This window comes from Marmota flaviventris, chromosome 19 (genome assembly GCF_047511675.1).
Source record: "Marmota flaviventris isolate mMarFla1 chromosome 19, mMarFla1.hap1, whole genome shotgun sequence".
Taxonomy (NCBI): domain Eukaryota; kingdom Metazoa; phylum Chordata; class Mammalia; order Rodentia; family Sciuridae; genus Marmota; species Marmota flaviventris.
The window spans coordinates 20,681,216-20,909,040 of NC_092516.1; the positions used below are offsets into that span (position 1 = coordinate 20,681,216).

Sequence of the window (227,825 nt, forward strand, 5' to 3'; positions counted from 1 at the left end):
CTGTAGAACGAGCTCATTTATCTATTAAGCTACAATTATAAAAACTAAAAGGGGGAGGTAGGAGTAGGACTCCCCAAAATAACCTTAATCATGCTCTATTCATTTTAAATTTTCTAAATTGTGATTCAGAAGATCGTACTGCAGCTGAGCCACACGTGTCTTCCACAGCAACGGGCCCTTTAGGCCAAGTTTTGTGGAAGGACTTACAGACTGGCCAATGGAAAGGACCAGATCCAGTGATTATGTGGGGTAGAGGTCATGCTCGGGGGCTGGGGATGTGGCTCAAGCGGTAGCACGCTCGCCTGGCATGTGTGCGGCCCGGGTTCCATCCTCAGCACCACGTACAAATAAAGATGTTGTGTCCGCCGAAAACTAAAAAATAAATATAAAAAAAAAAAAGAAGTTGTGCTCGTATTTTCCCAGAAGAAGCTTTTTGTCCTATTTGATATCTGAATGTGCCATCAGGCATGGAGGACTTAGAACCAAGATTCAAATGACTGAAGATCAACCCAAAGATGCCAGACCTGACTTCCCACAACAAGAGGAACTCTTGAAGAGAGGAAGAAAGATGGCCCGGAGAGACCCAATGGTGAAGCTACCCTCATGGAAGGACCTGAAGAATCTGACACTACAGGCTGAACAAATGATTCAACAACAGGAAAAGTTAAATCTCCAACAATGATGCTTGCTGCTATATTAGCTCTATTCCCAGTAAATGGGAATTAGGGAGAAACCTGTTGGACATATTTTCCAGATCCACCTTTAGTACACCCAGAGGTGTGGACTGGAGAACCCATCCTAGTATTTACTGATGACTCATATATGATGGGAGGATTTACAGTCACCCATAATACTCCCATCTATGTGACTGGATTTAATTATTCTGGCTATAGTTCTCTATTACCTTTGTGTTGGTCCCACAATAAACATGCTGGCTATCTAAAAGTGTCCTTTGAGGAAAAGACAGCAGTTGGGGGCATAGACCAGCTAATCGTACTGTTCCTAGAGACTCAAAGCCTTATATCAGATCAGTTATTAAAATGGGACTTTCTCATAATAAACCAGTCATCTCGGCAGAATATCCTTGAATACCTCATAGTCCTAACCATCCTGTGACAGAAATTGGCAACTTTCCTAAGTGGATGGATTGTACTTTTCCAGTATATCATAAGGTACCTAGAAATAGTAGGTAAATTTTGGATTAGTCTCCTAGAGTTGACAAAAGGTAATTACACAAGGGTAATGCCATGACTCATGGAGGATTTGTTAGTAACATCTTGACCTTCAGCCAAAGTGGCATTTAGAAAGATGTTTGGCACTTAATTGCTGCTTCATAATTCTTACATTTTACTGACAAACCTTTACTGAACTTTGTAGGCAAAAACTATAAGGAGGGTTCCTGATATAGCTGTGTTCAATCTCTGTATGTTTTAATTACTAGAAATGTAAAAGTTAAAAGGAAAGATGATAGATATCTTGTAACATGTAATAAGTGTAATTTAACTAACTGTATCACCAGATATAATAGAGGTATGCTAATGCTGGTTTTCAAGTCTTACAACAAATACATGCCCAGCTAGCAAGACCTAAACGTGCTCTTATACTCATAATAGTGGGAGTTGTTGCTTTAGTTTCCTTTATTGTTTCAATGGTCACAACTTTGGTGACCATATCTCAAAATATTCAATATGCAAATTTTCTTAATAATTTGACTCAGAATAATTCCAAGGGGGGGGGGGGGGTGATGAGCAACTTGTGTAGATTGATACAGCAGGAGTGGGAGCCCTTTATTGTAGGACAGGAGGGATATATATACATTACACACAGCTTATCTTAATTAACATAAACTAGATACAGCAGTCAACTAATAAGGAATCTCCACACTTAATGGATCGCTGGCGTTACTTCACAAACCACTCCCTCTGGCAAAATGCTAGGCGCCATCTTGACTTGTTTACAGACCCTAACAAATGACCCATGCCTTCCAGTCCTGAAGCAAGAGGCTCTGACCAATCACTACATTTGTGGTGACTTAGGCGTTGTCCCAGCTCGGATAGCAAAAGAGTGTCTTTAGATGTAGTAGTTCCCCACGAGAGTTGAGTTACACTCACCTGTCCCTTGTAACCCTGCCCCTTCTGGCCTTTTTTGAATAGAACTTTTAAAGAACAAGAGTCCCCCCAGTAAAATCCCACTTCCAAATGTGCTCACTTTCCTCTCACCAGCCTCTCGTGACTTTCTCTTGCTCTCCCTTTTGGGAAGCCTGAGGTCAAGATTGGAAAAGCCATCTCGAAGCTTGTTTAAAGGTAAAGTGTGTCTGCATTTTATTTGGTGTCCCTGCAAATTCAAGTGACCTTAAGTTCAGCTGCCTGTGCAGGTGGGTGTGGCAAGGATGGCCACCATGACAGTTCTGGAGAGGATCAACAAAGGTCAAAAAAAGATCAAAAAATCTACCACCCTAGGCAAAGGAGGAGTTGAGTACAAATCCGTAAAAAGTACAGAAGGTGGTCTCCAGCTCTCCCAGTAAACTGTAATAATATTGGGGACAACCTTACCTCCTTTGTTGTTTTCTGCTTAGAGATGGCCCACTCTCTTCCTTGAGAGTGGTTTTTGCTTAAGCCTCACTTTTACCTCACTTACACTTCATTTTCGCTTCTAATATAGATCTCTTGCATAACTTTTAGTATCTGACTTTAAATCTTCTTTCCATGGAACACAGGAACCAAGGTTTGGCGTTTCAGCTCCCTGATTTCCTGTGAGAGAAGGGTGTCTGTTTGCCTTGCCCCTCAACAAACACCTTGATCCCAAGTCAACTTAACACAAGCTACTACCTGATATGGATCTCATCTGGAGCGCCTTGGCACATGGGCTCAAAAGGACCAGTATATTGGGTCAGTTTTCTACTTGCTGTGTGCAACTGGTCCTGCCTGGCATTTTGAGGCCCTACCCAGAGTGGCTTTGATAAGAAAGCCAGCAGCACGTGGGGCAGTAGCATCCACTAGAGATCCCTGCTGAAGCTGTACCCAGCCACTGTGAGCAGGGAGTAAGCATCAGCATCAGCACTCCAAGGCGGAAGGCTAAGGCAGCCTCATCCAGCCCATTCAAACCGCGGGCAGGGAGAAGAGCACTGGGAAGGCCGAGGCAGAGGACAATTCCTAGGCTCGCTAATCCCATCATGTTTCTTACCAGAGGGGCAAGTTCCATATCCTGGAAAGACAAGGGCGAGCCCTGTAAGAACCCAAACCACGACTGCCCCGCTTAAACATGAAACCCCTAACCATCCTTTGCCTCGGGTTCCACCAACTGCCCACCCCTAACAGCTTCAAGCCTTACCACGAGGTTTCACAGGCTTGGTTCAGCTAGTTCCCCTGGCCCTTGCCACCTCCGGGCCCCATCTCCAGTCTCATCCACCTCCTCAAGGCCTGGCTCTTCCTATAATCCAGCCTCCACCCCACTGGGCCCGCCTCCTCCCTGAAGGAACTGAGACCCAGGCAAGAGGCCCTTTCCTACTAGGGCCCTTTTCGTCTGCTCCGCCAGACCCAGCCTTTCTCGCAACAGCCAGTGTGCTGCTGGACCCGTCGAGCGGGTCAGATGGTGGACCCCACTGAGAGCAGTCCCCATGCAGAGAGTTCAGGCAGTAGACCAAGTAGATGCCCCAAAAATGTCACCGCCTCTCTTCATCCCCCATGGGGCCTGTGGGACATTTGGAGTCAGGGTCAGAACGCTGGGAACGTGATATCTGTGACCAAGGACCCTGGACAGGGGCTGGTTGCTAGGACTACAAAATGCTTGATTCCCAGCAAAAAGCAACCCACAGGCGAAGGCGAGGCATCCTGCAGCCCTCAGCAGGTGCAGGTTGGCACTTCCTCTCCTGGCTTGAGCCAGAGGTCCAAGCCCCGCCCCAGAACACCGGAGGCGTTACACGTGGCCAGAGCCAACCAATTAGCGAGCGCTGGGGCGGGGTCAGTCCTCACGCAGGCTCTGATTGGCTAGCTAATGGCCCGCGCCAAACTCTTGACTGTTGGAGTCACCTTCTCGCCTGAGGGAGGAGGTGCTGCGAGGACTACGCCCCAGTGAGGTCTCGAGTGGCTTCACTAAGGACCCTGGCCAAGTCCCCGGGGGCCTTCTGTCTCTTCTGGGTCGCCTTCGCCCCTGGGCTGCTGCGACAGCTCAGACCGCCTCTGGGAGGAGCTGCAGCGGGACTTGGAGGACGAGTAAGCAGTGAGTGGAGCGGCCTGGGTCCTCCCTAGGAGGGAAGAGGGCTCCTGGGGGCGAGTAGGACCTGCTTCCCATCCTTCTGCACCCAAGGAGGTCGGGAGTATAGTATTTAGCCTTCATTGGGAGGTAAGATCCAGTTGTAGCCGTTTTAGATATAGCCCCTCCCTTACCCTGCACCAGTTTTGACATTAGATACTCCTCCTGTCAGAGCCCCGGGGCAACGCTGTGTTAGGGAAAAATGGAGGCCGACTTCCCACCCAGGTGCTTGCCAACCAGGTTTGGGAGCACATCATTGTAGCAGAAGTAAAGTTTGCCTTTCCAACCCACTTCCAAGGAGGTGTTTGATTTCTTATGGCACCGCCGTATTTCTAATAGTGGAGACTAGGTTCTGGGGAAGCCACCCAGGGTAGTAGACCCCTAGGGGACTACCACTAATTACCCTATCCCCAGATACCTGGGGCTTTTTGTTTGCTGTCGGCTTTTAAAATGGAGAGATGAGAAAATGTTCAGGGTTTCAGAGCCCTTACCCGATGAAAACCCTGTCCCTCTCTCCAAAATTACTCCAAAATACAGGCATGATAGGGAATTCCCCCGCAAGTCCCCCCAGTCATTCACAAGCCTCAGGGCACCTGGGGCCCAAGCAAGGGCTCCTTGCCAGCTTGAATGCTGATGTTTTCTGATCCCCAGGAAAACGCCCAGTGGCTACAAAACCTTGGGCTTGATGTGGCCACTGGTGCGCTTGTGAAGACCATGGGTTTTTCAGTAAGTTGTGAGGAGAACGTGGGGTTAGGGATAGAGCAGGAAAATAAGGCTGACCTGAGGCACAAAACTGGGACAGATGGTACATCTGTGTCAGTATTTAATTACCTAGACTGGACTCACTTCAGGAGTTCAAGTGATCCTTGATGAACCCAGCCTAATTCCATCTTAAGATTGGGAGCCATCTTATCACAAAGTCATGAAAAGTTAATTTCTGTTTTACTATAAATTACTGCGATTTCTAAACTTGCTTGGAATGACTGCCCATGCCTTGAACTCACCCATGCCTGGCTTTCCCTGACCAGATAATAACCCTCTCTGAAACCTTAGCAGCACCTCATAAATTCTGGTGTTGGGATCTAAATTTATTCTCTAACTTGAAATGTTGAACCATTTAATTTTTTTTAATATTTTTTTAGAAGTAGTTGGATACAATACCTTTATTTATTTATTTTTATGTGGTGCTGAGGATCGACCCAGGGCCTCGCATGTGCTAGACGAGCCCTCTACCACTGAGCCACAATCCCAGCCCCTGTTGAACCATCTAGATCATTAATCTACTATCTGCCTTTGTATTATGCTTGTCAAAATCCTGTTATCTGTAAGTTCCCAAGACACCCCCCCCCCTTTTGCAACTTTTTGTGCTATAAAACCATGCTCCTAGAGAGCTGGGGTACTAATTCAAGGATTTCGGGAGAGACAGTCCCGGAGGTTCTGAGGACCAAAAAACAGGCCTAGTGGATAGGACTGCAGACCTGGCACCTCCCGTTTCTCTCTCTCCCTCTGTGGCCCTGGCCTGTAGCCTTCCTCCTCCTTCCAATACCAGCTCAGCCTCTTGCTGTGGTGGAAACCTGGAGGGTTTGGCCAAGCCCACCCTGTGTCTCAAAGCAAGCCACACAGCTGGCTGCCACACAGCTGGCTGCCACCCAGGTGCAGCTTTCCAGAACCTATTAAATGCCATTTCCCTGCCCATTCTGCCAGTCTTGCCAGGATTGGCAGGTTTCTTCAGGCTCTCATTGTTGTCTCACTGCCAGTTTGGTCTTCCTTGTATTGAAGAGCCATGACCTGCTTGTGTGGATTGTGAAATCTAGTGACAAATGAGGAAGGAAAAGGCTGGTGTTCAGGGCCTGCCTAACACTCCCTCCGCTCACAAGCCCCCACCCCTCTAAGGGGCCACTTCAGGCTCAGGGGACTATGTAGACAAACCTGGAGACAAGGTGTGGGTCAAGGCTGTGCATGGGGCTGAGCAGTGGATCCTGGTGGAGGTAGTCAGCTACAGCCACGTCACCAGCAAGTAGGTGGCCACCCCACCCCCGGGCTGTGCTCTCCTCACCACACCCACTTCAGCTGCCACCTTTCCACCAGTGTACAAAATGGGAGAAGAGCATCCCCAGAGAGTGGCAGCAGGGTAGTGCTGGAGGCACCAGGCCCCTGCAGCCACTTTGCCACTCCTGGATCTCCTCCTCCTCCTCCTCTTGCTGGCTACCTGGCCTGCAGTGGACACCTGGCTACCTTCAGAGTTCTCCTCCTGCTCCCCTGCAGGTGTGATGTAGATGGCATTGATGAAGAAGGCAGAGAGTCTAAGAGGCAGTTGGCAACCAGGCTCTTGGCAAAGAAAAAAGTTCTCTCACCCTCCATGAACTGATTGGGTTGATCCCTGGGAGACTCACCCTGAGCCACCACTACATCATCCCACTGCCCCGGCAGAAAGGTAACCCTGAGATGGACTCCAAGGACTTACCCAAAGGAATGGCTAGTGCTGGCCCTGCATCCCCAGACCACCTACTTGTACTGCGCCCTGATCCACACCCCCCTCAGAGGGTACGGCAGCCTCCACTGAGAGGGTGTTCATGACACAGGGACACCAGATAGATCATGGGGTCATCTTCCCAAGTCCTTCCCTTTTCTCCTGTCATGGTCTCAGAGCTTGAACAACCCATATCTGCCCACTGATCTCCTCCTGCCCAGCCTGGGCGCCTTAGCAGTCCCAAGGGGCAGGCTGCTCTGCTCTCCTGTCCATCCTCACTTTGACAGCTAGAGCTGGACACATGTCCCATTGTCTCCTGACTCCCATTCCCCCACCCCCAGCTCTTGTTCACCCTGACACATGTGACCAGGGTCAAATATAACCTAATGCAGCCTAAAGGCTGTTCCCCACTGTAACTCCAGCAGCCACCTGCCTGCTGCCCTCTGAGTTCTTTTATCTTCTTAACACAGGGATCCTGAATGGAATCAGACCCCTTGCCCTTTCTAGCCTGACCCTGTGGGAAATGAGTCTCCCTTCTTCTTCCTGCTCTTTGTTCCCTGTCCTAAGCCTCCTTCATTACTGAGGACCAGCTCTGGAGCAGTATGGATCTCTTGACTCCAGAGTAGAAGACGGGGACAGGAAAGGCTGGGAGCTTGGGGGTTCCTGCTGCTCTAGTGCTCCAGACCAGGAGGATGATGGCCCTCTTCCCTTTCCTTAATGTGGCCCAGAGGTACATGGTGACTTGTAAGGAACCCAAGAAAATGTGAAGCTACCAGGCATGATGGCACATGCTAGTAAGCCCAGCCACTCACAAAGCTAAGGAGGAGGATTGCAAGTTTGGATCCAGCCTTAGCAACTTAGCAAGAACGTGTCTCAATATAAAAGGGCTGAGGGTATAGCTCAGTGGTAGAGCACTCCTGAGTTCAATCCCCAGTACAAAAATAAGTGAAGCTGGCTGGCAGACAGGAGGTCTGCTGTTGCTAGCCTCATAGGTGAAAGCAACAGGATTTTCTGTGATCAAATAAATATTTTTCCCCCTTATCCATGTCTCTGGGCCTTCCTTCTGTAGACCTCCTTTCCCTGCCCAGACAGGGAATGTGGGTGCTGAGGGTGCAAGGGGCAGGGCCCTACTTGGCACCAGTGGGATTTAGTTAGTGTCAGGTGTCCTCCTGCTTCCAACAGAGCCTCTTGTTGGACACATCATATTTTATTCTTGAGGTCATGGGTCAGGCTTGTGCCCATGCTCCCCCTGCAGTGGCTCCCCAAGACACCACTCAGAGCTGCCAGCAGAAGTTGAGCTTGCAGCCTGCCATCTTCTCAGCATAGTGGGCGTCAAAGCGTTCATTCTGGGCCACAGTGAAGATGGATTTCCAGTCCCCTGTCACGCCTGGGGAAAGAAAGAAGGAGGCCTGAGTCACACCCACACAGGTGACCCCAAATGGAGGCTGCTTCCACACTCCCTTCTCCAGACACATACCTTTCCTCATGAAGGCAGAAATACTGTGGTCCATTATCTCAATTGGTATGGTGGTGTAGTTAGTCATGGGATTCTTCTTCATCTCCTTGAAGGATGTGTGCTGGACGATGTGATCCACTGTCTCCTCTGACAGGGAGCTCCCCAGAAACTCCAAGATCTTTCTAATCTCCCTTTTGGGGTTCTGAAGCAAGATACAGGTTCTTCAGAGGGGGCTTGGATTACTTATGGTGCAAACACAAGGGAAGTTCCCTCTCTGGTGTCACAAGGGGGGAGCTGGCCCCTTCCACTTGGAAACCTCCCAGCCCTAACTCTTCACTCTGGGCCTCCTTCCCTGGAGCAAAAAGACTAGCTCTCTGCATTAGGGTCCTGGAGTAAGCCCTGCTTGGTGCCTTAGGAGAGAGGGCAGGGACAGTCTTTTAGAACTGTGGCCCCAGGTGTGGCGCAGCCCTGGACAGGGAGACATGAAAACAACAAACAGCTGATCTGATCCAGGAACTAGGAGAGAGGGCTGAGCTGGGCTGGCTCTGTGGTTCCAGGCCAGGAAGGCAGTGTGAGCAATCCTGGGCTGGGTGGGCCAGCCAAAGGGGAGGGTCCTGGGCCTTGTCAGGTCCCCTGAGGTTCCTGCCCCCTGGGTGGAACTTAGATGGAGTAGTAGCGGGGAGAATCTCACCTCCTTCAGGTCTTCATAGAAGAGGTAGAGCACCGGGTGGGTGCGGCTCAGCTCCCACCACTCCTGCACGTGCTGGTACCACGACCCATAGGACACTGGGGAAGGGGATGCCACCAGTTGGTCTGAGCGTTTTTTTAATATTTTTAGTTGTAGATAGACACAAGACCTTTATTTTATTTATTTTTTATGTGGTGCTAAGAATCAAATCCAGTGCCTCACATGTGCTAGGCAAGTACTCTACCTCTGAGCCACAACTCCAGCCCTGTTATAAGTTTTAGGTGGGCTTCCTAAACTCCAGCCCTCTCCTTCCTCCAGGTTGGGGCCCACCTTGTCCGTCCATGAACTTCTCCAGGAAGCTGTCCCAGGTGCCAGGGTCAGGGTGCACCTTGGCCATTTTGTAGAAGTTGTAATAGGAGACAGCCACGTCCTTTGCATTGCGGGCAACATAGATCACCTGCAGGGACAGACGACACCCACTGCCAGCTACACCACCCCACGCACACACCCCAGGACTGCCTGCCCCCCTTGGTGCCTGTCCCTCTCACAGCACCCATAGGGGGTCCCCTCTCGGCTTGACAAGGGAACATGCTGAGGCCTTGAGGCTGACTTGCTGAAGACCTCAAGGATGGCTACGACAGCTGGGATCTGAAAGCAGCTTTGATGGGAGACTCCTGGCTGGTCCCTGGAGCCGTACTTCATCCTATCTGACCCCTGGGATTCCACCACACACCCAGATGGAGAACAAGGCAGGCAGGGGACCCTCCAGCCCCTATGTGAGCCTCTGAGCACCAGGCTCCCCTGCCCTCAGGTCTGCACTGAAGGGTCTCGCTCTCCTCCTCATCTTGGCCCTGCCACAGTGAGGGCAGGTGGCCTTCCCACTTGTGCAGAGACAAAGCTTTAAGAGGCTTTCCCTGCAGAACAGGACCAAAGTGGAATGGCCTAGTGGCCTCCACTGCCACTCACCTTGACCTTCTGATCCAGCAGACTCTGGGGAATCAGGCCCAGGGGCAAGTGTGTCTTGATGAGCCGAGGGGCGGGTGTATCTTTCAAAGTTTCCAGACCTAAGGTGCGGGCAGGGGAACTTGTGGTGAGCTGGAGTCCAATCTTCCTAATACCACCTGCCCCAGCACTCTGCTACTCACCTGAGGGAACCCCTGGGCCTTTGAACTCAAGGAAAGGCACCCGTACAAAGATGGGGGCCCGATGACACTTCTCTAGGTCACCACTCTGGTAGATCATGTCCACTATCTCGCTTACCCATGTGGTACCTGTAAGAGGGAAGAAAACCCTGTGATCAGGGTGGAGGGCCTGGTCCTGCTGACCAAGGTCAGGGTTGCAGCCCCAGTGGGGGAGCAGGGTGGCCCTCCTCACTTACCAGACTTGGGGTAGGTGCTGATGAGCAGGTCATCGGGCCAGGCCTGGAAGCTCTGAAGTGGCTCCACCATCTCTGCAAAGTACTTGATGAGCGGGACCCCCTTCACACTGACCAGTGGAGGGCGGGAGGTGTCCGAGACCAGCTCCATGCTGCTGAGTCAGGGGCCAGCGCCTGCTCTGCTTCTCTGAATCCCTTCACAAAACAGCATTTGCTGAATGGTTGCTTTGAGATACTGAAGCTTCAGGAGGTCCTATGATTTGCCCAAGCTCACTAAGCTAGTAAGTGGCAGTTGGGACTGGAAATGAGGTTTAACTCCAATACAGTGGTTCATAGGTCATGCTACACCTTCTGCTTACCTGCAGAACTTTCCATGACCCCAGTGCCCAGCCACAACCCAGAACAATGTAAGCAATTCTAGGGCTGAAATCCTGATATTTGAGTTTGGAAGCATTCCAGCATGCATTTCGAAATACTATTGTGGCCTGACCATTCTAACTTCTTACCCGTAGGCTTTTTTCTCTTAGTACATCCTGCCTAAATCTAATGGGCTCCTCTTCATGCTGTTCCCCTTTTTTTGAGCTCCTTGGGCCCTTCATATTCAAAAACACCCCAGGCCAATTGACCTGGGATCCCACTTGCCCACCCAAGCTCCATCTTGCTTCCAGAACCAACCCAGGTAATCGGGTAACAGAACTTGCCTCAGGGCCAGTCTTTTATGAAAATGAGTAAAATTCAATGACTCTGCAGATGAGGGCAGGGAGACTGTCCAGGCTGGAGTTTCCCTCTTGTGGTGGAAAGAACAGGGAGGCAGAGGTTTCTGTCGAGTGATAAAAGAGTTGTCTAATCAAGCACTAAGAACTGGCCAGCACTTGGAAGATGTTGGAGTCAGCACCTGGGCAGGGCAAGGGTGGTCTGGCCCAGTCAACCCCAATCTGGACTTACTTGATCTCTCAGTCTCCTGGACTTGTGGCTTCCTGGACATGCAGTGACTCTGTGTTGGTGCTATGTGGGGATCACAGAGCTTCTCTCTGAGCTGAAGGTTTTCTAGTTTCAAAATGAGGAGCAAACGCTGGGACTGGCTGTCCTCCCAGAATTCAGGGTGAGGTTTCAGGCAGGGGGAAGTCTGTGTTACCCTGTTAGCATGAAGCTGGAACTGGCTGTCCTCCAGAAAGGAAAGGGTGAGGTCTGGGATGAGGGGCCTCTTGCTAAGACCTATCTGAAACTCAAGATGTGGGTTTACCATATAGCAAACAAAGTGAAATGAGGAGAAAGGGCCCCATGGGCTGGATGTTTTTTCAGCTGTAATCTGATCCTAACCTCCTTCCCTTCACAGTTGGGCAACAGTCAGCTTTTTCTAATTGACCAAGTCAAGGGAGGAAAGGGGAGAGAAAAGATGGGGTGCAGGGCCACTCACCTTTCTTCCGGCTCCAGGCCAATCTCAAGACACCACAGGCTCAGACCAGAGCAGCCACAGGCATTCCAGAACTGCAGGCTCTAACAACAGGCAAGTCTAGAATACTGGGTGGGCAGGGCCAAAGGACTGGGGGCGGAGCAGAGTAAGGAGGGCTGTTTTGAGGCAGCATGAGATAGGAAAGACAAGGATGCCAGAGCCTACTAGTCCTGGAGGGAGCCCCTGCTTCATGGCTCCTGTGGGACCTCAGGAACATGGCTCATGGCTGATGGAGCTTGAAGGGGGCTCCAGGGACAGATGGACATGAAGAGATTGGGCTAGAGAGCCACAGAGATCCGTGTAAAAGGAGCTCCCCACCTCCTCCTCAGCCTTTCTCTTCCTGTTTGCATTAAAATCCAGGGCTTACTCACTAAAGATGCATCGCCTAAAGCATAAAGTGATTTCCTAGTAGTAGCACACTACTTAAACCAGGAGCAAGAAGAGACGCTTGCTCAGCGTGATCTTGAAGAACACGGTTTTGAAAGTAACTTCTCTGTTCAAATCCCTGTAATTTCACAAGTCTCCTCAACATAGAATTGAGAAAGCACTGTACCTTTGGGGTCTCTTGGAAGGTTGCCAGAAAAGGAGGAAGAAGTATCAGAGCAGCCAAAGACCAGTGCTTGTACTGAGGCTACCAGATGACCCCCCCACACCCCACAAAAAAAAAAAAAATCAGAGCTGTCTTCTAAAACTATTGTGTAATTTTGTGATTTGGCTTCATTTTGGTTTTTGGAAAGTACCTGTGCTTGGTCTTGTACATTTAAAGTTAATTTAATTTTTTTAACAAGAAAGAGTTTGAGAAAGAACTTTTCATTTCATAAGCCCTGTGACTAATGTTTTATTTTTCATAACTGAGAGATTGCTTCTGTAAGTACACAGCCATGTTGAAAATGTTCACCATGATGTTGAAATAGAATAGGAACTATAAGACTTAAGGAGAACCAGTTGATTTAAAATATATACCAGTTTTCCCTTCTATTGTTAAAAGTAGGCTGACAACAGATCGTTAGGTAAAGAAGAAATCAGATGACTATGGACTTTCCTGAGATAAAAGGATCCTTGAGAAACAAATTACTACATAGAATTTGACAAATGGCTCAAGTGAATGTTTACTCCTAAACACAGGATATTCTAAAGCCTATTGTTTGGAGTATTTATGTTAAGCTTTCTTAAAGATTATTATCTTTTGAAATCCAGCATACTCTTTTTTTTTTAAGCTTTGTTTCAATTTTTTTGCTTTATTTTTACTGTTTTTTTATTTTATTTCTTAACTTGTTCTAATTAGTTATACATGACAGTAGAATGCATTTTGACATATTGAAGCTTCGTCATTTCTATTATGATTTTTCATGGTGAAAATCTGGTATTAGGTAGGCATTCTCTGTAACTGTATAGTACCACTCCAAAGGCAAAGAACCATGACTGAGAAAAGTTAGACTATCAGGAATGTAGACTGAAGCATGTAAATCCCCAAATCATAGAAACTATTTTGATACTGCTTTTCTAATTAAAATTCATGTCTGCCTGGTTTTTGAATGTTAATGCCTGGCTCACTAGTCATTGCCTCAATCAGTTTCCTTCGTGCCTCACCAACAATACTTTCTCTTGCATACACTAGTATGCTACCATATAAGGGGGAAAATATATTAGAGATAGTCTATGTTTTATTTTTTTTATTTATTTATTTTTTAATTCTCGGCAGACTCATCTTTGTTTGTAATGTGGTGCTGAGGCTCGAACATGGGCTGCACGCATGCCAGGCAAGCGCGCTACCGCTTGAGCCACATCCCCAGCCCCAGTCTATGTTTTATATATAGGTTTATGTGTTAGTGGGGATGTTTCTACTGTGCTGTTTATACAAAATAAAGAATTCTATGTTGAGGCAAAAAAAAAATTCAGTCTATCTGGACACTGGAGGTCAGGAGGCTCAAAGTCGTGGATGTGAATGTGTGCTGTATGTTCTCTGTGCCAAGCCAGGCAAAGTCTCCAAGCAGGAGAGACGCTGGACACATGGTTGGGCCAATGGGCTCTCCTCCCATTTCTATTCCCCTCACCCAGACCTCCCCACAGACATCAGAAGTTACCCTTAACTCAAAATATTTTATTGAATTCAAATAAAAATTGTCCAGTATGGTTGGTGGCCACTGGGGGACAGAAAAATCATAGGATCAGGGTTGGGGAGGCTGAGGATCAGGTGTCCAGCATGTCTGTCCAGTGTTCCTATGGAGATAAGAGCTTGGTCAAAGGCAGCCTAGGGGATGGAGGTAGATGAAAAGAGTGGGGGCCAGAATCACCTCTCACCTCTTCTAATTCTGAGCCATCCTCTTCCTCCTCAGTGCCCATCCGGCACAGCCGGATCAGGTCTCCCCAAAGCAGTGAGTTCTCACAGCTGCCAAGGGTGCAGTTGGTAGGAGATGATACAGAGTCAAGCTTCTCAAGCCCCCTGCAGCCCTGGCCCTGGGTCGCCAAGGACTCATCTGCCCCAGCCTGGATTGGAACACTGGGCACCCTCTCCCCAGAGCTAGGCCAGGCTGGGAAAGAGGATAGCACTCACCTAGGACATTGGCCCTCTAGGGGCAGAAGCTGCCCTGGCTCTTCCTGAAGGAATTCCTCTGCCAGGCAGATCACATGGGTCTTTAGGGGACAGCCAGGGTGAGGGCAACACAGGGGACTGTCTTCATCCTGTCAAAGGTAGCAAAGGAAGGAAAGGAAGACTGGAAGTAAGCTATTTATTATTGAGAGATCAGAAGCCAGGCCTCCATCTGTTAACTTGTTAAGTATTGATTGATCACCTACTCTGTGCTAAGTGAGTGAATAAGAGTTGCCCTCCTGGAGTTTAGTGTGAAGAGTGGGGAAGCTGATTAGGAAATAATAAAATATACCATGTGAAACAATAATAAGAATTAAGGGCAAAAGTGGGCCCTACAAGCTGGCCAACACCTGTAATCCAAGTAACTAGGAGGCTGAGGTAGGGGGACCGATCACATGTACTTAGCCTGTCTAGACAACTTTGGAAGACTGTGTCTCCCACAATTAAAAAAAAAAACAGTAAGGGCTGGGGATGTATTGGGTTTAATCCACTATACCATAACAAATAAATAAAAAGGGGGGAAAAAAGGACTTAAGAGCTTTTTTTTTGTTTGTTTTTGGTTTTGGTACCGGGGATTGAACCCAGAGGCGCTTAATACTGAGCCACATCCCTAGCCTTTTTTTTTATCTTTATTTTTATTTATTTACTTTTATGTGATGCTGAGGATCGAACCCAGGGCTTCATGCATGAAAGGTAAGCACTCTACCACTGAGCCACAACCCCAGCCCCCTAGCCCTTTTTATTTTAAGACAGAGTCTTGCTAAATTGCTGAGGCTAGTTTTAACTTGCAATCCTCCTGCCTCAGCCTCCGGAGCTGCTGGGATTACAGGTGTGCACCACTGTGTCCAGCTCAGAAAAAGCTATAATTTTAGATGGAGAGGAAAGGCCTCACTGAGTTGGTGGCACATGGTCAACTCTTAAGGTCTAGAACTGCACCTTCCACTCAAAGGGAAATGACCAGGGCCCTAGATTAGTAGTGAGGGGTCCAGGAACCATGCACATACTTTGCGTGGCAGAGCTGCCAATCAACGCGTCAGTTGCCTGTCTGTTCAACAAACGTATTGACCTCAAATCTTCTGAACCCCAGTCCTGCCCCTACTTGGCGCGGATCTCACCTCAAGGGTGCGGGCGCAGAGAGTGCAACTGGATTGTGCGACCGGGTCCTTTTCACGCTCCCTGTCTACAACAGGCCCAGCGCAGCGCTTCGGAAGCTGGGTCCGGGGAGGCGGCGGGCCGAAGGCCAGCGGCACATGTGGTGGCGGGGGAGGGCAGAGATCCTGGCGGAAGTCCTGGCGCAACCAGCGCAGTGTGAGCGGGAGACGCGCCCAGGGTGGCGCGCGCAGCATGTGCGCAAGCACTCGCAGGTGGAAGGCGAAGGTTGCCTCGCCTCGCAAGCGCGGCCCCACGTGTGACAGGCGACGCGAGGCTTGCGGGTGCTGCCAGGCCCACTCGAACTGCGGGCGGGAAAGACAAGAGCGTTGGGGCGGCCGAGACTGCAGTCGCATAGTGACACTGCGAGCTCACTCATCTGTCCACCACCCAACTGTCTTTCTTACCCGAAGGGCGGCCACCGCAGATGGGAAGCCGTGCACGATAAGCACCATCTCCCTGGGGAGGAAAACAAGCGCGCGGCCTGTGAGCCCCCAACCCACATACACCCCACGTGATGCCGAATCCCTAACCATTGTACGCTTCCAGTCCCCACCAAGGGCCATCCTCACACGAGCTTCAAGCCTAGCGACGAGGCTCCCCTCCCTTCGTGCAGGTACATGCCCTCACACCTGCCAACCTCAGGCCCCTCATCCAGTAGCAAGGACTTAACAGTCCTTGGTCCTCTCTCTCTGTCTAGGATCTGTTCTGTCTCAGAACTTGCTCACCAAGTCCCCGGTCTCTAGACCACTTAGCAGCCAAGCCCTTGACCCGCAGATGCACCGGACTCGGTCTCCCGGCCCCGCCCTTTGGGGTAGCCCCACCCAGTTACTGGGCCTGCCCGCCACCACAGGCCTGCCCCGCCCCTATTATCCTGCCTCTGCCCAGCCGGGTCCTCTTCCTCCCAGAAGCCAGCCCTGAGACCCGCCGCCCTACCAGGGCCCTCTCCCGCTGGTCCTCCAGGCCCCGCCTTTTTTGCGACCGCCGTTATGCTGCAGGACCCGACGAGCGGGGTTGACCGTGAACCCCACGTAGACGCGGCCCCGATGCCGAGGGTTTAGGCAGTAGAGCAGGTAGACACCGAAGAAACGCTCCGGCCTTGCTTCGCTCCCCGTGGGACCCATCGGGACGTTGTAGGTCAGGGGCCGAAGCTGGAGGTGAGTTCTGTAACCGCGAACCACGGGGAGGCTGGGTAGCTAGGACTGCAACATGCTTGTTTCGGCGACAGCGAGGCACCTTTGAGCCCGCCAACAGTATGGGTTCGTGCACCCTCTACGAGCTGGAGCTCGGTGCCAACACCTGGCTACAAAACCCAGACCTCTTTGCAGACTGCTAGAGCCAACCAATGAGCGTGCGCTCGGGGAGGGTCGGTCGTCCCGCAGACTCTGATTGGCTAACAGATGGTAAGCGCGAAAACCCTTGACTGTTGGCATTTCACCCGAGTCTGAGGGCGGAAGTGCTGCGTTTAAGGACTCCCTAGTGAGGGCGGAAGTAGATGTCTTACCGGAAGTGGCTCCACTAAGGGCGGAAGGCACCGAGGCCGGTGCTAGGTGGGTTTCTGTCCCCACCGGGCTGCCGCGATGGAACTCAGCGCAGACTACCTCCGGGAGAAGCTGCAGCGGGACCTGGAGGCGGAGCACGTGGTGAGTTGAGTCGTCTGAACCCTCCCCAAGAGAGAAAAGGAGGCCTGGGACCGGGTTGGGCATGAACCCCATCCTTCTGCCCGGTAGGAGGTGGAGGACACGACTCCTGGCCGTTGCGCGACCAGCTTCCGAGTCCTGGTGGTGTCGGCTAAGTTCGAAGGGAAGCCACTGCTTCATAGACACCGGTAAGTGCAGAAACTGTTCCTTGAGCGCGGCCCCAGTTCCAGGACCACAACCCTAGCCACTCCCCCATTCCCATTTATCTAACCCCTACCCCAGCAACGTGGCCCATGACCCCTGGAGCGTAGAACCTCGGGGACCGCCACCCAGGCGTCAGCCTGCCGTTTCTCAACTCCAGGCTGGTGAATGCGTCCCTAGCAGAAGAGCTCCCGCACATCCATGCCTTTGAGCAGAAAACTTTGACTCCAGACCAGTGGGCTCGTGAACAGCAGAAATGAGGGACCGATGCCTGCGCAGCATTAAATGACAAATCAGGGCCAGCTTCTGTGTCTGTGTGTTGTGTGTGGCAGGGGCACTGAAGCTGAGTGTACTGCTTGGCTTCTCTCAGCCTTGCTTCGATTCAAGTTCCGCTCCCCATGTAGCCTCTGTGTCCAGCTTGTAAAATGAAATTCTGTCCTTAGGTCCCTTCCAGAGTCTTCCTTGCAAACCTTTCTTGTAGACCCCTAAGAATCTGTATTGCCACTCCCCACCCAATCATGCCTGGAATTCTACCTGCTGAGGAGACTGAAGCAGGATAATTACAAGTTCAAGGGCAGCCTGGTCCACTTAGTAAGACCCTATTTCAAAATAAAATAAAAGCTGGGCATATGCTCAGTGCCTACCTAGCATTGTGGAAGGCCCTAGGTTCAATCCCTAGTTCTGCAAATATTAGTAAAAATTCAGAGATGAGAAAGTGTTCAGGATTTGAGAACCCTGATGAGCTGAACAAAATGGTCTCTCTCCCCAGCATCCCCGCAATATCAGAAGCATCCCCCTCAGACCCCCTCAGCCCTTCACAAACCTCAAGGGAAGTGAGGCTAAGCTGAGGCTCTTCACCAGCTGGTGTGCTGATGTTTTGTGGCCCCCTTCTAGAAGAAGTCCCACTAGCTTCATAGCCCTGGACTTTAGTATCCACAGGTACCCTGTGAGAACCATGAATTTTTCAGGAATGTGGGATGTGCTTAGGACATAGGGATAGAGCAGGAAAATAAGGCACAAAACTGGGGAAGGTACATCTGTAAAAGTCTTAACCATGGGTTGGCGGAGACTCAGGAGGGACACCAAGTGAATCATTTGGACCCAAGTCTCTTTAAGAGTGAGAAATGAGATGTTTCACACATCTCACCCACTTTGTTACCTGTGTTTTTGAAGCTAGTTTTTTAGTCCGTCAATTTCCTCTATCCCCTACCTTCCTCTCTTGCTTCCCTCTGGGAGAGAATGGGCTGGTAGAGCTGAGTCATGATGGTTACAGACAACCTTTCTGGATCCAAGGGATCATTTCCTGAAAATTTTTAAGTTCTCCTGAACCAAAACTAGTGAGTCTACTCATGAGAACTCCAGAAGGGCCCATCATCCCCATAGTGCAACAGAAATGCAGAGAAGGAGTGTCACTCCTTTAAGAGGCCCAGCCTCCAGCCATGCTGGGATCTACCATTACATTCGCCCAGCTGTGATGATTGCCCTTCCATGATTCCCCCCTGAGGCCTGGAGAAGTGACTTGTGCAGGGTCACGCGGCTTACATAGACTGAAGACCTGAGTATGCAGACAGGAACATTTGTACATTGGTACCCAGCAGTCTCTACCCTGATAGCTTTCTTCTGTGACATGCTGATGACATGGGGGCTGGGAATGAACTTTTGTTGTTTTTGCAGGATATGAACCAAGTTCTGTTGTGGCCAAGACACCCATTCCAAACAGCCCTGTGTCATCCTGGTTCAGTGGGCATCATCCACTAAATTGAATTGGGCATCAAAACCTATTCCCAAGTCCTCTCTTTATATTTGTGTTTGTTTGCATGCTAGGGATTGAACCCAGGGACACTTTACCACTGAGCTTCATTCCCAGGCCTTCTTATTTTTTGTTTTTGGTAAGTTGCCCAGACTGGCCTTGAACTTGCAGTCTTCCTGCCTCGGCCTCCCAAGTGGCTGGGATTATAGTCATGTACTACTGCACCTGGCCCCAAGCTTTTTTTTTTTTTTTTTGTACCAGGAATTGAACCCAGGGGTGCTTTACCACTAAGCCACATTCCCAGCCATGTATTTATTTTTGAGACAGGGTTTCACTAAGTTGCTTAGAGCCTTACTAAGTTGCCGAGGCTGGTCTCAAACTGGCAATCCTCCTGCTTCTAGCATTCCAATTGCTGGGATTACAGGCATGCACCACCATGCCCAGCCCTAAGCCCCCTCTTGGTAGGGTCCTACAGACCTATTCCTGCCAGGTCCCCCTTTCACAGAAGCCACACCCCAACAGAACCCATAGAAAGGGCCCCAAGAGGTAGTAGTGCTATAAGGAGAATTTCTGAACAAAAATGGAGATTTAGATTGTGAGTCACAATCTGACCTACAGCAAACTGTTTCTAAACTCTTTCCTTACAGAAAGCCTTGCTATTTTTATCCTTTGAGTTTGCAGTTTGAAAGATGACCAGTGCACAGTGCTCACTGGATCATGTCCCCACAAGCAGCAGTGTCAGTACAGTCCTGAGCAACCTGATGTTTGGTTGACTGGGCACAGCAGAATTGAGGTAAACATGGGAATTTCTGATGTCGGGAGCCGCTCTGGAAATACATACCCTTAAGTCCTGAGCAAGAGATACTGAACAATTATTGTGCCCCACAATAACTTGGGCTTTACCTCCGCTCAGATACCCCCAGCAAGGGCCTGCCAGTTCTGAGAAGGAATTGGGAAACAAAGAGGAAGCTCCCAGCCCACATCAACGTGGGTGGGTTCCCCCAACAGCCTGTGCTGTAGGGTATTCAGAGAGGGACTCCCCACAGCCCTGATGGGGACAGTTCCATCAGGGATGCTAAGAGGGAAGCCCAAAGGTAGGTTAGTTTAGCAGGCCCGGCATCCAGGTAAGCAGTCATCAGAGTCTGGAGAAGTACAAGAAAATAAAGCCATTTTATTATTGTTTCTTCTTTGCCATGATAGCCTGAGGCCTGGGTGGGAATGGAGGGCTGTGAGTGGCCTCCCCCAGCTGAAGGCCCTGTGCCCTCTACTTGGCCTGGACTGTCTCCTCCAGCCTGTCCAGGCGCTTCTGCAGCTCCTGCACTGTGGTCTGCAGCTTCTTTATCTCCTCCTCCAGCCGGGACACAGCATCCTGGGGGATCCAGGCTAGATTAGGCTTAGCTCCTTCTGGAGTCCCTCATTAACCTGGCATCTGCTAAACCCCCTTCCAAGAGACCCAGAATTTGGGCCCTTCTGTCTGTCAGCCAGTTCCTGCCCAGAGAGTTGTAGGCCTGTAAACCCAAATCATGTTTTTGTTTTGTTTGTTTTGGTACCAGGGATTGAACACCGGGATGCTTAACCACTGAGCGACACCCCAACCCTTTTTTGTTTTATTTAGAGTCAGGGTATTGCTGAGTTGTGCAGAGCCTCTCTGAATTGCTGAGGCTGGCTTTGAACTTGCAGTCCTCTTGCCGTAGCCTCTGAGCTGCTGAGATTACAGGCGTGTACCACCACACCCGGCTCCAAGTCCTGTTTTTTGAGGCCTCTGGATTACCCACTCCAAGCTGCCCCACCATTGTGACCTTGGAAAGCTCCAGACACCAGCCTGCTTCCCCTGGAGTACTGAGCACCTCCATGCAGCCCCTTCCCCACTTCACCATCTTCCCGTTCTGCCTCCCCGCCCGCCTCTCACCGAGCTGGGAGTGCCACTGGCCTCTGGCGCTGCCCTCCTGCGTGTGCTGTCCAGGCCCCGATTGACCCGCAGCTCCCGACTTTTGGGGGGTACATAGCCGTCCTTGAGGGAAATGAGGAGGGGCCCAGCATCCTGACCCCCCAGCCACTCCTCAGCTGTGAGGGCAGGGTCAGGCCCTGCTGTGGGTGGGTACAGATCCTCCTGGAACAGGTCCGACTGTGGGCAAGGCCAGGGATAGTTATGGGAGTGCTAATGTCACCATACCACCCTACAAGCCCAAGAGGTCAGTGCCCAGTCTGGAGCCCAGGAAGGGACACGGGACCATCACCTTTCTAGGCACTGTCATGGCGATGGGCTCACACTTCCGCTCGTGCAGCTTGTAGAATCTGCGGAAACAGGAAGGTGAGCAGCGCCTGGAGCCTGCAGGTCAGCACTGCCCTGGAGCAAGCCCCGATCAGGGGTGAGGGTCAGTCACCTGGCAATCTCACACTTGTTCACTTCCAGGCCACGTTTGGGCATGTAGCCCATGCCACGCTGGGACTCCTTGGAACTGAACATGGAAAGATAGTGCAGGAATGGGGCCTCAGAGGTGATCTCGAAGTAGCGGATAGAGCTGTCACCCTGCAGGTGGTTCGTGCAAAGGGAGGGTCAGCGCCAACAGATGCCTCCAGTCTAGCTCCTCCAAGCCCTTCCTGCCCATCTCCTAGCCCCCAACCCCTCCTGGCTAAGCCACCTTGCCACAGAGGTAGACAATGTTGGTGTCAGGATCAAAGAAAGGCAGCAGGACTCCACTGCTTGTGTCCAGTTCCTGCAGGGACAGTGGCTCCTCCAGGTGCTTCTGTAGAGACAGGTGGGAGATAAGAACAGGCTGGGCCATGTCAGGTCCTGTGATGGTGATCCTCACTGGGCATGACCAGGTGAGAACCCTCCCAGACCAACTATTGGAAATTCCCATCTCAGTTGGGTAAACTGAGGCCCAGGGCCATCTGGCCAGGCAAGTGGCAGGGCAGGGACTCCAGTCTCGATTCCCAGCCCAGGTGCACTCTACTTCCCATCACGCACTTACTGTGTCCCACAGCGCCACCTGCCGCTCACTCATGCGGCTGAAGCCGGTGGTCAGTATCTTTCCTTCTGATACAAACACAGCGTGCACAGGCCGAGTCCCCTCATGGGGACGGTCCTTCTCCTGCAAGGAGAGGGTGGTGGTAGGTCAGACACCCATCCACACACGCTAGCGAGGAGACCTAGGGGGGGACAGGGGAGTACAGTACCCAAGGGTCTGGTGGATGGAGGTATGGGCTAATGGTCGCAGGGTCAAGGGTCAGGGTTCATGGCAACTCACAGCTACAATAGTGCCTTTGCGTGGCTCAATGATGCGCACACGCTTGTCACGGCAGGAGGTGCAGATGAGGGCACCATCGCGGCTCCAGTCCACGCTGTAGATTGTGTCCGGGTGCACATCTGGGCCCAGCGTCAGCACAGCTGCCCCAGTGCCCACATCCCACACCAGGATCACGTTGTCACAACCTGCATAATCCCGCCACCCCTGTGTCAGAAGCCATGAGCTTCCCACCACCTCTATGTCAGCCACCAGCCCCGCCCCCCCCCATTTTCCCCTTTCTCCCACCCCACGGCACCTGCACTGAGCAGTATATTCTGGGCTGTTGGGTGCCAGGCCACGATGCCCACACGCTTGGTGTGGCCCTCCAGGGTGACAACAGGCTCCCGCAAGGGCAGCGTCAGGCCGCCATCAGGGATCTCCCATACCTGCAGAGAAGCAATGAGTGAGTCTCTGGGACTCCGAATGTTGGCTCCATCCTAGAGTCTTACCCAGCACCTGAGCACCCCCCACCAGCACTCACCATGACAGTGCAGTCCTCAGAACCACTGGCAATGACGTTGTCATTGTGTGGGCACCAGGCAATGTCCAGCACAGGGGCTGTGTGGCCACAGACTGTGGGCACGTTCTTGTCCACACGTCCAGTCTAGAGGGCACAGCAGAGCCTTTGGTGGAGGCACTCTGACCCTCCAAACCCAGTCCAACCTCTTCACACCCCTGCAGAGGAACAGGCTGTGGGATTCCCAGGAGGTGGGCCAGGGCCTGGGGCCTGCTCTCCTTGCCCCAATCCCAGGAGGGCTGGCCGCAAATAGCATAGGGTGTGGGGAGCCATGCTATGTGAGATCCTGGCCATGGCCTGCCTGTCTCTGTCCCTACCCTATGCTGGCTCTGAAGGCCAGCATCCCCACCCCTGCTTCCCTGAGTGAGGTCTCCAGGGGCACATCAGGCTAAAGGTCTAGACCAGTCAGGGGTCAGGTTGGGGTTCTCCAGGGAATTGTGTCCATGGTGGGGCTGTTAGGATGTGTCCTTCCAGATGAAGAGGGACCAAGGAAGTCTGCCATCAGTGGCCCCCCAGGCAGGAGCAGAGGTTTAGAAATGGCCTCTTCCGGGGCCAGCTGCTTCAGTAGGGCTTCCTGTGTGGAGAGTTGAGCAGGGCGCGGGCCCAGCTCTCACCCCGACAACCACTTCCTCTTGTGTTTGCTTCCATCAGCCCTTTTAAGGTAACAACTGAGAACCCATCTCCCCTTCCTGTCTCACCCATCAAAGAACACAGGAGTGTGCTGGGGTGGAGGTCACACACAGCAGGGGGAAGGGGCATGGCTCTGAGAGAGAAGGGAGGCCTCTTCCATCACCAGAGGCTCAGCCGGTTGCTCAGACCCAGACCTAGAGTCCCCAGCCCCAGTACTACTACTCACCAAGTCTCAGGTGCTATCCCAGCCCTCCCTGTGTTTCCAGGAGGACAAAGCCCCAGGCTGAGACTTGGGAGACCTGGCCCTGGGTCTGCAGGTCTCCATGCGCCCTCTCTTCGTGCCCCATGAGCTTCAGGTTCCACACAACCCATGCACACAGGAGCTGGAGGGAGCGGGAGCCATATCTGGCCCGGCTCAGTTTTATAGATGACAACACTGAGGTCCAGGAAGGCTAAGTGACAATCACCTATTCAGTCCCCCCACCCACCCAGTGCCACGGGTGACAGAGGCCTTCCCAGGAAGACATCTGCTGTCCCAAGTTTCCAGTGGCTCACCTTACCCAGGGGCAGCACCAGGAAGGCCCCTCCCCCACTGGCCTCACAGATCAGGGCCACAAACTTGGGGTTGACAGCACAGAAGCCACTGTCCCAGGTGGTCTGTGAGACGCGCACATCCTCGTAGCATTGGTCTGCTTTGGCTGGCTGTCCGAACACGTGGCGGAACTTGCTGGAGCGGACCACCTGCCGGCTCATCCTAGGGGCACAGGGGTTGAGAATTTTTCCCCTTCAGGTGAACTCTGACCTTACAGTGGTCCCTGCCTCCCCCTCAGTCTGGCTTTTAGGATCCTGGCATCACTCCATGGCCGACAGCATGCTGCCCATCACCCCGCTCACGCTTCTCAGCCCATCCTCACTCCTGTCTAAACCACGGCCCACCTGCTGCACCCTCGGGTCACTCAGCCCCATCTCAAACCTGTACCCTCAGCCCAAAGCAGCCTTGTGCGTGGTGCACCCAGTGTGTGCCGTTGGCTGATGGGCTCAGGATGCAGAGTGCTTCCTTTCCCATGGTGCCAACGCTGGGGCACCAGCCCCGGTGCCCGGAGGATGGGTTCTTTCCTACTGTGTCAGAGCCCACTTGTCTCACACCCACACGGGGACCCTCCTAAAGGCAGGGGCAAGGTTGGTCCTCCCCAACCTCCGGACCCAGGGCTGGCACACAGGAGGAAGTGGTGTGTGGGCTTGCCAGGCAGCAGGATGGCGTCCCCAGTAGGTCTCTGGGCACCAGAAGCAGTGATGGCTCGAGTCCCAGCATCTCCTCCTCCCCACACCTCTGCCTCTCGCCTCCGCTCAGAAAGAGCGAAAGAGCAGGTGCCCCTGAGTGCCATCTCCACCCCCGTTGGAACCACACACAGGAAGGGAGAGGCCCACCCTGACTTCTCTGAGGTCCAGCTGGGGTGGTTTGCCAATGCTTCCCTGGGCTCCAGGGTGCCGTCCTGGTGCCCGATCACACCACCTTTCTGCTTGGTGAAGGGGCTTATGCTGCCATGCTGAGGGCACCCTGCCCAGAGCTCCTGTCCACCTCCGCAGTCTCACCATTTGCTCTGCCTTGGGGCCTTGTCCCTTCTTTAGGGGCCACAGCCCCCTTTCCTAAGCTGGGATCCCTCAGGAGACTCCCAGGCCTGCCTACCGGAAAGCAGGTGAGAAGCATGAGCCAAGAGCCCCAGGTTCAAATAAGGGACAGGAATCCCAAGAGAGCAGCCTGGGGAGAGGGCAGCCCCATAGGTTGGGGTACAGGAAGCCATGGCCCCACCCTGCCGCCTCCCCCACCGCAGGTACCAGGCCCAGAAGCCACGGAAAGGGGAACTTGGTCTTTTCTTGTTTTGCTGTCAAGCCCTTCCTGTCTCCAAGCTCGGGGCAGCAGCTCCTCTCACCCCACCCTGGCGCCCACCCCGCCGCCCAGACCCTCGCATTCTGAGCAGGTCGGCGCTGGGCATCCTCTGCCCGCCCCCCGCGCGCTGCGGCCCCTCCCGGCTTGCCCACCTCCATCTTGGCCGCGGTGGCCCTTCACCCTCACCTCAGAGCACTCTGGGACCCTCGGCTGGCCCCTCGCAGTCCTCAAGCCCGGGGGCCTCCCCGAGAGCCGAGGGGTCGGCTCCCTGTCCCCGGCTGAGCCAGGCGCGGCTGACAGTCCGCCCGCCCGACAGCCCGCTGCTCCCACGCTCACGCCGGCCCCACAGGTGGCCCAAGGCAGCGAAGCCGGGTCCCTCCAGCCGGTCACCCCCGCGCCCCAGGGACCCCAGCCTCACCTGCGGCAGAGAGATGAGCTAGACCCCCCCCCAATGGAGGAGGAAGAGGAGGAGGAGGAGGAGGAGGAAGGCGCAGCCGGAGCCCGAGACTGGCCGGCTGAGGATGCTCTGTCAAGACAATGAATGAGAAGCGGCCGTCGCCCGCCTCCTCCGCTGGCAGCGCCCCTTTGGGGCGGAGCTCGGGAGAGGCTGGCCCTGCCCTCCGCGGAGGCGGCCGCCGGCGCGGGACCCGCAGCAGCGCTGGCCTCTTTGCGCGAGCAGCTCGCTGTGCGCTGCCAGCTCCGAACAGATGCCCTGGGCCTCGACTCTGCGCTTCTTTGAACGTCAAATGCAAAAATACTCCGCTCCTCCTTCCCTCCTGCAGCCGCCCCCAGCCTCCTCGCCATCCTTCCCCGGCTCGTGAAAGCTCCCAAGGCCCGCGCTCTCGCCAGCCAGTCTGCGTCGCCATCCTCTCCCCCGCACGGATGGGACCCAAGGAGCCGGGGCCGGACGAGGGACAGCCCTGCGCGGACCAGACTCAAGGGGAGCTGGGCTCTGGTCGCGACTCCTAATGGACTAATGGGTAGCCTGGGGAGTCGCTCGGCCTTTCTGGGTTTCAGATCTTCACCCGGGGCACCCTGCCCTCCTGCTGCACAAGGCTGGGGCGAGGGACAAATGAAATAGCTGGGCGCCATGGAGCGCCTGCTTTGAGCCAGGGGCCACGGGGGCGAATGAGTCGGGCTCCCTCGGTAAAGAGCTCTCCACCAGGTGGAAGAGAAAAGCCCGCGATGGCCCTAAGGGCGCCAAGCAGAGGTAGGCGCCCAGCGTCACACTCAAGAGGAGAGAACCCATGCCCTTCCTTGGATCTGAGGGACATACTGAAGCAACGACACGGAAGGCAAGAAAGGCCTAGAATCAGGCTGTTGTACCAGTGTGGCTCCTGGCTGTCACTCCTTTTGAGTGACCTTGGGCAGGATACTAACCTCTCTCAGCCTGTTTCCTGTCTGTAGCTGAGCCACACGTGCCTCACAAGGTTATGGGGATGATTTCCCTAAATAACCAAAGGAGAGTCTGAAGCACCTCCCTGCCGAGTGCTAAAAAAAAATAGCAAGTGCTAAGTAAATGTTAGCGCTTCTCATTGTCACGTAGAGAACTGGGGCTGGACTGAGAGGATGAGGAAGAGCCAGTAGGCGTGGCCAGAAGACCATCTGGTAGGCCCAACAGCAACCAGAGTTGAGGCCAAGGCCCCCGCGGTAGGAAGGAGTTCAAGGAACAGCAAGAAATCCTACCTCGCCATTGATTGGCTGTGTGATTTGGGGCAAGAGGCTTAACCTCTCAAACTCAGTTTCCTCAGTTATGAGATTCAGATGAGACAATGTACGTGGAAGAGTTCTGCAGTTATTCAATTGTAAAAACCTAAGGGTTGAACCAAGAACCTGCCACTGAACAAAGAGTGAGACAGAGCCTGTGATGTACAATCTGCAGCTGAAGTGACAAGGATAACAGCTCGTGTTTATTGAGCGACTACTGTGTGCTGGGTACTGTTCTAAACATTATACTTTGCTCACTTTTTTTTACCCCTTTCTCTGTGTGTGTGTGTGTTCATGTGTGTGTTACTGGGATCTGAACCCAGGGGCATTTTACCATTGGGTTACATCCCCAGTCCTTTTTATTTTTTTATTTTTTAGGTAGGGTCTTGATAAGTTGCCCAGGCTGGCCTTGAATTTGTCATCCTCCTGCCTCAGTCTCCCAAATCACTGGGATTAGAGGCCAGGGCCACTGCACCTGGCTATACCATGCTCATTTAATCCCTACAATAGCCCCTGAGTGGCAGATGCTATCTTCATTTTACAGATGTCTTCAGCCCTGCAGGGTCTTGTGCCCACACAGAGCACGAGCACATGCTGAAGGACCCCAAAGACCTGCCCTAGAGGTGGTGAGTCTGACGGGCCTGAAGAGAGAAAGCTGGGACAGATTCAGGCTGCTTTCAAATGCCAGTTGGTCCTCAGCATGGGAAGGGGGCGGCCAGCACGGGGCTGCTGCAGAGGACAGACGCAAGGCCAGTGGGAGGAAGTTCTGGGAAGCAGATGTCCACAGAACACAAGATCGACGGTAGGCGGCGAGGACCATGCCACGCAGCTCGCCGTGTGTTTGGGTAGAGGCCAGTGCCTCCCTACGAGGGCACTGAACTGGCATTTGCCTGTCTGGATGCTGCCAACCTAGCATCTCACCATCGCTCCATTCCTGGTGGCAGCTCCTGGATTTTCCTTGGGGGAATCAACCTTCCTCAGTGACTGTCCATGAGATTCAGGAAGGGGTCTCGGGGGAACCCATGGTCCCTGCTTCCCCAGCCACAGCAAGCCTTTTGCTCTGTCTCAGGGCTGGATGCTTGATTCCAGCCTGTGCAGTCCAAAACAGAGGCATCTTGGAGCTGCTGGGAAAAAGCAGCTCTCTTTCCATGTGGGTTAGTAAGCTGTAAGGATGTAATCACAGCACTAGTAGCAACCATCTTGTCACCACATAAGAAAAGCTGGCCAGGGAAAGCCCACGCAGAGAACTGCAGAAGCAAGACATGAGGACATATTCTAGACATCATTTGACTCTCTGGATCCAGCTGTGCCCGAACCCCTTAAATTTGCTGTTATATAAACCAATAACTTCCATATAAGCCAAGAAGTTTCAGTTAACTTTATGGCACTTGCAGGTGGCAGTTCTGACCTGTCTACCTGCTCTGTAGGCAGACAGGAGCAGAGGCCCTTCCAAGGAACCAGATACACTGTAAAGATGGACAGACCAAAATGAAGAGCAAAGTTCAAACTCCTTAGCAAGGTTCCCAGTGCATTCTCTGTTCTGTCTGGCCCTAAAGAGACTGAGGAGCAGGGTGGGGTCAGAGGACCTTGGGGGACCCTAGCTTCCATCTCACTTTATACAGTCTGAGGATGAGTTGATATAATGTATAGTGAATGCCAGGCGCTGTGCAGGTGAGCACCACGTGAGCATTGGCACCCTGCCCCTCTACCCTGGCCTTCCTAACGGAGACAGTGATGGCCATATGCCCCCAAGTGCCGTGGTCTCCTCCAACTTCCTGGGAATTTTCTGCTCATCTGCAGAGCTCTCTGTGTACACATGAAAGGTCTGGTATTTTCCATACTTTCCTCATCTATCCATCCACCCAGTTGTGTCCCAGGCAGTGTGCTGGGTGTAGGGGACTCAGAGGCTAATGAGACACACCCCTGACATTAGAGAGATAAATGCAGATGACCTGTGCCAGGCCAACAGTGCCCTGCAACTTAATTCCAGGTCTTTAATTGAGCTTCCTGCTGGGTGGCTCAGAGTAGAAGTCTAAGAGGTGCTAATAGTCATCTCACCTTCAGCTGAAGCAAGCTGAGAACAGAACCAATCTAGAGGCCATTAGGGCCAAGAAAGGAAGAGAAGAAACTAGAGCCCTGAGGACACTGTCTGAGACCCTGGATCCACCTATACCTGAAGCAAGTCTTTGTTATGTGAAGTAACAAATTTCCTTTCTTGCTCGATTTTGCTCTTTTTTTTTTTTTTAACTAAATTTTAGTTAGATTTTTTTTCCTTAAAAAAAAAACTTCTGGGAGAAATAAGGTTTTATCTTACCTATTTTTAAAAATTTGAGTCATTTATACTTTTAATCTTCCATTATAGAAAATTCCAAATATATAAAATCAAAAGAATTATATAATAAACTCTCTTGTACCCCTCATTCAGCTTCAACAATTCTCAGCATAGGATAAATATTGATTTCTTTATTTCTTCTTTCACATTATTTTCTTTGAACATATTAAGCCAAATCCCAAACATTATGCCACTTCAGTATTTATTAGTAACAGATACGAACTTTAAAAACTCAGCTCTTTCAACAAAACATTTAATTTATAGAGTAATTTGGGATGACCATTGAGACATCTGCCCATGAACACAGTCCATTATCTATACGTGTAGGTCTTCTCTTTTGTCTTGAATATAATTTTATCTGTAGTCACATATTACTAGTTTCCCCTCAGAGGCATATTACAGTTTTATGACTATAAGAATGAATTCTTTTTATTCTAGTTGTAATTTTATTTCCTTTTAAAATCAACTTTATTCACAAACATCAAAATACACCTTAATTTTCATACAATAAAACATTCATTTTAAGTGCATGATTCAATTAGTTTTGACAGCTGTACATATCCATGCAATCACCACCACATTCAAAATACAAAATGTTTCCATCACCCTCAAAATCCCTCCACAGTCAGTCCCCAGCCTCCGCCATTGCTGAGGCAATCCGTGCCGTGTTTTTCATCACTTATAGGTTCATTTTGCTTGCTCCAGAATGTTCCATATAATTGAAATCAATAAGTATGGATCTGGGTTGGTTGGTTGGTTTTTGTTGTTGTTGTTGTTTTCACTCAGCATGTTTTGAAATTCGCCCATGTTGTATGTCAGACAAGGAATTTTATTTTACCCAACCACAATACCATAATGTAATATATAATTACACCCAAAATATTTAGCAATAATTTCTTACCTTCATAATACCCTGGTTATGTTCAAACTTCCATGATTGCCAGGAAAAGAAAGATTCCATCAATCAAATTTTTTTTTTTTTTTTTTTTTTTTTTTTTTGTACAGGAGATTGAACCCAGGGAGGCTTAACCACCAAGCCACATCCCCATCCATTTTATATTTTATTTAGGGTCTCAATGAGTTGCTTAAGGCCTTGCTGCTGAGGCTGACTTTGAACTTGCCATTCTCCTGCCTCAGCCTCACAAGCCAGTGGGATTATAGGCATGTGCCAATGCACCTGGCACCATCAATCAATCTTACCATCACCAAAAGTAGGACTAGACATTCTGTATCTCCTGCTATGATGCAGTACATATGCAGCACCACCTTCTCCCTGTTCTTGCCAGAATAATTGTGATCACTGTCATCTTGAATGTAGTCATCCAAACTTAATTATTAGTTTATAGGAAATAAAAGGGATAGAAGAACAGGTTAAATAACACCATCAGGGAGCAATTACTTAAATCTTGAATGCAGAGAATTTTATAGGAATGAATGACCATCAAAATAGACCACACTAGCTGGGTATGGTGGTGCACACCTATAATCCCAGCAGTTTGGGAGGCTGAGTCAGGAGGATCGCAAGTTCAGAGCCAGCCTCAGCAATGGCGAGGTCCTAAGCAACTCAGTGAGACCCTGTCTCTAAATAAAATACAAAATAGGGATGAGGACATGGCTCCAGTGGTCGAGTGCTCCTGAGTCCAATCCCTGATACCCCCCCCCCCAAAATGGACCATACTAAAAGGGCTGGGATGTAGCTTAGTGGCAGAGTGCTTGTCTAAAATCCATGGTCCTACATTCCTGCATTGTCAAAAATTAAAATAAAATTAAGTTAAAAAATTAAATACAGTAAATGGCACTAAAATGAGATGAAAGAAAAATATATGCAGTCTTAAGAACTGTGCTCACCAACTGTAACATGTAGACTCTCTTTGGATCCTCATCCAAACCAGCTAAGTGTAAAAGAAAACTTTTAAATTAGGTTCTTACAATGAAGCATCCTGACAGGTCCAGGCCACACTACTTCAAGGTGCCACACCAAGTGCCTTCAGGAACAACCCCTCATTGGGTTGTTCACAGAGCCCTGCGAGATATTTGTTTATCCCCATTTTATGGATAAAGTAATCAATGCAGAGAGGAGATAAATGACCTGCCCAAGGTCACATGAAGTAGGATTCACATCCAAGCCTGCCTGACTGAGACCTGTAAGTCTGGCTGCAGCATCCTGGGACCTCTTACAACCCGGGTGTTCACAAAAAGGGGGAGGAGCCAAGTCAGGAGGGCAATCGGGAATGAAGTGGAGGAGACCATCAGAGGTGGTGGTGGTGGGATGGATGGATGGATGGCATGCCATAAACAAGTGATCCTCCTGCCTTAGCCTCCCAAGTTGTTGGGATTACAGGAGTGTGCCACCACACCTGGCTTTAAACTGGGTCTTTTTTTTTTTTTTTTTTTGGTACCAGGGATTGAACTCAGGGGTACTTAATCACTGAGCCACATCCCCAGCCCTTTTTATATTTTATTTTGAGACAGGATTTCACTGAGTTGCTTAGTACCTCGCTAAATTGCTGAGGCTGAGTTTGAACTCAAGATCTCCCAAGCAGCTGAGATTACAGGCATGCACCACTGTACCCAGCTTAAACTTGAGAGTTTGCCAAGCAGAGAAGGAAGGGGAAGAGAAAAGCCTTTCAGATAAAGGCAGAAACAGTTATGGCACTTTAGGGAAAAGTGAGACCTGCCCCACAGTTGGCGCCTCAGGGACTTGGGATGATGGGGAGGGACACCAAGCCAGAAAGGTCAGCAGGACCCAGATCACGAGGGACCTCAACCAGGGCCTTCTCAAGAAGTTTGCTGATGTAGGCAATAAAACCCACACCAGTCTACAAGTGAAGCAACGGTCTCCTGTATGAGTGGTTACTCTGGTGGCCTGGCACTGCTACCAAACCAGGCCTGTTTTGCCTGCCATGCATGATGCCAATGGCAAAAATAATGAGGTCTGAGCTTTCTTGGTGGTGCTGGGGACTGAACCCAGGGCTTGTGCTCACCGGGCTTACTCTCGGCCTGAGCTCCAGCCCCAGAAATGATGAGTTTTGCACCACAGAAGGAGTTAATTAACAAGGTGACCTTGCGTGGAGACAGCAGAGCAAGTCTCAAATCTGCCTCCACAGTAATAGATTCTGGAGACATCTGCAGCATGGGCGATCGCAGGCTAAGAGCAGATGAAGTGGGCTAAGCCTGGGGGGCCTAATCAGGTTTTCCAGCTCCGGGGCCCCCAGGCCTCCTCATATCTATGGTCTTCCTTGACCTGCAGGTTCAGCGTTGACTGTCACATCCGGCAGCCCGTTGTGGCCCTCAGCAGGAGGCACGGAAGGATGTCAAAGTCTCCAGGCTGGAGCCCAAGTCAACCTCAATGGCCGCTTCCACCAGCCCTCTGCTGCAGATGCCTTCCTCGCTGTCACCAGATGATCGCGGCTCCTATTTTATGGAGAAGTGAAATGAGAACTGTGCCAGCCGCTCTGTCCTCACCAGCTCTCATCTCCGGCTTCTCTAACTGCCATGGGCCATCACCCCAGAGGCAGAGGCTGACTCGGGCCCAGGCTGACTCCTGCGCCCTCCTGGACAGTCCTTCCCGTTTCCTCTTGACCTGTTCCATGGCTTAGCCCCTCTCCTGCACCGCCAACTTCCCTGTCCAAGGACCCTCTGTTCAGTGTTTAAAAACACACTAGGTCTCCCACGGGGCAGGGACCTGCCAACCTCGGACCACTTCCTCTTCACTCCTGCAGTTCACGCTCAAGTTTCTTGAAAGAGCTGTTGACACCCAGTCTGACTTCCCCCTCCACTGCTTTTTCACCTACTTGTCTGCTGCCACAGAGACTTGCCATCGCCAAGGCCACCAACCATCTCCTGATCACACATCAAACACATTTTGGCGGCCACCTGAAGCTGCTGACCGCTCCCTCCCTCTGAACACCTGTCTTTGGAATCTAACAGGGACCTGCTCTCCCCCGTCCTCTTCCTCTCTCCAGCTTTCTCTCTTGATCCCCTTCAGGGCATCTCTTCTCTTGCTGGACAGGTCAAGGGTCAAGTCGCCCCTTCCCCAGGCACCCCCACCAGCCACCCTGTCTCATCCACATCTGCTGAACAACTCCCCGCCTGCCTCTGGGGCCCAGATCTGCCCCTGTGCTTCTGGCTTCTGACCCACACGCCCCATTGCTGGCTCCCAAGGTGGACACTCTCCCAGCCCTATTCTGGGGTTTGAGGAGTGCCCCACCCGCAATTGTCACAGCCTAACTATTTCTATCACTTCTGTCACATTCTGTTGGTTAAACACTTGCAGGACTGTCCTCGAGTCCATGGGGAGGGGACCGTTGTTGTGGACAGTTGCAAAAATATGAAGCTGTCTCTGACCCACCACGGAGGACAGGCAGGTGATGTGGTTGTCTGATACAGAGTGACCTTCGTCGCCATGCAGGAATGTCAAACCTGATTTCCCAAGATAAATTAAAGCTATGGATTTTCATGTGAAAGCTCCAGATCTTTTAATGTTGGCAGCTAATTCTAAAACTTCTAAAAATGTCGTGTGAGCAAAACTAAAAATGTCTTTGGTTTGGATATGGATTTTTCTGGCCAATTTTTTTTTTTTTTTTTTTTCTGGACGGGTTTTCCTATGTTGCCCAGCCTGGCTTTGAACTCTTGGGCTCAAGTGACCCTCCTGCCTCTGCCTCCGGGTAGCTGGTCCCCAGGCATGCCACCACACTGGCTCCATTTTTGTTGTTGTTGTTGTTGTTGTTTTGGTTTTGGTTTACTTATTCTTTGCCCCTGGCATGGGCCCGAGATCCCTTCCTCCTCGTTTACCACCCATCCTTTAAGACGCAGATCAGGATGTCCCTCTCGGTGAAGTCTTCCCTGACACCCGCTACACATACTACCACTCCTCAAATGGCTCCTTACAGTCTGGATATGGCTTGTCTTCCAAAGGTTCATGCACTGGAAGCTGGATCCCCAGCATGGTCATATGGAAAGATGGCAGTACCTTTCAAAGGTGAGGCCCAGTGGGAGGTCATCGGAGGTGCTGCCCTACAAAGAGATTAAGTTAGTTCTAGTGACAGGATCACTATAAAAGAACAAGCCTGGTCATTCCCCAGTCACCCCCGCTTCCTGCCCCACCAGGTGGCTGCTGCCTCCCTCCCACAAATACTCCCACCATGATGCCATCTGCCATCAGATAAAGCAGTCAGAGAGGCCCTTGCAAGGGCCATGCTTTTTTGACTTCCCTCCTCCAAATTGTGAATTTAAATAGATCTTTTGTCTTCACAAATTACCCAGCCTCTGGGATTTTGTTATAGTAAAGGAAAACTACCATTGTCACTTACAAATCAGATATAATTGTCTATGTGTCCAGATCTCCTATCAGACTGTTTTATTTTCCCACCACAAGACCCAATATATGGTTGGCATTCAATAAAAATCAATCCTCTCCTTTCCAACATTGTTAAGAAACAGGTAACTTGTGCACACTCTGCCTTCACCATTTTGTTTCATGGCTATTCCATCCTCTGTCCCCATGGCCATTAACTTCCTGGCAGTTGAAAACACACTATCACCTCCTCCTGCCCATTGTCATTAATTTAGAGAAGGATTTATGGCCCATTATAAACTGAGGAAAGTTTTCCCAAGACCACCAGGAGCTGGAACTACTGGGAAAGAGATTTCTTTCTGCTCTGGTTGACAAAATGGCAGAAGGAGGGGCCCCCCTGAAAATGAAACTAACGCAGCCAAGGTCTTGGTAAGACAAATTCCTCATGACATTATTTGAACACCTTTGTTCAGGTTTTGCTGAAGCCCTCTAGGCCAGGACTTTTCTTTTTTATCAGTCAATAAATGTATTTTTATGCCTATCATTGGCTATCCTAGTAATTGAAGAGGAGAGGGTGACTTCGTAATTGTCACATTGTTATAGAACCCAAAGAAGTGGGCTTCTCTACAAGCACAGATTTCACAAGCAACTGTAGCTATCTCAGAAATGCCAACTGTGGTCAGAATTCTAAGCCATATTCTCTCACTTTACAAACTTGGATACATTCCCATCAATCTCGCAACAAACATTCCAATCAATCTGGCAACAAACATTCCCATCAATCTCGCAACAAATTAAACTTTCCCTTGCAACTTCTTTTTAGTTATATTGTTTCCAATAGAATTGCCTGATTTTAAGAGCTGGGAGATAATATTGTTTCCCATTTTGCAACTCTATTAGCACTATAGAGGGGTTTGATGTTGTCACATCATTATCCACAATTTTTTGGGGGGGGTACCTGAGATTGAACTCAGGGGTGCTTAACCACCAACCCACATCGCCAGCCCTTTTTATATTTTATTTACAGACAGGGTCTCCCTAAGTTATTTAGGCCCTCAGTAAGTTGCTGAGACTGGCCTGAAACTTGTGATTCTCCTGCCTCAGCCTCCCAAGCAGCTGAGATTACAGGCATGCACAACCATGCCTGGCTTGCCAACACATTTTATCATCTAACTTTCAAATTAGATTAAGTTATACAGCCACCCTAGTGGATTTAAAATGGTTTCTCATTCTGTTACCTATTCACATTTCCCTAATGACTAAAGATGTTGAGTATCTTTTCAGGCATTTATTAGCCATTTGTGTATTTTAGAAGAAATGTCCATACGGATTCTTTGCCCATTTTTTATTGAATTATGTCTTGTATTATTGGGATGTCAGTGTTACTTATATGTTTTGGATACAAATTTAATATCAGATATATTACTTGCAAATATTCTCTCTTGTTCTATAGGTTGTATTTTACTTTCTCAATGGTGTCCTTGAAAACACAAAATTCAAAAATTTGATCAAGTCCAATTTATTTTTTCTTTTATTGCTTGTGCTTTTTGGTGAGATATTGAAGAAAATATTACCAAATTCAAGGACATAAAGACTTACCTGTAAATTGTCTTCTAAGATTTTTATATTTCAGTTTTTATATTTGACTTTTAAAAATCTATTTTGAGTAAATTTTTGGATATGGTGTGAGGTAGGGATTTCAAATTCATTGTTTTATATTGTGTATACTGTGTGTGTGTGTGTATATATATATATATATATATATATATATATATCTCCTAGCATCACTTGTTCAAAGTTATTCTTCAATTCTTTTTTTTTTTTTTTTTTTTTAGTTATAGATGGACATAATATCTTTATTCTAATTTATTTATTTATTTTTATGTGGTGCTGAGGATCAAACCCAGGGCCTCACACTTGCTAGGCGAGAGATCTACCGCTGAGCCAAAACCCTAGCCCCTCAATTCTTCCTTTCTTTCCTTTTCCTTCTTCTTTTTGCTCCTCCCTGGTAGAGATTGAACCCAGGGCCTTCCACATACTGGGCAAGTGCTCTACCACTAAGCTACTTACCCAGACCTTTTTATTTTCTGTTGAGACAGTCTCACTAAATTGCCCGAGCTGGCCTTGAACTTACAATCATCCTGCCTTGGCCCCCTACACCCAGCTCAAAGACTATTGTTTCCCTCATTGAATTGCCTTGCACCCTTGTCCAGAATTAATTTATCATAGATACATAAGTTTATTTCTGAACTCCAGATTCTACTCCATTAATCTGAGTCTGTCCTTAAGCCAGTCCCACACTGTAGCTTTGTAGTAAGTTTTTAAGTGTGAGTCCCTCAATTTTGTTCTTTTTTTTGAAGACTCATTTAGCTGTTCTAGGTCCCCTGAGTTTTCATATGAATTTAAGACCCAATTGTCAATTTCTACAAAGAAGCCACTGATTCTGATAGGAATTATGTTTTATTCATTTATTTATTTGTAACAAGGATTGAACCCAGGAGTACTTAACCACATCCACAGTCCTTTTGTAGCTTTCATTTTGAGACAGGTTTTTCACTAAGTTGATTAGGGCCTCACTAAGTTGCTGAGGCTGACTTTGAACTTGTGATCCCCCTGCCTCAGTCTCCCAAGCCACTGGGATTATAGGCATGTGCCACTGCACCCAGCAGAATTATATTTATAGATCTATTTAATAATATTAAATCTTCCATTTCTTTAGATTGTTGATGTATTTCAACAATTATTTGACATTTTCAGAGTGTACATTTTGTATTTATTTTGTTAAATTTATTCTTAAGTATCTTATTTTGGGAAGTGCTATTGTAAATGGAGTTATTTTCTTTTTTTTCTTTCTTTTTTTTTTTAAGAGAGAGAGAGAGAGAATTTCAATTTCAATATTTATTTTTCAGTTTTCGGCGGACACAACATCTTTGTTTGTATGTGGTGCTGAGGATCGAACCCGGGCCGCATGCATGCCAGGCAAGCTTGCTACCGATTGAGCCACATCCCCAGCTCCTGGAGTTATTTTCTTAATTTCCATTTAGGTTGCTCATTGCAAGTATGTGGAAATACAATTGATTTTTCCATACTGACCTGCATATTGTATGCTGCAACTTTTTCTGTTCTCATTAATTAATTCCATTTTTATTGTAGTAAAATATACAGCATAATTTCCCCCTTTTAGCTGGGTGAGTGGCACACACCTGTAATCCTAGCTACTTGGGAGGCTAAGGCAGAAGGATCACAAGTTTGAAGCCAGCCTCAGCAATTTAGCAAGACACTGCCTCAAAATTAAAAATCAACAAGTAAATAAAAGGGCCAGGGATATGGCCCATTGGTAAAACACCCCAGAATTCAATCCCCAGTAACCCAGGGGCAGAAAACTATCTACCTTTTAACATGTTTTTAAATGTACAGTACAGTATTAACTATAAGCACAATGTTATTCGGTTGATCTCTAGATCTCTAGAACTGTTTCATCTTGCACAACTGAAACTCTGTACCTTCTGAACATCAACTCCTCATTTGTCCCTCCCCCCATCTCCTGGAAACCACAAATATATTTTCTATCTCTGAGTCTGACTAGTTTAGTAAGTGAAATCATGCAGCATTTGTCCTCCTGGGTCTTGTAGCATGTTTTCAAGGTTCATCCACATTGTGGTATATGACAGGATTTCCTTCCTTTATGGCTTAATAGTCCATCATAAGTATATGCCACATTTTCTTTATCCATCTGTCATTGGACAGATGTTTAGTCTGTTTCCACCTTTTGCCTATTTTGAACAATTTTGAAATAAACATGAGAATGCAAATATCTCTTTGAGATTCTGATTTCAGTCATTCTGGACAAATCCCTAAAGTGGGTTTGCTAGATCACATAGTAGTTTGATTTTTCAAGGAACCATAATACTGTTTTCCATAGCAACTGCGCCATTTTAAACTTATAACCATGCATGAGGTTTCCAATTTGTCCACATTCTTACCAACACAATTGTTAATTTCTGGTTTTGTTTTGTTTTTATAATGACCATCCTGGTAGGTATGAGTTGATAACTTCACTGTGGTAAAGTATCTTTGCTTTTCTGTAATGATTAGTGCTAGAGTTCTGACTTTTCAGAGGAATTCTTAGGATTTTCTATATACAAGATCATGTCATCTGCAAATAGATATAGTTTTGCTTCTTCCTTTTCATTCTAGATTTGATTTATTTCATTTTCCTATTTAGTTAACCTTGACTCTTCAGTACAATGTAGAACACAGTGGACACTGTCATCTTCTTCCTGATCTTTCAGAAACTCACTATTAACTCTGATATTAGCTGTGGGCTCTTCATAGATGCCCTGTTTCAGGTAGGGGAAACTCCTATTTCTACTTTGTTGCATGCTTTTTATTATGAAAGGATATTGGACTTTGTCAAAGGCTTTTTCTGCATCTACTGAGGCAATGATGTGTTTTCCTTTGTTCTAATATGCTGCATTTAAAAATATATATATATTTATTTTTTAGTTTTAGGTGGACATATTATCTTTATTTTATTTTTATATGGTGCTGAGGATCGAACCCAGTGCCTTACGCATGCCAGGCAAGCACACTACCACTTGAGCCACATCCTGAGCCCTAATACGCTGTATTAAATTAATTTGTTATCGAATGTTAAATCAACCTTGCTTCTATAATTTAGGTATGAAATATCCCCCAAAGGCCCAGGTGATGATGAATCAGTCCCCGCCTATGGTACTGCAGGGAGGTGGGGGAACCTTTAGTGGGTGGGGTCTAATGGACGGAAGTTAGGTCATTGGGGGTGTGGCTTGAAGGGGATGTGGAGCTCTAGTCCCTTTCTGTCTCTCTGCTTCCTGGCCTCCATGAGGTGAACAATCCTTCTCCACCATGTGCTCCCACCATGACGTACTGTGCAGGCACAGGCCCAAAGCAATAGGGTCAAGCAACCATGGACTGAAACCAATGAGCCAAAATAAACTTTTCTGCCTTTTTGATTTTGTCCTAGTGATGGAAAGCTAACACTGTGCTTTCCTGTGATAAATCTTGATTGTGGTGTATTGCCCTTTATGTGTTGCTAGTTCCTGTTTACTAGAATTTGAGGATTTTTGCCTCTACATTCTTAAGAGATATTGATTTATACTTTTCTTATCATATCTTTGTCTGGTTTTGGTATCAGAATAATACTGGTCTCATAGAGATGGCAAAAGTTGCTTCCTCTTTTACTTTTTGGAAGAGTTTATGAAGAAAAGGTAATGATTCTGTAAATATTTGGTCAAATTCCCCAGTGAAGCCATCTGGGATGGACCTTTTCTTTTAGGGAATTTTTTTCCTTTCTAGTTCAATCTCTCTGTTCATTGTAGTTCATTCAGATTTTCATTTTTTTCTGGAAATTTAATAGTTTTTCTAGGGCTCTGTACATTTCATCTAGGTTATCTCATTTATTGGCAATTATTCACTGCATTCCTAATTCTTTTAATTTTTCTAAGGCTGGAAGTAATGTCCCCAAGATGTCTAATAGATCAACTTTAGTTAAGGAAAAGCTAAAATAAATCACTTGAGCCTAAAATAACTTTTTGTGGGAGTCAGGTACTATGTTTTAAATCTCTTTCATTTTTGCTGAAGTGATAAACTATCCATCCATCAAAAATAGAACCTATAGGGGAGCTGGGGTATAGCTCAGTTGTAGAGTACTTGCTTTGCAAGCACAAGGCCCTGGGTTCAATCCCCATCATCACTCACGCGCGCGCACACACACACACACAAAAAAAAAAAAAAAAGAAAGAAACTATAGAGTAGGGGATGTATCTCAGCAATATATAAAAACTAATCTATTTAAGCCAAAATTCATATGTCAATGTAGCGTGTCCAAAAAAAATGAATCCTTAGAGACAAAAATTAGATTACTGTTTGTCCAAGACTAGAAGATTGGAGGGAGGAATGAGGAGTGGCTATTAATGAGTATAGGATTTCTCTTTTTCTTTCTTACTTTCTTTTTTTGTTTGTTTGTTTGTTTTTTGGCATGGTACTGGGGATTGAACCCAGGGGTTCTCTACCACTGAGCTACATCCCCAGATATTTTTATTATTATTATTTTGTATTTTGAGATAAGTTGCCAAGGCTAGCCTCAAACTTGTGATCCTCCTGTCTCAGCCTCCCAAGCAGCTGGGATTACAGGTGTACACCACTGTGCCCAGCTGAGTACAGGGTTTCTTCTTGGGGTGATGGAAATATTCTGGAAATAGATAATGGTGAACAGTGCATAATTTTGTGAACATACTAAAAACCCAAATCACTGAATTTTATACTTTAAAAGGTAAATTTAATGTTATTATATATTATATTGCAATACAGCCATTATTTTAAAGTAGATTATATGTAGCTTTGCTCTATTCCTGAGTTTAGATTCTGCTGCATGTTTCTCCACTTCCATGAAAAAGTGCTGTCTTGTTCACAGCTTTTGATTACCCTTCAAAAATATGAGCTTGTTTGTTTGTCATGAACTATGAAGTACATTTTAATAATTATGAGAAATTGTTTGCCATGACTAGTGTAGGAGTTTAATGATACCCATTAATTTTACTTGTCAATCACTTCAGTAGAACCTTATTTACAATGAAGTTTATGAGACTTCCTATTCAAATTTTCTTTTAATCCTTCAAACTGTAGAAAACCAGTACAGCTCTTCTTTTTTTTTTTTAAGTTTCCTTTTTTTAATAACATTTTTAAAAAGTTGTTTTGTACTTGTAGATGGACAGAATGCCTTTATTTTACTTGTTTTTTTTGTATGTGGTGCTGAGGATGAAACCCGGTGCCTCACACGTGCTAGGCAAACGTTCTGCCACTGAGCTACAGCCCCAGCCCCCGTACAGCCTTTCAGGTTTGAGATCCCAACACAATCTTCTCTCTTCCTTCTTCAGAAGTTAAAAAACAAACTTAAGGGCCAGGGTTGTGGCTCAGTGGTAGAGCACTTACCTAGCACACATGGGACACTGGGTTCAATCCTCGGCACCACATACAAATAAACAAATAAAATAAAGGTATTGTGTCCATCTACAACTAATATATATATATATATATAAAGAAAAGGGCTGGGGAAGTGGCTCAGTAGTTGAGTGCCCTTGAATTCAATCCCCAGTACCCCCAAAAAAGTTTTTTAAAAAAACCTAAATATAAAAAAACAAAAACAGTACTTCTGGCAGTTTCTAGACCTAAATATAACTTGGAACTTTGTTAATGTTTCACAGCCACTACATTACAATATTTTGTATTGGCCTTGCCAACATTCCTAGACCTGGTTTCCTCTTGAAGTTTCTATTCCAAAGACAGAACTGAGAAAACAATATGTTGACAAGTCTGACCCCAACCCTCCAAAGTCAGGACACGGACGTGGAGTGAACATCAGGGAAGGTAGCCCTCAGGGGCAAAGCGGGATGGAGAGAAGGATAATGAGAGGCCTTGGCATTGGCCTGGGTCTAAATGGTCTTTCCTAAAACATCCAGATGGTATTGCTTCTTGGCACTTGAAATATCTCTTTCAGTGTTACACAATTGTGTTTATTGCACAATAATAAAGAATGGCTTCTTAAAATGTTTTCCTCATTAAGAATTTTTGTTTTGCTGGGCACGGTGGCACACACTTGTAATCCCAGTGGCTCAGGAGGCTGAGGCAGGAGGATCACAAGTTCAAAGTCAGCCTCAGCATTTAGCGAGGCCCTGGTGGGGATGTAGCTTGGTGGTAGAGTATCCCTGGGTTTAATCCACAGTACTGGGGGGAAAAAAAGTACAAGCCCATTGTATATTAAGTACTGAAAGACATTTTTTTAAAAGCTAATGATTTCACCATCAACCCTCCATTCCACTCCTCTGATGAAACCAACATAAATAACCTGGTGTGTGTTCTTGCATTCCCTGGGTACAGATTGAATCTTTATGTCCCCTCCACAAAATAATTTGTTGAAACTCTAACCCTCAATATGATGCTATCAGGAGATGGGACCTTTAGCAGGTAATTGAGTCCCAGGAAGAAGGCCCTCATCAGAATCCAACAATGCTGGTGCTCTGATCTCAGAAAAATAAATGCCTCTTGCTTAAGCCACCTCGTCTGCAGTATTTTGTTATAGCAGCCCACACAGACTAGACACCTTGTAAGGAGTATCCTAAATGTGGGTATTTCCCAGAGAGTTAAAGTGAGCCCTGGACAATATTAATATTAAAAAGAATCTCAGACTTTAAAAAGAATAAATAGGAATAGAAAATTGACTATAAATAGGCATGGGAAATCTTTTGGGGGCTGATGGGAAAATTCTAGAACCAGATTAGGGTAATGGTTGCACAACTTCATAAATTTAGTAAAAATCACTGAATTGTACATTGTATAGTCTGCAGACTACTCCAGCAGCCAGAATGTCCCCACCTAACTCCTGGAACCTGTGCATATGCCACCTCACATATAAAATGACTTTAGAGATGTAGTTAAAGTTACAGAGATCATCCTGGATTAGTCAGATGAGCTCAATCTAATCACACGAGCCTTTAAAAGCAGAAGACTTCCTGTAACTGAAAGCTACAGAGAAGGGGAAGTCAAAGAGGGTCCACATGTGTTCTGGCTTTGAGACCCAGAGGCCATGCACAAACCCAGAAAGAAAGCTCTGGAAGCCAACGATAGCTTCCCACTCGGAGTAGCAAGGGACCTGGGACATTAGTCCTACAACCACCAGGAACTAGATTCTGCCACTGACCAGAAGCAAATTCCTTCCAGAGCCTCCCCTTTAGAATCCAGCCCATCAGTGTCCTAACTTCAGCCTCCTGAACCTGCCTGGAACAGAGAATCCAGTTGAGCCAGTTGGGCTTTTGAACAGCAGACTGTGAGATAATAAATTTGTGTTAAGTTTCTACATCTGTAGTAACTGATTAGAGCAGCAACAGAAAACCAACACTCTACCTAAAGTATACAACTACCTCAGAACTCAATTTTCAAGCTGGGCCTGGTGGCACGTGTCTGTAATCCTAGCAGCTCAGGAGGCTGGGGCAGGAGGATCTCAAGTTCCAGGCCAACCTCAGCAATGTAGTGAGGCCCTAAGCAACTTAGCAACTGTCCTAAAGGCCCTAAGCAACTGTCTAAAAATAAAATATGAAAAGGGCTGGGGATGTGGCTCAGTAGTTAAGTGCCCCTGGGTTCAATCCCTCCAAAAAGAACTCACTTTTCAATCCTTCTAATTAATGACTTTTTATTGCCTGAAACTCTTTAATATGGCACTTCTGACCCTCCATGCCCTAATCCCCAGTTCCTTTACTACCTGCTGCCCGCCTCCTCCGGCCCTCTCTCTGTTAAGTCTTTCTGATTCTTTTGGCTACACTCAGGCACCGCCTACCCCAGGAAGACTCTCCTGGTAAGTACTCCTATGTGTTCCCTAGCACCCTCTGGAGAGTTCCCTGTTCTAATACAGGATTATTATAATAATTATAGAGAGTACAATCACACAAAGTATTAAAGTCATCCATTTAGGTGTGTGTGTTCTCCTCTTATCTGTAAACTCTTTGAGGACAGGACCAATTCTTATTCATCTTTGCCTCCCCAGTTCCCTATAGGCAGTCAATGTTCAATAAAAATTACTTACATGTCCCATTTGGAAAAAATGATTGGTAGCTAATAAAGAAGCTCATTCATCTACAAATAGGTTAGATCCCAAAGGGCTGCTCATACGTTCCTTCATTTGCATGGCTTGCAGCTCCTGTTTTATTTCTTTGAGTTCGGGCTCTCTGCTGATCCATAGGCTCTAAGATGAGCGCCTCTGATCCTTATGGAACTCTACCATTGACATCTATGGCAGAAAGAGCCTCCTTCCTTGACAGTCTCAGTATCAGTGGGAACTCGTTCACAGCCACCCACGCCCACACTTGCCACCTGGTCACTCACTCTGATGTTTTTGAGGTTGGAAGGGACTAAACGCATGAAACTCCCATCTTGGGACTAAACTTGCAGCACAGCACGTTCACCAAGCTTGGCTGTAACTTTTCCTATGTAATATCAAGCTAATGGGCCACGGCAACATTTGTCAATCCCTTTTCCTTTCCTCTTGGTTAAGATCAATGACACATCCTGACAGATTGCACAATTAGCTCTTTATTCTTCAGGATGGCTTTCTTTTGGGGGAAAAATTCATCTGATACATGCATGATGATTCACCATTTTCTTATAACTTACAATTATACATTTCTACTATAACACTGTTTTGGGTTTTTTTTTTTTTTTTTTTTTTTTTTTTTTTTTTTTTGGTAAGGTCCTTTCTTACTGAGCCACATCCTCAGCCCTTTTTATTTTTTATTTTGACACAGGGTCTCACAAAATTGCTGAAGCTGGCCTTGAACTTATGGTCCTCCTGCCTCAGCCTCCTAAGTTGCTGGGATTACAGGTATGAACCACCACTACTATACACTTTGTATCCTGTACTTCTAACATTAATGAGGCAATGGTAGGATTAACTGTGTGTGTAAAATGCCTAAAAACCAAGCACAAGCACAGGAAACACAGCAATGAGAAGAAATAATGATGATGCTGAAGAATGCTAGTATGTTCACACACGGCCCCTAATTTCACCCACTGGTGTCACGAAGAATTAGTACATCCCTTTTTTTTTTCTTTTAAAATATTTTTAGTTATAGATGAACACAATACCTTTATTTTATTTATTTATTTGTTTTTTACACGGTGCTGAGGATCATACCCAGTGCCCCCCTGCTAGGCATGTGCTCTACCACTGAGCCACAACCCCAGCCCTGCACATCCTTTTTCTTGAATACCACTTTATTTTTCCTGTAAAGGTTTATGAGTTTAACAAGTACAGAAAATACAGTACTTTAACTTGAACTTAAAATGGTTATGATACGATATCTATTTATTTTTGGTACTGGGGATTGAACACAAGGGTGCTCTACCACTGAGCTACATCACAAAGTTTTTTTGTTTTGTTTTGTTTTGGTACCAGGGATTGAACCCAGGGGTGCTCAACCACTGAGCCACATCCCTAGCCCTTTTTATTTTGAGACAGGCTCTCGATACATTGCTTAGGGCCTAAATCGCTGAGGCTGGCATAGAACTTGCAATCCTCCTGCCTCAGCCTCCTGAGTTTCTGGCATTATAGGCATGAGCCACCAAGCCTGACAGGGTTTTTTTATTTTTTATTTTGAGATGGCCTCACTATGTTGCTAAGGCTCTCCCTGTGATCCTCCTATCTCAGCCTCCCAAATTGCTGGGATTATAGGCATGTGCCACTGTGCCTGGTTTAGCAGGCCTATTTATAGGCAAATGTTCAAAATATTCACCATTCATCAGCTTCCATAGATTGTTGAAGAGTGATGAAACCTGAACTGACAAATTCAAGTTCTCTGTACTTTGTTTTCTTGATCCCTTTCAATAAATGAGTACCCTCATACACTCTCTATTTTAGTTCTCTTATGTCATTTCCAGGCTAGTAAATGAGTCTCACATTCCTGCCGCCAGCCTCACTAAGCCAGCATCAGGCTCAGTCTTGATACCCTACTTTCCCCCCCTCCCCCTGTAGCTGGTGTGATCATATGACATCACTAACACCCTCTGGGGATCTTATCAAGAAACAGCACAAATTATCACATTTCGTCTATATTTGTGAATGTCTTCATCAGCATTCCAATGTGTAAATGTTTGGCTGCAACACTCTGAAACTGAGTAACATCATAAAATGTTCTCATTCTTTCTAGCAGAAAATCTGATCTTCTGTTCTATCCATCAGGAGTTTTTATTGCTGTTTGTTTTGTTTTGCAGGGGGGGTGGGGGGGTGGCGGTTGCTTGTTTCATTAAACATTTCCTCAGGGTTTCTTAATGTTCTGCCCTCCATAGTCTTCTCCCTCCACTCTTGTTCTTCACCCCTTCATTTCTGGCAAGTTCAGTGTGTCCCACTTTTGAAATTTCTCTTGTCTCCCTTTTACCTATCCAAACCAGCCTATGTCAATATTTTCATGGAGCTATTCCTTCTTTCTCTGAAGTTCTAAACAGCTTATTAGGAAGCAAACAATTTAGGCATAAACAAATTTGATGTCTCCATGTTTTACTTCAAATAAAGCTTATTTAAAAGAAAAACTGGATTTGGATAGTGGTGCACATCTATAATCCCAGCATCTTGGGAGGCCAAGGCAGGAGGATAGCGAGTTGGAGGCTTAGTAATTTAATGAGGTACTGACTCAAAAGAAAAAATAAAAAGGCCTGGAGATGTAGCTCAGTGATGAAGCATCCTTGTGTTAAATCTTCAGTACAAAAACAAAAAAGAAACTGGACTGCATTAGATTAAAGATGTCAGGTTAATCATATATAGTTCCTGCCCAAATCATAATAAAATGTCAGTGAGAAGATATTTCTAAGGCCACAACCCCACAATAACCACAGAAAGGCAGATAAGACAATAGGAACATTTTTTTTTTAAAGTCAGGTAGTAGATGAACATGTGGTAACTTATTTACTAGAACTAATAAAGCAGAACCTTGAGCTGGCATTGGAAAAACTGAGACATCGACAGATTTTACTTACAGAAGTCCCCCCTCCTCACACACACACACAAAAAAAAAAAAAAAACCACAATTGACATCTTCAAGCAAAAGATTAGAAGAAACTTCTCTAGGGAATGTGACCAACCCAAGAGGAAATACCCAAAAGCACCAACATCAGGAGCTCCCTGAGAGGCCTCCATCTGGGACACCCTACAGCCCGGGCCACAGTGGATCCACCTTCACAGGTGGAGATTTTTCAATCAGCTTCCAGTACCTCATGCTTAACTGTGAATGGACACACAAGAGTCACCAGAGCCAGGCACAGAGGCGCACACCTGTAATCCCAGTGGCTCAGGAGGCTGAGGCAGGAGGACCACAAGTTCAAAGCCAGTCTCAGAAAAAGCAAGGCTCTAAGCAACTCAGTGAGACCCTGTCTCTAAATAAAATACAAAAGAAGGCTGGGGGGATGTGGCTCAGTGGCTGAGCCCCCCTTAGTTCAATCCCTGGTACCAAAAGAAATAAAATTAATAAGAGTCACCAGACATTAGAGGAAAGCACCCAATGTCAAATTTATATGTACAGTTTAACAAAATCTCAGCTTCACCCCCATCCCTCTATTTGAGAGGTGGGGCTTAGTGAAAGGTCACTGGTAGCATTGCCACCAGAAGGGATTACTGCAGTTCTCTTGGGACATTGGGATCCTATTAAAGTGGATCTTGTTATGAATATAGCAAGATTGGCTGGTCCCTGGTCTCTGGCTCTCCATCTTGCCACGTGATCTCTCCTCTCACACAAGCTTCTGCCATTGTGATGTCACCCACCATGAGGTCCTCACCAGAGGCTGAATAGATAGTGCTGCTGGACCTTGGCCTTTTGGCCACTAAAACTCAAAAAAACAAAAAACAAAAAAAAAAAAAAAACTTTTCTTTGTAATATATCTACCATCAGAAAATGGATTAATATTTCAGCATGATGGGCCCATGCCTGTAGTCTTAGCACCGTGGGAGGCTAAGGCAGGAGGATCTCAAGTTTGAAGTCAGCCTTGGCAACTTAGCAAGGCCCTGTCTCAAAAATTTTTAAAAAATAAATTAATTAAAAGGATAGAGAATGAGGGGCTGGGGTTGTGGCTCAGCGATGGAGCACTTGCCTCACACATGCGAGACCCTGGATTCGATCCTCAGCACCACATAAAAATAAATAAGTGAAATAAAGGTATTGTGTCCAAATACAACTAAAAAATAAATATTTTTTTTTAAAAAAAAGGATGAAGAATGAATATAGCTCAGGAGTAGAGCCCCTAATGAATATAGCTCAGGAGTAGAGCCCCTGGGTTCAACCCTCAGTACTGACTCACCTAATCTTTTCATGGTTGTGACCAAAATATCTGACACAACAACTTAAAGGAGGAACAATTTATGTTGGCTCATGGTTTTAGAGATTTCAGTCCATGGCTGGCCACCTCCATTTCTCCCAGCCTGAGGTGAGGCAAAACGTCATGCTGGGCATGGAGTGGCAGAAGAAAGCTACCCAGCTCATGGCAACTGGGATTCAGAAAGAGAGAGAGAGGAGGGGGTCAGGGTGAAGGCACAGTCCTCAGGGCACACCCCAGTGACCTGCTTCCTCCAATCACGCCCACCTGCTTACGGTTCCCACCTCCTCTCATGAGTTCATCCAAATCATTAATCCATCCAAAGGATGAAGCCACTGATGAGGTTTCCTCCCTCATAACCCAATCATTCTCTAAAAGTCCCACCTCTGAACATTGCTACTTGGGCACCAAGTCTTCAACACACAAGATTCTGGGGAACACTGCAGATCCCAACGGTAACAAGGAGAATCTTAAGAACACAACCATGCAGCATGCCTGGAAAAGAACCATTCTAGAAGGAAGCAGGCCAGAAGGCTACAGAGAAGTGTCTTTAAAAAAAATAAAACCATGCCAGGCACGGTGGTGCCAATCTGTAATTCCAGCGGCTACGGAAGCTGAGGCAGGAGGATCATGAGTTCAAGTCCAGCCTCGGCAAAAAGCAAGACTCTAAGCAACTCAGTGAGACCCTGTCTCTAAATAAAATACAAAAAAGGGCTGAGGATGTGGCTCAGTGGTCAAGTGCCCCTGAGTTCAATCTGGCACCAAAAAATAAAAATAAAACCAGGGCTGGGGTTATAGCTCAGAGGTAGAGCACTTGCCTAGCATGTGTAGGGCACTAGGTTTGATTCTCAGAACATAAAATAAAGGTCCATGAACAACTAAAAAATATATTTTAAAAAGAAAATAAAAGCAGCTAGGTGCAATGGTACATGTCTATAACCCAGAAACTTGGGAGGCTGAGGCATGAGGATCACAAGTTCAAGGCCAGCCTCAGCAACTTAGTAAGGCCCTAAGCAACTTAGCAAGACCGTGACTCAAAATAAAAAATGAAAAACGGCAGGGGATGTGGCTCTGTGGTTAAGCACCCCTGGGTTCAATCCCCAATAATTAAAAAAAAAAAAAAAGCTTCAGCTTTCAAAATGACAATAGATACACACATGAAGCCTTGGATTCCAGCCCCAGCACTGCAACTCCCCTGACACACACACACACACACAGAGTAGAGAATGCTTGAAACCAAAAAAATGAAGAAGTAACAGTATGAGCATGCTATTTAGAGATACAAGGGTAAGTACAAAAGAATCAGCTCAAGAGGTTGAATGTAGTGGCCTCTGGGGAACAGGAAATGGTGATAGGGGAGCCCATTTTTCATAATAAACCTCAGAGATTTCCTAACATGTGCATTTGTAAGTGTGAAAAAAACACAAATAAAACCCCAACTAAGATGAGAAATTTTCCCACTTTGATATGTGAAGTATTTTAAGATGTGTATTTTTATATAAAAAGATATTTTGATGGATGAAAAGGAAAAATTTTTTTCCTACCACTGGCTTGGTAGCCTTCCAGGGATCATACTTCACCTTTATAAACAATCATTTGTAAAGCCAGGGAAATTTTATTTTATTTTATTTTTGGTACAAGGGATTGAGCCCAGGGACACTTAACTGCTGAGCCATATCCCCAGCCCTTTTTATTTTTATTGAGACAGGGTTTTACTGAGTTGCTTAGGGCCTTACTAAGTTGCTGAGGCTGGCCTCAAACTTTTTTTTTTTTTTTTTTTGGTGGGGGGGGGGGGGGTAACCAGGGATTGAACTCAGGGGCACTCAACCACTGAGCCATACCCCCAGCCCTATTTTGTATTTTATTTAAAGACAGGGTCACATTGAGTTGCTTAGCAACTCACTATTGCTGAGGCTGGCTTTGAACTCGTGATCCTCCTGTCTCAGCCTCCCAAGCTGCTGGGATTACAGGTGTATGCCACCATACCTGGCTCAGGCAATTTTAAAATAGAGTCTTTTTTTTTTTTTTTTTTCTGAGAATTGAACCTGGAGGGCTCTTTACCACTTAGCTACATCCCTAGCCCTTTTATTTTGAAACAGAGTGTCACTAAGTTGCTGAGGCTGTCTTGAATTTGTAATTCTCCTGCTTCAGCCTCCCAAATTGCTGAGATTACAGGTGTGCATCATGGTGCCTAGTATATATAATTTTTAAAAATATATTTCTTTGCTGTAGATGGACACAATACCTTTATTTATTTATGTGGTGCTGAGAATCGAACCCAGGGCCTCACACATGCTAGGCAAGTGCTCTACCACTTAGCCACAATCTCAGCCCAATTTTTTAATGGCTTAAAGAAATAATCATAGAGCTGGGTTTTCAGCTCAATGGTAGAGCACTTGCCTAGCACATGTGAAACACTGGGTTCAATCCTCAGTCCCACATAAATAAATAAAGGCATTGTATCCATCTACAACTAAAAAATATATATTTTTTAAAAAAGAAAAAATCATGGGCTGCGATTGTGGCTCAGCGGTATAGTGCTCACCTAGCATGGGCGGACCTGGGTTCGATTCTCAGCACCACATAAAAATAAAGGCATTGTGTTGTATCCATGTACACCTAAAAAAATGAATATTAAAAAAGAAAGAAAGAAAAAATCATTTTGTTGAGCTTAATAAACTGTAGGATGACTGGACAATTCTGGGCCATAAATTTTTTGACAGTTTTCCCATCAAGAGATGGGGTCTGTGATGCACACTTGAAATCCCAGCAGCTCAGGAGGCTAAAGCAGGAGGTTCAAATGTTTAAAGCCAGCCTCAGCAACTTAGCGAAGCCCTAAGCAACTCAGTGAGACCCTGTTTGTAAATAAAATACAAAAAAGCAGGTCTGGGAGTGTGGTTCAGTGGGTAAGCATCCCTGGATTCATTCTCCAGTACCAAAAAAAAAGGGGGGGAGGTTAGGGATGGGGTCTGTTATTCCCTGCCCTTGACTCTGGGCTTCCATAAATGGAGTGTGGTACAAACGATGCTAAGTGACTTCCAAGGCTGGATCACAAAACACCTAGGAGCTTCCCCTGCTCACTAGACCACCTGTCCTGGAGTCTGGAACTCCCATATAAGCAGCCAACTACATGGCCACAACTGTACAGGTCACAACTGGTTGACAGAGTCCCTCTGATCTGGGACCATCTTTCAGCCAACCCCAGTGCAGGTCACAGGCATGTGAGCAAAGAAGCCAGACTGGAACTGGAGCCCCCAGACCCAGCTGTCACTCACCCTTGTCTGTCCAATTGGCCCAGCTGAGGCCCAGACACCTTAGAGTAGAGTGTACCTTTTCTTGCTACGCCCTTTAGTGCTGGGGATTGAACCCTTGGCCTTGTGCATTCAAGTCAAGCACTCTACCAACTGAGCTATATCCCCAGCCCTTTCTAAATCCCACCCACAGAATCAGTAGGCATTTAAAACAAGTTATTGTTGTTTCATACCATTTAATTTTGGGATAATATTTTTATATATTAACAGATAACTAAAAAAAAGAGCTAAAGGAAAAAGCAGTTTGTAATTGTAGATTAGTGTACTCAGAGCAAACAAGAGAATGTCTATGCTACTACCATGTAAATTAATCATAGGACGATAAGTTGATAATGCACAAATTAACCACTGGATGATAAATTAATGAACACCCATCTCATTGCATGTGCTGAATATTTATGTGCTCTAATATTGAACTAAAATATATCATTTTAGTTATCATTTCAAGAATATCTAATGAAGGGGGAGAAAACCACTTGTTTCCTTATTCCTGTTGAATCCTGATGAAGAAGCTGCGGGAAGAGCATCCGAAGGCCCTGAGGGGCCTGCACAGGAAGTGCTGTGATTAAAAAAAAAAAAAAAAAAAAAAAAACCGTACCAAGAGCCACCTAAGCCAGGAACAAATGCAAAAGACTAGTATAAACCTATAAAAATAGTGTGCGGATGGCTGTAACTTGGAATGAGCTGAGATTACGAAACATGTTATCAACAAGAAGGGAGAAGGGCTTTGATAGCTATATTTGGAGCAAGAAGAAGGAAGAAATTGGCTCATTGCTTAGTGTAGATGGTGTAATATTAACAGATGACCAAGAGAAAGCAGAACCTCTCAGCTTGCATCTGGTTTGTCTTGTCTTTTCTTTGTTTCTTTCTTTCTTCTCCTCCTCCTCCACCTCCTCCTTCTCTTTCTTTTTCTTTCTCTCTCTCTCTCCCCCCCCCCCACTTCTGGGGATCAAATTCAGGTCATCACACATACTAGGCAAGCACTCTACCACTAAGCTATGTCCCCAGTCTATTTATTTATTTATCTGTTTGTTTGTTTATTTATTTATTTTGAAGCATGGACTAAGATGCTGAGGCTGGCCTCAAACTTGTGATCTTCCTGCTTCAACCTACTGATATTACAGGCACACCCCACCCCACCTGGGTTTCTCTTTTCTACAAAATGAATGAAGCCCAAGATTGAAATGCTTCAATGTTGGAGTTAAGAGGCGACCAAAACTCCCAAAGAGGTAAAGAATAAAAGGACATCGACTCAACTGAAATGTTCTAGACCCCCGATGTGGACTTAGTTCATCCTCAAGAGCAAACTGTACTCATAGTTTTGGAACCATGGTAGACAACCTTTGAAAGATTTTAGAAAGTTGGAGAAGTACTGGGGATAGGCAAATACTGTTCTTGCTTTCAATAAATTCTTTAAAAAAAGGAGTTTATAAAAGGATTTACCAATGACATTGGCATTAGTCTTCCTAACAAAATTCTAAGTCCCATATTCTTCATATAATCTGTGAGCAACCCTGGGAACCACGCATGCTAAATAAACCTCACTTCCTGTTTTCACAGCATCACAGTAGGATTACCACAACTGTTCGGATGACCTTTAGGTCTTGACTTGCTTTCTGCCTTGACATGAAGGAAGAGACAAAGCCTTTCAGGAAAACTTTGCAGATGATATAAGAAACATGAGCACTGGAATAGTAATTTGGAGGGTTATGATAGTTTGAGCATTTATATTGATTGAAAGTTGATTTTCATAGCATACACAAAAATCTCAGAGTAAGGACCTATGAACATTCACTCCTTTCTAAAAGTAAAGAAAAAAAGCACAAAAAATGGTCAGACCCAACTTTTTTAAAACCCTGGAAGTAAATCAAAGGCTTGTAGCAACCTGAGGAATACTTATTCAAGAAAAGCAGCTGCATCTTGGTAAAAACAGGGAACTTTGTGGCATTTAAAATTATCCCAGACCCATCCCCATTCTTCAGTTCTGTCGCAACCCTGAAAAAAAATACCAGCCCACATTCTCAGTGTGACCTGGCAGCCACTAGAGGGAACAGGAAAGAGTTGGAGCTCTTTCAAAGTCTTATTCCAAAAAAATTGTCATTATTGCAGCTGTACTGAGGTCCCCTGGGAGGCCTCACTTGTAAGACTGTCCAGTTGACCTCACTTGGAGCATGTAGAGTGCAAAAAGCCCTCTCCTCAATGGGGATTTGTCAAAAACATTTACAGGCACCTGTTTTAATTTTGCAGCCACCTGAATTGGTGGTTAGGACAAAAAACAGACGAACCAAAAGGCTTCAAAGGAAAAGGTGGGGGAGGTAAGTTCTGAGATGACACTGTGGGGAGCTCTGGAGATTCACTTCTCAGCAAAACAAGTGAAGCTGCTGAAAACGAACTTTTAAAAAATAAACAAAATTTCTGGAATTGTCTTAATGGCATGTAACAAATGAAGGTACATTTATTTTTAGAAAAAATACTAAAAATCAGTTTTCAGGGAGATTCTGGGATCTGAAACAAGATCAACTCTCTCCTGAACTCCCTCTCCCACAGCTCAGCTTGGAGGAAGCTCCACCCTAAGTGGTGGGACCAAGAAACAGCTGTCAATCGAGGCTTACCACATCTCACCAGGAGCCCCAGGTTGCTTCACTTCCTCTAACCCCAAACTAAAGAAGCTATATTTCTGGAGAATATGGCAGAAAGGTAAAGATGCCTTTCCTTCACCCAGGCACCTGACCTATAGGTTGGAGGTTCTATTTCAAGTGTGAGTCAGGCGTGCAGGCCCTGATCACCTTCATCCAGTTTGCTGGTGGAGCAGAGATGCCTTGCTGGGAGAGGCAAGCCAGGAGAAGCTCTATTCCAGGAGGTGCTCAGAGTGGTGACTCAGAGATTTTTCCCAAGGCCAGGATGTGGTGCACGCCTGTAATCCCAGCAATTTGGGAGGCCAAGTCAGGAGGATCACGAATTCAAGGATAGCCTCAGCTATTTAGTGAGACCCGGATGTGGTTCAGTGCTTCTAGGTTCAATCCCCAGTACCGAGGAGGAGGGGGAGGAAGGAGAAGAAGGAGGGAACAGAGAAGAAGGGGGAGGAGGGTGTTGGGGAAGAGGAGATGGAGACCCAAGGCAAGCCCCAAAGGAACTGACTTTATTTGAAACATTGTGGGAAAGTTCACTGAGAAAACCAATGGTTCCTCTTATTTAAGAGCAATAAGACTAAACTATAGGCCACCTAACTCCCCAGAGAGAACCATGGCAGAGACAGCTAAGAAGAGCCATCTGGGGTCAGAACAAACCTCAAAACCTCCCCTGGCCCAAATTTAATTGGACCAAACCACAAAGAAATACATGCCCCGAGGCATTGTCAAAAACAATACAGCAATCAGCCAATAATTAGTGGAGCCCAACAGGCGCTTTGCCAAGTGAAGCAAAAGCTTAATCCAGAAATTAGAGAAAGAGACAGTCCAAGGAGCAGCCAAAGACCTCATGTGGAGGGAAGCAGACTTACCTAAAATAGCCTACTCATAAAACAAAAGCAGACAACAAAACAACCTCAAGATAGGGAGACAAAATGATACCTAAGATGCACTGTTTCCAACAAAAATTAGGAGACACGCAAAGAAACAGGAACATGTGATCCAAGCACAGGAGGAAAGAAAGCAGACAACAGAAACTGTAAGAAGGTCCAGATGTCAGACTTAACAGAGACCTGAGCATGGCCATGATGCATATGTTAAGGGAACTAAAGGAAGCCCTTTTAAACAAATAAAAGAAGGCATGATGATGGTGTTTCATCAAAGAGATAATATCAATAAAGAGATAGGAAAATATATACATAGAAAGAGAAATTCTGGAGTTGAAAATATATTATCATGTTGGGCATAGTGGCACACACCTGTAATCACAGAGGCTGGGGAGGCTGAGGCAAGAGGATCACAAGTTCAAGGCCAGGTTCAGCAATTTAGCAAGACCCAGTCTCAAAATAAAAAATAAAAAGGGCTGGGGATGTGGCTCAGTGGTTAAGAATCCCTGGTATCAAAAAAAAAAAAAAAAAAAAGAAAGAAAGAAAATACATTATCTTGGGCTAGGGGTGCAGCATGGTGACGGAGAACATGCCTAGTAAGCATGAGGTTCTGGATTTAATCCTTAGCACAGGAAGGAAGAAAGCAGGGAGGGAAAGTGGAGTGGGGGGGAGGAAGGAGAAAAGAAAGAAAAAAGGAAAAGCATATTATATAAGAAGAAAATTTTAATATAGCAACTGAACTGGTGATTTGAATTAGCAAAAGAAAAATCAGGAAATTTGAAGGTGGATGGAGAGAGATTAGGCAATCCAGAGAAGAGAAGGAGATCTGGGATGCAGCTCGATGGTAGAGTGCTTACCTAGTGTGTGTGAGGCTCTTGGTTCAATTCCCAGAATTGAAAAATAAAATAAAGAACAGAAGAAAAATGGAATGAAGGAAATGAGAAATGTGGAACATATGTACCAACGTGTATATAGTAGGCATTCCAGAAGAGGGCACAGAAAAAATAATGGTTAAAAATGTCCCACGTTTGTTGAAAAAAATATTATTCTCTACATCTAAAAAATTCAGTGAGACTGGATGCTGTTGAATCCACCTGTAATCCCAGAAACTCAGCAAGCTGAGGCAGGAAGATCGTAAATTCAAGGCCAGCCTCAGTAATTTAACAAGGCCCTCAGCAACCTGACCAGACCCTGTCTCAAAATAAAATACAAAGGACTAGGAATGTGGCTCAGAGGTAGAGCATCATTGGGTTCAACATCCTGTACAAAAAAAAATCAAACAAACAAAAAGATTATGACCACCATGAATAACGAGAATCAGCCCTTTTTTTAATTTTTCATTTTGAGACAGGATCTTCTAATTTGCTTAGAGCCTTACTAATTTGCCGAGGCTGGCCTCAAACTTGTTCTCTTTCTGTCTCAGCCTCACGGGTTGCTGGGATTACAGGTGTGAACCACCACACCCAACCATGGTGGTCATATTCTACAAACACTGAATTAGCAAATATTGAACATTGCTCCTGGGGAAATACAGGGTTAAATTCATGTCAGCCTATGGTCTACAACACTTTTGTCAATGGATCATTTGTTTTATGTGTGTTTCTACTGAAAGAAACCTTCTTTAATGTATATTACTGATTCATTATTACAGAACTCATGGTTAACAATATCAAACCTACTCCTGAATGAATCTTATGAACTCATAGGTGTTTTGCCTGTTTGCTTGTTTTTGCAGTACTGGAGGCTGAACCTGGCTGGGGCCTCGGCATGCTAGGCAAAGGCTCCACCACTGAGCTATAACCCCAGCCCCCAAACCCGGGTATTTTCTCCATAAGCACACCACAGCCTTCCTGAGCCAAGGAACACTACACAGCACATCAGCACTATACTTGCAGGTTATATTAAACAATGAAAGCACCAACAAAAAGGGACAAAACTGTGACATTAGACCATGAAAAAGACACTTGTTTATAGTATGAGAGCTGAAACAAAACGGCAGACCATGATCTGTTCAACCTCAACTGTGACTATGTACCTGGTGACCTAAATATTTTACTGACCTGCACATGTCCATGAATGACCATGAAAGCACCATGAGCCAGGTGCAGTGTTGCACAGCTGTAATCCCAGCAACTCCAGAGCCTGAAGCAGGAGGATTGCAAGTTCAAAACCAGCCTGGGCAACTTAGCAAGACCCAGTCTCAAAATAAAAGTAAAAGGGCTGGTGATGTAGCTCTGTTGGTAGAGCACTCCTGGGCTCAAATCCCAGTATCAAAAAGACAGAAAGAAAGAAAGAGGGGGGCGGGGAGTAACAAAGAGGAAAAGAAGGGAAGAAAGCAACATGAGTATTGATTCTGAAGTTACAGATAAATTTTAGCAGGTAAGTGAATTCACAAATATATAAATCTTTGAAGAGATTAAGATCAACTTTAGAGAAGGAATAAGATAGTCAACCAAGAAATCTTTTTTTTTTTTCTTTTTCTACATCCCCAGCCCTTTTTATTTTTTATTTTGAGACAGGTCTAATTGCTGAGTGAAGCTGGCCTCAAACTTTTAATCCTCTTACCTCAGCCTCCAAAGTAATCTTACATCCAGCAAAACTATCTTTCACAAGAAGACATACATTCTCAAAGAGCTGTGGACATAGCTCACTGGTAGAATGCTTGCCTAGCAATGCATGAGTCCCTGAGTTTCATCCCTAGCAGAGGATGAAAGAGAAAGACAGACAGACATTCCCAGATAAACAAAAACTGAGAGAGCTCACTGCCAGCAGACCAGACTTATAAGAAATACTAGAATTAGTTCTTCAAGGTGAGAGCAAGAAAACCTAGATGGAAATATGAATCCACTTGAAAAACAAAGAGCATCAATAAAGGTGATTATGTTGTACAAAAGACAATATAAATGTATATTTTTCTTTTCTTCCCTTAAATGATTTTAAAGCAACCATATGCAACTATAGATATATATAAAAAATTTTATATACATATGTTTATATTATATATATTACATTTATAATAGATATATATACTTCTATTGCTGAGTCTATAATATATATGAATATAATGCATTTGACAATGGCACAGGTGGGTGGGACCAAAGTATATGAAGTAAACAAATGATACAGATGGCAATAACTTGAACTACAGAAACAAATTATGAAAACCAGAAATTATGAGACAAATAAGAAAAACTATGCATAGACAATCACTCCCCCTTTTTTTCCCTCAGTTTACAGACAGAAACTTAGCAGCTAGGCATGGTGAACCACGCCTGTAATCCCAATGGTTCAGAAAACTGAGGCAAGAGGTTCACAAGTTCACAAGTTCAAGGCCAACTCCAGCAAGTTAGCAAGACCTAATGTGTCAGGGCAGTTAACCAGAGGAAATGTCCACCAGACACTTGTTTACAGTATGAGAGTCATTCCTATTCACTAGGCTCAATGGACAGTGGCCCACACACAGCCCATGGATAGCTCACGACAGATGGCAATGACTTGAATCACAAATGATGAGTCAAATAAGAAAAACTATGCATACTCAATCACTCCCCTTTTTTATCCCTCAGTTTACAGACAGAAACTTATCAGTCCAACATGGTGATCCACGCCTGTAATCCCAGTGATTCAGGAAGCTGAGGCAGGAGGATCACAAGTTCAAGGCCAGCCCCAGCAAATTAGCAAGACACTGCCTCAAAATAAAAACAAGAAAGGGCTGAGAATGTAGCTCGGGAGTAAAATACCCCTGGGTTCAATCTCTACTACCACCAAAAAAAATAAAATAAAACAAAACTAAAGCAACAATTATAACAATGTAATATATTCTGGGGCTTGTAACGTAACAATATATGTAACAACAGCACAGAGTTGGGGAAGAGAGAAGGAGGGATATTCTACATCTCAATGGAATTAAGTTAGTATAAATTGGAAGTAGATTCTGAAATAGACAGATAATCCTAAAACACCTGTTAAAGAAATAACTAAAATATATTTTAAAAAATAATTAAGGGGCTGGGGCTGGGGCTCAGTGGTAGAGCGCTTGCCTAGCATGGGTTCAATCCTTAGCACCACATACAAAACTAAGCAAATACAATATAGGCATGCTGTCCATATACAACTACAAAATTTTTTTAAACAACAATTTAAAAAAAAATTTAAAAATGATAATTAAAAGAATTTAAAGGTTACACAAGAAAATATTCATTTAATGCAAAATAAAGCAGTAAAGGAGGAATAGAGAAACAAAAAAGACATGAGACATATAAAAATAAAACAAAAAACAGCACTTATTAATCCAACCATATCAATAATATCACATGTAAATGGATTAAGCAATCAAAAAGCAAATATTGTCAGACTGGATAATCTACAGGGGACACACCTCAGTCTCAAAGATATAAATAGGTTGAAAATAACAGGAGGAAAAGTAAATATCATGCAACCCTAAGAAACTTGTGGTAGCACTACTAATATCAGCCGGGCATGGTGGCTCATGCCTGTAATCCCAGTGGCTCAGGAGGCTGAGGCAGGAGGATCTTGAGTTCAAAGCCAGCCACAGCAACAGTGAGACCCTGTTTCTAAATAAAATCAAAACAGAGCTCGGGATGTGGCTCAGTAGTTGAGTCCCTGAGTTCAATCCCCGGTACCCACCCCCCAAAAAAATTACATAGATATAGATATAGATAGATAGATAGATAGATAGATAGATAGATAGATATAGATAGATAAAATACTAATATCAGACAGAACAGACTTTTCAAATAAAAATATTACTACAGCCAAAGAAGGATGTTTTACAGTGATAGAAATGTCACTCTATCAGGGAGGGGAAAATGTAATTATGGGCTGGGGCTGGGACTCAGTGGCAAAGCACTTGCCTGGCAGGTGTGAGGCACTGGATTCGATCCTCAGCACCACATAAAAATAAATAAATAAAATAAAGGTATTGTGTCCATCTATAACTAAAAAATATTTTTTAAAAAATATAATTTCATGTACCTAACTATAGAACACCAAAATATGTGAAGCACAATCTGACAGAATTGTGTGGGGGGTTGAAAATTCAATAATAGTTAGAGATTTCAATAGCCCACTTTTATTACTAGACAGAAGGACAAGGCAGTAAAAGAACAGGGAAACAGAAGACTTGGACAATAATGTCTACAAATTGGACTTAAGAGGCATCCAGAGATTGTTCTACCCAACAATAGCAGATACATGTACTTTCAAATTCTCAGGGAACATTCTCCAGGACAGACCATATGCTAAGCCATAGTAAGCCTCAGTAAATTCAAAACCATATAAAGTATGTTTTTTAATCACAAGAAATAAAATTTGAAATTAATAATAAAAAGAAATGTGGGGAATTCACGAGCATGTGGAAATTAAACAACACTATTAAATAACCAATGAGTCAAAAGGAAATCACAAACAGTGTGGCTGTGCACTGCTGTAATCCCAGCAGCTTGGGAGGCTGAAGCAGGAGGATCGCAAATTCAAGGCCAACCTCAGCAACTTAGTGAGACACTATCCCAAAATAAAAAATTTTTTTAAAAAAAGAATAGGCTGGGAGTGTGGCTCAGTGGTAGAGTACCTCTGGGTTTCATTCCCAGTACCAGGAAAGAGAGAGAGAGAGAGAGAGAGAGAGAGAGAGAGAGAGAGAGAGAGAGACAGAGAGAGAGACAGAGAAAGAAACAAGGAAGGGACTGGATAGACATCTCTCCAAAAAAGATATTCAGATGGCCAATAAGCATACCCCTTCACATCTACTAGAAAGAATATAACAAAAAAGTCAGATAATAATAAGAGTTGGTAGAGACTTAGGAAAATTGAAACTCCCATATCCTGCTGGTAGTGGTGTAAAACAGTGCAGCTGGTATAGAAAACAGTTTGACAGCTCCTTAAAAAATTAAACATAGAGTTAGCATACGATCCAGCAATTTCACTTGTAGATATACATCCAAGAGAACTCTAGATATATTTGCACAAAAATGCTTATACAAACGTTCATAACAGGATCTGGGGTTGTGGCTGAGTGGTAGAGGCTTGCCTGGCATGTGTGAGGCACTGGGTTCAATTATCTGCATCACATATAAATAAATAAATTAAACAAAGGTTCATCAACAACTTTAAAAAAAAACAAAAAAACACACAATGTTCATAGCAGAGCCAGGTGCAATGGTGCACACCATAATTCCAGCAATTTGGAAAGCTGAGGTGGAAAGGTTGCAAGTCCCAGGCCAGCCTCAGCAATTAGTGAGGCCCTAAGCAATTTAGTGAGATCCTGTCTCAAAAAAAAAAAAAAAAAATAGAAAGGGCTAGAAACGTAGCTCAGTGGTAGAATGCTCCTGGGTTTAATATGGTTTGCCCATGCAACAGGATATTGTTCCAATGTAAAAAGAAACAAAGTACTGATAAATGCCACAACTGGGATTAGCTCCGAAAACATCATGTTAAGTGAAATAAGCCAGATTCAAAAGAATAGACAGAGGCAAATTAGTAGTGGTCAGAAGCTGAAGGGCAGGGGTGTGGGCAGTGACCACTGACGGGTATGCAAGTTAATTTAGGGAATGATAAAAATGTTCTGGAATTAGACAGTGGTGCTAATTGCACAGTCTTGTGAATGGCATATAAACTACTAATCTAGGGGCTGGGGATGTGGCTCAAGCGGTAGCGCGCCCGCCTGGCATGCATGCAGTCCAGGTTGGATCCTCAGCACCACATACAAACAAAGATGTTGTGCCCACCGATAACTAAAAAATAAATTTTAAAATTCTCTCTCTCTCTAAAAAAAAAAAAAAAAAACTACTGATCTATACATTTTAAATAGTGAATTTGGAAACTGGGGGTGTAGCTAAGTGGTAGAACATGTGCTTAGCATGCATGAGACCCTGAGTTCTATCCCCAGCACCAAATAAACAAGGGGTAAATTTTATGGTATGCAATTTATTTATTATTATTATTTATTTATTCTAATTTGTTATACATGATGGAAGAATACAATTCATTTCATTCATAAATAGAGCACAATTTTTCAAGTCACTGATTGTACACAAAGTATGTTCACACCATTTGTGTCTTCATACATGTACTTAAGGTAATGATGTTTAACTCATTCATGGTATGCAATTTATACCTCAATAAAAAAGTTGATTTCAAGAAATGAAGTATTAAGCCAGGCACAATGGCACGTGCCTATAATCCCAGCGACTCAGGAGGCCAAGACAGGAGGATCAAGAATTTAAAGCCAGGGGCTGGGGATGTGGCTCAAGCGGTAGCATGCTCGCCCGGCATGCGTGCGGCCCGGGTTCGATCCTCAGCACCACATACAAACAAAGATGTTGTGTCCGCCGAAAACTGAAAAATAAATATTGAAATTCTCTCTCTCTCTCTCTCTCTCTCTAAAAAAAAAAAAAAAAAAAAAAAGAAGAATTTAAAGCCAGGCTCAGCAACGGTGAGGCACTAAACAATTCAATAAGACCCTGTCTCTAAATAAAATACAAAATAGGGCTGGGGATGTGGCCCAGGGGTCGAGTGTCCCTGAGTTCAATCCCTGGTACCAAAAAAAGAAAGAAAGAAAGAAATGAAGTATTAAGGTATGTGACATAGACGAATCTCAAAAATGTTATATTAATTGTAAAAATCAATCACAAACATTACATACCATATAAAATCTGGAAAAGCAAAATAGAGCTGAATATGGGCTGAAGTCTCCTACTTACAGCCTCTGTTTTTTTATTTAGTTATAGATGGATATCTTTTTTTATTTATTTATGTGGTGCTGAGGATTGAATTCAGTGCCTTATACATGCAAGGCAAGTGCTCAACCACTGAGCCACAACCTCAGCCCTACAGCCTCTGTTTTATAGTCAGACAGATGTGGGTTTGAGTCCAAGACCTGAGGCTTATCAATTATATGGACTTTAGACAAAGGGAGATGAAGGGAAGGGATGGGAAATGGGAATAGCATACAGTAGAATGAATCAGACATAACTTTCCTGTGTTCATATATAAATACACAACCAGTGAAACTCCACATCATGTACAACCACAAAAATAGGAAGCTATACTCCATGTATGTAAATACATCAAAATATATTCTACTGTCATATATATCTAAAAAGAACTAATAAAAAAAACTTTTTAAAAAAATATGTGGACTAGAGTGCAAGTCACTCAAATTTCCCACTTTAATTCCTTGTTAAAAGAGGATATCTATTTCATATTTAATTTCAAATTAAAAATTTCAAGTAAAGCCAGGTGTGGTGGCACATTTCTTTAATTCCAGCAGCCCAGGAGTCTGAGGCAAGAGGATCACAAGTTTAAAACCAGTCCCAGCAACTTAGGGAGGCCCTAAGAAACTTCTTAGTGAGATCCTGTCTCAAAATTTTTAAAAAACCCTCATCTTCCAAGTACTGGCTTTTGAGTGGCGAGTGGCCCAGTAACATGAGCTTATTCAGAAAGGGATTCCCATATAAAGGGTATGAAGACCATGCCATAAATATTCAATCCACTCATGGAACAAATATATATCAGGTGCAAAATACTACTTGATATTGAAGAGGTTTTAAAAGAAAAGACACCTGCATTATGGCCATCAAGAAATTGTACAATCTAGCCAGCTGCAGTGGGGCACACCAATAATCCCGGCGACTCAGGAAGCGGAGGCAGGAAGATTGCAAGTGTGAGGCCTGGAAAACTTAGCGAGACCTTATCTCAAAATTTAAAAAATAAAATAAAAAGGGCTAGGGGTACAGCTCAGTGGTAAAGGACCCCAGGTTTAATCCCCAGTATCACACCACCCAAAAAAATACATTCTAATAGGGAGGGCAGAATGAATACATAAGTAAATATAGTACAAATCTGCCGCTTATCCCACAGCATGAAACAGATGCAGAAATTGGGAGGATATCAGGAAATGCTTCAGGAGGAAGTGGCATTTGAGCTAATCCTACCAATGCAAAGGATTCCATTACTTGGATGCTCCTGCATAAGGAATCCAAAGTCTAACAGAAACAGAATGATCAAAGGAGCAGAAACAGGAATGGGGATGATGATATGAAAGCTCTTCAGTGACTCTGTTGGGCTACAGGAAAAGTTTCATCTAGGAAATGAGCCTGAAAAGATCTGGATCCAAGTCATTGGGCCTTGAATGATAATAAAAGAATTTGGACTTCATTTCATAGTCAACTGGAGGAATTAAAAGTTTCTAAACAGAAAAATGTTGTAACAGACACTACTATGTTATCTGACCAAGACTTTATGGGAACAATGTCCCAATTTTCCATGGGTCTGTAGAGGAAACCACCAAGCCCACACTGATCATCTGTCAAGGATTTGCCCAGGCTCCAAACAACTAGTAGCTAGGCAGAAATAAATCTGGGACTTTAGTTATAAGAAGACAGAGAGACAGAAGGAAAGAGTCAAAGAAAGAAGAGTTTTCCCCTGCTGAGTTCCTGAAAAATAATCATGCATGGATCTGAAAGGTGCTGGCAGCCATCTTGCCAGAGAGAGAGGAGGGGCTGCCTGAAAAGGAATCAATTCAGAAAAGGAAGCTAAGAGAGACACCAAAGTCCTAAAGACATTGTTTGAATCCTTGAGGCCAACAGTGCCTTCATATTTACCTCTGACCTTTTCAGTAAATGAGCTGACAAATTTCCTTTCTTGCTTATGTCAATTTGAACTGGATCTCTGACCACTTGTTACTGAAAGATTCCTGCCTAATACAAACCTAATCAGGGCTGTGGTTTAGGCTTGTCTGAGGAGACTAAAGGAGAGGAGTTGACTAATACTAATAGTACAAAGCTGGGCATGGTGGTGTGAACCCGTAGTTCAAAATACTCTGGAGGTTGAGGCAGGAGGAATTCAAGACCAGCCAAGCAACATAGCACGACCCCATCTCTAAAAAAAAAAAAAAAAAAAAACAATGATAAGGGGAAATGAAGTAGAAAAATTACAAGGAAACAGACAAAACCAAACTGAGGCATATTCTACAAAATAACTAGCTTGTAATCTTCAAAAGTGTCAAGTTCATAAACAATAAAAAAATTAAAAAGATGAAGCCTATAACCCCAGTGACTCAGGAGGCTGAGGCAGAAGGATCAAAGTTCAAGATCAGCCTCAGTAACCCAGTAAGACCCTGTCTTGAAGTAAAAATTAAAAAGGGCTGTGGCGGTGGTGTATACCTGTAATCCCAGAAGCTCGGACAGCTGAGGCAGGAGGATAGCAAGTTCAGAGTCAGCCTCAGCAATTTAGCAGGTCCTAAGCAACTTAGACCCTGTCTCTAAATAAAAAATAAAAATGGTTGGGGATGTAGCTCAGTGGGAAAGTGCCCCTGAGTTCAACCCCTAGTACCAAAAAAAAAAAAAAAAAAAAAAAAAAACCTGTTACATTTTTCTTGTAACACTTCTTCACATATGAGAGAATATAAGAAGACTGGGCTTGTATCTCAGTGGTAAAGCATGTGCAAGGACCTGGCTTTGAACCTCAGCACTGAAAAACAAAAAGTTATTCTTTCCTCCCCAAACTGTATTTTTCCTGCCTGAACTCTTTAGGTTAATATCACTATTATTCTCTTAGCATCATTCATTCTCTTCTTCAACCTGCCAGACCTCCAAATCATAAAAAGATAAGTAGTTTAAGATTTAGTCTAAGCCGGGAGCTAGGGAGGCCGAAGCAGGAGGTTTGCAAGTCCAAAGCCAACCTCAGCAAAAATTGAGGCACTAAGCAACTTAATGAGGCCCTGTCTCTAAATAAAATACAAAATAAGGCTGGGGATGTGGCTCAGTGGTTGAGTGCACCTGAGTTCAATTCCTAGTACTACCCCCTCAAAAAAAAAAGGAAAGATTTAGTCTAAGTTTATCCAAATGACAAAGGAGAAGGGAGAAGGCCAAACAGGACCTGTTACAAAAACTTTTAACAATGCAGTGAGCTTGAGATAACCAACCACCTGGTGAAAAATTGATTCCCAAGCCCTTTCCATCTCTAGTTCATTAAGTGGCTGCTATTTCCCACTAAATGCTGGTAGCATCTGCTTTCTATGGCCACTGTGAGGATTATAGGAGGTAATGTACATAAAGTCACCTGGCACAGAATTGGTTGAATATGAAATAGAAATCCCAATCCCCTAAGGAAATACCAACCTCAGCCACTAGAGGGGAATCTCGGTCACACTCCTTTAAAGAGGCCCTGGCAGCATGAGGTGGCAGGCTGCCTGCTCCCCGACATACCAGCCTTTCCCATGCCGGTAAACTCACTCCCACTCAGGAAGCCTAGCTCCAAGCTGAACTCCATGGTGCTTTCTCTGAGTCACTATATTCTCCCGCGGTTGCAAAATGATCTGGCAAAAATCCCTCAAGGGCTTTTACTGCTTACTGAGTAACATCTAAACTCTGCCAAAACCCAAGGCCTTCCTCAATCTGGCCCCAGCCTACCTCTCCAGCCTGATACTCCCCTAGATCTTTTTTTGTGCAGCTACTCTGGACAAGTTACACTCTTGACTTTGTATCTCAGCATGTGCTGTTTCTTGTCTTTGATGCTCTTCCTCTATTCCAACCTCCTGCAACCTAATTTATCTTTCAGTGGTTCAAAGGCCACCTCCCCCAACCAGACACAATGATGCATGCCTGTAATCCCAATGATTTGGGAGGCTGAGGCAGGAGGATCGAAAGTTCAAGGCCACCCTCAGCAATTTAAGGAGACCCTGTCTCAAAATAAAAAATAAAAAGGGCTGGGGATGGAGCTCAGTGGTAGAGCATTCCTGGGTTCAATCCCTAGTATCACACACACACACAAAGCCACCTACCCATTACCCTCCTCACTTCTCCAGAAAGAACAATCTTGCCTATCCCTGAACTCACATATTATGTATTTACTATGTTCATTCATCTAACATTAACTTGATTTATGTATGTGCATCTTAAATAGATTAGAAGCTCCATGAGTACTGAATCTGGTAGGTAATTTGTCCAGGGCCACACAGCAAATAAGTGGCAAAAATGAGATTTTAATCCAGGCAATCTGTCTCCAGTAAGTTCTTCCTTTCAGCAATAAATCCACACTATAGTAGTCTTCATCAGCCATAGTGCCTAGCTCAGTGCTTGTTTATAGGGCCATTTAATGGTTTATGAAGTAGCCGGGTGCAGTGGCCAAGGCCTGTCATCCCAGCCGCTTGCTCGGGAGGTTGAGACAAGAGGATCAGGAGTTCAAAGCTAACCTCAGCAACTTAAAGAGGCCCTAAGTAACTCAGTGAGACCCTGTCTCAAAATAAAATATAAAAAAGGGCTGAAGATGTGGCTCAGTGGTTGAGTGCCCCGGGGTTCAATACCCAGTACAAAAAAATAAGTTTATCAAGTGAATAACTAAAAACATCACTGATCTAATTAGTACTTTTTAAACCTTTAGTGAGTTATAAGCTATTGGGAATCAGCAACTCAGTCTCATTAATCTGAGTTAGAGTGCCTAGCCATGGATCTAATTATGAGCAATTTCAGAATCATAATTACTGTTCCATTTTGTCTCTTGATCTGTAATGCGTACAAGGACCTACTCCCAGCTTCCCAGGGAGAAAAAACAATGTGATTACTTACTAAAACAAGGATTTGTGTTAGTGAGGCTTCCAGCTCTCGTCTTCATTGGGAAATGATGGGGATGGATTCGGTGGTCCCCGAGGTCCCCTTCTTCAGTTTGAACAATCTGATCCTGAGACAGTATGGATTAGAAAGGGCCTGTATCTCTGTGTCAGAAAACATCATTTTGAGTCTCAGCTCTGTCACTATTACAGGGCCTTACTCCAGTAAGTCAACCTAAATCTCAGATTTCCAGTCTATAAATCAATTCATTCATTCAAAAGAAGATTTTGAACATCAGAGTCCCAGGCACCGCAGATACAGTACCAAGACCATGAAAAAGACTAGGCCTCTGCTCTTGCAGCCACAACAATCAGATGAGACCTGTATTGTGGGGTTGTCTAAGTTACAGGAAAAAAAAAAAAAATGATGATCTTAATAGGACCCCAGTTTTGTCAGATCCAACACAAACTCTGAATTTTTTTTTTTTTTTTTTTTTTTTTTAAAGACTGAGAGCATGTTTTAATTAAATGCAGCCAACATCGCAGCTTTCGCATTTCTCAGGTGAGGTGGGCTGGAATTCTAGCCTCCAGGCAAAAAGACAGAGGACCTGTGTGGCAGAGTGGTTGGCAAGATTAGGCTCCATATCCCACTTCTGCAGGCCTCTTGTCCGAAATACTCTAGGCTGGGAGTCCGGACCCCTGGGTTCACCAGCTCTCAGTAGAGCTGAGTGACTTCAAGTCATCAGCCACCCCCCAGGCTTGCATTGGCTCATCTACAAGAGGTCAGAAGCAGGTCTTCCAGGGCCACTGTGAAACAGGGATGAACCAGCCCTTCTATAATCACTAGAGCAGAGCTGGCTCAGGGAGGTAAACTACAAAGACCGTGTGGAACCGCTGGGCGGCTGCCCCTGGGGCTGCAGCCCTCGCTCCATAGGCCAGGCTCCGTCTGGTTCTGTCCTGGCTCCAGACACATTCGCTGGGTGGCTCTGGCATAATCGACTGCCTCGCCATCTAGGGGAGGACGCGGATCGGCTCCCGGGCCCGCCTGGCCGAGCCGCCCTCCGGTCCGAATGGAGCACAGCGAGCGGGCGGGGGACGCGGACCCGGGCACCACGGCGTGAAAGCCGGGCGCGCGCGGGGCGGGTCGCGTGACGGCCGCGAGCCTGCGCGGGGGCGGGGGCGGGGGCGGGGCCTGGCGCGCGCGGCCCCGCGGGTGACAGGGCGGGCGGGAAGGGGCGGGGCCTCGGGCGGGGCCGCCGGGGAGGGAGGGGAGGAGTGGAGATGGCGGCGGCGGCGGCGGCTCAGGGGGGCGGGGGCGGGGAGCCCCGGGGAGCCGCTGGGGTCGGCCCGGGGGTCCCGGGGGAAGTCGAGATCGTGAAGGGGCAGCCGTTCGACGTGGGCCCGCGCTACACGCAGCTGCAGTACATCGGCGAGGGCGCGTACGGCATGGTCAGGTGAGGGGGCGTTCCGGGGGAGGGGGCCATATGGGGAGGGGGCTTCAAAGGAGGGGAAAAGCACGTCCCTGTGTTTTCTGGGACAGGGAGGCTCCGGGCGTCCCGAAGAGACAGGGGACTCTGGGGGCTCGGGAGTGTCCCAGGGAGGGGGCCCTGGAGTGCTTGTGGGGGGGCGTCGCCTACATCCCCCCCTGTAGGGGCTTGGAGGCTTTGAACCAGCCCTTCTATAATGAAGTGAGGGGCATCTAAGTGACGTGGGGGTGTTGTGAGCACCTTGGGGACCTTAGGGACACGGGATGAGGCTAAGAGTGTAAGTATTGGCGAAGGGAGAGTGAAGGACCGTTTTTTTGTGGGGGGAGATGCCTTGGGTTCTTGTAGTGAGGCTGGGCCAGGGAGTGTGGGAGAGAAAAGCAGGGCTCAGGGTGGGGCATGGCTTTGCACCCCACTCCATCCTGTCCTACCAGGGGCCTGATGTAGGATGAGGGTGTCAGCAGTGCCTTCCTGCATCTTTTGGTTGGGGTCTGTGACTTCTCCCTGCCAGGCTGTGTGCTCTAGGCCTTTTGTTCCTATGAGAACAGCTCTGCTGTCCAGCTACCCCACCCTGAAACCCACCCCTTCTTATCCTTTCTTTCTGCCCTCCACCAACTGCCTCCTCCTCGCAGTTTTTGCCTCATCTATCTCCTCCACTCATCTCCCACCCCGGACTACCTATCTAGAGTTCAGGGAGCCCAACTTGGGAAGGGCAGAGAAAGGGTCAGGGCAACTAGAATGGAAGCGGGTAGAGGAGAGGGGAAGTCAGTGAGTGGTCAGTCTCTTCCTCTGTTTGTGAAGTCACTGAAAGGCCTCCTGGCTGGTCCCCAGCTTTCTCCCTGGAGATCCCAGGCTTTCACAGCAGGAAGGAACCAGCATTGTTTATGATTTGGCCAGAGCCCTCTCCTGCTCCCTCGCCTCCCTGCCAAGGCTTGGGTGGGGCCACCAGGCCTGGATTCCCCCTTTGTAAGTCCAGCAACATCTCCCTGACCCCTTTTCAGCTCAGCTTATGACCATGTGCGCAAGACTCGAGTGGCCATCAAGAAGATCAGCCCCTTCGAGCATCAGACCTACTGCCAGCGCACACTACGAGAGATCCAGATCTTGCTGCGCTTCCGCCATGAGAATGTCATAGGCATCCGAGACATTCTTCGGGCACCTACACTGGAAGCCATGAGAGATGTGTATCCTTCACCTTGGCCAGCCTGGCCAGGCACAGCCTCAAAGCTGGGCTGGGGAACATTGGCTTTCTTTCTTTTTCCATCTTCCCTACCACCCTCCAAAACAAACCCAGCAAAAGAAACTTTTCAGCAGAGGAGAGGCCATAGAGCAGAAGAGGACCAGGAGGGCTCAGGTCGCTCCTGGCCTGCTGTAGCCTGGCAGGGTGGCCTTGGACAAGTCCTTCTCTGCCCGCTGCCCCAGTGGGGTGGAGGGTGGCTGGGCAAGATGGTCTCTATGGGAGCTTTGTCTTCTGACATCTGTAATTCTGTGATATGACCCAGCCTCTGCCCACAGTCAGTTCTTGCTTAACAGACTGATGATTCTTTCCAGTCTGGGTCCCCAGACTGGAAGGAAGGCAGTAGGAAAGAAAACTGCCTTTTCTGCTGGCCTACTCTGTGACAGGTACTGTGTATGGCAAGTGTTTTGACAACTTTTATTCTATCTCCCAGCTGCCTTAGGAGATGGACCTTATCAGTTCCATTTCAAAGATGAGGAAACTGAGGCCCAAAAAGCCTAGAATCAGGTGTTTCTGTTACTGCCTTCTCCCCCCCCCCCCCCAGATGGGAACTGGTCCTTCTTTCCCTGAGACTTCCCGCTCAGAGCCCCACCCTAGTCACCTGTGGACTTGCACCTTGCCCTGGGAGCTACAGCCCAGCCTTTGTTACCCTCCCTCAATATTGCCCAGCTAGTCTACTTCCTGCCTGGCTTGGTTGTTAGCAACTTGTAACACCCATCACCTCTTTCCCCACCCACCCCTGCTAGTCCCAGGCCTCTACCCGAAAATAAGGATTTGTTTCACAGCCTCTGCAGCCCTCTACTGTGTAGACAGAAAATCTCCACATCCCAGCTTGCTTTGTGACCTTGAGCAAGTCCCTGCATCTCTCTGGACCTCCCCATCTATAAAACAGCAGGATTGGTCTAGATGTTCTCTCTCAAAGAAAGTTATGACTTATTCTTCCAGAGGCAAGCCAAGTGGCATTTATTTCTTTATTTATGTTTAATCTTTGTTTTATCTTCAAGTATAAAAGGACATTTACTCCTCCATCTTCTGATGTATAGCCAGGCACTCTTATTTGAGTAGGAGCACGCTGTTGGGAGTGTCTTCTCGTTTTTCTGGCACAAACCATTCCCATAAGGCAGGCATTTATTTTTAAGCAAACATTTATTGCATGCCAGATGGTGTTCATACATTATCTCATTTAACCCCCTCAACAGCCATGTGGCTCAGGCTTTTATATTAACAATAAGAGTTGATGTTTGCTGAGCACTTCCAGTGTGCCAAGCTCTGGACTGACTGCTCTAGAGAGGTCATCTCCTCCAGCTACCCTCTAAAGAACAGTTACTTCCTCTACTCACCAGGTGAGGAAACCAAGGCACAGACAGGCAAAGATCATAAAGCCAGCAAGAAGCAGAATGGGGATTTTGGGTATCAGTGGGTTAATTCCTGAGCTGCTGCTCTTTACAGTTCAAGTTCTTCTGCCTGCTGCAGTTTATTAATATCCTCACTTCCCCATTAGGGAAACTGAGGCCACAGAACAGAAATGCCTTGCTCAGGGTCACCAGCTGAGCTGCAACAGAGGCTCTGAGTCTTGCCCAGCTGGTGAGTCCAAGAGGCCAAGGGACCCCTGCAGGATGGGATGTGTGGCCTACTCACCAGAGCTTGCTTTCCTTAACGAGTGCCTCCTGCCACCCCCCACCTGGGGGTCTCTGGAGCCATCCTCAGCTATATTGTGCAGGACCTGATGGAGACAGACCTGTACAAGTTGCTCAAAAGCCAACAGCTGAGCAATGACCATATCTGCTACTTCCTCTACCAGATCCTGCGGGGCCTCAAGTATATCCACTCAGCCAATGTGCTCCACCGGGATCTAAAGCCCTCCAACCTGCTTATCAACACCACCTGCGACCTTAAGGTCAGAGGGTTGAGTGCCTTCCCTCCTCCCCTGGGGCTGCCAGGTGACCAGGAGCTTTGGAGCATGGCAGGCAAGGGGACAGCATAGATGAGGCGTAGCGGGGTGACTGCTTGGGCCGTGGCAGTCTCATACCCAAGCTTAATAGCCTGGGTTTGATTCCAGATCTGCGATTTTGGCCTGGCCAGGATTGCTGATCCTGAACATGACCACACTGGCTTTCTGACGGAGTATGTGGCGACACGCTGGTACCGGGCTCCAGAGATCATGCTTAACTCCAAGGTAGGAGAGCTCCTGACCTGTGAAGGGAAGCCCTGGAGCCATCTCTGACCCAGGCACTGGCCCCTGACCCCTGTGACACAGGACACCTATCCTCTGGGCCTTGGCCTCCGGAAAGAGCAGAGTGGTTCCTCCAGGTCTCTGCACTCTGCCCTCTGCCTGGTATTTGGCCCAGACAACAGAACCTTGCTGAGGGCAGCCCAGGAGCCCACTACTTTCCCCCTCCCCAGGGCTACACCAAGTCCATCGACATCTGGTCTGTGGGCTGCATTCTGGCTGAGATGCTCTCCAATCGGCCCATCTTCCCCGGCAAGCACTACCTGGACCAGCTCAACCACATTCTGGGTGAGGGAGCCCTGGCTAGCTGAGGGGGATTAATTTATCAGACGTGAGATTTCTGGAGGTCGGGGTCAGGGGTGTCACAATGTGTGGAGTCCCTCCAGCATCCAACATTGTTTCAGCAAGGTATCCCCAGTTGACAGATGGGAAAAGCAAGGCTAAACCCAACACCCAAGGAAGTGTGGGAGCCAGGATTTGAACCTAGGGCTGCATGAGTCCCAACCCCTTGCACTTCTCCACCATACTGTTGGCTGGGAGGTGACTCTGAGGAGTTGGGGCAGGCGGGTGGGCTGGGGCTCTTGTCCTGCCTCCCTGGCCTGTTCATTCCCAGGAGAAGGAGGTTTCTCACCAAGACCTCCATCTTACCCACAGGTATCCTGGGGTCCCCTTCTCAAGAGGACTTGAATTGTATTATCAACATGAAGGCCCGAAACTACCTACAGTCTCTGCCCTCCAAGACCAAGGTGGCCTGGGCCAAGCTTTTTCCCAAGTCAGACTCAAAAGGTGAGAGAGACTCAGGTGCTGGAGTTGGGTAAAGCCTAGATCTGGAGAAGAGTGGGTGATCCCTACAGCTGTCTTGAGTTGACAGGCTTCTGGGAACTGGGCAAAGTGATGCTTCTGGGAGCTCCTCCAGCCTTTCCTTTGACCCCTGCCTCCTGTGCTTCCTTAGCTCTTGACCTGCTGGACCGGATGTTAACCTTCAACCCCAACAAACGTATCACAGTGGAAGAAGCACTGGCTCACCCCTACCTGGAACAGTACTATGACCCCACGGATGAGGTGCGCCAGCCACCAGCAGCAGGGCAGGCAGGCAGGCGAGGGAATAGCTATCCCCCAGTGCCCGTGCTAAGCTTTACTGTCTTTGCTACCCCAGCCAGTAGCCGAGGAGCCCTTCACTTTTGACATGGAGCTGGATGATCTACCCAAGGAGAGGCTGAAAGAGCTCATCTTCCAGGAGACAGCCCGCTTCCAGCCAGGGGCCCCAGAGGCCCCATAACCTGGACAGATGTCCTTACCCCCTGGGGCCTGGTGAGTGGCCTCACTGCCCATACACAGCCTCACCTTAACACAAGGGTGCCCGGCATGCCTCAGAAAAGTCACAAATGTGCTTTACACTATGATCCATATGTATGGTGGTGACAGAAGGCCTAGGAGGCCCGCCTGGGCCCAGACTCATGGCCCACCAGTCCTTCATGACCCAGCCCTATTCTCCAACCCTATATGTTTCCCACTTGTTAACACCCAACCCAGAAACCACTTCAGACCCCCATAAGTCACTTGGCTCTGAGGAGCCAAGCCAGCCTTTGACTCTCCCTGTGTGGGCAAAGAAGCAAGTGGTGCCATGATTGCTTTGGGAGGAGCCCCACAGCACCTGGCTAGCCCAGATGCCAGGCTTCCTCACACCTGTTTCTCAGGTCAGCAGTTCACACACCTGAGGGGAACCTGCTGGGACTACCCCCACCCACACTGCACTCCTTCCCTCCTCCAGCCTCTTCCTTGGCCAGCTATGGCTGATGGAAGGAAGGCAGACACACCGGGGCCCAGGCCTCATCTCTTGCAATTAACAAAAACTGTGAGATGTCGTGCAAGACACCTTACCTCTCTATGCCTCAGTTCTCAGAGGCCTTCTGATTATGAGAACCAGCCCCACAGAACCCTAACCACTGTACTGAGAGGTTAATGAGCACCCACTACGCACTTAGCCCTAGCACCCTGTGATGGGTGCTGGTGGTATTCCCACCTGCAGACAGGGAAGCAGACACATTGCACCAGGTGTGAGGGTGAAATGGGAGGTGCCTGGGTCAGGGTGCACTGGGTTCTTTCCCAGCACTAACAGCTCTTTCCTGCCTGCTTCCTCCTCCAGGCCCTGCCTCCTGCCTGCCCCTTCCCCGCTGGACTGTTAGAAAATGGACACTGTGCTCAGCCCAGACCCCTGCAACCCAGGCCAAGGGTGGGCCTGGCTACCTTCTCTCACTCTGCTGGGGTCTCCTGCTTCAGGCAGGCCGAGGTTCCCTCTCACCTCTATCCCTGTTCCCTTTCCCCACCCCACCCCACCCCATCCCACCCAGCCGTGGGCCTAAGGGGCTCAGTGGCCCTAGAGCAAATCTCTCTGCTGCTCTGCCTCCATCTTGCCCAGTCTCTGGAAGTTCTGGAATAGAAAGGCCCTGGCTGCCCCAGGATTTACCGAGGGGCAGGGGCACTAAGTAGGGCAAGCCCTGTCCCAGTCACCTCATTAAAACTCCACCCATTTTCCCTGAAGGAACATTCCTAAGTCTCAAGGGCTAGTATCCCTGAGGAGCCAAGCCCAGGCCTAAACCCCCTCCCCCCTCAAAGCTGCCACATTTAACGCCCTTGCTGCTTCTGTGTGTGGGTGAGTGGAACTGGAGGCGGGGGCACGTGGAGAGTCCCGTGCCCCTGCCCACCTCCCCGTGCCTGTATCTAATATATAAATATAGAGATGTGTTTATGGATCACCCTGGTCTGTCTGTGTGTGCCGCCGCCCTCTCCTAGCCAACACTGCCTGAAGACTGAGAGCTGCAACCCAGCTGCTTCCCAGCTGTGCCTTTACATGGCCCTGGTGACCTTTGGTACCAGTGGCCAGGGTTGAGGATGGGGTGGGTATAAGGAGCTCCAGACTCCTAGAAAGAGTGGGGTCAATTTTCCCCTTAGTCACTGTCCTCTCCCTCTCTAATGGCTTCCTGTCTAACTGGCTGGGGGGTGATTCGGGGGTGACTCAGGGGCACCCTACACACCCCCAGATTCTCTGGAAATGGCAAGGGCCAGTGTGTTGTGTACCCTGGCCACAAGCACCCATGAAAGGGGGGACACTCGTAACAGACCCTGAGGTGTGGGGACATGTTATTCCCCTCCCGGCTAAGGACAGAGGGGTGCCTGGGGCTATAAGGGCCTGGGCTGCCTGGACTCTTACCTCTACCCCAGCCCCAGGGAGCCCTGCAGCCTGGCTGCCTGCCAGCTACACAGCAGCAGGCTCAGCAAGTCCCAGGGGCGTGGTGTCGGCCAGTAGCAGAGCCGGCCTATACCAGCCAGGCAGGCAGCAAGGCTGCAGTCCATTGGGACAGAGCATCGGGAAGGCAGACAGGAGTGTGGCCATGAGCCCTCTGCTGTACTACGCCCTGCCTGCCCTGGGCGGCTACATCACACTGTCCATCTTCTTCTTGCGCCGGCCCCGCCTGCTGCACACACCCCATGCCCCAGCCTTCTGTCCCCGCCTGGTGGCCCACCGAGGAGGTGAGCTGGGAGAAGAGCCTGCAGCTACTGGGGGTAGAGTGAAGCTAGCAAGACAGGTGCCACCACAGTGGGCAGCACAGAGGGGCAGGATGCTGGAGGCAGGGCCAAGACTCTGGTAGGAAGAGAGCTGGGGCAGGGCCGAGCAGGGAAAGGGGAAGGAGAGGCCAGCACAACCTAGGCCGGCGGTGGACGAGACTGAGGCCGAAAGGAGGCCAGCAACTGGGAAGGTGGCTGATAAGGTCGGGCCAGGACCAGGAACCCATCCCAGCCACCCCTCACAGGCTCCGGAGAGCTGCTGGAGAACACCATGGAGGCCATGAGGAAGTAAGTCCACCTCCCGGCCACGTGGCCACGTAAGGTTGTCACAGTTGTGTACTGTGGGACACCCAAGAGTGCTATTCGTGTCCTAATCTGGGTGTCTGGAGCCCCCTAGAGGTGTGCAGGTGTGCACAGGAGCAGATAGATCCCCCTTCTCACTTCTGTCCTGGCCTCCCCAGAGCCCTGAGATTCCTGCCATGAATTCTGCCCACATGTGCCCACACCTAGTGTGGACTGTTCCTGTCCCTGCACCCCACTGATCTTTGCTCCCATAGCGCCATGACCCAGCGAGCAGATCTCCTGGAACTCGATTGCCATCTGACAAGGGATGGTGTGGTGGTAGTGTCACACGACAAGAACCTGTCCCGCCAGTCAGGCCTAAATAAGGATGTGAGCAGCCTGGACTTTGAGGTAGGTCACGCCCCCACGCCCAAAGTTGCCATTTCTCCAGTGTGTGCCCCTGACCACATGTTGCCTGTTCTCCCAGGAGCTGCCCCTCTACAAGGAGGAGCTGGAGGTTTACTTCTCACCAGGTGAGAGCAGGTGCTTGGCAAGCTGGGGCCACCTTCTTGGGTCCTCCTTGAATTCCTGCCCCCATCCCACCAATGCTTTTCTGATCCTGCTTCCCATGTCCTCATTTCTAGGCCACTTTGCCCATGGGTCAGACCGGCACATGGTGAGTCTGGAGGACATGTTCCAGAGGTTTCCACAGGTGCCCATGAGTGTGGAAATCAAGGAGAAGGATGAGGAGCTCATTTACAAGGTAAAAATGCAGTCAATCGGGGTAGGAGCACAGCCCAAGCCCAAGAGAGAGACCTGGCTCTGTCATCCTCCCTCTCCTCCTCCTAGATAGCAGACCTGGTGAGGCGCTTTGACCGCAATGAGATCACCATCTGGGCCTCGGAAAAGAGCTCGATCATGAAGAAGTGCAAGGCTGCCGTGAGTCCCTCTTCTTCCCTGCTCCATGGCTCCTCCTCCCAGAAGCTGGAATCCAACCTACCCAGGAGGCTCTAAGCTGGAGGGGTCTGGGAAGCTCCTTAAAAACTTGAAAAGGGGACTCCTTAACAGGATTTGGAGAGGTGGGGCAGTGGGATTGTGAGCCCTGGACTAGTAGTAGCAATGAAGAGGGTACCTTCAGGCCTCCAGCATTGGCCAAGAGGTGACTAGGGCCTCCTGAATGTCCAGCATAGTTCCCCTGCAGCCCATGCCTCCCGTCTGCTCCCCCAGAAGCAGATAGCTCCCCCTTCTCACTTTTGTCCTGGCCTCCCCAGAACCCTGAGATGCCACTGTCCTTCACAATAAGCCGAGGATTCTGGGTGCTGCTACTCTATTACCTGGGGCTGCTGCCCTTCATCCGGATCCCTGAGAAGTTCCTCTTCTGCTTCCTGCCAACCATCATCAACAGGTACCAGTGGTGGAGCTGGGCCCCAGAAAAACAGGCCCCACTCAAGCCACATTTGCAACCCTGAACCCAGCTCAGAGTCTGCTATGGAGGAAGAGCCCCAAGCTCCTTTGATGGTTCCTTGGATACCATTCATTCATCCAAATTCATCCAAAACATTTATGGACAGCCTTTTCTGGTCCTGTAGCAGTTAAGCTAGTAAATAAGAATCATGGGTAGGTCAGGCCTTCAGTGAACTTATAGTCTGGCTTATTCAACATCTTGGTTTTCAGATTCTCAGAAGGAAAAAGTAAGGAGCTTCCTCAGGCTGGAGTCAGGATTAACAAAGGAGCAACTGGGCATAGTATCCGGAATTGGGTACTTCCCTGGCTCCCAGGCCTGGCCCCTCCCTTTGCTTTTTTTTTTTTTTTTTTTTTTGTACCTGGGATTGAACCCAGGGGTGTTTGGTGTTTCACCACATCCCCAACCCTTTTTGTGTTTTGAGACGGGGTCTTGCTGAGTTGCTTAGGGCTCAGTAAATTGCTGAGGCTGGCTTTGAACTCACAGTCCTCCTGCCTCAGCCTCCCTAGCCACTGGGATTACAGGCCTGCACCTGGCTTTTCCTTTGCTTTCTAACCACTAGGGTGGTTCCCCAGTGCTCTCTGCTACCCTCCAGTACACTCAGCCAACCCCACAATCCCTTGCTACAAAGCTTTGTATGTGTAACTTTTTATATAGGATTTGCAAAATGTTTCCACATCTTTTGGTGTATTTGATGCTTACTTTGCAATGCCCCTAGGAGGTATAGGAGTCATGGCCCCCATAGTATCCATAGAGAATCAGAGGCTCAGAGAGTTTGTCCAGGGTCACACAGCTGTAAGTACAGATCCCAGGTGCATCCTAGGTCTTACTCCATTGCTTGCCTTGGAATGTTGTAAAACCCTCTAAAGTCACCTCTGGAGTGGGATAATTAGCAACAAGTAGCCAACCCATTAAGCACTATCTGGCCTCAAGAAGCTCACCAGATACTGCCAGGAGGACCTCCAAGTGGGTTGTCCAGCTTTAGAATCCAGCTGTACCCCAGCCCTGGCCTCAGCCCCACCACTGATTTGCTTCGTGACCTCCAGCAAATCCCTTTAGTTTGCTAAGGCTCAATTTCCTTGTCTATAAGACAGGTAGAACTGGGCATCATGGCACATGTCTTTGATCCCAGCAACTCAGGAGGCTAAGGCAGGAGGATTGCCAAGTTCAAGACCAACCTTAGCAAATTAGTGAAGCGCTAAGCAACTTAGCAAGACCCTGTCTCAAAATAAAAAATAAAGCTGAGCACAGTGGTACATGCCTGTAATTCCAGAGGCTCGGGAGGCTGAGGCAAGGAAACCATTAGTTCAAAGCCTCAGTGACTTAGTGAGGCCCTAAGCAACTTAGCAAGACTCTGTCTCATAAAAAAAATAAAAGAATTAAAAAAAAATGATTGGGGATATGGCTCAGTGGTTAGGTGCCCCTGGGTTCAATCCCCATATTAAAAAAAAAAAAAAGTGAGATGGGGGGCTTACCCTTGAAGCATGGATTTGGGGATCTCGGAATAGCATCTTGCTGAACAATGGGTGATTATTCCTTTGGGCAACTGCAAAAGTTCTTCTGCAGGGACAGGGCTGTACCCCCATGACAGAGGGAGATCCAATGGACTGACCCCATCCACCTTCTCTTCACAGGACCTACTTCCCATTTTCCTGCTCTGGGCTGAACCAGTTGGCAGCTGTGGTTTTAAAATGGTGAGATGGGCAAGAAGACTAGGTTGAATGTCCCAGTAGCAACCTGCTACAACCCTCTCCTTTGTCCTGTCTCATGGTCACCTTTTCCATGCCCCTATCCCCAGGATCATCATGAGAAAGAGTCTGATCCAACACTTGCAAGAGCGAGGGGTGCAGGTGAGAATGTGAGCACCACTCTGGCACAGGCCTGGCATCGGGGTCCCAATCTCTGCTGCTGATGGTGGAATCACTTGGGCAAGCCATATTATCTTCAGAGTCTGTTTCTTTATCCACAAAATGGGGAGAATGGTATACATAACCCTCCTGGGTATGTAACTGGTACTAGGAGACGCACTGTGAAGATGATGCATGGGAAGATGACCATACTGTCCTGATCCCTGAGGATCAGCTTTAACCAGGTCACTTAATTAGCAAACCTTGTTGAGCATGTTCCAGACTGGGGATGAGAGCTTCCCATCAAGGGCAGGGGAAGGAAACAAGCAGGCCAGACCTGCTTTACATCACCTGTTGAAAAATGGAAGCAGAGGGCTGTGGGCTGTGAGATCTGGAAGAAGAGAGGTGTGAGCAGCCTAGGAAGTATGGGAGGAAGCTGGCTCTCAGGGAGCAGGAAGGCCTGCAGGTGTGAAGGGTGGAGAGGCAGAAGACCAGGCTGGCAGAGACACTGGGAAAGCTCCCAGGCCACAGCCTGGAGGAGGTGACCGAGAGTGGCCCAGGCTCAGGCAGGCCTGCTAGGCTCAGAAAGGAGTGTGGACTCCAGTCACAGGGAAGGGAAGCTTTGGGGGTCTTCAAAGTAGAGAGGGCTGATCCAGTTGAGGTTTTCTGAGTTTTGCCTCCATATGAAGAAGATGTTGTGGGGGGTGGAGTGGAAGCAAAGTATCCTAGGAATCTGATGCTACCCTGGACAGGATTCAGGCTTAGGTGGCAGTAATGGAGACAGGTGGAAGAGGACTTGGCTAGTGACTGGATGTGGGGTGAGTGAGGCCCTGGGATAACAAGGCTCTTTCTGATCAGCCCTCTTATGTCTCTGATCTTCACTACCACTTTGGAAGTTTGGACCATCATCCTCATTTGTCAAATTAAGAAATCAACAGCCAGGCACAGTGGTGCACGCTTGTAATCCCAGCAGCTAAAGAGGCTGAGGCAGGAAGATCACGAGTTCAAAGCCAGCCTCAGCAACAGCAAGGTGCTAAGCAACTCAGTGAGACCCTGTCTCTAAATAAAATACAAAAAATAGGGCCAGGGATGTGGCTCAGTGATCAAGTCCGCCTGAGTTCAATCCCCAGTACAAAAAAAATCAACAGCTGGGCATGGTGGCATGCACCTGTAATCTAAGTTACTTGGGAGTTTGAGGCAGAAGGATTGACAGTTGGTCAACCTGGACAATTTAGGAGACCCTGCTCAAAATAAAAAATTTAAAGAGCCAGTGATGTAGGTCAGTGGCAGAATGCCTCTGGGTTCAATCCCCAGTACCTAAAGAGAAGGAGGAGGAAGAAGAGGAGGAGGAGGGAGGAAAGGGAAGAGGAGGGAGAAAAGGAAGGAGGAGGACTAGAAAAGAAAAGGAGGGGGAGCAAGGAGGAGGGGAGGAGGGGGAGCAAGGAGGAGGGGGAGCAAGGAGGAGGGGGAGGAGGGGGAGCAAGGAGGAGGGGGAAGAGGGGAGGAAGAGGAGGAAGAAAAGGAAGAAGAAATCAAGACATTCAATGACTTCCTTGGAATAAAAATGCTGTCCGCACCTGCCTTTAGACCCACAGAAATGCAGGGAAGGTTCAACAACAAGGGAGGGGGCAGGCTGGAGGCCCTGGTGAACTGCCAAGTATTCAACAACTGGCTCCCTAAGAGGAAAAATTAAAAACCTGATTTGAATATTACTTTCTCTGACTTAAGTAATCTCACAATGGCCAATGTCAGGCTACCAATGCAAAGTCATTAAATGTAAAATTAAGAAGAGAAGTGCAATAGCACACCATTGTATAGTAGTCCCATCTTATAGATTCAGCAGATACAGATGACCTCAAGAACACAGGAAACAGACTGGCTGTATGATCCACAGCTGTAATCCTAGTGACTTGGAAGGATTAGGCAGGAAGATCACAAATTCAAGGCCAGCCTTAGCTACTTAGCGAGATCTTTTCTCAAAAATAAAAAATAAGGCTGGGGATATAGCTTAGTTGGTAGAGTGCTTGCCTCACATGCACAAGGCCCTGGGTTCAATCCCTAGCACCACAAAAATAAATAAATAAATAAAAATTTTTAAAAATAAAGAATAAAGCACTGAGGATATAGTAAGTGATAAAGCAACCCTGGTTTCTAACCCTAGGACCCCCCCCCCCAAAAAAAAAAGAACATAGGAAATAGTAAAATAAGTAGTAAGTATTGAGAATTGATTGCCTTTGTTTTAAATATTTTTTTAATTGTGAACTTATACAGTTTAGCTTTTAATAATGGCTATACTTAAGAACAAGTTTGCAAAATTCTTGAAAGTTAATCAGCTTCAGCACCACTGCTAGGCTGTCTGCAGAGGAGAAGGAAAGCTCCTCCCATAGACTCCAAGATATCAGTAGGGTGTAAGGGGAAGTGTGAAGCATAAGAGGAAGTTCTGTGTAAAGTTATTTGGAAACTAATAAACCCCTCCCTCCACATTCAGGTAGTGTTTTGGTGCCTTAATGAAGAGTCAGATTTTGAAGTGGCCTTCAGTCTGGGGGCTACTGGTGTCATAACAGATTATCCCACAGCCCTGAGGCGCTACCTGGACAACCATGGACCCGTGGCCCCAGCCTCCTAAGTCTGAGTTCCTCTCCTCTGTTTCTCTTCCTGAAAAATAAAGATTTTCTTTTCACTCACATAGTGGTACATGGAGTGAGGGGTGGAGGATGGCTTCTGGAACACTGTCAAAACTGCAGAGGGACAGAGCCTGGGGCCGCAGCCTGGGGCCCTAACCAGCCCAGCCACTGGTTCCACTACATTCCAGATCCAGAGTAATGCCACACCCAGTACCAGCTTGGCCTCCACTCTCAAGAATGTCCCTTACAGGGTCAACTCAGGTGCCCTGGCCCCTGGCCATGGCTAATGGTTCCATTCTCCTTTAAGAGCCCCAAGCATACAGCAAGGCACTTGACTTCCCCCACGTTTTGCCCCTGTGGGCCTCAACAGGCTGCAGAGGGTGAACATGGGTGAGTTCATAGGTCTGTCTGTACCGCCATCATACCAAGTTCCCCTGCCCAGGTCTCCTCCAGTCCTGAAACCTTATTCATTCAATGAAGGGAGACTCCACCTGCACAAATACTGAGTGTGAACAAGTCAAAGCAAGGCAGACACATGACTTAAACAGACATTTTCACTAGAGGCGCCCTAACCCAGCCTGAGGGGTAGGGGGCACCCCAGGAGGCTGCCTGGATGGAGGAGGTGAAGTTCATCAGTAGGACATGGCTTCTTCCAGGGCCTGTGCTCCCAGGAGCCCAACATCAATAGACAACTTTAGCTCTTCCCTTCTAAGAGATAGTTCATCTCTTAGAAGTCTGTTCCTGGTGGTATGGCAAAGACCATGGAGTCGGCCAAAGTGAGTTGTTTTGCCTCTTACCAGCTGATCAGCTCGAGAGAGATGCTAGACCTCTCTGGGCCACAGTCTCTGGTAAAAGGGAGACAATAGGAGAGACTGCCTTAAGTGAGGCGCCGGCCGTGGAGAAACGCAGATATGACTATTATTTCCCGGGACCGGACGTGCTGATACTACCCTTCTCCTAACCCTGCGCAGGGTCAGGACCCTCAGATCCTTGCTTCTTCAAACACCGCTGGATGCCAACGAGGTGACCAGGCCGTGGCCGCCGACGGCCGCAGCCGCATTTCCGGGCCGGCAGCAGCCGGGAGCAGGGGGAAGGGCAGCGCAGGCCTGCGCTGGCCGCCGTATGACGCGCCCCCTCATTTGCATGCGGCACGCCGATTGGCCACGGAGGCCGCAGGGACTGGAGGCCGGCCCCCTCCCCCTCCCGCCGCAGCCGCGGCAGCAGCTGGTCTCGGTGTAAACAAGTCGAGGCGGCTGCGAACCCGGGCCGGGGGGGACGGCGCCCACCAGGAGCGCCCCACTCCCAGGCCAGGCCACCCCGCGGACCGGGGCCCCGCGCGCCCAGGCGAGGTGAGGCCCGCACCGTCAGGGCTGCGCGTCACCCTGCGCCCCCGCCCCGCCAGCGAGGACTGCCCCTTTCCCCCGGCGCCCGCCCCCCACCCCCCGCGCCCCAGGTGAGCCCCGGGGTCTCAGGTAAGGCTCCGCGATGCAGGTAAGATTCCTTCGGTGGAGATGAGGTCTCAGCGCCCCCAGGTGAGAGCCCCTCCGCTATTAGGTAACCCTCCACCTTCAGCAGGGCCTCCTGCCTCCTCCAGGTGAGGGACCTTCTCTCCAGGTGAACTCCCTGGACCCCAGAGTAGCCCCACCCGCAGTCCAAATGAAGTCTTAAGGATCTGCCAGTTCCTAACTCCCTGTGCTCCCCCCTGATCTGGGACTGACAGTCCATCCACTCTAAAGCCCCTTCCTCCAGCTTCAACTGCCAGGTCAACAGGGGTGAAGCTGGAAGCAGGTGGGTGACTCACCTTGAGCTCCTCCTAGCCTCAGTTTCCCTGCTGATGCAACCTGAGGCCTCCTCACTGAGTCAAAACTGAAACGACTCTGGTCCCTGGCGAGGCTGCTGGCTCTGGGGAAAGAAGAGAGCAGCCAAGTGTGACAGAGAGTCCCCATGGCTCTGGGCGTGCCTGCATGTGTGTGGCCTGGGTCCTGACAGCCCACCTATTCCCTCCCTGGCAGGCACTGGGCTCCCTCTGCTCCCCGTGGGCCGCTCCCCGCGTGGGGCCACTGCCCCTGGCCCCCGCCATGGTGCGGATTTCAAAGCCCAAGACGTTTCAGGCCTACTTGGATGATTGTCACCGGAGGTATAGCTGTGCCCACTGCCGCGCTCACCTGGCCAACCACGACGACCTCATCTCCAAGGTAACCAGGCTACAATTGAGGCTGGAATGGGAGGCTAGATGGGCTGTCTGGCAGCTCCCCACCAGTAACCCTGACCCCCTCCTCTCCCCTTCCCACCCTTTAGTCCTTCCAGGGCAGTCAGGGGCGTGCCTACCTCTTCAATTCTGTGTGAGTATCTGGCCCCCTCCTTTCTTTTTCCTGACCTCTGTTGTGACCTATGACCCCTGGTATCATGCTGAGACTCCCAGAGTCCCCTGGGTCAGGCAGGATACCATGATCACCCCTCTCTTGGATTATAAGGACAGATGCAGTGGATACAAGCTGGAGGAGGGCTCTGCCATGGTGGGACACTTCCTGAAACTGCCCCATGTCCCTGCAGGGTGAATGTGGGCTGCGGGCCAGCCGAGGAGCGGGTGCTGCTGACAGGCCTCCATGCTGTCGCTGACATCCACTGCGAGAACTGCAAGACCACTTTGGGCTGGAAATATGTGAGTCAGTTATTTTTGACCCCATGGTAACCTTTGACCTGACCTCACATCACCGGTTTCTCACAAGTAGTCAACTTTTCAGAGTGCATAGGCCCTCAGAGAGAAGCCAAACTGTCTTTTCAGCCCCTGACCATGTTTTCTTCTTTTGCATCCTACAGGCACTTGTAGAATTTTTCTCATAATCCACCCCTTCCTTCAAAGGCATCAGCATCTCTGTTTTAGAGATGAGGAAATAAGCCGAGTTACCATTTATTGAATGCTTATATACTGTGCACTTTTATGTGCCTGGCATATATTTCCCAGAGATGTTAGGTAATTTGCCCAAGACATAAAACTGATCAGAATAGGAATCAGAATCCTATTCGGTTCTTTTTTGTTCTTTCTTCTTAACTCCAAATCCTTGCCCACTGGCTTATATTATCATTCAGAAGATCAAAGAAGTTGCTCAAGACCCCAGAGCAACATGGAACTTGGGTCCACAGGCCTTCTCTTCCATTGCCACATTGCCATTGCTGCTGTCCAGGATCTGATTTCACTACCCTGAGTCTCATTTCCTTATCTGACATTGGAGGATAAAGCCACCACCTGGCACCCAAGATTGTAACAGGGATCAGATTAAACGTAGCAAAGGAAGATGCTCTTGGGAATCTGTAAGGTACTGAATTGGGCAGGCATTGCTTGGAGTTCCTCTGTGAAGTGGGTACCCCAGATAAAACAGACAGTCTGACCTGAGTTCAGCTCTTGTCCCTGCCACACATTTGCTGTGTGTCTCTAGACAAGTGGCTTGGCTTCTCTGGACCTCTGAAAAATAAAGAGGTAGCCTAGGCTAAAGATTAAAAACTCAAGTTTTTGAGGCCAAGCAGATAATGTGGATTTGCAAAAGGAATAACAGAGAGGAAGAGCGGGCTAGGATAAATGGGAGTAAGCGTGTGTGCCTATAGTATATTAAAGTTTGGGGGATTTTGTTTGTTTGTTTGTTTTAAGGCACAGGGATCAAGCCTCTCACATTCTAAAGTTATTTTCATGAAATTCTGTTATCCAAATAAAACCATGTGTAGGCTGAAATGGCCCTCAAGCCACCAGTTTGCTTGAGGACTATGAAATCTTTTAAATATTTCCATGTCTTCTCTGTTGAGACTGTCAGTGCGTAAAAAGTACCCATGATTCAGAGTTCTGTCTACTCCTTATTAGTGAGGAACAGCCCAGCCCTGCTGTTTACCAGCTCTGTGTCTGTGGGCAGGTAGCTTGGCTTCTTTGGGACAGTTTCCTCATATGTAAAATGAGGCCAATCAGATCCATTCCCCAGCCCTGGGTCAACGGTAAAGCTCTTGCTTCCCGCCCCCTTTTTCAGGAGCAAGCCTTTGAGAGCAGCCAGAAGTACAAAGAGGGGAAGTACATCATTGAACTCAACCACATGATCAAAGACAACGGCTGGGACTGACCCCCTCCTGACGCATGTGGCTCCAGCCTGGCCTGGCCGCCAGGGGGCGCCACTGGCTTCCCTCCACCTGAAGGGAGCTCTGGACCTTCAGGGCCCCGCAGAGGAAGAATCCAGCTCCTGTACATATATTTTATTGCATGCACTGTGACCTTGGGGGGAGATCAGAAGGGGGGACGACACCCCCGCATTTCCCTGCGATCTGGCTGGCTTGGATCTCGTTTTTAACCCCTTCCAGTCCCGCCTGCCCCATAGATATGGCCTGTGTGCTGCTCTCTTGGCCCCAGTACACCGTCTGCCCTGTGAACTTCTCCCACCGAGCCCCTCTTACCCCACGCACGTCTGTTCCCCTCGTTCTGTAGCGTTTGTATATAATAAAACAATGAAGTGGCGACAGCCCCAGGCTCACGTGGAATCCGGGAGGGGGAAACTGGAATAAAGACTCCTGCCCCTATAGACCTGTTCCGTTCCGGACCCCCACGGGGTATGGTTTAGGCATGGCCTTCCAAGCTGGTCTCCACTACCTGTGGGATCATTGAGCCCACACTGGCCCTAGGCCTTGACCTCGAGTGATCTACGTCTTCTTGCGCTAGTGCTTGGCCGCCGCCTAGAGGCATGTCTCCTGGGAGGATGCCAAGCTGTCCGCTTCACCGCCCCCCTCGTCCAGCCTACAACTCCCAGAGGCCCCAGCGCAGTCTACTTATCTCCTTCACGCGCGCCTTCGCACAGAGTCTGCTGGGAAGTGTAGTCCCGAGTGTGCCGAGGTTGGACCTTATGGGCAACCCTGCGCTACAAGTCGAGACTGTAGAGCTACGTGCGTCCCTCAACTTTTGAGACTTGGTGAAGGGTAGAGGTTTTTCAGAATGGGAACCAGGAAGGAATGGGTTCAGTCCTCTGCTGCGGACTCGTCGAGGTCTCCAGTGTCCCATGTAATTATTAGCTCAGGCCGCTTCCCTCCAACCCGGCACTTTCCCTCCAGTTACGCTCCTTTCCTCCAAGCCTAGTTCTCCCAAGTAAGGGCGTGGAGATTACTAGCAAGAAAATCTGGGACGCCAGGGTCTGCCTCAGGACTACGGGCTAGGTCCCAGGGTCCAGGCCCCGCCCCCCGTAGCTTGTCCCTAGCCGGGGCTCCCCCCGTGGGAACGGGGACCAGCTGTCCGGAAGCGCCAAACTGCGTCCCTGTCCGAGCCCTGGGGATCAATCAGGCCGAGGAGTTAATTATGTAATGAGGGGGCAGGGGGTCGGGGCTAATGAAGCCGCCCATGGGGGAGGGGAAGGGGAAGGTACAGGTATCCGGCCCCCTCTTGGACCCCTTCGAGGCCCCAGGGGTTTCCACTCCAGCCCACCTCCAGGGCCTCAAAGAGGGGAGGGGCTGTGATCCCAGGTCTGGAAGGGGCTGAGCTGTGAGCTATAAAGGGGGCATCTCTCAGCACTATAGGCAGCGTGACCTGAAGCCAGAGAGACTACAACATGTACCATCCACGAGAGTTGTACCCCTCCTTGGGGACCGGCTACCGTCTGGGGCCCCCCCAACCCGGTGGGGACTCCAGCTTCCCTCCCGCCCTGGCAGAGGGCTACCGCTACCCTGGTGAGCTGTGGGACCTGCTGCTAGTTAGGGGTTTTGGCGGCTGTGACCCTAGGCCGGTTTCTCATTCTCCCCACATCTCCAGATCTGGATACCCCTAAACTGGATTGCTTCCTGTCCGGGATTGAGGCTGGTCCCCGCACCCTAGCTGCAGCCCCACCTCTGCCCCTACTGCCCCCTACCCTGGGTACTGAGCCAGCCCCACCAGCTGCAGAAGCCCTTCATTCCCTCCCTGGGGTCAGCCTGAGCCTGGAGAACCAGGAGCTGTGGAAGGAGTTCAACGCTGTGGGGACAGAGATGATCATCACCAAAGCCGGCAGGTGAGGGCTAGCCGAATCAATTTCTTCTGGGGTCTCTTGGAAAAGATAGATCCTGGACACCAGACTGGGTTTGGGAGTTTCTTCAGGGCTGGAGTTCAGCCCAAGTTCAGAATTTGACTATGGCCTGGGGCATGAGTGAATATGGATGGAATCAGGACTATGGCAAGTGTCAAGGGTCAATTTTGGAGTCTGTGGTTGGGTTTGGGGGCCAATCTATTAAGGGTCACAGATCAGTCTGAACCAAGGTCAGGAAGTCTGACTGGTTTATAGGTTAGTGTGTGGCCTAGATCAGGAGTGGGTCTGTGGCTGGAATTAGGATTTAGACTGTCTGGGATCAAGCTGGTGGCCAGTCTCAGGGAAACCTGGATCAGCTCCATGTTTAATTTGAATAGGAATGAATATGTGACTAGGTCTGGGCTGACCTCTGAGGCTCAAGTGATCAGTGTGTGGCCTGTGCAAGATCTTTATCTGGACAGGAGCTCAGGCCCTAGCATGGTAAATCCTCTCCTCTCTGAAGGTAGGGTCTTATTTTTTCTGAAGCAACTTAACAACTGTAGGGGCTGGTGATAGAGATCAGATAAGGAAACCAAGGTGGGGAGCATGAGACTCCTGGCATTATTTCAGGGAGAAAAGTTAGCCACAACTCCTCCAGCAAGTAGGCTCTGCTTCTAAACTGCTTTGTGATCCTGGTCAGATTACCTATTTGTTTCTCCATCTGTAAAATGGAGTCAGTCTTCCAACTCTGTGATTCTGCCTTTGGGTTCTAATTCCACCTCCCTTGATGTTTCTCTGCCAGAACTGACTACCTGATGTTCCCTTACTGGTGCTAGGCCGGCCTCTGGCCAGTAGGTAGCTCCAGGCCTCTCCCTTCTCTTGCCTTGTGCAGGCGCATGTTTCCTGCTTGCCGAGTGTCAGTCACTGGCCTGGACCCTGAGGCCCGCTACCTGTTTCTTCTGGATGTGGTTCCAGTGGATGGGGCTCGCTACCGCTGGCAGGGCCGGCGCTGGGAGCCCAGCGGCAAGGCAGAGCCCCGCCTGCCTGATCGTGTCTATATTCACCCTGATTCTCCTGCCACTGGTGCCCACTGGATGCGGCAGCCTGTGTCCTTCCATCGTGTCAAGCTCACCAATAGCACATTGGACCCCCATGGCCACGTGAGGCCCAAGCTGGAACTCCAGGATAGGGGTTAGGGGTGGTGCTAGGTAGAGGCTAAGGCTGGGGCCCCCAAACAAGGAATCACTCCCGTTTCTTCCCTTCCAGCTGATCTTGCACTCCATGCACAAGTATCAGCCCCGCATACACCTTGTGCGGGCCGCCCAGCTTTGCAGCCAGCACTGGGGGGGCGTGGCCTCTTTTCGCTTCCCTGAGACCACGTTCATCTCTGTGACAGCCTACCAGAACCCACGGGTGAGTGACTCTGCTTGAGAGGGTAACAGCACCCTGCCCAGGCTGCAGGAGCTTTGACCTGGATTTGTGCCCCCAGATCACACAACTCAAGATTGCAGCCAATCCCTTTGCCAAAGGCTTCCGAGAGAATGGCAGAAACTGCAAGAGGTGAGCATTGTCCATTCGCTGATCCGTTCAACAATATTTATTAATTGCTCACTAATGTGCCCAGTACTGTGTCAGATGTCAGGAATGCAATGGTAAATAAAAACATTTATTCACTCATTGAGTCAACGAATATGCTTATTTAGCACCTGCTGTATGCCAGCCACTGTTCTAGGCATGGGGGACACATAAGTAAACAAAGCAAATCAAAGCCCGTGTCCTCATGATGCTGATAATGCTAATGAGTAAGTAAACAAAATAAATAAAATATAAGTTAGCATTACGTTCTAAAGAGAAATATATCAGGGAAGGGATAGGAAGGCTGGGGTGAGGAGGTGGATAAATGGCCTAGGAAGGCCTCCCCAAGGAAAGAACATTTAAGAAAAGACCTGAAGGAAGTAGAGGAAGCCATGTGGTAAGTGGGAAGAAGCATGCTTGGGAATGGGAGCTGTGTGTGCAAGGGTCCTGAGGCAGGACATACCTACCATGTGAGTGGAGTGGAGTCGGTGAAAAGGCGAGTCAGGGAGGTGATGGGAAGCTAGGTTAGGCTCCGTAGCAAGGACTTGGGCATCTGAGTACAGCCTCCTCCAGGTGGACCCCTACCCTCAAGGAGCTTACCCTCTGTCAGAAGAGATAGACACGACCCACAGGATCATTCTATCAAATGTAAAAGTGTGACTGTGATAAACAGCATGAGGAAGGGTCTGTGGCACTGTGGGAGGACAGGGAGGTCTTTCTTGAGGAAGTTTTGCTTTACCTAAGACAAAAGGGATGAGTTCAGTAGGCGAAGAGGGGGTAGGAGATGGCAGCTGATGGAGATTGGGGCAGAGGGAAATGGGCTGGGGTCAGGCCATGCCTTAGATTTGCAGCTTGGGAGAATTTCCACTGATTCTAAAAACAGTAGGGCACTGAAAGTTCAAGTGGGGAATAAACCCCAGTTCTGCTTTCTAATCCCTTAATTCTCTGGCCTTTAGTTTCTTCATCTGTAAAATGGGTATAATAATGGCACCTGCCTGATAGGGTCCCTGGGAGGGTGAAATGCCTGGCACCTGGTAAGTACTAATAGTGCCATCATCATCATTACTATCATCATCATTATCATCATCATCATCATCACCACTGTTCCCCAGGGAGCGGGATGCCCGTGTGAAGAGGAAACTTCGAGGCCCAGAGCCAGTAGCCACAGAGGCCTATGGGAGTGGAGGTGAGTTGTCCTAATAGTGATGGGGCCAGGCCTATGACACTGATCCTCCCTGGCCCAACCTGCCCCTTCTGTCTCCCCAGATACACCAGGGGGTCCCTGTGACTCCACCCTGGGTGGGGACGTGCATGAGTCAGATCCAGAGCAGTCCTCAGCTCCCCAGGAAGCTGTTCCTGCCCCAGCTCCTCCATGTGGTGGCCCCAGTGCTGAGGCCTATCTCCTGCACCCCGCAGCTTTCCATGGGGCTCCCAATCACCTACCAACCAGGTGAGTGGGACAAGGATACAGGGTTGGAATGCTCCTTCCAGGTGTCCCTTCTCTCCTCTTCTGACAGCTGTCTTTCTACTTCAGGAACCCTACCTTCCCTGAGGCTCCAGACTCTGGGCGCCCAGCCCCCTACTCAGCTGCATTTTTGGAGCTGCAGCCTGGGCCCGGGGGCTCAGGGTACCCAGCAGCTCCACCTGGAGCATCCTTTGCTCCACACTTCCTTCAAGGGGGCCCCTTCCCCTTGCCATACCCAGGCCCTGGGGGATACCTGGATGTGGGTTCCAAACCAATGTACTGAGCAGTCACAGGGCCCCTTTGCCTCATCTTCCATCACAATCTCCAGTTCCCTTCCCCCAGCACTGAAGCCCCCTCATTCCACTGTCCCCATCCCCCACACCAAATGGCTGCCTTGGGCCTGTCCCCCACCCCACTTCACACCTTGATTTCACTCCCACCCCCTCTGGCTTCAAAGCCCAAGCCAGGCTGCTGGGAGTCCAGCTGGGGCCAGCTTCCCCTTCCCGGCTCTCACCTCCGTGTGAATGGAAGGAGGCTCTCTGCCTGGCCAAATGGGGACAGCCCAGCATCTCCACCTCCTGTGGCCCCACTTGCCACCACTGCAAGCCACACCAGTCTGTTCTCAGGACCAGAGTATTTTTGTTAATAAAACTCAAAAAGACATCAGTGCTCAGGAAACATTGGGCTTGTGGTGTTGGCCCTGGGCGGGGCTGGGCCAATGAAGGCTTTGTGGGGTAACCCAGGCAGATCCAGAACTGCCTGTTTCCAGCTCTATGACCTTGTGTTCACGAATCAACCTGCTCTGGGCCACTTTCCTCTTTAGGAAAATGGAGGAAATCTGAATTTCCTAACACTAGCTGTTTTGAGAATTTACCCGGCATGGAGGAGGCCTCTGGGAGTGGTCACTGGAGGCTCTGGGCAAGTGGACTGACCGGAGAGCTGCCTTCCTGGCAGGATTAGGGCCAAGGAGCGAAGGTCCTGATGCCCACCCAGGTCCCAGGCCATCATCTCTGCTCACCCCCAATCAAAACTGACATAAACCCAACAACCATTTTTCTTCTTTTATTAGAATTTTTTTTTCTTTTTTTTCTCAAAACTTTTATCTAAAAACAAACAAAAAAAAGGAAAAAAGAAAAAAAAAATTACTGGAAACTTCATGGTTCAAGTGGGGAGAAAGGAGAGGAGGAGCATGGAGCTAAGGCTCCAAACCTCTCCAGAGAAAGTCCTCACCCTTGAAACGCCCTCTTGGGGGAAGAGCAGAGCTGGGGACAGCCCCTCCTTGCCCAGCCTCCGACTGGGGAGAGGGCAGAGTCACAGTGGTCCAAGGGCCAGAAAAGTTGGAGGGGGCAGGGCAGAAGGGTCACAGGAAGTAGTCAGCCACCGGCTTCTTGGAGGGGATGCCCCGTGTCTCCTGGGGAGCAGCCTCAAAGATGATGAAATCTTTCTGGAGATGCTCATCCAGCTCCAAGATGGCTGCCACATTGCCACAGCTGGAAATAGGGGGCAGCAGAGTTAGGAACGGGTCAGCCTAGGTTCCCCATCACCACCCTGACCTCCCCGTCCCACCAGCTCACCGGTAGCAGTAGTTGGGTGCTGACCACACAGTGAGCACGGTCTCATTGAAGTGCCACTTGTAACCTTCCATCACTAGTTGGTGGGCACGGCAGATCATATCAATGTCATTGGCTGCGTTGAACTGGGCCACCACGTCACTGCCAAACAGGTAGCCGGCTCCACGGGGGCTCACACCCCAGCCTGTTGTGTCTGAGGCAAATAAGGTAGAGATGGGGAGAGGAGGTCCTCAAGGCTTCTCTGGTTGCCCACTGCCCCTTAAAGGTGAATATCCTGTCACCTTTCTCCAATCAACCAGAGTCCCGGGCAGCAAGATTCCCCTGGAATATATATGTTCCAGGGGATTCTGGGGGAGAGGACTGCAAATGTTGGAGCGGATGAGCTGGAGAAAGAATGCTGGGGTCTGGTTCCACCTCCTAATCACAGTGACCATTCAATGGACTGTCCAAACAGGTGTGCATGCAAGTGAGAGGAGGTGCTCGTGAGAGCCACCAGCAGTATCAGCGCGAATAAGCACTGTCGTGGCCCAGGAGGAGTGAAAGGTCACCCTAGACCTGGCAGGGCAGTCTGAATGGCAGTGACAAAGGGGAGGCTGGGCCCTCGGCTGGTACTCAAGAGTCCTGACTGTAACTCTCAGCTCTACTCCACAGCAGCAGGGACTCCCACAACGCGAGGGGTCCTTGGGGAGCTTTCATTCCGAGGTCTGACCTATGAAGAAGCTGCTGTCAGGTCCTGAAGCCCCTTGCCATGCAGGGAGCCAATGATTTTGTCCTAAACAGCCTTCTGACCATGACCCCCTCTATGGGACCTAGCATACCCCCTTGCTCCCCATGGAGGGTCCAGCCAGCCTACAGGTGGAGGACAAAAGGCAGTGTGGACCAGCCCTGCCCTGCTCCTCCCTAGACCCTTCCCGTCTGGCCTGTCCCGTCAAGGTCCTTGCTTTAACCAGTCTCAACTAATGAAGGTACCGCCAGACTGGCCCTGCCCCACCTGCCCACCCCTCACCTTCAGGGTCAGACCAGAGGAGGTCACACATGGGTCCATCATGTGGCACTTCCTGCTTTCGATCAATTGTCCGGATCTGGTCCAGAGTCTGGATGGAGGGGGAGAGGCCCCCATGCACACAGAAGATCTAGAGGGAAGAGCGAGACCAGGAGGGAGGAGGCACAGATCCAGAGTCTCCCCCATCACTCCCGCCCCAAGGAGTCCCGTGGCCAGCCTACCTTGCCATCAATGATGGCTGACAGGCTGAGGTAGTCAAAGATCTCAGTGCAGTAGCGCCACACAGTCACCGAACCATATTTGCGTAGGCACTCATCATAGAAGCCATAGACCTGCGTGATCTGCCGGCTCTCATGGTTGCCCCGGATCAGGGTGATGCGGTCAGGATAGCGAACCTAGGCGTGGCCACCAAACCAGGGCTGGGATCCAAGCTCTGTTTCTCCACATGTCTGACAGCCTCACTCTGTGTTCATAACCTTTGTCCTGGCCTAGACTCATGTCATTTCTTGCATAAATCATACAGTGTCATCTGCCTCACAGGTCCCTAGCTCCTCTTTCAGAGGAAGTAAACAGACCCCTCCCCCCTTCAGTTACAAACCCAATGGCTACTCTTCTACCGGCCAGACCCGGGTCCTCCGTGATGCTCAAGGCTCTCTGGCCCCTCCATCTCTCTCCACCAATGGACACTGTATCCAGCCATCCTCAGTGACTGCCACCTTCTCAACAAAGCCAGCCTCTCTTTTCTCTCCCAGTGCTGCCCCATTAGCCTCATTGTCCAAGGCTGACGCAGGTGGCCCTGAGTCAAGGCAACAGCCCACCAAACAGAATCAGTCCAGAGCCAGCAGCACAGCTCCAAAGTGGAAAAATGGAAGGGAAAAAATGACGGTGGCCAGGATACAGAAAGGCTGGCCTGGGATGGCCCAGGCATGGGCTCTAGAAGCCAGGGGCTCCCACCTTAAGTGCCAGGAGTAGAAGGAAGGTTTCAACACTGTAGAAGCCACGGTCCACAAAGTCCCCCATAAAGAGGTAGTTGGTCTCAGGGACATCGCCACCCACCTGTGGGGAGGAAGAAGGTTCTGCTTGGTCTTTTGGACCACTGCAGCGGCCCATGCTCCTATCCAGCTGAGGCCCTTCTTTCACAAAAGGTCCATCCAACTAGAAGCTTCCTGCTCCCCTTCATGCCACCAAAGGAAGGACTTCCCTGTCAATAAGTGGGGCCTCCAGTCATTCCCAGCTCACAAGCCCCAGTTTCCCCTACACTCACTCTGAATAGCTCCTTGAGGTCATAGAATTGTCCATGGATGTCGCCGCACACCTGAAAAGTATGAAGGTGGGTTGGCACTCACACAGTGGTCAGAAGGATGGCCCCTCTGTTCCCAAAACACCCCATGCTTTCAAGAGACTCATGGCTCTTGAGGCTGCCACAACTCCAGGCTGGACATCTACTATCTGCCCAGAGTCAGCCTGCTGTAGTGTCACCCGCCATCCCACCCTGAGTGCCAACTGCCCCACTGGCAGGGGCCAGAACTGTTTTTTTTTTTTTTTTCCCCAATGCTACTGACTGCTCCTGGAGGACTTGGCCCCTCCCTCCCTCCAAGTACCCAGAATATGACTGCAGATGCAGAGCCACAGAAATGTGACCAGAGTCACTCACCAAACTGGACTCCCCCCTGCCCTAGCCAAGAGCATCCCAAACAAATCAAAATTCCCAAAACATGCATTTCTTAGAGTGGGGCACCCATGAAGAAAGGAGAGGAGACAGACACCGGGCTCCCTGGGACCCCAGGAATGAGGGGTGGACTTATGGTGTTTCAAAAGATCAAGCCAGGGCTTCAGGGACAGAGTATACTCACGGTGACTGGGGAGTCCACCCTCTGCACATTGCTCTCCTCTACCAAGATCTCTCTGGAGACAGGAGAAGACCAGGGTCACCACAGCCAGGACAGCCCAGCCCAATTCCTGACCTTTTTTGGGGGGGAGGGGAGGACATGAGGTGGTCCTTGAACCGCCAGGGGGCAGGAGTGAAGTGTTCAATTTCCCTAGGATCAGCTGACCATGGCCCTCCACTGTTCAACCCCTTCCAAAGCTCCCAGCTGCCAACAGGACAAAGTCCCAGCTCTCATCCCAGTATCCAAGCCCTTCCATGCAGACTGTGACTTCCAGCCTTGACTCCCCTGCTACTCCCTCTCAGGTATCCAGTACTTATTCCTGGGAGACAGAGCCCCTTGTTCCCTTAGAGCTTTCCCTAACTGTCCCATAACTGAAGTCTGATATCAGTCTACCAGTCCCAAGACCCTTCTCCCAGACTGTCCAAAGACAAGGGTAGTATCCCTGGCAGGTCAACCATCAGATGTACCTTCAAAGGGAGGATGCACTGTTCCTACATTTTCAACATTTATTTCAATGTTGTCCATGGATGTCCCCGCACACCTGAGAAGGTGCGGACTTTATTTCTGGAAATGCAGTCTACTTCCACTTGAGTGAGGATGACATAAATCACTTTGGCAGTTATAGGTGCCAAGCTTAAGTAGCACCTATATTTCCAAATTTTGCTCCTGATAAGAGCAGCATTGAACATTGGGGCTCACACCACAGGCCACAACTGTTTATAAGGAGCTATGCACAGATGCCCCCCATCAGTCACCCTCAAAGGCAAGAACAGATGTTTCACAGAGAGGATGTATAAGCTGAAACATGGGAGGCTGCTGGGTGGGTGGCAGAAGCAAAGGTGGGATTTGAACCACAGAAGCCTGGCTCCAGGCCTTTTTTTTTTTTTTTTCGTGGGAAGGGTTAAAGGAGGGGGCTTGACTCTTTTTATGGAGCTATTCTGATGGGGGGTGGCCCCAGGCTGCTCCTCCTCCACCCCACTGTTTCTGCTAGTCTCTTCCCACTAAGGGAGTTCCCCAGGTACAGGGAATGGGAGGATTCACATCTGTCCCTCAGGGGACTCTCTGAGCACAAGGCAGGTATGCCTTAGCTTTCTCGAACAGGAGGTGGTACTGACGGTGGTCCAGGAGGCCAGAAGAGCAACTGGGTTCTCCCACCTGTACTGAATCTTGGGATGAATATCCTTCCATAGCAACTGTTTATAATGACCCTTCCAAGAGACTGGGTGAGGGGGTTCTTTTCATTCTCATCTAATGGATAAACAAAGCAAGGCTTAAAGTGGCAGAGTCGAGGCCACAAAGCTGGAGAGTGGCTGAACTGGAACTCGGGAGCTCAATCTCGTGAGAATTTATGCCAGCCTCTTCAACTAAACCCAAGACACACCTGAAACCCAGCAAGGTCAAATGCAGGAGTCTTCCTCTCTGCAAAACCATAACTCAGGGGCAGCACAGCACTGGTGCACTCAAGGAACAAGAACCAGGTTCTCTGACACCAGCTATCACTTGCAGCACATCACTAGCCCTACAGTGACTCACAACTGTTCCCCATTATTTCCACAACTAACAAACCTTCTGTAAGTTCCTAATAATGTGCTAGGCCCTGTTCCTGGATAGGCAGAATCTCATTCAGGCCTCACAATGACTCAAAAAAACTTATATAGGTAAAGTGACTTGACCAGGGTCACAGTGCTGAGATTCACACCGAAGAGTGCCCAATACAAAAACTTTTCAGTTCAAACTACTGCAGGCCTCTGTGGTTCCATGGGTTTAATTTTTTCTATGTACCTTCTCAGTAAGCTGAAGCGTTTGAAACTACTGGCTTCAGCCAGTCTCTGACGGGTCCCCAGGCCATGGCCAAGTGCTAAAATTGGTCCCCATTCTGACTAAGCCTAAGATAACAGAGGCCACCTCAAACCTCAACCTAGTACCTTCTAGCTACATTTCAGTCTCAATTAAGCAGGGTCCTCCCACCCCTCAGTCCTCCAGAGCTCCCTGCTGCCTATCATACCCCATATCGAAATGTCTCTGCCTGGCTATCAATGACCATGGAGCATAGTCAAGGACCTGGGCTCAAAACTCATTTCCTCTTGAACTTGCTAACTTACTGTGTGACAAAGTGTAAGACTAGATATCTACACTAAGGTTCAATTTGATCTTCTATAATATAGAGTAAATGCTTCCTCCTGTCCTGCATATTCCATAGGGCTGTTGGAATGGAGACTGCACACATAAATTTGCTTATTCTGAAAACTCCAGCATGCTATCCCAGCATTAGCTATAATCATTACCACACTGATCCAAGTCCTGTGGGGAAGATAAAATTTATGGGGAAAAAAAAGAACAATATCAGGTTTAAGTTCCTAAAAATGCCAATCAGAATCGAGGGAAAGAGAACTGAAAACATCCTAGAGCTGGTTTGGTCAGGGAGATTTTCTTGTCTCTTCTTTCTTTTCCTTTTGAGATGGGATCTCACTTTGTTGCCACGCTGGCCTTGAACTCCTGGGCCCAAGCAATCCTCTGCCTCAGTCTCCCGAGTAGCTGGGATTATAGGTGTGCACTCCTACACCCAGCAAGCAGATTTTCTTGAGCTGTCAAAAGAGTAAAGCTCCATACAGGCATTTTAAAAGGGGCCTAGTCTGTTTATCAATCCCACACAGGTCCTGTCTGACTGCTAAGAGTCTGTCTTGAGTGGAGAAGAGCCAACCAAATAATATCAGGGGCACAAATTTAGAACCCAGCTCTGTTACTTCCTCACTAGGTGATATCAGTCAAGTCACTAGACCTATAATTGTGCCTTTCTGTTCTTATGTAAAATGGAGCAAATTAGATTCCAACCTTATAGGTTTGTTGGATGGGAGGATGATGGGGGACCAGGTTACTAGTGGATCTATTGTTCAATAAACAGGTAATTCTCCAGCTCTTCTATAATTCTCCAGCTTGGAAGTCACAAACAGTTCGCTAAAGGAAGCAGGAAAACCGTCTCCTCAATTGCTGCCCACATATCTTTAGTCCTCTGCTCCTCTCATCCTACTTGGAATGCCTTTTCTTACTGGCTCTGCCCCTATCAGATAACCAAAATTATCTTTATCCTTTGTACCCGTCTTCTCTTAGAAGCCTTTACTGATAGTTTCAGCCCATATGATTCTTGCCTTTTCAAATAGCAATAATACCACCTAGTGTTTGTCAAGCCATTTACACTGGACCAAAAATTTACCTCAAGCACCAGTTCACTGAATGTAGCTTCACAACCATCTTACTAAGCATGATCATCTCCACTTTACAAATAAAGAAACTTGCCCTTGTGGATGCACTGATGCATGCATGTAATCCCAGCAGCTTGGGAGGCTGAGGCAGGAGAATCACAAATTCAAAGCCAGCCTCAGCAACTTAGCAAGGTCCTAAGCAACTCAGTGAGATTGTCTCAAAATAAAAAAATAAAAAAGGGGCTGGGGATGTGGCTCAGTGGCTAACTGCACCTTGGTTCAATCTCTGGTACAAAAAAAAAACAAAACAAACTTTTTTTTCCTTGAGGCACCAGATCACCAACATTTGTAAGAGGCAGAGTTCAGATTCAAACCTAGAGTCACCGCATTCCAAAACCTGGACCCTTAATCACTACATCATTCTACTTCCCATAGAACTCTTAAGTGGGTGTCCATCTAGATCATGCTTAATTCTACTCTGGCTTATTTACCTCCTAGATTAAGCATGAGACTGATCCAACTCCACCTTACTGCATATGGCCTGAAAAATGTCAGGACACAAAATAGCTTCAGACTCCATTCCACACTTCCTAGAAACTTTGAACATCAAAGTCTTCACTTGTAAAACGGGGACAAAACCACCTCTTTTAAAGGGTTGTTGTTGGGATTAAGATCATTTCATAAGTCAATGCCTTTAACTTCTGTTCTTGCAAACACTCCTTTTACACCTCTTTGTATTCTTTTCCTGAGCTCAGCCCCTTCAAGAAGCTGCTTCTGTTTGCCCCAATGTTGTTTCCCTGAGTTTTCTAAGTACTTTCTGTAACTCTCCTTTATTCCACTCAAAGCATAAAATCTAATATTTTCAAGTCTTTACCCACATCTACCTTCCCCTGGCAGACTAGGTAGTTCCTGGAGGAAAGCGGACCTATTCTGCTCCTCTCGGAAAAGCTTCCAACATGGGACAAGCCCAAAGTTCTGAGCTGGGTCTGCCCCAGGCCGGAACCCCTGGGTGGCAGCTTGGCTTCACTTTTCTGGGGCTCACCTGGCCTTAGCACACAGGGCCTTGACTTCGCTCTCCTTGATGAGCTCGCAGCGCCGTAGCTGCTCGATCTGCCGGTCCAGGTCGCTGATCTCCGCCATGGCCCACCCCCCCCGGCGCGGGTCAGAGTTGGGGCCACCGCCCCCTCCGCACCGCACAGGGGTCTCCTGGGAAAGAAGACCAGCCCGCGGATGAGAGTGTCCGTGAGGGGCACGGGGGGGGTGACTAAATTCTGGGGCCGGCCCCCCCGCCTCCCCTCACATCAGCCCCGGGATCCCCAGCGTCCCACCGCTCAGGCCGCACCCCCCCCACTAACTCCCGTCGAACCCCGCGGTCCCGCGCTAAGGACGGTGGCCTAGAGGGGCTTCAGACTATTACCGCCGCTGCGACTCCGGCTCGGGCTCTCGGACTCGCTTGCTTCCCTCCTTCCCTCTGCTTTGGGCCGCCGCCACCGCCGCTTCTACTTCCGGCCCCGCCGCGGAAGCAAAGGGAGGCCAGTTCCGGCGCGCGCCGGATGTGGCGTCATACACACGCCTCCCCTCTCCCTTGCCGCGCCCTGATCGCCACCCCTGGAGGCGGAGAATGGGAGAGCTGAAGGAAGTGGGCGGCAGCGGATGTGGACTGGGCACCTGGGCGCTGCGAGGTGTTAGAGACGCAGACCAACCCCCTACCGTTACAGTAAGAAAACCGAGATGAAGCTGGGCTCTCGCTAGGCTGAATCACTTCATATTACAAATTTTTGTTTACCCATTTCATCGTGCCTCCCCTTCTACAATCCTGGGAGCTGTTCGCTATTGCAGCTCCAGTGCTTAGGGGAAGTCTTGGCCCAGTAGACATTTATAAATATTCAGTGAAGGAAGAAATCCCAACCCAAGTCTCTTCCCACTGCCCCAGAGAAATCTTTGTCAGAGAGGAGCTCCAAAGTTTGGGGCAGAAAGGATCGCGCCCTTCCTGCTCTAAGCCTGTGCCTCAGTCAGCGTCACGACATCCCTATTCCAAAATCAACCCCTGACACCATTCTATTGCCTGAACATTTTATTCCTTTTTTAAGAGGAGGAAACTGATTCAGAGAAGTTAAGTCTTAACTTGGTTGTGGTTGCAGAGCTAAAAATTTGGAATTCAGAAAAGCTGTGTTCTCAGTTCTAGGTTTTTTTTTTTTTTTCCTCAACTGCTTCTGGAACTCACATTGTTATAAAGATTAAAAAGACCAGCACTCTCCAAACTGGCATTAAAACTCCTCTGCTTCCCTAGTCTTTTGCTGCAGGAAGAGGTAACTATTGATCTTTAAACAGTCTTTCCAGTCCCCTTGCCTTTATACATCATGCTGTCCTTAGTGTCATCTTCTACTGACCTTGTTTTCACTTGCTTTACTTCAGATTTTGTTTTCCTGAGTTGAATGAGGCCAAGAAGAGAAATGACTCAAAGTTTTGAAGAGTTATAGAGATGGTTTTGGTTTTTTTGGCAGGGGGGGGACGACAGGGAGTACTGAGGATCAGACCCAGGGACATACACGTTAGGCAAGTGCTTTCCCACTGGGTAACACTTCCAGCCCAGGTTTGGTTTGGTTTTGGATAAGCAGACAGAAGGGAGGGACTAAGTTTTTAAATTCCTAGAAGGTGGTAGATATCCAGTCAGTGCTACGTAGATCACTGTCGGAATTTTGTAGGATCAGGGAGATCAGAAAGGTCAAGACTTTTTTCTTGAGGGAAGCTTGGAATGGAAAGGATCTGCGCCAGAAAAGGGTGGGAGTGAGGAGGTTGCAAGAAATATGTGAAGTGGCAGGACTACTCAGTTCCGTAGTTATGGCTAAGATCTGCAGCAGCTAGGAACTGGTCTAGTTTCTGCTACACCCAAGACTGGGTAATAGGACAGGATTCACAGCATGGCCTAGGGCTGAATGTGGGGCCCTCATTATGGCTTCTTGGAATGCAGCAGCTCAGTTCTTAACCTGGAACCTGAGCTCTGTAGTTTATTTTGTGTGTATTTGCACCAAGGCGCGGGTATGTGGGAGATTCCAGGTTTTTCAAGGCATTCTGTGGTCCAGAGAGGCTTAAGAAGCTATTTCTAAACCCATCTCCTATTAAAATGAGGAAATAGAGCTCGATAGCATTGATTAGGAGATGGACATTAGATGTGTCCAACAATGCATCAAGATAAGCATAAATTGGGAATCTCAGGACCCATTTTCATAGTGGTGGCTACTTTAGTCATGGGGTCTTCTGTACCCTTGAGTCCAAGACTGTAGCCTTATAAGATTTAAGTGGTGACACCTGTAGTCCCCAACTCTGAACCTTATCATATACTGCTAGTTAGACAGGATGGAGCCTAGAAGAAAATTTGACAAGCTCTCAGCCTTTCTCAAAGCCCTGAGTAAGTAAAAAACAGAGGAAAGCCCTACCCCAACCCCTTCTACCCTTTTCCTGCTCAGCCACCTCCCCTGGCCCACCCTGCCTTAGATGCCACAAGACACGGACAACAGACTCCCCCTTAAATAGTTGTTTATTGGCAGTGGGCTGGAAGGGGCGATGGAGTTAGCGCACACAAACACCACACACCAAAGTCACGAGGGAGGCAAGAGTGATGGGAAAGAGCCTGGAGCCCCATGTGGCCCCCTCCTGAAGAGTGTGTGTGAGCAGGGGCCTGGAGTGTTGAGGGGGCAGCCTGAGAATGCCTCAGCTTAGTAGGCATGGTTAGAGACGAAGAGGGACTCGCTGGCTGCAGCCCCGGCCTGACCACTTGGGGTGTACTTTCCTTGACAGGCGAGGCTGTTGGCCTAAGAGGGGAGAGGAGCCAGTGTGAGAAGGTCTCTTCTCAGAGTCCCTCCCATCCACCCAGACACACCCTGCCACCATCTGCCCCTGCCTTACCAGGGCTCGCTTGATGTACTCCTCCTGGGCGGTCTTCATGTTCTCCTTCTTCCCACCCCAGGCCTTCAGAGCAGAGGCCTGCAAGGCTCGGCCATAGGAGAAGGTCAGAGCCCATGGCTTCAGCAGGGGACACTTGTTGATGGCATTGAGATTGATAGATGCCTCCTCCTCACTCTGTCCTCCAGACAGAAAGGTGATTCCTGTAGAACAAGGGCCAAAATAGGGGTGGGGCTTTAGCCAGAGACCCAGGAAACAGGAAGAAGCCCTTAGACACTGCCCTGGAAAGCAGACCAGTTGGGCTCCAGGGTTGTAGGCACAGTTCATCTACCTCCGGGAGGCCAAGACAAGGGAGGTAGGCCTCACCAGGGACGGCAGGGGGCACTGTGCGACGCAGTGCTGTGACAGTTGCCATGGCAATCTCTTCATGGGAGTACTTCTGGGTGCAGGCATGGCCTGGGGTGACCATGTTGGGCTTCAGCAAGGTGCCTTCCAGGTAAATGTGGTGGTCACTCAGAGCCTTGTAGACAGCAGCCAGAACCTAGAAGAGGGCAAAGTCAAAGTGGACGGGTAGGGTGTGAGCCCAAGGTTTGGGCTCAGCTGCCCATTCCACCACACCATCCCGGCAGAACAGACAGGCAACCTACCTTCTCAGTTACATACTGACAGCGCTTTAAGTCATGGTCCCCATCAGGAAGGATCTCAGGTTCCACAATGGGCACGATGCCATTCTGTCAGGGGAGGGACAGAGTAGCCACAAGGCCTTATCACCTAGAACCCCACCCATAGGTCCTCACAGCCATTGGCCAGGATCTTATCTTGATGATAGGAATGCATGGCATCAAAGCCCTCAGTGGATTACTGCTGACAGGCATCTCAGATCCACCCAGGCAATCCCTATTCTGCCCCTCTGCCTTACAGCATGTCCTCCCAGGGACCAGCCTCATGTTCAGTGCATAATGGGAACAGCAGCTTTGGGGGAGGTAGGTATCCTGGCAGATGGGGGGCAAGCTAGCCCATACTGGGACCAAATGAGGTGGGAGGTGGCCTTTTGGGGACCTGCAGTCCCACCTGCTGGCAGATGCTGGCATAACGGGCCAGAACATTGGCATTTTCCATGATGGCAAGAGATGAGGGGGTGTGTTCCCCAATCTTCAGCACACAGCGCCACTTGGCAAAGTCAGCTCCATCCTTCTTATACTGGGCACAGCGCTCAGACAGCCCATCCAGCCCTGAAGAGAAAACGAAGGAGTCAGAGCATGGTGGGGGAGGGAGGGATGCATCTCCACTCGCTGGCTGGCAGGGGAAAGATCCAAACAGTTCTCACCTTGGGTGGTGGTCTCGCCGTTGGTTCCCGCCAGGGGCACCACACCCTTGTCTACCTGTTGGGGTGGATGAGGGTAATGATCTCTAGTATCTTTTCCTCCTCCCTCAACCCCAACCTCACTTAATCTCTCACCGACCTCTCCAAGCTTGCCCATATTTTTACTTAGTTATAGTACCCAGACCTGTGAGGTGTGATACATTGGAATATTATTCCACAAGAATATTAACTGGATTGGGTGTCAGGACACCTGGGCTCTACCACTCACTAATGCCGAGCAAATGATTTTACCTCCCTGAACTTCTGGCTTTTCACCTGTAAGTGGGAAAATGCCTTGCTCTTAGAATTATAAGGATTAAGAATGCCAGGGCTGGGGTTGTGGCTCAGCGGTAGAGCACTCGCCTAGCACATGCGAGGCCCTGGGTTCGATTCTCAGCACCACATAAAAATAAACAGTACAACTAAAAAAAAAAAAAAAAAAACATTAAAAAAAAACTCCACCTGCGGCTATAGTATCTGCCTAGCATGCAGGAAACTATGGGTTTGATCCCCAGCACCACACAAACAAGTCTGAGTACACCATAAAGTCTGTAACCAAGGCTCCACCCTAGTCTTTAGACCCCCAACTCAGTATTCATCTCCTGCCCTATTAATCTGGATTCCTTTCCCTCACATTAATTTCCAAACTTAAATCCTGAGGCCCTGCTCCCTCACCTTGATGCCCACGACACCACCCTTGGATTTGATGACTTGGGGGAAGGAACGCCCATCATCCGCCTTCTGGTAGAGTGTCTCATGGAAGAGGATGACACCCCCAATGCAGGGATTCACACGGTCATCAGCAGTCAGCAGCAGCTGGCGGTAGAAGCGCCGATTCTCCTCGGTGTTCTCAGTGCCAATGGACTGCAGCCGCTTGGCAATGCTTCCTGGAAGGGAGCATCACATGGAAGAATAAAGAGATTGACCTGTCACTTCCAACCCTGGGCCTCCTCCCACTCTTGTCTTGGGCCAGCACCGTACCAGTGGACTCATCTGCTGCCAGGATGCCCTTGCCCGGAGCCACAATGCGGCGAGCTATCTCAGACAGCTCCTTCTTCTGCTCTGGGGTCAGTGCTGGGTATTGGTAGGGCATGGTGCTGGTGGTAGCAGGTTCCTGGGTAAAGGGAGACAGATGGTGGTAGAGTAGTTAGCTGGGACTTCTCATGGTCGCCCAGTGAACCAGGCCCCTTTCTTGGAAGTCAGGGGAATCGATCCCTACCCTCCCCTGCCCCACACCCTGGCAGGTCCTGGGGCACTTCCTGTCCCCAACTCTCCCCTACACCCGACTTCCCTATACTAGGCCTGCCTCCTCCTGTACCTTTCCTAACTCTGTCTGTTGCTGGGTTTGCTCCTGAGTTTGTTGCTGGGTGTTTCCCAGCTGAGAGTGGGGTTGCCCACTGGCAACTGGGGGAAAGGAAAAAGCCATAGCCAGGGACAGGCAGGTCATGTTGAAGCCGGACCCTTCTGGCTTGCGCCTTGCCATGGGGTCACCTTGCCTAGAAACAAAACCGAACCGAAGTATTTTAGAATTTAAAGGTCATGAGTAGGGCAGAGGGCCCCAAATCTCATGTGAAAGGTCCCAGAGAAGGTAAAGATCTGTGCATCCAGCCACACCACAACGGGGGGGGGGGGGGGGGGGGGCCGCAGGTCTGAGATTAGAACCCAGATCTCCTGACTGCTATTAGGGTGTTCCTTCCAATCCGCCCAAGATCCCAGGGCTGGCCCAGGCTCCAAGGCTTCAAGGACATCCCAAGGTCAGGCTTCTCCCCCCAGGGTGAGGGGAGGGTGTAAGGAAAAAAGTAGGAGGCAATTGAAAGCCCAGGAAAGGGCAGCCCAGCAAGCCCAGTCGGAGGTGGAGGGAAGGGTAAGGTTCGCCCGTGCTCACTGCTCATACAGGGAAAGAGAATGTTGAGGGGAGGCAAGCGCCCCACCCCTTCCCTGAAAAATGCTCCTATCTGTTTGCACGGCTGCAGCTGTTCCAGGCTCAGAATCAAGATCACAAGGAAAGATAGGGAAAGTGTTAATGGGTCATCAGGCCCAGCTGAGGGGTTTCCCCCCAGTACGAGGGGCTCAGGGTCTCCAAGGGCAGGAATCACCCGCCACCCAGTTGTGCAAATCCTGAGGCAAGTATAAGCTGCGTCCTCCCCTCTTTGCCTTTCGGGATCTCTATCGAGGCAAAGGGACCCTACGACTTTGTACCGGGGGTCCCTGCAAAGATAGGGATTGGGGTAATGGTCCTTCATCTCGTCCTGCTTCCTCCCCCGCCATGACTCAGCGTGGTGCTGCTGCGTTGCGCAGCTGACCGAGGGAGCTAGAGCTGGAGAGGGTTGGGGAGTAGCGGCCTGAGAGCAAGTCTGTGGGGTGGTAGTGGGAAGATTACTGGCCACAGTCCCGGGTGGGGGCTCCGCGAAGGCGCCCGACCCGCCACTGCCCCCAGGATCCTTCTCCATGGTTCCAGACCCTCGCACGTGGCTAGGGGCGCTCACCTGGCACAGAAGGGGGCGGGTTTGTGGGGTGCGGCGGCGGAGGGCGATGGGCTGGCGGGTGGACTGAGATGCGAACGCTGCAGTCGTCACCGGAACCGGGTTCTGCGGCGCGTTCCGAGAGGAACGAAGCCTATTCAGATCCCGAGGGGGTGGCGCAGGGGGCGGGCAGGAGGAGGCGACTCTGATCTTTTAAAGACACCGCTCCGCCCTCCGCTGGGTTTTTTTCCTTTACCGGGGACTGGAGGCGTCCAATTGCAGGCGAGTGACAGTGCGCAAGGCCGCCCAGAAAGGCGAAGCTAGGAGGCGGCTCTTGGGAGGGGACAAGGCAGCGAGAATACGATCCCTCCCCCATCCCCCCAGGACGTGACTCTGGCCACATCCCGCGGGTCGCCAGGGCCCTCCCCTCCCTTGTACTTCCCCCCCATTCAGTCTGGCGCGCTCTGGAGTGCAGTGACTCAGCCGGAATTTTGGCACGGGATGAGATGGGGATGGGGAGGTGGGGGAAAAGCGATAGAAAAATCAAAAGATACGAAGGCTGGCCTCTCCTCCCAGGTACCATCCCCGCGCCAGGGCAGCCCCAGCTTTCGGCCAGCGTGGTTGCATCGCATGTCACATCATAACCAAATCAAGAGGTAGGGCGTCTGCCTGCCTCGCCCGTGGGCTGTCCTGCTCAGTGGCGGAGCCGATCCCTCCCAGTCCCTAACTCAGGCGCAAGAGAGGCGGAGAGAAGGGCAGCGAACGGAAGCACTGGGAACGGAAGAGAGCGGCCTGGGCTTGCAGAGAGCCTGGGCTTGCAGAGAGCCGTAGCGAGGCCTTCCCCTAGGTGTGGGGTCCCGCCCTGGCAAGGGGTTCCCGCGTCAGCTTAGAGTCGGGCTCCGGGCCGGGAAGGCCAGCCTGGCCTGCTCTGGCACATGCGCTTTCCGCCCGCTGCTGGTGCAGACTTGAAAACCAGACTGTGCGGAAACTAACCGGCTAGGACTTGGCCTAAACAAGTGTCCCTGCGAAACGGCTTCCCTGAACCTGAATTCCTTCTCCAATACAAAATCCACCCCAGCGCTGATCCACAGATTTCCGATTTCCGCGCTCCCAGATATTTACTGAGCTTCCCGAATCCATCCCCCATTCCGACCCCTTCGGCCCACCCCCACCCTGCAGAGTTCGGCTAGCTGCCCACCTGCTGCGAGGCTGAAAGGGAGGCGCAGGCAGAGCGTGGTCGGCGGCGAGAGAGCCAGGACACTGGGTTATAAGGCAGCTCCTGCCCTCCCCCCACACACAAATGTCCCCGACCTTCTCGGTAACCCTTGCCCTTTCGCCGCCACGAATCCCCTGCAAAGGACCTATATTTAGGGAAACCTGAAGCCCCTGACATTCAAGCCAGCATGGGGCCCTCCATGGGGGAAGGAGGAGGAAGCCTTGGGTCTGCCCTAGGGGGAGAGGGGTCCCCTCCCACTCACCGGTACTTCAGAGGAAATTTCTTCCTTGGAGACCTAGACTGAAGCTCTTGGTTGTCAAGAGAAAATCAATCTTAGACCCGAGGTCTGTGGGGAGGGAAAGGAGTACAGGCAGTTAGATGGGGTGGCCACCCTGCCTCCTCCCATGCCTCCTTCTCTGATTCCCTCCTCCTGGTGACTCTGGGACTCATGGTGGCTTTTTTTTTTTTTTTTTTTTTTTTAAAGAGGGAGAGCAGATGCAGGCAAATACTCACCTCCTAAAATAACCAAGAGTCCATGAACAGGGTGTGGTTGGGCACCCCTAAATCCTGAAACTCAAGGCCAGCTGAGTCCCACCCATCATGCAGTCTGTGGTGAGCAATGCTCCCCGCATCCTCCAAATCAAATACAATAGTTTACTTGGGGAGGGAAAGAGGGGCAGCCTCTCTCCCTCCCACCCTCCAAAGGAGCTGCAGTCCAGCTGCCCAAGGGCTCTCTGAGCCCTGCCTTGCAGGGAACCCAGCCCTCCAGTTGCCAGAGTGGTGAGCCATTTGTGGTTCCAATGGCCTGGAGAAAAAGTGTCTTGGGGGCCCTGAGGGAGGGGAGCATGTGGGCCCTGGTGGCTGGCTGCTCCCCAAAGGGCAGGGATCCTGGGTCCTCATCGGAGCTTGATCTCAAAGCAGAGACAGTTGAGGCTCTGGCAGTCTGGAAGTTGGCAGGCACAGGCACAGTCGCAGAGCGGGCAGCAGCGGGGGCACTGAGGAGCCCAACCCTAAGGAGAGGAGAGAGTGGTGAGGGAGGACCAGAGCCGCAGTCTGTTTCCCTCCAAGGGGAGAAGGGAACAGAGGGGCTGTGGAAGTCGCAACTGCTAGTGGTATAGAGAGTACCATCCACCCTGTAATCCCAGAGATCAGGAGGCTGAGACAGGAGAATCGTGAGTTCAAAGCCAGCCTCAGCTAAAGGGAGGTGCTAAGCAACTCAGTGAGACTGGTCTTTAAATAAATATAAAATAGGGCTGGGGATGCGGCTCAATGTTCGAGTTCCCTGAATTCAATCCCCAGTGCCAAAAAAAGTACCATCCACCATTCCTGAGAACAAAGCTATTCCCTGTGCTACTGGGAAATCAGCAATGAGGCAGTGTTCTAGCATTTCAGCTCAGGAGCTGGAGCCATTACTTAGGGGTTCTCTCCTTCTTCCCATTGCTTACATAAGGAGGCTGAGCACCAGTGGGTCCTTGGTCTATGCTAGAATTGAGGTGTCCCAGTGAAGATGGTTCTGCTACAACCTCATGGCCTTGTGCAATTGAGAGGCGATAGGAAGAGAAAGCATGTGTGTTTTTCTGTCTATCATGAAAAGAATTGCAGTGGTTATATGGACTTCTTTCTTGGCATGAGACCCAACTGCAGGATGTCATTCATTGTTGAGCCCAACTTTGTGTAGGGCACAGACTACATTCATGAATGATTTTTAAAACTTTGTTTTCTTTGAAAAATGACAATTTCAATTTTTTAAAATTTAAGATTGTATCTTTTAATTATCACAGTCCTGAAGAGTGGGCCTCTTTATAAAAAGGAAATAGAGGCTCAGAGAAGGGAGTGACCTGCCCAAGAAAAACAGTAAAGCTGGGATGGACCAGGGTCAGCTAGTCTTTAGGCCTACGATGCCCCAGTCCCCACTATCTCCCAGGACTAGGCATGTCAACTTCATTCTGGGGTACAAAGGCAGGCCAGTTTTTCTCCTGTCCTCCACTGGGCCAGTGTAGGGAACTTGGCAGGTGTCCAACATGCAGAAAAATGTTGAATGAATGGATGAATCTAAACACTTCATTTTTCCCTCTTTAGGCAAAAATAAGAGGGCTTCTAGGCTCCAGGAAAACAAGGTCTGTTGGTCAGGGAAAAGGAACATCATGTCCTAACAGATAGGGAGATCTGACCCCTCCACTTACTGCTCCTCTGCCTGGGACAAGGATGATCTGCAACTGCCCCAGGCATGGACTGGAGGCAGGCCAAATGGCTGCAGTGGGACACACCCAGGATGGCTGTGTGACAGAAGATTGGCTCCTTGAGGAGTAACAGTCACAGTTGCACTGTTCAATCAGAGACCGGGCCAAGCCAGGAATAGGGGAATGACCTTTTCAACAGCTGAGGTTTCGGGGTGCGGTGTCAGATGACTGGTGAGATCAGTGTCGCTAGGGTTCCAGCAAGGGGAGGGGATTTGCCAATGGCAGGCAGAGGGGTCTGAATTGGGCTGTGCTAATGTCTACAGAGGGAGCGGGCTAGAGGTGTCACGGTGGAAGGGAGAAATGGTTTTTGTGTGTTTATGAGGGTGTGGTTTGGGGGTGTCTCTGGGGAGTCCCAGTTTGGGGATGAAGTTGGCTCTGTGGGTTTTGAGGACCACACCATCATTCTGTACACAGAGCTGGTGGCTGAGAGCAACTACACTGCCCTTACCTCAGAAACAGGGTATTAAAAGTATTTCTTGGCTCTGTGCACCGAAGGGTTTAGATCCAGTCATTAATAACTGGCTAATGGGTTTCTTGACTCTCACAAGCAGCCATGTGGCTTCTGGAAGGAATCTGCTGTTTAAGTACATTAAACAAGGACTCCACAAGACTTTTAACCCTTGCATTTCTAGAACTAGGCTCTTTCACTTTGGAATTTCCCTTGGTCTTCGTGAGGACCAGTCATCATTTTACAGGTTACAGTTCAGGCTCGAAATTCAGAAAGGCCCAGGCTTCAATCTCAGCTTGGCTAATTCATGTTCTGAACCTCAGTTTCTCCATCTCTAAAATCAATACAGCACCTGCTTCACAGGGTCACTTGGAGAGTCAGTGGGAAGCACTGAGCCCATACTTGATAGGAGCATTCTCACCACTGTAGTTCTGGTTCCCCTTAACAGTAATTCTTAACACTGGTGTGGATCAAAATCATGTGAGAGCTCACTAGAAGGTCACAAACTACAGTCCCACTCCACACCTACTGAGTGAGTGGCTTTCCCTTTAACTCCCCCACCTGCTTCTGATCACACACATATCATACCCTCCTTACACTCTACTGTAATTGCCTATTTCTCTCTGTCCATGTAAGACCTGGGAGGGCCAGGACCTTGTCTGTGTTGTTTCTGCTGAGCCCCTGGGGTCCAGCACAAAGCCTCAACAGTGATTTCATAAATATTTTGATGAATTTTTAAATGAAAGGATGAGATCCTCACCATTTGCCAGGGAAAGCAACATGGCAGGCAGGTTTTTCCTGAGAAAGGAAAAGAGCCCTGGGTTTGTGGTCTGGTTGGCCCAGCTGTGTGACCTCAGGCAAGTCACTTAAGCCTCTGTGAGCTTAAATGTCTACAACTGTAATACAGGCAGAGCTCTGTCACCTTTGTGGCTGTCATTGTTACTATAAGGAAACTAGCGAACACAGGGACTGCAGTGTACTTTGAGGAAAGAGCTCAAGGACAGGATGACCCTGCCTGCCCTTGGCTCTTCTAGATCCCTTCCTGCCTAACTCCAGCAGAAGCCAGAGAGGTTCAGGCCCTAAAGTCTCCAGGTCTGGAGCCTTGCCAATCCTACAGCCTTGAATTGGCAGGTGGGGGGACCCAGTCCTTCTTTACAGTACATCTCACCCCACCCTCTCTCCTAAGGAAGACATGCTTCCCTGTCAGTTTACCTCATGCATACAGACAGGCAAGGGGACTGTGTCCCCAGGACAGGGGGCCACAACTCACTTTATAATTGGGCATCTCCTATAAGATAGGAGTTTCTAGATAGAACCCAAGGTCGTCTTTTTTCTTTCCCTTTCCCTCTCATCAGTAATGCTGGGGCCCTACTCCTGGCTATCCCTGGGGAATCAGAAGCAGATTATTTGAAAGAGGAGAGCTCCTTGTCCCACAGTTTATTTTGAAACTCAAAACATCTGCCAGGAATTTGCAGCAAGCCCAGTCAGCCCAAGTTTTGACTTTGCTGGGGCTTGTTCTTTTATCCCCCACTTCCTCCTAGAGAAGGTCACTGCTCCAAGGGCAGAAGCTTTGCTGTCTAATTCTCTGAGCTCAAAATATCACTGTCTAAAAAGGTGGTCTATCACTAAACTTAGTATCTTTAAACCCACAAATGTAAAAATGGCTTGTCTTCGATGAGCCAGGCTTCTCCCCTGAGGATTCTGCCACAGCTAGGACTGTGGAGCAATTTTCTAAGCAAGGCTTCGCTGGGTAACACTGAAAAGCCATTCAACTTCCCCAAGCCAGTTTACCCCCCCACCCCGCAGAAAGGGCATAATAATACTTATCCACCTACATGTTCAGGCATGGAGAGGCGGCCAAGGTATCATGTCAAGTTTAAAGGGCAGGTAGCAGTTTTGGTGACATGGTCTATATGGTGTGACTCCATTTTTGCCAAATAATAGTAAGGTGCAGTAGTAATAGTACTGGATATTAGCATATGAGGGACATACACAAAATGTAGCCACTTTGGATTTGAGAATTGGTTTATAAAGTGATTTATATTTTGTGGTTTTACATGTGTGCTTTGTAAATAATACTTTTTTGTAATATTTTTGTAAACATATATATATATAAGTTTTTTAAAATACCCAACTAGCCAGGTATGGCGGCACATACCTGTAATCCCATTGGCTTGGGAGGCTGAGGCAGGAGGACCACAAATTCAAAGCCATCCTCAGTAACTTAGCAAGGCCCTAAGCAACTCAGTGAGACTCTGTCTCAAAATACAATATAAAAAAGGGTTGGGGACATGGTTCAGTGGTTAAGAGCCCCTTGGTTCAACCCCCCCTACCAAAAACAAATAAATAAATACCCAAATCACATAACTAGTATGTATCAATTAAAAATTAAAATTAAAATACATACCTAGATCTCAGGGTTTCTAGGAAAAATAATAATGCCAATAAAGTGGTGTTCTCTGGAATATAATATTCACTCAATGACTCTCAGGTGCTCTGTGAGCTATTTTTCCTTTTTTGTTGTTTTTTCAGTCCCCATGAGTGCTCTACCACCGAGTTCCCAGACCCTTTTAAAAAACTTTTTTTTGAGACGAGTCTCACTAAGTTCTTGAGGCTGGCCTCAAACTTACAATCCACCTTCCTCAACCTCCTGAGTTGCTGGGATTTCAGGCATGTGCCACTGTGCCTGGCTTAGCTATTTTTCCTTTTAACTACCATTTTCGGAAGTGTTGATTATGTGCTGTGCATGTTGCATAGATCACCTTTGCCTGGCGGTTGCCCTATTTTCCTCAGGACCTGATGTGTTGTTATGTTGTCTTCACATAGCTCAATACCTGAACCGTGCCTCACCTAGAGTTGGTGCTCAGTAACGAATGTGGTTGAACAGAGACAATAAAGGCACAGATCATCCCTAGATCAGAGCTCTGCGGGGCAGGGTGAGAACTCACAGCTTCGCTGGGTTGGGGGCAGCAGGCATCCAGATAGCGGCCTGGGCTGGGCAGAGGGAAGTCACAGGCTTCTGCACAGGTCCAGCAACAGTCTTGTAAGGCACCTTTCTTCCTGCAGGGGGAGCTGCAGTCTGTGCAGCAGCCCTGGGCCTAGGAGATGGGAGGGCTCAGGATCCCGGGAGCAGCAGAGCAGGTAGGTAGGGACGGCTGAAACTCCCTTTAGGGAGGGGGCGAAATAAGGATGGCCTGGGGACAGGGAGGAGGGACTCCGGGTCCCACAAAAAGGATCCATGCAGGGACTATAGGGTGAAGGTGAACTCACAGTAAAAGTCTGCAGATGAGGGGCAGATTGACTGGCATCCGGTTTTCCAGAACCCACCCTTTATTCCCCACGACCCCCTCACCAGCAGGAAGTGCCTAGTCAGCAGCACTAGGCCCAGCAGCAACAAGTAGATGCCCACGGCAATGAAGACGATGGCAGGAATGGGCAGCAGCAGGGGAGGGCTGCTGGCAGAAGCCTGGGTTGGATCCCATGGGCTAGAGGAGGCCTGGACGAGCAGAGGAAGGGGGGTGACAAGGAGGTGGGGGGGGGGGCAGCAGGAACACAGGAGGACACAGGGGTGGCTGGGGGAGGAGCAACCATTAGACCAGGGAGAAAGAGTCAATTGGATGATCCCTTGACTCACCATCTTGTCCCCCAAACCTGCCTTTTCCCTTGTCGTCCCCATTTCACCGCCATCCAATACTTCTAGAATCTCCCAGGACTTAAAAACTCTTCTCTTCAGTTCGCTTCTCCAAACAGACCCCATCTCTGACCCCACTGCCACTACTTCACCCTCTCTCCCAGATGACTTGGTAGACTCTTTATCTTGCCGGGAACACAGGAAATGTGCCCTCCAGCTGTTAGTCCATCCAGGACCCTGATTTTCTCCCAGCTCTTGTCCTAAGCTGGAAGGGTCCATGCTGGGTAAAAAGCTCCTTCCCCAGCCCTAGCTGGAGGCGAGCAAAGTCAAGGGGAGCTGAGGCGCGGAGGGGGCCGCAGCAGGGTAGGGAAGGGGCCTGGACTCACGTCCATGGGGCAGGCTGCGCCAGTCACTCCAGGAGCTGCAGAGAAAAAGAAGGACCTGGGCTCAGAGGCTGAGAGGGGCCGCTGGCCCGGGTGCCCTCTCCTCCTCCCATTTCCCGTGTGGGGAAACTGAGGCCCAGAGACGGCTCCGGTCTGGACCGTGGTGGGTGGTCCGGGGATGCAGGGGCGGCGCCTTCCTCCCAGGCTCCAGCCAGGCCCAGGTCACGCCCCTCCGCGGCCCCACACCCGGGCTCCCTCGGGCCACCCATCCCCATCACCTGCACCTTCGGAGCCGCCGGCAGTTCACAGATTCCGCGCCCGCGCTGGGTCCAATCCGCCGTGGCGCCAGCACCGCCCGGGACCTGGCGCTGCTTCTTGCTGTTGCCATAGGTACCAGAGTGCCGCGCCTACGGCGGCCGCCGAGACTCAAACACCCTCTTCCCGCCTAGCTTTTCCCGCCTGATTTTCGGCCAAGGGTTCTGAACCGCCATCCTCTGGGCTTTCCCGCTGGAACTGAACCGGAATAGCGAACTGTCACCTGCCTAGGTAGGATCTCCTTCAGGCGCTGGCCGTTGGAGGTGCCGCCCTGGATTCTGGGTGCTGCAAAGGAAGGACTGAAACCCTGGGCTACTGCACCAATTTGCTGTGTGACTTCGCCCAAGTTAATGAGACTTGCTGAGTCTATTTCCTCATCTACAAAAGGGGGAGCCACCTGATTCACAGGAATATTGTGCAAATCAAAACTACTTGTTAATTGCGTGGAATTATCAATATTTTACCAACCTGACCTCATTTCTCCATTCTTACACCTATTTTTTTTTTCAGCATTCACATCATTGTCAAAGTTATTTCCTACCACACACATCAGATCTTGTTACTTTTCTGCTTTCAATCTTCCAAAGGCTTCCTACTAGATCCAGGATAAAGCCACCACTGTGGGTCCTGGAGCTCTGACAATGAGGCCAATTTCCTGTCTTCATGTTGCTGGCATTCTACTGCAGGAGGGGAATCAGATAATATGTGTAAAACAAATCAGATTTGATGCCCAGTCCGTTCTTTTAAAGCTCCTCATAAGATCTGTTGAAGGTTCCTGAGTTAGTGCTCAGGGTCTTACAGCTCTGCGGCTTTGCAGATGCCGTTCCCTTTGCCTATCACACCTTTCCCTTCACTTCCTCATGACAAACCTCTTCCTCATCCCTCAAGCTTGTGCTCAGTTGTGCCTCAGTGGGTTCTTGCTGCCAACCTCAGGAGGAGGTGGATGCTTTGGGCTCTGACGTTCCCACAGCCCTAGATAGGTGCTGCTAGTCAAGCATCACTTTGAGGTATTTGATTTCTCTACTTCAGTGTCTGGCTCCCCAGGTAGACTATGGGCTGGGGCCTGGTCTGATTCATCTCTGTAGCTCAAGCACTTGGCCTAGCCTCGGGGATCCCACAGTAATTAATACTCACTGATTCTATGAATGACCCAAATCCAACTCTGTCCATGAAGGAAGAAGTGTTGGTGCTGTCATCTGGGGGCCAGGGCTGCCCTGGCTGGCAAGGCCCTCAAGGATCCCCCTCTCACTCCTGGCCTTTGATTGCACACACACAAGCGCACCTCCCACGGAGACCCCTGACTTCCTACGCAATGCTGCAGCCTGGTGTTTCCCCCCAGCTGCAATGCCACACCATTCCCCCTTTCGCTCTTCACCCTGATGTACACAGCTGCTGTCCCAGGGGGTTTCCTGTGCCATCAGACAGCCACAGAAATTGCCAGGCACTGCATCCCTGGGTTCCAAATCGCCCCTCCTACCTTCAACCACACCAAGGGGTTCCCAACCACTCCCACTGCCACCCTAGATCCCTGGGGGGGGTTGAGCCCAGAAAACAGGACTCTCCCCATGTCACCATTGTTGATTGAAGACAGGGTCTGATTGCCTTCTCGGGGCTGTCTTCTTACTTGATAGAGTCCCCGAGGATCAGGATGAGGCCAGTTCCCACCTTGGCCACAGGAAAGGCCTCTGATGATACATATCCCCACCCTCTCTTCAGCCGGAGCCAACAGACACGTCAGCTTTGGCGAGGGTTCTGGACACAGCCATGGTCTGCAGTGGTCAGACTCACTGCTAATGGTGTTCTGTTCCTACTGTTGGCTCATACATTATGCAGGAAGGTGGACAGTGCACCAGGCCTTGTTGCCAGGCAGGCTAGTGGGAGGGGTGACGTATGCACCCCACTCTGCCAAAATCCCACTTCTACCCACATCAGATGGTAATCTGTGGGAGGCAGCGAGAAACTGACTTCACAACAGCTGGATAAACATCAGTGTCCCTCTCCCTGAAGGTTAAAACTGGGGATGTTGGATAGTATCACAGGTTTTTTGTGCTGCCCTTAGGGAAGGGAGACATGCTCTGGATGATCCTGGGCCAGGTGGGAGACTGGCCACAGAGAAGGCCAGAGATGAAAGAAGCCTGGTCAGACTTGGGCCTGGGCCTGGGAAGAGCACCCGCAGATCTGATTTTGATCTAACCCTTCAGCCCCCTCCTATGGCTAGCAGGCAGCATTGTCTCCTAGAGATTAGGCTCACCAGCCTCCTGATTATAAAAATGAAAGGCCTGTGCTTGGTAATTACCCTGGGGGGCCAAAGAGCTGAGCCAGCATCAATAGAGGCCTCTCTGCAGACCTTATCTTATTTAATCCTCCCTGTAGACCTGGGTGACAGCAGCCATTATTTCCACTTTATAAATGGGAAAGAATGAGGCCCACTTGGGAAAACAGACACTTTAGAATCAAGCAAGATCTGGCTATTGGAAATCTAGTTCTGACATTGTGCCTGTGTGACCTCAGGCAGATCAACTGACCTCACTGAGCCTCACTCTTCCTCACCTGTAAAGTGGGGACTTCCATAAGAAGCTGGCAGAATTTGTGCTGGTTAGAGAAAGGGTTTGTAAAGTACCTAGCATGGAACAAGAGACCATTAAAAAATATCAGAGAGCTCAGTGGTAGAGTACTTGCCTAATATGAGCAAGATCCTGGGTTTGATCCCTAGAACTGCAAAACAACAACAAAACAATTAATGGAGATCACAATGGATACCTAAGAACTATGCTTTATGCATATCTTCTCACTTAATCATCTGGGCAACCCTTTGTAGCAGCTCTGTTATTGTCCCCATTTATAGATAAGAAGCCCAAGGGACTCAAAGAAGGTGAGTCACTTATATAAGGACTCTTGGCTAGTGAGAGGGCAGAACCAGGATCCAGGTCCAGGCAATGGGACTTTGTGTATATACACAACAGGGGCTCAGAAAGGCACTGCAACTTGGCTAAGATCACACAGCCAACATATGGGGACTTGGGCCCTTGCTGTGTGTCTCCTTCTCCTCTGTTGTGCTTTTTTTGGACTGGAATCGTTTGGAATTGTGCCTCACCTGGGACAGGTACAAACAAAAGTACTAAATAATAAATACCCAGGCACCCAGGCCAAGACTCTCCCCAGAGCACGAGTGGGGGGAATTGGGCCTTCTCTTGGTGTCAGGTGGGGAACAGGCCACTCTGACTACTTATTGTTTACTTATTCACAGCCTGTGATGATATCACAGCGTGCGCCCGCAGGGCAGAGGCCCGCTGTGCCCAGGTAAAGAGGGTGAGCACAGCAGCCTGAAGCAACAGGGACCCAGGTAAACCGGTGGCAGGTCTGCCAGGACAGGATGGGGTGAGAGACTGGTGTGGGGAGCCGGTGGGAGAGGGGAGATGGCAGTGCCACCCCACACTTCCCCTTTAGATTCGGTGGTGGCCAAAAGCTTTCTGGCTGCACTCCCAGGCCAGGACTGGCTAGTACCATCTCCCTTTCTTCACAGGGGAGCCCACACACTTCTAGAACACCCGACAAGGTGCAGTGTGCACAGAGTGCATCCCATCTTGGTTTATTTTAGGTGGTACAAGCAGTTCGGCATCCACTTCCCTTTCAACACTTTTAAGATGGCTCCAGGAGAAAGTCTCCTTCTGCTGCCAGGGCCTCTTAACACCTTTCTATCTGTGCTTATCTTTTTCTCTTTCTCTTAACCAAGAGACAGCAGCCTCCAGCTCAGAATGTGCAGTGGGGACATCTTCTGGATAGAAGGTTATGGCCTGTCCAATTTATATATGTATATATGTTACTTGTCTATTTACAAGCATTCTATTTCTTATCGTGATTAAAAACTTTCCTTTTAGTTAGACCCGGTGACAGTGATGCACCCCTGTGATCTCCAGCACCCAGAGAAGCCCTGGGAAGAGAATCGGAAGTTCAAGGCCAGCCAGGACAACTTAGTGAGACCCTGTCTCAAATAAAATAAGAAAAGGTGGGTGTGTATCTTGGTAGTAAAGTACCTGTGGGGGGTTCCACCCCAATAAAAAAAAAAGTATCCTTTTAGAGTACATGGTTAAAAGTGGGAACCCAAGAATTCAGACTACTAGGTTCAAGTCCTGTCTCTGCCACTAACTACTTGTGTGACCTTGGGCAAGTCACATAGCCTCTCTGTGCCTCAATTTGTTCATCTGTACAGGGAAGGTATTTCTAAAGTTATTATGATTAGATAATATATTATTATTATTAGATAATATATGTAAAGGGCTTAGATTGGTGCCTGGCATCTGTCAATGTTGTATAATAATTTGCTATTATTAGGTCAAATAGTACAAAAACCAAAACAAAACCATTAACTGAGGTTCGGGAAACACTTCTTTGAATCCATTCCATCATTTTGCACATCAGGGAACAAAGGTTTGGAGAAGATAAGAAGCTAAGCGAGGATATTGGTAAGTTTTCGATTCCCATTCTCATGATCAGTCATTTCAATAATGAATAAAAATACTTTTGAGTCTCGACTTATGCATTTGAAAAATGGAAACATCTCATTGGAGATTGGGATAGTGTGTGTAAGGGGGACTCAAAATGTTTGTCAGAGTGTTGTTGCTCCTGAATTCTCAACTGGGGTACATTGCCCCTCAGAGGGCACAAACTGGTTCTTGGGTCAGGCACCATGGTGCATGCCTGTAATCCCAGCAACTCAGGAGGCTGAGGTAGGAGGATCCCAAGTTCAAGGCCAGCCTCAGCAACTAGCAAGGCCCTATGTAACTTAGTGAGACCCTGTCTCAAAACAAGAAGGGATGAGGATGTGGCTCAATGATTAAGTGCCCCTGTGTTCAATCCCTAGTACCCCTTAAAATTGGTTCTTGGGGCAAAATATTCTTACTCTTTAACATATGAAGCACAGATATACATAAACAGATGTACAGAACATCTGTGTTGTTAAAATTTCATGATGGGGGCTGGGAATGTGACTCAGTGGTAGAGTGCTCCCCTCACATGTGTGAAGAACTGGGCTCAATCCTCAGTGCCTAAAACAATAATAAATAAATAAATAAATAAAACACAATGGGCAGCAATTAGGAGGAAAAAAATACACACACACACACACACACACACATATTCAAGTCTTCTTAAAAGAGCAGTAATGGGGGAAAAAAAGTTGAGAAACGCTGCTGTCAACCCAAGGCTGACCTACATGGGTTGTGACCCACTAGTGGGCTGTGAAATCATGACCAGCATTTGGGGGAACCACACAAAAGGCTGCACATAAGGACCAGGCAGTACTGAGAGAAAGTTCCCCAGGTGGAGGGAATTTTCCACTCTCAGTGGTAGAGCATATCTTAGCATACTCAAGGCCCTGGATTTGATCCCCAGAACTAATAATAGTAGTAGTAGTAGTAGTAGTAGTAGTAGTGGTAAAGTTTGCTCTCAGTTCAGTTCATAAAATAAAAGGTAATTCTGGGTGGGGGGGGGGGAGTCACTTTAAAAAAGTTGAAAGCCATTACTCTAAACCACTCTTTCTCCCAGATGCAGTAGTACATGCCTGAAATCCAATGGCTCAGGAGGCTGAGGCAGGAGGAACTCGAGTTCAAGGCCAGCCTGAACAACTTAGTGAGGCCCTAAGCAACTTAGTGAGACCCTGTTTCAAATAAAAATAAAAGGGGCTGAGGATGTGCTCAGTGGTTAAGCACCCCTGGGTTCAATTCCCAGTACCTAATAATAATAACAAATGAATAAATAAGATTAAAATCGGGCTGCTGGTAGAGTGCTTGCCTCACATGCACAAGGCCCTGGGTTCAATCCCCAGCACCACACACACACACACACACACACACACACACACACACAGTATCTGGGGCTGAAAGATCAGTGGATCAGTGGTGGTAGATCACTTGCCTAGCATGTGTGAGGCCCTGGGTTTGATTCTCAGCACTGCATATAAATAAATGCATAAAATAAAGGTCCATCAACATCTAAAAAATATTTTTAAAATAAGATTAAAATTTTAAATAAAGAAAAGGGTTGGAGATGAAGCTCAAGGTAGAGCGTCCCTGGGTTCAATCCCCAGTACAGAAAAAATAAATAAGCGAACAGGCAGACCACTGTTTCCCCTCACCCTTTAGTTCCCAGGCATGCCTGCGCAGCCTTGGACTGTCTGGCTTGAAACAAGAAGATACTGACGACAGGAGAAAGAACTGCAGGGGAGCCAGAATCCAGTGAAACGCGGACCTGACCTTTCCCAGCTCATGGCCCCAGAGCTCTCGACCCTCCCTCACGCTGTGTTCCAGGGTAAGCCACACATCCAGGGCAACACCAGTACCCCTCAGCACCAGAGGGGGGCTGGCCCACTTACTCCTGCCTCTGCCTGGGCTTTCCTCCACCTGCCCTCCCCTCCCAACCTGGGAGGCAGCAGTCATAGCTCTGCCATTGACTGTGCCACCTAGGACAAGTCGCCTAGCTCTCCCAGCCTCAGTTTTCTCAGCAGTAAAATGGGAGCATTGTTTGGAAGGTGGTAGGGAAGGCGGAATGAGAGGGTAGAGAGATTTTAGCACACAGCCTTCTGGGTGCTCGCGATGATAGTAACTGAATGCTGTGGGAAGTCATTTATGTACATTATCTCTATTTAATCCTCACAATGAACCTGCACAGAGGAGGGCAGACACCAGAGACAGGTTGGCCTGGTTTCAAATCCCAACTCAGTATTATCTTTCAGTGTGTGTGGGCTGAGTCATAAAAGAGAAAGTATCTCTGGAAATCTTTTTATTTCTTTCTTTTCTCTTTCCTCTTTCTTTTCCTCTCCCCTTCCCTCCCTTCCTTCCTTTCTCTGTTTTTAGACATCATCTCACTGTGTTGGTTAAAACTCCTGAGATCTAACTCCTGCCCAGCCTTCTGACTAGCTGGAACCACAGGTGTGCACCACCCACTGGGCTCTTGTCCTAACTTTTAAAGTCCATCTGGATTCCTTTCTTTGTGAGCTGTGCTGCCTTTTTAAAAAGGAGATTTCACTGGGCACAATGATCACACCTGTAATCTTAGAAACTCCAGAGGCTAAGGTAGGAGGATCACAAATTCAAGGCCAGCCTTAGCAACTTAGCAAAATCCTATTCAAAATAAAAAGGGCTGAGGATGTAGATCAGTGCGAGAGTACCCTGGGTTTAATCCCTAATACCCACCCTCCCACCCCCATGCGCTCGCGCGCACACACACACAAAAGAACTTTTCTCTCAAGAGTAGCTGGGAAATGTAGTTTTTAATATTTATTTTTTAATTTTAGGTAGACACAATATCTTTATTTTCCATTTATGTGGTGCTGAGGATCAAACCCAGTGCCTCATGCATGCTAGGCAAGCACTCTACCGCTAAGCCACAGCTCCAGCCCCGGAAATGCAGTTTTTAAATGGACACATTCAAAAGGAAAAAAGTGAGACTGGACACTGATCACTGGTTAGGCAACCAGAGGCCTCATCTTAAATAACTTTACCTTGCTCTTGGCTTAATCTTTAATCTTCAGAGGCCCAAGGTGGAGGTTGAGTAGTTAAGTAGCAAGAACTGGGGGCTGGGATTGTAGCTCAGTGGCAGAGTGCTCACCTGGCATGTGGGAGGCCCTGGGTTTGAACCTCAGCTCCATATAAAAATAAATAAATAAAACAAAGATATTATGTCCAGTTACAACCAAAAAATAAGTATTAAAAAAGTAGCAAGAACTGTTAACAGACAAAAATTCTAAAAATATGAATTAAGATGTTTAAATTGTATTCAGGACTATCTTTTTCCTCCTTAAAAAAAACAAAAACATAACAAAAAAACCCCAAAAAATTCATAAAATAAGTTCAATCCCCAGCAGCAAAACAAACAAAAACCCTTTAATTCCTTTAGGATAATGAGTTTTTGAGTTTCCTATATCTGCTTAACATTATAGAGACCAACAGATTCAGAAAATATGGTTGAAAGAAATACTGTACCTCATTCCCTTCCTGACTGTAACCTTGGGGTAGGTACCAAGCCTTTCTGTACCACTGTTTTCCCAACTGTAAAGTTGATACAATAATAATCCCTACCCACAAGGTTATTTGGAAAAAATGATTTCATGTTTTTAAGCACTCAGATCAGAGTCTGGCCCACAGTAAATGCAATATAATTAGCTGTCATCATTATGATCTCAATCTCACAGAGGAAGATACCGAGGCCCACAGAGGTTCTGCTCACCATCATTCAGGGAATGAAGAGCCAAAATTTCCTTAGCATTTTTAAATTTTGTATTCACTTACTTGCGATACTGAGGAGTGCTCTGCCACTGAACTACATCCAAGTCCTTTACATATTTTTTTTTTCTTTTGAGACAAGTTCTCCCTAAATTGCCAGGCTGAACTTGCAATTCTCCTGTCTCAGCCTCCCTTGTCGCTGAGGTGCTCCAGGGCTAGTTTCTCTACTGCCCCACACCTTCCCCCACCACTACCACAGAATGGACCCAGAGACTTCAACCACTGAGCCACATCTCGAGGCTGTTTGTTTTTGCTTTCTTTGATTTTGAGACATGGTCTCACTAAATTGCTTAGAGCCTCACTAAATTGCTGAGGCTGTCCTTGAATTTCAGATCCTCCTGCCTCAGCCTCCAGAGCTGCTGGGATTAGAGACATGAGATGCGGCAATAGGCTTCTCTACTATCTTTTAAAGCAATAACAGACCTTTCTTATTCTCCCTCTTCTTCCTATTCCTTTTCTTCCAGCTCCGCCTCTGAAATGTGCTGTCCATCAAGTCATCAACGAACTCTAATTGGCTAATTCTACACAAGGTGCTAGAACGCCCTGCCCACTTCCGCCCCAGCAGAAATAAACGATAGGGCACCTGTGTCAAGAGGTTGGCCAATGGGAGGGTGATGCTCCTGTGGCTCCAACTGCCTCGGCTGAGCAGCCTCGTGCCCTTGCAGTTTGACATCTTCCTTGTAGCCTGAGAAGGTCCCTTCAGAAGCACTCCAGGGATGGAGGATGGCAGGCCCCGACCACCTGCGTCCCTCCTGCGCCTTCCCCACTCCTCTCCTCCTCGGAGCGGGTGGGAGGGGAGGCTTTGCCAGGCAAAAATAATATCTATGTAAATATCCTTGTTTTCAGGGTTTCCTTTTTCTTTTTTTTTCGTTTTTATGGGGTAAAAATCACTTTGGCTTTCTTTTTTTTAAAAATGTTATTTTAAAATTTCAAGTGTTTTGACAATTTGAACACCCCCTCCCTTCCTTTTCCCAAGTTTTGGGTGCTGAGGAGAAACATCAACCTCCCTCTCAGTCCTCCCACCTTGTCGCTGAGAGGTGAGACCCTGTGAGAAGTCTGAGCCCCTCGGAGGAGTCAAGGGTGACATAGGAACGGAGGATGATCAGGGTGGAGTTAAGAAAGGGCAGGCACATCACTGCGGTGGAGGAGAAAGAGAAGCCATTTTAAGGTGTGAGATGGACTAGGAGGTGTAGGTCAGCTTCAGGGATGGCAGGGAAAATGAATGAAATAATACTAGGTTTAAACAAAAGGAAACAAAAAAAACCAAACACCAGGATGTTCAATTACCCCGGATGAAGGATGTTAGAAACGCAATGATTTTCAGTGGCTGCAGCTGAGTGGATCTCACGGACCACTGCAGGGTTAAGGAGTTCTCATAACCATTTCTTTTCCCCTTCTCTACCTCAGACAGGCATGGCCCTGCTCTTTGTACTAGGTTGCGTCTTCTTCCCAGTATTCTTCGCTATCCTCCGTTGGGGCCTGCAGAACTACACCAAACTGCAGATGGAGGCAAGAGAGGCTGTTTTGGTGGCATCCAAGTAAGAAGACCAGGGTGAGAGTATCTTTCCTGGGGGCCAGGGCTGCTGGAGCTGATCTCTTCACTTCAGGACTAGGTAGTGGCGGAAGCAGAAGGAGAATGTGGGATCTGATGCGGCCCGGGGTTAGGAGGCAAAAGACATGGGCCATGGGTTGGGGATATAGTTCAGCTGGTAGAGTACCTGCCTCACATGCACAAGGATCTGGGTTCAATCTGCAGCACCACACACACAAAAAGACACTGCTCACCTATAATCCCAGTGGCTCGGGAGGCTAAGGCAGGAGGATCGCAAATTCAAAACCAGCCTCAGCAAAAAGTGAGGTGCTTAGCAACTCAGTGAGAGCCTGTTTCTAAATAAAAATACAAAATAGGGCTGGGGATGTGGCTCAGTGGTCAAGTGCCCCTGAATTCAATGGTTGGTACCCCAAAACAAAAACAAAAAGAAATTGGCTATGGCTGGTCACTGTGGCGCCCACCTGTAATCCCAGTGGTTTGGGAGGCTGAGACAGGAGGATAGCCAGTTCAAAGCCAGCCTCAGCAACCACAAGGCACTAAGCAAAGTTGCTAAATAAAATACAGAATAGGGCTGGGGATGTGGCTCAGTGGTTGAGTGCCCCTGAGTTCAAGCCAGTTCAAAAAAACACTGGCTATGGAATCTTTGGTAAGTCCTTTAGCCTCTGAGCTTCAAATTCCTCACTTCAAAATGGGTTTAATAATTATGACACTCCCTTTCCTTTCTTCATGGAGATGTTTAGGTGAGAGTCATGTGAATTAGCATCTCTCAAGGAGGGATTGCAAATTCTTGAAAATAACACAAAGATGTCTGAGCTGGAGGACTCCATCCAATGGCCATAGCGGGTGCTCAACTCCAGCAAGACATTTTGGAGGCTGGGTGATGTGATGTACCTATAATCTCAGTGACTTGGGAGGCTGAGGCAGGAGGATCATAAGTTTGATGCCACCCTGGGCAACTTTGAAACCCTGTCTCAAAATTTAAAAAATAAAAGGGCTGGGGATGTAGCTTGGTGGTAAAGTGCTGCTGGGTTCCACTCCATGTACTGCAAAACAAAACACAAACAAATCATTATGTTACCTGTTCTGATTCTTTCTTAAAAGAGGTTGAGATTTTTTTTTTTTTTTTTTTTTTGCTACTGGGGATCAAATGTAGGGTCTCAAATATTTTAGGCAAGTGCTTTATCACTGAGCTATATCCCCAGGCTAGAAGTTGAGCATTCCTTTTTTTTTTTTTCCTTTTTTTGGGGGGAGGGGTGGGTGGACCTCGGATTAAACTCAGGGTCACTCAACCACTGAGCCACATCCCCAGCCCTATTTTGTATTTTATTTAGCAACTGAGTTGCTTAGTGCCTTGCTTTTGCTGAGGCTGGCTTTGAACTCTGGATCCTTTTGTCTCAGCCTCCCAAGCCACTGGGATGACAGCATGCACCACTGTGCCTGGCAAAGTCGAGCTTTTCTGTGAAATTTGGCAATCTTGGAACATAGACAAAAAATTAGAAATTAAATTAAGAAAATCCTGTACTCTGCTGACAACACCATATTGGTGAAACAACATGTTTGTGGCCTTGACATTGTGGCACGTACTGTAATCCCCGCAGCTGTGGAGACTGAGGCCCTAAGCAATTCAGCAAGATCCTGTTGCAAAAAAAAATTAAAAAGCTGGGGATGTAGCTCAATGGCAAAGGGTCCCTAGCTTTAATCCTGAGTGCAAATAGATAAATAAGCCTGTGGGATCTGTTGAGCCCTCGAGCTGCAAATTTATGATCCATTTGACAAAAGGTGAGCTATTTCAAACCATAGTTAGGACAATGAGTATGCAGAAGGCAGAATTCATTAGGGTGTCCAAGTGAATGCCTGGCAGAAAAAAAAAATCACACATGCAAAAAGCACAAACCCTTGTTTTACCTCATCCAAGGTAAAACCACAGTTCCTTGACCAAGTCTGTGGTCCTTAGTTTTGGTGTCCTCCTGAGTTCCTTTTGCAGTTTTGCTCATTTTTGACTCTGGAGTTAAGCAAACATTGGTTCAAAATCCAGCTTCTAACCAATTTTCATAGCTGTTTTATCTTGGCAAGTTTTTGTTTTTTAAACTTCTAAACCTCAGTTTCTTCAATGAACTGAGAATACCACCACCTGGGAAGATTAAATAAGAATCAACATAAGTCGCTATGAAAATTGGTTAGAATATAATAAAGGTCAGGAAATTGGGCCCCTTTTTCTTAAGTGAAGCCCTGAGGTCAGGAACTAAGTCTACAAATTGTCTCTAAAACTGTTTCCAACTCCCGCCTAAGGTGAGACTTGTCCTGGTCTTTCCTAGGCCACTAGAGGGCAGCACAAAGTTGCAAATTCCAGCCTTTGCCTCTTTAGGAGAGGAGTGGGCTTTGGGAGGGGGAAAGGCCAACTGTAGCCCTGATTATTGAGCCATAGCTCAGGGCAAACCTGGAGACCAAAGTATGGTTTGGGTAGCAAGAGCCATGTCCTGAAGACATCCACAGAACCATTGGTTCAGAACAGAAGGCAGGACTCCAGAGGGGCCACGTGAAAGTGAGGAACAGCTCTGAGTTGGCCTAGTTGACTTTGACCAAGTCACTGGACCTTACTTTCCTAGTGATTGAATGAGGGACTCTGTCCAGCCAACCCCTGAGACCCTTTTCCTCTCTGAAACTGGACTGTTCTGTGAAGTAGCAGAGGAAGGGGAACCAGGAGCAAAAGAAAGCGGTGGGCACCTAGGGAGCCAGGGGAGGCCAGGCAGCCTGAGGAATGTGGCCGGAGCCTCCTGGGCTCCAGGCGGGTTTTCTTTTGAGTTCCCACCATTTCTTAACTTTGTGACCCTGGGAGCATCACTCAGTGCCTAGGACCATTTCCTGACCAGTAGAAAGGGGACAAGCACAGCCACCTGGTACTGTTCCAGCAGTAGATAAGGACATGGGGCAGTCGTGCAGCTGAGTTGGGGACACATACAAGGTGCTTCATGCTTCTCAGTTCCTCGCTCTCCTGGGGGTGGAGCAGGGGCTCTGGGTCTGAAGGACTCTGTGTTGAGATGCACCACTTCCTGCAGCTCCCTTCCCCAGGGAACCCTCTCTTTGGCAGGAGTAGACGCCCCTAAGCTGAGATCCCTGGCAGGCCACTGACAGTCACATCTTGGGAGGCATTGGCAGAGGAGGAAATACCAGGCACTTCAAAGTGCTGATGGGAAATGGGGTCAGGCCCATCATGGGGGTTTAGAGCCCCCTCGCAGCTGGCCAGGGAGCCCCAGATCACCTTCTTTCCCTCGAGAAGAGCCATCCCTTCCATGGCCCTTGTCCCCAATAGCCCCCCTGTGCCGCAGCTGCTGTCTCTTTAAGGGCCTCCCCCTTCCTCTTTCCCTGCTCCCCCCATCTCTGTCGCAGCCGCTGCTGTGGCACAGAGCTGCATGGGAGACGCTGCTGCAGGTCCGGTTTCTTGGTGTCTGGTCGGTGCCATCATTTCCCCACCCTTCCCCCGCCCTCCCCAGGCTGGCAGCTTCCCCTCCCCCTCCCCCTCCCCACAGAGGGGGCAGGGGGCTGGGCATGAACTCTCTATAATGCCATGTGCCGCGTCCCTGCCAGGCAGCAAGGACTGTGGCGGCAGCCGAGAGGAGGCGGTGGTGGCGGGAGAGCAGTGCTGACCGCTGACCACTCGCCCCGCCGCTCCTCTGGCTCCGTCCCTCCCCCTCCCTCCTTTCAGGGCTGGCACCTCTCCCCCCAGCCCGCCTCCTCGGGCCCTCCCAGTCTCCCCACGTAACCCCCCCACCTGCCGCGGCTCTCCCTCCCCTCCCCCAGCTGCATCCTCCTCCTCCTGTCCCCTCTCTCTCGGTCCTCACCAAGTCCTCCCCTGTCGCCTCTTCCCATCCCTCACCGCTTTCTCCTGCTCCCTGCTCCCGTCCTTGGGCTCCCTGCTCTGCCTGGCCAGCCCTCTCCCTGTGTCCCCAGTCTGATCCAGAGTCCCATTCTCTCTTCCTCTGGTCCAGCTCCCTTGTCCCATCCCGTCCCCGCCCTGTCCCCTTTGTGCCCCTTCCTCTCCCTCCCTCCCTCCCCCGGCTCCGCATCCCGGCTCCACCTCCAACTCCCCTCAGCCCTGCCTCTCTGCCCCTTGTTGACCCGCTCGAGTCTCCCTGCCCGAGTCCTGAGCCACCATGCTGACCCCAATGGTGGCTGGGGGGGTGGTGTTCCCCGGACTCTTCCTCCTCTCCAAGAACACGCTCCAGCGGCTGCCCCAGCTGCGCTGGGAGGAGGCCGACGCGGTCATTGTCTCAGCCAGGTAAACGGCATCCCCTCCCCAGCTTAGTCCCTTTCTCTTTCTCAGGCTTTATGGGGACAGAAGGGACCCCATCACTTCCCTGCACCCTTGGCCCCTGTGGGGACGGGGAGCCTGGCAGTGGTCAGTGGGCTCTGCTGCCAAGCTCCCTTCCTTTGGGGGTCTTACTCACCTTCCCAGGAGACCTCCCCAAACCAGCCATCTGGTCTACTAGTGTTCAGACTGCTTTTCTTCCCTTCTCCCAGCCACCCTCCCACCTCCCAAACAGGGCCAGCATGTGACTAAAACATTCCTATAAGATGTCAGGGAACAAGGGGAAGAGCACCATGTGTGAATCAGGATGAGTGTTGGGGACGAGGCACAGAGGAGTGAACAGTGGAACTCTCTACAACCCTGGAATTAGGGCCATCACCGGGAGGGGAGCTCCGTGGCAGTCAAGGAGACAGTGGGAAAGTGGCCAGGAGGAATTTGGGTTCACTGCAGGGCCAGGGGCCCGAGTAATGGGTGGCATGGTGACTGGGCAGCGAAGTGGGGCAGGAACAGCACAGGCTCCCCTTGCCCTCCTGGGCGTCCCCTCCTGGGCAGAGGCTTTGCTCTCAGCCACACATTCCCAGCATTGTTTCACCTCAGGGTGACCTCCCTGTGTCCTGAGAGGAAGGCCACTCAGTATTCACAAGCCAAGGGAAGGGGAAGGCCACCAGGAATGGGGCAAACTGAGGGACAGTGGCGGAGCAACTCAGGACTCTGGAGGTGGTGTAGGGTGGGTGAATCTGGGAAAGCCCAGTCTTGGGAGGTGAGCCAGGAATGGCCTGAGAAGTGACCAAACCCAAAGCAAATAACTACTAGTGAAAAGGAGATGTCAAGGCACGCACCTCCCCACCTGCCACTCCTCCCTCTGTCTCCCCAGGTTAGTGTCCTCCGTCCAAGCCATCATGGCCTCCACAGCTGGCTACATCGTCTCCACCTCCTGCAAGCACATCATCGATGACCAGTAAGTGTCACGCACCCACCTCTGCCCAAGTCCCTCCTCTGTTATGTGTGTGATCCCAGAATACCCGAGATCCTCTGGGGAGCCACCAGTGGTCCCCACGCTCTTCACTTGGGCCTGAGCAAGTTTTACTGCCACAGCTGCAACTCAACACCAGGGATAAATTTATCCTGTCTTGTCCTCAAAGGTCAGAACCAGGAGAGCAGAAGTAGGGATCAAAGAGAACCCTCAAAGCGTTCCTGGTCAGCTTCCGGGCCTCTTGTATTGTAGTGGGCTCTGAATGTCACTTCCTCTGTCTCCACCTACACCACCCCTCAGACCCACCTTCCAACAAACTCAACTGCCGTGCTCTCCTCTCAGGCCGGGCTCACCCCTTAACTCCTCCCAGAATTCAGGTGTGTCGCCTCAGCTCCCGAGAGAGGAGAGATGACACAGGAGGCCATGAGGTCAGGCAGTGGGGGAAGGGGAAGGGAGGGCGAACAGGCCAAAATTTGGCACAGGCAGCTGCTGCAGTGCCTGGTGCTTGCCAGAGAGGCCCAGGCTGGAGAGGTGGGGCAGGAGGGAGGAGGAGGAGGAGGAGGAGGAGGAGGAGGAGGAGGAGGAGGAGGAGGAGGAGGAGATGGGCCCTGTCCATGGTGCTGACCAGCCTGTCCTGGCTGACCACAGGCTGCTGCAAGTTGCCTGCGGCGAGGGTGCCCGTGACACCTGCCCCACTGGTTCTGCTCTCCTTCCCTCATGTCCCTGGAGACCCAGGTGATATTGTCTGGATGACCCTGATCTAGAGGTGCCCCTGTTCTCTCTTTGCCTCCTCTTTTCCTGGGGGTGAGTTCTCTCCTCTGTAAGGAAGTGAGTAGAACAGTTAGTTCTTGGCTTAACTCTTTCTTCAGACCCAGCCCAGAGACTTGGCTTCTTCCCGCCTTCTCCATGCTCTTTCCTGCCACAGGGTCCAAGGCAAGCCTGGGCTTCCACGAGTCCCTTTCTCATGCCTTCTTACCCAGAGGTCACCTTTCCATTCTTGCATTTCCTCCCCCTCCTCCAGGTCTGCTCCTGTCCCTCCTTCCCCCTTTAATCCTCAGGTAGGTAGGGAGGATCAGGGTTAATCCAGGGGCAACAGCTGTTCCTACTTCTGAGCACCTAATTGCTGAGAGGGTGGGGATGGGACTTAACACTCCACATGGCATCCCAGGGCCTGGGGCCCCTCTGCCTCTTCCCCCACACTCCAAGGTCCCATCTGTCCCATCCCCATCATGTCTACTGGGCCAGCTCTCTGGACCACTTCCTGCTATAACTTCTCTGAGGCCAGTTTGGTCCTCTCCCACCTTCTCCCTGAACTACTTGCCCTTTGTTTCTGACCAGCTGCCTCTCCCATCTCATGCCCAGAACCACCGCGCCATGGGTCTCAAGTCCTCTTCCCTGACATCATCTTGGTGCCAGTGGGCTGCCTGGCCCCTTCCCACCCAGCCTTCCCAGGGACCACCCCCTGTCCTCAGCTGACCTCTACCCCCGGAGCTCCTCACGTGTGGCTCTGGCTCTTTCTCTATGAAGTGCCTCTAGCTGACTTTGTGTTTGTCCCCTGGCTAGCTGGGCAGGCTCCCCCAGGCCTGCTTTTTGGACCTTCCACTCCCACCTTAGACCTGTCTCAGGACTGCAGAAAGTGCCACTGTGCTGACTCAAGAAGAAAAATGCAATGTTGCATATCCACGTGCTTCTCGGGTTTTGTTTACTCTCAATATATGTAGAACTTTCTCTGTCCGTGGCACCTTTGCTCAGCATTTTCTTCTTAATGCTTGGCAGGACCTGAAAAAGCAAGCAATCAGGCCACCTTCAGGCAGAACAAGCAGCACTGGTAGCACCTCTACCTTGCCTGTGGGCTGAGAGAGAGAGAGAGCTTCCCGTGGTTATTCCTTGGCTTATCCTTTCTGTAACTCGGTTTCCTCATCTGTACAATGGGGATGAAAGCCATGCTTACTTTTTATGGTGGGTTTTTTTGTTTGTTTGTTTGTTTGTATCAAGGAATGAACCCAGGGACGCTTTACCACTGAGCCACATCGCCAGCTCTTTTTTTTTTACTTTGAGACAGGGTCTTGCTAAGTTGCTTAGAGCCTCACAAAGTTGCTGAGGCTGGCCTTGAGCTTGTGATCCTCCTGCCTCAGCCTCCCAAGTTGCTGGGATTACAGGTGTGTGCCACCATGTATGGCTTTTTGTAGGGTTTTTGTGAGGAGTAAATAAGTTTACACAATGTAGAGATTTCGATATTAGTATAGTACTTGGCTGTACTAAATGAGCAATTGGTCTTCAACCATAGGTCTTTACTTCCTGTGTGCTTTGTCCTAATCTGATTCTCTTCATATCTTGCATCTCTGCCCTTTGATCTATAGGTGTTTCCTGGTCTTCTTTTCTTTTTCCCCAAGTATATGAGAGAGAGAGAGAGAGAGAGAGAGAGAGAGAGAGAGAACCCAAGCGCAGCATGGTGGTTTCTGAGGTCTGTCTGTTTGAATCCCAGCCCCAACATTCAGCAGCTGTGTGACTATATGACATTGGGCAAGTTTATTCCCTCCACCCTTCGGTTCCATCATCCATAACTCACTGTGTTCTCACCTGAGACTTCACTTCTATCTCAGGGTTGTGGGCGTCCCTTGAGATCTGCCTCTGGTGGAGCATCGGGTGCTGGTGGCACCAGGAGCCATCCATTCCCTCTCCTGATCCCTCCCCCTCTCTTTGCCCCACAGACACTGGCTCTCCTCCGCCTACACGCAATTTGCAGTGCCCTACTTCATCTACGACATCTACGCCATGTTCCTCTGCCACTGGCACAAGCACCAGGTCAAAGGGCATGGAGAGGACAACGGGAGACGCAGAGCACCGGGCAGCACCTGGGCCGTGGTGCGAGGCTACCTGCACAAGGAGTTCCTCATGGTGCTCCACCACGCTGTCATGGTGCTGGTGTGCTTCCCCGTCTCCGTGGTGAGTGCTCCCAGAGCCAGGTGGCCTGGCGGGGCGCAGGGGGGTGCTTGTCCTTCACATCACACCAGCTGCAGGGGCCTGGGGGCCCTCCCAGCAGGATGGGGTGGAGGGACATTTCCTGGGCACCAGCCCAGCCCGGGTCACAGGAGGCACAAAGGTCTAGAATCAGCCTGGCCCAGCAGGACCGTGCCCAGCTGTGGCACTTTGTGGAGCCTCTGCTGCGTGTCTCTGAGCCTCTGTCTCCTCCCCTGAGGTGTGAGGGGCCATCTTACCTGCAGGACTCTAGGAGGGATGCAGAGAGGCAAGGCGCCCAGCTTTGCTCCTGAAATTCTCCAGTTAAGTGATGGGGGAGAGGAAGGGCTGCCCCTCACCCTCCTGCCTCTCCTCCCAGGTGTGGCGACAGGGGAAGGGAGATTTCTTTCTAGGCTGCATGTTGATGGCAGAAGTCAGCACCCCCTTTGTCTGCCTTGGCAAGATCCTCATCCAGGTGAGAGGGTACCTGAGGGCATAGGAGCCTGATCCCAGGGCCCAGGCAGGGCAGGCACTTTCAGGGACCCTCTGGGGCTCTTTAAAGGCCGCCAGGTGCAGTGTCAGGCGTGGGAGGAGACGCAGGCTGGCTGGAGGGGAGGCAGCGGTGGGGGATTGTTCTGAGGCCTCTGACCTGCGGGAAGATGGACAGGGGGTGCGCAGAGGGGACAGGGCCTTTGCTCCCCGCCCTGTCACCTGTGCTCTGTCTGCAGTACAAGCAGCAGCACACGCTGCTGCACAAGGTGAACGGGGCCCTGATGCTGCTCAGCTTCCTGTGCTGCCGGGTGCTGCTCTTCCCCTACCTGTACTGGGCCTACGGTCGCCACGCCGGGCTGCCCCTGCTGGCTGTGCCCCTGGCCATCCCGGCCCACGTCAACCTGGGCGCCGCGCTGCTGCTCGCCCCCCAGCTCTACTGGTTCTTCCTCATCTGCCGCGGGGCTTGCCGCCTCTTCCGGCCCCGAGGCTCCCCGCCACCTTCTCCCTGTCAGACCCAGGATTGAGGGTGGGGCCTGGGGACCCTCCCCACCTGCACCCCCCTTGGGGACAGGGCTCTGGGGCTAGTGGGTGGGGGTTGGGAGCCAGGGGCCCCTTGCTTTGACAGCCCCAGGACTGACCGATGGACTCAGAGGGGGAGGGGCATCTTCCCTCAGGGGCTAAGAACAGGAGCAGGTGACCACAAGGCAGGGAGAGAGGGGACCTCTCTCAGGAGCCAGGCTGAGCCCCTTCGCACCCCCTGCGCTGGGACAGCCAGGAAAGGGGAAGGGAGCGCACTTCCTACCTGCCGAGGGCTGGGGGGCCTGTGGGGAGATAGGGACTCAAGGGGACCAGGAGTCAAGGACATGGGGGTGGCCTGCTGCCAAGGACATACATCCCAGCCCCTCTGCTGCAAACCCCTCTCTGCTCCCGGGTCACCTGGGAGAGAGGGGACACCCTGACTCACCCCGCGGGCCTCCTGAGGGCTGGCTGCGGCCTCACAGCTCCTCTCCAGGGAGGCCGGCCTGAGGGATTTTATTTATTTTATTTATTCACTCAAATTCAAACTGATTTGCTGGGGTGGGGAGGGAGGTGGCTGCTACCCCCACCCCCAGCCTTCCCAGTGCTGAGCAACCCCGGGGGGGCCGGTGAAGGGCACCCAGCCCCTTCCCATCAGGCTGCACATCTTGCCCTCGGGCCCTGGCATGTCCCTGGTGCTACAGACCTCTCAAGGCTTCCTCCAATCTGGGGTCGGGGGACCCTGGGAGGTGCTTTACAGACCGCTAATAAAGACGATCTGCGTCTGCGTGAACGCCACCTTGACTGTCTTTGCCCAGTTCTTTAGGGCAGGGAAGGAAGGAGGTGGGGACCTGGGGAATGTGGAGCAGAATGACCAAAGAGAGGGCAGCGACCCCACCCCAGCTGGTCACTGAGCAGTCAGGGAGGGAGGAGGCCAGGACCTTTATTTATCAGCAGAGGAGGGTGGATTTGGGCACTCAGGCTGCGTCCAGGGCCCTTGTGGCTCCTTAGGCCCCTTTCTGGAAGCTCCTATGGGGTACAGAGGTCATTGGAAAAGGTGATCCATCATACCGCCTCCCCCAGACCTGGGTCCTCCCACCTCTCCTCTCCCTAGGAAGGTTGAGGGGTAGGGCCAGGGGCATGGGGCAGGCCTCACATGTGGGTGCAGAACTGGAAAAGGAGGAAGAGGAAGGCCACCACCAGGACTCCCACCAGGATGTGATTGAAGAGCCCAGGGCTAGAACCTGCCGGACAAGGAAGGTCAGGGGCAGCTCTCCTTTAGCCCCCGAGGAGGGAGGCCCCTGTCCCAAACTGGGTCATACCTGATTTAACAAAGACCACAGGCCTCTCTCCAATAAACTGGGCCACGGCCAGAATGCTGGCTTGGTCCGAGTCTGGGTAATCAAAGAAGTCAAGTCTGTCTATGAAGAGTGGAGGCTCTGATCCTGGGGCCAACTCTGGGCTGGGCGCTAGGGTCCAGAGCAAAGTCTGTGACAACAGCCAAGCAGACCCCTGCCCCTGACCCCAGAGGCAGAGGCTGACTCTCGACTCAATTTTGTTTCCTCTGGGGTCAGCTGCGCTCCCACGAGGGGCGAACACTGGCTGAGACGGGGCAGATGGGAGAAGAAGGTGGAGTGGGGAGAGAAAGGCCCGGGGCTGGTCTCGAGTTCCTTGGGGGCATTGTCCCTTGTCCCCCAGCCTCTTTTCTCCCCTCCACTCACTGGGAGCTTCCCACCTGTTTCTATGGCCCCCAGTCCAGCCAGCCACACCCACATGGGTACCCACTGCCACCGCCTCATGACCCCTTCTTTTACAGGGTAGGGCTCTATGATGTCACAGCTCAGACCCTTTCTGATGTCATACTCTGGGGTGACAGGAGAGGAGGGAGCAAAGTGCTAGGAGTTGGACCATTCCCCCAAACCCCGAAGCAGAATGGGAGCAGTTGGGGCCCACAGAGCCTTCCGAGTTTAGGACAATGTGATTGATAAGACAGTAAGAGCGGTGGTGACCGCTGGGTGTCGTGGTGCAGGCCTGTAATCCCAGCAGCTTAGGAGGTTGAGGCAGGAGGATCATGAGTTCAAAACCAGCCTCCACAACAGTGAGGCACTAAGCAACTCAGTGAGGCCCTGTCATAGTAGGTCTGGGGATGTGGCTCTGAGGTTGAGTGCCCCTAAGTTCAATTCCTGGTACCAACAACAACAACAACAACAAAGAGTGGTGGTTAGCTCAGTGGCAGAACGTGTGACATGTGCTGTGCCTTGGGTTGGATCCCCAGCACCACAAAAAATAATAAATACACAAATAAAAAAATAATAATGGTGGCTCCAGAACTTATATTTTGTTGGGACTGGGTGGGGCTATCTTTCCAAAACCTAGGGCCATGGATTTATATACAGGCACATTTTTGGGGTGGGAGACAAGGCTACACACACCTCAGTTGTCCCTTGGGTCAACCACAGGTAGTGTTTATTAATATGACAGGTACTTTGCATAAAGCAACTCATCTAACTACTGCAATTTCCTACCAGGTAGGTATCCTTGTCCCACTAATGGAAGACCGAAACAGCACAAAAGGTGAAATGAGGGAAATACACTTCCTAGGAGGTGTATTTCCCTTTCTGGGGTTCCCCCTTGCTTGCATTGTGTCCCCAAGTTCAGAGACACAGGGGTCTTTCCCACCCGCCTCCAAACCTTAGTGCTCAGCAGAGAATGAGTCTGGAATCCACGACCAAGAGAAATAGCAGGATTTGCCCACCAGGTGGCAGCAGTGTCCGGGCCTGCCGACCTCGCCTCTTCTCACCAGGGAAGGCACAGCTGCACCTCCAGCCCCAGCTCCTGCTTTTCCCACAGGTTGCATCTGGTGCAGTAGGAAAAGGGACAGCTGGGGACTGGTGGCTTGGGGGGTCGTCAGAAGAATTCCTCTGGCCCATTCCAAGGCAGGTCTCCTGGACATTCACAGAGCCTCTGAAGACTCCTCTATATCTCTGTTTGCCCTTTGGTGGCTGGTGGGCCCCTCCACAGTCTCTCTTGGTCACTTTCCAACAGCCATAGTCACTCCTGTGCCCTCATCCTGGCTTATAAGAGTTAGCTCTCCTCTGATTGGCAGGTAGGTCGGTCTGTCACAGACATGTTCCAGCCCACCCTGGCTAAGGACATTTGAGGGTCTCCTTGGATTTAATACACAAATGCCTGTCTCTGCCACAGTCTCTGAGAGACCCAGTTCCTTGGCTTGCCCCAAAGCCAGGCGCATGTCCAGCTTGTGTGGGGGCCTCTGTCCCACAGATGGCACTCCTTCCTCCACTGGGTCCCTCTCTATCTTCTCTGCCTTGGGGACCTCAAAGTACCAGCCTGCCTGTTCCCCACATGGCAAGCTGGGAGTCTCACCACAATAGCTTGTATTTCCTAAACAACAAAAAAGCCCAGAGAGGAAAGAACAGGGAAAAGAGGAGAGAAAAATAACCTGAATGAACCTCCTTGGAACTGGTTCCTATGGGCTGCTTTCCCCTACACTTATCTCTTCGAAGTCACAGGGCATAGGAGGGACAGCGGGGATGGTTCCTGTTTCCGCCCCACAGAGTACTGCTGCTCTCTCCACCAGACCTTTGAATGAGCGGATTATCTGTTCATCTATTTATCTAACCATTAAGTAAATGTACTGAAGGCCAGGCATGGTGCCGCATGCCTGTAATCCTAGCAGTCTAGGAGGCTGAGGCAGGAGGATCCCAAGTTCAAAGCCAGCCTCCGCAATTTAGTGAGAACCTGTCTCAAAAAAGGGGGGAGATGGGTGGGACTAGGGCTTAGTGGTTGAGCCCTCCTGGGTTCTGGACTCCATCTCTGACTTCTATAGGAATCACCAGGACAGAGCTGGAGATATAGCTCAGTGGGTAGAGTGCTTGCTTTGTATGCACAAGGCCCTGGGTTCAACCCCAGCACCACAAAAAAAAAAAAAAAAAAAAAATCACCAGGATGTGTTTCTTCCCCTTGGGATCATGGAATGATGGATGCGCATCATTCTAGTAAAGGTCTACACTTGCTGTCTACACTCCTTCACCGTGAATGTATTCTTCAACCTCTTCTGATATGACTTCATCCCCACCCGTCCACTGAAGCCACTTTGGTCAAGTCCACCAGTGACTTCTTAATTTGCCAAACTTAATGGTTACTTCTTGATTCATTCTCTCTCTCTCAGCAGGGTGCCCCCATCCCTGACTCTGAGCACAGGAGCCACCCTCGACAATTTTTGAGATTTCTTCTCTCGCCAGCTCATCTTTGGGTCTTCTCTTTTCTAACTATACTCTCTCCCTAGGTGATCTCATCCAGTCTCATGGCTTTAAATACCATCTATATGCTGGTGACTCACCAATGTATATTTCCAGCCTAGACCTCTCCTGGGAGCTCCAGACTCCCATATCCAACTTCCTGCTTGAAGTCTTCTCTACGTCCAAAAAACATCTCGAACGCAATAGATCCCAAACGAGGCTCTTGATTCTCCTACTCCAAACCTTCTCCTGACCTCATCTTTCCATCTCAACCAATGGCCTCACCATTCCTCTGAGATGATGTGCTTGACAGAAACAGAGATCCTTCCCTCTTACCTAACAAGCCCCAAATTAAGACCTGTGGACTCCACTTCCAACCGAAATCTCAAGTCCACCTACTTTGATCTGCTTCCAAACTTTTTTCCTTGTTCAAGCCAAGGCCATGTCCTATCTGGCTTACTTCAACAGGCTCCGGGGGCGTTGTCCATACTTGTAATCTCCATGATTTTGGGAGACGGAGGCAGGAAGATTGCAAATTTAAGGACAGCCTCTGCAAGTCAGAAAGATCCTGTCTCAAAAATATAAATAATAAAAGGTTGGGGATGTAGCTCAGTGGTAGAGCACCCTGGGTTCAATCCTCAATACTGCAAAAAAAAATTATATATATGTGTGTGTGTGTGTGTGTGTACATGCATATGTATATATCTGAATATGTATACACATATGTAAATATATATTTATATTTCCTTATTTATTTATTTATTTGGGGGCTGGGGATGTGGATCAGTGGCAGAACAATTTCCTAGCATGCCCAATGTCCTGGGATCAATCCCTGGCTCACACACAAATATATACAATTTTAATGTATTCCTTGGAAGAACATATGCACGTGGCATAAAATTTAAAAGATACAAAAGAATATAAGTTGGAAACCAAGTTTTTCCTATTCCTGCCCTTCCCTGCCCCTCAGCAACCTCCTCAGAGGTCACCATAATTACCATTTTCTTGTGCAGTCTTCTGGAAATAATTTATGCACAGAGAAATACAACTAAGCTTTTTTTCCCGCCACTCAGATGGCAGCATTCCACACATGTCACTCTGCACCTTGCTTTTTTTTTTAAGTTAAAACAAGATTGTAGAGATGATTCTGTACATGTACATAAGCAGTCTCCTTTTTCATAGCTACATACTATACTATTTGATTGTATGAAATCATACCATAACTGGGGTATGATTTAACCAGTTCCATCCCTTACACATTGTTGTTTCTAAGCTTTTGAAACATGCTGAAGTTAAGAACCTCAAACTGGGTGCTGTGGCACATGCCTGTAATCCCAATGGCTCGGGAGGCTGAGACAGGAGGATGGCAAGTTCAAAGCCAGCTTCACAGCAAAAGGGAGGTGCTAAGCAACTCAGTGAGACCCTGGTCTCTAAATAAAATGCAAAATAGGGCTGGGGATGTGGTTCAGTGGTCGAGTGCCACGAGTTCAATCCCCAGTATCCCCCCCCAAAAAAGAACCTCAAACGGCCGGGCATAGTGGCACACACCTGTAATCCCAGTGGCTTGGGAGACTGAGGCAGGAGGATCATAAGTTCAAAGCTAGCTTCAGCAACTTAGCAAGGCCCTAAGCAACTCAATGAGACCCTGTCTCAAAATAAAACACAAAAAGGGCTGGAGATGTGGCTCAGTGGTTAAGCACCCCTGGGTTCAATCCCTGATTCCAAAAAAAAAAAAAAACTTCCAATGTTTATTATTTTGCCCATGGGTCAGCTTATCTATAGGATAAAATCTTAGAAGTGGAATGTCAAGGTCAAAGGGTATGTGTAATGTGTGCCCTTGGAATCCACTGCCAGACTGACCTCTGCAGAAGTAGTACTCACTTGTCCACAGCCTTACTCACATTATGTATTAACAGACACTTTGAATTTTGCCCGTTGGTAGGTGAAGGTGGTGTCTCAGTCTAGTTTGACTCTACATTTTTCTTACTTTAAAACATACTGTGATAAAATACGAACCCATAACATCTACATGTAGCACAAGTTACCATTTTAATCTTTTTTTTTTTTTCTTTTCCTACTTTCTCTTGATGTTGGGGATGGAACCCTCTTGAAAGCAAATAAATACTGTTCTACCACAGAGCCACACGCACCATCCTTACTTTTTTTTTTTTTTTTTGGCACAGGGATGAACGCGGGGGCACTCTACCACTGAGCTATATCCCCAGTCCTTTTTACTTTTATTTTTGAGAGAGGGTGTCACTAAATGGTTGAGGCTGGCTTAGAACTTGTGATCCTCCTGCCTCAGCCTCCCTTCCAAGTAGATGGGATTACAGGCACGTATCCAGCTCCCAGCCCTTAACCACTTTTAAGTGTGGAGTTAGGTGGTGTTAAGCATATTCACAATTGTGCAATCAAAATTCTCTGTTTTAAGTCTCAATATTGAGTGAGGCTGACAATTCCAGGACCAGTTTGGGCCACCAGGGACTCAGAGATGAATCAGCCCCTGCTTGCTTCGTAACTCCCTGGCTGATGGGAGACAGAAATGTAAACAGGCTCAGACAAAATTGTCAGCAGAGCAGAGTCTGAGGTATCTGGAAGCTGAGGGGCAGAAGGGAAGGGGGGTGCCACCGTGCTCTAGGAAGGTTCCTAGGGAAGAGTTGACCCAGAATGACCCCTGAAGGAAGGGCAGGTCTCCCAGGTGGAGTGTGACTGAGAGAAGTTCCAGAGGCCTGAGGGGTCAAGGTGGGTTCTGGGAGCTGCAGGTAAGGTTTCCAACCTGTGGTGGGTAGAGTGGGTGATGAGGTCCTTGGAAGCCACTGTGAGGACTTTGTCTTTTGGAGTGGTAAGTTTGGAGCAAATGATCTTGAAGATCAAAAGCTACAGGATCCAGGCTGGTGGCAGGTGTGGGGCAGCGCAGGGTGGGGGTGGGGTGGCAGAGCTTCCCGAGACTGCAGGGCTCTGGGGGCATTCAGGACAGAGTCCAGATCACTGCCCATCTTAGGGGCAGAACTGGAAATGGCAGGGGGTGGGGTGTGAAAGGGTGGTTTTCCAAAGGAGATGCCATCCCTGAGAAGGAAACAGCGGTCCTGGGGGCTGGGTTGGGTCACCAGGAGAAATGCCAGTACAGCCAAATGGAGGAGGCATGGGGGAAGCCACGGTCTCGTCTCCTCCTTCAGACTCTGAGGTTCCCCACCCCAGTTTGGCGACCCGGAGATGCAGGGCCAGGGACGGCAGGCGGACCAGACCCTCTTCCCCTGCCCGCCCCTAGGTCACTGCGGATCTCTAAGCCCCGCCCCTACGGCTACCAGAGGGGAGGACAGACGCCCTCTTTCCTCCCTCGCGAGCTCTCGGCAGGGGAGGGGCGTGAGGATGGGGGGGCGGGGGGAATGAGCCAGCGTTGTCATGGCAACCAGGCTGGTGGTCTGGCCCGGGAGACCCGAAAGGAAGGGGAGAGAGCGAGGGGGGGAGAGAGCGAGGGGGGGAGGGAGGGAGGGAGGCGGCGCTGTGGGCTCGGCAGGCAGCGAGGGGGCGAGGCCGGGGCCCGGGTCTCCCGGGAGGAGTTGGGAAACACCCGGTAATTCTCGCGGTTGATTCCTGGTGGCGCAGGGAGCCCGCGTGTTGGCGAGTGTGTGTGTATGCGAAGTTCCTGGGTGAGTGTGCCCCTCCCGTGCCTTCGTTGGTGCATGTGTGTGAGCTTGCACACGTGGGGGTCCAGGCGTGTGTGCACGGGAATGCCCAGGCGAGATGTGTGTGTGTGCCAGCCTGCGTGCACACGAGTGTGTGCCAGCCCGCGTGCCCGTGCGGGAGCGCGAGCACACGTGTCTGTGTGTGCACTCGCGTGCGCTCCTGAGTGTGCCCGGGCTGCGCGTGGAGGGCGGCGGGTGTAAGCCGGAGAGTCCACCCCCTGCCCAGCCCGCGCCCCTCCGCCCCCGCCGCGCCGGCTGAATCCTCGCCTCCGCCCGCCTCACCCCCTCCTCCCGCACTTTCTCGGCTCCCTCCCGCTCGGCGTGGCGCTCACAGCCCGACTCGCGCTCTTCTTGCTGGCCGCCCGGGAATCGCCGGCCGCCGCCGCCCAGCCTGCGCCCGCCGGCCGCCCAGTGCCTGGCACCTGTTGGAGGCACAGAAACAGGTGCAGGGGGCTGGGCCGGCCGGGGGCGTGAGGGTGAGGGTGAGCGCCTTAGCCTGTGTGCTCCGGGGCTGTGCAGCTTTCCTGCGGCTGAATTTCTGGCTCCCCTTGGGAGGCACGGTCAGGAGGCATCACCTTGGGCTGCGGGAAAGACAGGAGGCAGCGGCAAGGGGGACCAGGCAGACAGACAGATCCCGGGGCAGAATGAAGGCTCAGCAGGAAGTGGAAGCCCAGAGGGGTGGGTGACACCCGGACCAGACTTGAGCCTGGTGCAGGGGATGGCCAGAGCTTAGAGGCAGGGACCTCTGGGGGTTGCTATGGGGTATACAGGGCCCAGGCACAGAGGGGAGCCCAGGATGAGAGGACTGAGCCTGGAAGATGACAAAGGGACAATCTGGAGGTGGGGGGCAAGGTTGAGGGGAGCCAGGACCTGTCTGCTCTGTGTGCCGGGAGTGGCCTGGCAGCTCAACCCCTGTGGAGCCAGGCTCCTGGTCTGGAGGGCCCAGGCCTCCTGCCTGCCCACTCCCTGGCACAGGTTGCCCTCTCCCTTGACACCTAGGAAGGGTGGCCAGAGAGGGCCCCACAGACCAGGAAGCTCAGCCTGGCCCTCAGCCAGCAGGCATAGGTATGAGGAGTCAGCCAGCCAGCCAGCCGCCGCCAGCCCTCACACCCTCCTCCCCCAGCCAGGGGTGCTGCATGAGGGGCCGCAGGGGCGACCGCATGACCATCAATATCCAGGAGCACATGGCCATCAACGTGTGCCCCGGGCCCATCCGGCCTATCCGCCAGATCTCTGACTACTTCCCTCGTCGGGGACCAGGACCTGAAGGCGGGGGCGGGGGCTGCCGGGAGGCCCCAGCTCATCTGGCACCCCTGGCTCTAGCCCCTCCTGCGGCCCTCCTTGGGGCCACCACGCCTGAGGACCGAGCTGAGGTGGACAGCTATGATTCAGACGATACCAGTGAGTCTGGGGACTTGAAGGGCTCCTGGTGTTAATGGGGGGCCTCCAGGCTTGTGGGAGGGGACAGGCCCTGCTGGGTGTGCACTAGCCGAGGGGGGAGGAAGGATGAGGGATGGTGGGGCTGCCACCACAGCTGCAGTCCGGGTGGAGATTACAGCTTGAGCAAGGCTAATATTCAATATTTCTGCTGAGACACTCCACCACCCACACAGCCCCAGTGGCGGCCGAGCCAGGGACCCAGACGCACACATGCACATGCCCACTCAGCCTCTTGCACACACTCACGGGCCCACAGAGATGGAGTCGTGCACATCCACGTTCAGCCATGGGTCCCTCACACACACTTGTCTTGGCATGCCGACTCATGCCACCTTCCCCTCTTCTGCAGCTGCCCTGGGCACACTGGAGTTCGACCTTCTCTATGACCAGGCCTCCTGCACTCTGCACTGTAGCATCCTCAGGGCCAAGGTGGGCACTCCCTGCCTGCCAGGCTCTGACCCTATGGGGTCCCAGCCTTCCTTCCCTTCCCCAGTGTTTTATGCTTGAACCCCACTCCTTCCTGCCTCCTTGGCACCTTCCCTTGAGTGCTGCACACCTTCAGAATCCTGCTTTGCAGAGGGCGGGGGAAGGGGCTGGGAGTCACCATTCTCTTTGCTGTCCTCCCTCCAGGGCCTCAAGCCCATGGATTTCAATGGCCTAGCTGATCCCTATGTTAAGCTGCACCTGCTGCCTGGAGCCTGCAAGGTAACAGTATCCTCTTTCTCCCAATTTGGTCCCATCTGTGGGTCCAACCCAAATTCTCCCAGCCTCTGCCTTTCTCTAGGGGCCTCAGGGACAAGTATCAGAACCCTTTTCTCCACACCCCAGGCCAATAAGCTAAAAACGAAGACTCAGAGGAACACGCTGAATCCTGTGTGGAATGAGGACCTGACCTACAGTGGGATCACAGACGATGATATCACTCACAAGGTGCTCAGGTGAGGGCTCAACCTCCCTGCTGCCAAGGATTCTAGCCTGGCACCTCCTCTGGGACACCTGTTATTGTAACTTTCTTTGGTTGGGTGACCTCTTTTTATCCCATTAAGCCCTTACCTTGCTGATGCTCAAGAACAATCAGTGGCTCTCCAGCCCCTTCAGCAGCAGGCTGAGATATTTTCCTGGCCTTGCCACCCCCAAAGTACCTCCTGCTGTTCCTCCCATAGAGGACTACCTAGCGTCTTCTGGTTGTCAGTTTTATAACTCCTGACTTTGTTGGAAGCTCTCGGCTTCCTCTCTGCCAGCCTAAATCCCACTCATTTGGAGCTCAGTCCAAATTCTGCCTCCTCCAGAAAGCTTTTATGGGACCCCTTGTCAGAAGCTCTGACCAAAGTTGGATCTGTGCTTTGGTCTGCCTGCCCTGTCTTGTGTTTACTTAAAACCTCTGAGGGAATTTTTCGGGGTCAGAGAACTTGTTCTGTCATTGAAAGAGATGGAGATGTGGGATGCAATCCCTCAGGGGTAATGAAAGCAGTGATGCCTTAGTTTTTGTTCTTGGACAAGAGTGAGCCACAGAAGGGTCTGCATCAGGGAAGGGGATATGGTCAGGGCTGTTTTACAAAGATCACTTTGGGGGAGTGAGGGACAGAGGCAGAAACCAGAAAAGCTGGCACCATGTTTGAGATGTGAGAACGGGGCCTGAAAATTACTGAGAACTCACCAGTGAGCAGTTTTTCCATTTCTTTGTCAGTTGACCCTCAGCATAGCTTCCAGATTTGGGTACCCATTATCTCCATTTTACAGATGGAAACTGAGGCTAAGGGAGGTTAAGTGACTTCGCAGGTAGGTAATAAATGGCAGGACTGGGACTTCAACATGCCCACATGCCACAGCTGCTCAGCACATTAGCTGGTCACAGCAGCAGCAGCATGAGTACAGAGTGGGCAGACGGAAATAAAGACCTTCACTTCTTAATTGCTGGGTTGACATGTCTCTGCCAGCTTGATGCCCTGCTCCAGGTGGAAAGGACAGGAGGGCCCAAGGAGGTGAAGGGTCCTTGATTGCCTGTCCCAGACTCCTCAAGGCCCTTCTAGCTCTCACAGCCTGCACCTATGGTCACATCCGCCAACACACACCTGCGGGGTTCAGACAGATCCTGTCTCCTGGATGGGGATGGGGGCAGTCCCTAAGATTTGTGAGGGCTTTCTGCAGATCCTGAAGGGCGAGGGACACTGGAACAGGGCAAGCTTTAGGGCAGAGCTGAGACTGGTCTGAGAACCCTTCTCCCACACTGGAGCAGGGCTCAGGTACGGGGGCCCTGACCCTGAAGTTCCCTGCCAGGATCTCTGTCTGTGATGAAGACAAGCTGAGCCACAATGAGTTTATCGGGGAGATCCGAGTGCCCCTCCGCCGCCTCAAGCCTTCGCAGAAGAAGCATTTTAACATTTGCCTTGAGCGCCAAGTCCCGGTCTGTGTGGGAGCTGTGGGATTCCTGGGGGGGGAGCCCTAGAGGCCAGATTGCCAGAAGCTTCTCTTTGCCCCCTCAGCTGGCTTCACCCTCTTCCATGTCTGCGGCACTAAGGGGCATCTCCTGTTACCTGAAGGAGGTGAGGAGCCTCACAGGGGCCATAGTTGGGTGGGAGGTGGTGGAGGACCTGGATAGACCCCTGTATCTGTCCCCTGCAGCTGGAGCAGGCAGAGCACGGACCTGGGCTGCTAGAGGAGCGCGGGCGCATCCTGCTGAGCCTCAGCTACAGCTCTCGGCGCCGGGGGCTGCTGGTGGGCATCATGCGCTGTGCGCACCTGGCTGCCATGGACGTCAACGGCTACTCTGACCCTTACGTTAAGACGTGAGCCCTCACCTTTGCCGGAGCCTGAACCTGCCCGAGATCCTCTGGGGCATGGCCTGTTCCTATAGCCCACTGTCTCCTCCCCAGGGACCCTGAGCCTTGCCCTAGATTCCTCTGGGTCTTGGCCTATCCCTAATCACATTCCCACCCCCAGGTACCTGAGACCAGATGTGGATAAGAAATCCAAGCATAAAACACGCGTGAAGAAGAAGACTCTAAACCCGGAATTTAATGAGGTAAACATGGACAAGTATCAGAACCCTTTTCTCAGGGACAAGTATCAGAACCCTTTTCTCCACACCCCAGGCCAATAAGCTAAAAACGAAGACTCAGAGGAACACGCTGAATCCTGTGTGGAATGAGGACTGAAATCAGAGTGGACTGGGGACCAGAGCAGGGATTAGAAAGGGCCTCACTGGAGGTGTGGTTCATCTTGTCCCCAGGAATTTTTCTACGAGATGGAACTCTCCATTCTAGCCACCAAGACTCTGGAAGTCACTGTCTGGGACTACGACATTGGCAAATCCAATGACTTCATAGGTGAGGCGAGCCCAGCGAGGTGGTGCCCAGGGTGGACTAATGGGCAGGAAGCCAGGCCCTGACTCTGTCTGCTCTTCAGGTGGTGTGTCCCTGGGGTCAGGCGCCCGAGGAGAGGCACGAAAGCACTGGAGCGACTGTCTACAGCAGCTGGACACAGCTCTGGAGCGTTGGCACACCCTGACCAGCGAGCTGCCCCCTGCGGCTGGGGCTCCTCCCTCCACCTGAGTGGACAGCTGCTGCCCGGCACAGGCCCCTCGGGCCAGGTCCAGTACCCAACCCTCGCACGAGTGTGTTGCACGTTTACACAGGGTGGGATGCCCCCACCCCACGCCACCTTATTTGTGTGAGAGTCTCTGTGACCGTGGGTCTGTCTTGTGAGGGACTGTGGAGATCTGTATTCACATATGCAACTTCCTCTTGCCTGACTCGCTATCACCTGCAAATATGCAAACCACCCCGCCTGCACACCTGCGGGGAGTGCTGTCAGAGCCACACCCCAGGGACCCCTGCTCCTTTCTCCAGCCTCTCCAGGCTGCCCCACCCCTCCCCGCACGGGAGGAGGTTGGATTCGGGGAGGTTTGGAGGAGGAGAATGTTCCCAAAAGAGAAGAGGACACACAAGAGAAGAGCCACTCCTTTAATACACAAAAGTCCTAGCCCTGTACAGCTGCCCTTCTAAAGGGGTGGCCATCACTGGGTCTCTGCCTCCCTGTGAGGTAGCAGATGCTTCTGGCCACTCATTTAAATAGCTGTCCCCTAGATGGGGCTGGGATGTGAGGGCAGGGCCCCTGCCACCTTCCTGGGGGACACTCGTGCATGTTTACGCCTTCTCTGATTGTGTCAGTGGCCGAAGCATGGCAACTGGGCGTCAATAAACATCTCTGAGGAAGCTGGGGCTCATGTGTGCTGGCACAGGGAGGGGGTGCTGGCCAGCGGTTTGGCAGAAGACGCTGGGTGGTCACTCCGGGATGTCAATCACCAGGTCATCGTCCCCGTCCAGGGCATCATCTCCACTGCCTGCATCGCTGAACATCTGCCGCGGGACGGTGCTCAGGATTGTGTGAGGGGGCATCTTAGGAGGGGGCAGGGGGGTCAGGGCAGCTCCAACCCCAGCTCCAGGACCCCGGGCAGGGAAGGTCAGTGGCCCGCCCACAGGGCAGTCAGGGGGTCCCACCGCCATCTGCAGCAGGGGAAAGAAACAGAGGGAAGACTTGTCAGATCTCCAGGAGGCTGCACACCACCCCTTAAGGCAGTTCTGAGGGGTGGGGAAGGGGCAAAGGCTCATTCAAGGGGCAAAGGACACAGCCAGTCAGCCAGTGCTGCAATCAGGGACCTGCCCCACCTTGGCCCCTTCAAATTCCAAAACAGCAAGTGCCTGGGAGTGAGGGGCAGTGATGGAAGGTATGATGATGGGGGAGGGTGGGGTGACTGATAGGAAACTGGGAAGGGAGATTGGGCCCTGCCCTCTCCAGGGAGGCACCCTGGATGCCCTGTAACAGCAATTAAAGCCAGTCAGAGCCAGAGACAGCACGGAGTGCCTACCTCCTCCTGCCTCTGGGCCCCTCAGGTTCCACCTGCCACCAAGGCCTGTTCTCCCCCTCCTCCTGCAGGACTCACTGGTTCAGTGGAGGGTATCACAGGCCACCCCAGCCAGGAGCCTGGGAGGCTTCTTCGCCCCCCCAGAAGTTTCTATTACATCTGGGACAGACCCCTCCGTTGGATCCCCGCAGCCACTGGCCTGGGCCAGGCCTCCTCTCAGCTCACCTGTGCTAGGGGACCAGCCTCCTAACTGGACTCCCTGCCTTCAGCCTCTCCCAGATCCAGCTCCTCCTCCACACTGCAGCCAGAGTGCTCGCTCTAGAACACAAACCTGAGCATGTCACTCCTCCACCTGAGGGCCCTGGCCCTCCTGCCCTCAGGACAGGCAGTGCAGTGTTCCTGACAACAGGCCAGCCCCTCCACCTGGAGCATCCTTCTCTATTAGTCATAAGTCCTGCTTTATCCTGAGGCTGGGAAGTGGCCTCTGTCCTGACCAACCCTCCAGTCCCACCTCGGCAGGTCCTCAAAAAGCCTTCCCAACAACAATTCTCTGAGTATGGGAGGCAGCCCTCATGCTTAGTAGGCACAACCTGAGCACCTACAATGTGCCAGGTGACTTCAGTCAATGATCTCCAATCCTTAGGGCTACCCTGAGTGGGAGGAGGGTTACCTGACAGGGGAGAGAACTGAGGCTTAGAAATGGAAGTTTTAAGGAATAGACCTACCAGGTCCTCACTGGGCAGTGCCTAGTGTGGCCCTGGACTGGATATGGCAGGAAATAGTCACATGTCGACTCCATGGTGGCCTCCCAATTGCTTTAACACATCTGGCCTAATGGCCTGATCTCTGCTTCTCAAGGAGCCTCACCCTGACTTCTGCTCCTGGGGTGACACGGGGGACTAGAGTGAATCAGGCTGCAGGCACAAGAGCCTGCCAGAACAGATGGCAAATTGGAGGCCCAGCTCTGAAAACCAGACTGTGCTAAGCGCCCACAGGTCAGACACACAGACACTAAAAAGAGCAGCTATGTGAGCTATGTGAGCCTCCCTCCTCTGGCTACTACCTCTTGATCCCTACCTGTTCCCCATATCCTCCCCTGGCCTGGACTTCCTCAATGGCCTCCTCGGTGTGACCAAGAACTAATGTGGCTCTGGCCTGCTGGGGCTCAGGCACTATGTTGCAATCTCCACGCTTTACTCATTTAGCCTCACATGATTCCAAGGACACTGAAGAAAGTGAGGGTCACAGAGTTAACGACATGCCCAAGACCACATGGGAGGTGGAAGAGCCCGGATTCCAACCCGGGGCCTTGTGCACACTAGGCAAGTGCTCTACTACCAAGTTAGACCAGGCCCCAGCGTTTTTTTTCTTTTTTTGAGTCAGGGTCTGACTATGTTGCCCAGGCTGGTCTTGCACTCCTGAGCTCAAGTGATCCTCCTGCCTCAGCCTTCTGAGTAGCTAGGATTACAGGCGTATGTCACCCGCCTGGCCAGGGCCCAGCTGAATGTGCCACCTCTGCTCATACTTGCCACCTCCCATCTCTTTCTCACCCACAATCTTCAGAGACTCCGACTCCCTTCACAGTAACGGACCACCTTCTTTTCCGGGTATCCAATCCTTCTTTCTATAATCCCACTCCACCCTGTTGTTTTCCCAATATTGTTCTCTCATTACTCCTCCTACAGGCCACAATTTCCACTTGGTCTCCATCTCCCTTCCTACTAGCCTGGACTATCCAGATCTCACTTACTCTCCACTCAAATGTTCTCTCAAATCTTCTCTCTCCTCTGAGCACTTCCCTGATCTCTCCCCTCCCCCACATGCGGCGACTGACTTGGGCCTCTCTCTCAACCAATATGTTGTGAGAGGAAAGATCCTATGAATCTAGAACTTAGCTCCGGCATTGTTCTGCTTTAGGCCCCAGCTCCTAGCAGACGCCTCCTACTGCCCACACTTATGCCGTTGCCAGAGTCCCCCATCTGCTCCAGACTGCCCTGGTTACTTTCTCCACTCCTGCCTTTCAGGCCAGAAGCAAAAACCTTCAGCAGGGGTATTACCAGCCAGCTGTTGTGTTGGGGATGGGACCCAGGGCCTCGGGCATGCTAGGTAAGTGCTCCACCACTGAGCTGCACCCCAGCCCCAGAACCCACCCTCTTAACCACTAGACACAACATCGTATTTTGCTTCTGACTTCAGAGCCAAGAGCCATCCACCCTGGTCCCAAATCAACTTTGATTCCAATCCGAATGAACAATGTGCCCTCAGTGGGCTCCTCATCACTCCTGAGGCTCCCTCTCAGCCCTCTTCCCTTCCCCATCCACCTCTGTGTTGAAAACTTCCAGTGGCATCCCCGAGAACCCCATGCTCATGTATCCGATGCTGACATTTCCAGGTGGCCTTTTAACACCAAGCTCATCTTCCCTCCAGATTCGGCTCCTCCCACAACTCTCCCCATCTCAGAAAAAGGCCGCTCCACTTCCCCAGTTGCTCAGGCGAGCATCCTGGAGTCTGGCTGGGCCCTCTCTCCCTGTTACAGCTACACTTGGTCTCCCAGGAAACCTGTGGCCCCTGCTCTAAAACGGACACCTGTCTCACTCTGTACTCTCTCCACAGCTACCAGGTTTTCTGTGGGTCACTTCATCACTGTCATCCTGACTTGTCCCCTACCCCTGCACCCAGGCTGGCCTCCACACAGCAGTGTTGGCAAGGTGACCAAAATGTAAATTGGAACAGATGCCACCTTTGCTCAGCCTCCTCCAGTGGCTCCCATTTCAGTCACTGTACCAGCCACAGTCTTTCAGAAACTGGAAGGGCCTTCACAGTTGCCTACATCTTGTCCTTCAATTGCCTACGTCTTTGACCTGCTCTGTGATCACTCTCCTCCACTTCCCTCCCACCAAATCCCTGAACAAGCCAAGCATGCACACTCCTGGGGCTTTTGCCTGGCTGTCCCTGACTGAAACCCTTTCCCTGGGATCCAAGTGGCTTGCTCTCACTTCCTTTAAGTCTCTACTCAAGTATATCCCAGACCACCCACCCTGGAGCTCCCCACCCTTTTCTTGACTGTTTTCTCTCCTGACACCTATTCATCTTGTTTATCTTCTGTCCATCTTGCTAGAATGTGAGTTCCACAAGGGAAGGGGTTCCACCTGCTTTGTTCACTACGGCAATGTAGCACCTAGGATGGTGCTTGGCATGAAGCAGGTGCTCCACCAACACTTGATGATTCCATCTAGTTTGATCACTTACTCTACAGATGCAAAATCTAGAACACTTATAGAATCAGAGAGACCTGCTCAAAGTTGTATAACCATGTTATACTGGGGGAGTACTGATTGAATTCTAGATCCCACAATTTTGCCCCGCTCTGGGGCTGCCTGGTTGTCATACAGCACTCACGACCTGTGCAAATGCACCCTGCCTGGGACCACACTGCAGACCCTGGGCATGCTGCCACTGTGTAAGGGCAGGACTCCAGGCATCCTCACTCCAAACCCCCCAAGGCTGGTTCTGCCCCAGATTTGTCTCAAAAGAAGTCTGAGTCAGGACTTCTCGGATCCACCCCTTAGTGCCTAGTCCTGGGCTGGACTCTCAGCAGTTCCAAATAAAAAATGGATACCCAGCCCATCTTGAGCCTCCCTCAGATAGCTGTCCTGCTGATGGGGCCCCTCCCTAACGTCCCCAAATCAGGGTACCTTGAGTTTCCGGGGCAGGCGGGGTCGTTTCTCCCGCTTGGGCCTCAGGGGGCTGGGCTCGGGCAGCTGCAGGGCCAGGTAGTCAGAAGGGAATGGGGGGTAAGGGGGAGAAGCCAGCTGCTGGTGGGAGTGGGGGATGGAGATGGGAAATGGAATGGGTCAGGGTGAGGGGTGAAGGGAAGAAATGCAAACAGGAGGAAGAATGGAAAAACAAAAGAGATGGTGATGAGTGTGGCTCCCAGGGCTCCTGAGAATAGAAGGGGAAGGGACAGCAGCAGGACTATGTCCTGGGATCTGCTCTCCTCAGTCATTCTGTCCCTTGTTCCTACACCAGAGAGAAAGTGGGCAGCCCCGACACTCCCTCCAGGGATGCTTGCTGGCCATACCCAGACAGATGTCCCCAGAGTTGGGGTGACTGTATGTGGAGGCCTGGCCCCTTTGCCCAAATGATGCCCACCTTATTCCCAGGCATCTTAGTCCACCACTTCCTACCCTTGACCCCAACTCACCGAGCTCAAGTATGGGGAGGGGGCTCCAGAGGCCTGAAGGGGAAACCCTGTTGAAGGAGGCAGGGAGAGACTGGAGGGGGAGGGAGCACCCCCCAGCGGAGGGCTTCTTTTCCTGGAGAAAAGACAGAGGAGGAAGTCAGAGGCAGCTGGGAGGCCCAGGTCCACCCCCCACCCCCATGGCTGCTTCTTACCTTTTGGGGGCTGGTGTGTCAGATAACTTAGGTGTTCCCTCTGTCTCGCTGTTCTCTGAAGATGCGGTGGCATCTGAGTCTGTGTAGGAGAAGAGCTGGTCAGTGGAGGCTGGGGGCTCACAGTCTACTTCAGAGGGCTGTACCCTCAACACTTTAGAAGGAAGCTGACACCCCAGCTGGCACACACATACGTACTATTCTGGGGAGACCCACAGCTTCCCCAGCTTTCACAATCTGTTTCCTACTCTGGCTTCTTCATAACACATTTGCCAAACATGTACTACGTGCCAGGCTCCTTTACACTTACCGCCTCTGGTCTTCATAACCATCACCTCCACTTTCCAGATGTCACTGAGGCTCAGAAAGTAAGGTATAGGACTGGGACTTGAATTAACTGTGATTCCTTGACTATTTTACGTAACTCCCTCCTATATGCCTCCAAGATGCCTTCAGCTCCTGCCTGCTCCACATTCCATATTCTGGGTCCTGTTAATCTAACCCTATCCCAATAAAACTGTCTTTTCTGTGTGTGTAGTCCTGGAGATCTAACCTAGGGCCACACTCATGCTAAGCTCATGTTCTACCACTAAACTATACACTTCAACTCCTAAAACTGTACTCTATCATTCTAACCTCTTTACTCAAAAATATAATTTTTTTGTGTTCAATACTTCTTCCTAGAAGACCCATCATTTACTTCAAAAGTGATGAATATGATATATGCAGTTGCTGATTTCTCTTCTTTTTTCTTTTTTTTTGGTGGTGGTTCTGGGAATTGAATCCCAAGCCTCATGCACATTAGACAAGCACTTTACTACTGAGCTACATCCCCAGCCCCTCAGACAAATCTTTTAAAATAGTGGATTCAAGTCAGGTAGAGTAGCATGGTCCTGTAATCTCAGCTTCTTGGGAGACTGAGGCAGGAGGATCTCAAGTTTAAGGCCAGCACGGGAATTTAGCAAGACCCCCGCTGAAAAACAAAACAAAATTAAAAAGGGCCAGGTATGTAGCTCAGTGATAGAGTATTTGCCTTGCATGTGCAAATCCTGGGTTTGATCACTAATAAATACTCCCCCACCCTTTCACACAAAAGCAAGATTGAATGCCACCTTCTCTCAGAAGTCATCTAGAATCTCAGGCCCAGTTAATTGCTGGCTCTCAGAACCCTCTACTTTCACTTGTCATGGTTTTCCTCACACTCTGTGAGAAGTATCAAGTATGAACATCTCCTTGAATAAACTTTGGGTTCCTTTAGAATAAAAGTAGAGGCTTACATCTCTGGCAAAGCTCCCCAGATTTAACCCCCTCTGATCATGAACATGCTGGGTTCTCTCACCGCCCCATCCTGAAGTTTCAGGAAATTACTGAAAGACTTTAGGGTGGGGAGAAGCACAGAATGAGGAGCTAAAATAAAGCCAAACTTTTTGTCATGACCTACGTACGCTGGTCCCTGCCTACTTCTAACTTTATCTACAATTTTCCTATAGTAGTAAATGAATAACGGGTGTTGTATGGTCCAACAGAATATTATTTTACAGCTTTTTCAAATTCTGGGTTTCAATCCACTAGTGGTCATGAAGTTTGCAACCAGCGTCAAAAGTAGTCTAAAAAACAGGGTTGAACTACATATAGTGATATTAAAAATGTTTTGTTAAATTTGATTGTATAAGTGTATATGTGAAGATTTGATCAAAATGTAAAATATATTAACAGTATTGTAACATTGTTAATTGTTAATACTAAAAACAATATGAAAAACAATGCCCTATACTCTTCATCCCTGTTACTCAGACAAGCCTGGCTGGTTCTTACCTTAGGGCCCCTATATTTGTTATTCTGCCTAGGAAGCTCTAACCCTATACTCAGAAAATTGGCTGCTGCTTCTTTTCTTTTTTTGTTAGTGGGGATTGAATCCAGGGGCACTTTACCACTGAGCTACCACCAGTCCTTTTTCTTTCTTTCTTTTTTTAAAGACAGTGTCTTACTAAGTTGTTTAGGGACTCACTAAGTTGCTAAGTCAACCCTGGAACTTGTGATCCTCCTGCCTCAGTCTCCCAAGTCACTAGTATTACAGGTATGTGCCACAGTGCCTGGCGGGCTTTTAGATTTTTAAGTGATTGAAAAAGCCAAAGAAAAATCATACTTCATGTGGAAACTAAATGAAATTCACTTTTCAGTGTCCATAAAGTTTTATCAAAACACAGCCAAATATGTCAATACTGGCTGAGGCTGCTTTCACACCAGCTGAGTAACTGCTTAAAGAAAGCATATTCCACAAAGTCTAAAACATTTACTATCTGAGCCTTGACCAAAAAAAAAAAAAGTCTACTCTTGTTCTACTTAAATCACCACTTCACCACTGCATTATCCTGTTTTTTATCTAAATCCTTATTGCTAACTAAAATTCTAGTTCATTTCCTCTCGACTAGAATAAAAGTTACAAGAGACCACGTGCTTTGTCCGTCTTTGCTACTGTTATATTTCTTGTGCCAAGCACAGAGCTTGAAACACAGTAGATGCTCCATAAGTACTTGAATGAAAGAATGGTAGAGGTGGAGGCTTAAGAACCATTGGAGGCTGCATCAGTTTCCAATGCCTAAGAAGATGGACCCAGGAAGACTTGCTTAAGTGCCAAAAGCCACGTCTACCTCCAGTTTTTCATGACCTTACTCACCAGAGGAGTCTTCATCCACGTTCTCATATTGCAGAAGTCGGTCTAGGAGAAAACTGAGGGAAGAAGTGGGAAGGAGAGTGTTTATTCCCATCTCAGCAATATTCTCCCGACCCTCCTAGAGGGTCCAAAGGATTCTACTAAGAGCCCATGCATTTGTGGTCCTACTCCAGGATGGGGCCACATGGTGGATCTCTAGGAGTCACACTGCCCTCGTCCCTGCAACTTGCCTCACCTCTTGTCCCGAGAAACCTTCAGTAATTTCCTCTGCGCCTTCCTCAGCTCCTCCTGGAAGCACTCGTGTTCCTGTATCACGAGCAGGGCGGGCGCTGATCAAGAGCGGTCGATAAAGGGGCCGGGAACCCGAAGACAGCTCGCCCCACCCCCTTTACACATGGGTAAACTGAGGTCCTCTCAGCGCCAGGCCTCGCACTCCGCAACCTCCCACACCAGCACTCACGTAGATGAGAAATTTGAGCTTCCGCTTCAGATTACGATATTTCTTTTTGTAGTCCACTTCACCGTCTGCCGGCCCGTTCATGACCCGCCCCAGAGCAGCAACCCAGTGTCGGGCGTCCAGCTACGGCGAGCCGGGTCCTTCGGGTCTCTCGAGCCCCCACTTCCGGAGACTCTGCAAAGCAGTACCTTCTCGGACTACTACTCCCGGCGTGCCCCGCGCGCAGGCAGCGTGTCCGCACGGACCGCCCTCCTGGGGAACACCGGGAAAGGAACGCGGCTTCTAGTGGCTGCGCTGAAGATGGCGTAGCAGCGGCGCGATAACGTCATAAAGATGGCGGACGCTGGAGGGCGCCGTTACTGATTCTAAATGTGCTTAGGGTTTTGGAGCCAGGAAAAGATCTCCCCCAGAGATTCCTATTCTCTTGGGGAGTATGCTTTTTTTCTTCTGACCTTCATAATAACAGGGGTCTAGTCGGTGTCCGCGGCCACGGTGGAAGGGATCGTCGCGAATTGATTACGTTACAACCAAACGCTGTCGGCGCCGAATCGGTTTCTAACAAGAACTTTATAAATGATTAATTCAAACCAAGGGTAGGAGTCGCGAGACCCTTCAATTTCTCAGAGAAAACAAGTTTTGTGTGCCAAAGTTCTCTGCCCCAGCGGTCTGTCACCGAAGTTCAACCGGCACCTGGTCTTACGGTGCCGCGGCACTGCGCGTGCGCGAGCTACTGTCAAACGCGCTGACCAAGGCGGACAGGAAAAAAGGCGGGAGCCGCCAATCCCAAGTGGAGCAAAATGGCGCAAGAAAATGAGATGCAGGAGTTCACGCGGAGTTTCTTCCGAGGCCGACCTGACCTCAGGTGCACTAGGGACAGGAGTTGGGGTTGGAAAGGGCAGGGGTGGAGCGGGGACTGCGCCTTGACACTTGTCTCCATAGCACGCTCACGCACTCCATCGTGCGGCGGAAGTTCTTGGCTCAAGTGGGCCGCAATCATCTGAAACCCGAAGAGAAGCAGGTGCTGAAGAGGCTGGTGGAGGAAGAGCTGCTGAAGATGCAGGTGAGGGCACAGGCATAGGCCACCAGAGGTGGGGTTTATTGCCCGGGTGGGGCGGGACACAACCTTAGTACTTTTTGCTCTCGAGGTGGATGAAGCTGGTTCTAGGGAAGAGAAGCTAGACCTTACCAAAAAGGTGAAGAGGCCTCCCACCCCCTGCAGTGACCCAGACAGCAAAAGGTTCCGCTTCAATTCAGAGTCAGGTTAGTGCCTCTTCCCTCCTATCTGTGCCTTCTGCATCACTGGTTCATTCAAAAGGTATTTATTTGTTGGGCTGGGCTGGGCTGTGGCTCAGTGGTAGAGCTCTTGCCTAGCACGCGTGAGGCACTGGGTTCAATTCTCAGTACCACATATAAATAAATAAATAAAAGTCCATCGACAATTTAAAAAATGTTATTTTTTTAAAAAGGTATTTGTTGTATATTATGTCCCAAGGCATTATATGGGCCCAGGCATCTGGAACCAGAAATTGGGATGGAATGATGGCTGTTTCCTACTGCCCTTCCATCTATCAGAGCAGGGCCGAAGGTAACCAATCCCAAATGGAGGGAAAATGGACAGGAGAAACCTATACCAACCCTCTTTTCTCTCCACATTGCAGAATCCAGCTCTGCAGCCTCCAGTCCTGACTCCTTTGGATCCCCAACAAAGAATGGGACGGCAGCAGCAGAAGTCAGCCCAGCCAAGGAAGAGAAGGGTCCAAGTCAAGCCTTAAAGAAAGTGGTTGAGAGCAGTGATGAGGAACAGCAAGGAGACCTGACTGCAAATATGGGAATAGAGAACAGTGAGGAGGAAGAGGGTTCTGTCAGAACCAGTAAGGTTTGGAAGGAAGGGAGCAGTGAGGAAGATGAGAAAAAATACAAGGGAAGGACTAGGAAGAAACCTGGGATCAAGAACAAACAGGCATCAGGCAAGGCCTCAGCCAGGAAGAAGCAGGCCAGAGAAGAAAGGGAGGACAGTGAGGAAGAACCTGTCCAGAGAATAGCAAAGAAGGCAGGGGGAAATAGAGGGGCTCCAAGCCACCAGGAAAATGAAAAGGAGAGTGAGGAGGAAGAGATTGTGGCCAAGAAAGAGAGCAGGGAGGAGAAGGAGGTGGAGGAGGAGGAATGGAAGCCTGGAGCCAGAGGCAATGGAGGGGAAAGATCAGCTTGGGAGGGGAGAAGCTGTAAGCAGAAAAGCAGGGCAGGGAGGCAAACGAAAGACTGGGAGGACAGCGGGGATGAGAAAGAGGCAGTGGACAGTGAGGATGAGAAAGAGGCAGTGGACAGTGGGGAGGACAGTGGGGAGGATGAGGAGCCTCTAGTGCATTGGAAGAGCAAGGACAGGACCCAGTGTAAGGGTGGTCAGAGTCAGAGCGGAAGCAATGAGGATGGAGAAGACAGAGGGAAGGTGCAATCACCTGCCCAACTGGGCAGTGTCAACGGTGAGGAGAGTGACTTGGAGAGGGAAGTGAGTGACAGCGAGGCAGGAGAGAGCCCCAAGGGGGAAAGGAAAAACCGCTCATCTAAGAAGAGCTCCAAGAAAGGCAGGACACGAAACTCTTCTTCCTCCTCGGATGGAAGTCCAGATCCTAAAGGCAGGAAGGTGAGGGAACAGCTGAGGCAGGAGGCCACCACTAATAAAGAGGGAGACTCTGACTTCAGGGTAGCAGGCTTGGTCTTCAGGTACTCTTTCCTTGATAGGCTACCTCTGGTCGCCGTGGAGAGGACCACCCAGCTGTGATGAGGCTAAAACGCTACATCCGGGCCTGCGGTGCTCATCGAAACTATAAGAAGCTGCTGGGCTCCTGTCACTCACACAAGGAGCGTCTGAGTGTCCTCCGGGCTGAGCTGGAAGCCCTGGGAATGAAGGGTGAGGCAGTGCGTGCCCTGGGAGGTACAAGGGGGTCTGGCTGCTGGGGAGAAAGAGACACAAGCTTTTTTTGTCCCAGGTAACCCTTCCTTAGAGAAGTGTAGGGCCCTGAAGGAACAGCGGGAAGAGGCAGCAGAGGTAGCTTCCCTGGATGTTTCCAACATCATCAGTAGTTCAGGTGAGTCTTCTTCTCCAAGCCACCAGGAAAATGAAAAGGAAAGTGAGGAGGAAGAGTGAGGAGGAGCAGATGGGGTTGGATTTCCACAGACAACTAATCTTCCGTCCCTGACCCTGGCCCTCAGGCCGGCCACGCAGACGTACAGCCTGGAACCCTTCAGGAGAAGCAGTCCCACCAGGGGAGCTATACCGCAGAACACTGGACTCAGAGGAGGAGCGGCCCCGTCAGGCACCCCCAGACTGGTCACATATGCGTGGCATCATCAGCAGTGATGCAGAGAGTAACTAAGCTTCCCTGTCCCCCAGGAGGAACCCTTTCTATGTGTACAAAGTGTGTGTGGCACCTCCTACTCTAAACCTGCACAGACCAGGACCAGAGAAGACTGCAGCCCCCATGGACATAAGTTGTTCAGACACTACTTCTCAGCTTCACATTCTCGGTTTAAAGTGTTTACAGGGGTTTATTTTTAAAAGACTCAATAAAGGAATGTTTGTAATTACCATTAGAACCTGTCCCCCACTTTTACTCCCTATATCTTAAGACCAGAAAGCTGGGGGGCGGGCAGTACTATTAGTAACCAGGGGTCTAGCTCCCTTTCATTTCTCCCAGGTTCCCCAAAGTCATCCCAGCCTCTAGACTCTTTCACCCGAAGTCTGCTACCAGGCCATATCTGAGAAGTGTTTGTCTTAGCCTTCCTCCAACCTGTTGGTGGACCCCTCTGGTGACCCTGCTTTTAGCTAGATCTGGTAATGCCCACTTGGGAGAAAGATGGCCTTAAGAATATAAAGCACAGCTGGGCACAGCAGGGCCCACCTATAATTCCAACAACCCAGGAGGCTGAGGCTGGATTGCAAGTTCTAGGCCAGCCTCCACAACTTGGCAAGATCCTGACTCAAAATAAAAAAAAATGAAAAGGGCTGAGGATATAGCTCAGGTACAAAGTCCCAGGTTTCAACCCCCAGTACCCCCACTCCCCCCAAAAAAGGATGTGAAGCACAAATGGATTTGGGGACAGTTGGTGTTTATGCCTTCCACTTCACAGGCACTTTTTCCAGGAGCTGATTCTGTCAGCCTTAAAGGGGTGGGTACAGGACTTAGACCTGACTGATCAGTGAGGGCCCTGCAGGCATCTGTCAGAAGTCTCCTTGTTGAGGCTGCTAAAAGTAAGATATAAAAGTGTGAGCTGCCAGGGGTATGTGTGAAGTGGGGCTTTCTGAGAATTTTTGCCAAAGGAAAGCAGAGAATGGTGACATCCCTTGAAATCCTGGATCCAGTCATTAAAATCACTGGAATTTTGCTGGGCGTAGTGGTGCACACCTGTAATCCCAGTGACTCAGGAGGCTGAGGTAGGAAGATCACAAGTTCCAGGTCAGTCTCACCAACTTAGTGAGATCCTGTTTCAAAATAAAAAAATTAAAAGGTCTGGAGATGTAGCTTAGTGATGGATGTGCCCCTAGGTTCAATCTTCAGTACCATAATCAATCAATCAAATTAATTAATTAATTAATGGGATTTAGTTACACAGCCCAATAAATTTTCTTTCTGGTGCTGGGGACTGAACCCAGGGCCTTGTGCATGCGAGGCAAGTAATCTACCAACTGAGCTATATCCCCAGCCCATAAATTTTCTTTTAAAATACAAGTTAACTGGTGGACATGATGGTGCATGCCTGTAATCCCAGTGTGAACTCAAGAGGCTGAGACAGGAGAATTGCAAGTTCAATGCCAGCCTCAGCAATTTAGCAAGACCCTTAAGCAATTTATCAAGACCCTGTCTCAAATAAAAAGGGCTGTGGATGTGGCTCAGTGGTTAAGTGCCACTGGGTTCAATTCCTGGTATCAAAATAAATAAATTACAAGTTAACACTATCAGTTGCCTCTGAACAGGCCTTCTCACGCAACTAAGACAGAAAGGGTGAGTCCTGGGATCTGTTAGAATAACCAACAGTTTATTAAAAGCTTGCCCTGGGGCTCTGTGCCAGCCCCACAGCTGAGAGGGGCTCCCATGACTGCCCCCAGGCCCAGGAGCAGCCCTTTTCAAGGTCCTTCCCTTGTTCCCCCGCCCCAGCCCTGACCCCAATTAAAAAAAAAAAAAAAAACAGGACAAGACGGCACAGGACGTCAGACAGCAACGGGGGAATGGAGAGACCCAGGCATCCTGACCCCAAGACCCCATCTTGATCCTTCTTTCCAAGGAAGGCCTTGCCTCCTATTCTCCCCGCTTCGGGTCCCAGACCCACTCTGCCACTTCCCAGGTCTGGGGGCCCTGTCGTCCCCAGTCCATGGCCCCATTGCAAGGGTAGTATAGTTCTCTGAATATAATATATCTAGACCCACCCTTCCCCTCCCCCAGGGGACTAGATGAATATTTGACACGCACATCTCCCTCCTTTCCCAGGCGGTGATGGAGGGAGACCCTGGCACCATGGTGGGGAAGCAGGGTTCCCGGTCAGCCTTGGGGCACTGATACCCAAGCTGGCCTGGGGCCACTGGCCAGCCCCAAGAAGCTCATGAGATGAGGAGGTTTGAGGGGAGCTGGAGCCAACATCATGTCCCCACCACCCTTGGGTGGGCCTCAAGCTTACTGCCTGCCAGGATCAGGCTCTGCCCACCCCTGCCCTTGCCCCACTCCTCTGCTCATTCACTCTGCACTTCAGGAGTAGAAGTGGGAGGAACCGTTGAGGATGTGGGAAGCAACACTGGTGCTGCGACTCAGAGGACCAGGCACTGCCGCAGCAGGGGGGCCCACGTTCTCACTGCCACTGCCCCCTGAGGCTGCCCGCCGCAAGGGCTGGGGGCTATTTCTTAGCAGCAGCAGGGCTCCACCACGGGGTGTTCCACTCTGTGTTGGGGGCCCCAGCCAGTTTGGGGGACCTGGAGGAGCCAGTAGCGACGGCTGACGCCAGGCTGGCGGGGGCATGCCTGGTGGAGGAGGGCCATGGCTCCAGTGTGCCCCTGAGCGAGGAACTGGGCGGGAGGGCCAGGCAGGGGCAGGGGGTGGAGCTGGATAGCCCTGGGCAGCAGCCTCAGCTGGGATGCCCCCCAGAGCCATACTGGAGAAGCCCAGCCTCATGCTCTCAGCATCGAAGGCCTCGATCTCACGGGCCTGCCGCTCGAGCAAACTCCGGATTCGCTCGGAGCGCCCTGTCTGCAGGGCCAGCAGCTCTTCTTCCACCTGGGGCACCCAGAACAGGGGTTAGAGTCCCAGAGTAGGGAGCCTGCCCTCCCTACCGCATCCTGGAGGCCAAGCCCCTTACCCGTTGCTCCAGCAATGCCCGCCTCAGAGCTACTCTCTGCTCCAGTTCCCGCAGCTCCCTCTCATGCTGGCTCTCTGTGCGGATCTTGATCTTACTCTGGTAAGCATTGAGCAGCTCCAGCTCCTGTTGAAGCTGCTGCCGAAGAGCCTGGAACTCTGCCTCTTGGGTCTCATCAAGCCGGAGCTGGAGGATAGGGAGAACGAGTTTTAGGGACCTCCTCTCCCACCCCCAAAATCCTCCCCTGCCCCAGGTAGGCCTGGGCCCTAAGGTTGCAAGAAGCAGCGGTCTCAACATCTATCAAAATGGAAGATGGTCATACCCTGTGCACAGCAATTACACTTGCAGGAATCTATCCCCCAGGTATACTTGCACATGTGCTCGAGATGTTCACGGAAGCGTTGTGATAGCAAAATACTGGAAACAACCTAAATGTCCACCAATAAGGGATGGGTTAAATAAATTATGGTACAGCCATACCATGGAAAATTCTACACTGTAAAAAAAAAAAAAAAAGAGATGTGTACTGACATGGAAAGACGTCCAAGAAATATTAAGTGGACAAAAGAGGTTAGAGAACTGTATGTAAATTGATTCCATTTGGTTAAAGTATGTATATAATTTTCCAAAAATGCATTGGAAAAAATCTAAATACACTTAATCATTAATAAGTTATCTCTGAGAGGTGGGACTGGGTGACAGAATGGGGCACCGATTCTTTGCACTTCATGTGCGTTTTAAGCAGCCCCACTCCAGTGTTGTGTGGGGTCAGTTTTTAGAACAGCAACCTTCCAAAACTGAAGTTTGACTAATTGGCCTGAGGGCCACACTCATGGTAAATTGCTCCTTGTGTACACATTAAATTAATTCAGGCCCAGGAAAAAATCAGAGCCATTTTCCTTGGTGGTTCTTGGTAGAGTAGGCAGGATGGCTTTGTTAAGACCTTAAGAAAATACTAAAAGAAATAAAACCATTGAGAAGAATATGAAATAACATAAACCATTGTTAGTGGAGTTTACAAACAGTAAACTTACAAACCTAAGAGTATCCAGGTTTCCCATGTACACAAAGCCCCAGCTCTGTTACACCTCCTACCTTCCATTGCCCATAACTAAGCTGGAAATAGGCCAGCCTCTACTGTGCTCCCTCCCAGGCCCCCAGGCCTCACCGCCTGTGAGCTGAGCATCTCTGAGATGGACTGGTCATACTGCTCGGCCAAGATCGCCAGCTTTCGGGTCTGTTCTTCCTTGAGCCGCTTAAGGAGGCTCTTGTGCTGAGCTTTGGGCGTAGTCTCCAGCAAGTGTGCCCGCAGAGCCTTGTACTGCCGAGTCTGGATCTTACACGTCTCCTGGAACTGCTTCTTGATCTGCAGCTCCTTAGACTGTGCAGTGGATGGATCAAGGGGAAATGGGGACAGGGAGAGGGGAGAGGAGGAGAAAAAGGAGGAATAACCAGGGGAAAGGGGGAGAAGAGAAGGAGGAGAGGAGACAGAAGCAGAGACAGGGAGAGGGAGAGAAACAGAAAACATGTTAGACAGAGGGGGCGGGGGGAGCTGTATACAGACAGACATGGAGAGATGGGATTGTATTGAGAGAAATCAGGAAGGTCTCAACGGGCAAGAGATGTGGAGAAAACAAGACAGGTTTCAAGAGCTCGTCCAGAGTTGGGTGGAAACCAAGAGGAATGTCAGAGTTCGCAGACAGGGAATCTTTAGAGGACTGAGTGCACAAAAGCAGCTTTGACCATGCAGAGGGAGAAAATGTGACTTTGGGACAGCTTGTGGGCAAATACAAGAATGTGCAAAGGAATGAGACTGAGTAACATAAAACACCCACAGGAGATGGCAACACAACTAAGAACAGACAGGAGGTCCCAGGTCCAGCACCTCAAGAGAGAAGGAAGGAAAGGAGAAGCACTGAGCGGAGAAATTGATAGAAGGGACTGGGACTACTCCGTTTTGAGCCACAGAAGGGAAAGGGGAAAGGGAGATGACCAGAAAGGGCCTGACAAGTTCAACAGGCCAGCAGCTGCCACCTGACCAGATCCACATTCCAGCCCAGCCCCTATGCATTCAGGTCCCATTCCAAGCCCACAACCAATCCCAGTCCCAGAGCCCACACAGCTCTGCCTGGCCCCTCGGCTCACCACCCTCAACTGTGGAGGGTTTCCAGCACCATCCCCCAGCCCTCTAGGCTAATGCCCGATGCAGGAGAGAGATGCAGCTCCCGAACAGAAGGGAACATGTAGGCAGTGGGTTGGGAGAAAAGGCAGGGAACAAGATGACCAAAGGACCTGGACCCTAAGGGCTCTCTGGAAGGGACCCACAAACAGGAGAACTATGGGACCAACAAGTTCCGTGGAAGTTCCTCAGGGGCCCAGAGCCCAGAGCCCAGGGCTGGTGGTGGTCATGGTGCAATGAAGCTATGAGGCAGAGAGGATGAGGCTGAAGAGTGAAAGGGTTTGAGATAACGTAGATGGGGTGAAGAGGTCATGGAGCTGGGGGCCAAGGGTCCAGATTGGGGGCAAACCAGGGAGGCTAGGCGGCAGGACAAAGCAGACAGAGGCAGCCTGGGCCAAAGGTATAGTTCCGCTCAGATATTTTATTTGTGTTTGTCTTTTTTTTTTTTTTCTTCTTCTTCTTTTTTTTTTTTTTGGTGGGGGAAGGGGACAGGTTGGAAGGGAGACAGAAAAACAAAATCAAAGAGGAGAAAAAAAAACAAAAACAAAAAAAACATGACTCTTCCCACCCAGCGCCACCCCTGGCCCCAGGCCTGCGTTAATGAGGGTGAGGATGAGCACACACACAGCGGGAGCACAGCAATAACTTAGGGGGGCAAAACACAAAGTGTGACTTCTGGACTCTGCAGTGGAGGCTGGCTGCCTGTCTAGAGGTCAAAGGGCTGGGCTTAGGGGAAGGAGGGAACATACTGAAGGAGGAGGTGAAGGGAGGGAAGGACTGGGAACTGGAGAAACGTCACTGAGTTGTGGGAGATAAAGTGCTTGATGCTCTAGATTTGGGCTGCAGTTGGTTACCTCCAAGGAGGCAGGGACCGGAACTGGCGGGTCCGGGATCTCCGCCCAGCTAGAGTGCTTGGAGGTGGCTGGCGGGAGGCAGGGGGCCCAAATCTGCGTTGGCTGCGTGGTAGCAGCCGAGGGATCCGACTGGGCCTTTCACCCCGAAGTAGTCCCCAGCTGGCCAGTGTGTGGATGGCCCAGGGAGGCAGGCGGGAAGCTAAACCCTGGCTGGCCCGTGCTAGGCGCCAGTTCCAGCCCTTGCACAGAGCCCAGACCTTTGCCAACAGTGCTAGTGGGTGCTGAGCAGTGCGGGGATTGCCCTTCCGAGGCCCAGGGATAGGCAGACGGCTGCGGAAGCCATCCTTGTTGGTCTTGGGGTAGAGTGCAAATAGGCCCCGGTCCCCCACAGCCCCACAGCCCTGTAGGGCCCGGAAGGCCATGGGCGACAGGCGCAGCAGAACCCGCAACCAAAGACGAGAGATGCCCCGGCGCATCCGGGGGCCCTGCTGCCGCACCCACTTGCCCCCAGCTGCCATAGCTGCAAGAGGTAGAGCCAGGCCTGGCCAAGCTAGGAGCCAGGCAGCCCCAAGGCCCAGAGGCACACCCATAAGGCCTCGGCGCCAGCTCAAGCCCAGAACAGCCCCTAGTGCAGTTCCCTGGGCCAGGAGTAGGAACAGACTGGGGGGCAGGTGCAGGGCTGTACAAAGGAGCAGGTAAGAGGCCCCTAGGCCCACCAGGCCCACCTCAAGGGCCAGCAGAGCTGCTTGCAGGCCACCTCCCCCCTGGGCTGCCAACAGTGGGAGTAGAAGTAGTAGCAGTAAGGGCAGGAGGCCAGAGGAGGACCCCACTGCAAAGGAGAGGCCAGCCAGGAGGCCGTGGGACAGGAGTCCAGGGAGCTGGCTAGCAGGGCCAGGCCTCAGGTGTGGTGGAGGAGGCTCTGGAGGGATGTCTGGGGAAGGACAGCCATCTCCAGGATCCCTAGGGGTTCCAACTGGAGCCCCCTCTTCCTCCTCCTCCTCCTCCTCAGGGACCGGAGTGAGTGCTGGGCCCTGGACCCAGCCTAGCTCAAACTCCTCATCCAGAAGGCTCCCATCCTCCTTCCCCCACAGCCCCCATGCCCCAGCCTCCTCCTGGCCAATAATGCTTCTCTCCTGGGATGTCAGTGAGGGGACTCTAAGCTCCTCTATCTCCTCCTCAGGCAGATCCCAATATTCCTCATTAACTGGACTCCTATGTTTTTGTTGACTAGGACTAAGGGTTCCTGATTCTTCCCCCAAAATCCTCTGCTCCTCTGGCTCCAAGGTGGCCCCTTCCTTTCCCAGAATCCTTCTCTCTGGCATTGCTTCCTCCTCCTCTCCCAGAATCCTTTGGTCCAGGACTGCCTCCTGGCCAGATGAGCAGGGCTGCTCTTGACTAGGGGTGCCTGTGCTGGGTGGTCCCAGAGCCCCAGTAATGGGGAGGCCAGGGGGGCGCTGGCCTGCACGTACTTTGAGGCTCTTGGGTTGCTGGCGAACCTGGGCTGCATGCTTCTGCCGCAATTCTTGCTCACGTCGCTTGTTATACTCCAGTTGGTTGCCCAGTTCTGTCTGATGCTGTAGGCGGGTGAGCTCAGCCCGTGTGCGCTGGACGGCTTGGAGCTGCCGTAGCTCCAGCTCTCGGGTGGCCTCATGCTGCCGCAGCAGCAGTGCACACTCCAAGTCCTTCTGTGTCTGTTTCTTGTTCAAGTCCTGAGGCAGAAGGGAGGCAGGGCCCAGGGCCTGGTCAAGGAACCTTGCTGGTGTTCAGGAAGTAAAAGCCCAGCACTGCCTGGCACAGGGAGCTGGGAGTAGGGTAAAGATGAGGGCTGTCAGCTCTTGTCTGATCTGGGAACACAGACCTAAGGACATTCTAGTAGGATTTGTGGGGATGGAAAGCAAGAGGAGTACTAAAGAGAAGCTAACCCACAGCACCATGAGGGCAGAGGGGGAAGAAGACTCAAGAGTGGCAAATGGAAAAGGAGAGGTTCTGGGAATCGTGACTGGGCTAGAGAGGAAGGGCAGGTGGGGTACCCTACCTCTCGCAACAGGTCCTGGTCCAGGCTGTGACGGGCCAGTAGCATCTTGCGCTTGTACTGTCGACACTGCAGCTCAAAGTATTGGCGCTGTCGCCTTAGCAGCCCTGCTTCCTCCTCTGCCTGGCACTGTTGTAGCTGCTCCTTCTGCCGCAGCAGCCACTCGGCCTTCTCCCGCTTGGGTGTGCTGGGGTTCTCCTGGAGCTCCTGGGTGAGATCAATAGGAGAGCAGGGTCACAGTTGGCCTGCCTGCCCACTTGGCCTGCCATCAGCCTGCCCACTGTAGCAGTCCTAGCCCACCTCCTTTAGCTGTTCCTTCCGAAGCTTGTAGGTGCGCTTCTGTGCCTCCAGCAGGGCAGCTAGCTCCTTCTTCTGCTGTCCAAGGATGTGCTGCTGGAACTTTCGTTCCTCAGCCTGGGCAGCTCGTGCCTCCTTCTCACCAATGGCCTGGTGCCGCCGGGCCAGCTTTTCAGCCTCAGCTCCAAAGCCAGCCCGCTGTGCCTCGAGTTCCCTCTGCAGCCGTGCACTGTGCTCCTCACGTTCACCCCTCAGCCGGGACTCCAGGGCCAACAGCTGCTTCTGGTGCTGCCGCCGCATCCGCTTGTAGCCACTCAGCTGCTCCCGCAGGGCTGAGTCCTGCTCATGCTCCTGGATCTGACGGCTGACCTGGGTGGGAGAGAGAATAAGTGGGGGCCAGCCCCGGCCCCATCACCTTCATGCTCCCAGGAAGATCATGGATTTCAGACTCACTGGATTTGTTCTCATTGAGTACCTTCCTCACACTTAGCTTCTCTCAGCTGTTTCCTCAACCGGATAATGGAGACATTATCAACTCATGGGTTAGTGAGATCATATGATAAAAGGCACAGGGCCTCCCACAAAAACATGAACAATTAAAATTAGTTCAAAAAAATGAATAAGACAGCTAGGTGGAGTATGGAGGCTGGGGCAGGAGGATGGCAAATTAAAGGACAGCCTCAGCAACTTAGTGAGACCCTGTTCTCAAAACTTAAAAATAAAACAACACAGAATAACACAGACCTGGGCTCAAATCCCAGTTCTGCCATTTATCAACCATATGATTTCAAGCAGGTTAACTTCTCAAAGCATTCTTACCTTATCTGCTACATGGGGCAATAACACATCCTTTCAGGGGGCTGTGTAGACAAATTTGATACACAGGGAAAGCATCTCAAATACTTGGGAATATGAAGTATTGGCATCTTAACCTTCAGCAACACAAGGAGCCAACTATGGTCCCAGGAGCTAAGCTGGGATATGGGTCCTGAGATGCTGGAACAGGAATACTGGTCCTGAATGTCTTCTCCAAAGTTTGACCTCTGGTCCCATCCTCAACTGCTCTGTTAGTTGGCCAAGACCTTGAAAGTCACAGACCTCTCTATATGGTCTCATAAAACAACAAGCACTCCAGGAGCTGAATCACCAGCCACAGGGAGAGGATATAAGAACATATCAGATCTACCGACTGGCTGGCCTCTAAGGGGATTATCAGTACTTAAATTAAGCTTCAAGGGAATGTGATCCAAAGGTTTATTAAAGGCATGAATGAAAAGCTAGGTTTTATGAAAACTCTAACATCTTATCCTGTGAACTGTGATAAAGATTGCCATGAATTGACTTTAGGAGAGGACCAAGGTTTTTCTAATAGGATTTGAGACCCACCACAGGTGTGTAGGGAAGCAGCACCTCTGAGCCACAGTGGCTCATTTCCCAAATGGGATCTGACCCTCTCTCTCCAGGACAACAGGAAACATTAAATGCAGGGGTATGGGTGGGCCTGGCAGCCAATCACCGAAGTGAAGCAGATCCACCTTCCCTCTGTGGCAGAAATTCATCAAGCTAGCATAACACCTTTCAGGAGTACCACAGCAGGTTTGATGTGACTGTGAATAAGGGCATGAAGCGTTTGACTGGCTAATAAAGCCTGGGAACACCCCCAGATGTTAATTCAGCCAGGCCACAAAAAATGGAAGTAAGAGTTTGCTAAGCTATGAATACCCAGACTGGGTAATGGGACCAAAACAGTGTGCTGGTAGAAGAGAGCAGAAGAGTCAACGAGAGAAGGCAAGAGACAGTAATAGAGAGTAGAATCTGCATTTAATCATAGGACACAAGGAACAGTCATTGCTGGGCTTAATTTGAAACATCCAGGTGATAGATAAAAGGACAGTGAACCAGATGAGTGAGGATGGCCACACTTACCAGGGAGGCAGTACGGATGGTGGCAAAGTGGTCCCGGTTGCGGCAATAGGCTCGGCGGCGGGCAGAAGAGGTGGTGGAGGTGGGAGCAGGGGCTGCAGGTGGCTGGAGCGGGCCTGGGGTTATCTCTGGCTGGTAGGGGTCATCATACAGGTTATCAGAGCCCTAGAGGAGTGTAAGGTGGAAAGGATAGCTGAGGTTCAGAAGACACTGGGCCCAAAGAGAGTTATCAGAGGGGACTTGTTCAAATTTAGAAAGGAGGAGCAATCAGGCTGAGAGAGGAAGAGCTGGGAAGTCAGCCACTTGTCCCTCAGGCCTGCTACATACCGGCAACCTGTGGATGATGGAGCTGTGGGAGGTGACTGTGTGTTCCCCCTCCTGCATCATGGCCATCTCTCGGGCTTCAGGGCCTTCCTCTTCCTCCTCTTCTTCTTCCTCCTCTTCCTCATCCTCCTCATTGTCTGAGGCATCTGCTAGGCTGTTGACTGAGCTGCTCTGGCTGGAGGCGCTGATGGACATGCTAGGCACTGAGTGGCTACTCTCTAGACTGGTCAGTGTCCCCGCCCGGTGCATGTAGGGCTCTGCTTCCTGTGAACAGGGCGTGGGCTGTTGGGCAGGGAAGGGGAAGGACAAAGGGAGTGTGCATGGAGGTAGCACAAGGAGACAGAGGGTCTGAAGAAAGGTGGGGAAGTGGGACTAAGCCCAGCATGGGGTTTAAGGAAGGTGGCAGGGCAAGCTGGGTCACCTCCTCTTCTTCTGGGGCCTCAGTGCCAGGGCCATTAGGTGCCTCTTGGAACAGTATCTTCTTCATCTTGCGGTACTGCAGGTTGTCCAGTTCCCGCACAGCATCCTTAGTCCTCTGGATTAGGTCCATGATGACTGTAGGTGGCCGCTCCCGGAGCACAAAGCGGTGCTGGGGAAAGAGAACACTGAGGGCTGCTGCTAACTCCCCCATAAGCCATGGTTCTTGGCATTTCCTCTGCCCCGAGGCCCATACCCACTAAGGGATGATGCTGGCCTTGTCTCAACTGCTCCTCCTCCAACAATTTTCTCCACCACCCAGTCTACTCTCCAGTCTCGAGTTCCTCCAGGAATGGCTGATAGGTAAGTCAAGAGATCCGGATTCTAGTCCAGCTCCAATAATGAAAATGCTATGAAACCTTAGACATGTGACAAGGTCTCTTTAGGCCTCATAAAGTTTCTCACAATTATAAAACAAGTAGGTCAAACTAGATAGTCTAAGTCAGTTCCCAAGTAGGGCTACTAAGGTTCCCCTAGATCTGTGAAAGCAAAGAGGCCCCACTAATTTTGCCAATTCAAAACCTAAGGGAAATCATACATTTACCCATGATAAGGCTACACGGGCTTTGGATTTGAATTAGAACAGATCAGTGTGGTAACCCTTGTTATCGCATGCTGACCAGAAGCTCTGGTTGGCAATTATATACATCTTTGATTAATAAAAGATGGAAAAACAAATTATTATTTAATAAATTAAGGTATTAGTTAATAAACTTTATTACTTCATAAATTAAGGAAGACAAAATCTTACAAAACAGAAAGTCTATCAGGTATAGGGGCTGAAGTGGAAACTCATAAAAAAAGTTCTTGATAGAGGAAGAACTGGGAACCACTCATTTCACTGAGGGTTTCTGCGGCTCTACCAAGCTACAGTTCTAGAATACTGTAGGCCAGCAAACACTCACCTTCAGAAGAACCTCTGAGGTTGGTCTGTCTTGAGGGATTTTCTGAAGACAGGAGTCAACAAAATTCCGGAAGTACTCAGACCTAGATGTCAGAGAAAATGGAAGACAGGTAAGGAGGGCATAAGCCAAGCAGCCTAACTCCATGGTTAACCCCTGGGCCCAGGAATCCCAGTCCTCACCAGTGTCCTGACTGGAGCACGGGGGACTCATTCTGTGCAATGTGGTATAAGGCACTCATCGCATTCATGTTAAACAGTGGTGGTTTCCGTTCCGCTAGAAAAAGGTCAAGGGGTAGAAGAAGGTGAGAAATGGCATGTGAGCAAAGGAGAACACAGAGAACATGGGGTCAAATCCCAGTTCTCTTGCTACATGACCTTGAGCAATGCCCATAATCCTATTCAGTCTCAATACCTTCATCTGTAAAATCCAACACTCATCCTCTGTGTTGCACACGGGTGGAGCAGGGATAAAAGAAAATAACCTACACAAAAGCACCAAAAACAGGCAGAAGGGAGCCCATTCACTTATTGGCCCACTAATACTTACTGGATACCAAATAAGAACAAAAAACTTGCTAACTATTATGGTAGAGGAAGATAAGAAAATACAAGATTCAGGTCTTCAAGGAACTTCCTTGCCTTCAAGGAACTTCCAATCTAAAAATTAATTAGAATTTAATTAGAACTGAACAAGTAACACTGAGTTAAAGGTGTTAACTAGAGTAAGGGAGAAAAAGGTGAACGTCTGGAAGGTTGACAGTGTAATGGGCCTTTGAGCTAGTACCTTCCAAGGGAATTCAGGGAATGTCTTTTGGGAAAAGGGATGTTGGGAGGTAGACTTTACATCAGAAATTGTGACCCAGAAAAATGTTTTGTTATTTATGCTTTTGGCCTTAACAGTGATTTTTAAAAATTAATTGCAAATAATACCTCAATAATAATCTAAATTTCTCTTAAAAAATTTGACCTGGTGAAACTGAGTCTACATTCCTACATTTACAATGAGCTGGAGCTAAGCCTTCCTCCTATGGGAATGACAGTTTCTAGTGTGCCATACCTTCTTCCACAATGCTTCTCTGATACTAAGTATGCCACTTATAATTAGACTTGATGTGGTTCCCGCCCCACCAACAGTAGAACTATTTCTCTGGATCCATGTCTCTACCAAAAGGTAGGAATACAATGAATTGATCTAGCTTTGTCTTCTATGTGACCTGTTTCTATGACCCACTGACGCCGGCCACAAATAGTAAATGGACTATGGAAATGGAGGGAAATGGCACATCCAAACATCTGATCTCAGGCACAGGGCTTGATATAAACCAAGGCAAGAAAGTTGGAAATTTCACAACCAGGGGATAGATCCTGTGAAGGAGAGAGCCAGCTTCTAGGAGCAGAGCCCCTTGTCTGGTGTAAGGAAGGACCCCATCAATGATCCCCACTGGCTTCAGTCTTGCAGGCAATGAGGAGCCACTGATGGCTGAGTAGGGAGTGAAATGACTGCACTGAGCTTAGGCAAATCTCTCTGGCACCCATATTCAAGACAGACTAAAAGGGAGAAGAAACCAGTAGTAGAAAAGAGCACTCCAGGAAATTGTTGGTAAGAGCAACTAACAGCAACTCTTGGACAACTGGCAATGAGTTGGAAGTTTTTACCTCATTTAATGGTTGCTTCAGTAGTGTGGGATGCAGGGATGAGAACCCTGACATGGCTTTAATAAGTGCTCATGAACTCACTTGGGCCTAATTCTTGAGTCTTCTTACTCTTCTGCATTACATTGCTTCAGTCGCCCGTGCTTGCTCTTACCTGTACATGCTGCTCTGGAACCTTCTTCCTCTACCCTTCCAGCAGCTATTATTTGTCTTGTGGGTCTGTTTAAACATCTCTATAAGGAGGCCTTCCTCAGCCCCTAAACTAGGTCAAATCCATTGTTTTATGTCTGTACCACTCCTGGAGCTTCACTATTCAGCTTTCATCACACAAAGAGAAAACATGTCTGGCTTTCTCAACTCAAATGTAAGTTCCATGAGGGCAGGAACCTCATTCACTACCATGTCCTCAGAACCTAGCACAGTGCATGCCACACAGCAGACACTCAAAGGAGTGATGACTACTACAAAATATTTAGGTCGAAGAATTGGCAGAATTTGAGAGTTGCTTGAATTAGGAATCCATGGTAGAATCAAAATGTACAGAAGCTTGGAAGGCCTTGGGATCCCATCCTCCTAGGGTGGGGATAATAACACAAAGGAGCCAAGAAGAAAGAGGATAAGGGAGCAGCCAGGAGGACATCCTTACCCAGCTCAATGCAGGTTATCCCCAAGGACCAGACATCTACTTTGCCATCATACTGCCCCTCATCCATTGCCAGGATCACCTCCGGAGCCATCCTGGGAGAATTGTCAGGACAGAAAGGCTTTAAACCACCCCAGCAACACCTACCCCCAACACCCCAGCTTTCTCTACTTACCACCACTCTCACTCACCAGTATGGGGTGCCCACAAAGGAGTTGGCGGGTGCCATGATGGATGCAGAGCCAAAGTCCCCCAGCTTCACTAAGCCTGGCTCTGAGAGAAGGATGTTTCCAGCCTTTACATCCCTGTCAGAGGCAAAGTTCAGGGATGAAATGTGTCTCAAGACAGGGGATTTAACAGTTTCGAAGAAGACTATAACCCAGTAAAATGAGTGGTGTCAGTCAGATGATGGTACCCAGCCACTGTCAGTACTCCTATACCTATGAATCATGTTGTGGGAGTGCAGATACGCCAGGCCCTGAAGTGCTCCGTGGGTCACAGCTGCAATTTCTACCTCCTGAAGGGGCTTCTTGTGCACTGATGAGGGAGGGAGGGAGGGAGGGAAAATATCAAGTTAAGGAAGCTCACATTAAGGACTGGAATAAACTCCCTTTGTCCCTCCCCTATAGCTTCTCTGTTCTTTTTGATCCCCATATATTGGCTATCTTGTCACTTACCTTCTAGAAGGTCTGAAGCTGAGCCCAGGCAATATTCCATCACCAGCTAAGGAAGGGGCAAGCATTAGATCAGAAAATCCTGACCATTCCTGGCCCAGCTCCCTTAGGCAGAGATTCAAAACAGAGCTTCCTTATCTATCTCTGACTTAGGCAATAGCCCATGAGGAAGGGCAACCAGAGAAAATGAGGTGGTAGTAGGAGAGATCCTACAGTCAGGCCTTTTCTAGAAAGAGCCCAAGACACTCACCACTACTCCCATCTGGATCCCTTTAAAGCCCCATTCAATCTCTACCTCCTCAAGCCCATATGCACTTTTCTGGCTGCTAACAGTCTATTTCATTCCTTGGACCAACCTCTCCTTTTAGATCAATCCTGCTACTCAAGGGTTGGCCTTAAGAATACAGTAGTCAGGAAAGACTTTCTCCTTCCAAAGATCTTTGAACAGGGCGCACTTAGACTGAACCAGGACAAGATAAGACTGAGTAGGGATAAACATTAGGACAGAGTACAAGAGCCAGCTCACCCAAGCCGTGTGCTCCCTCAGGTAACAGCCCCGGTACTGAATGGTATTGGGATGCCGGAGCTTCTGTAAGAACCGCACCTCCTTGATGATGTCCTGCCATTTCTAGGAAGAGGCCAGAGTAGAAGGGGGTCACCCAGTGTGCACCTTGCAACTGGGGTTCCCTCCCAACCAAGATGGTCTTATTGAGCCTGACTCACCTCATTTGATTGCTTTCCGCTATAGGACATCTTCTTGATGGCCACCACCTCACTATTCCGGACATCCCGGGCCTAGAGAATCAGACCAGAGGGTAGTGAAGACCCCCACTGAGCACAAGGCAGAGAAGGCTTGCTGGCTGAGTTGAAGAGGGCAGGGAAGGTTAGAGTGGCGTAGGAAGGCTGTCTAGAGGTCTATAGAGTTAAGAATAGAGTCCTCTCCCCTGCTTTACCCTCTCAAAACCCCACTCACAAAATACACAGCTCCAAAGCTGCCATGGCCAATTTCCCGGAGGTCAGAGAAGAGCTTTTCAGGGTCATCCTTGAAGAAGAGTTCAGCTACATCTGGGTCCTTCAGGCTCCCGGCCCGGCCCCCAGCTGGCATGGCGGCCCCTGGGGCCCCTGAGAGTGGGGCCTGGCCTAGAGAATAGAGATGGGAATCTTAGAGCAAGGACAGGGTCTTCCGGAAGAGGAAGGAGCCCCCTCAAGTTTCTGCTTTCTCCTCCCCTCATTCACTGATGAGGGGGAGGCACTGCTGAGGAAGGGCAAGGGGAGATTAGGAAGAACATCAAAGCTCCAAAAAAAAATGAAGTTGCCCTGGCAACCAGATCACGGGGGCCGGGTCCCTGGAGTCCCTAAAACTGGTAGGAAGACTCTGGGAAGCTAAGCATCCTCACCACCACTCTCAGCCCTCAACAAGTTTCCATTTCCCTATACCTGTTATTTTCCCTCAAAGAGAAACAGGCCTCCCTGCCAGATCCCCACATGTCCTATCCCAAGTCCCAAACCCCACTGATTTCCATGTACCTTCCTCTTCCCCTTGATGTTGCGGCCCCCTCCTCCCTCAACCTCTCACACCCTGAAAAAGAACAGGAAACAGCCAAGCCGGAGATGGTGGAAATCCGGCCATTGTTGTAAGTGGGGACTGGCCCATGGGGGCCAGGAGACTCACTCTCAAAAAAGGGTAGAAGACACTGCAGCAAGGAGGAGTTCTAGAACAGGAAAGACAGTAATATAAATGATATCTGGCTTTGAGGGCCTCTCTGGGATCTGGATTGCCCCCCTTATCCAGTCCAACTGCTTGAGCAACACACCCAAGTACAGGCATTTACTGGGTACAAACAACATTTACTGGGCATGGATAGTAAACACCTCACACACATCATCTCATTCAATCCTTGCCATAACCTTATGAGGAAAGTATTATCATTACCCCTTTTTTACAGATTAGGAAACAGGCTCAGAAAGGTTAAGGGACTTGCCCAAAGTTGGTCTACCACCACCACCACCACCACCAGGCTTTCAGAACAGCCCTATGAAACCAGCAGGGCAGGATCAGGATCACCATTTCCCAGGTGAAGTCACTGAGGCAGAGAGGAAAAAAGAATTCTCCAAGGTCAGAGAATAGGACCTTCTCTTCTTATCAAGCCTGCATGCTCAATATTTTCTCAGCTTGCCACTCCAAGCTCAGCCACCCTCCTGCAGGAAGCCTCCACTGACCAGCTTTTGGGGAAAGTTCCCAGAGTACTCAAACACCCAAAGAGAGTTCCTGGAGGGCATTAGAACCAGGACTTTAGAGGGGCTTCTAGGGGGAAGTTCCTAGCTAAACACTTATCAGGATTTAGGCACAAAGAAGCCTTCAGCAGAGCTGGACTCCCAGGGCAGAATTTTAGTTACTTAAAAGCACCCAACAATTTTAGCATGTAATTATATTCTGTCGTGCATTGTTTCCTGTTGTGTTGTTAATTTTGTCTCCTCAGCCCAACTGGAAGCTGGAGGGCAAGGAGGGAGCCTGACTCTCCAGTGGGCCCCCAGGGTGCCGAGGGCTCAGAATAGCCTGGGAGATTGATTGATTGCCCTCAGCCCAGCCCTCAGCAGCTTCCAGGCTGCTCAAAGCAGGCCCCCTTCTCCCTTCTGCCAGCAATGGTGCCAAGCATCTCTCACCCCACCGCACACCCACACGCAAAGGCAGGTGCTCACAACTTGCCAAGGGAATCTTCCTGACCTCTTTACCAGCACTGAGCCCAAGACGGCTAATCCAAAACCCCAGGCCACACGAAAGGGGTGCCAGCCATTGGCAAAACATCACACAGGTCCTCTTCCTCACAATAACAAACATTTGAGCAATCATCAAGATCTGTGCTAAATCACAACCACCCTTTAAGACAAATAACGTTATCTCTGCCCTGCAGACAAGGAACACCAAATCTGCCTGTGTTTAAGCTGTACCACTAGCACATCCCATCTGCAATGTACAGCAACAGGGCTTTGAATAAGTTCCTAATACTTCTCGGTCTTCTCTTACATTAAATGGATTACAGCATGGGACTGTTGTGAGATTTTAATGAGATCTCATACTTAGGAACACTATGCAGACACTCAACATATGGATTTTTCCTTCTCTGCCCCCAGGGTTGCCACAAGGCTTTAATCCTTTGGGGGATTTGGCTTTAACTGTTAAGAGAAGCCACTATGGCCCTCATTTATTAGAACAGAGAGCCTTCTTAAAAACCCAAGCCAAAGACTGGGATCAGGGTAAAGATGAAGGTCACAGTATATACAAAAATCCATAAGGCAGAGGCAGGAGCCAGAGCCTCCAATCAGGCAAAGCTCCTGAGTATAGCCCTCCTGCAAAGGAAGCTCATTTCATTCCCATTTTTAAATCTCACCTCAATTCATTCTCCTATGGATCCCTGGCCAAGCCCAGGTCAGAAGAAAACAGATAGCAAGAAACAGGTATAGATCAGGGGAGCAAGACTTGATGGAGTTCTTGGGTAAAAATCCCCATTCTGACACTACGTGACCTTGGGCAACCTCTCTGGGCCTCAATGTTCTTAACTGTAAAACGGGAAGACAGCAATAAAGGTGAATGGTGGTGGTGTCACATGAGAATGGGTATAAAAATACTTTGTAAAGATAGACCCACTGACAAATATATGAGATTATACCATCATAATAAGAGGTAGAAAAGAAGGTAACTGTAGCTGGGGGAGTATTGCCAAGCGCCCCCTCCCACCCACACTTCTTTGCAAGGACAAGAAACCCAACCAGACCAAGCCTGAAAAGCAGATAAGCAGACCCACCACGGGATTCAGAGGCATAGGAATCAACACCCCAGAGCAGGAAAAAGGGAATCATGGAGGAAAAGAGGTGGCTGGGAGAGGCAAAGTGAACAGGGTGAGAGGACATGAAGGCTGCAAACCCATCTGATTAGCTCAATCACCCTAGGGCGTGACCCCTGCTGACATCAAAGACCCTGTCACCCACCTGGGTTCCCCATCAACCAGGCACAATGAAGGAAAGAGGAAGTGGCAGAGGGTGGCAACAGAAGGCAAGGCTAGGCAGAGGCTGACCACTGACCAGCCAGGCTTCCCCATCCTGGGGAGAGAGCCCATCCAGGCCTAGCTTCTCAGAAAGGATCACCCTTTCTTTTCAGTGCTAGACACAGGGACCCGCGCCCCTGCACCCCATGTCTCACCTGGTAGGGGTCACTATGGTGCCCCAGCGCCTCCGCTTCCGCCTGGAGTCCTCCAGCGGCTCTGCCAAGCAGGGAGAGGGGCAAGGAGACCTCTCCCCTTGCCACCTCTTCCTCAGCTTTCGCCCTTCCTGAGGGGCGGACCCGGGAAGCCTCCCCTGGAGGGGAGGGGGTGACAACCTGATCTGACCTCGCGGTCCAGTCCTCCCCCAACTCGAGGGCGACAGTTGCTGAATCCCGGATTTGATTGTGGGGTATGAACCCCGAATATTTGCACGGGGATAAAATGAATCCGATATTTGAACACCTGGGGAATGAACCCCGGATAGTGGTGCACGCGGGGGCCTGAACCCCAAGATATTTGAAATTCTATAAAACAGAGACCCAGGTTTAGAGAGGTTGGGACTCGAGTTCAAGCTACCTGGAATATGAGGACTGATACCTGGGTATCTGAGAAGCAAGGGGCCAAGCCCGGAAATTTGGGACCCAAGGGCCTGAGCCCCAGATCTTCGGCCACCTACAGGGGGCCCACCCCTAGGACGTCCGGCAGCACGGCCCCACTCACGCCGGGGTCCGAGAGTGACAGCCCCCACTCCCGCCCTGGACTCCTCCCTCCCCCCTCCTCTCTCCGGAGGACTACTGAAAGACTGTAGCTAAGGCGCTGATGACGGTCCCCGCGCCCTCTCTCCCTCTCCTCTTCTCCGTCTCTCGGCACCACAGCCCCGGTCTCGTCCCAGTCTCCCTCTCCCTCTTCCTCCCAATTCCAAGATGGAGACCGGGCGGGAGCGCGCAGGCGCGGTAGGGACGCCGGGCCGGGAGGGCGGGGTCCCAAAGAAGCAGCCCCGCCCCTTTCCTTAAGGCCGGTGCCCGGGAGCCAGGCAGCCACCCAGCCAGAATGCGCGCGCGCCCCGCCACGCGGACCCTGGGTGGGAGGAGGCGGGTAGCTGGGGTAGACTTGCAGGGGGAGGAGCCCAGCGCGCGGTCCGACGACTGGTGGTGGAGAAAGCTGAGGCGCATGCGTTTGCCCCGCCTTAGCTCTGTGCCTGAGCCTGTTGCTAGGGGAAGCTTTGAGGGGGCGCGGGTGGAAGGAAAGAGGCCGTGATTTGCGCCTGCGTGCAGCGTAGAAGCTGGGAGGGGTAAGGGAAAGCTGCTGCTGGGAGCGGAAAAGGCGGGAAAGTGGACCGTCCAGAGGTTAGTAAGCATCCAGCCTGGACATGGGTCCCCAAGGGTGAGGAATCTTTGCATATGAATATTGGGTAAATTCTATTGGTCGAATTTCTTAAGGAAACTAAGGCACTGCAGGATTGCATGACTTACTCAAAGTCGCAGTGCGTTTATGTGATGGCATTTCCACTATCTGACCCTCCAAAAACCAGCTGTAATTATCAATTTTATTTCATGGAAGAAAGGCATAAAAATGGCAGAGCTAGGATCAAAATCAGGTGTTTTCCAAAGCCAAGTCACAACCTGGAAAGAGTTGTGTATATGTTCTATGCGAACCTGTATCCCAAACTCAAGAGTCAACAGGGAAAAGTCCCTCCAAACCTCCCATGCCTGTTTACTATAAAATTCCTACCTCAATTCCAATCCCCAATAAACACTTTAGGCCACACTGGGCAGGAAAAAAAAAAAAAAAGCCTTTTATTTTCTCCCAAATTCTAGCTCTTCACTTTTTGTAAGGTCTCTTCTGAGTCAGAATCAAGGCCCAAGAAGTTGATTCACACCTGTAGAGAAAGGAAAACAAAACAGGACAGGTCAGAGACTCCTTAGGTGGGGTGAGTACAGACTGATGAAGGAGCAGACAGAGTGACAATTAGAGACAGACGGGTATAGACTCAATCCCACTGGGGCAGCCTCAGGACCCTAGCATCTGCCACAGGCCAGAAAGCTCTTCTTTCCCAGTCCAAGCCTGAGAAGGCTCCATCATTTCCTGTCCCAGGTAGGTGTCTGAGGCAGTGAGGGTTGGCCCCAAGCAAAATTTGCAAAATTGATCTTGAACTTCCAGTTCCTCTGGCTGGGCTGTTTCCACTCCTCCTACAGTCATTTCCTAGGGCACAGCAGCAGCTAGAGCTGAGAACAGTTTAAGAGCTGAATGCATAACATATGGCTCTCAAATTAAGAGACTGACCTGACAGGGTGAAGATTTCTTGCAGAAATATTTTTTTCCTTTGATGAGTTGACATGAGAACTAGTTAGCAGATATGTCCTCCACCCCCTGCTATCTTTGTAAATCTAATTCCCTCCAAATATCTTGTTAGTAGAATCAACTTTTTATAAATGCAATGATGAATAAATGGAAGAGCGCATGTTAAATGCTCAGGCACACAGTGTGTTCCTAGTAAATGGGCATCATTAATTAGATTCTTTTCAGATGTTCTAATCAAATTTACAAAACTTGTATTAAACTTGTATTAAAATTTTAGGATGGGAGCTGGGGCTGTAGCTCGGTGGTAGAGACTTGCCTTGCATGTATGAGGCACTGGGTTCGATCCTCAGCATCACATATAAATAAATAAATAAATAAATATTTAAAAAAAATTTTAGGACAAGCCAGGAACAGTAGAGCACACCTATAATCCCAGCAGGTTGGGAGGCTGAGGCAGGATGGACCTCTCAAAGCCAGCCTCAGCAAAAGCGAGGTGCTAAGGAGCTCAGTGAGATACTGTCTCTAAATAAAATACAAAATAGGGCTGGGGATGTGGCTCAGTGGTTGAATGCCACTGAGTTCAATCCTCAATAGTGCCCCCCACCAAAAAAAAGAATTTTAGGACAAAAGCAAGGCAAACATCATGCATATCCAGGAGGAATCATAAAAGATGAACCCTCTTAACTCACCATTCTTGCCAAAAATCATGGATATGAACTACAGCCATGGGTAAATCTTAAAATCAGAATGTCACTTGAAAGAAATCAGTCACCAAATAATATGTATGATTCCATCTTCAAAAATAAATAAAACCAAATCTCATGCATAGTTGGAATGCATATTTGGTGATCAGCTATAAAGCAAAATAGTACTTCCTTCTAGGGAGAAGAATGTCATTACCAGGAAGGAAGGGACCAGAGGATAAGGGCTTCTAGGATACAGGTATTTTAAGAGTAACTACTTTATAATAATTTACCACGCTGTACTGTTGAGGTTTTCGGACTTTTCTACAGGAATGTTAACTATTTTGTAATTAAAAAAAAAAAGTAAAAATAATAAGAAAAATGTTGCATGCTTATGGTATAAATGATTCCCATTCCCCATGAGGATAGATGGAGCTTCTTGAGGACTCAGAGCAATATTTATGGATAGATTCCAAGGATCTGTTCTACCCCAGTTACAGTTGCCACCCCCACCCCTCTCATATTCCCACAGGACTAGAGTAAAGAACCTCACCTGAGAACAAGGCAGGAACTAGGCCAGTGCCCTCAGAGCCGGGTTCTAGACCAGTGGGACTCCCGGCGCGGGTGGAAGCACACAGCAGTGACACAGCAGAGAAGGCCACAGAGGAGAAGCAGGAAGAAGCCCAAGACCAGCAGCCTGGAACCACACAGAGCCAGCTCTTCCTAGGGGAGGGAGCAAAGTGGGAAGGAGAAATGATGAAGAGGGGACAGTGGGGACTTGTCCCTTTGGAAGACATCTTGACCCCAGCCCAAGAGCTGTGGAGAGAAGCCCCCATGAGGGGGAGGCCTCTCAGCACCCAGGGAGGGAGCAGTTAGAGGGAAGACATTACTTTGATGCAAGTTAACATTTGTCTTGGATGGTTAACAAACTAATTTCTTGCCCAGCCACCAACCTTAACTCTCAAAATGATTCCTAGAGATAGGAAAATTCACAATTATCTACATTTGAAAGACTGCAAGCAGTGCCAGGTTCTGCTCCACCCAGGGTCTCTAAATGTGACAGCAGAGGGTACTGCAGCCATCTAAACTGTCTCCCTCCATCTCTCAGCTAGTCTCTTCTACCCAGCACTAGGTGGGCTTCTCTCTCCTTCAGAGCCTTTACTGGCCCTTATGATGCTAGGTGTAGCATCCCAGCCTGGCTTTCACAGCCCCATCAGCCACTGTGGTCTCTCCTGCCTCTTCTAAGACACCTAAGCCCCTCATTTTGGAGCCCCTCAGAAAACGGACCACTTTTTGATCCCTGAGAACACTGTGCTCCTGTATCTTCCCTCTCTGGAACTCTACTGAATTCTCTGTCCAAACCTTCATTCTTCTTTTTTTTTTTTTGGTCCTGGAGATTGAACTCAGGGTTGCTTTACCACTGAACTACATCCCCAGCCCTTTTTATTTATTTATTTATTTTTGAGACAAGGGCTTGCTAAGTTGCTGAGGCTGGCCTTGAAGTTGTGATCCTCTTGCCTCAGCCTCCTGAGTGGTTGTGATTACAGAGCCCCCAGCCAAACCTTCATTCTTTAAAGGTCCTGATGGAACACAACACATGGATTGCAATCCTGGCTCTGCTACTTAACTAGTTATGTGGCCTTAGGCAATTCACTCCCTCTCTTTAAACCTGTTTCTTCATCTGTAAAATGGGATAATGATACCTACCTCAAAAGGCTGTTTTAAGATCAAATGAGATAATGAACCTGAAAGCATTCTGTACATTATAAACTTTGTATATTATAAACAACTATACACAATTGTCTTTCGTAAGTGCCACCTTCCCTGGAAAGTGCTCTTCATAAATGTTCAAGTTAAATTGCTGTATGCTTGGTATTTGAATAACACTCTGCTCACATTTCAATGATAGCAATTAGCCCCTTCTGCCTCTTATTACAGCTTCTGAATTCCTCTGAGATAGAGATCATGTTTTATCTTATTAAAGACAACAGTAAATAGTTGTCCTTTATCAAATCTCTATTATGTATGGGGCACTGTGCTGAGCATTTTGCTGTCATTCTCATTCAATCCTTGTTTGATAGAATGAAGATATAGTATATGGTTTTGTTTTACAGATGGGAAGCTCAGACTCAGAGAGGTTCAGATACTTACCTAAGTCACACAGCCTCTAAGGCAGGGTTATAAAGCCTGTACTTTTTCTATTAGGTAAAATTGCCTTCTGGAACCTCGAAGACACAGCAACCCACCATTCTACAAAATCCTGAGGACGGACCTGAGGCACTTACTGAGGTGAGCAGCTTGGTGAGCACAAGGCCCTCGTGGCTCCAGACTCTGACACACTCCTCACCCATCTTAGGACTCAGGGTGGAATTTCCTGCTCCCTCTTCTGAGCAGGATATGGGTGGCTGGCTGGAGGGCAGGATTCCTGGAACAGTGCTAAAATATAGACAGGTTCCTGGAGTCCTCTCTGTGGTCACTCTGGCTGTGATGAGGATCAGCTCTCCCGCAGAAGATCCTGGGAGAGGCACAGGAGAGCAGATGGGGAAAAAGAAGCAGAGGGCAGGAGCTATCTTCAGACTTCTGTTTGTTCCTAAAGCTTCCTACAAGACCAGGAGTTTTGGCATTAATCTCATTCAATAAAGTACTCTGTACACAATGCCATTTATATCTTTGAGAAATGAAAATGGCTGCCTATCAATATAAACACAAATTAGCTGAAATTAGTTTAAAATCAACTCCACCATCATACTACTACCTCACAAGATCGTAGTGAGACAGGCAGACCCACACTGCTCATGTCATTGTGTATAAATTAACCTGTCCTTTTTAAGAGAGCAACTCCCGCTAGGTGCCAAAATTCATTAAAAGATTCACACCTGCTGGATACAGTGCTCATGCTTGTAATCCCAGTGACTCTGGAGACTGAGACAGGAGGATCGCAAGTCTGAGGCTGGCCTTAGCGAGACCCTGTCTCAAAATAAAAAAAAATTTTTAAAAGGACTGGGAACGTGTGAGGCCCTGAATTTGATACTCAGAACCACATAACAATAAATAAATAAAGATTAAAAAAAAGTTTATACTCTATTTTATTTAATCTTTTTTTTTTTCAGTTGTAGATGGACAGAATGCCTTTATTTTATTTGTTTATTCGTATGTGGTGCTGAGGATCGAACCCAGTGCCTCATACATGCTAGGCAAGCACTCTGCCACTCAGCCCCAGCCCCAGCCCCAGCCCCTACTCTATTTTAAATTAGTGGGGAAAGGATAGCCTATTAAGTAAATGGTTTGGGGAAAATTTCCATGTTGAAAAGAACATAGATTGTTATCTCGTACTATAAAATAAATGCAGATATATTAAATAATCATACAAAACTAAAAATAAATTTTAAGCAATTATTAAAAGAAAATACAGACTATTTCCTAATTTTAAGGAAGACCTTCCAACAAAGGACAGAAAATCTAAAATCTTTAGTAAAGGACAAGAACAATATACCCATCTTCATAAGGGTTAAGGACTTCCATACAACAAAAGATAAATTAAAAACAAAAAAATCAAGTTAACAGATTGCCTGAAAACACCTATAATGCACTTAATTAACAGAAAAGTTTAGAATCTAATAGAATAAAGATGTACACATCAAGAAAAAAAAGACAAAAAAAAATGAGGGGAATGTAAAATGGTATAGCCACTGTGGAAAAATGTATGGTAGTTCCTCAAAAAATGAAATGGGGGGCCGGCTGGGGTTGTGGCTCAGTGGTAGAGTGCTCACCTAGCATGCACGAGGCACTGGGTTTGATCCTTAGCACCACATAAATGTAAAATAAAGGTATTGTATCCACCTAAAACTAAAAAATAATTATTTTTTTTTAAAAAATGAAACAGAAAATATGATACAAAAAAAAAAAAAAAAAAAAGAAAAGAAAAATGAGCAAAGAATACAAACAGGTAAACCAATGACCTGAAAATGTCCAATAAACCCATTAGAAGAAACTCAACCTCACTAGCAATTAGGAGAAAATAAATTAAAAGAATCAGGTAATTCCTTTACCTATTAAATTAGTAAAAATTAAAAAGATGAATACAGGAATTTTTGAAGATGTGAGGAGGTAGGCACTGTCTAAATTATTATTTATCTGTGTCTATGGCAATTTAAGTGGGCTCAGAATATGTCCATCAAGTGCGGACCACTTTTACATTTGTTTTCTAGACTTCTGTATGTGCTCATCCCACAACAAAATGAGTTTTTAAAAAGCCAGCACAGAAGGCTGGGGATGTGGCTCAAGCGGTAGCGTGGTCGCCTGGCATGTGGGCAGCCTGCGTTCGATCCTCAGCACCACATACAAACAAAGATGTTGTGTCCGCCAAAAACTAAAAAATAAATATTAAAATTCTCTCTCTCTCTAAAAAAAAAAAAGCCAGCATGGGGCTGGGGTTGTAGCTCAGTGGTAGTGTATTTGCTTTGAATGTATGAGGCACTGGGTTTGATCCTCAGCACCACATAAAAACAAATAAATTAATAAATAAAAATATTGTGTTCATCTAAAAAATCTTTTTAAAAAGCCAGCACATCTGGCTCAGGAGGCTGAAACAGGAGGATCGTGAGTTCAAAGCCAGCCTCAGCACAAGTGAGGCGCTAAGCAACTCAGTGAGACCCTGTCTCTAAATAAAATCCAATATAGGGCTGGGGATGTGGCTCAGTGGTCTAGTGTCCCTGGGTTTAATCCCTATACCGCCCTCGCCCCCCAAAAAAGGCAGCACCACATCCACCTGTAATCTCAGCAGCTTTCAGGGCTGAGGCAGGAGGAGCACAAATTCAAAGCCAGCCTCAGCAACTTAGTGAGGCCCTAGCAATTTAGAGAGATCCTTTCTCTAAATAAAATATATAAAGAAGGGCTGCCTCAGAGTTTAAGTGCCCCTGGGTTCAATCCCCACTACCAAAAAAAAAAAAAAAAGCAAGGGAGGCATATTCTTTGACTATGTAATTCTACTTATGGAAATGCAAAGGAAAGGATTAAAACAAAAATGCAAAGCATATCAAAATATTTATTGTGATTTTATCAAGAATTAGGAAACAATAGATGTTTACTAAGGAAAGCATTAACAAATTCGGGCCTGATCATTTAATGGATCAATTTATAGTCATTATCACAATGTTGAAGATCATGTAGTATTATGAAAAACCACTTACATGTAAGTGAAAAAAGACAAACACAAATCAGTATAGACACCATAATTACCACTGAAAAATATATGTATAAAATTTGGTAAAAAACTTTTCCCCTTTCTTTACATCACCCCGATGGAATCAGTCACCAAGTCTTACCAATCCCAGATTTCTAATGTCTCTCTCAACTCACACCTCTGGCTTAGCCCAGCTTTTCTCATCACTGCTTTATTGCAGTCACTTCCTAACCGGTCTTCCTGTCAGCTAACAGAGTGTGATCTTTTTTAAAAAAAACAAACAAACAATAAAGTTCTACTGCTTTCCTGGTCAAAATCTTTAAGTATGCCCAATGTGCTGGATAAAGCCCCATTACCTTGGGTTGCACACAAGATCCTCCACGGGATCTTGCCTCCGTCTTCAGACCCATCTCCCACTACTCATTCAACATTCCTTCTCCAGTATATACCAGCCAAACTGAACCTCTGGAAGTTCCTAAACATGTCATGCTGTCCTTATGTTTGCCATTTCCTCTGGCTGAACTGTATGTGACTAAGCATTCCTCAGGCTTTAGCCTAGGCACTGTATCCTTGGGAAAGTCCTTTTTTGCTATCCCTGCTCCATGGGCCCCTCAGTACTCCCACTGTACCTTATGTTCTACCTCACATACTGAAAGGTATTTATTTCTATTCGAATCTTTATCCTTGCAAGACTGTAAGCAACTTTAGGGGAGGACCCATGTATTACAGATCTCTGTATTTCCCATGTCTGATATTTGTAAGTGCTCAATAATTGTTACATGGTTGATACAATCACAGATGATTCCTCCTACCCCCGTAAAAATCTTTGTTTCTAACCATTATTAAAAGAATAGGGCAGGGCTGGGTTTGTAGCTCAGTGGTAGAGCATTTGCCTAGTATGTGTAAGGCCCTAGGTTTGATCTGCAGCACCACATAAAAATAAGTAAATAAAATAAAGGTATTAAAAAAAAGAATAGGGCTTCTTGCAGAAACAGAAATTAACAAGCTATTCCTAAAATTCATGCGAATGAAAACTCAGGGGATCTGGAATAGCTAAGACAATCTTGAAAAAGAAGAACTGAGTTGAAGGACTCACGTTTCCTGACTTCAAAACTTACTATGAAGCTACAGAAATCAAAACAGTGTGGCACTAGCATAAGGATAGACATATAGATCAGTGGAATACAACAGAATCTCAAAATAAACAATGTATCCATGGTCAATTGGTCAATTTATTTTCTTTTAGTTTTCTTTTTCTTGGTTCTGGGGATTGGACCCAGGGGCACTTTACCAATAAGCTAGTTCCCAAGTCCTTTTATTTTATTTTATTTTTAATTTTGAGACAGGGTCTTGCCAAATTGCTGAGGCTGGCCTTGAACTTGGAATCCTCCTGCGTCAGCTTCCCAAATTGCTGGGATTACAGGCCTGCACCACCACAGTGGGCCAACTGATTTTTCAATATGGTGCCAAGAACATTCAGTGGGGGAAAAGAACAATCTTTCCAAAAAATGATGTTATACAATTAAAGATAGACACATGCAAAAAGAATGAAGTTGAGCCTCATACATAAAATGAACTAAAGATGGATCATAGACCTAAACGCAAAAATTAAAACTATAGAAGAAAATACAGGGTACTAGGTGCAGTGGCACTGAAAACACAAAGAACTCTTATACCTGAATAATTAAGACAAATCGCATAATTTAAAATACAGTTAAAGACTCTGAATATATGTTTCTTCAAATATACATATAAATGGCCAAAAGCATATGAAATATCATTATCAATCTTGTTAATTCATCAGGAAAATGCAAATCAGAATCACACTGGTTAGGACAACTATAATAAGAAAGACAGATAATAACTAAGTATTGGTGAGGTTGTAGAGAAAATGGAAATCTCATACTGATGAAAATATAAAATGCTATAGCTGTGTGGAAAACAGTTGGGAAGTTCCTCAAAAGATTAACCATAGCATTATCTTATGTTCTACTTGTAAGTACACACACACACACACACACACACACACACACACATGCAGGTAAATACTAGGGATTGAAGCCAAGGGTGCTTTACTACTAAGCTACATCCCCAATTCTTTGTGAGACAGAGTCTCAATAATTTGCTGAGGCTGGCTTCAAACCTGCAATCCTACTGCTTTAGTCTCCCAAGTCATGCCCAAGTCACCACCACGCCCAACTCATGTTTATTTCAAGAGAAATGAGAACATGTCCACACAAAAACCTACAGTGTTCATAGCAACATCATTTATATTAACCAAAACCTACAAACAACCCAAATGTTGAACACAGAAATGATGAACACATAAATGAAAATGTGGTATATTCATTCAATGTTGTTCAGCATAAAAAGAAATGAAATACTGATACATGCTATAAAATGGCTGAACTTTAAAAACTTTATTCTAAGTGAAAGAAGCCAGTCACAAAAGACCACATATCATATTAAGTGTCCAGAATAGGCAAATCTACAGAGACAGAAAGTAGATTAGTGGTTGCTCAGGGCTGGGCGATTGGGGTGGGGGGAGAGAAGGAGAATGACTGTTAATGGGTGAACAGTCTCTGGTTGATGAAAATGTTCTAAAATGAATTGTGATAATCACACACTAGTGTGAATATATTCAAAGTCATTTAAATGTATACTTTAAGTAGGTGAATTATATGGTATGTGAATCAAATCTCAATAATGCAGTTAAGGGCTGAGGTTGTGGCTCAGGGGTAGAGCACTTGCCTCGCACGTGCGAGACCCTGGGTTCGATCCTCAGCACCACATAAAAAGAAATAAGTGAAATAAAGGTATTGTGTCCAACTACAACTAAAAAATAAATAAATAAATAAATAATGCAGTTAAATGTTTTTTTTGTTTGTTTGTTTGTTTTAAAGTAGAAAGAATTGCCAGGCTTGGTGGCACACACTTATAATACCAGCGACTTGTGGGAGCTGACGCAGAAGATTCCCAAGTTTGAGGCTAGCCTGGTTTCACTTAGTGAGACCCTGTTTCAAAATCTGAAATAAAAAGGGCTGAGGATGCAGCTCAATGGTAGAGCACCCTGGTGTTCAATCCCCAGTACACACAGAAAAAAAGGCAGAATAGGAAAAACTGCCCCAAGTCTGTAAATATCTGATACATTCCTTATTCTTCTTGTTCTTTTTTTTTCTCGCTCCCCTCAACAACCTACCACTTCACCCCATCTCAATCTGTCACTAGCATTTCCAGCCTCAACAGCCAATTACAAAACAGCAAAAGGCCACCATGTAGCCTTTTTGTGGGTTTTGTTAGAGAAGCTGGAAATGGTCAGGTGTGCACACCTATATCCCAGCTACCTGGGAGGCTGAGGTAAAGGCCAGCCTCAGGAGTTTAGCAAGGCCTTGTCTCAAAATAAAAAAATGAAATGAGCTGGGGATATAGCTCAGTGGTAAAGAATCCCTGGGCTTAATTCCTAATAACAGAGAGAGAGAGAGAGGGAGGGAGGGAGGGAGGGAGAACTGGAAATGTGGATTCTTTTGTGAAACCTCCTTATTTTTAAATTATGAAAATTAACATAATTAACACACACATACACACACACACACACACACACACACACCAACACACCTATCAGCCTCTAATCTGCAAATTCTATTCAGCCCGTTCCCTACCCCCAACATTTATTCAATGAGATCCCAAGGACCCATTAATGAGCCTATTCTATTTTTTCTCCAAAGCTCCAAACACATGACAAAGAGGAAGAGGACTCCCTAGGCTCATGGAGATCAGGGAAGGAAAGGCCTGCAGAAGCTGCAGCACTATGGGTCTATTTTCAATGACACAGGTAAAAAATGTGCTATTCATCATCACTAAAACCCTCCAGTGGTCCTCAGGAAGGGAGCTCCCTCAGGAAGGGGGCTCCCTGCTGGGAATGGGAATGTGGACAAGCAGCTTCACCAATATCTTTGGGGATGGCTGCAAAAGACATAAAAGCTGGAGTGGAGAAAACCCTGGCTTTTGAGCAATTTGTTTCCAACCCCCATCTCCACTAACTCTCCTGGACTTTATCCCTGCCAGCTCCCTCCGCCCACCATCACCTCTCTCCAGTCTCCTCCAGGGCTGTTCCTCTCCATTCTGATAGGCACAAACCAGATCTTATTCTTATTCTTTGTTCACATACGTGTACACTTGAACATACACAGACACATGTGACTCATAGGAGAATCTTAGAATGAGAGTATTAAATCTGAAAATTTTACCCTTCTCTCCTCTGTGTCTCTCTCTTTTTTTGGTACTAGGGATTGAACCCAGGGGTGCTTAAACCACTAAGCCACATCCCCAACCTTTTAGTTTTTATTTTGAGACAGAGTCTTGCTAAGTTGTTTAGAGCCTCATTAAGTTGATGAGACTGGCCTCGAACTTGCAATCCTCCTGCCTCAGCCTCCTGAGTTGCTGGGATTATAGGCATGTGCCACTGTATCCGGCTTTATCTCCCCATTTTTTAGGTAAGAAAACTGAGATCAGATGTCACCCAGAAATTAATGGCACCTACTAGACCATACATCTCATCATTTTCCCCGAAGATTATAAGCTGTTTGGTAAATAATGGTGTCTAATATTGTTCTGCACAAAGAGTTATGCTAAGCATACAATAGGCACTTAAGATACTAGTTTAATTGAACAGAACATAGTCTCTGATATCCCTGAGGGAAAATGGTGCCTCTAAGAAGAGATGATTATAAGATGAGAAAAAACATTTGAGTTAAACCTAGCCCATATTATTCACAATTCCAAGGATGGAATCAAAGAACTGCAGAACTGGAAACAGAAAGACAAAACAGAGAAACCACACTGTAAGTCAGATATGGTGGTGCATGCCTGTAATCCCAGCAGCTTGGGAGGCTGAGGCAGGAGGATTGAAAGTTCAAGACCGGCCTCAGCAACTTAGCAAGGCCCTAAGCAACTCAGTGAGACTCTGTCTCTAAATAAAATTCAAAAAAGGTCTGGGGATATGGCTCAGTAGTTAAGGCCCCTTGGTCCAATCCCCTGTACCAAAGAGAGAGAGAGAGAGAGAGAGAGAGAACTTACACTGTAGACAGCATGTTCACTATAAGTATTGAGTTCTTTTTTTAAAATTTTTCTTCTGTTTTTAGTTGTAGATGGACACAATACCTTTATTTTATTTGTTTATTTACTTATTTATTTTTTATGTGGTGCCAGAGATCGAACCTAGTGTCTCACACATGCTAGGCAAGCGCTCTACCACTGAGCCGCAACCCTGGCCCCAGTATCGAGTTCTTATTTTAGTAGAAGTGACTAAGGTACACGTAAGTTCCCAAGGTCACCAGGTTGGTGAGGTCAGAGGCAGGGCCTGGCCCTCAGTGTTCTTCCAATGCTGGGCTCCCAATCCTTCCCAATCTCACCTTTCAATCCTATCTGACTACCCGGAATCTTTGCTTGGAATGTCTGGGTCTTGTTCCTGTCTGGACCATCTCCGAAGTTCAAGGTGGTCAGTAAGCCCACGACGTGAGACCCTGGCCACTTCCCTGTGACTGTCCCATTCATGGGGCACAGGGTCATCTGTCCAAAAGATCTCAAAAAGGAAACCCAGTCCTGTGTTCAAAAGGAGGATGGGAGAGAGATGAGATGAGATCAGTAGCAGGAGCAGGTCTACAGGGGAAGGGTGAGCCAGAGGATACTCACCTGAGGGATGTCAGGGCTGCGCAGGCCAGTCCTGTGGGTAAGGAGGTAGCCACCAAGGCCCAAGCCCGAGAGGCCAAGAAGCAGCAGGATGAAAGTGGCACAAACCAGAGGTGGGTGGTGGACCAGAAAGAGATGCAAGTTGTGCCCTGCCTGGCAGCTGCCCATGGGGAGCAGAGGGGTATGGACCTCTGCGGAGAGCCTGCGGAGGACAATGAGGGAGAACTAGACAAGAGCCCACTGGTCAGGAGGCACCACCCATTTTATCCAAAGGGAAGCTAAAGCTCAGACAAGACAAGGCACTTGCCCAAAACCACACAGCCAATAAGTGACAGGACCCAGACAAGAATCCAAGGGTCTTGACTCCAAAAATTCATCTCTCTGTATCACTTAATAAATATTTGCTGCATTTCACTTTTGAAACAATCAAGGCAGAAGTAGAGCAGAGCATTCTATGCTGGAAAAAGGAGAATGAAAGGAAGAATTCTCAGCCAGAGAAAGGGGAAGCCACTGTTCTGGGATAGTGTTTGGTGAAAGAACAGCTCCAGCCAGAGTATTTCACTAGAAGGTCCCACCTTTGGAGCTACTTGGTCTGGTAGCTCTGCTACTCATTAGCCATGTGAAACCAAGTCAGTTAATCTCTGTGAACTTAATCGGAGTTTTAAGAACACCAAATCATAGGATTAAATGTCGCAGACAGGTTATCTGCTTTTACTTGGCCACGCAGGTACTCAACAGATGTCTGTTTCCTTTCTCTGCCATACTGATCTTCAAAAACCAGATGAGACAAGGCTAGAATATTGTGGAAGAAACTGAAGCTCTAGGACTTTAACATAGAAGTGGTAGGGCCAGCGTCTGCAACTGGTCTCCTGTCTCCTGCTTCCAAGTAAAGTACTCTGTTCTGCACAAGAAGCGACAGCCCGATGGGAAAGAACATCTGGAAGTCGAGGAGTTAAATGTATGGGGTGGAGGAAGAAGGAGGGAGCCACGGAAATGCAGGTGTCACCAATGCTCAGCTCCTGCCCAGCCACCCGTCCAGGCATTTCTGGAAAGGGAAAAACAGGAGGGGGGAGGGCAGAGCCTTGGGGTCAGCGGCTGGTGGGGCACCTGGGCCTCCCCTCCTCCCCAAAGCCCCCTTAGGAAGAATCTCGACACCCGCATCCCTTCCGGATCTGGCGGTGTCGGGTTGGCCCGCCGCTAGCTCTCACCGCTCGGAGCCGGGCGGAGGCCAGCGCCCCCCGCGACGTCACGCGTGGAGCCGCGAAGGGGCGGGGTCGGCTCCGCGCTTCCCTCTTCCCCCCCGCCCATCCCGCCCCCGCAGCGGGGCTCGCATGCGCAGTGGCCCGTCTCTCCCAAGTCAGGGTGGGGGCGTACCAAAAGGAAACTTAACCGAGGGACCAAGGGGCGGGGACAACTCCGCGGGAGACGATGAAACGCCAGAGAGGCGAGGGAGCTACTGGTAGAGCCATTGCAGAACGCCCGGGCCCCTCTCCCGAAAGACCCTGGAGAGTTTCCGCGCAAATCTCGTCGCAGGCATTTTTCTGTTGTTCGTCCTCCACCCGCGCCAATAGAACGGGCCAGCCGCGCCCAGGTTCCGGGGAAGGACTTGGGGTCCGCCCGGTGGGGTGGGGCTCCCGCTTTAGAACTCGGCCTTCCGGACTGGGAGAGTTAGAGATCCGCTGCTCTGGCACCTTCGAAATTCTAAATGTCTACACCTTAAGTATAGCCGCTGGCTTTTAGTGACTCCTAAGTGCCTAGGAGCCTGGAGCCGCCAGGCTGCACGGTAGCGACCTTCTTGTTTCACTTCTGAGCACATTTTAGAGATGAGACTCTCAGACCTGAAATAGCATGACACATGGAGCCAGGAACTCTGGGTTCATGTCCTGACTCTGTCCATGCCCCTTTGGGGATGGACAGCTTGTCACAGTGGTTCCATGGAAAGCTTAAAAGGCAAAGCGTGGAAAAACATGTGCCCAGTGCCCACTGAGCACACAGCCAGAGGACAAACACCGTTTGAAAAGGAATCTGAGCATTTAACCAATCTTAACCATAGCTTTCTTAAGGCAGACACCACATGGTTTCTGCAAAAGTTTTATGGCTCAAAAACCTTTGCATAGATGGTCAAATGATTTTTGCCAAGGGTACCATAATCATTGAGTGGCAAAAAGTCTTTTTTTTTTTTTTTTTGCTTTACTGAGGATTGAGTCCAGGGGCAGTCCCATACAGAATTATATCTTCAGCTCCATTTATTTATTTGTTTGTTTGTTTGTTTTAATTTTTAGACAGTCTCCAATTGTTGCTCCAGGCTGGAGGCTCCTAGAAAGTATATAATAGTTGCTTTATAAATGTCATTGATTGACTTCATTGAAGTTCCAAGCACATGAAGTATTTTTATCTCAAAGGAAAAATAAACATGACTGATAGGGAACCTTAGAATATAAGTTTGGGAAATATTCAATAACTGAACAAGCTCAATAATAACCCCCTCCTTTGTTTTTCATATGCTAAGCTAAGGCCCAGAGAGGATAAGAGACTTGCCCCAAGTCGCTCAATCCAGTTAAGCCTCAACCAGAACTTCAGCCCTAGTTTCCTAATACCAATTTCTTTCCCACAAGATTCTGGTTCACTGGGTGAGGTGGCAGACCATTTGGTCTAATCCCAGTGGTTCTGGAGGCTGAGGCAGGAGGATCTCAAGTTCAAAGCCAGCCTCAGCAAGTTAGTGAGTCCCTAAGTAACTTAGCAAGACCCTGTCTCAAAATAAAAAATAGAAAAACATGCTGGAGATGAACAGGGAGGTTCCCCCAGAGAATTCACCAAATTCTAGTCTCATTATAAAGCTGGGAGCACATCTGCCCATGCTTAACCATTTTTGAAATTTAGTTTAAAACCCCAAACAGTTTATTCAGTTAACAGTTTTTAAAATGCCTGCTATGATCCAGTTACAAAATTAATATCCATCTGGCGAGATCTTTGTCAATTCTTTTATATACTGAGAAGTCTAATTTGCAGGGTAAGATAGGCATCAAAGTGCCCAGCGTAGTACTGATACACCACAGGAGAGCAACAAATGTGAATTTCCCTCATTATTCTTGTATTGTGAAGTCATTATGCATACTTGGACAGAGTTCTTGTAAATGATCATAATTGATATTTTTTATGTTGCTAAACTAAGTAATTCTGTGGACTAGTAGAGGCAAACTGATTAGAAAAAGGAATGGCCTTGAGTCCAGAGAATTCTCATCTACTGCCGTGAACAAAGGGTTTCTGTATGTTTGTTTTGATACTGGAGATTGAACCCAGGGGCAGTTTACCACTGAGTTACATTCCTAGCCTTATTTATTTTTTTAAGGTACTAAGGATTGAACTCAGAGGCACTCAATTACTAAACCACATCCCCAGCCCTATTTTGTATTTTATTTAGAGACAGGGTCTCACCAAGTTGCTTAGCACCTCACTGTTGCTGAGGCTGGCTTTGAACCTATGATCCTTCTGCCTCAGACTCCAGAGCCACTTGGACTACAGGAGAGCCCACCACCGGGCTTTTATGTTTATTATGAAACAGAATCTCATTAAGTGGCTTAGGTTCTTGCTAAGTTGCTCAGGCTGACCTCCAACATGTTAACTCCTGCCTCAGCCTCTGGAGTCACTGGAATTACAGGTGTGCCCCATGGCACTCCCTGTGAACAGATATTTTACAAAGCACGTGCGGCAGGGGGAACAGAAGACATAACGTTAGTTGTACACCTTAACACTCCAACACTATATCATCCCTTTTGAAGAAATCCACCCTACAGGCCTTTAAGGTGGATGTTACTATGGAAACCTGCTCTCTAGCCTAAATAATTTAATGAAGGTCACACAGATGGTAGGTGACAGAAGTCGGTTTATGAATCAAGCTTGGCACAGCCTAACCTGTGAGAATCAGAAAGCCAATAGAGAATCACTTAGTCCCTTAAAGGAGATGGAGGGAGGGTTTCTTGATCATTCCATGTTGATAAATTCCTCCCAGAGCTCTGGCCTGCATAAAGCTTTTCCCAGAGATCTGTTTTTTGTTTTTGTTTTTTTCCTTCTAGGTTATTTGAAGGGTTAAAAAACCCTTTGAGGGGCTGGGATTGTGGCTCAGTGGTAGGGCTCTTGCCTAGCATGTGTGAGGCACTGGGTTTGATTCTTAGCACCGCATATAAATAAATAAATGATTTTTAAAAGCCTTGAACTGGGCGTGATGGCACACACCTGTAATCCCAGTGGCTCTGTAGGCTGAGGCAGGAGATCACAAGTTCAAAGCCAGCCTCAGCAATGGTGAAGCACTCACTCAGACCCTGTCTCTAAATAGAATACAAAATAGGGCTGGGTATGTGGCTCAGTGGCTGTGTGCCTTTGAGTTCAATCCCTAGTACCAGCCTCCCGCCCCCCCCCCAAAAAAAAAAACAAATAAAACTTGAAGATCTGATGAAAGCATTTCATCCAGTCATAAACATCTCTTGGCCACCAGGTTCTATGCTGCAAGCTAGGAATACATTGGTGGGCAAAGTATTTCTGATCCCTGGCCTCCTGGAACTATAATCTGACTATAGACTCTCCGAAGAAAAATGCCTGCTCACTTAAACTTCTACTATTTCAATCAGTAGAACCTCAGTCCTTTTGGAGCCCATACTTGAACAAGAACTCAATGTAGGTATTAAATAGTTATATCTAAGTTTTTTCTCTGCTCTAGTTTTACTTTAGTTTTGTGTTTAATTTCATATAAAAACTGCTTAATAAAACTATTCATTAATATTTATTCATTTTCCCTTTTGTACTTTTTTTTGTTGTTATCAGGGATTGAACTCAGAGGCACTCAACCTCTGAGCTACATCCCCAGCCCTATTTTGTAGTTTATTTAGAGACAGGGTCTCACTGAGTTGCTTAGCACCTCACCATTGCTGGGGTTGGCTTTGAATTCTCAATCCTAAGGATTAAAGGAGATGGAGGGAGGGTTTCTTGATCATTCCATGTTGATAAATTCCTCAATCCTCCTGCCTCAGCCCCACAAACCACTGGGATTACAGGCATGTACCACGATGCCCAGCTTGTACTTGGTTTTTATTCTGTGTTGTTCATCCATTCAACCAACAAATCCATTCATTAAACAAACATTTAAACACTTGCTAAATGCCAAGCACCTGGATAGGCACTGGAGGAAACCATGTTTCCTATCACTGAAGACAGGCTTAATGAAAGAGCCAGATACACAAAGGATTAAGGTAAAATGTCAAATGCCATAACACACAGTTAATAACATAATAGAGTGGGGGTGGACATCAGTGCTAGAGCACTTGCCTAGCATACAAGAGGCCCTGGGCTTAATCTCCAGCACTGGAAGCCAGGTACAGTGGCATACACCTGTAATCCTAGTGATTCAGGAGGCTGAGGAAGGAGGGGATCACAAGTTTGAGGCCAGCATGGGCAATTTAGTGTGACCCAGAATTGAAATAAAATTAAACAGGACTGGAGATGTAGTTCACCCCAAAGTTCAAGTACTGCAAAAAATATTTATAATAATAAAGCAATTGTTACCCTCTAAATAGGTCAAACAAAGATCATTGTATTGTCTCAAGCAACTAATAAAAAATAAAATAAAATAACAAAAAAAAATAAATAGGTCAAAAATTTAATGGCCTATTCAAACATATGAAGAACAAAATATTATCCCTACTTAATGGATAAGAAAACTAAGAGTTGGCAATACTAAGAAAGTTGCCCACTATCTCCAGCTAATCAATAGTTACATTTCCCCTCCCTCTCTCCCTCTCTCCCTCTCTCTCTCTCTCACACACACACACACAAAAAAAAAAACTATAAAAATAATGGAACAAATATGAGATCATGTTTCTAAACCTGGAATAGAAGAGATATGTTCGGAATAGACATACAAACAATTGGGCATGTTTGCACATGTCTGTAATCCCAATGACTCAGGAGGCTGAGGCAGAAGGATCATATAGTCAAGACCAGCCCAGGCAATTTAGCAAGACACAGAAATTTAAGGAGACCCTGTCTCAAAAGAATAAAAATGTCTGGAGATATGGCTCAGGAGTAAAGCATCCATGGGTTCAATTCATACTACCAAAAAGAAGAAAAAGATTTACAAACATAGACCCATAAATTAAGTAAGGCACAGTGGTGCAGGCCTGTAATCCCAGCAGCAGGGGAGGCTGAAGCAGGAGAATGGCGAGTTCAAAGCCAAACTCAGCAAAATCGAGGCACTAAGCAGCTCAGTGAGACCCGGTCTCTAAATAAACTACAAAATAGGGCTGGGGATGTGGCTCAGTGGTTGAGTGCCCCTGAATTCAATCCCAGTACCCAAATAAAAACCCAAAAACTGGCATAAAATTTTAAAAATACATAAAAACAAAAATTGTTAAATTTAACAATTTAAATTAAATTTAAATTTAATGATTAAAGACCCCAGACAAGTGAGAAGATGGAGAAAAATAACTAAATTAGCTAAGGCTTAAATTGGTACAACATTTAATTAATTAATTTTTTTCCAGTACTGGAGTTTGAACACAGGAGTGCTTTACCATTGAGCTACTTCCCCAACTCTTTTTATTTTGAAACCAGGTCTTACTAAGTTGCTGAGGGCCATGCTAAATTGCTGCAATTGGCCTCCAACTTGTGATCCACCTGCCTCAGCCTCCCAAATGGCTGGGATTACAGGCCAGCATCACCACAGCCAGCTCATTTAATGGCCTTTAAATGTTACTTTATTCAAACACGTCAAGAACAGTAAATGAAAGGATTAGTAGTAACTAACCATGTTTTGTTTTTTACTGAGGTAAAACTTAATATAGAGTGAAACTCACAGAAGTTCAGTATAAAGAGTTCTGAAAAAATGTAATGTCCCTGTTAACACCTTAGTCACTTTCTGCACCCAGAAACTTCCTTAACTCCTTTCCCACTCAGTTCCTATCTTTCAGGTCTAAGGGCAAGCACTATTTTAATTCTTTTTTATTTATTTATTTGTGGTGCTGGGGATTGAACCCAGGGCCTTTTGTATGCTAGGTAAGCACTCTACCAACTGAGCTATATCCCCAATTCTTTTTTAAAATATATTTTTATTCTTAATTGACACATAATAATTGTACATATTTAAAGGGTATGGTGTAACATTTCAATATATGTATACAATGTATAATGATCAGGGTAATTTGCAGATCACCTCAGATATATATATCTATATATTTATATCTATCTAGATATAGATATATAGATAGATATAGATATAAATATATCTCATTTCTTTGTGTTTGAAACATTCAAAATCCTCTTTACTAGCTATTTTGAAACATACAACTAATTGTTATTAATCATAGTTACCCTGCTGTGCTATAGAACATCAAAGTTATTCTTCCAATCCACTGTATCCCTGTATCCACAAACCATCCTCTTTTATCCCTCCTTCCCCTCCCCTACACTCTTCCCAGACTCTATGAACCTCTATTCTTTTCTCTCTCTATATATATCTATATCTATATCTATATCTATATCTATCTATATATATATATATAGATATTTTTTTTTTTTTTGAGACAGGGACTCACAAAGTTGTGAGGCTGACTTTGAACTTGCCATCCTCCTGTCTCAGCCCCCACAGGTAGCTGGTATTACAGGCGTATACCACTGCTCCTGGCTAATAACCATTATTCTATTCTCTACTTCTATGACATCAATTTTGTAGCTTCCACATATATGTAGGAACATGCAGCATTTGTCTTTTAGCCTAATGTCCTCCAGTTCCATTCATGTTGCTCCAAATGACTGAATTTCATGTTTTTATGGTTGAATTATATTCCAGCATGTAAATATCATGTTTTCATTATCCATGTATCAATGGGCACCTAGGTGGGTGCCATATCTTGGCTATTGGGAAGAGTGCTGCAAGAAATATGAGACACAGCCTACGAGACCAAGGAGAGCAAGAAGGAAGACCTGGTGTTTATCTTCTGGGCCCCTGGATCTGCACCCCTTAAGAGCAAAATTATCTGTCATTTCCAAGGGCTTCAACAAGAAGAAGCTGACAGGGATCAAGCACGAGTTACAAGCAAAACTATTACAAGGAGGTCAAGGATTGCTGCTCCCTGGCTGAAAAACTGGGGGGCAGGGCCATCATCTCTCTGGAGGGCAAGCCTTTGTGAGCCCCCTCCAGCCTTCTACCTTGAGCATCTGGCAGTCCCAGATCTGCCCTAGGGGGTTGCAGCTGCCCACTTCCTGCCAGCTGGGAGGGCCTGGGGGAATCCCAGCAGGGAAAGGCATTCCCTTCACTCCAGTTGCCAAACAGCCCCCTTACCCCCTGGGTTTTCCTCCTCCCTTCATCTCTGAGGTTTTGCCTTCCCAAACTGATTTTGATATTCTATTCCTCTTGGGTTGAAACAAACCAAGTCTTCTCCCAGGCACCCATTGGGGGGAGGGGCTGTATTTTTTTAATGACACCCCTATTTCTCACTTGTTCTTCCTCATCCCATGCTGCCAACTACTAACCCTAATAGTGACTCTGTGCTTGTCTGTTTAGTTCTGTGTATAAATGGAATATTGTGGAGATGATCTCTCCCTGTGCCGGCTGGTTCCCCTCCCTTTTCTTTTGTTTATTTTTTTTTAATATTTATTATTTTTTAGTTGTAGGTGGACATAATATCTTTATTTCATTTTTATGTGGTACTGAGGTTTGAACCCAGTGCTTCACATGTGCTAGGTGAGCACGCTACCACTGAGCCACAACCCCAGTCCCTTCTCTTGGTTTTGACCATTCATGGAAGCAGGACCAGTAAGGGACCTTCAACTGAAAAAACAAAAAAACAAAACAAAAAAAGAAATGAGTACAGATGTGTCTTTGATCTACTGGTTGCAATACACTATTCTATCATCAAATAGGTAATTTTTTTTCTTTAAAACATCCAAATCCCCTTACCAGCCTTACTAGATGGTAAAATTTGTTTTGTTTTTAAGAAGGACCTGCCTAATTTATTTATTTTTTCTTAATTTTTTTATTACACTAAAAATGTACATAGAATGTAATCTAAGTATTAATGAACACTTAGATTATTTCCACCTTTTGGCTACTGTGAGTTATGTTGCTATGGACATTGGTATTCGAGTATATATCTGAATCTCTGTTTTCAAATCCTTTCGGTAGATTCCTAGGAGTAAAATTACTGGATCATAGTTTAATTGTAAGTTTAGCTTTTTGAGAAACTACCAAAGTGTTTTCCAAAATGGCAGTACAATTTTACATTCCTGTCAGTAATGTACAAGGATTCCAATTTCTCCATCTTTATCAACACTTTTCCTTCCTTTCTCCCCTACCCCATTTTGTTTGTTTGTTTTTTCCACTGGGGATTGAACCCAGGATCTTCAGTCTGCTAGGCAAGTGTTCTACCACTGACACACACCCAGCCCACTTATCATCTTTTTGATAATATCCATTCTAGTATACTGGAAATAGTATCTCATTGTGGTTTTAATTTGCATTTCCCAAATAACTAATTATATTTAACATGTTTTATGTGCTTATTTATCATTTGTTTATCTTCTTTGGAGAAATATCTATTATCTATTTCTGTTCCTTTGGAGAAGTATCTATATCCTGTGCCCTTTGTGCATAGTGTGTGTGTATGTGTGTGTGGGGGGTGTTTTACTGGAGATTGAACCCAGGGGAACTCTACCACTGATCCACTTTTCCAGCCCTTTTTAAAATTTTTATTTTTATTTTTTATTTTGATACAGGATCTTGCTAAGTTGCTTAGGGCCTTGCTAAGTTGCTGAGGCTGGCCTTGAATTTGCAATCCTCCTGCCTTAGCCTCTCATGTCATTGGGATTACAGTCATGTGCCACCATGCCTGCCTATGCCCATTTTTGAGTTAGGTTATTTGCAATTTTGTTGTTGAGTTATAGGGATCTTTATTTATCATGCAAATTAGTCTTATCAGATATATAATTTTCAAATATTTACTCTCATTTTATGAGTTGTCTTATTCCTAAGTATTTTATTTTATATTTTTATTTTTTGTAGTGCTGGGGATCAAACCCAGGGCCTCCCACATGCTAGACAAGCAAGCATTCTACCACTGAGCTACACCCCCAGTCCTATTTTATTCTTTTTGATGCTATTGTAAAAGGCATTGTTTTCTTAATTTTCTATTTGGATTTCCTGTTCCAGATAGATCTTTTAATGAAAGCTACTGTATACTAAACACAGAACTACATGCCTTTCAGGAATTATTTAATTTACATCTCAAATGAAAACCTCATGAAAAACCTCCTATTATTATCCCCACCCCCTACCCCTTTTTAGATGTAGAAAATGAGAGGAATTTGCAAAATTCCTGTCTAATAAGTGGCAGAGCAAGTATTTAAACAAAGGTCGTCTAAGTCTAGAGTCTATGCTCTTAGTTTCTATAATATTTGAGTCCAGGTAATATGTTTAATATAAAATCTAGGTTCAGATTTTCCAGGCAGCACAGAACCAAGTGGTCAATGATCTTTAGAGCAACAGGCCCAAGTTTTATTGCAACTACTGTAACATATTCCTCACCCATGATGCTCTTCTGTGAGAAAGAAACATGGCAATGATAGGAAACACAAGAGAATATGAAAGTCTCCTATCAGAAATGAATGGAGGAAGCTGGGCATGGAAGTGCAGGCCTGTAATCCCAGTGGCTGGAGAGGCTGAGGTAGGAGGATCACAAGTTCAAAGCCAGCCTCAGAAACTTACCAAGGTCCTAAGCAATTTAGCAAGACCATGTTCCAAAATTAAAAATAAAAAGGGCTGGGAATATAGTTCAGTGGTTAAGTGCCCCTGGGTTCAATCCCCAGTACGGAAAAAGAAATGGATGCAAGAGTAGGCTCAGAGCCTGACTGACACAGCAGCGGCTGTATTCAACAACAAGGAAGCATTCTCCTACTCCCTTCTCTGCAATTACTTTGGCAGATCCCACCTCCCAGCAGTCCTCCTCAGCCTGATAAGATGCCAGCACCCCACATGGAAGGCCCTGTCATGATGTCAGTGATGGGCCCTCCTCTTCCTGGGATGATGCTTATGGAACCTGCTCCTGGAATGAAGGCATGCATGGGAGTCACATGCCACTGTTGCCTGTCCTCCAAATGATGAGACCTCTTGCTTGTCCCATGATGGTGCCCAGTTAGCCAGGAATGATGATCAGACAGCAATGGAAGGAGGGGAGCCTATTTATTTATTTATAAATAAATCCAGGGACACTTTACCACTGAGATACATCCCAGTCCCACCCCCCTTTTTTTGTTTCTTTTTAATATGGAATCTTTCATGGATTTGCCTGTCATTCTTGCCCGGGGGCCATGATAATTTTTTCTATATTGTTCCAATTTTTGTATATTTGCTGCTGAAGTGTGCACCCAGTCTTTCTCTGTTTTAAGGGAGGGTCTTATGAAATTGCCCGGGCTGGCATAGAACTTGTGATCTAACTGCTTCAGCCTCCAGAGTCTCTGGGATTACAGGTGTGGGTCACCGTGCCTGGCAAGGGGACCCTCTTTATATTACGTATTCTATGTCACTAGGAGATCATAGGGTTATGACTCGGGAAGTTTTTTAACAGCATGACAACAAAGACTTGCTCCCCATTCTTATCAGACAGAGAATAGTTTTGGAGGGGATAAATTAGAAAGGAAAAGTGCAGTTTTATTTGTATTGTGAAATGTAAAAATGAAGTCAGGTCTTTTTGTTAAAAACCTCTTCCCTTTTTTACTTCACTCTGTATTCTTTGTGTATTGTAAAGGAGATCAATAAACTAGATATAAATCTTTGCTAATGTGGATAGATCTCCAAAATAGGCATATTAAATGGGAAAAAAGAATAATATGCATATGTTATGGAGAAGGAGAAAGAGGGTCTGGAAGGGCACACAGGGCCTGTCATTAAGTTCAGGAGGCAGGTAGCACTTAGAATTCTGCTTTCTCCTCAGGTATGGTGGCACACACCTATAATCCCAGCAGCTCGGGAGGCTGAGGCAGGAGGATCACAAGCTCAAAGCCAGCCTCATCAACTTAGTGAGGCCCTAAGCAACTCAGGGAGACCCTGTCTCTACATAAAAAATAAAAAAGGGTTAAGAATGTGGCCATACACTGAAGCCAAGATCAAGGTTAATGCTTTTAAATGGCTACTGAAAAGCTTCATTCATTTGACAAATCATTTTGGAGGGTCCCTGTGTGCTGGGGGATCCAATGGCAAGCATAACAGTTAGCCTCAAGAGGTCTACACTTTGTGTCGTAGAGACACCTGATTTCATATGGTTGAAAACAGTGCAAAAGTCAGAGTAGAGGGGCTGGGATTGTGGCTCTGGGCTAGAGCACTTGCCTAGCATGTGTGAGGCAATAGGTTAGAGCCTCAGCACCGTATAAAAATAAATAAAATAAAAGTATTGTGTCTATCTACAATTTTAAAAAAAATTAAATGTCAGAGTAGAGACTTTTACAGCCTATTTCTCCCTAGAACTGCCAAAAAACCTGGTGAAAAAAGATGGGATGTAGCCAGGTATGGTGGCACATACCTGTAATCCCAGCAGTTTGGGAGGCTGAGGCAAGAGGATCATGAGTTCAAAGAAAGCCACAGCAACTTAGCAAGGCCTAAGCAACTCAGCAAGACCCTGTCTCAAAAAATTTAAAAAAATAGCCAGGTATGGTGGCACACTTCTGTAATCCTAGTGACTGGGGAGGCTGAGGCAGGAGGATCACAAGTTCAAACCCAGCCTCAGCAACTTAGTGAGGCCCTAAACAACTCAGCAAGAGTCTGTCTCTAATAAAATATTAAAAAGGTCTGAGGATGTGATTTGGTGGTTAAGCATCCCTGGGTTCAATCCCTAATATAAATAAATAAATAAATAGATAGATAGATAGATAGATAAAATAGAGCCTTGAACAGCTCCCACATTCAGGGCACAATGCTTAATCAGAAAATATTTGAAAAAAACATACTATAAGCTTTTGCCTCTAGTTGGTCTTTAGGTTCAGCACAAGCAGGAAATGAAGGCTAAGGCAGAGTTGTAAATGATCTGACTAAATGTTGAGGAAGTACCCAAGACAAGACAACCTGCAAAGACCTAAAGAATGTTCTCCCCTTCCTTATCCTTTCCTCTCCCACCTCTCCCTCTCCCCAACCCTCCCATCCTCCCTCTCGCTCTTTCTCCCCACCCCATAATATTCAAAATATCCTGTTTGGGGAGGAAAATAGGAAGTATACAGGAAGAATACAAGAAAAAAAATAAGTAGAAACTGTACCTGAGGAAGCAGAGAATTGGGGCTTACTAGACAAAGACTTCAAGTCAACCGTTTATAATGTGCTCAAAGAGCTAAAGGAAACCATAGACAAAGAACTGAGGATGTGTAACCGATGTGATTCTGCAGTCTGTATTTGGGGTAAAAATGGGAGTTCATAATCCACTTGAATCTAATGTATGAAATATGATATGTCAAGAGCTTTGTAATATTTTGAACAACCAATAAAAAAAAAAAAAGAACTGAGGGAAACCAAGAGAAGAATGTCAAAACAAATATAGAATATCAGTAGAAAAAAGTTATAAAAAGGAACCAAATAGAAATTTTGGAACTAAAAAATACAATAACTGATATTCAAAATACGTATAAGATTTATATAAGATTTGTTTTAATCAGTTAAGATATACAGACATGGAAATGACTGTCAGCAAGGAAGAACTAGGGCTGGGACTGTAACAGTGGTAGAATGATTGCCTAACGTGTGTGAGAACTTGGGTTCAATCCTCAGCACTGCTAAAAAATAAAAGAAGAAGAAGGAATAAGTATGTTGCTCAGGAGGGTCTCAAACTCCTGGGATCAAGTGATCCTTAACAGGAGGCACCAAATACCATGTAGGAGCACATAGGGAAAGTTCTCAGGTCATTCATGAGGCAGAGGAAAGAGGAAGACAATGTAGGCAAGAGCCTTTATTATAGATTCTTTTTTTTTTTTTTTTTTTTTTTTTTGGTATTAGGGATTGAACCCAGGGGTGCTTAACCACTGGGCTACAGCCCCAACCCCCTTTTTTAAATTTTGAAATAGGGTCTCACTAATTGCCTATGGCCTTACCAAGTTGCTGAGGCTAGTCTCAAACTTGTGATCCTCTTACCTCAGCCTCCTGAGTCACTGGGATTACAGCTATGCACCACCACACCCAGCATCTACTGCAGTTTCTATGGGAAGGACTAGGCAAACTGGGATAAACAGGTTTAGGACTGGCAAATTTGAATAATTTCAGCATGCTCCTGGGATTGGGGACTGTCCAAGTTGTCTGGTATCTGGCCAGGGTGTGACTATTACAGGGGTATTATGCCTTAGAATGTAAAAGTTCAATAAAGGAATTGGTTTGGAGTATGGGTTTTGGACCATTTGTTTCGCATATGAAAGGCACACTTGCAGATGAGTCATTTATCATTTCTAGGAATTGCCTGTTCCAGATCACTAAGGCCCCAAGATATAAAAATATCAGGAAATACATAAAATAAAAAATAGGATTAATGTAAGAAAATGAAAAATGAACAAGATATATTCAATAGCAGACCTATAAAAGAAGCAGTGAACTTGGAGATAGGTCAAATGAAATGAAATTACCCAATCTTAGGACTAGAAAGGAAAAAGAATGAAGAAAAATTAGCAGAGCCTGAGAGACTTGCTAGACATCATAAATCATACCAATATTATCATAATTGGCATCTTAGCAGGAGAGAGATTGACAATCTGAAGAAATCATATTTGAAAACTCCCCAAATTTGATTTAGAAAACAAAGAAACAAACAAACAAAAAAATATGAACTCACACGTCCAATAAACTTAACTCCAACTAGGGTAAAGCCAAGAGGTCCACACTGAGATACATTATAATTAAATCATCAAAAGTCAAAGCTAAACAGAGAATCTTGAAAGCAGAAAAAAAAAAAAAAGAAGAAGCAACTTCTAATGTACAAAGGATCCTCAATAAGATTAGTGGCCAATTTCTCACCAGAAAAGTGACAGTGAGGTGACATACTTAAAAGTGCAGAAAGAAACTGTCAATCATGAATTCTGTATTTGGCAAAACTGTCCTTCAAGAAGGAAAGAGGAATTAAGATATTAACAAGGGAGTGTGTCACTTGTAAACATGCCCTCCAGGGTATGTTAAAGGAAGTCCTTCAAGTGATGTGAAAGCACACTAGATAAATAACTCAAAGACATGGGAGGGGAGAACAAAAACTAACACATAGGTAGCTGGCCATGATGGTACACGCCTATAATCCCAGCAATTTGGGAGGCTGAGGCAGGAAGATCACAGGTTCAAGGCAGCCTGGGCAACATAGCGAGATCCTGTCTCAAAATAAAAAAATAAAAGGAACTGGAGATGTATCTCAGTGAGCACCACTGGCTTCGATACCCAGTAGCAGGAAAAAAAAAAAAAAAAAGACCACTAGATAGGTAAATATAAAAGCCAGAATCTTTGTATTTTTGTGTTTGTAATATCCCTTTTTTCCACATATAAAATATAAAACAATAATTATGTCTATGTTCTTGGGTGTACAGTGTATAAAGAAGTAATTTATGACAATAACAATATAAAGGATGAAGGATAGAGCTATATAGGAGGAGAATTGGATGTTTTTTTTTCACTAGTGGGAATTGAGCATAGGATTATTCCACACTGAGCTGCATCCCCAGCTCTTTTTATTTTTCATTTTGAGGCAGGGTCTTGCTAAGTTGTCCAGCCTGACCTCAAACTTGTGATTTTCCTGCCTCAGCCTCCTGTGTTGCTGGGATGACAAGCATGTGCCACTGTGCCTGGTAGGAGGACAGTTTTTGAATATTATTTAAGCTATATTGATAGTAATTTAAACTAGGTTATTTTAATTTAAGATGTCAATTGTAATTCTAAAATTAACAGCTAAGAAATTAATTATAAAGTATATAAAGAGGAAATAAGAGAATAAAAATGTACACTATAAAAAACAAACACAAAAGACGGATATAATGGAGGAAATTAGGGGGAAAAAAAGACCTGAGATTCACAGAAAACAACAAAATGGTCAAATAAATCCTTATCAATAATTGCTTTAAATGTAAATGGATTAAACTTTCCTATTAAAAGGCAGAGTTTTGGGCTGGGGTTGTGGCTCAGTGGCAGAGCGCTTGCCTCACACATGTGAGGCATTGGGTTTGATCCTCAGTACCATATAAAAATAAATAAATAAAAAATAAAGGTATTATGTCCATCCACAACTAAAAAAAAAATTTAAAGGCAGAGATTAACTAGTTCTAGTGGTACATGTCTATAATACCAACTACTCAGAAGGCTGAAGCAGAAGGATCATGAATTCCAGGACAGACTGGGCAACTTAGTAAGATCTCATCTCAAAATATATGACTGTATATGTAGCTCAGTGTTAGAATGTGGTAGAGTGCTTGCCTACCATGTTGAGGTTCAATCCCCAGCACAAAACAAACAAAATAAGCACACAGAAAAGGCAAAGAATATCAGAATGACTCAAAAACAAAAAGAAGACAGGATTCATCAATATGCTGTTTAGAAGAGACTTTAGATTCAAAGAAACAAAGAAAATTAAAGTAAATGGATAGAAAAAAAATGCTGCATGAAAACTGTATCCAAAAGAGACCAGGGGAGGCTATGCTAATATCAGACAAAATAGATTTTAAGTAAAAAAATTGTTAAAAGAGGGCTGGGGATGTGGCTCAAGCGGTAACGTGCTCGCCTGGCATGCCCGCGGGGCACTGGGTTCCATCCTCAGCACCACATAAAAAAATAAAGATGTGTATCCACCAAAAACTACAAAATAAGTATTAAAAAATTCTAAAAAAAAAATTGTTAAAAGAGTAGCCAGGTACAGTGGCATATACCTGTAATCCCCACTACTCAGGAAGCCAAGGTAGGAGAAACACAAGTTCTAGGCTAGCCTGGAATACTTAGTGAGTCTCTGTCTCAAAATGAAATTAAAAGGGCTGGGGATATAGCTCAGTTGTAGAATGCTTGCTTAGTAAGTACAAAGTCCTGTGTTTGATCCCAAGTGTTTAAAAATTTTTTTTGGGGGGGTGTACAAAAGAAGAATATCATATGTTTTTGAAAGGGTCAATTCATCAAGATGACGAATTATAAACATTTACACAAAGCTTCAAAATAGAGGAAGCAAAAATGGACACAATTGAAGGGAGAGACAGTTCTGCAATAAATTTGGAAACTTCTATACTTCACCTTCAGTAATGGATAGAACAACTAGAAGGAAAATCAATGAGGAAATAAAGGACTTGAACAATGCTATAAACCAATTAGACCTAACAGGATTTTAGAGAACATTCTACCCAACATTAGCAAAATACATTCTTCTCAAATACAAAGGAAGAGTCTCCAGGATAGAGGCATAAATCAAATCTCAAATTTAAAAGATTAGAAAAATACAAAGTATATTCTCCAACCACAATGGTGTAAAACTAGAAATCAATAACTAGACAAAAAGTGGAAATTAAATACCAAACTCTTAAACAACAAATGATTCAAAGAAGAAATCACAGGGATATTAGCAAATACTTTGAGACAAATTAAAATGAAAAAAGTCACATACAAAAATATAAAGGATGCAGAGAAAGCAGTGCCCAGAGGGGCATTTATAGATGTAAACATCTACATTTAACAAGAAAAATTAATAACACCTGAAGAAACTAAAAAAGGAGTAAACTATATATGAATTTATATATAAAACTATATTATAAATTTAGTAAATAAAAGGAAAAAATAAATTGTAGGGATAAACGGAGAATAGAAAGAGTAGAAAACCAACCAAATCATAGTTAATTCTTTGAAAACACTAACAAAATTTATAAACCTTTAGCTAGATTGACAGAGAGAGAGAGAGAGAGAGAGAGAGAGAGAGAAGACTCAAGTTGCAAAAATCAGAAACAAGGGAGGGACATTACTCTTGATCTTACAGAAATAAAATTTTATCAGAGAATACTATGAACTATTGTACACAAACAAATTAGATAACCTGGATGAAATGAATAAGTGTTTGTGTCTGAAAATACATAAAATCCCAAAATTGAATCAAGAAGAAATAAAAAAAAAATTGAACCATCTTATAACAAGAAATTATATTAGTAATAATAATTTTAAAAAGCTTCCCTACACAAAAAGTTTTTATTGGTGAATTCTACCAAACACTTAAGGAAGAATTACCCAATCTTTCATAAACTCTTCAAAAAGAGAATAGGAACCAGGCGCAATGGCACATTCCTGTAATCCCAGCAACTTGGGAGGCTGAGACAGGAGGATCATGAGTTCAAAGCCAGCCTCAGTAATGGTGAGGTGCTAAGCAACTCTAGAGAACACTCTACCCAACAACAATAGGTAGGTCTGGGGATGTGGCTCAGTGGTTTAGTGCCCTTGAATTCAATCTCTGATACCTCCCCCTTTAAAAAAAAGAGAGAGAAAAAAAGAGAGGATACTTCTTAGCTCATTCTATGAGGCCATGGTTATCCTGATACCAAAAATAGAGACATCACAGGAAAAAACAGAAACTACAGAATTATGAACATAGATACAAAAATCCTGAGCAGTATACTAGCTAACAAAATCCAGCAGCATATTAAAAGGATTGCAAACCAAGACCAATTGGGATTTATCTAAGGACGATTCAACATACAAAAATTAACTTTTTAAAAATATTTTTTAGTTGTCAATGGACCTTTATTTAATTTATTTATATATGGTGCTGAGAATTGAATCCAATGCCTTACACATGCTAGGCAGGAGTTCTACCACTGAACCACCACCCAGCCCCCTAACATTGATTCTTATAATACACCAAATTAATAGAATGAAGGAGAACAAACCCATGAGCATTTCAACAAATGCACAGAAATCTTTGACAAAACCAACACCTTTTCATGAGTTAAGTACTCAATAAACTAGAAGTGAAAGAGAACTTCTCCAGAAAAATAAAGGCCATAGATAGGTTTAAAAAAATACATAGCTAACATAATATCTAATAGTGAAAACTGAAAGCTTTGTCCTTAAGATCAAGAACAAGATAAAATGTCTGCTCTTTCCACTTCTATATGACATAGTACTGGAATCTCTAGCCAAAACAGTCAGTCAAGAAGAAAAAATAACAGTCTGACAAATTGGAAAGGGAGTAGTAAAATTATCTCTTTTCACAGGTAACATGATCACATGAAGAAAAATCACAAATCTACAAAATAAATTTAGAACTAATAAATTCAGCAAAGTTGCAGGACATAAAATCATCACACAAAAATCAGCTGTATTTCTATATATTTACAATAAACAGCTAAAAGGGGAGTTTTAAAAATAATTCAATTTGCAGTAGCATCAAAAGAATAAAATAAGAAGGAAGAAATTTAACCAAGGTGGCCAAAAAGATGTATACTAAGAATTTTTTTTTTAAAGAGAGAGAGAGAATTTTTTTTAATATTTATTTTTTATTTTTTACTTTTTGGCGGACACAACATCTTTATTTGTATGTGGTGCTGAGGATCAAACCCAGGCCACACGAATGCCAGGCAAGCATGCTACGGCTTAAGCTACATCCCCAGCTCCAAGAATTTTTAAAAGACCTAAAAAAGGAAAGATATCCCATGTTCATGGATTAGAAGACTCAATATTGATAAGTACTACCCAAAGTGAGCTACGGATTCAATGCAAATTTGTATCAAATCCCAATACTGGTTTGTATTTTTTATTTGGTTTGGTTTGGTTCTGCAGTGCTTGGGATCAACCCCAAAGCCTTGCACATGCTAGGCAAGTGCTCTGCCACTGAGTTATATCCTCAACCTTTCAATGGTGACTTTTAAAAGAAATTGAAAAAATCCATCCTAAAATTCATACAGCATTTCAGGGGATCCAGTGTAGTCAAAACAATTTGGAAAGAGAAAAAATGTTGGAGGACTCACTTTACTGATTTCAAATTTTACTTTCCTTTTTCAAAGATACAGTCTGGTCCTTACACAAGGATAGACAGATAAATCAATGGAATAGAATAGAGAACCCAGAAATAAACCCTTATTTGTATGGTTACTTGATCTTCAACAAAGGTGTCAAGACCACTCAATGGGGAAAGGATTCATCTTTTCAACAAATGGTGTTAGGGGAAGAATGCCAAATAATGAGGATAAATCACATGAGTACCAAACCCCAAATTTAACTCACATAAAAAAATCAACTCAGCTGGGAGCTGTAATCCCAGGGGCTAGGGAGGCTGAGACAGGAGAATTGCGAGTTCAAAGCCGGCCTCAGCAAAAGTGAGGCGCTAAGCAACTCAGTGAGACCCTGTCTCTAAATAAAATACAAAATAGGGCTGGGGATGTGGCTCAGTGGTTGAGTGCCCCTGAGTTCCATCCCTGGTACCCACCCCACCCCCCCGCAAAAAAAATAAACTCAAAGATCAGAGATCTAAACTTAAATGTTAAAACTATAAAACTCCTAGAAGAAAACACGTAAGAGCAAATCTTCATAATACTGTATTTGGTGATGATTTCATGGATATGAAGCAGGCATAGGCAATAAAAATAAAAACAGACAAATTGGGGCTGGGGTTGTGGCTCAGTAGTAGAGCCCTTGCCTAGCACGCGTGAGGCACTGGGTTCAATCCCCAGCACCACATAAACGAACTAAATAAACAAAATAAAGGTATTGTGTCCATCTACAACTAAATTTTTTTTTAAATAGACCAGTTGAACTTTATCAAAATAAAACAAATTTTTGTGGGCTGGAGATAAAGAACTTGCCTGGCATGCATGAGATCTGGGTTTAATTTCCAGCACCTTGAAATAAATGAATTGATAAAATACTTTTGTGCTTCAAAGAATACCAGCAATGAAATAAAAAGACAACCCCCAAATGGGAGAACATATTTGTAAATCGTATGTCTTATAAAGTGTCTGTATCTAGAAAATATAAATAACTCTGACAACTCCATAGCCCAATGTAAAAATGGGCAAAGGCTCTGAATAAACATTTCTCCAAAAAGATATACAAATGGCCAACAATCATATTTTAAAAGTTCAACATCATTAGTCCTTAGGGAAATGCCAGTCAAAAGCACAATTAGATAATACTTCATACCCACTAGGATGGCCATAATTAATTTTTTTTTTAATTTTTTATTGTGGGTTGTTCAAAACATTACAAATTCATAATTAATTTTTTAAAGGAAAACAACAGGTGTTCGCAAAGAAATGGAGAAATTGGTGCATTCATATATGACTGACGGGAATGTAAAATGTTACAGGTGCTATGAGAAAAGAGTTTGGCAGTTCTTTGATAAATTAAATATAGAAATATCATATGATCCAGCAATTTCACTCCTAAGCATAGGCTCCCAGAATTTGAAAACAGGTGTTCAAATAAAAAACATGTACATTAATGTTTACAGAAACTCTATTCACAATAGTCAAATGGTGGAAATAGTCCATGTGTCTGTCACCAGATGAATGGATAAACAAAATGTGGTGTATACATACAATGAAATATTCTTCAGCTTTAAAAAGAAAGGATATTCTGGCACATGCTATCATATGAATTAACCTGAACATTATTATTTTTTAAAATTATTATTATTATTTTAGATATGGGAATTAAACTCAGGGGCCCTCAACCACTGAGCCACATCCCCAGCCCTATTTTGTATTTTATTTAGAGACAGGGTTTCACTGAGATGCTTAGTGCCTCACTTTCCCTGAAGCTGGCTTTGAACTTGAGATCCTCCTACCTCAGCCTCCCAAGCTGCTGGGATTACAGGCATGTGCCACCGTGCCCGGCTCTTCTGAACACTATTTAATGAGATATGTCAATCAGGAAAAGACAAATGCTTTATGATCCCACTTCCATGGAGTACCTAGAGTAGTCAACCTCAGAATAAATAACCAGAATGGTACTTGTAGGGGGTTAGAAGGAGGGGAATGGGAATTAGTGTTTAGTGGGTATGGAGTTTCAATTTGGGAAAATGAAAAACATCTGGAGATTGATAGTGTTGATGGTTGGATAACAATATATACATATAATTGTCACTGAACCACATACTTAAAAATGGTTGCAACTGATAAATTTTATGTGTATATTTTACCACAATAAAAAAATGGAGACAAGGAAAAAGAATGAAATCCTGTTGCATCCTGTGTAGATGAACCTCGAAAACATTATTCTAAATGAAAGAAGCCAGACACAAGGAGTCACATATTGTATGATTCTATTTAAATGAAATATCCAGAATAGGCAAAACTACAATCAGAGAAGGGAACAGGAAATGGCTGCTTATAGTGTTGGGGTTTCTTTTGAGGTAATGAAAATGTTTTGGAACTAGATAGAGGCAATTGCATAACACTATGAATGTACTTACTACCATTAAATTGTGTCATTTGGTGCCATATTTAAAATGGGTAAAATGATAAGTTGCATGTTATGTGTAATTTACTAAACTTGCTTAAAATATTGAGTTTATAACTTTTTTTTTTTTTTTGGTACTGGAGTTTGAACCCAGGGGCACTGAACCACTGAGACACATCCCCAGCCCCTTTTTTATATTTTATCTAGAGACAGGGTCTCACTGAGTTGCTTAGGGCCTCACTAAGTTGCTGAGGCTGGCTTTGAACTCACGATCCTACTGCCTCAGCCTCCTGAGCTTCTGGGATTATAGGCATGTGCCACCGCACCTAGCTGAGTTTATAACTTTCTCTTAAATATTCTCCTCTTATCATATTTCCATCTTAGGTAACAGTATTACCATCTCCCAAGCAAGAAATTTCTGAGTCAGCCTTGACTCCACCCTCTGTCCTTCTCCCACACATCCCATCCATCATCAAATTATCTCTGAAATCATCTACCCTCCCTCCATTTCTACTGCCATTTGCTTACTTAAGGTTCTTATTAGCTCACATCAGAACTACTGCAGCTGCCTCCTATCCTCACTGCCTCCAGGTTCTCCTCCCTTCAATGCATCCTCCACATTACCTACTGGTTTCATTTCCCAAATGAGTAACCTTGAGATTCTGCTGCTGTGCCTAAAGACCTCTGCTGACTTCAAGAGAAAGTCCCAACTTTGGATACAGACAAGATGCTTCAGAACCTGGCCTGGACTTCCTGCATCGTCTCTCATTTTTCACTCCAGTTACATAAATATGTCTTGCAATTCCACAAATTCTACACCTCCATATTTTGGGCTAGCACTAGGTTCTCTTCATGGGATGCTCTTACTTACTTCTGCTTTTTACACTGTCTCTTCAAGAGCAACCTTAAAAGTTACTGACTGCCTCAGTTGAATCCAGTGGCACAGGCCTGCAATCCTAGCAGCTGGGGAAGCTGAGGCAGGAGGATCCCAAGTTCAAAGCCAGCCTCAACAACTTAGCAAGGCTCTAAGCAACTTAGCAAGACTCTGTCTCAAAATAAAAAAATAAAAAGGGCTGGGGATGTGGCTTAGTGGTTATGTGCCCCTAGGTAATGCTCTACCCCACTCTCAGGATTGAGCCAGCAAGGAAGGTTTCTTTGTGAAGGTGACATGTGAGCTGATTCCTAAAGGTGTGGATATGTTTGCTGTGTGAAGGAGGTTTGCTTATTTGTGTTTGTATGAAGAACTGAACCCAGGGACATTCTACCACTGAGCTACATCCCCAGCACTTTTTATTTTTTATTGTGAGATAGGGTTTTGCTAAATTGCTAAGGCTGACCTCGAAATTGGAATTCTCCTGCTTCAGCCTCTAGAGATGGTAGGATTACAGGTGTGTGCCATACCTGGCTGCCAAGGGAGATTTTTAAGGAGGAAAATGATATGATATTTAACTAATTTAATTTTTTAAAAAATATGCATTTTTAAAAGCTTGCTCAGCTTCTAGTTGGAAAACAGTCTAAAAGGGTACCAGAGTAGGAGATGGGAGACCAGTTAGGAATGATTCTTAGGATGCAGGGACTACAGGACAAGCTAAAGACAGGGGCATCATAGTGGAGTTAAGAGACAAGTGGGTGAACTAAGACATTGTGGAGGCAGAGCCAAAAGGATTTGGTGACAGAGAGGAAAGGAGAAACCAGATTCCTTTCTAATAACTTTAACTAGCAACTGGGGACTAATACTAATGGATCTAACATCACAAGCACAAATTTTTGGCCAATATATGCAGTTTCCACCTACATGGTAGACAGCTCCACAGTCATCTCCAACTCAGATACCCAAAATTGGACTTATAATGAGCTCATGTTCTGTCTCCAACTTACAACAGCTCACCTTCTGCATCCTCTGACCCTTGTGTTGGACAGCTGCATTATCTGGACTCTCAAAAGCCAAAAACCTAGGAATCAGGCTGGGCACATGGCACATGCAGGTAATGCCAACAGCCTTGGGAGGCTGAGGCAAGAGGATCGCCAGTTCAAAGCCAGCCTCAGCAAAAGCTAGGCACTAAGCAGCTCAGTGAGATCCTGTCTCTAAATAAAATACAAAATAGGGCTGGGGATGTGGCTCAGTGGTCAAGCACCCCTAAGTTGAATCTCCAGTATTAAAAAAAAAAAAAAAACCCTAGGAATCAATAGGGTGCAGTGGCATACACCTGTAATTCCAGTGACTCAGGAGACTGAGGCAAGAGGATCACAAGTTCAAAGCCAGTCTCAGCAACTTAGCAAGGCCCTAAATAGCTCAGCGAGACCCTGTCTCTAAATAAAATACAAAAAAGGGCTGGGGATATGGCTTAGTGGTTTATGTGATATGTTCAATTCCAGGTACAAAAATAAAACAAAATAAAAACCTAGCAATCATCCTCACCGCTCTTGATTCCTCAGTTCCTTGTTCCCAATCTGTCACTGAAATATCTGTCCTGCCATACAGATATTCCCAGCCTAGTCTTTTCTCTCTTTTTCTGCTGCCGTTACTTTTGCACAGCGCCCCCAACATGCCTGTTGCTTGGACTGTTGAAACTATCTCCAAATTTATTTCCCCGAATTGCTTCTCTCAGAGGCAGAATGATCATTCCAAAATATCAGTTTGATCGTTCATTGCCCACCACTTTCAAGGTCAGGCTGGTTTCCTGGTTTGCTCCATGAGGCCCCCAGAGGTCCTACTCCTGCTTACTTACCTCTGCAGCAGCAGCCACATTGCTATGACCCTTCTTGCACTTGAAGCTCCAACGAGAGCCGGACACTTATGTTCCCCAAAGACAAGCTGCTGTTTTCAATTCCTGTGCCTGTGCTCAACGGCTCCCTTCACCTGGGTTGCTCCCCACCCTGACAAACTCCTACTCATCATCCACATGCTGAATTTATACCTCTAGTTTCAAACACCAGATTCCTATATTTCACTAGCTACTTGACACCTCCACTTTAGATGTCTAATAGACCTCTGAAACTTAACAGATCCAAAACTGAATTCTTGATCTGTCCCCCTAAAAATTCCCATTTCTTCAGTATTTCTTTCTCAATACTGATAACTCCATTTTATCAGAAGCTCAGAAGCAGGAATTCTTGAGGTTACTCTTAATTCCTCTTTTCCTCTTTCATCCCTCTTCCATTTTTATAGCTATACCTTGAAAATATATCCAGAAATCTGTGACTTATTATTATTATTATTATTACAAGAGCAAAGTCAGACCTGTCTGATTCATTTCTGCATTTCTTAACACAAGTACAATGAGTTCGATGAATAATCTAAGTGACACCAAGATTAAAAGTCTGGAAATAATACTTATTGGGGAGGATATGGGAAAACAGGCCCACTCATAAGTGTCTATGGGAGCATAAAATGATCTCAGCTCAGTGAAGGACAAAGTAAAAATAACTATCTAGTGGAACATAATCTTTGACCCAGCAATTCTACTTCTATGTATTTATCTGACAAACTTCTTTATGTGTTCCAAGAAGTATTACAAAGATATTAATTGCAGCCTTGTTTATCCTAGACCATGTTATGGTTTGGATATGAAGTGTCTCCCTCCCCCTGAAGCTCCTGTGTTAATGCAGGAATGTTCAGAGGTCAAATGATTAGATTTTGAGAGCTGTGACCTAATCAGTCCATCCTAGTTTGAACAGACCAACGGGTTGGTAACTGTAGGCAGATGGGGTGTGGCTGGAGGAGGTGGATCACTGGGGACATGCTCTTATCTTGGCACCCTGGATACCCCCCATTTTTTCTAGCTACCATGAGGTAAGCTGCTTTCTTTTTCTATGCTCTTCTGCCATGATGCTCCACCTGACCTCAGGCTCAGAGCTATGGAATCAGCCAACCATGGACTAAACCTCTAAAACTCTGAGCTCAAAATAAACTTCTCCTCCTCCAAGTTGTTCTGTAGGTATTTTGTTCACAGTGACAAAAAGCTGACAATACAGACCAGAAACAACCTAATCATCTTGCCACTGGGGTTTTAAACAAATTATGACATATCCATAAGAGAATACTATACAACTGCTAAATAGGATGAGACATATCTAGATGTACAAATAAGATCAAAGATATATCAAGTGGAAACAATATAATGTAGGGAAACAAAGTATGCTGCTATTTGTGTTTTACAAAGGGATTAAATACATACATGCTTCTATGTGCATAGGATGTTTTGAAAAGATAAACAAGAAATTCTGAACAGTGGTTGCTTCTAGAGGGGAGAATTGGAGTGTCAGGGTCCAAGGTGGGGGAAAACTTTATTGTACACTGCTTGAGTTTTGTTTTGCTTTGTTTTGTTTTAAACCTGTATTACCTTTCAATAATAATTTAAAATTTTAAAGAAATAACAAGTGATCTGGGTGTGGAGGTTTACGCCTATAATCCCAGTGGCGCAGGCAAGTTCAAAGCTGGCCTCACAACTTAGCGAGGTCTGGTCTCAAAAAATAAAAATGGCAGGGGATGTGACTCAGTGGCAAAGCATCTCTGGGTTTTATCTCCAGTACCAAAAACAATGACGACAACAACAACAACAACAACAAAAAAGAGCTTATTGGGGGCTGGGATTGTGGCTTAGTGGTAGAGCTCTCGTCTGGCATGTGCAAGGCCCTGGGTTCGATCCTCAGCACCACATAAAAATAAATAAACAAAATAAAGGTATTGTGTCCAGCTACTTCTAAAAAATAATTTTAAAAAATAGCTTATTGGACAGGAATCGGAAAAAAAGAGATTCAGCACTCCATTATGATTTAGAGGACTGACTGTTAGAAAAATGTCAAATCTGTAGCAGCCTCTGTGTTTTTTGTCTCCCTGTCCCTCTCCCTGTCCGTCTCTCATCTTTCTATCTCTTTTTTTGGCCATTACTTTCTAAATGGGCAGCTTGGCCAGAGAGGCATGTGGGATCTCAGAAGTATGGTTAGGTGGGAAAGGGGACATGTCTGAGACTAGAGGCCCAGACTTTGAATCTGATTCACTCCATGACACATGTGGCCATGGCCTATAGGACTGTGTCCAAAGCAGCTTAAGAAAGGCTGTTAAGATTAATATAAGCCCGGCATGGTGGCACACACCTGTAATCCCAGCAGCTGGGGAGGCTGAGGCAGGAGGATTGTGAGTTCAAAGCCAGCCTCAGCAAAAGTAAGGCTCTAAGCAACTCAGTGAGACTCTGTCTCTAAATAAAATACAAAATAGGGCTGGGGATGAAGCTCCGTGGTTGAGAGCCCCAGAGTTCAATACCTGGCACTGCCCACGACTCCAAAAAAAGATCCACATAGTATGTCAGAGGCAGTCAGAGAATCCCTGGATAGCTCTAAGTAATCAGTTTCTTCTACAACAAAGCCTGGCATAGATTCCATGAGCACAGGAAAACGGTGGGCTAGCATTTAGCCAGAGGACTTTAGGATAGCAAGGGTCAGAACTAGCTCCAGTCCCAGGGACACTGTATTGTCAGGTTGGGAAAGTAAGGGAGGCATCTTGGCTCACAGAACAGAGGAAAGGGGAAAGGCAGGGGTGTATGGGCCTCAGGTTTCCCAAGACTCAACTGAGGCAGTCAGAGGAAGGCAAAGTTCCCAGGGTGTGGCTTTTGGGAGAACAGAGTGAAAGACATATTGTGTGGGAAGTGTCAGGGATGCAGAAAAGGAGATGAGTTAGAGGGGAGTCTAAAGCTTTTCCTGTTCCCTCCTATCTTCACAGGCCAAAGCAGCCATCATCCAATTGGGTCCCTTGCTCCTGATTCTGGGGCTGCAAGGGTCCCTAAGGATATTCTAGCCAAGCATACTGGAATTCATTCTATATTCTAGGTTTGAGTCACACCCTCACAGAACTAGTGAAGCCTTCAGAGACCGGCTACCCAAGGCCTCTCTCCTGCTTTCATCTCAGGGAAACAATCCTAAGGGGATTTTCTCCACAGCTTTCCTTTGCCTGGCCAAAATCCCAGCTCCCAGTAAGAAGCCCATACCTGAGAGGGTTCCACTTTCTCCTCCTCCGGAGCCAGCTTAAAGCCAGGGGGTGGCCCAGTGCTGAGAAGCTCAGAGAGTCCCCCAGATTCCTCTATGGTCAGGCCAGCAGCATTCAAATGAACTTTGTTCCCTGAGGATTTGCTCATGGAGGAGTTATTGTGTACTTGATCACAGTTCCCATGGCTACAGGCTCACAGTGAGAAGGGAATGGGTATACATCAGCATCTCCTGTAAAATGGGGGTTTTGACCTCATTTACAATCAAATTTGCAGCAGGAAACCTTGCAAATGGCACAGCATGAACAGAGTTTAGAGAGACTTTTGAATGACTTAGAAGGAAAGAACATTAAATAAATAGTACATGTAGAAGTATGTATTCTATCCTTGGCTCAACCTAGGTGCTTAATTGCCTCTGATTGTTCATAACATTATACATTTTTATATCCAGAAGGGAGGCCATCCAATCAAAAAGTTGCCAACTGGTAGCTCTCAAGCTAAATCCAACCCATAGACCTGTTTTGCCCAGAGTGTTTAAAACTCGTTTTGAATATATAACTTTCACTGAAAAAAAAATCCAGTTCTTACCCACTGAATCACATCCCCAGCGCCCCCACTCTTTTTTTTTTTTAAAGTTTGAGACAGGTTCTCACTAAGTTGCTGAGGCTGGCTTGGAACTCATGATCCTCCTCCCTCAGCCTCCTGAGCCACTGGGATTATGAGCATGTGCCACCACTCCCAGCTGAAAAATCCAATTTCCAGTATTAATACCCTCTTGTCAAAGGCCACCAAGAACACACCTAAAACTAAATAAAATTGGGTTTATTCATTTATTACAATGAGGGAAACCAAACAATCTGAGAAACTGTGAGGTGACTCCATAAGAGGGTGCTGAAAATGACTTACAATAGGATTTATGTTGTGTTAAGTTTCTGGGAAGACTTCAAGAAAAGGGCCTTTGCTCTGCTTAGAATGCTGTTGGGAAGCTGAGATAATTCTATGATCGGTTATCTGAATAATTTCTATCTAAAAGGTGGGAGGAAAAGAGCAAGACTAAATAGTTTGGATAAGGTTCTTGGTTTTGTCTGCATTCAGACTTGAGTACAGAATTGTCTTGAACCATGGCAGTCACAGCATGACCTTGTCTATGTGATACTGGTATCCCATAAAATCCTTTATGTTCAATAAGAGAAAACAACAACCTAGTGTCGTTGTAGTACCTTCAACACCAAGGCCTGGATGATAGTGCCAGGCCAGCTCTGGGCTCCCAGGGTCTGCTTTCTCTTGCTCATTCTCCCCACTTGGCCAAGGCAAATGGATTGAGGCTTCAGGACTTTATTATCCAGCTCTTTACCATTGACAAGGCTTTGCTTACCAGCGAGATTGGAAAGAAAACATCTTTAGTTGGATTAAGTTTAGTGTCTCCTTCTCCTTTTATTGCAGGATGAGTTCTTGAATCCTCTGACATGAGAATGATTTCACAGTAGCATTTAAGACTCTGGACAGAATATATCAACCAACTCCATCACGGGCAATGATGAGAAGCAAAAATGGTTATGATCCAGGAACACTGACACATGCCTGTTAATCCCAGCAACTCTTGGAGGCTGAGGCAAGAGAATTGCAAGCTTGAGACCAGCTTCAGCAACTTAACTTGTCTCAAAATAAAAAAAACTAAAAAGGACTGGGGATGTAGCTCAGTGGGAGAGTACCCCTGGGTTCAATCCCTAGTATCACATCCCTCAAATGGTTATGGATCCTTGCAAGAGACCCATTATCAAACCCAGGCAATGAGAACATGTCTAAACAAATCCAGCTCATCTTTTTTAGAGATCCAAGTAACTTTTTCTTTTAGCACAGACCATTCTACCTGATCTGTAGTATTTAAATAGATTCGACAAGGAATATTTACTTGGTTAATGAATTTCCCCTTGGTTAATGAATTTCAATTTGAATTTAGTTATCAGGCTAAAGTTGTATCACTTGTGATGTCTGCTGGGGTTAGAGACAAGTTTGGGATCACCTTTTCTAATTGTGTTATCTCTACTCTGAGAAACACAGTACAGATAATATGCATGATAAAGGGACTCAACTATCCCTCCTGAAATTTTTTTGAGTAGTTTTTTTTTTTTTTTTCTTCTTTTGGGGCATAGTTTGAATTGGGAGTCTAAGCATCACTATTGACAAAAGGAGTTGCCTGATTTTCAGTTTTTGAAATGGACAGATTTCTAGAGTAAAGCCTCACAGTTCCTACAAAGTAGGTTGGAGTTTCTCAGAAGAGAACAAACTATTGTAGTGAGGATAGCCCCCAAATTTAGTCCCCATTCCTGATGGACTAGTTTTTACCAATAGATTATTAATGACCACAACAGAAAGAAACATTTTGTTCAGGTCCAATTTTTATAAGATGAAAGTTTGGAATTAATTATGTAAAGAAAATTTAAGATGAGAAAATATCTGTAGAAGGAAATCTACACCCTGAAGTGTTTAAAGCTGTAAGACTGTTGTCAGTAGGATTAGATCATGGGGTAGGGGCAACAGATCCAACATTCAGTTGAATTCTGAGAAATAAAAAGGTCTGAAAAATACACACCAGTGTTTTTATTTTTTTTTTATTTCTTGGTCTTGAGTAGCAAAAGACCACAGGAGTCAAAATTAACCGAATAGTTGGGCATGGTGGTGCAGGCCTGTAATCCCTGCAGCTTGGGAGGCTGAGGCAGGAGGATAGGAAGTTCAAAACTAGCCTCAGCAATTTAGTGAGGCCATAAGCAACTTAGGAAGACACTGACTCTAAATAAAAAATAAAAAGAGCTGGAATGTAGTTCAGTGGTTAAGTACCCCTGGGTTCAATCCTTGATACAAGAAAGAAAAAAAAAAGAAAGAAAGAAAGGAAGGAAGGAAGGAAGGAAGGAAGGAAGAAGAGTAACAGGATGCTGATTGGTGATAAGGAAAATCATACTTTTAAAAAATTTAATTAAGGCATTAAATATATACTAGGCAATATAAGTAATAGAACAAGGAAAAGAAAAAGGTTCCGCTGTTTTCAGTGGGAGAAAGTTATGTATGTTTTCTCAGTTGGAAAACACAAATCCAATAAAACATGGAGTTTTATTGTTGTGTCAGTTGTCTGTTAAGGTACTTTTTCTAGTGGTTCAAGGGCAGTTTTTTCCCCAATTATTTTCCAAAAGACCAAACCTCCAGGTTTCAGATCACACAGAGCTGCTTAAGTGGGTGTTTTGGAAATGCAGCTGGTACTTATTGGTGATAATTCTGGAGGTTTTGTGGTAGTGCCCTGAAGTAATTACTCATATAAATTTATAACAGCATTGAACAAGGATTGGAAGGAATTTATAAATTCATGGGGCAATCTGTAATTAACTCAGAAGGAGACAACTTGTGGGTCTCAGAGGGAATTGATCTTATTGCCATCAAGGTCAGTGGCGAAAGTTTGGATTTCTGAGAGTTTTGATAAACTTCAATAATTATACAATAATTTATCACTAAGCAACATTCCCAGACCTTTTTATTTTTTATTTTGAGATAGGGTCTTGTTAAATTGCTGAGGCTGGTCTCAAACTTGCAATCCTTCTGCCTCAGCCTCTCAAATCACTGGAATTACAAGCATGTGTCCCTGTGCCTGACTGATTTTCTTTTTTTTAAATCATATACTGTGGAACAAATGAGCCAAGGGATGTTCTACCACTAAACTACAACCCATGTCCTTTTTACTTTTTTAGATAAGGTCTCAGTAAGTTACTGAGGGTCTCACTAAATTAACCTCCAATTTCAATCCTCCTGCCTTAGCTGTTGGGATTATAGGCATATGCTACCACACCTGGCTGTATCCTGATTTTTGACAAACAAAACAATCTCCTCATGAGCATTTCTTCCCTTCTGATTTTAAGATACCTCCCAAATCAACAATCTTGTTCTTACCAAAAGTTCCCCCCCAAAGCCACTGCAGTTCCAAATTGTTCCTGGTGAAATTTTAAGGGTACAAATTAGTGTAGTAATCAGAAAATAGGCAGGGAGAAGATCTTTGGCCTAGTGCTAGTTGAGACAAAGACCCATAAGGACAGTGCTCATGCAACTGTGGGTCTCCAGGATATGGTCAAAGACTGATTATCACTGATCATGGCCAGAGAAACTTCCCGATTTTTGATAGAAGAAATGAAACAAAGCAGTTTGCAGCGACACAGACAAAACTAAGAACTAAGATTTTTCTTAGTTTTCAAAACCTTGGAAGAGCAATCTTGGAATAATTTATCCAAAGGACACTACTAGTGTGAGGATACTTTTTGAACTGGGGCTGGTTGCAGGACAGTCTTTTTTTTTTTTTTTTAACTTTTAATATTTATTTTTTAGTTAGCGGGCACAACATCTTTGTTTGTATGTGGTGCTGAGGATCGAACCCGGGCCGCACGCATGCCAGGCGAGTGCGCTACCGCTTGAGCCACATCCCCAGCCCATGCAGGACAGTCTTATTGACCTTTGGTTGATGGAGAGATTTCTCCGTTAACTCTGAAAACAAATCAGACTGTGAGATGCTAATAAGTTGCCCAATCCTGGAGCAGTTAACATCCCTGCAAGAAACAAACTGAATGAAGGAAATAAAGAAAGAAGAGAGGGGGCTCAATGGGAATACAGGTTTATTCAGGACAAATCTGCAGATGGGGGCCCAATGGAGACTGAGACCCATTTTCCACTTACAGTCTTACCGTAGATATAGGGGAGTGAATGAAGGGGGACTTTTTGCCCATTGCTGGGGGACTGACTCCTTGTGGTGTTGGCTGTCATAGGGAACCAGGTGTTTTTCAGAATTTCAGTCCTAGATTACAATTGTTTTGGGTTTAGATCAGGCTGAGTCAGAGGACCATGAAGTGATTTTCATTCTAAGATGGAGGATATGTTTCAAAATGATGTTGCCTCTGTCAAGTTCTTCCTAACAATCCCCAGCTTCTTGTAGAGACAAATAGTGTTTGATCACCAGAGATTGAACATTTGTAATGCCCTTAGACATCCAGGGCCACACACTTGTCCATTCAGTTTAGACTTTTCCTCTTATAGATGAACAACATTTAAAACACTAGACAAGCAGATAAACTATAAGAACAGGTATAGAAGCCCAGAAGAGTTTCACCAAGGGAAAGTAAAAATCTGATAACCAAAAAAGTCCAGAGAGAACTTACTCCAAGGGAGAAAAACAGAAACAAAATCATCCCAATGCTAAAGGATCCCAACCAAATATCAGAACTCAATTCAGCAAGATTCACCTCTAAGCCATGAGCAGAATGGTGCCTCAAACAGAAACACATGAGCTTTCAGCTGTGCAAGATCTTGTGCTGTGCTCCATAACTAAACACCTCAGGTCACTCCAGGTGAAGTGGGCTGGCACGAAATAATCACACAGAGACAGAGAAATACCTTTCTTTTTGGGTCCTGTGATGGATCCTCTAACCTTAGGGGTCCGTGGAAGGAGAGAGAGGAGCACATGCTGAACCCTTTTTTGGGGGGGAGAAGCCATTCAAATGAGGCAAGGGGTAGGATTACAAAGAAACAGGTGAGTGTAGCTCAACTCTCTGGGTGCCACCTACTCCCGGGGCCACTCCTTGTTATCCAAGCCAGGGAAAAGCCCAAGTCATAAGTCATGGCACTACTGAGCGATCTTTCAGATCCCCGTGGTGCATCAGACTTAAAGGGGCGTGTATTTGGAATGGCTCCCCACAATCTTGTGCAGTCAATTGTATTTCACACAAAATTATTAGAATTGAGGATTCCAGTCCAAGGCAATGAGGGCTTGAGTAGAATTAAGGTGAACCTTCTATTTCTGACAACACCCTCCAGCCACAGGCTACCAGGAATGCACCCATAGTTGAACAAGGAAGGCTTCAAATGCTGGGGAACCACTGGGGTACATCTGGACATCTCAACAAGAACATGTTTCAGGAGAATTATTATAGGATTTGGGCTCATGTTAGGTGACTTCATAGGTGGGTTCAAGAAATGAGGGATTAGGCTGGATGCTGTCAGGTGGCAAGGATAATTATTTTTTCTTATCTCGATAATTCTTATCTGTAAGATGGGAAGAATGAACCAGAGTTAACATCATACTAGGTAAAGCAAAAGCAGTCACATTGTGAGAGAGGGAGTTGTGTTTGGTCATTGTTGTGATTTGGACAATATTTCTGTTTTCGGTTCACACACATTATGAAATTTTCTTTTTCTTGATCTATCAGTCAGAATGTGACCTTGTCTGATGCTGGTGTTTTGTGAAATTCTGCTCAACCGGACAACACCACAGCTTCACGGTTGGTGCCAGGCCAGCTCCTAGCAACACCAAGGCTTGTGGAGGGGGAGTGAAAGCCAGCTCTCAGCTGTTAGGAGCTGTTTTTTTTTTCTTTTTACTGTTAACACTTGAAAAGCCAGAATTGACAACCCCTTTTGGCAGAACATGAGCTCTCCATGTTACAACATGCCATCTCTCTCCAATACCCTATCAATGATCCACTTCACTCGTTTCCACTCTTGTCTACTGAAAACGTTTAAATTTGCACCCCTCACTCAATGGGAAAAGAACCAATTAAGCCCAGAGAGAAATGACTGGCCTAGGATCTCCCAGTGAATTGGTAGGACTGTGGATTTCCCTCCAGCAAAACCCTTTGCTATACATTAAGGTAGACTGTTAAGCCTCTGAGGTATCAGCCTCTAAACCGGTCATTTAAAAACACTTCTCACCACTTTATCTACAGTGGATTCCTATCTTACTGCTTCTTTCTGGGATTTTAAGATCTTTGCTCAGTTGCTCCAGCCACCCCTGACATTCTCTCTGCTCCTCCAATTCACCAGGCGTAATCACTGTATTTAATCTTCTCTCTGCCTGGACTCTCTTCCCTCTCATTTCCACCCGGCTACTTCTCCTCAGCTAACACTAACAGCATCACCTGCTCAGCCAACCTTCCATCCTTGGCGCATAGTACCACTGCTACCTCCTCTGGGATCTCCCAGCCCTTGGCCTCCTTTGAGAGCTTCCCTTGAATTTCTATTG

The 227,825-nt window shown here is 47.9% G+C and overlaps 18 protein-coding genes, 3 long non-coding RNA genes and 1 other non-coding gene across 41 annotated transcripts; 10 read left to right on the forward strand and 12 right to left on the reverse strand.

Annotated features, from left to right (window-relative positions):
- Positions 1 to 7,909: 7,909 nt before the first annotated feature.
- On the reverse strand, positions 7,910 to 11,766 carry LOC114102980 (sulfotransferase 1A1). 2 transcript variants are annotated; one of them, XM_027948496.3, is made up of 10 exons: positions 11,658 to 11,766; positions 11,186 to 11,287; positions 10,942 to 11,060; positions 10,244 to 10,435; positions 10,011 to 10,136; positions 9,832 to 9,929; positions 9,196 to 9,322; positions 8,869 to 8,963; positions 8,199 to 8,379; positions 7,910 to 8,108 (listed from the first exon to the last, which is right to left on the reverse strand). In XM_027948496.3, exons 4-10 carry the CDS (start codon positions 10,389 to 10,391, stop codon positions 7,996 to 7,998), a joined length of 888 nt encoding a protein of 295 aa, XP_027804297.2. In that variant the 5' UTR covers positions 10,392 to 10,435; positions 10,942 to 11,060; positions 11,186 to 11,287; positions 11,658 to 11,766; the 3' UTR covers positions 7,910 to 7,995. The 2 variants fall into 2 exon arrangements, with proteins under 2 accessions (XP_027804297.2, XP_027804299.2); XM_027948498.3 differs by lacking the exons at positions 10,942 to 11,060; positions 11,186 to 11,287 and having other exon boundaries at positions 11,658 to 11,760.
- Positions 11,767 to 13,779: 2,013 nt separating this feature from the next.
- Positions 13,780 to 16,556, reverse strand: Slx1a (SLX1 homolog A, structure-specific endonuclease subunit). Its single transcript, XM_027948524.3, has 6 exons — positions 16,369 to 16,556; positions 15,840 to 15,891; positions 15,399 to 15,737; positions 14,248 to 14,375; positions 13,995 to 14,082; positions 13,780 to 13,913 (listed from the first exon to the last, which is right to left on the reverse strand). Exons 1-6 carry the CDS (start codon positions 16,554 to 16,556, stop codon positions 13,884 to 13,886), a joined length of 825 nt encoding a protein of 274 aa, XP_027804325.2. The 3' UTR covers positions 13,780 to 13,883.
- Positions 16,499 to 17,575, forward strand: Bola2b (bolA family member 2B). Of its 2 annotated transcripts, XM_027948525.3 has the most exons (4): positions 16,499 to 16,589; positions 16,903 to 17,075; positions 17,163 to 17,260; positions 17,355 to 17,575. In XM_027948525.3, the coding sequence occupies exons 2-4, from the start codon at positions 17,013 to 17,015 to the stop codon at positions 17,482 to 17,484; spliced, it is 291 nt and encodes a 96-aa protein (XP_027804326.1). In that variant the 5' UTR covers positions 16,499 to 16,589; positions 16,903 to 17,012; the 3' UTR covers positions 17,485 to 17,575. The 2 variants fall into 2 exon arrangements, with proteins under 2 accessions (XP_027804326.1, XP_027804327.1); XM_027948526.3 differs by lacking the exon at positions 16,499 to 16,589 and having other exon boundaries at positions 16,902 to 17,075; positions 17,434 to 17,575.
- Positions 17,576 to 20,174: 2,599 nt separating this feature from the next.
- Positions 20,175 to 25,875, reverse strand: Coro1a (coronin 1A). Its single transcript, XM_027948530.3, has 11 exons — positions 25,767 to 25,875; positions 24,016 to 24,214; positions 22,795 to 22,917; positions 22,570 to 22,699; positions 22,275 to 22,459; positions 21,999 to 22,118; positions 21,666 to 21,770; positions 21,408 to 21,553; positions 21,261 to 21,318; positions 20,933 to 21,148; positions 20,175 to 20,392 (listed from the first exon to the last, which is right to left on the reverse strand). The coding sequence occupies exons 2-11, from the start codon at positions 24,211 to 24,213 to the stop codon at positions 20,288 to 20,290; spliced, it is 1,386 nt and encodes a 461-aa protein (XP_027804331.1). The 5' UTR covers position 24,214; positions 25,767 to 25,875; the 3' UTR covers positions 20,175 to 20,287.
- Positions 25,876 to 25,895: 20 nt separating this feature from the next.
- LOC114103000 (uncharacterized) lies at positions 25,896 to 37,770 on the forward strand. Its single transcript, XR_003584588.3, has 3 exons — positions 25,896 to 27,283; positions 32,638 to 34,368; positions 37,593 to 37,770. It is a non-coding gene; the product is annotated as an uncharacterized lncRNA (long non-coding RNA).
- Positions 29,573 to 34,368, reverse strand: LOC139702976 (uncharacterized). The gene is made up of 2 exons (XR_011705532.1): positions 34,278 to 34,368; positions 29,573 to 32,801 (listed from the first exon to the last, which is right to left on the reverse strand). It is a non-coding gene; the product is annotated as an uncharacterized lncRNA (long non-coding RNA).
- A 31,471-nt stretch (positions 37,771 to 69,241) lies between the features above and the next one.
- On the forward strand, positions 69,242 to 75,664 carry Mapk3 (mitogen-activated protein kinase 3). Its single transcript, XM_027948469.3, has 9 exons — positions 69,242 to 69,414; positions 70,446 to 70,628; positions 72,389 to 72,578; positions 72,741 to 72,857; positions 73,085 to 73,199; positions 73,566 to 73,697; positions 73,864 to 73,973; positions 74,068 to 74,222; positions 75,058 to 75,664. The coding sequence occupies exons 1-8, from the start codon at positions 69,242 to 69,244 to the stop codon at positions 74,188 to 74,190; spliced, it is 1,143 nt and encodes a 380-aa protein (XP_027804270.1). The 3' UTR covers positions 74,191 to 74,222; positions 75,058 to 75,664.
- A 57-nt stretch (positions 75,665 to 75,721) lies between these two features.
- Gdpd3 (glycerophosphodiester phosphodiesterase domain containing 3) lies at positions 75,722 to 82,753 on the forward strand. Its single transcript, XM_027948470.3, has 10 exons — positions 75,722 to 76,442; positions 76,724 to 76,766; positions 77,036 to 77,171; positions 77,248 to 77,293; positions 77,405 to 77,523; positions 77,610 to 77,699; positions 78,032 to 78,165; positions 79,857 to 79,916; positions 80,021 to 80,072; positions 82,558 to 82,753. The coding sequence occupies exons 1-10, from the start codon at positions 76,007 to 76,009 to the stop codon at positions 82,693 to 82,695; spliced, it is 1,254 nt and encodes a 417-aa protein (XP_027804271.2). The 5' UTR covers positions 75,722 to 76,006; the 3' UTR covers positions 82,696 to 82,753.
- Positions 82,754 to 83,960: 1,207 nt separating this feature from the next.
- Ypel3 (yippee like 3) lies at positions 83,961 to 87,189 on the forward strand. The gene is made up of 5 exons (XM_027948456.3): positions 83,961 to 84,042; positions 84,706 to 84,888; positions 84,992 to 85,035; positions 85,247 to 85,355; positions 86,707 to 87,189. The coding sequence occupies exons 2-5, from the start codon at positions 84,772 to 84,774 to the stop codon at positions 86,794 to 86,796; spliced, it is 360 nt and encodes a 119-aa protein (XP_027804257.1). The 5' UTR covers positions 83,961 to 84,042; positions 84,706 to 84,771; the 3' UTR covers positions 86,797 to 87,189.
- A 70-nt stretch (positions 87,190 to 87,259) lies between these two features.
- Tbx6 (T-box transcription factor 6) lies at positions 87,260 to 92,388 on the forward strand. Of its 3 annotated transcripts, none has more exons than XM_071605758.1 (8): positions 87,260 to 87,607; positions 88,464 to 88,698; positions 89,585 to 89,852; positions 89,959 to 90,105; positions 90,182 to 90,252; positions 91,380 to 91,453; positions 91,534 to 91,717; positions 91,802 to 92,388. In XM_071605758.1, exons 1-8 carry the CDS (start codon positions 87,409 to 87,411, stop codon positions 92,013 to 92,015), a joined length of 1,392 nt encoding a protein of 463 aa, XP_071461859.1. In that variant the 5' UTR covers positions 87,260 to 87,408; the 3' UTR covers positions 92,016 to 92,388. The 3 variants fall into 3 exon arrangements, with proteins under 3 accessions (XP_071461859.1, XP_071461860.1, XP_027804254.2); XM_071605759.1 differs by having other exon boundaries at positions 87,538 to 87,722; XM_027948453.3 differs by lacking the exon at positions 87,260 to 87,607 and adding an exon at positions 88,212 to 88,381.
- Positions 92,389 to 92,779: 391 nt separating this feature from the next.
- Ppp4c (protein phosphatase 4 catalytic subunit) lies at positions 92,780 to 100,920 on the reverse strand. The gene is made up of 9 exons (XM_027948494.3): positions 100,813 to 100,920; positions 100,438 to 100,601; positions 96,160 to 96,211; positions 95,571 to 95,621; positions 95,261 to 95,362; positions 94,528 to 94,701; positions 94,310 to 94,436; positions 93,307 to 93,496; positions 92,780 to 93,222 (listed from the first exon to the last, which is right to left on the reverse strand). Exons 2-9 carry the CDS (start codon positions 100,533 to 100,535, stop codon positions 93,093 to 93,095), a joined length of 924 nt encoding a protein of 307 aa, XP_027804295.1. The 5' UTR covers positions 100,536 to 100,601; positions 100,813 to 100,920; the 3' UTR covers positions 92,780 to 93,092.
- A 1,995-nt stretch (positions 100,921 to 102,915) lies between these two features.
- Positions 102,916 to 108,760, reverse strand: Aldoa (aldolase, fructose-bisphosphate A). 3 transcript variants are annotated; one of them, XM_071605788.1, is made up of 9 exons: positions 108,602 to 108,760; positions 105,643 to 105,775; positions 105,337 to 105,548; positions 104,626 to 104,680; positions 104,370 to 104,530; positions 103,946 to 104,029; positions 103,665 to 103,839; positions 103,302 to 103,501; positions 102,916 to 103,207 (listed from the first exon to the last, which is right to left on the reverse strand). In XM_071605788.1, the coding sequence occupies exons 2-9, from the start codon at positions 105,752 to 105,754 to the stop codon at positions 103,112 to 103,114; spliced, it is 1,095 nt and encodes a 364-aa protein (XP_071461889.1). In that variant the 5' UTR covers positions 105,755 to 105,775; positions 108,602 to 108,760; the 3' UTR covers positions 102,916 to 103,111. The 3 variants fall into 3 exon arrangements, with proteins under 3 accessions (XP_071461889.1, XP_071461888.1, XP_027804283.1); XM_071605787.1 differs by lacking the exon at positions 108,602 to 108,760 and adding an exon at positions 108,322 to 108,404; XM_027948482.2 differs by lacking the exon at positions 108,602 to 108,760 and adding an exon at positions 107,148 to 107,314.
- A 432-nt stretch (positions 108,761 to 109,192) lies between these two features.
- Positions 109,193 to 115,078, reverse strand: LOC114102942 (uncharacterized). Its single transcript, XM_027948432.2, has 4 exons — positions 115,045 to 115,078; positions 114,380 to 114,523; positions 113,976 to 114,125; positions 109,193 to 109,349 (listed from the first exon to the last, which is right to left on the reverse strand). The coding sequence occupies exons 1-4, from the start codon at positions 115,048 to 115,050 to the stop codon at positions 109,236 to 109,238; spliced, it is 414 nt and encodes a 137-aa protein (XP_027804233.2). The 5' UTR covers positions 115,051 to 115,078; the 3' UTR covers positions 109,193 to 109,235.
- Positions 115,079 to 119,692: 4,614 nt separating this feature from the next.
- Positions 119,693 to 124,184, forward strand: LOC139702925 (uncharacterized). Its single transcript, XR_011705480.1, has 3 exons — positions 119,693 to 119,819; positions 121,497 to 121,662; positions 124,100 to 124,184. It is a non-coding gene; the product is annotated as an uncharacterized lncRNA (long non-coding RNA).
- A 732-nt stretch (positions 124,185 to 124,916) lies between these two features.
- Tlcd3b (TLC domain containing 3B) lies at positions 124,917 to 134,440 on the forward strand. The gene is made up of 5 exons (XM_027948805.2): positions 124,917 to 125,173; positions 130,368 to 130,451; positions 133,178 to 133,412; positions 133,804 to 133,899; positions 134,153 to 134,440. The coding sequence occupies exons 1-5, from the start codon at positions 125,049 to 125,051 to the stop codon at positions 134,438 to 134,440; spliced, it is 828 nt and encodes a 275-aa protein (XP_027804606.1). The 5' UTR covers positions 124,917 to 125,048.
- Positions 134,441 to 135,439: 999 nt separating this feature from the next.
- On the reverse strand, positions 135,440 to 136,231 carry C19H16orf92 (chromosome 19 C16orf92 homolog). The gene is made up of 4 exons (XM_027948375.2): positions 136,168 to 136,231; positions 135,755 to 135,901; positions 135,589 to 135,676; positions 135,440 to 135,461 (listed from the first exon to the last, which is right to left on the reverse strand). Exons 1-4 carry the CDS (start codon positions 136,229 to 136,231, stop codon positions 135,440 to 135,442), a joined length of 321 nt encoding a protein of 106 aa, XP_027804176.2.
- Positions 136,232 to 143,513: 7,282 nt separating this feature from the next.
- Doc2a (double C2 domain alpha) lies at positions 143,514 to 147,441 on the forward strand. Its single transcript, XM_027948398.3, has 10 exons — positions 143,514 to 143,778; positions 144,167 to 144,246; positions 144,448 to 144,522; positions 144,646 to 144,755; positions 146,095 to 146,221; positions 146,301 to 146,360; positions 146,440 to 146,603; positions 146,758 to 146,839; positions 147,047 to 147,143; positions 147,223 to 147,441. Exons 1-10 carry the CDS (start codon positions 143,514 to 143,516, stop codon positions 147,366 to 147,368), a joined length of 1,206 nt encoding a protein of 401 aa, XP_027804199.1. The 3' UTR covers positions 147,369 to 147,441.
- A 324-nt stretch (positions 147,442 to 147,765) lies between these two features.
- On the reverse strand, positions 147,766 to 156,417 carry Ino80e (INO80 complex subunit E). 4 transcript variants are annotated; one of them, XM_027948403.3, is made up of 8 exons: positions 156,208 to 156,417; positions 155,983 to 156,053; positions 155,751 to 155,803; positions 153,077 to 153,155; positions 152,886 to 152,997; positions 152,377 to 152,493; positions 148,907 to 148,999; positions 148,237 to 148,322 (listed from the first exon to the last, which is right to left on the reverse strand). In XM_027948403.3, exons 1-7 carry the CDS (start codon positions 156,286 to 156,288, stop codon positions 148,928 to 148,930), a joined length of 585 nt encoding a protein of 194 aa, XP_027804204.1. In that variant the 5' UTR covers positions 156,289 to 156,417; the 3' UTR covers positions 148,237 to 148,322; positions 148,907 to 148,927. The 4 variants fall into 4 exon arrangements, with proteins under 4 accessions (XP_027804201.1, XP_027804202.1, XP_027804203.1 ...); XM_027948400.3 differs by lacking the exon at positions 148,907 to 148,999 and having other exon boundaries at positions 147,766 to 148,322; positions 152,377 to 152,496; XM_027948401.3 differs by lacking the exon at positions 148,907 to 148,999 and having other exon boundaries at positions 147,766 to 148,322; positions 156,208 to 156,416.
- A 129-nt stretch (positions 156,418 to 156,546) lies between these two features.
- Positions 156,547 to 159,792, forward strand: Hirip3 (HIRA interacting protein 3). 2 transcript variants are annotated; one of them, XM_027948397.3, is made up of 7 exons: positions 156,547 to 157,066; positions 157,144 to 157,264; positions 157,350 to 157,464; positions 157,863 to 158,845; positions 158,944 to 159,112; positions 159,192 to 159,290; positions 159,415 to 159,792. In XM_027948397.3, exons 1-7 carry the CDS (start codon positions 157,002 to 157,004, stop codon positions 159,576 to 159,578), a joined length of 1,716 nt encoding a protein of 571 aa, XP_027804198.2. In that variant the 5' UTR covers positions 156,547 to 157,001; the 3' UTR covers positions 159,579 to 159,792. The 2 variants fall into 2 exon arrangements, with proteins under 2 accessions (XP_027804198.2, XP_071461865.1); XM_071605764.1 differs by lacking the exons at positions 159,192 to 159,290; positions 159,415 to 159,792 and adding an exon at positions 159,310 to 159,403.
- A 426-nt stretch (positions 159,793 to 160,218) lies between these two features.
- Taok2 (TAO kinase 2) lies at positions 160,219 to 179,463 on the reverse strand. Of its 7 annotated transcripts, none has more exons than XM_071605763.1 (19): positions 178,702 to 179,460; positions 175,477 to 175,643; positions 175,227 to 175,298; positions 175,030 to 175,131; positions 174,507 to 174,552; positions 174,270 to 174,366; positions 174,021 to 174,134; positions 173,833 to 173,924; positions 171,714 to 171,807; positions 171,535 to 171,616; positions 170,574 to 170,741; positions 170,156 to 170,434; positions 169,832 to 169,993; positions 167,909 to 168,274; positions 167,612 to 167,815; positions 167,046 to 167,285; positions 163,712 to 163,924; positions 162,547 to 162,729; positions 160,219 to 160,684 (listed from the first exon to the last, which is right to left on the reverse strand). In XM_071605763.1, the coding sequence occupies exons 2-19, from the start codon at positions 175,606 to 175,608 to the stop codon at positions 160,646 to 160,648; spliced, it is 2,685 nt and encodes an 894-aa protein (XP_071461864.1). In that variant the 5' UTR covers positions 175,609 to 175,643; positions 178,702 to 179,460; the 3' UTR covers positions 160,219 to 160,645. The 7 variants fall into 7 exon arrangements, with proteins under 7 accessions (XP_071461864.1, XP_027804195.1, XP_027804194.1 ...); XM_027948394.3 differs by lacking the exon at positions 160,219 to 160,684 and adding an exon at positions 161,218 to 162,464 and having other exon boundaries at positions 170,156 to 170,416; positions 178,702 to 179,458; XM_027948393.3 differs by lacking the exon at positions 160,219 to 160,684 and adding an exon at positions 161,218 to 162,464 and having other exon boundaries at positions 178,702 to 179,458.
- A 612-nt stretch (positions 179,464 to 180,075) lies between these two features.
- Tmem219 (transmembrane protein 219) lies at positions 180,076 to 193,948 on the reverse strand. Of its 4 annotated transcripts, none has more exons than XM_027948673.3 (6): positions 193,772 to 193,948; positions 192,401 to 192,599; positions 192,121 to 192,310; positions 183,813 to 184,042; positions 182,081 to 182,250; positions 180,076 to 180,422 (listed from the first exon to the last, which is right to left on the reverse strand). In XM_027948673.3, exons 2-5 carry the CDS (start codon positions 192,563 to 192,565, stop codon positions 182,113 to 182,115), a joined length of 723 nt encoding a protein of 240 aa, XP_027804474.1. In that variant the 5' UTR covers positions 192,566 to 192,599; positions 193,772 to 193,948; the 3' UTR covers positions 180,076 to 180,422; positions 182,081 to 182,112. The 4 variants fall into 4 exon arrangements, with proteins under 4 accessions (XP_027804474.1, XP_027804471.1, XP_027804473.1 ...); XM_027948670.3 differs by lacking the exon at positions 193,772 to 193,948 and adding an exon at positions 193,606 to 193,696; XM_027948672.3 differs by lacking the exon at positions 193,772 to 193,948 and adding an exon at positions 192,973 to 193,532.
- A 9,751-nt stretch (positions 193,949 to 203,699) lies between these two features.
- On the reverse strand, positions 203,700 to 203,806 carry LOC114103176 (U6 spliceosomal RNA). The gene has a single exon (XR_003584607.1). It is a non-coding gene; the product is annotated as a U6 spliceosomal RNA (small nuclear RNA).
- Between the last annotated feature and the right edge of the window lie 24,019 nt (positions 203,807 to 227,825).

Excerpts from the sequence above, each read along its gene's own strand:
- LOC114102980 (XM_027948496.3), bottom strand. The coding sequence starts at position 10,391 with ATGGAGCTGGTCTCGGACACCTCCCGCCCTCCACTGGTCAGTGTGAAG. Across the intron at positions 8,380-8,868 it reads TCTATGAAGACCTGAAGGAG|AACCCCAAAAGGGAGATTAG; the intron begins GTGAGATTCTCC and ends ATCTTGCTTCAG. Across the intron at positions 8,109-8,198 it reads TTCTGCCTTCATGAGGAAAG|GCGTGACAGGGGACTGGAAA; the intron begins GTATGTGTCTGG and ends TTCTTTCCCCAG.
- Slx1a (XM_027948524.3), bottom strand. The coding sequence starts at position 16,556 with ATGGGTCCCACGGGGAGCGAAGCAAGGCCGGAGCGTTTCTTCGGTGTC. Across the intron at positions 15,892-16,368 it reads ACCAGCGGGAGAGGGCCCTG|GGAGATGGTGCTTATCGTGC; the intron begins GTAGGGCGGCGG and ends TTTCCTCCCCAG. Across the intron at positions 13,914-13,994 it reads ATGGCTCAGAATTAGAAGAG|GAACACTGGACAGACATGCT; the intron begins GTGAGAGGTGAT and ends TTATCTCCATAG.
- Bola2b (XM_027948525.3), top strand. The coding sequence starts at position 17,013 with ATGGAACTCAGCGCAGACTACCTCCGGGAGAAGCTGCAGCGGGACCTG. Across the intron at positions 17,076-17,162 it reads ACCTGGAGGCGGAGCACGTG|GAGGTGGAGGACACGACTCC; the intron begins GTGAGTTGAGTC and ends TCTGCCCGGTAG. Across the intron at positions 17,261-17,354 it reads CCACTGCTTCATAGACACCG|CAACGTGGCCCATGACCCCT; the intron begins GTAAGTGCAGAA and ends CCCCTACCCCAG.
- Coro1a (XM_027948530.3), bottom strand. The coding sequence starts at position 24,213 with ATGAGCCGGCAGGTGGTCCGCTCCAGCAAGTTCCGCCACGTGTTCGGA. Across the intron at positions 21,319-21,407 it reads AACAAGTGTGAGATTGCCAG|ATTCTACAAGCTGCACGAGC; the intron begins GTGACTGACCCT and ends CTGTTTCCGCAG. Across the intron at positions 21,149-21,260 it reads CCATGACAGTGCCTAGAAAG|TCGGACCTGTTCCAGGAGGA; the intron begins GTGATGGTCCCG and ends CCTTGCCCACAG.
- Mapk3 (XM_027948469.3), top strand. The coding sequence starts at position 69,242 with ATGGCGGCGGCGGCGGCGGCTCAGGGGGGCGGGGGCGGGGAGCCCCGG. Across the intron at positions 69,415-70,445 it reads GGCGCGTACGGCATGGTCAG|CTCAGCTTATGACCATGTGC; the intron begins GTGAGGGGGCGT and ends ACCCCTTTTCAG. Across the intron at positions 72,858-73,084 it reads AGATCATGCTTAACTCCAAG|GGCTACACCAAGTCCATCGA; the intron begins GTAGGAGAGCTC and ends CCCCCTCCCCAG.
- Gdpd3 (XM_027948470.3), top strand. The coding sequence starts at position 76,007 with ATGAAAGGGGGGACACTCGTAACAGACCCTGAGGTGTGGGGACATGTT. Across the intron at positions 76,767-77,035 it reads ACCATGGAGGCCATGAGGAA|CGCCATGACCCAGCGAGCAG; the intron begins GTAAGTCCACCT and ends TTGCTCCCATAG. Across the intron at positions 78,166-79,856 it reads CTGCCAACCATCATCAACAG|GACCTACTTCCCATTTTCCT; the intron begins GTACCAGTGGTG and ends TTCTCTTCACAG.
- Ypel3 (XM_027948456.3), top strand. The coding sequence starts at position 84,772 with ATGGTGCGGATTTCAAAGCCCAAGACGTTTCAGGCCTACTTGGATGAT. Across the intron at positions 84,889-84,991 it reads ACGACGACCTCATCTCCAAG|TCCTTCCAGGGCAGTCAGGG; the intron begins GTAACCAGGCTA and ends CCCACCCTTTAG. Across the intron at positions 85,036-85,246 it reads GCCTACCTCTTCAATTCTGT|GGTGAATGTGGGCTGCGGGC; the intron begins GTGAGTATCTGG and ends ATGTCCCTGCAG.
- Tbx6 (XM_071605758.1), top strand. The coding sequence starts at position 87,409 with ATGTCTCCTGGGAGGATGCCAAGCTGTCCGCTTCACCGCCCCCCTCGT. Across the intron at positions 87,608-88,463 it reads AGTCGAGACTGTAGAGCTAC|ATCTGGATACCCCTAAACTG; the intron begins GTGCGTCCCTCA and ends CCACATCTCCAG. Across the intron at positions 88,699-89,584 it reads ATCATCACCAAAGCCGGCAG|GCGCATGTTTCCTGCTTGCC; the intron begins GTGAGGGCTAGC and ends TGCCTTGTGCAG.
- Ppp4c (XM_027948494.3), bottom strand. The coding sequence starts at position 100,535 with ATGGCGGAGATCAGCGACCTGGACCGGCAGATCGAGCAGCTACGGCGC. Across the intron at positions 96,212-100,437 it reads GCCCTGTGTGCTAAGGCCAG|AGAGATCTTGGTAGAGGAGA; the intron begins GTGAGCCCCAGA and ends TCCTGTCTCCAG. Across the intron at positions 95,363-95,570 it reads ACCTCAAGGAGCTATTCAGA|GTGGGTGGCGATGTCCCTGA; the intron begins GTGAGTGTAGGG and ends TCCTCCCCACAG.
- Aldoa (XM_071605788.1), bottom strand. The coding sequence starts at position 105,754 with ATGCCCTACCAATACCCAGCACTGACCCCAGAGCAGAAGAAGGAGCTG. Across the intron at positions 105,549-105,642 it reads GGCAGCAGATGAGTCCACTG|GAAGCATTGCCAAGCGGCTG; the intron begins GTACGGTGCTGG and ends GCTCCCTTCCAG. Across the intron at positions 104,030-104,369 it reads ATGCCAGCATCTGCCAGCAG|AATGGCATCGTGCCCATTGT; the intron begins GTGGGACTGCAG and ends CTCCCCTGACAG.
- LOC114102942 (XM_027948432.2), bottom strand. Across the intron at positions 114,126-114,379 it reads TGACTAGGCACTTCCTGCTG|GCCCAGGGCTGCTGCACAGA; the intron begins GTGAGGGGGTCG and ends CCCATCTCCTAG. Across the intron at positions 109,350-113,975 it reads GCCCCCAACCCAGCGAAGCT|GGTTGGGCTCCTCAGTGCCC; the intron begins GTGAGTTCTCAC and ends TCCTCTCCTTAG.
- Tlcd3b (XM_027948805.2), top strand. The coding sequence starts at position 125,049 with ATGGCCCTGCTCTTTGTACTAGGTTGCGTCTTCTTCCCAGTATTCTTC. Across the intron at positions 125,174-130,367 it reads GCTGTTTTGGTGGCATCCAA|GTTAGTGTCCTCCGTCCAAG; the intron begins GTAAGAAGACCA and ends CTGTCTCCCCAG. Across the intron at positions 133,900-134,152 it reads TTGGCAAGATCCTCATCCAG|TACAAGCAGCAGCACACGCT; the intron begins GTGAGAGGGTAC and ends CTCTGTCTGCAG.
- C19H16orf92 (XM_027948375.2), bottom strand. The coding sequence starts at position 136,231 with ATGAGGCGGTGGCAGTGGGTACCCATGTGGGTGTGGCTGGCTGGACTG. Across the intron at positions 135,677-135,754 it reads TGTGGTCTTTGTTAAATCAG|GTTCTAGCCCTGGGCTCTTC; the intron begins GTATGACCCAGT and ends CTTGTCCGGCAG. Across the intron at positions 135,462-135,588 it reads TTCCAGTTCTGCACCCACAT|GAGCTTCCAGAAAGGGGCCT; the intron begins GTGAGGCCTGCC and ends TGTACCCCATAG.
- Doc2a (XM_027948398.3), top strand. The coding sequence starts at position 143,514 with ATGAGGGGCCGCAGGGGCGACCGCATGACCATCAATATCCAGGAGCAC. Across the intron at positions 144,247-144,447 it reads GTAGCATCCTCAGGGCCAAG|GGCCTCAAGCCCATGGATTT; the intron begins GTGGGCACTCCC and ends TCCTCCCTCCAG. Across the intron at positions 146,222-146,300 it reads GCCTTGAGCGCCAAGTCCCG|CTGGCTTCACCCTCTTCCAT; the intron begins GTCTGTGTGGGA and ends TTGCCCCCTCAG.
- Ino80e (XM_027948400.3), bottom strand. The coding sequence starts at position 156,288 with ATGAACGGGCCGGCAGACGGTGAAGTGGACTACAAAAAGAAATATCGT. Across the intron at positions 155,804-155,982 it reads AAGGTTTCTCGGGACAAGAG|TTTTCTCCTAGACCGACTTC; the intron begins GTGAGGCAAGTT and ends TTCTTCCCTCAG. Across the intron at positions 148,323-152,376 it reads GCCTGCCCCGGAAACTCAAG|ATGGCGGTGGGACCCCCTGA; the intron begins GTACCCTGATTT and ends CCCCTGCTGCAG.
- Hirip3 (XM_027948397.3), top strand. The coding sequence starts at position 157,002 with ATGGCGCAAGAAAATGAGATGCAGGAGTTCACGCGGAGTTTCTTCCGA. Across the intron at positions 157,067-157,143 it reads CGAGGCCGACCTGACCTCAG|CACGCTCACGCACTCCATCG; the intron begins GTGCACTAGGGA and ends TTGTCTCCATAG. Across the intron at positions 158,846-158,943 it reads CAGATCCTAAAGGCAGGAAG|GCTACCTCTGGTCGCCGTGG; the intron begins GTGAGGGAACAG and ends TTTCCTTGATAG.
- Taok2 (XM_027948391.3), bottom strand. The coding sequence starts at position 175,608 with ATGCCAGCTGGGGGCCGGGCCGGGAGCCTGAAGGACCCAGATGTAGCT. Across the intron at positions 175,299-175,476 it reads GCTTTGGAGCTGTGTATTTT|GCCCGGGATGTCCGGAATAG; the intron begins GTGAGTGGGGTT and ends CTGATTCTCTAG. Across the intron at positions 171,808-173,832 it reads GATAACCTGCATTGAGCTGG|CGGAACGGAAACCACCACTG; the intron begins GTAAGGATGTCC and ends ACCTTTTTCTAG.
- Tmem219 (XM_027948673.3), bottom strand. The coding sequence starts at position 192,565 with ATGGGCAGCTGCCAGGCAGGGCACAACTTGCATCTCTTTCTGGTCCAC. Across the intron at positions 192,311-192,400 it reads GCAGCCCTGACATCCCTCAG|GACTGGGTTTCCTTTTTGAG; the intron begins GTGAGTATCCTC and ends TTTTGAACACAG. Across the intron at positions 182,251-183,812 it reads TCACCAAGCTGCTCACCTCA|GAAGAGCTGGCTCTGTGTGG; the intron begins GTAAGTGCCTCA and ends TCCCTCCCCTAG.